Source organism: Anguilla anguilla, chromosome 13 (genome assembly GCF_013347855.1).
Source record: "Anguilla anguilla isolate fAngAng1 chromosome 13, fAngAng1.pri, whole genome shotgun sequence".
Taxonomy (NCBI): domain Eukaryota; kingdom Metazoa; phylum Chordata; class Actinopteri; order Anguilliformes; family Anguillidae; genus Anguilla; species Anguilla anguilla.
The window spans coordinates 38,505,409-38,789,990 of record NC_049213.1 but is presented as its reverse complement, the minus strand read 5'-3'; the positions used below and the strand labels follow the sequence as shown (position 1 = coordinate 38,789,990).

Here is a 284,582-nt window from a genome sequence, read left to right as displayed (position 1 = left end):
GTGACAACAGCACGTGATTGCAAACGCACAGATTTTTTTTTTACTGAACTGCAGCACAATGGCAGCAGCTGGGTGTCACGAACCTGAAAGCCGGCAGTGGAATGAGATCACATTATAGATTCATAAGGTCCCAGAAAGGACGTTTTTCTACTTCCTTATAAAAGACAGAATGTTCGCGGCTGAAAATACATCCGGGCTCATTAATATTTTATGGTCGTCATCTCTGAGCAATGGCTTTTGGGCGCATCCTCTTCTCTCCAGCTTCGCACAGCTTCCCGTGATCTCTGATTTCCCCCCCTCCGGAGTTAACCGGAGGCCCAGGGAACTCTGGGATATTTCCAGGGTGGAAACAAACAGCATTTCTGGTTCCGCCTGCTCACCTCCATCTGTGCTGACTGCGCAGCTGATGGGTTGCTTACGTGACCTGGTGCATCTGCGCAGATCACACAAGCGTGTGAACACACACACACACACACACACACACACTGTGCATGTGAAAACACACACATACAGTGACTACATGGAATTAAAATTGCTCAAGTTTAATGAAAAAGTGCAATTTCAAGCATGACCCCCAAACCTCAAAGCTAAAACCCTTAAACTTGCTTCTAGCTCAGTCTCTAAATGGAGAATCATTCACACGTGACAATTTCATCACAATTCCACAGTTCTTAAATTATGGGGGGGGGGGGGGGAGTATACTGTCATAAGATGGGAAGGAGCAGAGCCATTTTCAGTTTGGTGTGCCGGTCTACAGCCCATGTTGCCCAGGTTACCCCCACCATATTCCACATTCTATATTCCACTCCCAATTAACCCAACGATGCGCAAGCAGTACACCAAATTTGAAGTTGAAAAATACAAAGCATCTCACATTTTTAATGCATCAATATTGACTACAAAATACTGGTGTCCAAAAATGGCATTAGTATTTTCAAAATACGATTATAAGAAGTCATTAAATCACATTAGTCGATTTGTTTCCCATTTAAATCGTGTGCGCCAAATTATCTAGCAGGCTTTCAAAGGAGTGATACAAATGCAGTGTGGATGGCACGGATTTTCGCGGAGAATCAAAGCTGGCCATTTAGCGTACATTAGTGGACTGGCAAAAGGAGACAAAGCATTGAAATAATGTGTCTGAACAGTAAAATGAATAAAATGGGAAAACCAATTTGCTGATTTTCAAATAAACAGTAATAAGAACTTTGTTTTCTATTTGAGTCATTCTTTATTTCACATGGATTTTGATGGTGGAAATACACCGGGATTAAAAATATGTGGATATTACAAGGATGGAGAAGAAAGGGTTTAGTCCCTCGCATTTTCAAGTATGAATTATTCAACACCTATCAGATGGAGCAATTCTCTGAACCTCAAATGGAAGATGGACCACACTGTAGGCACGCGCACACACACACACACACACACACACACACAGACACTATTTCACAAGTACCTGATCAGCATGAGGTCAAAAAACTGTTGATCCTGTTTTTAATCTGTAGTGTCTCAAACTGGTTAGCCCAGCAGCAGTTTTTTTTTTTCAGGACTGTAATACTGAGAATAAATTTGAAAAATGTAAAAGTTTTCTTCATTTAAAAATGGAGGCTGGTATAAGCAGGGAGGGGCCCAACTAGTCTAATTAACTTCAGTGTATTGCATTCAAAGGCTCTCATTCAGTGATCATGGAAAAGTATGGATTTGCCATAAAACAAATATTCAATCAGCAGCTCTGCAGCTATTTAAGATGGGGATTTGAGGCCTGGACATTAGCATCAATCCAAGGCTGTGTTCAGATCAGAGCTTTATGCTTTCCTCCTGACGTGCCCTTCCTTCAATGGGTGGGTGGGGGTGGGGGGGGGGGGGCAGAATTGCCAAAATGTCTGGGTGAAATACGGCAGCCACGCCAAAGTGGCGTTCGGTTCCAATTTATGAAAGAGGAGGGAGCAATTTCGTTTTGTCCATCCCTCTCGTTTTTCCTCCTTCCCGCCAAGGGAATAGAATTCTTTCAAGCACGAAGGGAATCCCACAATGCAATGCTCCACACGTGCAGAGAGGATGAGTCAGTGTGCAGCTGGTGTGCCGTCAAATGGAGTCGATACATATACTTTTTTTTTTCCCCCCACAGAACGAGTTTTAAAGGTTCGTGAATAATTCATGGGAAGGGAGAGGAGGATTAGGATTTGAACTTTAGCCGACACATTTTTTGTGTTTGTGTTTGAGTGAAGAAATCCTCCCCAAAAGCACCACAAAGACCTGCGATAGTGTTTTAAGACTGGCTGTGTTTTTATTATCACTTAAGATAAGCCAGGTAAGGCTGCTATGAATTATTCACAAGCTTTCCAAAGTCGTATTATGGGGGGGCGGGGGGGGGGGAACTCGCGCGGAGCAGGGGTTGCTTCGGGGTAGCACTTCCTTCTTACATAGGTGCGAGGGATGCTCAGTTCCATTTTGGTCCGTTCCTCATCTGTCCTCCCCTGCAGAGCACCTGTTAAGTTCACCTGTTGCACGTCACAAATTTAACCAGAAAATGGCTGACTGGGGGGGAAGAGAGCGAGGGAAGGGAATGTGTGGATCTGATTCCCTTCCCCGGGAGTGGATCTGAATGCAGTCCCAGTGCACTGCAGCCTGGAGTTAATTAGTCTCCTCTTAGAATCAACGGGAAGAGGAACATGGATGCACTGAGTACGGATGCAGGCTTTCTGTCTGTGATACTCAATCCACAACAACATATCCACCAGCGTCCCTCAGGACAAAAGGGCCTCAAATCCACAACATCTCCACCAGCGTCCCTCAGAACAAAAGGGCCTCAAATCCACAACATCTCCACCAGCGTCCCTCAGGACAAAAGGGCCTCAAATCCACAACATCTCCACCAGCGTCCCTCAGAACAAAAGGGCCTCAAATCCACAACATCTCCGCCAGCATCCCAGGGCTCCCACCACTACACCTACACAATGATGTAAAACTGCTGAAAGACCAGGCTCCTGAACAACAGTTTCACTATAATTCAGGGTTTATAATCAATGCAAAGTCCCAATGGGCTTTGGCTAAAGGTCAACATTAACTACGCTGTTTAGAACATCATTCTACACTTTTACAAGCTAACATCACTCGCCTGTTACCTCATGGATTTATACTAGGCCAGTTGAAGGCCAGTTAAATTGGAGTAATTGAAATACAAATGGATAGTTCATCCTGTAGCACACACAAGCACAACAATCTTTTCCAAACGTAACATTTACTCAAACAAGTGACATTTTCCAGCATGTCTGTTAATGTAATCACATGCATGTGTCAGAAGTAATGCGTTTAATGCACTGTAAAATAAAACCGTTTAAAACGCAGCAGGCTAATTGGTTCTATGACATACACTGCATTATTTAAGTTGGACGTGCTGGAAATGAGGTTTTGTTTCACGACTACCATTCCATGTGGTCAACAGCTGCGTGAACACAGTGGGCACGGCTCTCAAAACAACTGATGAGGGAAATTCAGCTAATAAAACACGCCCTGAATGTGGCCAGGCCCACCACAGCCAGACTGGAGCTACTGCTCGCTACAGCACAGTGCTAATCAGCAGGACTGCTTTTCCGTCCTGAGGGACACAACAGGTCAAAACTCAACTGCCTGATCAGCATCGGACAGGCACCGGAGAGCCATGCCAAGAGGAAAGCAAAGAAGGAGTTTCTTTAGCCAACGCTGTGGCCGTCTTTGAGGGCAGAGGGCTCCATTTTCTCTCCCTTGGGGAAGGGGGGGGGGGGGGGGGGGGGGGATGTTGTGAATTCTGGTCTCAGCCCTCATACAGAAACTACAGGTGTTCATCATCAAGGTTCTGCTGCCAAGCTGGAGAAAGATGATCTCTCTCTTCTCGGGTACGAGAACCAAAGTGACCCCCCCCCGGAGCCATTTTAGGAGCCAGGAATCTGTAGAAATCAATGCTGGCACTTGCAAGAGCATTTCACCTTTGCCCAGATGACATGACTTCACATAATGCCTTAGAATATAGAGAGAATGTGGAAACTAAGTGGCGGAGACATTTTAAAATCGCCCGTCCATCACGGTGAGTCGTTTACCTGGGCACTCCCATCAGGCTGCTTACGTTTATGTTACTACGGCAACAGATACTTAAAAAGTCCATGAGGTTTAAGAACAGAACACAACATCAGCATCTTCTTTGAAATTCAAAGCCATTCTTTCCATGAACTCAATAATATCAGTTTCAAAAAATGAAATGTGATAGAGTCAGTTGGCATAACACATTTGTATTTATAGTACACATTTCCAGCATTGTCCCAACTCAAGTTCTGCCTCTCAATTGTTGTTTCTCCTCCCTGTTCTACATTACAGAGTACTGAATGCAAAGAACAGCACAGTAAGATCGGCTGAGCACTTAGCGCATGGACTCAGTGTACTTCCATCTCAGCTCAAATCAGAGCCGTTCCCCATCCCATCGGTGCAGATGGCCGGTCTTAGGTGTTTTGGGACGAGGGGGTGGTGGGTTCTGATGCTGGGTTGGGTCTTCATCGCCATTAGTTCTGTACTCAAGGCCAGAGAAGCCAGACGGAGCTCAGAGAGAACGGTGTCTGGAGGTGTGAAAGTTACGGAGAGGCCGTTTTCCTCACAATTGCACTCCGGCTCACGCAGACAGGTGCTAAAGTTTTATCGCTGCTGATCAAAGACTTCCCCTCTACCTGCTGCACAGAGGGTGGATGGACATGTCTGGATGATGTCAGAAGGTCAGTTTCTTAGCTCGTTGCCAAGTAACAATAAATGCATCTAATCAAAGCAGGCAGACAGATCATGGCAGACAGTAGAGGTAAAGAAAAAATAATATAATCAGACTGAAAGGTCACTGTAAACTGAGCCTAATCTAGGGTACATATATTCAGTCAGATCCCACTAGTACTGGCAGTATCGTGTACAAGCATCACAACAATCAATTTGCTGTTACCGTTACAAAGATCATAATCAAGGCCTGCAATTCTTCATCATGCATTTCCTGTTTGCCATAAGCTAACGGTGATCATTCAACAGTGGTAAAAGTGGCACAACAAAAAAAAACTCATTTTACAAAAAATTGTTTGAAAAAGTTTCTCCACTAAAGTAAAACGTGGTAATATGGGTTTATCTCATTCTCGATCACGTGCTGTGAGGTCAGCGTGCCGTGGAGCAGAGGATGGCCGAACTCCCCGGGGACTGAGCGTGCACGGTTGGGCTTGCGTCACAGTCCTGCTGCTACCCCCAGGAACGGTCCCTAGGGGGCGTCAGATTACTGGAACACTAATCACCGCCATCTGTCATTGAATTATGCTGCGATTCAAAGTTTCTGCTGCAGCTCTATTATTGTAATTGTACAGCACATTAAGAATGACAGACATTCATCTCAATTTAATCTTTAGTTTGATTTCATGTTCACAGTTTAAAAGCAAAATTCAAGTTCTTGTGTGCAATTTGTTTAGAATGACACATTTTTAAAAGTTCTTTGAACAGCAATATAAATGGTTATTTTCCAGTAATGCTATGTTTATATAGGGGGGGGGGGTTACAGCTTATTCTAGTATTCATGTTCCAGTATGGAAAAAACAATATAATCAAATGAGCCTCTCAAATGGCGTCGCTTTTATTTGCAGCAATCGGAGAAATGAGCCAAATGGAACAAATTGTTCCTATGCAGGATCGTAACAGGCGCATCCATTCCCTCTTCACTGACTGCCTGGAGACGGACCACGCCGCCTGCCGTCTGCCACCGTCCCCAAATCTGGCCACTGCGGGCCTGGCGCGCACGAGAACGGGGCGACTCAGAATGAGTTCGGAATCACACGCAGCCCCTCCGGTGAATTTCGGGAGCTTTTCACTGAACTGAGTTTCACACGACTCATCTTAAAGGGCACAAATGGATATGTTCTATCAATTTGGGGGGTTGAAAGTAGCACAGTACAGTAGTCAATCTCTGGTACTTTTCAAGCCTCAGGCTGCTACTCCATGTTTTAGGGGAACAGGATGTAGCTCAACTTTCAGAACACACAATATGCATCCACTTCCATCTGTCAGACGCTGCCCCACCTCCCACCCCCCTTCAAGCACTGAGGCTGCCCATTGTGTTTTAATGAGCCAGGCAGCTAGAAATTTGCAGGCCGCAAGATTGGAAGGCTCTATAAGACAACATGTTTAGGTGGAGCAAGAAATTCAACTTTAAAAAATTTTGAACGGTAAATAAGTGTAAGGGATATAACCTTACTTACCCACTTTACATTTAATCATGGCTGCATGTAAACAGCAATATTAAAAGAACATTAATTTCTCGGTAGCTGCGTAAACAGCTTATTCAGAATATTGCCTTATTCAGAGTAATGGCAATAACCAGAATATTGTGCGCGTGTAAATGTAGACAGTGAATAGCCTGAGCAGCTTAGCCTGCCACGCCTCAATGTTCATCCATTAGTGTTGACCTACAGCCCAGCCGGTGAACATACAGCGCCCACTATAGGCCCGCTGTTGGAACTGCAGCCATCTGCTAGCCCACAGCTGAGATGGGGGCAGGCTTCAGTAGTTGATGGCCTGGTAAGGAAGGCAACAGTCGAACGACCCAGCTGCCCCAAAGCAAGACAGCTCAGCATGCTGGGATGCGGAAGCACTCGATCACGTAGGCTGCAGTGTCAGAGTTAAACCCTAACCTAATCACCAGCCATCTTTTCAGCCATTGGCCCCCATCTACAGATCCGTTTTACAATGTGAATAAGAGCTCATAGGCCCGCAATGAGAGGGGACATAAAACCGTAGAGGACTGCCAGTCAGTCATGTGGTCTAAATCTTTTTCGAAAGGGGCGTTTCTGATAAATGGCATATTTAAGGAAAGCGGGCGTTACCCTGCTGCGAAGGCGGACTGTGTGAGCGGGAAGCCCGTGTTCTGCGCATGCCCGGTGCCCGCTCACGACCGGCGCCCCCCTTCCCCCTGGTGCCAGCTCAAGCCCCGTGCCACCCGATGCCCGTTCACGCCCCACGCCCCCAAGGCGCTCGCTCACAGCCTACTCCTCCTGGCGCCCGTTCGCGCGCCCGATGCCCGCTAACGCCCCGCGCCCCCGATGCCCACCCGCCCGCGCCCGCCCGTCCTTCAGGCACAGCGCAGCAGACGGAGACGCGGCGGGGCACGTACCGCGTTACCGCCGAGCTCCCGCCATCGCCGCGGCCGTTACGCGCGCCCGTCCCGGCGTCCTGTGGAGGGCAGCGCTAATTAAGAGGGGGCAGGACGCACACCGAGGGGACCCTGCCTGCCTGCCTGTGTGGGCTGTGAGCGGGCTTTCCGGATTTTTCCACTCAGAAGGGCCTCCACTCCTAACGGTACGAGCGAGTACAGTAAATCTTTCAAAAAAGCCTCGGTGGAAGAATAAAATACGGCAATGTTTTTAAAAAATGGCCGGATTCCAGCGATTCTCAGCCAGCTGGTCTCCTGAAAAGGCTGCCAAGCTTTCGGGTGATAATGACCCGAGCTCATGCCAAGCCCACGACAGGCCCCTTCTGATCTGATACATTTCATTATATGGCTGTTTGTTCCTCGGTGTTAGACAAACTAAGGGGAAACCAGTACAGAGTTTCGATTTAGAAATTAAATTAAATTCTAAAGCAATTCAGTCAACATGAACGCCATAACTGACAGATCATAGAAAGTCAGAGCTAGCCTGGAATAAATCAGAGGATTATGGGATTGCTTCCAGCCTAAAGATCCCTTGAGTGACAGATGAGGAAGAAATGCAAATATACCCCCCATTCACACCCCCCCCCTTTCCCCCGAGACTACTGTATTTCCTCACCTCACCACTCTGCCTGTCACTAAGCCCCTCCCCCTTGGAAAGACCTGGGAGTCCCAGGTGATGCAGAGGCATGTGATCTCCATATGGCTCAGAGGGCAGTGCCGGCCTGCTCATCACCTCACAAGGTCATCTATAGTGACAGGACATCGATTTGCTGAGTTTTATTCACTCGCCTCCGCACCTGATGGGTCGATCTGCATTTTGGAGATTGCAAATACCAAGGAGCTCTGCCAAGCGGAGTTTCTGCAGTGTGACCTCACACCTGCTCTGGCAAGCCCTACAGCCCAGAGGAGGTGACCGGCACAGAGCCCTACAGCCCAGAGGAGACGACCGGCACAGAGCCCTACAGCCCAGGGGAGACGACCGGCACAGAGCCCTACAGCCCAGAGGAGACGACCGGCACAGAGCCCTACAGCCCAGAGGAGACGACCGGCACAGAGCCCTACAGCCCAGAGGAGATGACCAGCACAGAGCCCTACAGCCCAGAGGAGACGACCTGCACAGAGCCCCAAAGCCCAGAGGAGACGACCTGCACAGAGCCCCAAAGCCCAGAGGAGACGACCTGCACAGAGCCCCAAAGCCCAGAGGAGATGACCGGCACAGAGCCCCACAGCCCAGAGGAGACGACCGGCACAGAGCCCCACAGCCCAGAGGAGATGACCGGCACAGAGCCCCACAGCCCAGAGGAGACGACCGGCACAGAGCCCCAAAGCCCAGAGGAGATGACCGGCACAGAGCCCTACAGCCCAGAGGAGATGACCGGCACAGAGCCCTACAGCCCAGAGGAGATGACCGGCACAGAGCCCCACAGCCCAGAGGAGACGACCGGCACAGAGCCCCACAGCCCAGAGGAGACGACCGGCACAGAGCCCCAAAGCCCAGAGGAGACGACCAGCACAGAGCCCTAAAGCCCAGTTTACCCGCACAGTTTACTCCACTGAAACGTGTGGTTATTCAGTGTGTTCAGAAGGCAATTTGCCAATTCTGCAGAATAAAAGGCCCAAGGTCACTGCAACAGATGTCTTTCACTGTGTGCCTGTCCACTGCAGCCAATTTATGTGCTTAATACACAGAAATAAATGAAACGGGGGTTAATCCAAAAAATAAAAATAAAAATAAATCTCCTGTTAAGTTCCTCTTTAAATTAATCCACACTCAACGATTGTAATAAAGCATGAGTTACAATAAGTTGGTGCTGGTGATCAGTTTGCCTATAGAAGCAGTTTCACAGGCTCGTATTGCTGAACCCTTGTGTGTGGATCAACAGGGTGAGCTCACCTGTGTGATCTGTTAACCTGGATTCCGGGTAAGGAAATCCTCACTACCTGGGGGGTGAGGGTTCAGGTGAGGTTTAGGGTTAGGGTGAGGGTCTGTTCATTGCCCCAGTATCCCCCTGTGTACCTGGAAGGGGCTACTTCAAAAGATATAGTTACTGAATGGTGATAATCAGCACGTGTTTCGAGTTTCCATCCACAGAGGATAGCATAGCGAATGACCACACACACACTGCAGGCAACACAGTTATAGCATTACTAGACCAGATGTTTCTTAAAAACACATAGATATGCAATTGCCATTTCTGTCTGATATGGCTTCTGAGTCTGCATGCATTTCAGAATTAATCTCTTAGCCGGTGATTCTGCACGCCAACGTCTGTTGATCCTACTTTCCAGTGAGTGAGAACCAAATTAGTTCTCTCTCTGCATTAGCCAGCGTTGACCCAGCTGATTAAAGTTACATCAGCTTGTCTTTTTACTCTCTCCATTCCCACTTTGAGGACGGCCTGTTCCACCCAGCCGGGCGGAACACGATACCCAAAGCAGTAGGGCTGCAGAAGTTCAGCCAAGAACCCTCAGATTCAAATCTAAAACACAATGCTTTGTCCCTGCACTAAATTACTCATTTGGTTGCCGTGGAACCCGGAGGCAGGTTGGTTTCTCCCCGCAGGGTTTCATGGGTTCGCCTCCCCTGCTACGGAAGAGAAATGTTTTCAGCAAGCATTGCTAAAATCATGCATGTATGCTAATGCGAGTTCCACTGTAAGGGCCTATCTTTAACGATGCATCGCAACAATATAGCTCGCCTCTATTATGATCTGTTGAATTGACACTGAGTATAAATGCTGAAGGGCTGAGTTCTTAATATATTTTTAAACATCTTTAACGTTAATATTTTAGCCATTTATAAAGAGCTCTTATCCAGGCTGTTGTACTGATCACATTGTTTTACATCCATTTAAGCAGCTGGATGTTTTACTGAAGCAGTTCAGGTTGAGTATCTTGGTCAAGGGTACAGCGGAAATGCCCCACCTGGGAAATGAACTCGCAACCTTGGAGCTGCAAGATCAGTCAAACCACTAACCAGTCCCGCCTAACCATTATGCTGCACTGCCACCCTTATAATACACAACAAGTGGATTTTCTACTTGAATAACTGAATGTGCTACTCTCCCTGCACCTCTCATAGTAGTGCTGTTGAACTGTGGACAGGCACTGTTACACTGATAGTCCTTCTTTGGATTGGAGGCAGAAGTGAGTCATGTTCAAAGACTATAGAGTGGCAATACACACTGACTCATCACACATGCACTGCTGTATGTGAACCAGTGCATCACACAGGATAATTACACAGGGGATTGTAACACGCCTCTGTGCCTTATTGCACGCCCGGCGCGGTATGGTTTTCGTGCTCCAGGCTCGTAACCCGCACACGGTGTGTAGCCGGGCATCCTGTGTTTTGACCGCACCGCCAGCGATGTTTACCGACAGGTTAGCGAGCTGCCTGGTGAGTCACCGGTCGCCCCGGTGCATCTGTGTTTACAGCGATGGTGACAGAGTCGCACCGGCTGACGGAGCCGTGCTGTCACACTGTCACAGTGATGGAGGAGGCGGTGGTGTTGGGGGGGGGGGGGGCGAGGGGTGACATCACTGTGAAAGAGAGAGGGTGGAATGCAGCAGGTGTGGACTTCAGTGATCAGTAATCATTCCGCAAACTGTCGCTCTCCATCTTCATCTCTCCTGCTTTCTCTCCCTCCCTCTCACTCTCCATTTCCATCTCTCCTGCTTTCTCTCCCTCCCTCTCACTCTCCATTTCCATCTCTCCTGCTTTCTCTCCCTCCCACTCATTCCTCTTCATCTCTCCATCCATTTCTCAGTTCCCCTCTCACTCCCCTTCCATTAAACCTGTCAGCGTGCAGCTGTGTCTGGCTGTACATTATACTGCCAGTGCAAATGTACTTTAAACTTCTCTCAACCTCTCCTTTTCTGCTTTCTGTTGTTCCTCCTCATTTTCTCAGTATCAGCTTTTCAGGTCTAAATCATCATCTTTACGATTAACCCCCCAGAAACTTTAACACAGGTGCACTGAGGCGGCGATTTAGACCAAGGCGAGACAAGCACATTACATGGAGGGAGTCTCTCTCTTAATGGGAGCATTAATATTGATGATTGGTACACGTTCAACAGGCTTGTTATGATACTAATGAAGTGATGGTCATGGAAAAAAGGGAGGGAAAAAAAGAGAGAAACAAGGGCATCGTGCAGCAAGAGTTCCTGTCTGTAACAACCAGCTGATGGGGATCCAAAATAAACAATAAAAAATAAACATATATATATATAAAAAATAACGTTTTTTTTTTTTTTTTATGACAGGCACCAGTTGTTTAGCCAGTCCAGCAGGGAGCAGTTTGGGGAGATGAATGAGAACCACAGGATGTGGGAGTGCTGAAATGACCTTTAGCAGGGTTCCGTCCCCGAGAGACTCTGCAGAGTCAGCAGAATGAGGAGTTGGGGGGGGGGGGGGGGGGGGGGGAGTGGTGCGGTGGTGCAGGGGGGCAGGTCTTCAGCTCTGATCACACAGACAGATCAATGAGGGGGAAACTCATTCTGTCCCCGCAAACACGGCTCAACTCTTCATCACCATGCAACACAATACAGCAGGCTGGCCAGGGCCAATTTGGCTGTCCTTTTCAGAATTCACAAGATGAACTTTGATTGGCCGTTTTATTTTATTTATTTCTTTATTTATTTATTTTCGGAAAGGCCAGCGAGGCAGACAGACCGGCAGTGTTATAGATCTCATTCTGTCAGCACTGTCTTCTCCCATCACACTGACTCCACAGCCGCTCTGTCCACTCGACAGACGCTCGTCTCTCCTAGCAGTGGCCTTGCTCGAGTCAGCAAGCATCCCCCACCCCCCCCGCTCTTTATAAATAAATACCTTCAGTAATGGATCTATCTGAAATATTGATGAATAGACAGGGCAATGGTGTCCTCTCTCTTTGAAACATACACCTGGCCCAGTACTCAAATCTCAGAAACCAGTGTTTCCCCAAGGTTCTTTTTTTTTTTTTAGGTTCATAAGGAAGGTGGTCTGGGGGCATTCAAATTCTTACATTACTCAAGAAAAACAAATATAAAGTCCTATATTTTGAAAAGGGGAAAAATCAACACCAACTGTCAAGAAACACAGAAGCATATCCATCTAGCTGTCAGCTAACCAATCAGAAAGCGGTCATAAAGTGTCAATGCTCAAACTATGTAATGGTCTACCTGCTTATTCAGATTTTTAGAAATCCTGACACTGTGCAAAGAGGCATCGGGTGAGAGTTTATATGTTTGGGGATAGAAAAGCTAACAGTTTAGCTCTTAAGCTTGCAACGTGGCCACACAAGCACCAAAACATTTCCACGGTCTTCCTGGAGGAGTTACCGTCTGGTGTTTAAATTTTATGGCAAAAGGTGGCGGCCATGTTGGACACTTCATTCAGACCCCTGTGCTCTTATTGGTGTAGACATGGGCAAGGAGGGCCATGTCCGCTTCTGGATTTCATGCCAACTTCTAGTCTTAATTGTTCAGCCATAACATTTATACCATTCAACATTTCAGCTTGAACATTTCTTGATAAGCTCATGAATGATACTGGACTTTTTTCCTCCTATATGAAACACTTGACAGTGATCTTATCTATGAGTGAACCAGCGTTAGTGGTTAGTGCCAGTTCTCATTTAGCCTGGGCAATCGGTTAAAGCAAAAACCTGGATTCACACTGGAATTGCCCACCCCAGCCATTAGGCCTCCAATGCAGTGCACAAATGAACACAGCAGTGACCCCAATCCAGGTCCCGGAGAACCACAGAGTCTGCTGCCGTTTTTTTAGCTTTTGCCTCAAGACCAGTTGCCGATTCAACCAAAGAAAACCAGGTGTCCCGAGTTAGAGGTGTAATCAACTCCTCTACCCAATCAACCGCTGTGTTACTGAGCTGCTAAGCAGAGGTGTGAAGTTCATGGGTCAGAAAATAAGTTCTGCCATGTTTTCCTTCCACCCATTACCTCAGCCATCTGATTTTACCAATTAGCACAGTTCTTCAGTCAGAAGGTAGAGCTAATTAGCAAATCCAGGTGATTGGAACAAAATACTGGGGAGGACTTTCTGAAACTTCCCTTTCTGAAACTGGATTTTACATTCCTGGTGCTGAGTGACAAAAGCGAACAGACCCTGCAGCTCTCCAGGACCAGTGGCATAACTCATACGATGGTCCTTAGACAAAGGATGAGACCTGAATAGGGTGTCTATTGATGCAGGGCCCAGTTCCCTTCTCAGAAGTACACTTCTCAATTTCTCACACCCGATTCTACCAATTAGCAGCTTAAGGAGATGGAGCTGTTGAATGAGTAGTAGTTAGTTAGGGTCGGAGTGAAAACCTACAGGACGGTAGATCTTTAGCTGTTGACTGAAGTGTGCTTTGTCAGGGTTGGAGTGAAAACCTAGAGGACAGTAAATCTCTAGCCGTTGAATGAGGTGTGCTTTGTTAGGGCTGGGTTGAAGACCTACAAGACAGATCTTCAGGAACAGGGTTGGGCAGCAGTGTGCTAAAATCATGTCAGGGAAGGGGACTAAAACCATTTCCCAACCCTTCTGCTCGTCCGAGTTTCCATTCCATTTCCATTCCCATTTACCTTAACCTTGGAGGCTAAATCACAAAAATGAGGGCTGGAGAATCACTTCTCACATGCAAACTGCATCTTTATGCATTTCCTCAAAAGCAAATCAAAATGACTATTACAAGAACACATTTAAACCAAAGCACGTTTTAAAATGAACCACATGGTTTTCTTTGAAAACAGCCCCAAAGGAACTCAGGAGTGGACTAACAGCCAGAAATAAAGAAAAAAGAAAAAAAAAAAAGGAGGAATTCAGGCCTCCCCACAATGGGAAGGCGGACCTGAAATACCCCCAACCTGCCTACAAACATCTAAAAAAACAACAAACTAAAACAAGCCCGAAAATAGAAAAAGTCCACTAAAGAAACCGAAATGTTTTAGAAGGGACCAGTTAAACCAGGACCCTGTAGCACCCTGGCCAGAAGCAGAGTGTGAGGAAGCAAGCCGGTTTATGGGAAGGAGGAGTAAACTTATAGGCTCCATCAAGGACAGGTGAGCGTCGTTCCCAATTAGCACAGGTGCAGGTGTTTCCCAATTAGCACAGAAGAAGGGGAACAGACACGCACACACTCAGGAGAGATGCTTCAGGGGAAAGAATTGCAGAATGTTACACGTCTAAACAAACAGGGTGAATTAAAAAAAAAAACTTGATATCAAACAGAAGTACAAATCAGATCCATGAAGAGTTTTGCCTGCTCTGTCATTGTTTCATTCATGCACTGTAATTGGTCGACAATTTTGTAGCAGAACCTTAATCTCACGGGGGAAAATAGTTTAGGATGTCACAGAGTTAATGCGAATGTTTTTATTTTATTTTTATTGACAGAGCAATGACTAATATTCACAGAGTAAATAAATATGAATTTTCCATGACCTTCAGAAGACAGCGAGAGGAGCTGGGCATATGAATATAAAAGTGTTGTTATAGCGGGGGTATAAAAATGCTGTACGGCCTCATTCAAATTCAAACGGCTGTTCGAACATGGTGGCGAGAACGAGCGCACGGAATGATGAATGACATGGCTCACCAGACCATGTGACCCGTCAAGATGAGATCGATCTCGTCATCCTGAGGGAAAACATGTCGCGGGCGTTCACAGCAGATTCGTGCTGTTATAGGCGTCGCCTTTTCTCTGGTGTCTGCTGGCAACCAGACGTGCGTTCGAGACGGCGAGCGTTCGCGCCCAACTAAGGTTTCTGGCGAACAGTTAATGCTGAACAATTTTAAATGAGCATTACGTTTACTTCGCCACCAACGCATTCTTTTTTTTTTTAAGAAATGGATGCGTCTAAACGGAGGGTCATTTTCGCAGTGGCTTCCACGATATTAGAGCACTTCGCTGACAGTGGTCCTGACACGATATATATTATACAAGTACACTCTGTATTGTTGTTTAGCGCAACTAATGAAGAGGTCTGTAGAATTGAGCGATATGCCGAGGAAGTCATCCCTCGATATGATGATATTACTTTTCGCTCACCTTCCAGGATAAAACGGGCAATCGTTGTTGTCTTGGTTTCTTTCCTGTCAGCAGTCATTATTCGTGTTTGCAGCACACCACCTTTTCAGACTGTTTGGCAACGATAGCTAAGGTTCGTGGAGAACAGAAAAAAGTTTGAATATGTTTGAATATGTTCACGAGTGTTAGCGGACGCTTGCCATCTCGAACGCATGTCAGGTGTGTCCACTGGCCACCAGGTGTGTCACCAGGTGTGTCACTGGGCCAGAAGGTGTGTGACCAGGCCAGCAGGTGTGCGACCAGGTGTGTGACCAGGCCAGAAGGTGTGTGACCAGGCCAACAGGTGTGTGACCAGGTGTGTGACCAGGCCAGCAGGTGTGTGACCAGGCCAGCAGGTGTGTGACCAGGCCAGCAGGTGTGTTTCCAGGCCAGCAGGTGTGTGACCAGGTGTGTGACCAGGCCAGATGGTGTGTTTCCAGGCCAGCAGGTGTGTGACCAGGTGTGTGACCAGGCCAGCAGGTGTGTGACCGGGGCAGCAGGTGTGTGACCAGGTGTGTGACCAGGCCAGGTTGCAGAAAGGGTGCGTGAGAGGTGGAGATCAGCGGGGAGGCTGGGTATGCTGGGTATGCTGGGTATACTGTAACCCGGCTAGTGTGGCACCGCAGCAGTGGAAAAGTCATTCGATCCCAACTTGAAGTTGGACCGTTCCTTTGGGACGCGGGTCACGTGACCACGCTTTGTTGTGAGAGACGACCCCACGCGCACCTGAGCACCGGCGAATTCCGACGCCCTCCGGAGGGACGGGGCAGTCCCGCACGCCCCGGTCCGAGGCTCTGTTTGAGTACTCTGCAGGAGCTCCGGGGGGGGCGGGGCGAGGCGGGGGGGGTAGGTGTATAGATCAGGTCCCACCGTTCTACACCCGTGCCAAAACGCAGTCACATCCTGCAGAGAGGGGATCACCCGGAGCACCCGTCCCGGGACAGAGAGAGAGAGACAGAGTGGGGGCACTCTCCCACCTCATTACCCCAGGTAGGAGGTAGGTGTGTGTGTGTGTGTGTGTATGCGGTGGGGGGGTGCAGCCGGTGCGTCAGTGTGTGAGATGCGCAGCGACTCTGGTTACACCGTGGGTAAGGTTACCAAATGGAAGCTTTAATAGAGCCTCCAGCAGCCTGATCTCCTGACTGTGATGCTACCTGAGGACTGCGCAAGGCAGGACTGAGTACTGGGGCCTCGGACCCGGTGTAGACGCGGACACGCTGGTAAGGGCTACGCAAAAGGGCGGGGGGGGGGGGGGCTGTCTGAGCGTCTGTAGCTCTGTATCGATTGCTGGGTTGTTTTTAGCGGTTGGGGCACTGATGGGACCTACCGGTACGATTAGCCTAACTTTAGCAAAGGTCACCCACTGGGGACCAAAGATCCTTCCATCATAGGACAGTGCAAGGCTGGTTTCCATAGATAAATGCTCCAGCTGTGCTGTACAGATGCAGATACACCTGGTTTGATTTTCCCTCAGCTGGTTTTCCTCCGTCCTCAAGCGTGCTGAGGTGACAGCAGAAAGGCTTTCACAAGTTTTTAAATGCTTAAACAGTTTGATATTCCATGTCTTCTCATCAGTGAGTAGTGGCTCAGTCAAAGGTTCTGCTTGATCTGCTTGATTGAAGGTTTCTTGATTGTGGCTTTCAGTAAAAGATGCATAGATACGATGATCTGCTCCATGGAATGTTCTTTGAAATATTTACCACTTACAGCAAAAGAAAAGGCTGATATTGCATGTTTACTCTGAACTTTATAGACTAGCCTTTATTAATGGATTTTTTCAGTAGATGAAGTAGAAGGAAATTAAGCTCTGAATTTCAGATCCATAACTAAGTATCTTCCTTAGATTCCACATTAAAGCACCCCTCTTTGTGACTGAACCCCATTGTCATTGTTCCATCATACTGTATGTTATTCAAATGTGACAAAGTATTTTGAGATTAATTTTAGGTCTAAGTAAAACTGTAATGCAAAAGTAAAGAGTATATTTATGTTTTAAATAGATACTGGATGTCTGAATGAAAAAATGTGCGTTGTAACCATGTTTTTCCTGATTATTGTGATTACTGTACTTATTTACATACAAAAAAAAAATTAAAAACCTTATTAATTTTGATATTTTTATGTCACTCAACAAATCTGTTTATAAGAAGAAAGTTTAATTGTTTGGTAGGGCAGTACAATATTTGGTATGAAAACATTATATAACTTTTGTTTCATTTGCAAACATCAAGACATTCACATTATTAGTGTCTCTTTATAAGATAAACTGGCTACGTCTAATATTTCTCTTTAGTACACAGCTTTTTCAGTAGACTAGCATGAATGTTATATTTTGAATAGGTTCCAGTAAATCAAAGCATGAAATATGCCACCAATATGCAGAATACACTGATGATAAACAACTGCATGCACAGTTCGCCAAACAACTGCTGCAAGTGACTTGCAAGCTCTGCATTATTTGCAAAGTATCACCATTTAAACTACAAGAACCGAGACAGTCACGATTGCGATCGGAAATGTTTCTCCTAATAGGTTCTAAACGGTCGCCTGTTTGATTCTTTTATTGATTAATGTCTCACCTAATTTTGAGGGACAGACATTCAATCGGTCAGGTTGTCTGTTACATTAGAAACACCTCATACAGCCTATATGTTTTCTCTCTCTTCTTTTCCTGCCAAACTCCCTCTATCCTGCCTGACAGTAGAACCTTCCCTCTTCTGCCTCTTTCTTCAAATCCCCTCTCCTCCTTCTCTACCTGTCTCCTGTCTTCTGTCATACACACAGGTGAATAAGGACTAATTTATAATTCTGTTTAAACATCTGCAAGAGTGTCCTCCCAGCATCTCTCTCACACACACACACACACAAGCTCACACATACATAAATACACATACATAAACACACACACGCACACACACACAAGCTCACACATACATAAACACACACACACACACACACACACACACACAAGCACACGCATCTTCAGCTGTCTCGCTCTCTGTGATGATGCTGTGAAAATGAACTCTGTTTTTACCTCTTCCTCCTACCTCTCAGATGTCTGAGCACGGAGTGTTAGATGTGCTGTGTGTGCAAAATAAATGCTACAACATCCAAAATAAACACTATATCCATCAAAATAAATGCTATAACCTTCAAAATAAACACTATAACCAAAAGAAACACTATAACCTCCAAAACAAACACTATATCCTCCTAAATAAATGCTACAACATCCAAAATAAACACTATAACCTCCAAAAGACACACTATATACTCAAAATAAATTATGTAACCTCCAAAATAAACGCTATAACCTCCAAAATAAACACTATATCCTCCTAAATAAATTATATAACCTCCAAAATAAATAATATAACCTCCAAAACAAATACTATAACCTCCAAATAAGTGCTACGACCTCCAAAATAAATGCTAGACACGTTCAACAGAACACAAAGTGAACTGCTTATCTCTTGTCACAGAGTTAGCTGCCACAGCGCCATCTGTTTTATTTATTTATTTTTTACCAGTGATCATAGTGTTCAGGGGATTCAGTGTCAAGTGCTGACAGCAAAGCCGATTTAAAGGCCGAGGTGCTTGCATCAGATGAGAAGCTGTGATTACGGCTGGTGGCTTTTAAGTTGCTGAACTGCCTATAATACTTCAGTGAATGCATAGCAATAAGACAAAATGGATTCATGACAGAGAACTAAACATTAAAACTCATTCACTGTCTTATTGAACTGTTTCACTCATGGAAACAGTAAAGAAGAACTGAACTGTGTTTGTGGTCAAGCAGTTAAGTGCACTGATAACTTTGCATGAGGTGTATGCATTTTGGGCATGTGTGATCTGAATTTCAGCTTCCACTGGTCAGAACTGTTTTTTAAATAATCTGTTTGCGGTCTGAAATTAGTCGTTTTTTTTGGTGACAGTGAAGCATTATCAGTTTATTATAATAAACAGCAGAAACACTGCGCAAGATAGGCATGATTGCAGCACTGGTGCATTGGAGCCAGCGGCCGGATGACTTTGAATTCTATTTTTCTCTCCTACAGTACAAAAAGATGAAGTGGGGAGGGAGGGAGGGGGGGGTGAATGTGAGATGGAGGAGAGGGTAGACAGAATTGGGACTCTCATGAGTTGGCACTTCCTGCATCCTGTTCGCCCTTTTTCTAGTTCTGTCCTGCTGTGCCGTTCGACGGCCTTGGAGCTCTGCGACCCCTGAGTGATGATGATGACGATGATGTAGAGACTCGGGGGACTGGAGTGAAAGTAATGATGATGTAGAGTCTCTCAGAGAGGTAAAGTTAGGGTTGTGTTGAATAAGGACTCAAGTAAATGAAATGAGAGTGGTTGTGATGTAGAGACTCGAAGATGAAGTTAGGGTTGTGTTGAATAAGGACTTGGGTGGATGAAATGAGACTGGCCATGATGTAGAGACTCAGAGAGGTAAAGTAAGGTTTGTGTTGAATAAGGACTCAGGTCAATGAAATGAGAGTTGTGATGTAGAGACTCACAGAAGTAAAGTTAGGTTTGTGTTGAATAAGGACTGGGGTAAATTAAATGTGAGTCATGATGTTGAGACTCGGAGAGGTAAATATAGTGATGTGCTGAATAAGGACTCAGGTAAATGAAATGAGAGTTGTGATGTAAAGACTCATAAATGAAGTCAGCGTTTTGCTGAGTAAGGACTCGGGTAAATGAGATTTGAGTTGTGATGTAGAGACTCAGAGAAGTAAAGTTAGGGCTGTGTTGAGTAAGGGCTCGGGTAAATGAAACGTGAGTGGCCGTGATGTAGAGACTCATTACATTACATTACATTACATTACAGGCATTTAGCAGACGCTCTTATCCAGAGCGACTTACACAACTTTTTTACATAGCATTTGACATTCTATCCATTTATACAGCTGGATATATACTGAAGCAATTTCGGTTAAGTACCTTGCTCAAGGATACAACGGCAGTGTCCTACCGGGGAATCGAACCTGCAACCTTTCGGTTACAAGTCCAGTTCCTTACCCACTGTGCTACACTCCGTCCTCGGAGAGATAAACTGGGAGTAATGATATATCACAGTCTCTGAGGGCTGGAGGGGAGGGGGCCGGCGATGATGTACACATTCAGTAAGATGAGCTGCGAGAAACAGCGCGAGCACAGGCAGGGCCCCCCGCGGGAGGCTAAGAGAGAGGCGAACGGCGGCGAAGCCGACTGCATTATTCACGCGCGCCTGACGCCACCGGGAGCGTCGTCGGCGAGGTCACGCAGGGAGAAACACAAAGAGACCGCAACGGCCAATCACCCGATGACTCACTCTGCCCTTTCACCTGGCCCGCAACCAGCCAGTCGGCCAGCCCGCCGCTGACGTCCTCACCTCTCGACGAAGCGAAACACAAGTTCTTGCACACGTACTGCCGGACGCCGCTTTCTTCAGTTGACAGCAGTCCGCATTCCGGCTTTGCATCAAGAGTCACGTCCTGTTTGGTCGATGGACTGTTCGCTGGCTTCGCCTTCTCGATGAAAACTACAGTGTTCCTTAGCTTCGTGTTTTAGCTCTACAGTCAGCAGTAGAAGCATGGCTGAAAATTCATAACTGTGGAGTGTTCGAGTCCCACACGCAAACAATCTCAAATTCCATCCTGGTGCTTCTAAGGAGTTATTGACTGTTTCTCTGTCTGTCCAAAGATATCACAATGTCCTAGAGACAAATAAACTGTGGACGTGCGTTCCAATAGAAATCATGGAGCATGACTGTGCTGCCACACACACATTAGTGCATACACATTAGTCATCGCAGGCACACACTTAATACTTTTTCTTCTGTGTTTCCCTGCAGATTGGGGAGAGATAAACCTGAGGAACAGGGCCTCTCTATGTTGGTCCCGAAGCTGTGGTCCAGACCATCTACCTCCTGCTTTCTTTCAGCTGGGTGTGGTTTCCACTGACCCCGTGGCCTGGGTCCAAGACTGGGGGGGGCTAAGGTGAGCTCCGGGGGGGTGAGGGAGGCCATGGAGCTGTCCCTCGTCAACTTTGAGAACCCAGACGACGTGGGCATCGAAATGGGAGACGTTTCAGTTGACTGTCCGACGGAGATGACCACGCTCGCTCCGGGCTCGCTCAGCCGCAGACGGGGCACCATTCAACCGAGCACGCCACCTCATTCGCCACCGCGGGTCAGACCGGGGCAGCAGCAGGTGCCCTCACCCACCACACCTCCCGCACCAGCCAGGAGAGGTCGCCAAAGCAGCGGCAGCCTGGTGTCCAGCTGGAAGCTGCTCCTGAACAGCGATGGGGCACAAAATGAGAACATCTTCAACAAGATGGCCAAGGAGTGCTGTGATGACCTTTTGGGTGAAAGGGAGGGTGGGATGGACGAGGGGGAGCAGAAGGTGATCATTAACATTGCTGGCCTCCGGTATGAGACTCAGCTCAAGACCCTGAACCAGTTCCCAGAAACCCTTCTGGGGGATGCCGTGAGAAGGATCAACTACTTTGATCCCATGAGGAATGAATACTTCTTTGACCGCAACCGCCCCAGCTTTGACGGGATACTGTACTACTATCAGTCTGGGGGCAAGGTCAGGAGGCCAGCGAACGTCCCCCTGGACGTCTTCGCAGATGAGATCCTTTTCTACGAGCTGGGAAATGAAGCAATGGAGCAGTTCCGTGAAGAAGAGGGCTTTATCAAGGAGCCAGAGGTGCTGCTGCCCACCAACGAGGTGCACCGTCAGTTCTGGCTCCTGTTTGAGTACCCCGAGAGCTCCAGCGCCGCCAGGTCGGTGGCCTTAGTGTCCGTCTTGGTCATCGTCATCTCCATCGTCATCTTCTGCCTGGAGACGCTGCCCGAGTTCCGTGAGGATCTGGATCTCTTGCCCGCGTACGTCCACCTCCACAACCACACCCGGGGCGGCTCCGGCCCGCTGGCCCCGGCGAGCCGCGCTCCCAAGACCCTCGCCGCGACCTTCAGCGACCCCTTCTTCCTCGTGGAGACCGTCTGCATCATCTGGTTCTGCTTCGAATTCACCCTCCGCTTCGTGGTGTGCCCCAGCAAGAAGGACTTCTTCAACAACATCATGAACATCATCGACATCGTCTCCATCACCCCTTACTTCGTCACTCTGATCACGGAGCGGATGGCCACGCAAGACGCCAACGCCAGCCAGAACATGTCGCTGGCCATCCTGCGCATCATCCGGCTGGTGCGCGTCTTCCGGATCTTCAAGCTCTCCCGGCACTCCAAGGGCCTTCAGATCCTGGGCCAGACCCTGAAGGCCAGCATGCGCGAGCTGGGCCTGCTCATCTTCTTCCTCTTCATCGGAGTCATCCTCTTCTCCAGCGCCATCTACTTCGCCGAGGTGGACGAGCCGGAGACGCAGTTCATCAGCATCCCGGAGGGCTTCTGGTGGGCCGTGGTGACGATGACCACGGTGGGCTACGGGGACATGTGTCCCATCACCATGGGGGGTAAGATGGTGGGCACCTTGTGCGCCATCGCCGGCGTGCTGACCATCGCCCTGCCCGTGCCCGTCATCGTCTCCAACTTCAACTACTTCTACCACCGAGAGACCGAGCAGGAGGACAAACAGATCTTGGACACGGCGGTGGAGGCGGGACTTAAAATGGGGAGTGCCGCCAAGAACGGCAGCACTGCATCGCTCAACAAGGCCAACGGAAACTGGCAAAGTGACAAATCCAAAAATGGGAGGTAAATAAAATAAAATAAATAAATAAATAAATAAAACTTGCATTTTCTATGCAGCCAACTCAACTGAACGTCAGCTGGATTACAGTGGGATCAGCAGTATACTGAACAATAAAAGGGATTGTGCACTTCTTAATTACAGGGAGATGACCACACATTGTTCAAAGATGCATTTAAACTTTGCTGACAAAGCTTTTTTGTGGTTTTGTCAATTATTGATTCAGGTATTTTTAGAGGAAGGCTTTTGAATACAACTCAGGTTGTCAAACACATACCCTACTTTGCTACAATATATGAGTATTAAAAACCTTGAAGTTATCAAAATGCATGCTTTTGCATTCTCAAGCACTTAAACTGAACCAGGAAAATATTTATTTGGTTTTGGTGAGTTATATCATCGTAAAAGACTGAACCAGCACTTGACTGTAAGTAATATTAAATGTGATTAAGGAATTGTGTTGACTGATAACAATGCATGGTGAATTTAAAATTAAAATTTAATGTATGCATCACACACATGTAATAACAGACAAATAAAAATGCATTGACACGCATGACTCAATCTTAATATTCTGCTTTTGAAATAAATCTTTGATTCTTTTATCTTAGTCCCATAAAGCTTTAATGATGAAAGAATGAATTTGATAATTGCATAATTTAATGGAAGTGTTGAAGAGATATGCTTCATTTACATATAATGCCACACAAACACAATGGGCTTGAGAAATAGAATTATACAGCACATGGCTTTTCTTATTTAAAAAATAATTTTTAAAAATATATTTTATGATCAAAAATGGCACAATGTAACACACACACACATATATACATCATTTAGGTATTAATTATTAATACCTATTAATTAGGTATTAATTATTGAAAATAAAAATGTGTTGCATTGTTCCATTTTTCTAAAAAAATATATATGTATAATCCTCCCTGACTACAGTAAAGGTCTAAGTTGCACTGTCTCAGTTTTCACTGTAACAGAACCCTTTCAGGTTCCCCTTTCTCTGTCTGGCACTGGTAAAGGTAGAGGGTTGCAGTGTGTTTTATCTCTTTCTGATTATTTCATGTTTATTTCACAAATATATTTCAACACAGGGCTACAGTAGTGTACCCAACCAACGCGAAACACGTGGATCTCATTTCAATTTAGAATGCTAGCACACAAACGCAAACACACACACGCACGCGCACACACACGCATGCACGCACATGCACACGCACGCACACACGCACATACGCACGTGCGCGCACATGCACACACATACACACACACACGCATGCACACACACACACACGCACGCGCAAGCACATGCACACACACCCATGCCCGCACATGCACACACACACACACACACACACACACACACCCGCACACACACACACACACACACACACACACACACAGTAAAACCCATACCAAGGCCAGAGCCCAGCACCATGGGGCTGTCTCAACAACTAAATCTTTGGGTCATGTGACGTAACCTGTCCTGTGGGGCTAGTTTAAAAACACTAGCACCTCACACACACTTTAGACAGAATGGCACATTACACAAAGACAGGGTAGCCACCTCGGCAGGCTAGCAGTGCTGTGTGTCAGGTACTGTCTGTCATGCCTGGAACACGTCCCATTACATTAAAGGCATTTAGCGGACGCTCTTATCCAGAGCGACTTACACAACCTTCACATAACATTTACATCGCATCCATTTATACGGCTGGATATACATACTGAAGCAATGCAGGTTAAGTACCTTGCTCAAGGGTACAACAGCAGTGTCCTAGCGGGGACTCGAACCTCCGACCTATAGGTTACAGGTTTCCCCCATTTATATTACACTGCCGCCCACATAGTCCCACAGCTGACTATTAGGAGAAGGCACTAAGAGAAGCCTTTATGTGAAATTACAGGTCATTTAGTCAGCACACTTATCATTAGGACAAAGGTAACATCAGAACATCACTACCATAGATATCAGTTTCACCCACACTAGTTAGGTTCCTTAACAGTCCGTATTAGTCATCACACTATAAACAGAATGACACACACACGCAGGAATACTGGATTTTTACACGATTTTAAACTTGGCTGTTTACACTGGACAGTCAGCAGTAAGGCAGTCACCTTAACTATAGAAAATGCATGGGAACCTTGAAAAAAACTGTAGCATTTTTCATCCTACTGGCTTCAAAAGAAAAAGTGCATCATTAAAATTTCATAGCCAATCCATCTTTTATGGGGTCATCTATCTTGGTTTCATTGACAGGGCTGTTGTGTAGCACTGGTCTCTGCCAGGAACATGTGTGTGTGTATGTGTGTGTGTGCGTGTGCATATGTATCTGTGTGTATGTGTGTGTGTTTTCTTTTATGTGTGCATATGTATCTGTGTGTGTTTGTGTGAATGTGGACGTGTGGTGTGTGTGGGTGCGTGTATGTGTGTTTTTATGTGTGCATAAATATCTGTGTGTGTGTGTGTGTGTGTGAGTGTGGGTGTGTGTTTGTGTGAGTGTGTATGAATCTGTGTGAATGGGTGAATGTGGGTGAGTGTATTTGTGCACTTTTTACATGTCTGTGTGTGGCATCCAGATAAAATTGCAACAGGCAGTCAACCCTTTGAAGTGCAGGTTTTTTGGAATGTTTTCTTTTTCTTCACTCACGTCAGTGTTCTAGAACTCCATTGCTTTCCAGTTACCAGTGGCGACTGCTACATCAGCATTAGAATGCACAGTGAAGAACATTCTAATAACGTATTTGTGATCTCACACCTTAACGGGTTAATTATTGGGGTGTTGTGCTACGAGCGTGTGCTGTGGCATAGACTCTACCCGTGTCTGGAGATCGGCAGGAGGAACACGATACCTCTCTCCTGCGAGAAAGTCTGTCAAGTCATGCTAGCTGATATAAGTGGAAAATGCTGTCTCAGGCATCGTTCCCAGAAATGGATATCCCATAAAAGCTTGTTTGGGTTCAGATCTGGCAAGAGAGAAGGTTTATGAAATATGGATAATGCTAGTGTCATACTTCATCCATTTGACAGCTACTCATGATTAGTGGGATGGGCACTGGTAGATTGTGTTTAGAGATGCACCAAAGGGGCTACATAAATGTGTTTTATAATAATAATAATATTATTATTATTATTAATATTATTATTATTAATAATAATAATAATAATAATAATAATAATACGAATAATAATGGCGGAAGTAGCATCTTAGAATCTGGCTGCCCTTGTGGAATACTATTTGCATTGAAACACAAGGCCTCATGATCAAGAGGCTATGCAGAATTCCAGAGCTGGTTTCTAATTATCACCTGACCTTCAGCCCTATACTGACCTGCTTCAGCACTGAACTGATCTGCTTCAGCCCTATACTAACATGCTTCAGCACTGAACTGATCTGCTTCAGGACTGAACTGACCTGGCTTCAGCACTATACTGGCCTGTTTCAGCACTATACTGGCCTGCTTCAGCCCTATACTGACCTGCTTCAGCACTGAACTGATCTGCTTCAGCCCTATACTAACATGCTTCAGCACTGAACTGATCTGCTTCAGGACTGAACTGACCTGGCTTCAGCACTATACTGGCCTGTTTCAGCACTATACTGGCCTGCTTCAGCCCTATACTGACCTGCTTCAGCCCTATACTGACCTGCTTCAGCACTATACTGGCCTGTTTCAGCACTATACTGGCCTGCTTCAGCCCTATACTGACCTGCTTCAGCCCTATACTGACCTGCTTCAGCCTTATACTGGCCTGCTTCAGCCCTATACTAACATGCTTCAGCACTGAACTGATCTGCTTCAGCACTGAACTGACCTGGCTTCAGCACTATACTGGCCTGCTTCAGCCCTATACTGACCTGTTTCAGCCCCATACTGACCTGGCTTCAGCACTGAACTGACCTGCTTCAGCACTGATCTGACCTGCTTCAGCTCTATACTGACCTGCTTCAGCACTGAACTGACCTGCTTAAGCCCTGTACTGACCTGCTTCAGCACTATACTGACCTGGCTTCAGCCTTGTACTGACCTGCTTCAGCACTGAACTGGCCTGCTTCAGCCCTATACTGACCTGGCTTCAGCCTTGTACTGACCTGCTTCAGCACTGAACTGGCCTGCTTCAGCCCTATACTGACCTGGCTTCAGCCTTGTACTGACTTGCTTCAGCACTGAACTGGCCTGCTTCAGCCCTATACTGACCTGGCTTCAGCCTTGTACCGACCTGCTGCAGCACAGTTTGTTGCCATGACTTTTCATCACTGCCACAGCCTCACCCACATTTCATGCAGACTAAGTCTCTTTACTGTCCAATTGAGACACTGCATCTGAGAGCAGCCAATCAGGGGCTCAGCTGCAGCCCCTGAGAGGAGACGGTCTCAGGTGTCACTGCGGTGAGAAATCACGTGACAGTATTACCAAGAGGAATGTGAGCCAAGCCCCTGCTCTCTCCATCTCCATCTCTCTTTTTTCTCTTTATTCCTCTCTCTCTCTCTCAACTGGCAATGTGTCTCAATGCTCACCTCCTAACCTCTTTCTTCTTCTCTATCTTTCCCTCCCCCTCTCTCTCTCTTTCTCTCTCGCTCTCTCTCAATTCAATTCAATAATTTATTGGCATGACTGTATATAACAATATTGCCAAAGCAATCCACAATTAAACAATTAACAATAACAAATAAGACACGATTAATACAATAAATTAACAAACAAATAAATAACCAAAGCCAAACCTACAGACAATCTACAAGTTAAATGACAAACACTAATAAGTACAAGAATAAAAATAAAGACTACTAACAATACAGATAACAGAGATGGTGCCTCACTGGTTGTCCCTCATTTTGTGACAGGAGGCCACATATCTTGCAGCCAATGCCACACATTCTTTTTTCTCCCCGAGTGTGTAGGGGAGTTTTTCAAAATTATTGTAATTAGAGAATTTAGGTGAAATTGTTCCAATTTTAGAAAATACATTTTTTCTTATGTCCTCATATTTTGTGCATTCTCTCTCTCTCTCTCTCTCTCTCGATTGGCAGTTCCTCTTGTGTCTCAATGCTCACCTGCTCTATGGAGGTGAATGAATACTATCATAGAGCACACTTGCCAATACTGGCTTCTATTACTGTACACCATTTGAGATTACACTGACAGCCCACAGTACTTTAACCAGCAACTGTGTTCTTGTTAAATGTTCATACTCACATGGGTCAACATTTATTCATTTACATTGGACATAATTGAACTAACAAAGAGGAATACAAAAAGGTTGACAACAATAGCGATTCCACATTTAGAGAAAACGATACGTAGTAAATCTTTTATAATTCAATGTAAAGACACTGGTGTTAAAATGCTTTACTGCTTAACTGCCAGCTTGTTTAGGGCACAGAGCTTGGAGCTCTGCCAGCAAGGCCTGGTGTCAACACTCATAAGATGGATCACCCCTGCATTGCAGTCTGCTAGTGAGCACACACACACACACACACACACACACACACACACGCACACACACACACACACACACACACAGACACACACACACACACACACGCGCACACACGCACACACACACACACACACACGCACACACACACACACACACACACACGCACACACAGACACACAGACACACGCGCACACACACACAGACACAGACACAGACACAGACACACACACCCACACACACACACACGCACAGACACACATGCGTGTACACACACACACAAACAGACACACACACAGAGACACATACGCACGCACACACAGACAAACACACATGCACAGTCACACACAGTCACACACACGCACACAAACACAGACACACAAACACACACACACACACACACACACCACTTACACGTTACCATAGAAATTCCACATGGTGGCTTCCTTGTAGCACACATCCTTGCACACGGCCTGCGCAAATATTTAATTTAGAGCTTTATGGGCTCTATATCAAGAAATATTAGGGATCGCAGGAACAGTACTTAATGGAATTATAATTGTTTACATTTCAAAGCAGGAAAAAAAGTAACACAGTCTCTGACTCAACACACTCCACTGAGACAGAAAAAGTAACAGTCTTTGACTCCACTTAGACGTGGAAAGTAACAGAGTCTTTGACTCAAAGCACTTCCACTCAGACAGTAAAAGATTCTTTGATTCAAAACATTCATCTCAGACAGTAACAGAGTCTTTGACTCAAAGCACAATCCACTCAGACAGTAACAGAGTCTTTGACTCAAAGCACAATCCACTCAGACAGTGACAGAGTCTTTGACTCAAAGCACAATCCACTCAGACAGTAACAGAGTCTTTGACTCAAAGCACAATCCACTCAGACAGTAACAGAGTCTTTGACTCAAAGCACAATCCACTCAGACAGTAACAGAGTCTCTGACTCAAAGCACAATCCACTCAGACAGTACCAGAGTCTTTGACTCAAAGCACAATCCACTCAGACAGTAACAGAGTCTCTGACTCAAAGCACAATCCACTCAGACAGTAACAGTCTTTGACTCAAAGCACAATCCACTCAGACAGTAACAGAGTCTCTGACTCAAAGCACAATCCACTCAGACAGTAACAGAGTCTTTGACTCAAAGCACAATCCACTCAGACAGTAACAGAGTCTCTGACTCAAAGCACAATCCACTCAGACAGTAACAGAGTCTTTGACTCAAAGCACAATCCACTCAGACAGTAAGAGAGTCTTTGACTCAAAGCACAATCCACTCAGACAGTAACAGAGTCTTTGACTCAAAGCACAATCCACTCAGACAGTAACAGAGTCTTTGACTCACAGCACAATCCACTCAGACAGTAACAGAGTCTTTGACTCAAAGCACAATCCACTCAGACAGTAACAGAGTCTCTGACTCAAAGCACAATCCACTCAGACAGTAACAGAGTCTTTGACTCAAAGCACAATCCACTCAGACAGTAACAGAGTCTCTGACTCAAAGCACAATCCACTCAGACAGTAACAGAGTCTTTGACTCAAAGCACAATCCACTCAGACAGTAAGAGAGTCTTTGACTCAAAGCACAATCCACTCAGACAGTAACAGAGTCTTTGACTCAAAGCACAATCCACTCAGACAGTAACAGAGTCTTTGACTCACAGCACAATCCACTCAGACAGTAACAGAGTCTTTGACTCAAAGCACAATCCACTCAGACAGTAACAGAGTCTCTGACTCAAAGCACCAGTCGGTCGGTGCTGGAGGTGTTCTTTCCCTGCCGTCTGATTGGCCAGCCCTCCCCGCCAGCACTCGTGATCCTCGCTGGAGAATTTCTTGACCCCCCCCCCCCCCTAGTCGAGTGTCCTTGTTATTCAGTGGTCACTGATCGTGTCGCGATATCCATTGCATGGTCTGGACAATATCTTGCCATTACGCAGACAGTAAACCGACATGAATTATTGAGCGGTGAGCTGGCCTGGGCGACAGTATCGGTCCCCCCTCGTGACACCACACATAACGACGCCGTCCTCAGGAACAAATAAATAAACGGATAAAAAACGGATAAACCGCGCGATCGAAAAAATATTACCCGTGGAGCGATTCTCTCGGACAAAGTGCTCTGTCCGCCTCAGGGCAGAACTTTCCATCTTTAAAGTGAACTCTGTTCAGATATATTGCACTCATGCATCTTTTAGCACCAGCAGCAGCTCCCGTCTTTCAGAGGTAAGACGGGGATTAAAATGGTGTGTGATTTAGGCCTCCCACTTAAAACCACTGCACGGTAAATAATTCAGAGTTGAATCAACTCTCGCAGTGTACATGTGTGGTCCCTGCTGGACTCATGTGAACTCTGTTGAAGCTGAATTAACACTGGACATTTAGAACTGTGTACCTGATTTACAAAATCTGCCAAAAAAAAAACAGGCGTATTTCAATTTCCAAGAATAACTGCCATCTTTTTCTTCCAAGAACATTTTTATGCCTCTCTACTGAAATCTCAGGTTTCCCGAACACATCAGAACCAACATTTAACAGCGCTTAGCGATATACGTTAAAAATGGATTTGGTCAAACATGAACTGCTTTTTTCTTCCAAAAATATTTTCAACGTTATATATATTGTATTACTGAAAAGAAGAAAAATGTGAGTACTGTTTGATCCAAAAAGCTCAATTTTAGAACATTGAAATTGAGTGGTTTGTTCACAGTACACATGTATAGTGCTGGGGTGGGGGGGTTCGGGGGGGGCAGCAGTGTAGCATAGTGGTTACGGAGCTGGGCTTGTAAACTGAGTCTGTAGATTTGATTTCCAGGTGGGACACTGCTGTTGCACTCTTGAGCCAGGTACTTAACCAGAATTGCTTCAGTATATGTGTGTGTGTGTGTGTGTGTGTGTGTGAGTGCATACCTGTGTGTGCGTGCCTGTGTGTGTGTGTGCGTGAGTGTGCGTGCCTGTGCCTGTGTGTGTGTGTGTGCGTGCCTGTGTGCATCCTGCTTTATGAATAGATTGTATGTGTGTAAATTGCACCAGATAAGAATGCCTGCTAAATCCCTAAACTGTAACAGAAACTACACCCCCCTTTGACTGTAAGAAAACTCATCGTAGGTAATTAACATTAAACTTTATTGCATTTGGAAGCTTAGGGAGTTCTTGCTTACTACCAGTGCCCAGCAGTATCAGTAGTACTACAGCCCTGGCACCTGCAAGCTATTTTAAACCCATGGTCATTTTTCTTCACCGCACGAGGGGTAATTACACATCACTTTGTTAACTAAGCGGTTATTACTTAGAGAGTAATTTGTGCTTATGAGTGAAGTCGGGGCTTCAGACCCAGAGTAATCTAAAGCGATGAGCCCTGTGAGACTGTGACCCGGTACTACAGTATATCATCTCAAAATCATCAGCACCGATCATTCATCACAGTTATTCATAAACAGCTCTCCACCTTTCCCTTGCTGCCTGTAAATTCACTGCCATTGAAAAGATAACGCATCAGTCAGAGGGACAGGTTCTATCCTGAGTGTACCGTTCCAGAGGTGCAATAATCCAATATGATTCGATCAGATTACAGCCCGCAAAGCAGTCGCTGCTGCGACCAGTATCCCAGCGTCCTTTGAGAAAGGCACCCACTGAACTCTGTGACCACTCTATAGCGCACAAACTTTTTTTCACAAGGTCATCTGAAGGTCACAGGTCCCAGGCCAGAAGGTCGTGCCCTTGTGTCAGTTTCCTAAATCCTACAAGGTCATTTGTATTGGATTTGTGTCACAATCGCGACCCGGTCCATGATCTGCTCCCATAGAACCCCCTCGGCCAGCCACTGGTTCTGACAGCACCCGACCTGGTTCACGGTTAAACTTCAAACTGTGCATGTTGTCCAATTTACACAAACTCTAAACCTGGCAACCCTCGCTGCAGCAGGATGCGTAAAAGCAGAACAGGGCTTTCAGGCTTTATATACAGTACCATCACGTGCTTAATGAGCCCTGCTTTAAAGCCTCAACGCATCGCTGTTCACCATTAATCTACCACGGGCTGCTGCTTTCTGACACCACTGAGCAAGATATTTAGTTCAGACAAAGGGTTTTATGTTAGGCATAAGAGTGTCCTACTGATACTTGATTTAATAAAAAGGGAAGCGGGAGGATTGTGGGACACGCTATAAGAACCATTTCTAAGGAGGAACTTACGCTGTACGTTATTTCATTAGGACGTTTTAAACGCTCATCTTGCGGAGCTTCAATTGCACTTTAGCTCTTCGCGGGACTGAAAGTTCAGAGGCTGAAAGATCCGTCTCCGGTTTCTCGGCAACCGATCCAAAATCAGCATCGATCATCGGGCCTCGCCCCCGCGGCACGCTCCGCGTGCGCTAGCGCCATTTTTAGGGAACTGTTGCCGGGGGACGAGGGGACCTGCTCAAGGCTCTGAACGCTTGCTTGCTTCACACACTGGCTGCTTGTTGTTTGCCGTACGCTGAGGCATAAGAGCAACACTCAGTGATCAGAGTAATGACTCACCACCTTAATCCTTTAATGGCTTCCAGTCTGTTCCACTCTAATGGGATGCCTGACGCCACTGAACATATTTCCGATAGATAAAGGAGCACAGCTGGTCACACACAACAAAAACATTCTAGATACAAACGTCTTTGGGCTCATATATACATTATATATACAGTCATATACAAGTCATATATACATACATAAACACACACACACACATATATAATATTTTATTACACTTACATGAGAAAACTGTATTTCACCATGTCATATCTCGTCATAAAATGTCTTTGCTTTAGACTTTATGTGCGTGTGCTGTGTGCATGTGTATGTGTGTGTGCGTGTGTGTTTGTGCATGTGAGTGTGCGTGCCTGTGTGTGTATGCTTGTGTGCGTGCCTGTGTGTATGTGCATGTGTGCGTGTCTCTGTGTGTATGTGTGTACATGTGTGTCTCTGTGTGTATGTGTGTTTGTGCATGTGAGTGTGCGTGCCTGTGTGTGTATGCTTGTGTGCGTGCCTGTGTGTATGTGCATGTGTGCGTGTCTCTGTGTGTATGTGTGTACTTGTGTGTCTCTGTGTGTATGTGTGTTTGTGCATGTGAGTGTGCGTGCCTGTGTGTGTATGCTTGTGTGCGTGCCTGTGTGTATGTGCATGTGTGCGTGTCTCTGTGTGTATGTGTGTACATGTGTGTGTGTGTGTGTGTGTGTGTTTGTGTGCCTGTGTATGTATGCTTGTGTGCGTGCCTGTGTGTATGTGCATGTGTGTGTGTCTGTGTGTATGTGTGTGTGTGTGTGTGTGCCTGTGTGTGCGTTCCTCCATCACCAGTGCTTCAGTAGGGCAGACAGGTGCACTCATACCTGTGACCTGTAGAGGTGAAAGTGGGTGGAGCCAGTGGAGTGACACACCCCCCTTGCACAGTGTACCTCTTCGCAGATGAACAGAGCAGCACTGAGGCTGATTCCCCTCAGCTGAACCCTGCAGTGCAGGCACACTCAATCCCTCCGAGCCTCTGCTCCAAACACCATATGGACGGCATGTAAGGTGGCGGATTAAAAAGGGAGGTTGTTATTATTACCATTGAGAAGCACATACGGGCTGCCCAGCATGGCGCCACCGCGACAGACAAAATGGAGGCTCGATTTCCCACACACCAGACCCACGGACCGAGAGCTTTTCAGCTTTCGCTTCTCTTAAGCAATGGTGTCATTTTAAGTTGTGCATTGACAATACAACTCCGGAAAGAAATTGGAACCACCCCATATTTTTTTTGGAAGAAAGGGGTTACTCCAACAAATATTGATTGTTGAACCCATCTTAAGGTATTATTTATTCATGGGTATGAACTTTAGTTTATTTTTAAGTTCAGTATGCATTACTCAATGTACAGCAACACCGCAGTGTATTTTTAGCATTTTGACCAGTTATCATTTTCCGCTAATAAACGTGACAGCATTTTTGTTCGGTACTGAGACTGAATGTGGTCACAATAGTTGATGAACGGGTATCAAAAGTTATATTTTACACAGTCACAAACCCATAAACTGTGAAGCTGAAAACTGGACGCAGGCTCTCTTAGTCTTTTGCAGAGCCGTACGTCGCTGTGCTCGGCATTCACATCCGAGGGGCGGGTGAGCGGCAGTGATGTCACAGGGGCAGCAGCACCATCACTCCCTGCTCCGCAGTCTGCTCCACACCGCCGGACTCCGTTACAACCGGCTCTTCAATCATTCAGCTGATCTTCTGACCTTTTTTTTTTTAAAATAATGCACAGGGGTGGTGAGAGGGGTGGTTAGGAATGAGGGATTCTCCACCAAAGGCGAGGGCTCAGAATAATAACGTGCCGGTCCCGTCAGGAGGAGGGCGCGTTTGGCAGGCCACATCGCACTGCCCAAACAGGCCATATGCTCTGTGCTTCCTGCAGTCTCCTGTCCCGGGGAGGGGGGGGGGGAGGTGTAGGATTGGGGGGGAGGTCAGTTTCCTCAACCTGTGCCAGGAGTAGACGGGGCAGAGGCGACAGGCTGAACAGGGGGGTGACGAGGCCGAAACGACTGAAAAGGTGACCCTCGCAGAAGGGGCGCGCCGGGGGGAGGGGGTTTGGAGGGATTTGGGGCGGGGGGGGGGGGGGGGGGGGGTGACGTAGCAGAACGTGTCGCCCAGGATGAGAGAGCAGAGCTGCGTTTGCTCTTCTTCAGCCCGTCAGAAATGAAGAAGGTGACCTGGCGGAGCGTTCCTGCAGCCTCGTCCCTGGGGCCTCCACAGGGGGCCCCCGGGGTCCGTGAAGGTACTGCAGGGGGTCCCTGACTTAATATGCACCGACTATACATAGATCTGGCAGGAATATTTCTAAAATATTTTATATAACCCTTTTTAGTTTATGCTGGGGGTTCACTGTATGCCTCTGAGCCAGGGTGGAAAACCCCTCACCTAGTGGAAGACTGTAGAGATGGGCAGACATCTATATAATGTACATGGGTTGCAATTTTCCACAAGCCATTTTATAATTCCCAAATCCTGATTTATAAGTATTTATTGATATTTTATTGGCATGTCTAAAAATATTTTTTGTGACTGACAGCAAGTGTAAGAAAATCAAAAGCAAAAATATTTTTGGAAAAGCAAATAAAACATCAAATGCATAGCTTTTGCAATGCACACTGAATATAGTGCTAAAGTGTAGACTGTCAGCTTTAATTTGACTGTAGTTACATCTCTAACAGGTGAACCATGTAGCAATTACAGTCCTTTTTATACATAGTTTCCCCATTTTAGGGGACAAAAAGTAATTAGCATAATCTTAAGTAAAGTCATCATATTTAGTACTTGGTCGCAAATCCTTTGAATTTAGTCATTAACAAATGGATTCCAGGAAATCACAGACTACTGGCATTATTTCAAAGTCTGGAGTCACATGATTCTGTGATTGCAAAACACTTCACCAGAAGTTTTCCTTTCTTATGCAACAACCTGAAGAAGTCACATGATCCTCATCCCCAGCTGGCTGTAGATGCATGTGCATGTGCACGTGTGTGTGTGTGTGTGCGTGTATACATGTGCGTGTGTGTGCGCGCACCTGTGTATACTTGTGTGTGTGTGTGTGCATGCTTGTGTATATGTATGTGTGTGTGTATACGTGCATGTATGCGTGTGTGTGTGCGTGCTTGTGTACGTGTGTGTGTGTGTGTGCGTGCGTGCTTGTGTATACGTGCGGGCATGCATGTGTGTGTGTGTGTGTGTGTGTGTGTGTGTGATTGCTTGTGTATATGTGTGTGTGTGTGTGTGATTGCTTGTGTATGCGTGTGTGTGTGTATATGTGTGTGTGATTGCTTGTGTATATGTGTGTGTGTATATACGTGCGTGCATGCATGTGTGTGTGCGTGCTTGTGTACACGTGTATATGTGTGCGTGTAAAATCACACTGAGATTTGTTCTGACTGCTCAGGCATGAAAAAGACCCCTCCCAGCCCACAGGCAGGATGTCATCTCTCCCTGCCTGTTTTATTCTGTACATTAGACGAGGCTGCCCCCTTGTGGAATGTTTAGAGATCTGCATTAATACAGACGTCTGTATTCTAATATTTGTGCTGCTGTTCGCTTAGGAGTTTAGATATTTAGGAGTATCCCTCTGAGGACTAAACTGGGCTTGCTTGATATATCTATTATCTTAAATATGGGTTTTCCAACAACATATTTAAGATGTAATTAATGTATTGCAAATCCTGCAGGAATGTGTTGCTTGCAGCAGTTTGATAAAATGCAAAATTGTGTACAAAGAACATGATTAATTGGACATGACAACCTTGTTTATAATAAGATGGAAGAAAATAACTTATGAGGACTTAACAGCAGGCAAAATGATGGGCAAACCGCAAAGACAACCGTGTGAGTGAAATCCAAGATAATCACCTCTAGCTGTACACAGTTTGAGAGTCAGGGTTTTAGAATTCTGTCATCGATTTACAGGTTGGGTGAAATTACTTGAATAAATAAATTTTATCCCTAGTACACAGATACACATTCCTTTGCTTTTTATAATAAATCTTTTATTGTATATAACAATTTAACTTTATTCTCAGAATGGGGTGAAGTTTTACAATGTTTGACTATGAAAACTGTTCCTCTCCACCCAATCAGTGTGAGTGTGGCTTCCTCACTGAGGAGGCATGCTCTGTCAATCATGAAACAATCAGTACTGCTAACGGACTAAGAGGGCTTCGCTCCCGACAGGAAATTTCAGAGCTTCTGCTAACTCACGGTCACTCCACCGATTTTTGGAGTTGATGAACTCTCACTACACAATCATTTCAGCAGCTGCCACGGTTTTCCATTCAGCCAATCAGGCGCTTGGACACTGATTGCCTTTTCCCACTCTGTTCAATAGTACAATACATGATGGATTCCGGGTAATTGAAAAGCCATTTCCTGCTAATAAAGGGACTGGCTTGAGTAACCCAGGCGACCATAAATGTCAAATGCTGCTTCCCGGGAGCAGCCTTCCTAAAAGAGCTCGGGGCAGCAGATTCACCGCACAAACATCTCCTGACACGAAGCCAACTCGTCACACTGCGTGTTCGTTCCCCTCCCACCCCCATCCTGTAGTACTCCTTCCTTTGTTTCCCCATTCAGGTTGTGCTGTTTTTATGATTTTAGGATATGCTTTTCGTGATTCTCTTCACAGAACGTGTCATGAGTGTAGTCTGTATGCGTCCGGTGTACAATTTTTTGTGGTTAAAAGTCCAGGCATTCAGGTGGAAACTGACCACATTTGGCTGAGTGAAAGTGAAAGTTTTATAGCTGACGAGGATGTAGCCAGGCTATATCTGGGTAAAACCTGAGCTAGACTGGTTAACCTAGTCTGTCATGTCAAAACATATCTCTATCTAGGTTTCCACCTAGACGTCTAGACTGCGGCTTTTTCTCACTGGCTATCTACAATCTGTGCTTTCGTTCTCGGTTAGCACAGCTGACTTGCGCTAGTGCTTTTATGATTCTGCATTGATACCCACTGTTCTGGGAATGTTCTTAGACAGACGTGGCACTATTGCTTGCTTTAATCAGGTGACTGCTCTTCTGCTGCTCCCGTTGTAAGTGGCTCTGGATAAAAACGTGTGATAAACGAACGTAATGATAGGGAAATGCAGGACATTTACAGTTTGAACCAAGCAACGGGAGAATCTCTGGAATCTCTTTGGTCAACTGCGAGGTATGGCTCCAAATGCAGGCAATGTTCAAAACAGGAGAAGTGCCTGAACGCATAAAATAAGAGCACAGTAAACTTTTCAGTGCTAAATCAACTCTTACAGAGTACATATGGTCCATATTGGACATATTGGACACCAGAGTTGAATCAACACTGGACATTTTACTGCGTAGTGAATGGACATTCGTACACTCTTTCTGTTATCTCTTGCATACCATGGCTTAGGTCAGTCAGGGATTTACTACAGGTCCTCCACCCCCAAACCCTGTGCGGTGTTTATATATTTTTTTAAATATGAACTTAAATTAAAAAGTAGGCTTGGTGGGGGGCTGTGATATGACTCTGAGCAGCAGACCCCTCTGTTAGCATAACACACACCCCCCCCGAACCAAAGCTCACCCGCAATGGCTCACAGACCACGGCGCATGTCCACGGCACAACTGCACTGATTCCAGGGCAGGGACATTACTGGGCTTGTATCCTAGCGGGGTTTAAATTCAGGTGACGCAATGGACACGGAGCTGAGCTCATCTGTCACATGGAAGGGGAGACAGGTCAGGTGACACGGAAAGCACCGCTCCGCGTGAACCCTGCCCTCAGAGCCACAGCAGAAACCGCCAGCCGAAGGCACGCACCGCCTTGCAGCGCGGAGCCCCAGGCGATGGCGGGCGTTGCCTCTGACTCACAACGCGCTTGCGTTGTGATTTAGCTTCCGGATGTTTCCGCTCAGCCCTCGGCCCCGGGAAAGTACAGTTATGTCAGCGCTGCTGAGCGTGGAATTCCAGCCCCCGTTTCAGCACAAGCCCAGACAGCAGACCTGGCGCTGTTAAACAACAAAGTGCGCAGCCAGTGTTTGCCCAGGCCATTCAGCAGGCCAGGGTGAGTCACCCCTGCGCTATCTATACTCCCCAACTCAGCGCGTTTCTCAGTCTCACAAGAGACTTTCGATTGTTCATTGGGCAATAACATCACACAAATCAGAACACATCCCTCAAAGAGAGGAAATCTCAGCAGAGAACAAGATGAAATATAAAAATAAATCCAGTCTAATTAATTTTATTTGTATAGGTCTTTTTTTTTTTTTTTACAGAAAATCGACACAAAGGCGCTTTACAGAGTAGCAGAAAAAGGGCAAAAACCAGGCCGGGGTTGGAAAAAATGGGGGGAAAAAAACTCCCAGTAGGGAGAAAATCCTCAAATGGTGGTGAGAAAAAAACTCCCCAAAGGGAAGAAATCTCGAGAAGAACCCGGCTATAGAGGGGGGGCCCGTCCTCCACTGGCCAGCCTGGTGTAAAGTAGCAGTGAAATGGATGCAACAGAAATGAAAAAAGGCATCAATCACAGCAAATAAAATGGGTTGAGCAGGTTACAGCTTACAGAGGCAATAAACTAGCTGGAATAGTAGAAGTCCAAATGAAGGGGAAGTACAGTGCAGTTTAGAGGAGCAGGGTGATGCATCTGAGCAGCAACAGGCCTCTTAAGACAACTAGCGCCTGATCAAGCTCACTCTCTTACATCCAGCAAAACCAGATTGATACTGGCCAGGGTGCTAGTCTCTTCTCTCCATTCTAAGACACCAGATGTGTCACATACCTAGGGCTTCACAAACGGATTGCCTAAAGCAGTTATGCATAGAGTTCTGTCACTGCCAAGCACCAAAATGTTGTAAATACATAGAAACCAATGCTACTATGCTTCCTATTGTCTGAGGCAAGAATTGCACACCAAAACTTGTGCAAACTCCGGATTCCAATTTGCATTGTTTCTCCCTGCTTTTATGTATTTACAGGTTTCTAGGTCTGCATGCTTTCTGACATGTGACATGTATGAGAAAATGTGATTTGCAAGGGGAAATGTGATATGTACTGTAAGGAAAAATATAATATGTAAGGGGACATGTGATATGTCAGGGGAAATAAAATATGTAAGGGGACATGTGATATGTCAGGGAAAATATAATATGTAAGAGAATATGTGATATGTCAGGGAAAATAAAATATGTAAGGGGACATGTGATATGTGAGGGATAAGGGACAAGCCTCCATGAAGGTCATAATTTTTCGATAGCAGTATCACGCTTGTTACATAGCTAATAACATTATGAAAGAAACTGATCAACAATTTGACACAAAATACAAATTTGAGTGATTTTATTAGTCCAATATGAATATGAAACTAATTTTCCATTGCGTTCTTGTAGATAATATAGGCCTGAGCAGAAGAATTTTGCTAATGGGAGTACTGGACTAGCTAAGATACGAGGAAAGTTAAAGGTGGAGTAACGTATTTTAATTTAAAATAAACCGCACTTCTTTGATATGATATGAAAAGCGTGCCAAATTAAAGTACAATGCCTGTAGAGCATTCAACAAAGCTATGTAATAAAGGAACTCAACAAGCATAGCATGATCTACATTAGCCCTAGGCCAACCCTGGACGCTTCTTTCAAATGCAGACTGCTCATCATCCTCATGAACTTTTCATGTTTGTCCCTGAGTTGATGTATGAGTAATGTAACTTTAGTCGTCAAACAGGTTTTTTTCCGAATATTTCTTTACATTTTTGTCTGGAGATTGTCTCAAAAGCAGTCATGTTCTCTGTGTTGTGAAAGCAGATGTCTGCTTAATTGGCACGTGTAACATGCAGTGCTACTCATATGACCCAGCATGACAATTGGCTATAAACTGGTGACCAAAAGACTGAGGACACCACCAAGAACTGTTTTCATTATTTATCAAGGGCTAATACAATTATGATATACAATTTATACTGCTTATTCAAGAATTCATTATTTTTAATAATATGAAAATAATATAATGTGTAAAATTGCTAGTACTTGGTGTGTCTGCCTTTCACCTTTATTACTGCCTTCAGTCTGCTAGGCACTGATTCCGCCAGCTTGTGCAACCCCTCATCTTCCTCCTCATCCCATCCCTGTACTCCACAATTAAAATCTTTGTCCCAAACATCATGGAGCTCATTGAATCACCCTTTCTTTGGCAGTTAGTGTCTTCTTGCGCTTTCTACCTGGAAAAATTTGATTTGTTATCAAATTTCCAAATATCTCTCTCTCTCTCTCTCTCTCTCTCTCTCTATATATATATATATATATATATATATATACATACATACATACATGTGTGTGTATCTGTGAAACTGCCATGAACTTTGCTCAGTGGCTTCAGCTGAAACTAGCTACACTGCCATGTGATTTTACACAAACCAGGTATACAGCTTTCGGTTTGTACAATTTCCAGGTTCAGGCTCCCCATGCATAATTCCCTATTACTCATCCTGAATGCCGTTAGGCACTGGCCTAGGGTCAGTTACTGGGGGTTGAGTCTTGGTATAATTCCACTGCCAACCCCATAAGCTATAAACAATAATAAAAGCCATTTAGCAGACGCGCTCATCCACAGCGACGTACACAACTTTTACACAGTATTAACATTGCATGCATTTATACAGCTGGATACATACTGAAGCAATGCAGGTTAAGCACCTTGCTCAAGGGTACAATGGCAATTGTACCATTGGTAGTAGGCTACCCTACCTGTGACTTTTAGGTTACAAGAGCAGTTCCTTGCCCATTATACTACAATGCCGCCCCGAATAAGAGCGGATGTGGGTGTAGGGCTTGAATGTTCCCTGTTTCCTCGTGACCTCAGTAAACGGGTGTGTTTTCGGTGTGATCAGGAGCAGAAATTTCTCTCCAGTGGGAGGATGTTTTTTCACTGCCCTGGGTAGGACCAAATGCACTCTGAGGTACATCAGCGTGTGACTGCGTGTCTCTGTAGAACCACAATTTGCATCTGGTCAAAGATCAAATCACTTACAGTAACTCTTGTGGTTACTTCATTCGTTTATCATAATACGAGGCACACATATCAGTTATTGCCCCATTGCAGAGAATGTACAGGATACAAAAAGGACAGCTCCAAGTTCCAAACAGGCAAGAGGAAATATTTCTCTAAAAAGAGTTTGAGAGACGAGTTTGAAAGAAGAGTTTCTCTAAAAAAGTTTGCATAAAATATTTACATAATAGTGCAGTTGCACAGATTATACTGCCATATTTCTTTTCAGTGAACATCATAAAACATATCCAGCTCTGTCAAAAACATTTTGAAATCTAACACTGCAGAGAAAAGCCAAATAGCTTAAGAATTTCAGTTCTTATTTTTATATATTCTAACAAAATAGAAATGATTGCAAGGTTTTCCCAAATATTTGAAGCTTTGGAAATCAATTAATTACAATTAATTGTACAATGTACAAGCATTTTAAATTAATTTCAAACTTTGGTCTGAGATGTAACTGAAAATGAATGAATGAATGAATAGACTTGGTTGTTTCATTTTTTCACAGATCATATTGCTATCATATTTTACTCACTGCCATTGTGAAATATCTTTTTTTATGCCTGTATTTCCTTCTTGGAAACATGCTCGCAATTAAAATAAAGAAGAAAAAAGGGGGAAATCATAGAACAGAAGTCTCCCTGTCAGATGGGTGTATTTGGCCTACCTGTGTCAACTTCACCTGGTGACATCACTCGCCCACGCCCTAATGTTGATTGTTGATTGGTCAACGTGGGCCTGGTAGGCGTTCCACTTCGGAAGGTATAATTAAGTCATGTTATAGGTATGGTACAAGCCTGTCAACGAACACAACAAACAAGCCTCAGTCGAGTACGTCTCGGACCATACAAACGAGTTGTTCAACAGAAGTTCGCAATCTCAAATCTTCCGTTGTAAAGAAATTAAAGGTCAGTCTGAGGTTTTCGTATATACATTATTACAGTTCACGTCACATGACACCACTGTGCTCGAGACTGCTACATTACGCGTATAGCATGTCTGTTCAGCACACCAACGCTGGGCACGTACTGTTCAGCTGAAGGCTACAGGTAGGCAGTGAAGCATTGCTCGGTGTATTTACAGGACAACTAAATAGCGACTGAGAAAAGGGTTATGGGTAACGAAACCAAACTGTTATCTGATTTAATGGGCGGGTACTGAACTATTGCTTCTATACTTAGAGTACGCAGTTCAGGAGAAAATTCCGGTCTGGTTAAAATTAGAAATAGATCCGTTCAAGACTAAAATCTGGTAAGACAAGGCTACTTAATAAAGTATAAACACAAATAAAATATGAGCTGCTGTGATGACGAATTTAATAGTTTATAGAGAGATGCGATAAATTTCCATTCAACTGTGTTCGAATGACCAAATAATTAGACGAATTTAATTAGAACTTTATTATAGCCATTTAATCCATTTTAAAACAGAACATAATTGAACGTAATATGCAATCACGTTTTTTTCTGAAGTAATCCATATTTATATTCCTCATTTGATCCACAGCTATGATAAGTCGGTGTAAAATAAATGAAGGAAGAAATCAGGAGAAATCAAGCCTAAATTTATTGCAGCGTCTTTGGTCCATATAAATAAACTTGTGCGCCACGTCTTTGATTGCGGATTATTAGTAGCCTAACACTTTTAGAAACTAAGGAAGTAGGCTACTTGCATTAAGACATAACTAATTATGACCAAATTCACAGTTATCGGTAACCACGGTTACTGGAACACACCACACTTGGTCCCTCGCATGCCATTTTATTTTTTCATGTAATAACTGTGGTTTATCAACTAGCCGAATATTCTTTACAACCGATTAAAAAGACACACATGGACATTTTGTTCTGGGATAGTCATAGAAATGCACAGCATACATCAGAGCATGCTCGGTTTCTGTAGTAAATATTACGTGGATGCACTGATAAGATATTATTTCTCACTTATACGCTAATTTCATTAACATTAAAACTGCAGTCTTCATTAATATGTAATAATTTATTCTGGAGGTCTATGCTAGTTTATGCCAATAAAGTTACTGTAAATTCAGTGTTAAGAAGTATAACAGTAAGTGTTACAGGTAATATCAGACCTAACGTGCATAGTTCCTGATAGCTGTTACAAATTTTTTTTATGTATTTGCTGTTGTACATTAAATTCATATATAATAAAAAAGAAGTGTCCACACCACCCTTACAATACACAAAGAGCCTCACCCTCAAATAAGTTCTGTTCGGCTCCTCACTGAGTTTTGCTTTGTGCTCTTATTATCTGTAATTTACGGTAAATTCAAACCTGTTATTTGTCACAGGGGGAAATCAGCATGGAATCCACCGGGCGGGATGCAGCACCGCAACCACAGCTGCTGTCACTGGGGCGCAACGATGCCACGCGCCTGCTGGAAGTGTATGTAAAGCGCAGCCTGAGCGTCAACGACGGGCGAGCCGGGGGCAGGAGGCCAGGGGTCAAACCCCGCAAGTGGGTGGCCCTTGCAGAGAAGAGCAGCCGCGTCAGACGCCACTCCAGCGACAGCTCCGCCCACCTGCCGCCCGATGAGGTGGCGGCGGTAATCGCGGGCTTCCAGCCAGCCCCCACAGAGGGCCCAACAGAGGGCCCCACAGAAGGGCCCCTGGAGGCCCGTCTGGAGAGCTCCACGGACCCCCCAGAAGACGACCCCTCAGAGAGGCTCGCGGTCTCCCGTTTGGACAGCTCCACGGAGCCGAAACAGGACGACAAGAAAGGCGCCAAGAAAACTAAGAAGCCGTCCTTCTTAAAAAGCTTCCTGAGCCTTTTCTCCAGGAAGGGGGGCGAGAAAAAGGAGGAAAGAAAATCCAGCAGTCCAGAGAGAGTGGGGTCCTTCGCCCCCCTGGACACCCCCTCCCCATCCATTTCCTGTCTGCCTGTCCATGGGCCTTCCTCGGACGGTGACCAGTCCTCACCTCAGGCGAGACGGTCTGTCAGGAGGAAGCTTACTCGCAGGAAGTTCTCCTTCCGAAACCGTGGCTCGGACCAGGCCAGAAGGTCTCTGAAGAAGCCCAACACTCTGGACCTGTCTGAAACAGAGCACATACAAAATCGTGAGTGCAAACCTAAGATAACTTCTGATTGGCTACCTGAAAAATTGGAGAACTCACTGTGGGGTTAAAAATACTCTCAAGTTGGGTACCAACTGCAAAGGCTGTGGAAAAAACACTAATAGCATGGTCAACGATTATTAAACTGTATTTACCATGAATTTACATTAACTGATCAGCCATCATCTGATTGTCTTGCCGTATCTGAATCTGATAATTTGTGAATCCATACACTGGTCAACCCATTGGAAAGTTTCGATATTGTTCTTAATGCTTCAGTTGAGAACAGTCTTTAGAAATATATTAATTAATTACATGCTAATACTCTTTCTCATTTGTTTACAGCTGTCAGTGTGGAGCCAACAAGCTTATACTATGAAAAGGTATCAGAGGAGCTGGAGAAGATCGTGAAGGAGGTGAAAGACAGTCCCACAGATGAGCGTCGCAGCATCTTTGATCAAAGCCCTGAGTCTTTGAGGATTAGGAATGCTAAAGGTAAGGGTTATTATTATTATTGGGAACCCTTAAGTTTAAGCAACGTGTGGAAGTTCCCAAAAGCAATCCTCCATAATAAAATGCAATTATAAAACTCACATAGTCCAATTTTTAAAATAAATAATGTTATAAATCTGGCAATCCTCACACCCACACACTGGGTAAGGTAAATGGCAAAACATCAGTGTGAGAACTGTGCCCCTGGAGTATCACTGGGTGACTCCAGTATTAAACAATATAATGGAAGGTACTCTGACGACACAGCAAGCTTCTGGAGGAAGTTCATTTCCTCTTTATAATACCAAACAAGGCAAGAAAGAGTTGAGCTTGGCACTAGTCCCATTAGCTGTCAGTACGCTATAAGAACAGTGCAGTGTGCACTTTTCCCAGGTAGCGTGTTGAAATGTGTTGTAAGTTGCTTGGAGCGTAGGTGGATGATGGTTGTACATTAAAATTCAGCTGTAGGTTTGATATGGCCATAGTTGTAGAAAAATGTCTGCTTGCCAAAGGATTGCGTATTAAAATAATACATTGTTGCTTGCCTATTAGCGGAGGGTGCGAAGAGACTGCTAGAAGTCCGTTTCACCCATATTAAATTGAGTCCCTTTGTTACATAGTTAAGTTAGCTTGTTAGCAGGTGCTTCCTTGCTTTTAGCTTTTAGCTCTTAGCTCTTTCGGAGTTGGAAGGAATGGTGTTTTTTTATTTATTTATTAACAGTGCAGTTGGTAAAACTTACGAATACAATGTAGCAGTAGAGCTGAGGCGGTTCCTCCCAGACAGTAGGCTTAAATGCTATCTTGTTTTCAAGATAGCAAACATTTATAGATTTACCTTGGTTAACGAATTAGCTGGCTAGCTATCTAGCCAGTTTTAGGGTCTCGAAGCCTGCCGAAGTTCTCTGTTACCTTGGTAATTGTACCAATACCGCGCACGTTCCACGAATAGTTTATAAATATGGCGGTTAAACGTGTTTTAAAGCTTTATGGTTCAACAAGTCATAATATTGCTCAACAAAAATGCAGGCAATATTATGACTAATATTGGGGCTGGAAGTTTATGACTAGGCAATTGTGTAGACTATGTCTGTCTTTAAATTGTAGGTTGAGTTAGGTCGGGGAAACTGTCATAAAACTGTCATAATATAGGTAGTAACGACGTTATATAAACAATACAGTTTGTAGTCCTTTCCGGAAGTAGGCTACGTTCGCATTTTTGAGCGAACCTGTTTGATGAAGCCTGAGTTCTCACAACATGAACGTTTTTAAATAATGAAATTATATTACTGGAATCTGTCAACATGTTTACATATAAATTCAAAATCCTGCTCTTTGTGTCTCTGTGTAATATCTGCCTCTGTTCTTTCAGAAGCGGAGGTTATTGAAAGGATCATAAATTTGATTAAACAGCAAGGAGATGCCATTGATAAGGAGGTTGGTGTTTCTCACATTTATGTCAGTGAAAATAAGTTAATATCTAAGAAAATAAGACTATATGATGTTACAGATTTTTTTTCTTCTTTTGAGTGAGGAGATACTGGACTGTACAGTATCTCCATACATTCTTTGCATGGCCTGTCTAGAACTGCCATTTTACAATGTGCTTTCTGTGTCAGGTGACATGGCAGGGACACTATACGGCATTGTGTGCAAAAGCAATAATTAACTAACTTGTTAACTGCGCTGTCAATGAGGTCCATGCCCAGTTTCTTTCTGGTACTTTTCCTCAGTCACCATTGTGTGGTCATTCCACTAATAAAATCCCACCTCAGGTCCGTAGGGTATTAAGCTTAGAGTGGAAGTACAGGAAGGCTGTGGGCTTTTGTGATGTTTAATGAATTTTTTAAAGAAAAAAAAAATGAATACTGTAGTTTTATTTTTTAATTTTAGAGAGATTGAGTGTGCAGTGCTCTTTCCTTTTGTAAGTAGCCTATAATCATTACTATCACTAGCAGCTTATATAAAATTATGGTGCGGGGTTATTTTGCTTTTCCGTACGAATCGCGTCGAACCGTCTCTCCCTGTGCGTCTGCGCAGCTGAAGCTGAACGACGGTGGCGTCGGCTCCTTCTTCCACACGCTGTCCTACGGCTCCTTCCAGCAGCTGGCCGACCTCTACGTGGAGTCGGGGGCCCCCGCCCTGCCAGCGGAGGGCGCGGCCACCGCCCCGGAGCTGGTCAAGTTCGCCTTCACCCTGGACTTCACCGCCAAGGTGGCCGGCCTCTCCAGCCAGACCCTGGGCCGCATCATGGGCTTCGGAAACCAGTACCTGCAGGACCGCTTCACCCAGATGAGCGTGGCTCATGGGCCGGTGAGAATAAGGCCTCTTTGGGTCTTTTGGGGGGTGGGGGGGGCGGGGGTGGTGGTGGCTTTGAGGCCATCAGTGAGATATAGGATACGCTTAGCCTGCTTAGTCATGGATCCTATTACTGGTGATACAAAGACTCCTGTTGAACGGTATTCAACAATACATTTTTAAAAAAGTACAAAGTTATAAAATACCGCCTGTGGCCAGTTTGTGAGTGTACGTGCCAAATAGAATTGGGGAAAAAAAACTTGTGATTGAACATATGAGATCACTTCCTGCTCAGGCTCAGGGTTAACAACAGAAAACCAGGTGTGAGGCCTGTGGTGACGTGTCCACGTAGCCGTGCCAAATGACACAAAGATACTCTGTTTCCCTGCTTCCACATTTTTCAGTATCGTCAACATATTCTATTAAGAGACCGAAACCCATAATATTTTTTTCCAACTCTCAATTAATTAATCCTACAAGCGTCAACCCAATGCTGATATACCAGAAGTTATAGAACTCCATTGTTGTACAAAAAAGGCATAAAGACATAATGTTGCTCTGCTTTTGGCATAACCCACCATTACAAAGAACCTAGTACTTTTAACTGAAACAACTTTATAAAGTGACAATTGCTTTTTCAATATGTGGAATGTAGTTTGGCACAGCACCGAAATACTGAAAACAGTCCCCATCAAATTTAACAATTTGCTCTCTTTTGAAGCAAATTTGGTTAAAAAAAACTAAACTAGCCATGTTTTTCGTGATAATAGGTTGCATTTTCTAAAAATGAAAATGTTTTTCTGAGGTGTATTTAACGACTTCAGCACACAGCTGAAATGAATGGCTTTCCTGGTTGGACAGAAACACTTTTGGTTCTGGTATTTGCATAGGATATGTTGATGATACTGGAAAAATCTCAATTACCCGTGTTATCTTTTAACCAAGTTTTATTGACAATACTGAGTCAATGGACAATTGGAGCTTCTTTTCCAAGCCCCTCCCATGCCTACTTCCCAGTTTACCACCTTTCTCACAGACATGTCAAGTATAATCATGTTGCTACAATGCTATGTCTATGTTGTGGAAATGCTATTTGTACATTACAGAGGGGTCTGGTCTTTGGGTTTAGAGTGTGTACACACACCTGGGTTTGAAGTAGTTCAGTTCAAGGTCATTTTTGAAACTTTCTAAATGAATGCATATTATGGCAGTTTCACTGTGTCAAACTCATGTTCACAGTTTGCATCCCACTTTGAAGGTTTACAGTGCATTTCGTGCAGTTTGGGTGCATTTATCATACAAATGGTAAATGGACTGCATTTATATAGCGCTTTTATCCAAAGTGCTTTACAATTGATGCCTCTCATTCGCCAGAGCAGTTGGGGGTTAGGTGTCTTGCTCAAGGACACTTCGACACGCCCAGGGCGGGGTTTGAACCGGCAACCCTCCGACTGCCAGACAATCGATCTTACCTCCTGAGCTATGTCACCCCCCAGGGTCTATTACGAATCACAGTATTAACTTTGCGACTTGCTGAAAGTTTGCATTTGTATTAATATCCCTGTTTTAAGTCTGGTAGAACTCAGGTAGCACCCATGTTAGCAAACATTATGCTAAAAGGCACAAAAAACTTTTTTTACTTTTATCGGTGAAAATTACCTACAGTTTAGTCGGCGTCTTGTCTGATAATTTTAAATAACATTCATGCTACCACATTACAGTTTTCACATTAAATTATTCTGTCAGTGGTAACTGCTGTACTATTTACTTATCTTTGAAAGCTGTATCTAGGACAAAATTTAAAAAAATGAATTCTTGCATAAGTGTTATCGTACACAATTTTAAGTGGCACAGCGGTGTGATGGATAATTTAATAATTAATATCATTATTTATTATGTCTGCAGGAATCCCAGTCGAGACCAGCGCAGAATTTCAGCGGTCCAGACTAAGCACAGTTGAACAGAGCGAGTGGAAACAGGAACCTCATCGCCCTGCGGAGTCCGTTCTCAACTCCTGGGACCTGGGATTCACTGTAAACAGAAACAAACACCAAAGCAAACACCAGAGCCGAGAGTGGTTTCCAGGGAAACCCTGAAACCTGATAAAAATGCAAAAAATCTCTGACGTCTGCTAGCAAGAAGAGGAAGCACACCTTGACTGCTGATTTAGTGGACACAACAGGACGGACTACGTGATAGCGTTTACAAGGACATCTTTTCTTAAACAAATATTTTCTTTGAAATAAGCCAATGTTTATTTCCCCTTGAACTAAGATGATATTTAAATCTAGGCACTTTATACATAATACAGTTAAAATATTTAACAGTGTGTGCAGGCACACACTTGCAATGCAATTCTCTTTAAAATACATTTTTACTGAATAAATGTTTTCAATTTTATTCCAATGTGTGGGATTTTTTCTACGCTACATTAGTGTAAAATGGTAAAATAGTAAAATATTGCAACTGCAGTTAGTACTGCTGGAGTTATGTAGATAATTACAACATTTATTTTTTATTTATTTTAGTTTTTATTTTAAAAACCAGCAACAATAGATTGTTAGGGCAGGGGTACATTCATACTTTACATTCCACACGCATCAAGCATACATAAAAAGTTGAAAAATAAGTATTTTAGAGGGGTGTACTTCATCCTTTTTCTCAGTAGTGTCAGCCAGTAGGTTCAGTCACCAGTCTTTATAAAACATTCCTTTGTTCAAGGAGCAGGAATTTATTCCTACCACGGATCATTTGTGGTGCAGTCTCTCAATGGACTTTCGTATGTCTACATCTATTATGTTTCTGATGAAACTGCCCACGTCATTCCTGTAAGATCGCTTCTGAAGGCAAATACAAAACATGCAAAATAGCCGGCTGTAAAATGGCCACACTGTCACCACTATGATCCCTGGAAACCAGTTTGGCTGGTTCTTCTGCAATGTGTGATGAAAGAAAGCTGATTTAGCAGTTGAAGCAGAACTGCCTCTTAGCTGCTGAGCTGTCTGGCACCGCCACATCAAACATCTAGGAGAATGCCCGGGTGAGGCAACTGTGGGGCTTTTTCTGGAAAGCCTTGCCTGCTCGTACCACCAGGGGGCCTTCTGAGGAAGGTGTACCAACCGGTGAAGCGGGCTCCAGGACACACGATGCTCACACACGCAAACACACGAGCGTGGAAATGTGTGTGCAGTGTGCACTTGCACGTATGGAGAACAAGTGCTTATTTCCCCAACAGAGCTCATTAGGATACAACATACAACAACAATACAATAAAAAATATACATTCATTTCTAACAATGCATATGATCCATACACACTAAAATGTTTCCATAGCAGTCTCCAGAGTTAGAAAATCCAGGTAAAAGTCCTTCCCAGTATTTTGTTCAAATCACCTGGATTTGCTAATTTGCTAAATTCTTCAGCCAGGAGGTATAACTAATTAGTGAAATCAGCTGGCAGAGTTCATGGGTGGAATAAACACATGGCGTGACTTTTACTGACCCCAGGACTTTCCACCTGTGGCAGTCTCCTAACGCACTCTTCCAACCACAACATCAAGGAGATCCAAAGTACCTGAGCAGGGTGCAAAAGAAGGGAGCCGAACAATCTATCTGCAGAGGAGGGAGAGAATGACAGAGGGAGGCAGCATGTGTGGCAGCAGCAGGCAGGACCTCAGGTACCCTGAGAGGAACGTGCCGAGGAATCCCACAAGACCAAATCGGGCAACGAGGTTGCACAGCAACGCTGTTGCCCAGCAACGGTGAAACAACCAGAATCTTGAAGTCACGCAAATATTAAACTCTCTCATGCAATTAGCAGGAGGGTAAATATGTAGGCCTACCTATTAGGAGTAAGCAGTCCTAACAGTTTCAGAGGGATGAGTTTATAAAATAACCTGCAAGATCCTATATTATCATTTATAGAATTAGTCAGTTTGTGTTAAAAATTTTAGAAATAAATGACACCGCATTTTAGTTACTAGGGATTTCTTGGGTGCTGGTTAGTAGCTGAATGTCATTTTTTTATATATTCTGAATAAAGTTTCTTTACACTGCAATATTTAAATCTACGAAATTACAGTTAAAATACTGTGCTTGTTTTGCAGCAGGAGTGAATAGGCACTTGAATGGCAACATCGCCCCTGTGAGGCGATCAGTGTAACTGCAAGAAGAACAGATGAAGGGAGGCAGAGTGGTGTGTATGTACTTTCTGCTGTTCAGTTCTACTTGGCCCTGGAGCTTGGGTGTAGTCTGCATGCCTGTTTATACTTGGGGGAACAGGCTGAGGTAAAGAGCCTATTCCAGGAAACTCAGGCTCATGCCAAGGCCTCCAGGGGCGGGATAGCATTCCTCAGGCACCTCCTCCATTAACTGCCTCCTCTGTACCTGGCACAGGCCTCTCCCTGGACTTCATCACCCTCTCCAGATCCTCTTCCTCAGATAGCCCAGTGTAAGGGAATTCATGCTGGTAGTCCAAAAGGGCTAGTTCACATTACATTTTGTAACATGGGGCAATACAATCAATCTACTTTAGCAGTTACCAACTTACCATACACTTAGAGGTGAAGAAGACCTCCGTTATCTGAAGTTGTAAGAAAGGCTACATAGTGGCCACTGCAAAGAGAAAGATTACTCTCATTACTTACAACATCTGCAGTATTTTATAGTCGGCCCTTTGAAAGCCTTAGAAAATAATGCACATGTACAACAAAAATATAAAGTATTCCAGACTTCTGGCAAGCTTATGGATAGATCTTTGCACCCGAGAAGCTTAAGCAAGTTTATGAGTCTATTAAGCAATACTCCTGGCTCAGAAACATTTACTGCCTGGCAATGACCTGTTCAACCCCACGATGAGGGGTGGCGCTTGGCGATAATGATCTCGTATTTTACTTCCACGGGCATAGTAAAGGAACGGAGAGACGTGCAGGAGCCTGCAGCTTGGCTTCATCCTCCTCTTTATGCCAATGGGCAGCTGCATGTGAGGGAGGTGTTCAGGCAGCAACAGGAACTTGGATTGGGTGAATTTACGCAGCTGTGCACTGTCACATTGTGAGTAGCTATTTTTGGCTGATGCCATTAATAGATATAAGCTGAAAATAATGCAGAACTGCCCATGTGAGATCAGTCTGTTATGTCCTCTCATATTGCAACATCTTTTTTCATAGCACATTAAACATGTGCCTATTTTGTCTTACTGTGACTGTTTTTCTATTACTTCTCCAAGAACTACACAATATACACGTAATATTTTGATATTTACCTAGAAGATATTCTGAATTTCAATGTATTCTCACCTAAAAAATACTAGAGGCAAAAGTTATGAAATGTGTATGCCTTAAATTCATTTTTGTTTTATATCTGAGGAGGTGCCCTGTCAACATCCTGAAATGCCCAGTCATGCGCAAATATCCTTTACACACCACAGTCCTAAAACTTTCCAGCCTTAATCTTTCACTGAAATAAATCTCCACTGCGCAACAGCTGCCGCAGTTGCTCAGGAATTAAATTAGCGCTTTACAGTACCTAGCACAGCCATGCGCCTCAAACACAGCCATGCGCCTCAAACAAGTGATACTTCAGGGCTCCGTTATGACCCAAAATATATTTAGAATTTATGAAAATGGTATTTTCATCCAGGGAAAGATGATTTTTTTTTTTTGACTCCCTGACGAAAACTTGATGCTAAACCGCGTCGGGATTTTGCTTTTAAAGGTTTAATATGGCCGTGCCACAACAATAAAGGCATTTTAATTGTTAAAAAAAGAGTGCACCTGGGAGTTCTTTTATTTTGAAGTCTATAAGTATCCCTTCCAAAGAGCACCTCAAACTCAATTTGAGTCCAGGAAGCACTCCTACCCAAACATTTTTTGAAATACATGAACATACTTCATCATTGTTTAAGATGATGGTAACCGATTTGTTCAGCATCCCCAGAGGCCATGTGTTATGCTTTAGTATTTCTTATACAATATGTACTGCAACTGCACAAGAATAAGGGCACAATTAAAACTACACAAGAGGACTCAAGTCCTACTCAAATTTGAAAAAGCTTGATTTTATTTCCGTGGCTTTTGATTTTTTTTTTTTTTTGGTGAATGTGTTTTTCATGAAAATAAACTTTTTCCAGATTTGTTTTTCAGTTTTTATTGCTTTTTTAACATGTACAGAAAAGTTAATCAAAGAGGCCAAAGCCCATGTCTTCATCCGATTCTTCAGATTCCTCTTTCTTCTCTTCCTTTTTCTCTTCCGCTGTTAAGAAGAAGGGGAAGAAAAGACAGAAACATCACGGTACTGCCTTTTCTGCCACTTGCTGTTCGGGAGCATTTAATACAGCACACGTTTCAGGTCATTTTGGACTAAACACGAGAGCAAGTGAAATATTCATGTTCGGGACTTATCAAATTTGTCAGGATAAGGAATACTGTTGGATACACTGCATGCATTTTTACACACTTTGACAACAACTATGACTACATTCTTCTACTTTTACAAATTTTTAATTTGCCATTGCCTGCATTCTGGGGTTATCATATACAGCAATCTCTCCCCGGTGAGGTTAAATCTCTAGGCACCATCTCTGGTTCTCAGTCACATATTCCTAAGGACATGCTTACCGACAGGAGCGTCTCCCCCAGGTGCAGCCACCACCCCAGCAGCTGCAGGAGCTGCAACAGCACCACCTGCTGGCACGGAGGCTAACTTCGAGAGGCCTGCAAAAAAAAATGAAAAATATAGTCTGTACTTCATCTGGGAACTCCATTAGAAGTTAAAACATGGAGGTTCAGACCAAACGTGGACCAGCTAATGAATGTGGAGCATTTTAAGAAAACAGCAGCAGAACCACTTCACAGAAGCATTGGTAGTACCCCAATATACTGTTTTTAAAAGGAGTTCCTCACCAGCGTTCATGACTTCATTGACATCTTTTCCATTCAGTTCACTGATGACCTGTGGAGTCAGAGAACCAAGTTAAAATCAGACAAACCCACAGCAGTATTGCTGCTGAGCTGACTTGTCACAGACGGAAGTATCCAGTTATATTTTTTAAAGCCCATGTTCAAAACCTGAGAACAACTGTGTTCTCACCAACTCGGCAAGACAGTGGCTCTCCACAACGTAAAACCACATATATACGGTACTAGAACCTAAATAAATCTAAGGGTGGGACAAGACATTTGCACAGGTGACTAGTTTTACGAAAGTAGCAAAGTGGGGCGGCTCACCTTGTTAAGACGCTCGTCATCGGCCTCGATTCCCACACTGCCAAGAATGTTCTTGATATCCTTGGCAGAGGGGTTTGAGTTCCCACCAAGCACAGCCAGGAGGTAAGCGGCCACGTAACGCATTCTTTAAGGAGGAACACAGAAAACGTGTCAGCATACAGCAAAACATCATATTCAGTGACATTTGAAACGGATAATCGCTAGAGGGCATTCTTTTTAAAATGGATTTAAGAGTGCGCGACCGCTCTATTGTCACAAAAAAAAAGACAGGAGCCAGAGATACCAAGCGTGTGGAGCAGAATTAGTAACGTCAACTGCCTAACTTTATAAAGCAGGACTCATCATAAGCGGCTATTGACGAACTGCCGCGGCTGCTAGATAATGTTAACAGACTGGGCGTCATATCCTATGCTCATATCTCGCCAACCGGCTAGCTAGGTATGGAGCAGCCGCCAACTGGCAATATTGAAATGCCTAACTATGAAGTAAATTAGCTAAAGGAACATCACTAACTAGCCAAAGGAACAAAAGTGAGAAGCATAATGAATAAAACTACAGTCAGTCGTTCAAGTCAACAACGCAGCCTTTCACAAAGCGTAGCGGGCAAGCCCAGTGGTTAGCCAGAAAGCTAACATTCATGCTCACACGCGTCATTAGACACATATTTGGGCACGATACATATATAAATTCCAGGGATATCACTTTTCGTTGGTTATATAACTAACGTTACTAATATTTTGTTCTGGTCTAATAGTTATTTAACTATGCCTCAATAGCTGTTTAGCTTTAGTTCAGATACTTGAAGCACGTGTGACTATCTAGCTACTGTAGTTAGCTAGCTAGCGATTTTGAAATTCGACATAATTTCGATTAGATAAAATACCAGAAATTAAATTTAAGCTAGGTGTTTGTAGAACATTGCAGCGTACACAAATTTAACATTTTATAAAGAAAATTGTCGAGATTTACAACAATGTACATACTTTAAGTCTATAACAGACACGAAACGTCAAGTCCGCTCGAGATCCAGAGAGAGAGAACGTAATTTGAGCTGCTCAAAGATTTCCGCGTCTGGTTTCCGTGTCAAAGGTCAATGTCCTAAATTTATCCTAATCACGGTTTTAAACTACTTACACAATTAAAGTGACCATAGTCTAGACAAAAACGATGTTAAACGTCATAAGTTTAATTTTTGTGATATATTTACAATATAAGATAACGTAAACAAAGAGCGAGCATGCGCATGAACGTGCACTTCAATACTATTTATGTCCGACAGACGGCACAAGATTGCAAAAAAAAAGATAGACAACAAGGAAGATATTCGGATGGCAGATATGTCATCTGCCAAGTTATGCCCCCGGTAGCACAGAATGTATTTTTTACGGACAGGAACTGAGGAAACATTCGTAAATACCTCTCCTCTAGCATCATAATTATGGTTTTATACGAATGTATACAAATGTATGGATGTGATTTGTGTTTTGATTCCTGGCTGGCACTGGTTAATTTACTAGTGTTGCGTTTAGAGAGAGAGAGCTTAGGAAACTTGATAACAAATCAAGTTATTTTACCACGTAGGAAATGCAGGAAGATGTTGACTGTCTGAGAAAGGCTGATGGGTCTGTGGCTAATCTCATTCTCAGATATCAAACCGTTGCTTATGATTTCTGCTCCTGGGTTTCTGAAGTACTTTTCTATGGCTATTTATGTGAATGTTGTCAGGGGGAATCAATGGGTATCCTCCCTGCAATATGTGCAGACCTATCGGCAAATATACAGTAGTGTTTTTATAGCCAGGTGTTATGTCTGCGGGGATATAAAGAGGAGACTTGTCCATGGGTAACAGAGCATGACATGGGTTCAGTCCTTGACCCCAGAGGACCACAGCTTTAATGTGTGCTGGTTTCCATTTTTGCCCAGTGCTTAATTGAGAGATTAAAGTGGTTGATTACACAATTAACTTGCCTCACCTGGGTCTAAATTGGTTCCTGATTTTACAATGAAAACAAAACCATCATGCAGTGATATGGCTGTGTAATATAACGGTAAGGGAACTAGGCTTGTCAGTTTCATCCCCCGGCTGGGGTGTTGCTGTTGTCCTCATCATTAGAAGTTCTTAACCTTCACTTAATATACAGCTGTATGAATCGACTGTATGCAATACTGTTATGTAATGCGTAGTAATAGCGTTTTTTCCCCAAAACATGACACCCCCTCCTCATTTTTCTCCCTAATTTGTAATGCCCAGTCGCGGCTGTATGTCTGCATCGGTTGTAGTTAATTATTGGTTGCCTGGAGGCTTTCCCAGCCAAAGTCAGCACTGAGAGGCCCAGATTCGATCAGATCTGCAGCCCACATCATTACACTGAGTGACTGGGCCTCAGGGGGCTAATATGGAGCACCTTAATCACTGATGATAGGCAATCAGCGGCAATGACTCATTTCAGTGGCTGGGAAGCTTACTAACATTTGCAAAATGTGTGTACTGTGTAGTATCCTTCAGTTTATGAAGAGTGTAAAATTAGTTTCACATATTCTTGAGTTTATGTGTATAGCTGTTTTTTTTTCTTATTATTATTTTTTCTTTTGAGTAGTGATGATAGTGTACATCACTTAAAGCAGGGGTGTCAAACTCCAGACCTGGAGGGCCACATTGTCTGCATGGTTTTTGTTGTGTTTCAGCACAAATGATTCATTTAAGTCATTGTTTTTGTAAAAACACGCACACACATACACACACGCACACACACACACACATTCATACTTTATCTTCCATTCTTTTTTTTTTTCCCTCATCAATGTGTTGTGTCCAGGTGCATTTTAAGAGCATCTCATCCTTGCAACATCCTCTCCAAGTTCAGGAGAGCACCGACGGGCACATCCTCCAAAAGGCATGCTGCCATTTAGGCAGGCAGGTTGCAGTACTGCGTTCAACCTGATGGAGTCACTGTTGCACAGAGAGACGGGGAATACTCTACCCCCTAGTCTGTGAACCTCCTTGGTCACGGTGCCATTATAGCTAATTCCTACCATCCGGTTGAGCTCCAGCCTGCAGGCAGCAGCGGCATGGTTAAGGGTGCATTATGACTGCCCCATCGCCCAGTGCTTTATCTCAATATGTCCCCCAAGGGTCTCCTCATCATGAACGTTTATCAGGATGCCTTCACGATATGTTGCGCGGGCCAGGAGACTGGTGGGTTGACAGTTGGTTGGAGTTTCACATTGTCAGCAGTCATTAACGTTTTACAAAACATACAATTTATTAATTCATGCAATTTATTTAGATCTCCTGGTCTTAGGCAGCATACAGGGAGTTTTACTGGCTTGATCTAGATTCAGTACAATGCAGACAATGGCCTCAGAGAACATTACTGAAAATTATGGAAAATGATGGATGATGGAAAAATCCAACGGTGTTCCATATTCTCATTTCAAATCATCTATTATATTGGAAACCAAGAAAGATCTGAAAGCCCACAATCTGACAAAGAGTTGGTTATGACTGTATATCAAACATTGAATTGGTGTAACAGTATTGACAAATCCTTTTGTGTTTTTATAACTTCAGAAGGTATGAACACTGAACACAATACATAAATAATATGGGAACAATCAGAAAAGTCCAATTAATAAATTCAATTTCATACATACTCTATGTGACAGTGGTGTGTTAAATTATGAATCCGTGAGCAATCTCTGCTTCCTGGGAGCCATTTAAAATATTTTTTACTGTTTTTGATGTGTTGCTGTGTCGCACATGTGGGAGTCCTCGCATCCATCCAGGTTACAGCTCCATCAGCTCCTCCTCTTCCTCCTGCCTCAGGAAGAAGGAGAACACGTCCACCGCAAACTGCTGCAGCTTCTGAAAGTTCACGATGTACCACACCTTGTAGACAGCCTCGCCCATCATCACCAGGAAGAAGAGGAAGAGGAAGGCGAGGAAGAAGCGGTCGAGGTGGTAGCTCACCTTCTCCCTGAAGGTGCGCTGGTCCCAGGGGACGGCAGCTCGCTCCTCGCTGTAGCGGCTGAAACGCAGCAGGGCGTCCTCCTCGTCCATCTCCTGCGCCTCCATCTCCCTCTCCTCCTCAACCCCGTCCTGCTCTGCCATCCCTCTCTCTTTCTCTCTCTCTCTTTCTCTCTTTTCCCTTCACTTCTTTTACAGCCCCTCCAAACAGGTGTTCTCCAGGCAGAGCTTAATCTTCGCCAGGTTCGGTCGGCTCCCAGAGTGAGAGGGTCGGGCAGGAAGAGAAAATAAACGGACTCGACGCCTCCTCCTCCTGTTGCTCTGTCCGTCCGGCAGTCCCGCTCACCTAAGATGGCCGCGGAGTCCCAGAGTAAGCATCTCCCGTTTTAGCGGCTTTCTCAAGGCTTGACGCAGAGCTAGGCCTCGTCCTCGTTCCTGCCAGCGGTGTTGTGCGCTACGCCTCGGCTCCGCGTTTGTCTGTCTGTGCCTTCGGTCTCCCAGGGCAGAGTCGGCTTCGTGTGGCTTACAGGGCAGATGTCAGGCTGACTCCTGCCCTCGCACCCGGCCCTCCTGCAGACGCTCTGATTGGTTGCGGGGTCGAGGAAGAGCCGGGGGGTCTGATTATGGCAGACACGTCACTAAGGAGATGAGGGGATGAAGCCACGTACTCAGCAGTTTGAAAATCCTCAAAAGGTTGGCAGGTGGCCAGGTGAAGGAAGCAGATGGTGGAGAGAGAGAGAGAGAGAGAGAGGGAGAGAGAGAGAGAGAGTATGTGTATGGGAGAGAGAGAGAGAAATTATGTTTCCTATCTGCAGTTGTGTGGTGTGTACAAAGATGAGAGATACAGATCCTCTTGATGGCTGCCCATGTGAGCAATGAGTGAGGAATGAACACAGATCATAGCACCAAGCCCCATAATGTATGCAACTTAATTTATTAATCAAAGAAGGGTTTCATGACAAACGGTTCCAGTACGTGTCACGCCAGAAGCATTCCAGTTAAAAACAGAAATCCAGCCAGAATCGGCAATACACCAGGTTTAGATGGTGTTGATCACACAGGCTAAACACAGGGTGCTAATAACAGTAAACAGCAGAATAACAGGACTTGAATCCCTATTGAGGACTGTTCGCCAGCTGTCCATGCCTGCCTGCATAGCCACCAAGGCTGGGGATTGAAGTGTTGCAGGGGGCCAGTGGGTGCGCACTAATAGGATTTAGCACAGACACTTAGTAAGAACTAACCCTGAATAGATTAGTCCACATTGGATTTCACAGGATTCTTTTCCCTCCTGTGGTTCATAAATCCGGGACAGATACTGTACATACGCTATTTATTCAGTGTTCTGTGTTAGCATGCACTGTTATTCTATGTACGGTGTTACACTTTCTCTGAAATAGCAATCCTTCCAGCTGGTGTACATTCGGTGCTAGCTTCCAAGCTAGCATTCGGTGGATATTCGGTGCTGGCTTTCAAGCTAGCATTAGGTGCTGATGACTGTTTAGACTGGTTTGAATAGTTTTGTCCCGGAAATATTTTCATATTTTGAATAATTACTGTGATGTTGCATCCCAGAAAGGAGAGTTAATGCAAGAGTAAGGTCATAATATGTTCAATCTCTTCTCTGTGCATACAGGTGGAGCCTTGTGACAAAAGTAAAATTAGATTCGTATCAACATATTGAATGACTCCATAGGTATTGTAGAACACAGTGAACAATTTCACTTTCCTAGAATGGTTATTTTTCATATTTTTCTTTTCGTTTCTCCAGGGATGTTTCTAGAGACATCAGACAGGGCGGATATAGATTTGGCATTTGACATTTTCGAAAAGGATGTCAATTTAAGTCACAATGAGTTACCCTTTCAGCTGAATAAGCATTAAATGCTAAGCAGGGAGATGAGTAATTGGAAGCCATGCGGGTTAGATGTAGTGCATATATTTGGATAATTATGCCTGGTGGCGTTTGCAAGTCCCCCTGCTGTGAACAGCATCTCGCAGTCTAACGGCGACGGCGGCCATGTCTGCAGCCAGAACGGTCGAGCCTCCGTGCGCCTTTTTCCTTTTTTGGATGCCCCCCCCACACCCGATGTCCCCCTGGAGTCTCCGTCTGGGGCCCCGTCCCAGTCGCACCTCTCCGGTCGGCCGCCATCATGGGCCCCTTCCCTGCCGCGTCCAAAAAATTCTGTTTCACTTCCCAACATTCTGAAGTTTCCATGAGAACAGGGCCAGCCCTAGGATTTTGGTGGCCCTGAGCAAGTCTGTCGAGTGTGGGGGGGGGGGGGGGGGGGGGTGTTGCTGGATTCTGTCGAGCAGGGAGGGGGGCGTGGTGTTGTAGGATAAAATCCTTCCTACATTACATTGTTATGAACTGTTCCGTTCCATTTACAATTTATACCGCTAGTTCCGCGGTAGTTCCAGTGAATAACGTAATTACGAAAATAACATTATTTACCTTAGATAAACATTCGATTGTGTTGCCCCCCTCGTGGTCGTGTGGCCCCCCCTAGCGGTTACATTCCTTGATAATGTAAGTAAATATACATTCTAAAAAATGATTTACAAAAAATAACAATCATCATTTAATATTAGTAATTGTGGCAAATAAATTAGACAAATAAATTCAGGTCCTGGTTTTTGTCCTTTCCCCGATTTTTTTCGGTTTGTTAACATCATTATTGCCGTGGTAATGCTGTCTACAGTAAGATGGGAGTCATATTTCATATTTTTTGAACTGATATTATTACTTGAAGGGAATCTTCTCAAACAGAAAGTGAAGTACTGCAGTTTAGCTCAAGCTTAATATTGAGGACAAAACAACAATCGCTACACAGTAATATTATTTCTCACATCATTCTGGTTATCTATTTACTCGGTCACTACGTCACGCTCGCTCTGAATCAACAGGTTTGACCTAAAACTCGCAAGACCGCATTTCTTTTTGTGATATGGGGGCTTTATCACAAGCTGGCATATTCCATTAAAAACACTTCTCCATTCATCCAGACTGCTCTCCCGGCTTTGTGTGCCAGAACCTTCCGTGCGGAGGGTCTGGCTGACAACGGAGCTGCACTTCAGCGCCGCGGAGCCGTGAAGCCAGCCGGCTCCACGTAAATCAGGCGCTTAATGGGCCGAGCGCCTTTTCGCTTCGAAAGGGCGAACGCAATTCTGAAACGCGGTCGAGCGTGCTCAGTGGCCACGAGATTAGAATTGTTACTCAGCCTTGCGCGCCGATTGTTCATTAAAAAAAAGAAAACTGCTCTCTCTCCCTGACAGGCTGTTGAGTCAGATTAGGGAAGTCCGACCCCACTGAATATTCAGTCAGTGTTTCTGTGAGTCACCTGCAGGTGGTGGAAGAGATATTTTATTATTATTATTATTATTATTATTATTATTATTATTATTATTATTACTATTATTATTGCAGTAGTATTCATTGGTATATTTATGTGGCTGAATAGTGAATTTGACCATACGCTGCATTATTATACTAATAAGTGATTATACTAATAGGATTTGTCATTCAGGAGACTTGTAGATTTTATTTTGAACAAAGTAATAAATCCAATTTTTGGATTTTGAAAATATTTAAATTAATGGGAAACCATCATCAAACATCATAATAATAAAAAAAATTTCAAAAAAAAAAAAAGAATGAATGTATCACAGATTAAATTAAAGTAATATCTGTGAGTTTATGGTAATTGAATCCTCCTGAACAGCTACAGCCAGTGTTAACAGCGTTTGAATTCCACCACTTGAACATTATCAGAAGGCAAACTCCTGCATGGAAGGTAAATTTCATGTGATTTAAAAGCACTAATACAGCTTTATCATTTCTGTCTATACGTTCACTTGCACAGACACACAGTGATGGGGGAAGTTCAGAAGAGAAAGTAAAACAGAGGTTTGTGTTCATGGACGTGCTACATAATTTCAGTTGAGTTGCCTATGGGGAATTTCCACTCAAATATTTATCTATCTTGTTTGAAGCAGTTGGTGTCCTGGCAGATCAATATTGCTGGACTTTCAGTGTGGTTCTAAGTAGATCTTGGCAAAGCGTTGACTTGAATGAATTTATTGATTATCAATAACAAGTGTCTTCAAATAAATTGCTACTTGAAGTAATTGTACCAAGTCTCACAAGCGAATCAATAAAATGATTACTAAATGTTTACTTTAATATTCTTGCGTTTGTTCCTTCATTCCCATATAGCTTTTGGTTAGGTAGTAGGGACTGGAGTTGCTTAACCATTTACCGTTCATTTCCTTTCTTTCCAGTTACCATGTGACCGAGACCAGGTCATAACACAACGATCAGCTCTTATAAGTGACCATTCACATGGACTCTACAACATTTACTGTATAGAATATCTCAAATGAAAGGCTGTATAGTTCACTCAGTGTTCCTGCATTCATCATGTTTCACACGCCTGTTTTTCCTTGACAAAAGACCAAACCTGAATCTGTAGAAAGAAACATAACTTTGGAAACTTCTGAAGCAGGGACGTCAGACTCCAGTCCCGGAGGCAGCACTATGCAGTATGCAGACTCTTTAGCCAATCAGTGACTTCAAGAGTCTGCATACCCTGTTTCCAAGAACTGAACTGGCTGCTGATTGGACACTACAGCCCTCCAGCGCTGGTATCTGATGCCCCTGTTCTAAGGTATGATCACATTAGCATGTGACATTGTTTGAGTCCGTGCTGGCTGTCCATCGCTGGGCAGTGCAGTGATGACTGTAATATACATTTTACTTGAATGGTACTTTATCCATCAACCCCCAGCAAAGCCCTGCCAGTGTCAGACCTAGCTTTGCCCCGCGGGGTGGCGTCTTCCCACCCAGCCGCCATGGCACATTGTCACGCGTGCGCACCCATTGGCTGGCGGTTGCCATTGGAAACCTGCATCGGACCGCTGCGGGTCCTGCCACTCAGCCTTGGTGTTCCGGCGCAGGGGCGCTAGCGAGGGGCGGGCAGGGCGTCTTCTCGGCGAGCGGCGGGCACGGCGGGCACGGCTGGCACGGCTGGCACGGGCTGGGCCCGGCGGGGTGGCACAGCACCCAGCGCCGCCATATCTGGAGCAGCGTGGCGCGGAAGCGGGCGATGCGGAAGGCGTACACCAGCGGGTTGACGGCGGAGTTGACGTGCGACATGAAGATGCCCACGTACACGGCGCTCTGGGGCACCGCACAGGAGCCCGCACAGAAGAAGTCCACGCAGTTCATCACGTGCAGCGGCAGCCAGCAGAGGGCGAACAGGAGCACCACCAGCGCCAGCGACTTGGCCAGCTTCAGCTCCTTGCGGTAGTACCGGCTGGCGTCGCAGGTGGCCTCCGCGCGCCGGTTCAGCTGCCGGCGAATCACGTGGAAGATCTGCGCGTACAGGCCGATCATGACGGAGAGGGGCGCCACCACCCAGCCGAAGAAGTTGAAGTAGACCATGTAGTCCATGCTCATGACCGTGGTGAAGTGGCAGACGATGTCGCCGCCCGCCGCCGTCAGGTTGGCGCTGGGGTCCGGGTTGTGCCAGCCGAGCATGGGCACCATGCCAGCGAGCGCGGAGAGCAGCCAGCACACGCACACCGCCACCCACGCCCGCCGCTCTGTCACAATCACGCCGTACCTGAGGACCAGGGCAGTATTAAACATTTATATCTGTGTAATTACACATCTATTGCATATTAAACATTTATATCTGTGTAATTACACTTTAATTGCATGCTAAATATTTATATATGTGTAATTACACATCTATTGCATATTAAACATTTATATCTGTGTAATTACACTTTTATTGCATGTTAAACATTTATATCTGTATAATTACACTGTTACTGCACATTAAACATTTATATCTGTGTAATTACACATTTATCACACGTGTAATTGCTGCACAGTCGCTATGAAACTGCATTGTACCAGTGTTCAGGCACAGGTGTTAGCATTAGAATTTTTATGGTTAATGTTATTTAGACACTTTGTATAATAATTACATATATCATAAACTTGTTAATGATAATAACCTAATAATTTTGAGGTCATGCACAGTTTACTTGTACTTGGGTTGGTTGGTCAGTAATAGCTATGCAGTTATCTTAACTGCCTACATATTAACATTTTACCATGAAAAAAAGGAAAATAAGCTATAATATATCATTGTGATGTCCGTTTACATCTACTTTCTATCTTTATGTATTTTAATCAACTAATGTAAAATTAAGGAAAGCACCCCGTTAATTTTCCATGGGGCTCTTTAAAGAACACTTAGTTCAAATGAGGATAAGCTTGAATTTCCACTTACTTAAAAAATGCAGTTAAGGAAATCACACACACACAAATGCACACGCAAACTACACACACATGCACACACACACTACAGACAAACACACACACACACACACATGCACACACATGCACACACACACACACACACACACACACACACATGTTGACCCCATAAGGTCCATGCACCTGGCCACCTAAATGAATGAGACATTAGTGTGGCTCAGCCAAAGCAAATTCTTTTGGAAACGACTTGTTTAAACTGGCCGAGGCATTTTAATTTGCTTAAAAGCTTTCCGCGTCCAGCTCATTGATTTGCATTAAACTGAAGAGAGATATATACGCCCGTAGAACAGCTAGAGGGGGAGAAAACCAGAGAAGATACAACAGGAGTGTTCTCCCCCCCTCCATACCACTGTTTACATTTAATACAGGCCGCTAAATTATGTAGTTTTTTTATGTTTAGGATGCTCACATGTTGCACGCACAGTTGTCAGATCAATAATGAGAACCTTGTTATTGCACATAGAAGATAGTGCTAACATATAAGTGCATGCATGTATCAAAAGCATATACTGCACATTTGTTTTACAAGCTAATGTACAAGTAACTAAGCTATGTGTATTTTCCATTTAAATTTCATTCTCTCTTGATGCAAGTGCAGATTAGCTCAGTAAAGTGTTGCGCTTCAGTCCATAGAGAAGTGTTCTTAATTCACTCACGAGGAGCTATCTTAACGGACAACACTTCCTGCCGAAGAAGCAGGTGTGCAGTTTCTGTACAGTTTGTGAGCAGCTGATTGGCTGTGCCACGGGGGGGGAAGGGGAGGGGGGCTGACTCACCTGGTCGGGATCTTGACCCGCAGGTAGCGATCGACGGCGATGGCCAGCAGCGAGAGGATGGAGCTCTGCGTGATGATGAGGAGGAGGCAGGAGAGGAAGAGGCAGGTGAAGAACTGCGTCCGCAGCCCCAGGCTGATGACCACGGCCAGCGGGATGACCAGCGTTCCCACGGCGATGTCGGCCAGCGCCAGGGAGACGATGAAGCAGAAGGTGGGGTCCCGCAGGCCGCGGTTGAGCGCCACCACCAGGATGACCAGCACGTTCCCCAGCACGGACGCCACGGCGATGGCCGTCTCCACGGAGATGTACAGCATGTCCAACGGCTCGCGGGGCAGCAGCTGGCCTGACGGGGGTGACATTTCGGGCGCCTGGTCCTGGGCGGGTCCTCGAACCCCACGCTCCCGCCCCGCCTCCTTACTTCATCCCTTCTTCCTCTCCTCTTTCAGTGCGGGGCACTTTCAGCGCGCTCTTTGAAACGGACCTGCCGGGTATTCCGCTGTGCGTGTATGAGTGTGTGTGTGTGTGTGTGTGTGTGTGTGTTTGTGTGTATGAGTGTGTGTGTGTGTGTATGTTTGCTGTGGAATAAGCAGTAGTCTACCTTCCACCAGCTCCTCTGACTTCTCCCCGGCTGCCCTCATCCTCATCTCTCCCTCTCTCTCTATCTGTCCCTCACACTCTCTGGAGGGGGGGGGGGGGCGTGCTGGAGTCAGGGGGAGGAGCTGCAGGTCTCTGCAGTACTGCGAGTGCCTCCCCGCCTGCCCCCCCACGCTCTGCCTCTCTGAAGATGGGACAGCTCCGCTCGCTCCACAGGAGATGAGCCACCGGCGATGGGGGAGCCGAGAGGCCACGTTTCACATAAACTCAGAAGTCAGGACATCGGACACTCTTAGCCGTCTCTGTGGCACTGGCAATGGGGGTGGGGGTTTCAAAGTCAAGTCGAGTCATTCAGATTCATATAGCACTTTTTCTGACCGAGTCAGCACAAAGTGCTTAACAGACATTGACATGTACACACAGATAGAAAAATACCCATGTGTACATATGAGTATAGTAAAAGAAAAAAAAGTGGGGGTTGGGGGGGGGGGGGGGTTCGGGGGGGGGGGGGGGGGGGGCGCGGGATTCCGCTGAACTCCCAACCTGCTAATTGTTTCTTCTGCTGTTGATGATACTAGGCTGTTTCACTTTTGACCGTTCAGCTAACGGATGTGCAGTTAAGGAATGGCGAGGAGGAAAGGTTAGCCATTTAGCACTTGTGAAACGATGTAACGGTCTTTCTCGGTGGCGGGTACCGGAATTCCAGGGGGTGCGAAATGATGTAACGGTCTTTTCTGTGGCAGGTACCGGAATTCCACAGGGTGAGAAAAAAAGATGAGCCCCTCGGCAGGGGAATTCCAAACAGGGCACATTTACCTGTGTGACAGAAAAGCCAGAAAAAAGGGGGGAAATCCAGTTCTCCAGTGTGTCAAACTTCAGTATAACTTCTCTGGTGAGGTTCCAGTCTATCTGCCCAGCTAAGCCTGTTCATGACAAACACACTCACACATACACACAAACACACACACACACACACACATGCCATATGTAAACCATTTAAGTAATTGCCCAGCAAACTAAAACAACTACTACCATACGATGACAGCTGGTCATACAGTAACATTAGGGAAATTACATTCCGTTTGAAATTTAAATTCCATTTGCAACATACAGTCAACAAGACATTCAGCGGCATATTTACTGCATTTCGCCAATAAATCATTTTGTTGTGGAAATGTACGGGAGTGGCCAGTTCACCCTGCGGATAGCCTCAGGATCAGGTCACATGGCAAAGCCTCTCTTTTGGAATTTCATTGTGGTTAGAAAAGCATAGAAACCTATGCTATAATCAAATAAGCATCCACCGAAGATTCTTTTGTGTGTGCATTTATAATACAACTACTTACCTCGCAAAATATCAACACCAAGGTGAGGAAGAGAGAAAATTATTTTGCAGTGTCATAAAAAATCAACTGCTGTTCATTTAAATTTGTGTCACATGACATGCAGGGTTTCATTTCATGGCAAAAAGAAATTAATCATAGCCATAAATTGGCGGCCTGTCCAGGGTGTATCCCTGTCTCTTGCCCAATGCACGCTGGGATAGGCTCCAGTACCCCCGGTGACCCTGCTCAGGATAAGCGGGTATAGATCATGGATGGATGGAAAAATGATTTTTTTTTTAAATGTAGAACAACATCTCAAGAAAAGTTATATTGTTTAAAAAAAGTATTCACGACAGCCTACAAATACTTTTCTGCAAATTCCACTTTATAAACATCACCTACTAAGCTTCAAGTTCATTTCATGTTGAGGTCTGGTATTCATTATCGAGTCTGCAGATATAGCATCGCAGCTGGACGATGACACAGGAACAGCACAACTGTGCCTTTGCTCTTGTTCTCCGTAAAGTACTCTGTGAAGCGTCTTTGTGACAGTTCTCTGTAAAAAAAAAAATGTAAAAAAAGCGCTATACAAATAAAATTAAATTGAATTGAATAGTTCTAACAAACATGTAGCCGTCATATTGGGAACTAGCAGATGGGAGTGCAGCCTGAAAGTTGCCATCACGCTAACATGGCTAACAACTTTTCCTCCTTTGTTTAAGCAGACGATGCTCAAGCTTTCCATTGACACTGCGTGCCAGTCTCTGTCAGGGTGCATTAAGGAAACAGACCCAGGTACCAGGTCCAATCCATTAGGGAAATCGAAAAAAAAGGAGGGAGTCTGCCCATAAATATCTAAATTTTATTTCCCTGGCCCTTTTTTTGCTGCCAGAGAAGCATTGAGTCAGAATTGAGCCTCGGGACGCCGCTCACGAGAACAGAATGCACCGCTGGCTTCTCATTCCGTGGGCGAGCACTTAGTCTTTTTCATTAGGACCGTGTCGTCCTCCTGCGCGAGAGGAACGGGAGTCGGTCATGCATACCCATCGATTTGGAATCTCCGGTGCGCAGGACAGCGTCAGCTAAAATATTTTAATTGGCCTCCTGACAGCTCCGCAAGGGTATAAACCACGGTGACAGCGCGAATGTGCGCGAGCTAAAATTAATCTGCGTTCTGCGTCACGCTACACCGATCGGCATGGTGCTGTGTACATTATAGATCGCTACACGAAGGAATATCACTTTATGAGTCATAATTACTGGTGCTCAGTGATTCCAATACATCGTTTATGTTATACTGCTTGATGTATTTCAAGCCATTTCTTGCTTGTTCTTATCGACGGGACCAGGTGTAGTTCTCTCATTCAAGTAGTCTTGTGTTGCACTGTTATTGCTTTTTTGAAATAGTGTTCTTATTTAGCTTCATCCAGATCAACAGGTCCAGTTCATGTAAAACTCTGTTCAGCTGTGTTCCTGTACATATGAGTTATGCATTATTTGGGAGAATCTGGTTCCTTTTTTTTTTTTTTACCTCTGGACTCTTAATATGTTGAATATTTGAGACAACAAGATTCATCAATAGATATTCCTATAAATCAATTCTAAAACTTGCCAGCAGTGAATTTTGCTTCACAGAATTTTAAAAGACCACAGATGGATATATTCTGATAGAAATCAAGCTATCTCATGATCAAAGGCAGTGGCCCACTTGAGAGTCAAACATGCCAGACTTTGTTTACAAACCCAGTTACCTCACCATTACCTCACTCACGCTATTACAGCAGTTTTTCAGCTGCCTCTCTCTCCCGCTCTCTCTCTCTCTCTCTCTCTCCCCCTCACTCTCTCTCTCTCCCTCGCTCTCTCTCTCTCTCTCCCTCTCTCTCTCTCTCTCTCTCATAATTACGGTTCTGTGTTCAAAGCCAGGGTTAAATGGGCACAGTGATTGGTGAGCTGGTTTTCTAATCGTCATATGATTGGCTGCTGCACTCTGTAACATGACACGTCACCAATTATATCAGGCCACGCCATGTTGCGTGACTACATGTATGGAGTTCAGAGGAGGTCGCTGTGCTGAATTACAAAGAGACGTGCTTTGCTGAATTAGCTGCATGCACAGGCTGTGCCAAAAGGGGGAAAAAAGCTATTTTATTTCATTCAAGAGATAACCATCAATGAACTGTAGCAAATGATGTGATTATGTGGAAGCACAGATCCGCTCCTCAAATAAACTGTTGATGTTCAGTTTTCACGAGATATGGAAATGACCAGTCAGAATTAACCGTCATCATAATATTATCATCCGGAATACATTTCCAGGGAAAAATTATGGTGCGGGTTGCTTGAGTACCTCGCTAGTATTATCAGAGGGTTTTTTTTTTGTTTGTTGCAAAACAAGCTGAATACTTCTTTGTATGTAGTGACAACCACTCTGATAAACTCTTCAATGCTAGCTATAATAGCCCAAATACACTATTCAGTTTTTCCCCATAGCAGATGAGCGACTTCATATCAGGGTCATACGATAATCATTATTTTGAAAACATTAGCTTGTGGTTTGAATTTTATTTCTGTAGGTAGCAAAATGATGACCAATCAAACAAGCAAACATAGTTAATTTATGTTTGTTCTTAAAATATTCTTAGCTAACTAGCTACAGTACCTAATGTATTAGATACTATATTATATGACTACTATGCTATCAAACATAACACATACATTTAGCAAACTTCCTATTTAGAATATAAATTTAAACAGTATTTAAATTATATATTCCAATTATATTTGAAAGGATTAAATCATGATTGTGCATCACAACTGTAGCCGTTATAACACTTTATTTTCTGTGGGTCAATCTGCCCTTGATTTTTTCTTGCTTTCTGTTCCCAGTCAACTCACATGAGCAAAATTCTTCCATTCAACCATTCCTCTGTCTTTCTTTGTGGACAGTTCGGCTGGCGTGTCTGCTACACTCAGAGTAACGGCACATGACATGGCTTCCCCTTTGAAACCTGTGTGGCCAAGAGGTACAATGAGGCCTATTATGGCCTAAATGTCACGTCCCACCACTGGCCCCCAGACACAAATCAAACACTTTTTACATGAATCACATGCAAGAGAAAAGAAAACAGAAGCGATCAAGCAAACAGGACGGAAGCTACTCATAACGGGCAAAATGCTTGTAGTACGCACAGCTGTGGCCCTCCAGGACTGGAGTTTGGATGCAGTGTCTGTTAAAATTGGCAGCTGTCCTGAGGAACTGTGGGTAACCTACCCCACCCAGAATATGTTCTTATTTTTGTTCATTTTCTCCCAATTTGGGATGCTTAATTGTATTCATAGCCAAGTCTTTCATTAGAACATCCTCTGTCAATTTAGAGACGAGCATGCAGCTTCCCCACAACACATGCAACTCCTACTGAGCACGTGCGGTGGCAGACAGTATGTGATTTAACCGTATAGACTTTTCTTTGGGGATTTACTTCGTCTTAACTGTTGTTAGGAATTTTTTTTTTTTTGTCAGTAATTAAAACAGATCAACTGAGATTGATGGCATGAAATCTCGGCGCCCTGATTTGTAGGTACGACTGTGACCCACAACGTGGAAGTGAAGGAGTATGTTCAGAAGATGTCTGCTGTTTGATGGCTTGGCTAAGCTAAAGTTTTGCTCGTGTCTTTTCCCCTCAGCACAAAGCCGGAGAGAGAGAGCTGTAGAACAGGGAACAGCCGGCAATTGGCAGGTATTTTGGACACGTGAAATTGTGAAATCTTACTGGAATTCACAGAGCGCTTCGTCACATTTCAGGGAACTGCGGTCCACAATGCTGAAAAGCAGGTTTCTCCAGCTGACATCACTAATAACGTACACCTGCACAGAACGTCACAAAGGGAAGCAAGTGCTAAGCCTTTACCCCAACAAAAAAAAGAAATAATACACAATAAATGACACCTAGACGTTATGGGTGTGTTTATACATGTGTACTAAGTTCTAATTGGACAATGTTTATTTGAGTAGATTGAGTTAGCCCTATCCTGATACTGTCTTTATTATCTTTATCATTACAGAGAAATATTGTCTCTGTTGCTATGGGGACCAAGTGTCCAGTATTATCAAAAAAGAGCCACTGTGGAAATAGGTTTTTTGTTATTTCCCAGCAATGGAACACTGTTCTGAGGAATCAGGGTTTTAATTAAAGAGCAGAGTTTGCTCATTAGTTGAATGAGCTGTCGCAATGCTAAGCTTGAGCAGGACGCACACCCACACTTCTCTCAGATAAGAGTAGACATCCGGCACACAGGCCTTTCAATTTCACTGGACCGGACCGGGCAGTGTTAAGAAAAAAAAAATTCACTCTTCAATTAAGAATTAAGATAGGAAAAAGTGTACAGCAGCCTGCAGTCCTGTGTATGGAAAATGAGCGTCGTTTTTTTAACTCACTGAAGCTCAAACAATGTGCCAGTGTAAATGGTGCTCATCAAATGCAATTGATTGTGTGGAGTAATGGGAATTTATAATAGAGAGCACCTACCTTTCTTTGAGAAAAAAAGCCTGTGTTCTATCACCCTCTTGTTCAGCTAGGCATTCAGACCTGGTTGAATTTGACTGTGTGGGAGGGCAGTTTACAGTTGGGCGATGTATGGTGACCGTTGCCATTAGTGATTATGCCATTTAATGATCATTTACAATGACTTTGGGGTAATATTAGAGCAATGGACGATTTTTCATTGTCGTGATCATAGTTTCGGCCATTGCTGAGACTTAAAATGTATTGACCTTCGACCCCATTCGATGGCTCAGCTGTCACGACCAAACAAATATAGAACATTCTCATCTCATGCATGAATCAATTGTCTTTAGCGTTAAGCACAAATGACACTTTGGCGATTCATCCTATTATCGCTTAGGCCTACGTGTTCATGCATTTTATGAGCGACGGAGCTCAACGTCAAAGATGAGCGAAAATGAAATGTTGGTGACATTGGAGCAATATCCATCGAGGGGCAATCATACATCGCCGAACTGTAAACTACCCTTTTGGCAAATAGTCCGTCGATTCTACGGGCATTCTATATTCTAAATGCTATATTCTATATTCTATTCATGCTGTCATGCTGCTCTTTGGGAAGTTGGCATGGCAACGTTAAGCTGGCACTGGCAATGAATGTCGGTCAAGCTAGAACTTGACAGCAGCTATCTCCGTTTGACAAGTGTCATTCATCAGATCAGGACTCGTCATCATATATCGTCTACGCCTTCATAATATCTCTGTGATTTAGTGCAGTTTGGATGCTGCTGCAGCAGCAAGTATCTTGTCTCTTACATGAGAGAAAACATTTAGCCGCCTTTGCAAAAAAGGTGTCAGGTTGGATGTCTAGAACGGTACTGTGACCTCATACTGTATAGATAAGAGTGGTGGTGTGCTGTGGGCAAGGAGTAAACCTGTAGTGAATGCTATTGTATATTAACAAAGGCAAAATATTCACAGAATGTTCACCGTGCGCCAAGAACACATCTCTCCAGCCAGGTGAAATATACTGGAACCTTATATTGTTTGTTGGTTGAGTGGGCAGCAAAACATACAAAAATTTTAATCAATGTTATTATGTAATCAATACTTCTATAGTGTGTTTGTAGTGCATCAATACATGCTTCATGTATTTATGGATAAATGTCATCGTGATGGTTGTATGAGACAGTGTCACATGCTATAAAAGAGTATGGATATGTTTTTGCACTGACACTTTTGTATGCGTGTGTTAAATTTTGGCCCAAATTAATTTCATTTTGATTGAGTCCTGAGCAAAATATGATCCTGAAGCAGCAGGATATGTGAACAGAAAACTGTGTACATTTTAACTGTGGCCGCAGTTTGTAAAGTTGTTGTTAAAACAGTGTGACATCGCTGTGGTCTGATTAGGGACTTATTAAACAGAATGTTGCCATTCAGAATTTTTGCCTCCCCCCCTCCCCCCGCCATTCCATATTAAATATTGGCACTGATTTAAACAGGAAGAAAAATAGAAATCAAAACCGCATTAAATACGTACCACTAAAAAGATGACAATGTCTGATGACCATATTAGCCATAACATAAAAAAATTAAGTTGAGTTAAGTTGTATGAGATCAGCAAGCGTTTCACATATTTTAGTTTTCACACTTTAAAAAAAAATTTTTTTCTGAATTAAAAAAAAAGAATAAAGTGAATTTGGAGTTCATCTATATATATATATATATATATATATATATTTATTTATCATTGCACCCCACCTGCCAGGCCTGTGTTGAGCATGATCTGAAGGAGCTCTTTCTGGGGAATATTAATCCTATCTTTGTCCCTTTCAGGCCTAGACCTGTCGATGTAAACACTGGAATGTAGTACCTGCTGATGAGGTAATGCAGGGACGAGGAAATAACTGAAGTCTGCCTGCACACACACACACACACACACACACGTGATCCAGCAGCTCGCTGTGGAAAATACCTGAACAGGTGCTTCCAGAAATACCTTTAGCAGGAACCACTCGCTGTTTGATTTATCGGACACCCTGCAACTGACACAGCTTGTGAATTTCCCTCAAGACTTTCTTTGTTTTTGTTCTTGTGTTGTTGTTTTTACTTAATTTTGCAAAGGATAGCGAATAAAAAACGACTGTGATCTGTCATCCATCATTTTCTATTTACAATGCCTCTCGTCCTACACAAACACTTAGTCAGCATTCCTGGGGACAGAATTTCTTTAGTGACAGTGAATCACCTGCCTCAAATATGTCTCCTGAAACAGAGATCACAGGTTATATGTCCTTGTGTTCAATTCATCTTCTGTCCTCCTGTGGCGATGAACTTCTGAACGAGCACATTTTATTGTGACGGGTTTCTCTTCTCAAGTTGCAAAATTAGGATGTGAGAACCTCATTACGGTTGAAACACAGGTGTTCAGACTCAGTGATTGTCTTTAACAATACAATTCTTTGTGCGATGATGCATCCAACGATTGTCTGTACTGAATGTTTCATTTAGAAGAGTTTGGTTTACAGTACACCTTCCCCAATTTTCTCTGAAGATTTCATTTTTTTCTAACTGTCTGCTGTTTGATCTTATCAGAAAGTTTGAATTTTGCACAGCAGGCATATTTAAATAAATATTTCAATGTAATGGTTTTGTCATGCAAAAAAAACATGTGACTCTTTTGACTCATATGACTTTTTGTTTCAGTTTTTTTCAATTCTGTTGCTCAGCTGAGATATGATGAAAGTCTAATTTTTATTGAACAACATCCTTTCATAAAAATTGCAGTTTCAAATGAAAAATAAAGAAGTTTGCTCATTTATTTGTTTCTACTTTTATTTAAGAACTATCGTGTAAATCTGTGTATAGGTAATCTAAATGTCTATATACCAGTTAATTACGTTTAATTAATTATGTGTACATGACTTTATTTAGTTCCTACATACACAACAAAATTCCCAATGTTAAATTTAAGTCTGACATAGATTATATGGGTCATCCCAGGACCAAATGTGCTCTGTGGGAGTTAACAGTTAACTCTTATCAGAGTTGATTTTACGTTGAACATTTTGTTTTATACACGCATACAGGTGGTGTGCTTTTAAATTAGGAAGCCGGTTTCCTTGCCCATTATGCTACACTGACATACCCTGGAATTTTCAACTCAGTCTGTCAATCAGTCAATGGCTGTCAATTAAACAGTGGCTGTGACTGTGAGCTGCAGCCTCAGGGAATACATTCGTAAATTTAAAAGATTCTTTCTCCTGTGTATTGTACCTGGTGACTGAAACAACAGTGAGATGGAAAAAGAATATCCATTTTTAAAACATGAACGAATGGAACAAATGCAATGCATCTAGGTAGATCCGATCAAGAAGTCTGTGCCAAAGAAGTCACACTTCCTACAGCAACAAAAGGCCCGGCAGTGAGCCAGGGGGAGATTTAAGGGGTGGAGTCAGGGTGGAGATGATGGTGTGATATATAAGGAGTGGGTGTGGATGATGTTGTGATATTTTATGCGTGGTGAGCAGGTGAGATTCTTCCCTCCCTCGGATTTGTAGTTTCCTCTGAAACTTCACACCTAAAGGTGCGTGTGTGTGCGTGAGTACATGTGCATGTTTTGTTACGGCGCATCAGTGAATTCTACTTTGTCTTCACATCCAGACCCTGTCTATTATCATTTTGTGAGTCACTTCTTTCTATCTTATGTATTTAGTTATTTATTTCAAAGTCATATTGTGTGTAATTCTATTTTGAAGTACAATGTATCAAATATTGTCTTGAAACAAATCAAACTGTTTTTCAGTTTGTTTAACATTGTTTTTATTCTTTGAATGCTTTGCTCAAATGTAAAAAAAACACATTTCAAATGCATTTCATTCTTTTCAGACAGTGTGACCAGCAATGCTTCCAGTTCTAGAAACAGTAAATGCATTCAATCTGACAGACAGGCTTCAGGCATCCTGTCCACCACAGGTAAAGTCTTTTAAATTCTAACAGCTATGACATCACATTCTGTAGTTGCTTATCAAAGTTTGCTCCGTCCTTACATTAAGATCCTCTAATATCCAGTCATTACATTGTGTTAAGTAGGCACACTGTAACTGATGTGTGTATATATATTTGTATAACACATTTTTAAAAAGCTGTTTTTCAATGTTTGAATGCTTTCTGTGTCACGACTGCCAGAAAAGAAGCATTCACGGTTGTAAATCAACCCTTATGTGAAATCTGCGATTGTTTTAGACCGCGTTATAATGTCTAGGGTCACCGTAACTACACTGTATTAAAAATGTTATTACAGAAGTAATGGGTCTATATTACACAGTGTTACCCCTTTAAACAGGGGCTCCTTGCTATATACTGACCCAGGACCATTTTCAGTTCACATGGAATCAGTCCCGTACGCTAACCCCGCGCGCTCTGTTAGCTCGCTAACCCCACGCGCGCTCTGTTCGCTCGCTAACCCCGCGCGCTCTGTTCGCTGGCTAACCCCGCGCGCTCTGTTCGCTCGCTAAATCCCGCGTGCGCTCTGTTTGCTCGCTAGCCCCGCGCGCGCTCTGTTCGCTCGCTAACCCTGTGTGCGCTCTGTTCGCTCGCTAACCCCGCGCGCGCTCTGTTTGCTCGCTAACCCCGCGTGCGCTGTGTTCGCTTGCTAACCCTGTGTGCGCTCTGTTCGCTCGCTAACCCCGCGCGTGCTCTGTTCACTCGCTAACCCCGCGCGCGCTCTGTTCGCTCGCTAACCCCGCGTGCGCTCTGTCCTCAGGTGGGACAGCTGCAGTTCCCTGCGCCTCAGGCCTGGAGCCTAAAGGTGGACCTGGACGTGATTGAGGAGTACCTGCAGGAGAATTTGGCTGAGGCCTATCAAGGCCCTCTCTGCTGTAATGATGAAGGACCAAAGAGACTTGGTAAGAGACACACGCACACGCACACGCACACGCACACGCACGCACGCACACACACACAGACACACACATACACACATGCACACGCACACACAGACACACACACACACGCATGTACACACACACACATACACACACACGCATGCACACACGCATGTAAACACAAGCACGCGCACACATACACACACACATGCACTCTCTCTCTCACACACACACACACACGTATGCCCACACACGCGCACACCACACATACTCTCTCAAACACACATAAGCATACACACACTCTCTTTCTCTCTGTCTTTCACACACACACGCATATACTCTCTCTATCTCTCACACACACATACACGCTTATAGACACACACTCTCTCTCAAACACACTCACAGACACACAGACGCACACTTGCTCAAAGATATAGAGAGGTTTCTCACACAGTTTCTTTCCCAAGCACCCTCATATTGCTAATATCAGCTTTTTATTCAGGCGAACACTATACAGGTATAGTTTTTGCCATATCTGTTTACAAGTTGATGCCTCATTTGGAAGCCAGTTTGCTGGCACACTGCAGAGAACACTCTCCCTGTATCTACTTAAATCTCTGGAAAAAGACCAGGTTCTTAATGCACTCCGGTTTCTCTTCCAAAAACACTTCTTCCTGATTCGAGTATTGAGTGCCTGTTGACAAAGCACCAGGAGTTTCAATAATGATATTCTTTCGTTCAATCCTAGATTTTTTTACAATAGCCAAATTGACGTCAGATGGAGGTGTGCCAGGCTATATGCGTGTGACTGTGTGTGTGTGTTTGTGTGAGTGTGTGTGTGTGCGTGTTTGTGTTTGAGTGTGACTGTGCATGCGTTCGTGAGTGTGTGTGTTTGTGTGAGTGTGTGTGCGTGTTTGTGTGTGAGTGTGTGACTCTGCGTGTGTTCGTGTGTGTGTGCGTGCGTGTGTGTGTTTGTGTGAGTGTGTGTTTGTGTGTGTGTGTGTTTGTGAGTGAGTGTGTGACTGTGTGACTGTGCATGTGTTCATGTGTGTATGTGTGTGTGTGAGTGTGTGACTGTGCGTGTGTTCGCACGTGTGTGTGTGTTTGTGAGTGTGTGACTGTGCATGTGTTTGCACGCGTGTGTGTGTTTGTGTGTGCGTGCATGCATGCATACATATCGAGTGGGGTTTATGCCTTAGACCTTCTGCCTTGTTACAAATCTTTGTAGCCTCTCAACGCCTGTCTGTGTTTCCCTGCTTAAACTGTAGCAGCTGGTTGTTCAGGACAGTTTGACTGTGTGTGGAAATATAGCATGGTGGCCAGCACTAAAGAACATTCCAGCCTGGAGCCACAACAACCAACATGGTTCAATCTCTCCAGCATCGAATGGGTGAGTGTGTATGGTTAATCATTACAGCATACCCGTACGATTACCAAAAATTATTTAACTTGCCCGAATTCCTCGAAAATCTGTGGTGAAAGTAACCCACAGCAGTGAAGACGTACTACACTCAAAGGACTGGAAACCAACTTTACGTTTGTAAGAAATGAAACTGCCCCCTTGCTTTAGGACCACCAGTCGACCAGCTCCGCCTCCAGCGATTACCCCGTCTCACCCCCTCGGGACAGGGCAGCTGAGGGTGTCAGTGATGACCTTCCCCTTGCACCCGTCAGAGGTAAAAATTCTTTGTGCCTGATGAATATACAGTATATACCATATGTTCGCATCTTCCACATCTGCTGTCCTGTAGGTTTTAATTTCCAGCCCTAACAAAGCTCACCTCATTCAACAGCTAGAGAAGTCATGGAGCTGCTAATTAGTATAGCGTCAAGTGTGGCAAATAATGAAAACCTACAGGGCAGCAGATCCAGGAACAGGGTTGGGAAGCACTGACGTAAATCATAAAAACATTGGGCCTCATTCACGAAACATGCGTACGATCACGTTTGCTCCTAAACCGTGCGTAAGAACGCTTCCAGGAACATTTCGGTATTCATCATTTTTTTTTCTGATCCGTACTTGTTCACGGCTGTTTCCTTATGCAAATCACATGAACAGGATTGCGCATAAAATTTACAAACAATCAGCATTCATCATCTCATGCACCTGGGATATGCACAAAAACAAAGGTTCGCACATGTGTCATGAGTCCCGTATTGTTCATTTTTCGTGGGAACATTTTTAAGAACCAAAGTAAGAATAATTTAAGAGACGTTTTGTGAATGATGCCCGTTGTCTTGACGACCGCGTGCACAAAACGTCTCCCCGCAGGCAGACGGAAGGATCGGCTGTACCACTTCCTGTACGACATGCTGCAGAGCCCGGTGATGGCGAGCTGCATCTGGTGGCTGCGCTCCGGCGACGGCGCCTTCCAGTTCTCCTCCCTCCACAAGGAGGCGCTGGCGCAGCTGTGGGGCCTGCGCAAGGGCAACCGCAATACCATGACCTACCAGAAGATGGCGCGCGCCCTGCGGAACTACGCGCGCAGCGGCGAGATCCGCAAGGTCAAGAGGAAGCTGACGTACCGCTTCAGCCCCGCCACGCTGCGGCGGCTGCAGAGCGGCGCGGAACCTTCCGGAAGGGGCCCGGAGACGCCGCCGCCGCCGCAGCCGTGGGCGCCCGAGAACGCTCACTGCTGAGCGCCTTTCGGCATCACCAAAAAGAAATCAAAAATCTAAACCTAAAAATACTGAGTATTTGTGAGGAAAACATTTGCGCATTTAAATACTTCCTGAATTTTCTTTTTGCCGTTCGGGTCCTTCTGCAGTTCTGATGATCGTTGTTGTACGCAGTGAGCGATAGTAGCCAGAACGTGACTGCTAGTTTTTTTTTTTTTTTTTTTTTAAATGACAATTCATTTTCAGAGAGGAGAAAGCTAATGTCACAAAAAGAAGGAGCAGCCAGTAATTGTAAATCTGAGGGTTATAAAGCTCGAAGATCTGCTTTATAAGCAGAGTTTACATTTCCTCTGGAAGTACAACACTTTGGCCTGTTGTCGGTTGTACCTTTCACCACAACACTTTTGCATGACAGTATGTTATATTAATGACTAATAATATGATTGCATTGTTGCATACAATGACGTATCTGTTCATCAGGTCTCATAATATGCACTGAGTGTTACTCTGGATAAGAGTTTTTGCATTAAATAAACACAGTCCATATAAATACACATGGATCTATTTTATATCATGAACAAGCACTGACTTTGGTACTAGTTTGTATGACGTCTGTGGTTTTCATTTAATCTGAATTACAGTATAAATTATTTTGGAGGCTTTATATTAGATCAGTGGTCTTTCTTTCTGCTAAGCATTTGTTACATAAGTCAATGCAATGCTTAATATTGCAATTATGCTTACTTTAATGTAACAGAGAAGATCAACTGAAAAACTCATTTCTGTTATAGTTATAGCCAGGGGGAACAAGACAGGGCCCGAATGCAAGCAATTTACTTCACAAGGGTTGGTTCAGAGGAGAGATTGGGAATTTTAGGAGGTCAGAGGTCAACATGGTATCCTCAGTGGCGTGGTTAAGCTGGCAGCACCTCCTACAACACAGTGTGCCAACCGGCTCTGGGGAATCGGATCGTACAAACCAGTTTCTGACAGCTCTTACTTAGCTACAGCAAGGACCACAATGCAAATAAGTCTTGTGACTCTTTTTGCGTTATCCTCGATGCTCTTCTAATTGTGCATGTACGTGGTGTTTGCAACCATGTAATTTTCCTTTTACAGTGAATCGTCAAAGAAATTAACTAAACTACTGGTTCTCCAACACTGCTTTCAGCAGAAATTACAGGCATTTAGCAGAGCGACCTACACAACTTTTTTTTTTTACATTTATATGAATTGCAGGTTAAGTTCCTTGCTCAGGGGTACAACGTCAGTGTCCTACCTGGGAATTGAACCCATGACGTTCAGGAAAGAAGACCAACTCCTTACCCACTATACTACACTGCCGCATAAATACGACCCGATATCAGTTCATATCCACCTACACAGTATGCCTTCAGCTGTTTGCAACCAGAAGGCTGTACAGGAGAACCGGTGGTGGCCGCTTCTGAAAAGTAAAAACACACATTAGTGCTTCTCAGCATGTAGTTTCAAGTGTTGGAGTATGGCAAGGATGCAAGATTTTATCATAACCTTCACAAGAGATGATTTCTGACGGTGCGACTATGAACGAAGGAATGAATGTGTCTTTAGTGTGTCTTGTGTTGCAGGCCCAATGAGCTAAAAAGACAAACTTGTCATTTATATATGTACAAGGCAATACAATAAAAGTGTAGCTTTCATCAAGAGAATTATACATAAAGATAGTCAGGAAACCAGTGTACCACTAAATATGCCACAGGTCATGCAAGAAATGTACCACACACAAAGTGCAAAGCATGACTTCCTTAAAAACCCACTGCAGTTTCAGTGTACTTTCCTAAAGTTAGAGTGCTTTAGTAAAGGGCTGACAATTAATTAAATATTCCAGAAAATGTTAGGAAGACATTCGCAAGAATTTTTTCACACAGAGAGTAGTCAATGTGTGGAATAACCTGCCAGGTCACGTAGTATAGGCAGAAACTCTGGGGATTTTCAAGACTGGGCTTGATACAGTGTTAGATACTGTCTAGTCCGTAGGCAAGGCCAGTCTGCAAGGCTGTGACATCAGCATCAGACAGAACAGCCTGTTCTCATCATTATATTATGTTATGTTATTTGAAAATATATGGAAATAGGCCTATTAACATAGATCAAAAGATTAAAATAAAATCAAATTTTTTTGAATTACGAACGAAGTCAAAGAGGTAAATCTCAATTAAATGATGCAACTTTAGAACCTAATAGGTAAGGTTGAAAACTATATCTCTCTTGGTGTCTTGGTTTATCAGGTTCTTGACGCAGGTGCTTTCTAATGAGCCCTTGGGTCTGGTTCCATTTCCACCTAAATGATTAAACGGCCTATCGGTCTCACTAACATGGTTCATTATTTTATTATCACATAAATGACTCCAACATTTCCCTTTAAGTTTGAATGCAATTTGTGACATTAAAGTGAGTGAGTGAAAATCTTAATGTCTATACAGATAATGGTGTGGAGGCCGAATAGCTGAAATCTCCATTTTGAGAGCCAGTTTCAGTTTTAAGCGGACCACAACGTAGTACGATTTGATTTTGTTATATAGAACATATTTTCACTGAAGGCGGAGGTTACACCTGGATGGCTTTGACAATTATCTGCCTCTGAACATTATCCTGTTGTAGAAGCAGAGATGAACATCCATGCTTTTTATGGGTATTCAAGAGCAGGACTTAATTACCTCCTTACATATTCATGTTTGATCTTGTTAGAAAGAGAGTTCATTCAGAAATCTTTTGATAATAAGTACATGGTCAGCTTTTATGTAGGCCAGTCCTTGTTATAAATGAGTCTTACCCCCCTTCCCTTCTCTTCTACACCTTAACTCGGCATCACCCAATCAGGGCAAACATCCTCAAGCCATGCTGGGTAAGGTATTTAAGATGGCCACAGGAGAAAGTTGTGTTGTGTTGCAGTTGGTTTCAGAGCCCTAAAGAAGAAGAAGAGTTCTTCTATTTTTATTTTGGTGTTAGTTCCTTGTGTTTTTAGCTGGTTTCTGTTCATTTCGTGGTGCTTAAACAGGAAGAGGTCAACACTTTGGAAAGGTCTGGCCACCACTCCCTCTCTTTTCTGGTATTTCCAAATGAATGTTTTGTAAAATGTCTTATGTTTTCTAATTTAGATGTAGTGAGCCTGCATTCAATAAAGAATGTATGATTTAAATTAATTCATCTAATTGACTGCTTCATATAGAATTCAAATATTTAATCTTAATACCCTAATATAGAGCTTGTTTTGACTTGTTGGGTGACTCCACCAGTTCACTGTAGACTGACCCATCAATTAATTTGGTGATTTAATTGATCATTCTCATTTTCAACAATAATTTTTCAATTAAATCACATAAAGTATATTTTATATGTAGGTTAAGTTAGGGGTTCTAGCACGCAATAGCGCTAGTGTTCAATATTCAGAGTGCTGGACATTTTAACAAGAGCATTGACAGTTGGAACTGCTGGATTCAGAAAATAAACATATTTTTAATTAATCCTTGCTTGTCCGACAATATGTTTATGTTTTTAAAGTAAACACTTATAATATATACTTATATTTCCTAAATTGAAACATTTTAAGTATACTTAAAATATTTTCTGAAGCTATACTTTAAGTATATTATTTATGAATTACTTCTTAACATAAAATCCTAAAAGCTTTAGGTGTGCTTGCAGTTCATTATTTTAAAACTGAAAGAAAACTTCCATTTTACTTTCAATGCACTTTTCAAAGCCAGCAAAATTATTACATTGTCTACCTTTTCTGTCAAGTACATACTAATTCAGCATACCAAAGGTTTTTTGTTATTTTTTTTACTTTCAGTTAATACAAGTATCTGTTGGAAAACACCAAGTATACCACTTATAAGCTACTTAATTGTGTGCAGGGGCATCGTAGTGGGGGCGAAAGTGGGACTGACTAACCAGGGCCCGAATGGGGGGAGGGCCCTCGAAAAGCCTGGAATGATGCGTGAGAGACATGGATCAAGAGAGGAAGGGGGCCCACAGAGACAGCGTATGTATAGGGCCCAGAATTTTGTGCTACACCCCTGATTGTGTGTATTTGAGTGGGCGGGTGGTGGTGTTTGTAATTCACTGGAAATTCATTAAAGAGGGTACGGCACACGAGTAACTCCTCGTCCCGAATCCACGGCGACACCAGCTCTTAGGTGCACGTGCCACTCAGCGAACTGACGAGTGAAATTAATGAAAAACGGCAGTAAATCCAGGTCCGTGCGCAAATGTGCGCAATTGTGCGTGCGCTCCTTGTACCGGCTGTACACAATGAAACACACAATACACACTAGAGGGCGCTGCTTACGGAAATAAATGACCAAATGCAAAAATATCTTTTTGCGTGGGACTGATCTATTTGGGTGGGCTGCCCAGATAAAGTCAATGTATGGGAAACACTGGTGTTACTGCACTTATTTTAGTATGTTGATGCTTTTACTTCCTCTAGCTTGTGTTATTTCCTTCATTAAAGACTAAAAGCATTAAATGGTATACATTCTGCTTCAGTGTCTTCCCACACATACTCAAATAAAAAACATTACAGCAATAATAAAAAATAACTGAACCGACGAAACAAATCTATTGAAAGTACTTTTTCCAAATAGCAACAATTAAGGTCATGCATATATTTTTAATTCACCTGCAGTTCACTCTGTTGTGGCCTAAGCTGTTATTAGCTTGTACCATGTATTTCATGTCGTTGACCTAAACATTAACAGCATAATTCATCACAGACTGAAGTATAAGTACTTTTCAAAAGATTTAACCAAGGATAACAAAAATGTTTTGAAAATTTTCATTGTGGCCATATTTAATACTGAACTCTGAAACTGAATATATTGCTTCTATAAAGTAAAATGAAAGTATATTATCTGGAATTCAGTTCTAAATATGAATACCTTACCTCACAACATTATTTCTATGATGCCTCATAATTGATGAACGGAAATTCAGACAGCGTACGGATGCATTGCGATCAAAGACGTCTAGCCCACAGTTCTGTGGAGCTTCCGCAAAGCCACACTGGCTCTGAGCAGCAGCTGATGTGCAGACTCACTTCCTCCCCAGCTACAGAAGAATGAGCAGCAACTCCTCCCTCACCATGGACAGTGTGGCGGGTGCAGTGTACGCAGCACTGGAGCTGCTGATCGCCGTGATGTGTTGCCTGGGCAACCTGCTGGCCATCTGGGCAGTGCAGGCCAGTGGCTCCCTGCGGAAGCCCACCTTCTGCTTCATGGCATCGCTGGCGGCGGCGGACTTCCTGGTGGGCGCCGTGGCGATCCCCGTGGCCGTTCTGGTGGACGGCCGGGTCAGCACCTCCTTCGACAGCTGCCTGTTCCTCAGCTGCGTGACGGTCCTGCTGGTGCAGGCCTCCATCCTCATGCTGCTGGTCATCGCGGTGGATCGCCACCTGTGCGTGCAGATGCCCCTCAGGTGAGTCCCGTGGCTCATGGGCACCAGCCAGGCCCACCTTAGCTGCACACCCGATCCTTGGCTCTTTAAAGTGTGAGGTCACTGATGTGTGATTAGAATGTTCATTACGGAACATTCTGAAGCTGATGTCACAATCACTACTTGTAACTGAAAGCAATGGTGTTCTAGAATCTTGAACACTGACTTGGAATTTTTAAAAGAAAAATATAATTACAAAAAACCTACTCTTCCAAAAGAAGACTTTCCGTAGGCCAGGAGCGAGAGAACGTGTGGAGTCAGGTTCCGCTGTGTTTTTGCAGATACAAGCGCAGCTTCACGAAGAGGCGCTGCTGGGCCGTGGTCGGAGTGTGCTGGCTGCTCGCCTTCGCGTTCAGTTTCACGCCCATGTTTGGCTGGTACAACCGCCAGACCCTGGCCAAGATGGGGAACTCCACCACCAGCATCTGCAGGCTCGTGTCCGTCATCCCCATGACTTACCTGGTTTACTTCCAGTTCTTTGGGTGCACGCTGCTCCCCCTACTGGTGATGTGTGCCCTCTACGTCCATGTCTTCCGCTCCATCTCCAAGCGGCTGCAGAGGAGCCAGGCCCGGGCCACCGAATCACACGCGTACTACGCCAAAGAGCGGAAGCTGGCCAAGTCCCTGCTGCTGGTCCTGGTCCTCTTCGCGGTCGGCTGGTTGCCGCTGAGCATCATGAACTGTGTGACGATCTTCGGCGGCGACGTCCCTCTGGTCGCCATCTACATCGGGATCCTCCTCACGCACGCCAACTCTGCCGTCAATCCGGTCGTGTACGCCTTCAAGGTGCCGAAGATCCGCAGTGCGTACCTGCGGGCTTGGAGGAAGTGTGACCTCTGCTGGCAACAGGGGGTATCGCAGAGCACCGAGAGCAAGGACTTCAGCACCAAAAGCAAATCCATTGAAGATTAGACCAAGGAACGAGATTATTCTGATAGTAATCTACATACAGTCTAACTGTGTGCTCATATTACCATCAATAAGCCATTCTGCTTACTGTTCATTATCAGCACCTTTTTAAAACACTGGCTGGGAGTTAATCAACATTTGTCCTTAACCTTGACTAATAAAATCAAGAGTTACCAAGAATTTATTTTTCTTCACAAGCACACTGTCAAGTTTGGGAATCTCTGAAACTGAATTGACAAAATGAATTTGCAAAAAAAAACTTCCAACATTAGCAATTCCTTGTGAGTCAAAGTTAAATTGTTGATTGAATCAATTTAATTGATGAGCAAATGTGTGTGTTTATTTTTTTGAGGAATATTAGTTCTCGCTTGTGCTAAAAGGCTAATTATATAATTCTACATGAGATGTGAGTGAAATTAAAATGCCTGTATCAGTTCAATTCCCTTTCTAACATATTAGCATTATAGCACAATCTAACACATTGGAATCCCTTTCTAACATACTGCCGTGTTTCCTGTCATCAGATATTCCAGTTTTATAGAGAAAACAAACCACTACTGAAGAGTTAAAGAAGTTCTCAATGAAGTAACAGTTTAGTGTCTGAGTGTATCTACAATAGCTATGTTAGAATAAAGTGTGTAAGGAAATTGTCAGATCTCGTTTTAATGTTTTTTGTTAGCCTGGTGTATCTTGTCTTTTCCTTTCACAATCTTTGTTTTCCCTTGCAGCGTAGGCAGGCCTCGTTGCCAGCTGATTTCCTTCACCTGCCTCCTCAGCATTCTGCATGCTTCTGCCCCCATTTACTCCAGCATATATTCTCGGTTTCGCCCACCACTCTCCGCCAGATCGTTGCCTCAGTTCGCTTGAAGCTTCTAGTCGGCTCTTGTTTAAAGTTATTCGCGTTACCGTCTCGCACTCTGCTTTTTCCCCGCTTACCTGCTTTTTCCTTCACCGTTTGTCGTTGCTCGTTTTTATGTTCTGGCGCCCCCGTCATTGTCTTCATGGTTGTCTGGTCTTTTCTTTCGTGTTGTCTGCGTCCAGTCTGCGTCTTTGCTGTTTCCAGCCTGCCCTTCGCCGTCCTCCCAGTCCAGCCCTAATCCAGTCCAGTCCAGCTCCTGATTCCTGTCCAGTCCTGTCCTGCTCCCTGTCCAGTCCAGTCCTGATCCCGTCCGGTCTGGTTCCAGTTCTGCTGGATTCAGAAAATAAACATTTTTAATTAACCCTTGCTTGTCCGACAACAGGTCTATGTTTTTAAAGTAAACACTTATAATATATACTTATGTGTCCTAAATTGGAACATTTTAAGTATACTTAAAATATTTTCTGAAGCTATACTTTAAGTATATCATTTATGAATTACTTCTTAACATAAAATCCTAATAACTTTAGGTGTGCTTGTAGTTCATTATTTTTAAACTGAAAGAAAACTTCCATTTTAATCTCAATGCACTTTCCAAAGCCAGCAAAAGTATTACATTGTCTACCTTTTCTGTCAAGTACATACTAATTCAGCATACCAAAGTTTTTTATTTATTTTTATTTTGTTTACTTTCACTTAATACAAGTATATGTTGGAAAACACTAAGTATAACATGTTATACGCTACTTAATTGTGTGTATTTGAGGGGGGAGGGAGTTGTGTTTGCACTGAACTTTTTTTGTCATTCACTGGTAATTCATTAAAGAGGGCACGGCACGCTAGCTGACCTGTCAACCTTAGGAAAATATTTTGAGTACCACAATAGTCAGTGTAACACTTAGTTCACATGCCTTCGCACCACTTCGCTTTTCACACACACACAAGGCTTTCTTCATAATTCTAGTTTTGACTGTTAAAGTGATCAGGCAAAATGGTATAATTTACTCTGTGTCAGGAGTGGGTGCGGGAATGGACCCAAACGCAGAGTAAAACAAAAAAAAGTCCAAAACTGGGGAAAACAAGACTTTAATAAACTAACAGGGAACAAAGGGACTTGCAGGGTGAAACAAACAAACAACGAAAATCTTCAAACAATTTACAAAAAACAAAAATGAAGGAAGGCAAGGCAAGGCAAGGCAAGGCAAAGGCAAGGCAAGGGCAGGGGCAGGGGCAGGGGCAGGGGCAGGGGCAGGGGCAGGGGCAGGGGCAGGGGCAGGGGCAGGGGCAGGGGCAGGGGCAGGGGCAGGGGCAGGGGCAGGGGCAGGGGCAGGGCAGGGCAAGGGCAGGGCAAGGCAAGAGATTCCAGCGCCTGAGTCGGGGAGAGGGAGACTTAAATAGAAAGACACAGACGAGACACAGGAGGGCACGATGAACAATCAAGCCACAGAGAGGGAGGGGAACACGAGACAAAACACAACTAATAATTGAATAATGAGAACCAATAAAACAATTAACAGAACACAAAACCAAGGTACCGCCATCTGGCGGCCCAACAGAGAAACAACACAGGGGGAAGACACAGAAGACAACAGAACCCTGACACTCTGATTCTAAAATATCACTTGCACTGCACTGGGCTATATTATGATAATACTTTCAAGTCAAAAGTTTGAGTACACCTGCTTAAAACAAATATTTCATGATTAATATTTCTTTATATGATATGTGTGCTTATACAAACTGATAACCATAAGTGAATTGCATTCACTTATTCAATAAAAATGGAAATTATTTTGTATATTGTAACATATGTTTTCATTTTCAAGTATTTACAGAAACGTATGTTGTAATGTAAAAACCAAAAAAAAAAAAGCTTATGTTGCGATGTAAAACACTGTCAATTATGAATAAAACCAAGTTTCTGTTCATGATTTCCATTTTTATTTAATAATTAAATAATTAAATCAGCTTATATAGGCACACATCATATAGGCCTAATGAAAAAAATAGTATTCAATTGAAAAATAATCTAGGAATGTAGGCTTTTGTAACTAGAGGTTTAGCTAAATTATTACCTGAAGCTCCTTGGTGGCTAATGTCAAAATCATAATTGCAAAATGTGCAACATACATGGTGCGGAAGTTTTGAGGGGCGGAGGCACGGCCATTGTTCCTGATATTTTGCGAGGAACTTCTGGGGGGCATGGACTCGCTTCTATTTAGTAGGGCTGCTGCTCGCTCTCTCTCTCTCTCTCTCTCTCTCTCTCTCTCTCTCCTTGTTAGTATTCTCGTCATCTGACGTCAGGATTATTTTCTAACTGCAAGGCTGGTCGGGTGACTGGCTGCAATAATAGGAATTATTTGCTACGTTAGCAGTCTGTAGTCAAACGCCGTTGCAATGGTCACTTTGCTCCAACAGAGCGTGCGCGATTCAAAGTTTGAACAGAGAGTCTACGTAGCGTTTGAGTTACTGCAGCTAAATTACTCCATCAGTTATTCACACGTCTCGTAACGAGGCTAATCGCATGCGAGCTACGACTACGGATAACTACACAAATGTATCTCATTAGGATATACCCCTTGAAATGCATCATCTCGCAAAGTTACCGAACATGTTTTAACGTTTTATATGTTAACATTACGGTCACATTTTTGTGCTCGATTATTACTCCCCACTTCCCATTTTACCCCAGAAATGCAGCGTTACGCCTCGGTGGATAATAAAGTACCGCTGCGTATCAGTGGATGTTGAGTGGGTCGGGGAGGGGTTACAGAACCACAAGCACAATGTCGTAGCATCTGGTTCAATCAGATGGATGTAGTTTAAATACCGAATAAACGCACGGTATTGTTTTGTATTAACTGATTGTTTTCCGTAATTAAATTACAATTATATATATATATATATTTTATTATTTTTTTTTTTTAAATATTATTATTATTTTTTTTTTTGTTGCGTAGTTTCAGCTGGCATTTCGTACCTGCGTATTTTGACCAAGAATTGCGTGGTTGGTACACAAAATGCGTGCAGGTTGGCAGGTCTGCACTAGTAACGCCTCTCCCGAATCCACGGCGACACCAGGTGCACGTGCCACTCAGGGAAAGGACGAGTGAAATTAATGAGAAACGGCGGTAAATCCAGGTCCGTGCGCAAATGTGCACAATTGTGCGTGCGCTCCGTGTACCGGCTGCTGAAACACACAATTCCTACGAGAGGGTGTTGCTTACAGAAATAAACAAGTAAATGCAAAATACCCTTTTGCGTGGGACCGATCTATTTGGGTGAGCTGCACAGATAAAGTCGATGTATGGGAAACATTGGTGTTACTACACTTATTTTAGTATGTTGATGCTTTTACTTCCTCTAGCTTGTGTTATTTCCCTCTTTAAAGACTAGAAGAATTAAATGGTATACATAGGCTTACTTCTACAGATTCTTCCCACAAATACTCAAATAAAAACATTACAGCAATAATAAGACCATGTTTTTTATTTTTACTTGTAACTGAACTGACCGAACAAAACAAGTGAAAGTGCCTTTTCCAACTAGCAACTGACGATTAAGGTCTTACACATATTTTGAATTTGCCTGCGGTTCACTCTGTTGAGGACTAACCTGTTGTCATTTCCTGTGGTTCTTAGCTTGTACCATGTGTTTCATGTCATTGACCTAAATACTAACAGCGTAATTCATCACAGACTGAAGTATAAACACTTTCAAAAGATTTAACCAAGGATAACAAAACATTTTTGAACATTTTCATTGTGGCCATATTTAATACTTGAAAAAATGTACTTGGTTGAGTATACTGTCAGTACTTTTGTTGTATGTTATTCATACGTCAAGTAAACTGAATTCAAAACTGAATACTTCTGCGAACTAAAATAAAATTATATTATCTGGAATTCAGTTCTAAATATGTATACCTTCAGAATGTATTTTAAACTGTGATCTAAGGTAGTTCTGGAAAGTAAAGTGAAGGTGCCCATTCAGTACTCTACCTGGGATTTAGTGGGTTTATGGTAGATTGTATAAACCTCTTTTTTAAGAGTATGGTATGGGCTGCCATATACTTAAGCCCTACCTCACAACATTATTTCTCTGATGACTCAAAATAGATGAACGGAAATTCAGACAGTGTACAAATGCATCGCGATCAAAGACGTCTAGCCCACAGTTCTGTGGAGCTTCCTCAAAGCCACACTGGCTCTGAGCAGCAGCTGATGTACAGACGCACTTCTTCCGCAGCTACAGAAGAATAAGCAACTTCTTCCCCCACCATGGACAGTTTTGCGCGTGCGGTGTATGTAGTGCTGGAGCTGCTGATTGCCGTGATGTGTTGCCTGGGCAACCTGCTGGCCATCTGGGCAGTGCAGGCCAGTGGCTCCCTGCGGAAGCCCACCTTCTGCTTCATGGCATCACTGGCGGTGGCGGACTTCCTGGTGGGCGCCGTGGCGATCCCCGTGGCCGTTCTGGTGGACGGCCGGGTCAGGACCTCCTTCGACAGCTGCCTGTTCTTCAGCTGCGTGACCCTCCTGCTGGTGCAGGCCTCCATCCTCATGCTGCTGGTCATCGCGGTGGATCGCCACCTGCGCGTGCAGATGCCCCTCAGGTGGGTGCCAGCCCCTCCTCAGCTGCACACCCCATTCCTTGTCCCTTGTGTGGTGTGAGGTCACTGATGATTAGATTGTGATTAGAATTTTCTTAACAGAACATTCTGATGCTGATGTCACAATCACTACTGGTAATTGAAATCAATGGTGATCTAGAACACTGAATTAGAATCTTGAAGAAAAAACAAAACATTCCAAAAAACCTACTCTTCCAAAAGATTAACGAGCACCCAGGTCTGTTCTCTAACATTTGATTAAAGAGAGTGGTATGAAATATGTACTATGCCTATTTAACTGGAATGTCATTTTAAGTTTGCTCAGTATTTGACAGTGAATACCTGGGAGACAGTGTTTATTTTGACTGACTAAGGTTCCCCACATTCCCTGGAACGTATCGCTTGGATGAATACCTGCTCCTTTAAATATTGAAAAATGAAGGATTGTGGCTATGTTTGACAACTGAGATGTGTGTTTAAAAAGTCAAATTTAGGACAGATTTTGTCCTTTGTTTTACACAGTGGAATTTAGCCGATGCTCTTACCCAAATCCGCTTACATAATTTACACTCTCTTTTATAGTCTTTTATACTCTCACTCCATTTATACGGCTGTATATTCATTTAAGCAATGTGGGCAGGGCCGGCCCTGGGATTTCGGTGGCCCTAAGCTAAAATGTTTGAGTGGGGGGGTGGGGGTGGGGTGAGCTTGCTGTTGGATTCCGTCGAGCTTGGAGGGGGGGGGGGGGGGGGGGGGGGGGTGGCGGTTCGCTTGGTAAAATCCTTCTTACATTACATTGTTATGAAATGTTCGGTTGCCATTCCTTTTAAAATTTCTACTGCTAGTTCCGCGATAGTGGATGAATGACGTAATTGTGAAAATAACGTTATTTACCTTAGATAAAAATTGGATCGTGTGGCCCACCCCCCAGCAGTTGTGGCCCTAAACAACCGCATAGACCGTTTATGCCACGGGCTGGGCCTGAATATGGGTTAAGTGAAGAGTGAAATCGGGAAATCGAAACCCACAACCATGGAGTCATCGTCAGTCCAGCACTCTAACCACCACACCACAACACGTCAGCATCCGTCATGACTAGTTTGTGTTTGTTTCTAAAGCTCGGACTATGTCCTCTATACCTGGAATAGCCTGCAAAAGGAACTTAAACATCGTACCTAGCAATTCTTACCATGGTATCAGAGTCTATTTGATAACTGTCACTGATTTAAATCATTAATTCGATTGTATTTCTCCTTTGCACTTTTGTTCCATAGCATTTTTAGCATGTCTAGATCTGAGTTTTACTGTATTAATTTATTGTGTCTGAAAAGACACTACATAGCCAAATGTATGTGGCCACCTAACATCCAACATCTCATCCAAAATTATGGGCTTTAATATGGAGTTGTTCCACCCCTTGCTGCGATAACAACCTCCACTCCTCTGGGAAGGCTTTATACTAGATGTTGGAGCATTGCTGCAGGGATTTGCTTCCATTTAGCCAGAAGACCATTGGTTTGGTTGGGCACTGATTGGGCGATTAGGCGTGGCTTTCAGTTGGCTTTCCAAATGATCCCAATTGTGTTGGATGGGGTTGAGGTAGGGCTCTGTGCAGGCCAGTCAAGTTCTTCCACACTGCTCTTGACAAAACCATTTCCATATGGACCTCGCTCTGTGCCCTGGGGTTTGTCATACTGAAACAGGAAAGGGCCTTCACCAAACTGCTACCACATAGTTGAAAACACTGAATCATCTAGAATGTAATTGCATTTGCCTCTACCTTGGCCCAGCCCAAACCATGAAAAGCAGCCCCTGACCAAAGGGTGTCCAGATACTTTTGATCATATAGTGTATATATGTGCTGCTGCCCTTCTTGGCCAGTTCTGTCTTGGAAAGGAGATCTTAATCTCAATTGGATTAACCTTTCAATTTTAAGTGTAATGATCTCCTTGATGAAAATGGTTATTGGTACCGCTCAGTATGAGGGTAATCTTTTCCAAAGCTGTTTGTGCATATGAATATCGAGCATCCATGACAAGCAGGCCAGTCCAGTACAGAATGCCAACAGTGCCAAATTGCCTTAAAAATACGTCTCATGATGGCTATTATTTTTGATCTGTTCACATGGCAAAAATGGGCAGGTCAACGCTTTCCATACATCTCAATCATCTCAACGTGTTGTGTTTTAACACAACACAAAAAAAAGACATGTCAAAACGTACATTTTTGACCCATTAAAATTTGATGTATTGGTTCTATTCATCTGAAGATGTGCAGTCTTCTGCCCCTGTTGACATAGCAAGTTGTTACCTTGTCAACAGGTCAGGAACAACCGTGATGCAACGTAAGGTGTTTTTAAGGCTTTTTGGCACCGCTGACATTCCATAGGCCAGGAGCGAGAGAACGTGTGGACTCAGGTTCTGCTGTGTGTTTTGCAGATACAAGCGCAGCTTCACGCAGAGGCGCTGCTGGGCCGTGGTCGGAGCGTGCTGGCTGCTCGCCTTCGCGTTCAGTTTCACGCCCATGTTCGGCTGGTACAACCGCCAGACCCTGGCCAAGATGGTGGTGGAGAACTCCACCACCATCGTCTGCACGTTCCTGTCCGTCATGCCCATGACTTACATGGTCTACTTCCAGTTCTTCGGGTGCACGCTGCTCCCCCTGCTGGTGATGTGTGCCCTCTACGTCCATGTCTTCCGCTCCATCTCCAAGCGACTGCGGAGGAGCCAGGCCCGGGCCGCTGAATCCCACGCGTACTACGCCAAAGAGCGGAAGCTGGCCAAGTCCCTGCTGCTGGTCCTGGTCCTCTTCGCCATCGGCTGGTTGCCACTGAACGTCATGAACTGCGTGACGATCTTCGGCGGCGACGTCCCTCTGGTCGCCATCTACATCGGGATCCTCCTCACGCACGTCAACTCTGCCGTCAATCCGGTCGTGTACGCCTTCAAGGTGCCGAAGATCCGCAGTGCGTACCTGCGGGCCTGGAGGAAGTGTGCCCTCTGCTGGCAACAGGGGGTATCGCAGAGCACCGAGAGCAAGGACATCAGCACCAGAACCAAATCCATAGAAGACCTGACCAAGGAACGAGATTATTCTGAAAGTAGTCGACACACAGTCTAACTGTGTGCCGATATTACCATCAATAAGCCATTCTGCTTACTGTTAATCAGCACCATTTTAAAACATCAGGTAGGATTCAATCAACATTTGTCCTTAACTTTGACTAACAAAATCAAGAATTATCATCAATAATTTTTGGCTGGACCGCAACAGCGGGGCCAGCCCTACAAACGCGAATGTCTGTGACTGAGTGAGTGACTGAGTGAGTGATGAAGTTACACCATTGGTCGGCCGGTCCATCCATGTATTAGGTTTTGACCTGGTCTTGTTTTTCTTCACAAGAATACTTTGTCGAGTTCAGGAATCTCTGAAATCTCTTACTTGCCAAACTAAATTTGCAAAGAAAATTTCCAACATTTGCAATTCCTTGTGAGTCAAAGTTAAACTGTTGATTGAATCGTATATTTTTATTTTTTTTAAATTATATTTTATAATGTGTATGAGAAGCTTGCTTGAGCTGCATGTTTTTTTTTCTTTTTATAAATTATCGAATAAAATAAATCAATCAATCAATCCATGTAATTGGTTTAATTTGTGCTTGTAATGAAGTGCTGTTTTAACATACACTGAAGAGACAAGCATGGGGCTTCTATATCCTGTTTTGCCCACATGCCAAAGGTTATATTAAGATGAGCTAAATTTCCTGTGTCCGGTGTCTACCCGAGACTATATATTTTATCTTTCACAGATATAACTGAAATTCCTTCTAATTTAATTTTTATTATTATTAGGGGGCCAAGCACCAAAGGTGCGATGGCACCCTATTGTTATTGTTAGTTTTATTATTTTTATTATTATTATTATTATTATAATAGGTGTGGTTTTTGGACAACTTTGAACAAGCATATCTCCTGCCCCATATCTCTTGGCCCCCGTAATTGCTGCTTGCAGCTATTATTATTATTATTATTATTATTATTTTGAAAACCAAAATCATTTATTGATTAATAAAATGAATCCAGGAAACTTGCTGAGCAAATGTGTTTAGAATAATAGTTCTAACTTATGCTAAAATACTAGGTAAAAAATGTAACCTACTGTATTTGTTGTTATTGTCTGTGGAGAGCCATCTTGCCCCCCTGTGGATCTGAGCTTGTCAATGTGTCATTTATAAGTCACCAGTTATAGAAATGAAACATATCATATCCTTCTGAGACCAAAAAAAATAAATATAAAACTTCAGGTATTTTAATTTTTTTGACATAATATGTATGTATGTGTAAATGTCTTGGATAACAAAAAACATGTGTAAATATTTTCAAAAATATTACTTTTATTATTATTTGTATAGAATTTCCCTTGTAGTGTAGTTTTCAGCATAGTAGTATATATGGTTCTTAAGATTAAGACCAGAGACTCACGTCCCCTACAGGGGCCAAAATTAAATTGCCAGGCCTTAAGATCAAAATTTAAAATATTGCTGACATACTTGTTTTGTTTAAAGTTTTGTATGAAGTGTACTGCTGATTGTTGTTATTCGCAGATATTGCTGAATGTTAAGTCTTACCTTGACTAAGCAAATTGGTTCTCATCTATTGTATCCATAATTAAATCTACATAAATCAGGACGTTTGTACTGTAATTATATACGCACAGTGTTCCATTGCTCTGCCCTCAAGGTGTCAGGTATTTCATTCTAAACACAAACTGCCAGAGGAACAGAACTGGCCTCCACTAACAGCACATTACGCATATTAGACGCTTACGCAGAGTGACTTACACAGCTTTAGCATTTTTATAGAGTATTGATTTATACAGCTGGATATTTACTGAAGGAAGGTTAGGCCCTTTGGTACAATGGCAGCGTCCTACCTGGGAATCTCACCTGTGTCCTTTAGGTTGCAAGGCCCTAGCTGTTATACTACACTGCAAGAGGGGCAAGAGGAAACTGAGGCTGCGGTGGCAGTTTGAGTGGTGTGATTAGTGAAGTTATCTTGTTATCTTACCGTTGCTAAAACTGTGGCAGCTCATAAAGTTCACGAGTACATCCCTTTACTCCTCACCTCCTTTCCTCCCCTCCCCCACTACCACTACCACTCCTACCCAGAACTGTGTGGAGGAAAGGAGAAGAGGAGAGGAGATGGCTTTGAAGCCATCTTGCCAATACAGTTCTGTGCGCTTCGCTTGTCTCCTCCAATATCGGGACACTGGGGAGGGAGGGAGGTAGGGAGGGAGGACACAAAGATCTGTTTCCACGGCACGGTGGAGAGGAGAGGAGGTGGTAGTGGAGGAAAGGAGGCTACATTTTTCTAATGTTGGGACACACACCACAAGCTCACTTAACCTTCTCGCAGATTCGTTGATAGGTTACGGATGCTAAATGCACAAGCTCAATGTTCCATCGGCAGTGTGTCACAATGAGCGCTTCCTCTTACATTCTATTTCAGCGAGAGCTTTTCTCACCATTTCTCAGTGCCCATCTGGTTGACAGTTATTTTTAAAGCATGTGTTCACACTTCACCTACATTGTGTTTATAAAAGCATAGATAGAGACGAGCAATGCAGCTTTTCCTTTTTTATGAGAACTGCAGAAAGGTTTAGTGAATTAGAGAAGAGGTTATAACTCCTGCTGTATCGGACGACTTCACAGGAAGCTGAAGGTTCACATGGCAAAAATGGGCAGGTCAACGCTTTCCATACATCTCAATCATCTCAACGTGTTGTGTTTTAACACAACACAAAAAAAGACATGTCAAAACGTACATTTTTGACCCATTAAAATTTGATGTATTGGTTCTATTCATCTGAAGATGTACAGTCTTCTGCCCCTGTTGACATAGCAAGTTGTTACCTTGTCAACAGGTCAGGAACAACCGTGATGCAACGCAAGGTGTTTTTAAGGCTTTTTGGCACCGCTGACTTTCCATAGGCCAGGAGCGAGAGAACGTGTGGACTCAGGTTCTGCTGTGTGTTTTGCAGATACAAGCGCAGCTTCACGCAGAGGCGCTGCTGGGCCGTGGTCGGAGCGTGCTGGCTGCTCGCCATTGCGTTCAGTTTCACGCCCATGTTCGGCTGGTACAACCGCCAGACCCTGGCCAAGATGGTGGTGGAGAACTTCACCACCATCGTCTGCACGTTCGTGTCCGTCATCCCCATGACTTACCTGGTCTACTTCCAGTTCTTCGGGTGCACGCTGCTCCCCCTGCTGGTGATGTGTGCCCTCGACGCACGTCTTCCGCTCCATCTCCAAGCGGCTGCAGAGGAATCAGGCCCCAGGTGCCGAATCACACGCGTACTACGCCAAAGAGCGGAAGCTGGCCAAGTCCCTGCTGCTGGTCCTGGTCCTCTTCGCCGTCGGCTGGTTGCCGCTGAGCGTCATGAACTGCGTGACGATCTTCGGCGGCGACGTCCCTCTGGTCACCATCTACATCGGGATCCTCCTCACGCACGCCAACTCTGCCGTCAATCCGGTCGTGTACGCCTTCAAGGTGCCGAAGATCCGCAGTGCGTACCTGCGGGCCTGGAGGAAGTGCGCCCTCTGCTGGCAGCATGGGGTATCACAGCGCACCAAAAGCAAATCCATTGAAGATTAGACCAAGGAACAGGATTATTCTGATAGTAATCTACACACAGCCATACTGTGTGCTCATATTACCATCAATAAGCCATTCTGCTTACTGTTAATTATCAGCACCATTTTAAAACACTGGCTGGGATTTAATCAACATTTGTCCTTAACCTTGACTAACAAAATCAAGAGTTACCAAGAATTTATTTCTCTTCAAGCACACTGTCGAGTTTGGGAATCTCTGAAACTGAATTAACAAAATGAATTTGCAAAAAGAAAACTTCCAACATTAGCAATTCCTTGTGAGTCAAAGTTAAATTGTTGATTGAATCAATTTAATTGATGAGCAAATGTGTGTGTTTATTTTTTTGAGGAATATTAGTTCTAGCTTGTGCTAAAAGGCTAATTATACAATTCTACATGAGATGTGAGTGAAATTAAAATGCCTGTATCAGTTCAATTCCCCTTATAACATATTAGCATTATAGCACAATCTAACACATTGGTATCCCTTTCTAACATACTGCCGTGTTTCCTGTCATCAGATATTCCAGTTTTAGAGAAAACAAACCACTCCTGAAGAGTTAAAGAAGTTCTCAATGAAGTAACAGTTTAGTGTCTGAGTGTTTCTACAATAGCTATGTTAGAATAAAGTGTGTAAGGAAATTGTCAGATCTCGTTTTAATGTTTTTTTGTTAGCCTGGTGTATCTTGTCTTTTCCTTTCACGATCTTTGTTTTCCCTTGCAGCGTAGGCAGGCCTCGTTGCCAGCTGATTTCCTTCACCTGCCTCCTCAGCATTCCGCATGCTTCTGACCCTATTTACTCCAGCATATATTCACGGTTTCGCCCACCACTCTCCGCCAGATCGTTGTCTCAGTTCGCTTGAAGCTTCTAGTCGGCTCTTGTTTAAAGTTATTCGCGTTCCCGTCTCGCACTCTGGTTTTTCCCCCACTTACCTGCTTTTTCCTTCACCGTTTGTCGTTGCTAGTTTTTATGTTCTGGTGCCCCTGTCATTGTCTCCCCAGTGTCAGGCGGGGTGCGAAGATGGACCCAAGCGCAGAGTAAAAATACCGAAAGTCCAAAAATGGGGAAAACAAAAAGACTTTAATAAACTGAACAGGGAACGAAGGGAGCAGAACGCCTCACTTGGCGGCGATAACAAAGGCAAAGAAAGTCCTCAAAAAACATGGGAAAACAAAAATACAAAAAATTCCAAAAACGCAGGGAAACTAAGCAGGCAAGGGAACAGGCAGATAACAAAAGGAAACAACGAGACTCAAATAGAAAGACACAGACGAGACACAGGAGGGCACGATGAACAATCAAGCCACAGAGAGGGAAGGGAACACGAGAAAAAACGCAACTAAGATAATTGGAAACAATAAAACAATTAACTGAAAACAAAGAGGTGCCGCCATCTGGCGGCCAAACAGAGAACAACAGGGGGGGGGGGGGGAGACACTGAACCCTGACACCCAGTCATCGTGGTTGTCTGGTCTTCTATTTCGTGTTGTCTGCGTCCTGTCTGCGTCTTCGTCGTTTCCAGCCTGCCCTTCGCCGGCCTCCCAGTCCAGCCCTGATCCAGTCCAGTCCAGCTCCTGATTCCTGTCCAGTCCAGTCCTGATCCCGTCCGGTCTGGATCCAGTCCAGTCTGGTTCCAGTTCTGTGCGGGGCGTCAATGCCTTCTTCCTCAGTACCCATGTTAAGATTGCGTGGGGGGTTCGGACCCAAATGCAGAGGAAAAAACGCAAACTCCAAAATGGTAGAACAAAAAAAGACTTTACTTGAAAGGGGGAACAAAAGGGAACAGAAAGCCTCGCAGGGCGACCTTAAACAAACAAGGAAAACTTCAAACGCAGGAACAAGAAAATGCAAAAATCCAAAAACATCAGAACACTAGGGCATAGGCAAGAACACATGGCTTACAAACGAACAATCAGACATAACCACAAGGATCCAGCATCTGAGTCAAGGGAGGGGGAAACTTAAATAGAACACACTGACGAGACACAGGAGGGCACCATGAACAATCAGGCCACAGAGAGGGAAGGGAAAACGAGACAATTGAAAACAATGATTGGACAATTGGAAACAATCATACAATTAACACAGGGGGAGCAGGACACAAAACAGAAGTGCCGCCATCTGGCGGCCCAACAGGGAAAACGCAGACAGGAACACAGGAACATGACAACCCAGCTGGATCGCCAGTTATTTTAAAAAACATGTCTGATTTTTCCCAGAGAATCTGTGTCCGAATCCTGCATTTGGGTCCACCTCCATTACGTCACGAAACAGAAATATTGTATGTTGATATACAGCAGATAAGATGCAAAATGTACACATAAAAGAGGGGTTAAACCTCTGTACTGGAGGGCCGCAGTGTCTGCAGGTTTAACTCCAGTCCTGGAGGGCCGCAGTGTCTGCAGGTTTAACTCCAGTCCTGGAGGGCCGCAGTGCCTGCAGGGTTAACTCCAGTCCTGGAGGGCCACAGCGTGAAAACCCGATATAGAGCTTGTTTTGACTTGTTGGGTGATTCCACCAATTTACTGTAGACTGACCTATAAATAAATGTGGTGATTTAATTGATAATTTTCATTTTCATCAATAATTCTTCAATTAAATCACAGAAAGTATATTTTATATGTAGGTTTAGTGAGGGGTTCTAATACGCAATAGCGCTAGTGTTCAGTATTCAGAGTGCTGATCATTTTAACAAGAGCATTGACTGTTGTAACTGCTGGATTCAGAAAATAAACATATTTTTAATTAATCCTTGCTTGTCCGACAATATGTTTATGTTTTTAAAGTAAACACTTATATACTTATGTGTCCTAAATTGGAACATTTTAAGTATACTTAACATATTTTCTGAAGCTATATTTTAAGTATATCATTTATGAATTACTTCTTAACATAAAATCCTAAAAGCTTTAGGTGTGCTTGCAGTTCATTATTTTAAAACTGAAAGAAAACTTCCATTTTACTCTCAATGCACTTTTCAAAGCCAGCAAAAGTATTACATTGTCTACCTTTTCTGTCAAGTACATGCTAATTCAGCATACCAAAAGTTTTTTGTTATTTTGTTTACTTTCAGTTAATACAAGTATCGGTTGGAAAACACTAAGTGTAACATGTTATACGCTACTTAATTGTGTGTATTTGAGTGGGGGGAGGGAGTTGTGTTTGCACTGAACTTTTTTTGTCATTCACTGGTAATTCATTAAAGAGGGCACGGCACACTAGCAGACCTGTCAACCTTAGGAAAATATTTTGAGTACCACAATAGTCAGTGTAACACTTAGTTCACATGCTTTCGCACCACTTCGCTTTTCACACGCACACGCACACGCACACACAAGGCTTTCTTCATAATTCTAGTTTTGACTGTTAAAGTGATCAGGCAAAATGGTATAATTTACTCTGATTCTAAAATATCACTTGCACTGCACTGGGCTATATTATGATAATACTTTCAAGGCAAAAGTTTGAGTACATCTGCTTAAAACAAATATTTCATGATCAATATATCCTTATATGATATGTGTGCTTATACAAACTGCTAACCATAAGTGAATTGCATTCACGTATTCAATAAAAATGGAAATAATTTATTTTGTATATTGTAACATATGTTTTCATTTTCAAGTATTTACAGAAACTTATGTTGTAATGTAAAAACCATGTTGCGTAGTAAAACACTATAAATTATTAATAAAACCCAGTTTCTGTTCATGATTTCCATTTTTATTTAATAATTAAATAATTAAATTAGCTTATATAAGCACACATTATATAGGCCTAATGAAAAAAATAGTATTCAATTGAAAAATTATCTAGGAATGTATGTAGGAGGTTTAGCTAAATTATTAACTGAAGCACCTTGGTGGCTAATGTCAAAATCATAATTGCAAAGTGTGCAACATGCATGGTGCGGAAGTTTTGAGGGGCGGGGGCACGGCCATTGTTCCTGATATTTTGCGAGGAACTTCTGGGGGGCATGGACTCGCTTCTTTTTAGTAGGTCTGCTGCTCTCTCTCTCTTTCCTTGTTAGTATCCTCGTCATCTGACGTCAGGATTATTTTCTAACTGCACGGCTGGTCGGGTGACTGGCTGCAATAATAGGAATTATTTGCTACGTTAGCAGTCTATAGTCAAACACCTTTGCAATGGTCATTTTGCTCCAACAGAGCGTGCGCGATTCAAAGTTTGAACAGGGAGTCTCCGTAGCGTTTGAGTTACTGCAGCTAAATTACTCCATCAGTTATTCACACGTCTCGTAAGGAGGGTAAATCGCATGCGAGCTACTACTACGGCTAACTACACAAATTTATCTAACTAGGATATACCCCTTCAATTGCATCATCTCGTAAAGTTACCGAACTTGTTTTAACGTTTTATATGTTAACATTACGGTCACATTTTTGTGCTTGATTATTACTCCCCACTTCCCATTTTACCCCAGCAATGCAGCGTTACGCCTCGGTGGATAATAAAGTACCGCTGCGTATCAGTGGATGTTGAGTGGGTCGGGGAGGGGTTACAGAACCACAAGCACAAGGTCGTAGCATCTGGTTCATAATAAACGTATTGTTTTGTATTAACTGATTGTTTTCCGTTATCCCAATTGCGTGGATGGTACACAAAATGCGTGCAGGTTGGCAGGTCTGCACTAGTAACGCCTCTTCCGAATCCACGGCGACACCAGGTGCACGTGCCACTCAGGGAAAGGACGAGTGAAATTAATGAGAAACGGCGGTAAATCCAGGTCCGTGCGCAAGTGTGCGTGCGCTCCGTATACCGGCTGCTGAAACACACAATGCGCACGAGAGGGCGCTGCTTACAGAAATTAACAAGTAAATGCAAAATATCATTTTGCGTGGGACCGATCTATGTGGGTTAGCTGCCCAGATAAAGTCAATGTATGGGAAACATTGGTGTTACTGCACTTATTTTAGTATGTTGATGCTTTTACTTCCTCTAGCTTGTGTTATTTCCCTGTTTAAAGACTAGAAGAATTAAATGGTATACATAGGCCTACTTCTACAGTTTCTTCCCACAAATACTCAAATAAAAACATGTTTTTTATTTTTACTTGTAACTGAACTGACCAAACAAAACAAGTGAAAGTGCCTTTTCCAACTAGCAACTGATAATTAAGGTCTTACATATATTTTTAATTTGCCTGCGGTTCACTCTGTTGAGGCCTAACCTGTTGTCATTTCCTGTGGTTCTTAGCTTGTACCATGTATTTCATGTTGTTGACCTAATTACTAACAGCGTAATTCATCACAGACTGAAGTATAAACACTTTTCAAAAGATTTAACCAAGGATAACAAAACATTTTTGAACATTTTCATTGTGGCCATATTTAATACTTGAGAAAATGTACTTCGTTGAGTATACTGTCAGTACTTTTGTTGTATGTTATTCATACGTCAAGTAAACGGAATTCAAAACTGAATACTTCTATGAAGTTAAATTATATTATCTGGAATTCAGTTCTAAATATGTATACCTTCAGAATGTATTTTAAACTGTGATCTAAGGTTAGTTCTGGAAAGTAAAGTGAAGGTGCCCATTCAGTACTCTACCTGGGATTTAGTGGGTTTATGGCTGACTTTTATAAAACCCCCTTTTTTAAGGGTATGGTATGGGCTGCCATATACTTAAGCCCTACCTCACAACATTATTTCTCTGATGACTTATAATAGATGAACGGAAATTCAGACAGTGTACAAATACATCGCGATCAATGACGTCTAGCCCACAGTTCTGTGGAGCTTCCGCAAAGCCACACTGGCTCTGAGCAGCAGCTGATGTACAGGCTCACTTCTTCCGCAGCTACAGAAGAATAAGCAACTTCTTCCCCCACCATGGACAGTGTGGCGGGTGCAGTGTACATAGTGCTGGAGCTGCTGATCGCCGTGATGTGTTGCCTGGGCAACCTGCTGGCCATCTGGGCGGTGCGGGCCAGTGGCTCCCTGCGGAAGCCCACCTTCTGCTTCATGGTATCGCTGGCGGCAGCGGACTTCCTGGTGGGCGCCGTGGCGATCCCCGCGGCTGTGCTGGTGGACGGCCGGGTCAGCACCTCCTTCAACAGCTGCCTGTTCCTCAGCTGCGTGGAGATCCTGCTGGTGCAGGCCTCCATCCTCATGCTGCTGGTCATCGCGGTGGATCGCCACCTGCGCGTGCAGATGCCCCTCAGGTGGGTGCCAGCCCCTCCTCAGCTGCACACCCCATTCCTTGTCCCTTGTGTGGTGTGAGGTCACTGATGATTAGATTGTGATTAGAATTTTCTTAACGGAACATTCTGATGCTGATGTCACAATCACTACTGGTAATTGAAATCAATGGTGATCTAGAACACTGACTTAGAATTTTGAAGAAAAAACAAAACATTCCAAAAAACCTACTCTTCCAAAAGATTAACGAGCACCCAGGTCTGTTCTCTAACATTTGATTAAAGAGAGTGGTATGAAATATGTACTATGCCTATTTAACTGGAATGTCATTTTAAGTTTGCTCAGTATTTGACAGTGAATCCCTGGGAGACAGTGTTTATTTTGACTGACTAAGGTTCCCCACATTCCCTGGAACGTATCGCTTGGATGAATACCTGCTCCTTTAAATATTGAAAAATGAAGGATTGTGGCTATGTTTGACAACTGAGATGTGTGTTTAAAAAGTCAAATTTAGGACAGATTTTGTCCTTTGTTTTCCACTGTGGAATTTAGCCGATGCTCTTACCCAAATCCGCTTACATAATTTACACTCTCTGCATACAGTCCCTTTATACGGCTGTATATTTATTTAAGCAATGTGGGCAGGGCCGGCCCTGGGTTTTTGGTGGCCCTAAGCAAATGTGTTCGAGTGGGGGGTGGAGGGGGGGGGGGGTGGAATGCTGTTAGATTCCGTCGAGCAGGGCGGGGGGGGGGGGGGGGGGGGCGGCGGTTCGCTTGGTAAAATCCTTCTTACATTACATTGTTATGAAATGTTCGGTTGCCATTCCTTTTAAAATTTCTACCGCTAGTTCCGCGATAGTGGATGAATGACGTAATTGTGAAAATAACGTTATTTACCTTAGATAAAAATTGGATCGTGTGGCACGATCAGCAGTTGTGGCCCTAAACAACCGCATAGACCGTTTATGCCACGGGCTGGGCCTGAATATGGGTTAAGTGAAGAGTGAAATCGAAACCCACAACCATGGAGTCATCGTCAGTCCAGCACTCTAACCACCACACCACAACACGTCAGCATCCATCATGACTAGTTGTGTTTGTTCCTAAAGCTCGGACTATGCCCTCTATACCTGGAATAGCCTGCAAAAGGAACTTAAACTTTGTACCTAGCAATTCTTACCATGGTATCAGAGTCTATTTGATAACTGTCACTGATTTAAATCATTAATTCGATTGTATTTCTCCTTTGCACTTTTGTTCCATAGCATTTTTAGCATGACTGTTGTCTGGATCTGAGTTTACTATATTAAATTATTGTGTCTGAAAAGACACTACATGGCCAAATGTATGTAGCCACTTAACATCCAACATCTCATCCAAAATTATGGGCTTTAATATGGAGTTGTTCCACCCCTTGCTGCGCTAACAACCTCCACTCTTCTGGGAAGGCTTTATACTAGATGTTGGAGCATTGCTGCAGGGATTTGCTCCCATTTAGCCAGAAGACCATTGGTTTGGTTGGGCACTGATTGGGCGATTAGGCGTGGCTTCCAGTTGGCTTTCCAAATGATCCCAATTGTGTTGGGGTAGGGCTCTGTGCAGGCCAGTCAAGTTCTTCCACACTGCTCTTGACAAAACCATATGGACCTCGCTGTGTGCCTTGGGGCTTTGTCATACTGAAACAGGAAAGGGCCTTCACCAAACTGTTGCCACAATGTTGAAAACACTGAATCATCTAGAATGTAATTGCATTAAAATTTGCCTCTACTTTGGCCTAGCCCAAACCATAAAATACAGCTCCTGACCAAAGGGTGTCCAGATACTTTTGATCATATAGTGTATATATGTGCTGCTGCCCTTCTTGGCCAGTTCTGTCTTGGAAAGGAGATCTTAATCTCAATTGGATTAACCTTTCAATTTTAAGTGTAATGATCTCCTTGATGAAAATGGTTATTGGTACCGCTCAGTATGAGGGTAATCTTTTCCAAAGCTGTTTGTGCATATGAATATCGAGCAGCCATGACAAGCAGGCCAGTCCAGTACAGAATGCCAACAGTGCCAAATTGCCTTAAAAATACGTCTCATGATGGCTATTATTTTTGATCTGTTCACATGGCAAAAATGGGCAGGTTAACGCTTTCCATACATCTTAATCATCTCAACATGTTGTGTTTTAACACAACACAAAAAAAGACATGTCAAAAAGTACATTTTTGACCCATTAAAATTTGATGTATTGGTTCTATTCATCTGAAGATGTGCAGTCTTCTGCCCCTGTTGACTTAGCAAGTTGTTACCTTGTCAACAGGTAAGGAACAACCATGATGCAACGCAAGGTGTTTTTAAGGCTTTTTGGCACCGCTGACTTTCCGTAGGCCAGGAGCGAGAGAACGTGTGGAGTCAGGTTCCGCTGTGTTTTTGCAGATACAAGCGCAGCTTCACGCAGAGGCGCTGCTGGGCCGTGGTCGGAGCGTGCTGGCTGCTCGCCTTCGCGTTCAGTTTCACGCCCATGTTCGGCTGGTACAACCACCAGACCCTGGCCAAGATGGTGGTGGAGAACTCCACCACCATCGTCTGCACGTTCCTGTCCGTCATGCCCATGACTTACATGGTCTACTTCCAGTTCTTCGGGTGCACGCTGCTCCCCCTGCTGGTGATGTGTGCCCTCTACGTCCATGTCTTCCGCTCCATCTCCAAGCGACTGCGGAGGAGCCAGGCCCCGGGTGCTGAATCACACGCGTACTACGCCAAAGAGCGGAAGCTGGCCAAGTCCCTGCTGCTGGTCCTGGTCCTCTTCGCCATCGGCTGGTTGCCACTGAACGTCATGAACTGCGTGACGATCTTCGGCGGCGACGTCCCTCTGGTCGCCATCTACATCGGGATCCTCCTCACGCACGTCAACTCTGCCGTCAATCCGGTCGTGTACGCCTTCAAGGTGCCGAAGATCCGCAGTGCGTACCTGCGGGCCTGGAGGAAGTGTGCCCTCTGCGGGCAACAGGGGGTATCGCAGAGCACCGAGAGCAAGGACTTCAGCACCAGAACCAAATCCATAGAAGACCTGACCAAGGAACGAGATTATTCTGAAAGTAGTCGACACACAGTCTAACTGTGTGCCCATATTACCATCAATAAGCCATTCTGCTTACTGTTAATTATCAGCATAGTTCTGAAACGCTGGCTGGGATTCAATCAACATTTGTCCTTAACCTTGACTAACAAATTCAAGAGTTACCAAGAATTTATTTTTCTTCACAAGCACGCTTCTTCAGTTTGGGAATCTCTGAAACTAACTTGCCAAAATGAATTTGCAAAAAAAATATTTCAACATTAGCAATTCCTTGTGAGTCAAAGTTAAATTGTTGATTGAATCCGTGTAATTGATGAGCAAATGTCTATTTAAAAAAAAATTTTTTTTAGGAATATTAGTTCTAGCTTGTGCTAAAAGGCTAATTATATAATACTATATGAGATATGAGTGAAATTAAAAGGCCTTTATCAGTTCAATTCCCCTTCTAACATATTAGCATTATAGCACAATCTAACACATTAGTATGCCTTTCTGACATACTGCCTTGTTTCCAGTCATCAGATATTCCGGTCCTGGAGGGCCGCAGCATCTGCAGGTTTAACTCCAGTCCTGGAGGGCCCCAGCGTCTTTAGGTTTAACTCCAGTCCTGGAGGGCCGCAGCGTCTGCAGGTTTAACTCCAGTCCTGGAGGGCTGCAGCATCTGCAGGTTTAACTCCAGTCCTGTAGGTGACCCGCAGACACTGCGTATAGAATTCAAATATTTAATCTTAAAACCTGATATAGAGCTTGTTTTGGCTTGCTGGGTAATTCCACTAGTTTACTGTAGACTGACCTATCAATTACTTTGGCGATTTTATTGATAATTCTCATTTTCAACAATAATTCTTCAATTAAATAACATAAAGTATATTTTATATGTAGGTTAAGTGAGGGGTTCTAGCACGCAATAGCGCTAGTGTTCAGTATTCAGAGTGCTGAACATTTCAACAAGAGCATTGACAGTTGGAACTGCTGGATTCAGAAAATAAACATATTTTTAATTAATCCTCGCTTGTCCGACAATACGTTTATGTTTTTAATGTAAACACTTATAATACATACTTATGTGTCCTAAATTGGAACATTTTAAGTATACTTAAAATATTTTCTGAAGCTATATTTTAAGTATATCATTTATTAATTACTTCTTAACATAAAATCCTAAAAGCTTTAGGTGTGCTTGCAGTTCATTATTTTAAAACTGAAAGAAAACTTCCATTTTACTCTCAATGCACTTTTCAAAGCCAGCAAAAGTATTACATTGTCTACCTTTTCTGTCAAGTACATGCTAATTCAGCATACCAAAAGTTTTTTGTTATTTTGTTTACTTTCAGTTAATACAAGTATCGGTTGGAAAACACCAAGTATACCACTTATAAGCTACTTAATTGTGTGCAGGGGCATCGTAGAGGGGGGAAAAGTGGGACTGACTAACCAGGTCCCGAATGGGGGGAGGGCCCTCGAAAAGCCTGGAATGATGCGTGAGAGACATGGATCAAGAGAGGAAGGGGGCCCACAGAGACAGCTTATGTATAGGGCCCAGAATTTTGTGCTACACCCCTGATTGTGTGTATTTGAGTGGGCAGGTGGTGGTGTTTGCACTGAACGTTTTATTTTGGTAATTCACTGGAAATTCATTAAAGAGGGTAAGGCACACGAGTAACGCCTCCTCCCGAATCCACGGCGACACCAGCTCTTAGGTGCACGTGCCACTCAGCGAACGGACGAGTGAAATTAATGAAAAACGGCAGTAAATCCAGGTCCGTGCGCAAATGTGCGCAATTGTGCTTGCGCTCCTTGTACCGGCTGCACACAATGAAACACACAATGCCCACTAGAGGGCGCTGCTTACAGAAATAAATGACCAAATGCAAAAATATCTTTTTGCGTGGGACCGATCTATTTGGGTGGGCTGCCCAGATAAAGTCAATGTATGGGAAACATTGGTGTTACTGCACTTATTTTAGTCTTTTTATGCTTTAACTTCCTCTAGCTTGCGTTATTTCCTTCATTAAAGACTAAAAGCATTAAATGGTATACATTCTGCTTCAGTGTCTTCCCACACATACTCAAATAAAAAACATTACAGCAATAATAAAAACTAACTGAACCGATCAAACAAATCTATTGAAAGTACTTTTTCCAAATTGCAACTGACAATTAAGGTCATGCATATATTTTTAATTCACCAGCGGTTCACTCTGTTGTGGCCTAACCTGTTGTCATTTCCTGTGGTTCTTAGCTTGTACCATGTATTTCATGTCGTTGACCTAAATATTAACAGCATAATTCATCACAGACTGAAGTATAACAAGGATAACAAAAAAGTTTTGAAAATTTTCATTGTGGCCATATTTAATACTGAACATTATTTCTATGATGACTCATAATTGATGAACGGAAATTCAGACAGCGTACGGATGCATTGCGATCAAAGACGTCTAGCCCACAGTTCTGTGGAGCTTCCGCAGAGCCACACTGGCTCTGAGCAGCAGCTGATGTGCAGACGCACTTCCTCCGCAGCTACAGAAGAATAAGCACTTCTTCCCCCACCATGGACAGTGTGGCGGGTGTGGTGTACGCAGCGCTGGAGCTGCTGATCGCCGTGGTGTGTTGCCTGGGCAACCTGCTGGCCATCTGGGCGGTGCGGGCCAGTGGCTCCCTGCGGAAGCCCACCTTCTGCTTCATGGCATCGCTGGCGGTGGCGGACTTCCTGGTGGGCGCTGTGGCGATCCCCGTGACCGTGCTGGTGGAGCACGGGGTCAGCACCTCCTTCGACAGCTGCCTGTTCCTCAGCTGCGTGGAGTTGCTGCTGGTGCAGGCCTCCATCCTCATGCTGCTGGTCATCGCGGTGGATCGCCACCTGCGCGTGCAGATGCCCCTCAGGTGGGTGCCAGCCTCACCTCAGCTGCACACCATATTCCTTGGCCCTTGTGTGGTGTGAGGTCACTGATGATGAGCTTGTGATTAGAATTTTCTTAACGGAACATTCTGATGCTGATGTCACAATCATTACTGGTAATTGAAAGCAATGGTGTTCTAGAACACTGACTTAGAATCTTGAAGAAAAAACAAAACATTCCAAAAAACCTACTCTTCCAAAATATTAACGAGCACCCAGGGCTGTTCTCTAACATTTGATTAAAGAGAGTGGTATGAAATATGTACTATGCGTATTTAACTGGAATGTCATTTTAAGTTTGCTCAGTATTTGACAGTGAATCCCTGGGGGACAGTGTTTATTTTGACTGACTAAGGTTCCCCACATTCCCTTGAACATGTCGCTTTGATGAATACCTGCTCCTTTAAATATTGAAAAATGAAGGATTGTGGCTATGTTTGACAACTGAGATGTGTGTTTAAAAACTTTTAAGTCAAATTTAGGACAGATTTTGTTGAAAGCAGTCCAAAGAAAATAAAAATTTTGAACGGATACAGACTGAATGAATATATAGAATATAACTGTAGTCTTGGACTACCCAATAACTGAATGCCACATCAGTATTATGGTGCTCCTTATTTTTCTCTTTCACGGTAACTCGCGTCGTATGACAACGATAAAAATTTCTCTCTGGTATCTACCATTTCAGTATTATCTGCAACATTCCTTTGTTTTACACTGTGGAATTTAACTGATGCTCTTACCCAAATCCGCTCACATAATTTACACTCTCTGCATACAGTCCATTTATATGGCTGGATATTTCTTTAAGCTATGTGGGTTAAGTGAAGAGTGCAATCGGGAAATCAAAACCCACAACCATGGAGTTATCAGTCCGGCTCTCTAACTACCACACCACAACACGTCAGCATCCGTCATGACTAGTTGTGTTTGTTCCTAAAGCTCGGACTATGCCCTCTACCTGGAATAGCCTGCAAAAGGATCTTAAACTTCAGGATCTAGTTATTTTTATTCCAAAACCGTTTCTATATGGACCGCGCTGTGTGCCTGGGGGCTTTGTCATGCTAAAAAAAGGAAAGGGCCTTCACCAAACTGTTGCCACAATGTTGAAAACACAGAATCATCTAGAATATAATTGCATTAAAATTTGCCTCTACTTTGGCCTAGCCCAAACCATGAAAAACAGCCCCAGACCATGGGTGTCCAGGTACATTTTTTGATCAAATTGTGTATGTCTACGGCTGCTCTTCTTGGCCAGTTCCCTCTTGGAAAACAGATCTTAATCTCAATTGGACTAACATTTCAATTTTAAGTGTAATGATCTCCTTGATGAAAATGGTTCTTGGCACTGTTCAGTATGAGGGTAATCTTTTCCAAAGCTGATTGTGCATATGAATATTGAGCATCCATGTGACAAGCAAGCCAGGCCAGTACGGAAAGCCAACGGTGCCAAATTGTCTTAAAAAATACGTCACATAATGGCTATTATTTTTGACCTGTTCACATGGCATTAGTAGCCAGGTTAACGCTTTCCATACATCTTAATCACCTCAACATGCTGTTTTTCAACACGGAAAAAATAAACGTGTCAAACAAGTACCTTTTTTTAAAGTTTGATGTGTTGGTTCTATTCATCTAAAGACATACAGTTTTCTGCTCCTGTTGACTTGGCAAGTTTTGCCTTGTCAACAGGTCAGGAACAACCGTGATGCGACGCAAGGTGTTTTTAAGGCTTTTTGGCACCGGTGACTTTCCGTAGGCCAGGAGCGAGAGAACATGTAGACTCAGGTTCTGCTGTGTTTTTGCAGGTACAAGCACAGCTTCACGCAGAGGCGCTGCTGGGCCGTGGTCGGAGCGTGCTGGCTGCTCGCCATTGCGTTCAGTTTCACGCCCATGTTCGGCTGGTACAACCGCCAGACCCTGGCCAAGATGGTGATGGAGAACTCCACCACCATCGTCTGCAGTTACTTGGACGTCATCCCCTTGACTTACCTGATCTACTTCCAGTTCTTTGGGTGCACGCTGCTTTCCCTGCTGGTGATGTGTGCCCTCTACGCACATCTCTTCCACTCCATCTCCAAGCGGCTGCAGAGGAGCCAGGCCCGGGCCACTGAATCCCACGCGTACTACGCCAAAGAGCGGAAGCTGGCCAAGTCCCTGCTGCTGGTCGTGGTCCTCTTCGCCATCGGCTTGTTGCCGCTGAGCCTCATGTACTGCGTTGAGTTCTCTGGAGGCGACGTCTCTCAGGACGTCTTCTATGTCGGGATCCTCCTCATGCACGCCAACTCCGCCGTCAATCCGGTCGTGTACGCCTTCAAGGTGCCGAAGATCCGCAGTGCGTACCTGCGGGCCTGGAGGAAGTGCGCCCTCTGCTGGCGGCAGGGGGTGTCACAGAGCCCCGACAGCATGGACTTCAGGACCAGAAGCAATTCATCGAAGACCTGACCAAGGAACGAGATTATTCTGAAAGTAGTCGACACACAGTCTAACTGTGTGCCCATATTACCATCAATAAGCCATTCTGCTTACTGTTAATCAGCACCATTTTAAAACATCGGGTGGGATTCAATCGACATTTGTCCTTAACTTTGACTAACAAAATCAAGAATTATCATCAATAATTGATACAAACGTGAATGTTTGTGACTGAGTGAGTGACTGAGTGAGTGATGAAGTTACACCATTGGTCAGCCAAGTTATGATGTCACACCATTGGTCGGCCGGTCCATCTATTTTGACCTGGTCTTGTTTTTCTTTACAAGAATACTTTGTCGAGTTCAGGAATCTCAGAAATCTCTTACTTGCCAAACTATATTTGCAAAGAAAATTTCCAACATTTGCAATTCCTTGTGAGTCAAAGTTAAATTGATTGTTGATTGAATCTTATATTTTTGTCATTTTTAATTTTACAATTTTATAATGTGTATGAGAAGCTTTCTTCAGATGCATGTTTTTTTTCTTTTAAAAAATATCGAATAAAATCAATCAATCAATCCATGTAATTGGTTTAATTTATGCTTGTAATGAAGTGCTATTTTAACATACACTGAAGAGACAAGCATGGGGCTTGTGGTTTCTATATCCTGTTTTGCAAAAGGTTATATTTAGATGAGCTAAATTTCCTGTGTTCAGTGTCTACCCGAGACTATATATTTTATCTTTCACAGATATAACTGAAATTCCTTCTAATTTAATTTTTATTATTATTAGGGGGCCAAGCACCGAAGGTGCGACAGCACCCTATTGTTATTGTTAGTTTTATTATTATTATTATTATTATTATTATTATTATTATTATTATGGGGCCAAGCACCAAAGGTGCGGAGGCACCCTATTGTTATTGTTTGATTTATTATTATTTTTCTGCCAAGGACGTCTATGGCAGCCCCTATAACTGACTGGTCGGTTTTTACAAAACTTTGCAGAATGGTAGAGGATCATGCCAACAGGCCATAAAACAAAATTTACATTGCTTGGCCAAAAGGGGGCGCTATAGCAAGCGATTGAAATACAAACTTTGAACATGTATATCTAATGCTCCGTTTGACCTAGAATCATGAACTTTTGCACACATATGCCGCTCCTCATGAGGAACAAATCTGCCTTAAGGACCCATAACTTCCGGTTACTTTGATTTTCCGCCATTTTTATTTTTATGCAAAACTATAAACGATCAAACTCTACCTAGGGTTTTTCACCAATCTGCACAAACCTTAGTATACATAATCTATGGAGCAATCTCTACTAATTTAAGGCATAACCACTATGTCGATTTTTTCTAAACTTGGCACATTGGTATAGGGGCACTCCAAATGGACAGACAACAAATATGAAGCCGATCGGCCATGAGGTGACGCTATCATGAGCTAATAGGTGTGGTTTTTGGACAACTTTGAACAAGCATATCTCCTGCCCCATCTCTTGGCCCCCGTAATCGCTGCTTGCAGCTATTATTATTATTATTATTATTATTTTCAAAACCAAAATCATTTATTGATTCATAAAATGAATCCAGGAAACTTGTTGAGCAAATGTGTTTAGAATAATAGTTCTAGCTTGTGCTAAAAGACTAGGTAAGAAATGTAACCTACTGTATTTGTTGCTATTGTCTGTGGAGAGCCATCTTGACCCCCTGTGGATCTGAGCTTGTCAATGTGTCATTCATAAGTCACCAGTTATAGAAATGAAACATATCATATTACATTACAGGCATTTAGCAGACGCTCTTATCCAGAGCGACTTACACAACTTTTTACATTGTATCCATTTATACAGCTGGATATATACTGAAGCAATTTCAGTGAAGTACCTTGTTCAAGGGTACAATGACATACACTGAAGAGACAAGCATGGGGCTTGTGGTTTCTATATCCTGTTTTGCAAAAGGTTATATTTATATGAGCTAAATTTCCTGTGTCCGGTGTCTACCCGAGACTATATATTTTATCTTTCACAGATATAACTGAAATTCCTTCTAATTTAATTTTTATTATTATTAGGGGGCCAAGCACCAAAGGTGCGGAGGCACCCTATTTTTATTGTTTGATTTATTATTATTTTTCTGCCAAGGACGTCTATGGCAGCCCCTATAACTGACTGGTCGGTTTTTACAAAACTTTGCAGAATGGTAGAGGATCATGCCAACAGGCCATAAAACAAATTTTACATTGCTTGGCCAAAAGGGGGCGCTATAGCAAGCGATTGAAATACAAACTTTGAACATGTATATCTAATGCCCCGTTTGACCTAGAATCATGAACTTTTGCACACATATGCCGCTCCTCATGAGGAACAAATCTGCCTCAAGGACCCATAACTTCCGGTTACTTTGATTTTCCGCCATTTTTATTTTTATGCAGAACTATAAACGATCAAACTCCACCTAGGGTTTTTCACCAATCTGCACAAACCTTAGTATACATAATCTATGGAGCAATCTCTACTAATTTAAGGCATAACCACTATGTCGATTTTTTCTAAACTTGGCACATTGGTATAGGGGCACTCCAAATGGACAGACAACAAATATGAAGCCGATGGAGGGAGGTAGGGAGGGAGGACACAAAGATCTGTTTCCATGGCACGGTGGAGAGGAGAGGAGGTGGTAGTGGAGGAAAGGAGGATACATTTTTCTAATGCTGGGGCACACACCACAAGCTCACTTAACCTTCTCGCAGATGTTCCATCGGCAGTGTGTCACAATGAGCGCTTCCTCTTACATTCTATTTCAGCGAGAGCTTTTCTCACCATTTCTCAGTGCCCATCTGGTTGACAGTTATTTTTAAAGCATGTGTTCACACTACACCTACATTGTGGTTACAAAAGTATAGATAGAGACGAGCAATGTAGCTTTTCCTTTTTTATGAGAACTGCAGAAAGATTTGGTGAATTAAAGAAGAGGTTATAACTCCTGCTGTATAGGACGACTTCACAGGAAGCTGAAGTTTCACATTATAGTAATTTAATTCCCCCCCACTAGGTGGCGACTTTACCATACAAAGTGAGATATATATCGAGGATGACGAGGAGACTATTCAAAATATTACAAAAGGACTTTATTTTTTTAGCTTTTTCGCATATGCATTGCTTAATTTCAGAAGTACATTACATTACATTACAGGCATTTGGCAGATGCTCTTATCCAGAGCGACGTACAACAAAGTGTATAACAATAACCAGGAACAAGTATGATGAAAACCCTAGAGAGAAGTACCAGTCCAAGTGCAGGGAACAACCGCATAGTTCAGCTTGGACCCTGAAGGTTAAATTGATTAACACTAACACAACGAGAACAGCAACAACGCAGTCTATGAAAAAAATACAAGCAGTAGTCAAGACAGGTGCATTAACTAGCTAACCTACGAAACAGCTACCTAGTTACAACCCTAAGCTTACAGTCATTTAAGAGATTACAGGGAGGTAGGGAGGGGTGGGGAGAGGTGCAGCCTGAAGAGGTGAGTCTTCAGTCGTCGCTTGAAATGGGTCAGTGTCTCAGCTGTTCTGACCTCCACGGGGAGGTCATTCCACCATCGTCGGGCCAGAACAGACAGGAGACGTGTTCAGGAAGCGCAGGTGAATGCAATGTCAGTGAAATATATGCTCTCGAGCCCTCATGACCATGTATACTCAGCACTTTAACAGAGTTTTAGATGTTGTGAAAGTGTTCAACAACTGCTTGTTAATAAAAAAATGTTTTAAAAACAACCAAATTACAAGACCACTTCATTTTTAATGAGTCTTTTTTTCCTCCAATGGCATATTATGTCATATTCTTTACTGGTGTATTGATTTTAAATGTTGCATATATAATAATGATGTGATATGAAATGACGTGATCATTTTGTGAGGAATCAGACTATCCATCATTTATTCTAGCCTGTGAACATATCAGACCAAGGGTGTAATTTATGAGGGGGGTAAAGGTGTTAACAGCCCCCCCCCCCCAAATAATATTGCATAGGGATGGAAAAAACTAATTCTTATACAAAAAGAAGGGGATTTCACGTTGGAATTGGGACATACTGATCAGAAATACACTGAAGTACTTTCCCCTTACATGTAATCAGCAATGAAAATAGAAAATAACCCTAGAGGGCTGCAGTGCTCAGACTAAAGTTGTTCACAGTGTGTTATCAGTTTATGCACAGCCCAGTAGTTCATTTCACAGTATTGCCCTGTAATGAACTATGTGGTGCACGGGGGGGGGGGAGGGGGGTGAAGGGTGGGGGGATGGGGGTCATTAAACTCAAGTTAACCGCTTATCTAAGGAACGGTTTGCTAAATTTATCAAGCCGCGACTTATCTTTATTAGAACTTTCCATGGAGCGTCTACTTTCGGCAGTTATTTCTGTTCGCTTTGCCTGTGTCCTCGTTTGGCCCGCAGATCGCGGCCGTTTGCGTTCGGACGACCGCGGTCAGTAAGAGCGCTGCGAGCCAATAGCGTGCTAACTACTGTTACATGCGTTACTCATAAAACACTATGTTAGGCTACCATGCCAACTCTCTAATAATGTCTAATGTTGAATCATTGACAGGTAATTGAAAGGAAACCTGGATTTATTTTTTTTAAAAGCTAAATGTAACTCTCCCCACCACCCCCCCCTCCAGGAAAATAGTTCACATTACAGGGTTACATACGCGGTATTTTTTAGTGTTTGAGTGTGCACGTGTGCGTCTGCTCGTAGTTCTCCTGATTGGTTCTGTTACAGTGTAAATGCATGGTGCATTGGCAGGCCAGATGAGTCTGATTAATGTAGATGTGTAGAGAACGCCTCACGGTTAAACTTTAACCTTAACGCGACCCTGTGATGAGTCCACAGTGGAAGTCCATTATTTCCACATGGAGCCACACAGGCTAGTACACCATTATATGAAAAAAAAAATAGCATGCTGAAGTGTACTATTGTATACTTAAGAATCCATGAAGTATGATTAAAGTTTTATATCGAGTATGCTTAGTATGCTATTTTTTCACATGGTACGTACTATGTACCTCAGTCAGGACTGACTGGAGTTTGTCAGTCAAATTTCCTGTCAAATAGAGACTGTCCACTTTCACACGGTAGCTTGGTTTGGTCGGAGCAACCCAGTGTCTGGAGGAGAAGAACGGTCCGATCTGGAGAGGTTGGAAAGGGTGCTCAGGCCCAAACAGTAGACATAATGTCCCAGATATAAAGAACTCCAGAGACCAGGTATTTTTACACCTTTTTGCACCCCCACCTTCCACCCCTCCACCCCTCCACCCCTCCCCTGGCATCGTTCTGAGTCACAGTCACCTGCTCCCCCCACCCATGGAAATCTTGCCAGCCAGAGTGATGTATGGGTCCATATCTGAGCCTGCTCATGCACTCGGGACAGTCTCCCATGTTAATCAGTACCTGGGAGTCACACCGGGACACGGCTATGAGGGCTTATCACAGGGCAGCTCGCCTGCCTGTAGTCTGAATCCCCGGGGGAGAAATCCCATGTGACCACACCCATACCCAAATTGACCAATCACCTGCATTGTTACCTAGGAAACTATATATGTCCAGTATTTAGAGGGAAGTACAGGAATGACTGATTTTTTTTTTCTCTCTCTCTCCAGGTAAATTGTTGTGCCTGAAAATGTATTGCTTTCATTGTGAAACATTACTATAATTACCCTGCACATTTCATTTTAACCATGAATTCGCTTGGAACATGACATTGTAATGTTTCTGTGTTTTTATTTGTAATATTTTTTTAGGTATTTTTGGTGTATTTAAGCATGTTTCCCAGTGTTTTGCTGACACTGCATTATTTGGACCAATGAATAAATGAATCCCTGAATTGCTTAGATTTTCTTTCCCCTTTATTTATTTGCAGTGCTGCATCAATAGTTTTGACCACACTGGCCATTTCCTGTAAGTGGACTGCAAGGCAGAGACATTTAATTGAACGACAACAATTCACTATCACATCCTGATTACAGCATAAACAACAGAACTCATTACAGAAACATTTCTGAAAAATTCAGACAAAAACAAACCTTCCAGCTCACGCTCGGGTAGCGTACCGTCACACCCATTCAGATCCAGGCATGCTAGCCCTCGTCTAGTAGAGATATTTCCAGTAGGGGGATTCCTTCTCGCTGCCTGTGGTCAGTGTGCCACACAAGGAAGGCAATAGACTGTATAGTTATCACCTGAACAGGATGCAATCCCTCCCACCAAACTATACAACCTACTACCTCAGCTTGTGAAGGCACGTTCCTAAGCAGGAGAGTCACCAGGGATTTTAGGAACATGGAAAGATCTCACATTGGGCCCCACCACCCCAGAAAATCTTATGTTCTAATATTTTTTTGAGGACCCCTGTCAGTCAGGGCCCTTGCAATTGTCCTAACCCCCCACAGCACCCCCGTCCGTAAGCACGTCACAGAGACCGCGTCCCCTAACCCACATGGATGAGTGCTCTCCTCCTCTCAGACCCTGAGCTCCCCAAACAATTAGAGCGGGGCTGCCCAACCCTGTTCCTGGAGGTCTACCGTCCTGTAGGTTTTCATTTCAACCCTAATTCTGTACTCCAAATTATACTAATGAGCAGCTCAGCGAGATCTCTAGCTGTTGAACGAGGTGGGCTTTGTTAGGGTTGGAGTGAAAGCCCACAGGACGGTAGATCTCTAGCTGCTGAATGAGGTGAGCTTTGGTAGGGTTGGAGTGAAAACCTACAGGACGGTAGATCTCTAGCAGTTGAATGAGGTGTGCTTTGTTAGGGTTGGAGTGAAAGCCCACACCTTTCACCTCCCTCTCTTCATGAGCGCCTTTAAGACCAGGATGCTCAATCTGGCCTTCAAGGTCAGTGGCACTGCTTGTTTTCTGTTCTGCCTGATAGTCCGTAGTCCAGTAATGTTTCTGATCGGCCAGAGGTTAGACTCACCCGGTGCGGCAGGTTTAAACCAGTCCGTAATTGGAGGGAATGAAGGGAAACCAGCAGCACTACCTGACCCCCGAGGGCCCCAGAGTATCCCTGGTTTAAGGCTCAATAATGGGTGTGAGAGGGATAACGAAATGAATCTGGCCTAGCGTGGCGTAGCCGTGGAACATGGGATCCAGCGGGATTTCGGCCATACTGAATGGTGGACCTCCGCAGGACTCGCCGATGGGATGATTTTACCGTCTCCTTAGGAAAGACAGTAGATTGTATAGTTACCTCAGAGAGGGGATGCAAACCCCACAACTATCCAATCTACTACCTCAGCCTCAAGGACAGTGTCTTTACAACAGCAGCCATCACCTGCGAAAGGAAGAACAGGTACATGAGAGAGAGAGAGAGAGAGAGAGAGAGAGAGAGAGAGTCCGTCAATCAATTAGTCAAGCAATCAATACATTTGTCTAATATAGCTTTGCAATGCTCCCTTCACAAAAAGAAATATCATGGAAAGCCAATTATAAGAGACTAAATACAAAACTTTTCCTATTTGTGAGTGAATTTAAATGGAAAAACCAGTAGCTCTCCAAAAATAGTAGGGGTAGTAGGTGGGGATCATCGTTGTGCGTTAGGAGCAGATTATGGAAATCCAAATGGAGAAGAGATATGACCTTGCGATGAACGGGCTGGTGGATGCTCATCGGAAGCTTTGCAGGATGCAGAGTTACCCTCGCTGCGATTCTGAGACCACCATCGATGGATGAGCGTTTGGAGAGAGGGGTGGAGAGAGGGGTGGAAAGATGGCCCCGGGTTTTTTGACTCCCCTCTCAGGTGGAGTTTACCCCCGTAACCTGGCAACCGTGCGGCTCGCTCTGGTGAAGCGTCCCCAAAGCCGCGGGCGAACGTTGGCACCAATCTTACGTGGAATTATCCCAAAGGCTGCGATGATCGTCTTCTTAGCCTACGTTTTATCTTTTTTTTTATTCCAAAAAACCCGGGCCCGGTCCACAAAAGCGATTTAAGGGGTGAACGCCACAAATGCTCGGCTTGACTGCAAAAGACCCCCCCCACCATCCCAAAAAAAGGAATAAAATACCCCCCGTCCAGAGGACCACTGTAGATTTAAAAAAGACTCCAAAACAGGTGTATCATTCCAACAGTAAAAAAAAAAAAAAAAAAAACACAAAGTAAAGACTATCGCGCTTATTTATGAAGGCAGAATTTTCAAAAAAAAAAACCCAAACAAAAAAAAAACAAACATGAAAGACAAGGCAGCCGCCATAGAAACGGCGCTAATTTGTGAAAAGCCCAACGCGTAACTCACTGGCATCCAGAAAAAGGCTGGCATGTGATCGAGGGAAGCTGCTCGACTCTCTGCCAGGAATGAGTGCCCATTTTTGTCAAAAAACCTGGTCTGATTCCAGCCTCGAGACCCCGTGGAAACGGGCTGTTTAACAGGCAGAAGTAAAGAGCCCAATTTAAACATGTCTTCCTCCAGCTGCCTCCCCTTGCCTATACAAAGCTGTGCACAGCCTGCTTCTCGAAGGAGTAGGGAGGAAGAAAAAAAAAAAAAAAAACACAAAACAAAATGGCCGCCCTTCAGCCATTTTAGGTTGCTGGACTTGGCACTTGTGAACGACTTCGCGTCTTCTCCAGATTCTGATCTAAATGGTCGGACTGTCTGGCCAAATTGACATCTGGGCTTTCATTTTTCATACAGTGAAAGTAGATGAATTTTATTCATTTTATTGACTTAATATGCGTGTCACTTAAGGACTGTATATCTAGCTGTCACTTTCGATCAGTGCAGAACGCACCCTCTTAATCCCTGGAGTTTGAACCTGTGAAGTAATTTATAAATGAATGCTTGAGGATTACTGCTGCACGCCGCTCTTTAATAGCTTTAATCAGTGGCGTCCTGTTGTCAGACCAGGTGGCAGAGCGGGCATGAAACGTAGAATCTGATGACAACAGACGCTAGAAAAAAAAAAAGAAGAAAAATCAGTCGAGATTTTGGGCTCGCTCAGTCCTTACTGTTTTGGCAGAGTCAGCAGGGGAGAGTGGATGCCAGGCACTGACGGTACAGGATCGGGGGGGGGCGAGGGGGGTTTGGGGAGGGGTGGGGGGGCGGGGGGGGGGGGCTTCTTGCTGCATCGTCACCGCAGAGGAGACCAGGAAGGGAGGGGTCGAGCGCTGGCGAGAGGGTGGCGAGGGGACTAGAGGGTCCCGCTTTGCATAAATTAGCATGAGAAGCAGGCGCGGCTGAAGTTCATTAGCATGCAGGATTCCTCTCTGGCCTAATTAACACAGGGACAGTGATTGAAATGTTTTGGCAAGGAAATGGACCCCACAACAGCAAGGGCCATGCAGAGGGGTGGCAAAAAAAGCGGCTTTTGGGGGAAGAGGACTGGGGGGGGGGGGGGTGGGGGGGGGGATGGCTGGACCCTAATTGAGATGTTGAATTAATTAGTTGGAAAATTTGTATCCAAGCCCTCTGATTGGTCAATGCCTGGCAAGGGGGGGCGGAGGCTGATTTAAGTTTTGGTGAAATACCGGGCGTGGCTTCGGGGACCAGGCCAAGAGACATGCACTGTCACCGACGGCTGCCCCATTACGATATTTCAACATGAAACATCAGATTTGTTTGCTTAGTTTTTCCCCGGGTAATTTTACTTCTGTTATGTTCATTATATATTTGAAAATAACATTTTTCTTCATCTTCTTCTTCATCGTCTTCTTCTTATGATTATTATTGCTAGTTGAAGAAGAAGAAGAAGAAGAGGGAGCAGGCCGAGAAGGTGGTGGAGGAAAGGCTAATAGCCATTAACAATGGTAGCATAAATAAGGGGGTTTGTTTAGAGGCTGGTTACTGCAGCTCCCCCTAGTGGAGGTGCTCTGTCAGTGTGACTGTGGGCTCTATAGTCCCTCGTGGCACCACTGTGCGCCCCCATTCTCTCCACCCCACCACCCCCAACCCAACCCAACCCAACCCCTGCACACCGGGCAGTTTCCTCTATCCAGCCGGCACGTGCTTTGGCTTCTCATGGGCGTGTCTGCCCCACGGAGGGAGGGTAGGAGGCGGATCCCAAAACGGGTTGGTGAAGCCCCCGTGACCTCTCTGACGGGGGCTCCGTCGTGCTCGGGGTTTTAAAGAAGCGCTGCCATTGGCTGCCGGAGTCTGTTTAATCCGCTTGATTTCCTGTCCCTCTTATCAGTCATTCATTTTTAACAACTGTCTATGAAAAATTAGCTTTTGTTTTTTTTTGGTGTGAAGTTTCAGTCGTGCCACTCAATTCTCGATCAACGTCAGTTTTTTTTACGACAGAAAGGTTTTGTTTTGTTTGTGCTGCGTGCGTATGTCCTAGATGTTGAAAAACCGCTCCATCAACATTTGTGATTGGCTAAAATAACACATGAACAAACCGTCTCTAACCATATCTATAAGACAATCCTCACAGGTCATTTTTGGGTAACTATACGGGCCAAGGGCTATCATACTGCAGAGAACACATTTAATATCTTTTACAGTCTGGCAGGATGTGAGTTTATGAGCTGTAAAATGGGGTCAATCAAATCTCAACAGAGAGGCAAGTGACACCAAAGCCAGCTCGAGCAAACGCAGCCCAGATGACTAGCTGAGAAAAAAAGAAAAGAAAAGGAAAAACACACAATCCTTAAATCATTTTCTCACTGAGCCCTAGCTCTTACGACAACTGTGCCCACAGTCCACTCCACTGCCTTACAAATAGCGCATGCTAGAAACAGAATTGCTCCACGTTGAGTTCCAAGCGCTCATTTTCGCGAACCACTCTTCTCGAGTCATCTTGAGCTTTCTCAGAAGACCACCTTGCTGTCCCTTTCTGTGATACAGAAACTGAAGTGAGGAGGGTGCGAGGAGGGGGGGGGGGGGGGGGGGGGTGAAACACCCAAAATCAGCCACACAAAGAGGCGTCTCTCAGGGCGGTTCAGTGAGGAATGTCGTGGATGGCTCACCCCCATCGGCTGAAAAACTACGCGCCATTCGCTTGGGGCAGAGGACTCCAAAACTCAGAGTTTACCAGACTGCATCGCAGAACCGGCGATGGTACATAATGGATATATAACTGTACCTATGGGTGCACCGCTTTTTTTTTTTTGGGGGGGGGGGGGGGGGGGGGGGGGGCGGGGTGCAGGGTGACTCAGGCAGTTGCTATGCCATGCCCCCTCCCCCCGCACCCCCACCCAAACCGCCAACACCACCACGCCTCCGGACGCCCCTGCCAAGACAAGGGAGGCATCTGCATGGCAGGCTGCATTTTAATAAAGAAGGGGGGGGGGGGGGGGATGTGCGAAGCTTTTTTTGGGGGGGGGGGGGGGGGCGGTTGGGCGCTTTTATGGATCACCGACAAGGAAGCAGCGGGCGCCTGTTATCAAAAGACAAATCCGAGACGAGGACCCCGTATCGCTTAATTTGGGGGGCGCTCCCGCTACCAACTGCCCTTAGCGTGACAGCGCCCCAAAACAAGCAAATCAACTCTTCCACAAATATCGCTCGGCGAGCAGCGAGATGAGAGATTTCATCATTCGCAGAAACAGACGGATGTACGTGCTTTTCCTATTTACCACCTCAGGGGGAGTTCATTTATTTTCATATTTAAAAAAAATATATATATGTTTCTCTAATTTATTAAACAGATAAAATAATAAAAATGGTCGTGAGTGATTCAAGTCCATGGCGATTAAATATGCCAGGTGCATAAATCTAAGATCATTTGTTCATAAAAGCATTTTTGAAAATTCGTTCGTTTAGGCCCATCTACGAACCATCTGTAAGGCATACTGCAAGCGATGCCTGTCTGTCTGTCCCCTCGTCAGCATAATTAACATGCAATTCTAATCGTTGTTTGGTTTTTCTAATTAAGGCAGGATTGAAAGGTCTGTTTTGATATGATAATAGCTAAGACAAATGCACAATTATCATATTAAGCTCCGTCTTTATTAATCGCTCTCGGTTATGTCTTTCCATCCACTTTTTTGGCAGAGAAAATCTGCACTAGCTCCACTTCAAAGTGGGTTTATAACCTGTAAACTCACCTTTATTTTTAAACATATTTATTAAACTCACTAAATATTTAAATGGCACAAGTTTGCTCTTTTGGTTTTTCGCCCCAATCCCTTTGGTCGTCCTTCACAGAGAAAATGTCTGCATTGTAAAGCAAAATTTAATTGCCTGGCTTTTATGTTCCAGAACTTGGATGACATTTAGAAACAATAATATTTAGGTTGTTCAGCATGTATTTCTCTAATGTGGACATGCACTTGAAATTTAAATTATTCCAGTCCGTATGGCCAACCATATGTCCGTCTCTTGGCTGGAGGGGCAACGCTCGTTGTATGAAATTCAGCCCTGGCATGAGGTCAATAAGTCTCCCTACTTATGAAATGTATGTATTATAATGTTACCTTGGTAACCGCCAGTCCCTATGATTAATGATATATGACAAAGTTCACCCCTGGGGATTTTTCTCTCAGCCAGTTGGCTAAACAAAGCTGTGCAATAATTCATCAGCCATTTTTTTTTTCTTTTTTTTTGAAGAAATGTACACTGATAGTTTATAAACGTGACACAACATTTTACGCATGTAAAAACTACACTAGAATTACTTCAGCTTGCCGGAACATTCATCAATAATAAGCAGAGAATTGGGATGTTTATTTTCAAACAGATTTTTCACTGTCATTTTTCTATACTAACCATTAATTATGCGTATTCTGAATATTTTCCTTGGAAATATAAAACAAATAGTTTGCTAGCTAACAACAGAATCCATCTAGCTTATTCTTCCATGGCTGATGCAAAAAGCTCCTTTCGGTTGAAATTAATTTCCTCTAGTTAAAGAAGCATGGCTTGTAGCACTTGTGTTGCAATGGCTTGACCCTTTATGGTGTGGCATCACAAATATGTGATTAGAATGTTCTTAACTGAACATTTTTGTGCTGATGTCACAATCACTACTGGTAATTGAAAGCAACGGAGTTCTAGAACACCGAGTTAGAATTCTGAAGAAAAAGCATTCCAAAAAAACCTACTCTTCAAAGGAGTAGCATTATACTCAAAGGACTGATTTATGACAATTCTTAAATAAAGGACTGAACTGATTTTACAGAATTACATTACAGAAAATCTTCTTTAATTAAAAAATCACAGAAATTAAAAACACGATTCTGCTGCATTCCGTTGAGAATGCATTATCTGTATATCATATGTCAATAAACGCACTGGCACTGTGATTTGAGAAATAAATATATAAAAATTGTGATGGAAAATTAAATGTAGCTGCCTTATCATTTTTGTTAAACTAATTAAAACTAATAATAAAATAACATAATTATACAATAAATTTATTTTGAATGCATCAATTGCCTCTCTCCACATCATTTTTAAGCGTACTCACACAATTATATTGACAGATGAATCAATACAAATTATCATCTGCCCTAGCAAAACGTATACCTCAGGTGCCTTTTCAAGTAGCAGGAATTAAGTTTATTTATTTTTTTGTGGCTGTGAATTTAAGAGAGAAAATGTGCAAGCGTTTCCGGTGTACAAGGCTGATTTATACGGTTGCACGTTGTACTATGCCACGGAGGGGTTCGGCCATATTTAATTTCTCTTCCACTTGCTTTTTTCTTTATTTTAATTCTGTTCTGAAATCCCAAATGCAGGGAGGAACACACATCTGTTAAATCAATAAGGTAAAATAAATGAATAATATGAATGAATTTACACATAGCAGTCCGTGACAAATATGAAATGAACGTTTGTGAATGCATTTTCACAAACACTCATCACATCAAAATCATAATTCAGAGATAGAGCTTGGGGGTTAGCTGACTTTCTGAGATTAACTATGAAAAATTGGCCCAGACAGTTTTTGTGTGCAACGGAGGGATATTTTAGATATTCACAGAATTTTCTGAAGACCAGCTGGCTTTATGACGTATGGTATAAGGCCTTTGAGGTCTACAGCAAGAAAATACACTTAAAGTAACTCAAAAGTAACTCAAACATCTGTAATTTAATAACATTTATTCTTTCATTGCATACAAAAATTGCCTGAGCCAATCAGAAACTTGTTCTAGAACTTCTCTTCTTGTGCTGAAAAACAGGTTACTGCAACTACCAGAACTGAGTCATCCGCCCCCTCCCCCCCACCCATCTGAAACAGGCCGACGCTGTCAATAAATGAGCTGGGCCCACTCGAAAACCGCCCACCCCCCCCCCCCCCCTGTCCCCGTTCGACACGAGGTTCCAGTAAAAAGGTTACCTTTCCTCCCGCTCATTCCCCCGCGTTCGGCCCTGGAACGGTCCGCCGATCCCAGGAGGTCCACCAATCAGGCTTTCCGAAAGACGGCTCTGCTCGTCGCCCGCGACCGTTTGGACGAAGCGATCTCGGACGAATCACGCCAGATCGCGAGGTGTGTAGGACACATTTCCGAGCCACGCTGGATCTACTTTCTTCTGCGTTGGATCTAGTTCTTCTTTCATTTTGTGTCTCTCCCATTGCTTATATTTATATATATATTTACATATATATTTTTTTCTTTTTATCACGCCCCCCCCTCCCTCCCTCCCTCCCTCCCTCCCCGAGGTCTGTTTCATCGAGCTAACCCGAAAACGCCCTGCTAGCAGAAATAGCGGTGCGGAACAGGAAGTGCCTCCGCTGCTGACCTTGTTTGACATCATCCTGCAGGCTCACGAGGGCCCGCGTTGGGCCTGCCCCCTCGTCGCGATAGCGCAGGCGGCTCGCCCCCCCCCCCCCCCCCAACCCCCCCACCCCCCCGCGCTCGCAAAAAAAAAAAAAAAACGGGGCCGGCAGTCAACTCAAATATTTGACTTCCTGTTTGGCTTCTTTTTAATGGAGGTCGTTACATCAGCGCAACCCAGGAAGTTTACGGACGCAAAGCGACCGCAGCGGGACTTGACTTACAGCTAAAAAAAACCCCAAAAAAACCCCCCATGGCATGTACAGTAGACGGCTGTTTGATTGAAGAGCAACGAGGGGGGAATAGGTCTGAAATATTGTTTAGAATCTCCGTGTTACTTGTGTTTTTATACACCTGCTAAGGCATGGTTACCACACATTTGTGTTTAAAAGCTGCATCACGTCTAAACGACACCTGGACCTTAAAGTTTACACTCCAGAATGTCCCTCCAGCTCTTGTTCTGAGCAGCCATTATCATTTTACATTTTTGCTTTTTTTTTGTTGTTGTTGTAAGATCATAATCATAATCTGATTTGGATCCAAGTAACTTCACCACATTTTCATGGTGGAATGAGAAAGTAACCTTTACCACAGTCTATAAGAGCATTAAAGCTGACCAAAAAAAAAAAAAAATTATAGTCGCGTATTGCTAATTAGCCTTGGCTCACGTGCACAACGTCATGGAAACAACAACTGAAAATGTCAGCAGTCAATGTATATATGAATCAAGCAATGAGGGTGGAAAGCAACAGACATATTCAATGAGCACAGCGTTGCTGCATAGGGGCGGCGAGTGCAAGTCACATTAGAGGTAGGTGCCTTTATAGGTGTACCTGATCAACCATACAAACTGCAGGAAGTCTTTTCTACCTAGTAACACACACTTCCTTAACAGGAAGGAGAAGATTTGAGGTTTTAGGAGCATGGCTTTCTCCTCCAGTCAAACTCTGGGACTCTTAAACACGCCCTCGGCCACGTGCTTATCTATTGCAAAAGGCCGATTAACGTGAAACGTGGGTAATTCACATTCAATTAATTACATTTTTCCCCATTACTAACTTCTTCTATCACTCTGTTTTCTTTTCCTCTCGATCTCAAAAGCCAAGTTCACATGAGCACATTTTAAAGCCAAAGCAAGTGACACGTTTCTCTGCCGTGACTGTAAAAAAGGGAAACACCGACACCAGATTCTTTGTGCAGATATGAGTGAAATCTAAATGCAAAATGTCATCATGTGGTCACATGCAAATTCCCAGATTACACATGCAGTGGCTCACAGTAATTTTGAAAAGAAGGCCTAGCTCACAAACCATGTTATGTGTGTGTGAGCGCACACACACACACACACACACACACACACACACACAGAAGTGTCAATGGCGGTAAAGCAAGCCATCATGAAGCTGAGTAGATCAATCAGACATAGCCAAAGTCAAAATCAACAGTTTGGTACATTGTTAAGAAGCAAGAACACACTGGGGATCTCAGCAATAGACCACTACAGTCGATGAACAAAAATATTTTCAGTTCAGAAGAAAAACTCGTTTTTGACTGTCAAGCATATCAAGAACACTGTCCAGGATGTAGGCATAGATGTGTCAAAGATTACCATACTGAGGAGACTACACCAGCGTCACCTCAGTCCGTTCACCGCAAGATGCTTCACCTTGCAGCAGGTGACCCCGAACATACTGCTAAAGTAACCAAGGAGTTCTTCTGGGCCAAAAAATGGGATGTTCGTGATTGGCTGAGTCAATCACCGGATCTGGATCCTATTGAGTATGCATCCAACGTGCTGGAGCACACACCAGAAACACAAAAAAACATGTCAATGAACAAAATACTTATATACGGCCCTATAACTTCACTATCTGTGAAACTTACATACTATTTTAATACTTATTTCCATTGTAAACGAACATGGCCTTATTTGAACAGGGCCTGATATTTTATTTGAGGCCAAACAGACAGTTTGAAGCTTTGAGTCTGACTCGGTAAGCCTGTGTTTCGTGCTTGCTGTGATGTCACAGCAGCCAGAGACAGGAAGACAAGGCCCATAGTCAGAAACTGTAATAGCAGGAAGTACTGTAGGGCTGGCAGTCAAAGGGGGGCAGGGGTGGGGGGGGGGAAGCAACAAAAAAAAACATAATCAAGAATCATGATGAGTTCAAATGAGGTGAGCAGAGGGGGGAGGAGTCTGAACTCTCCTCTTCCTCCTCTCTCCTCCCTCCCTCTCCTCCCCCCCTCCCGTACGTCGTTTCTGCGAACACGCAAAACACCGTGCAAGCAAATGCTCTTTACTCCTATTTTTTTCTGTTCCAAAGCCTTCGCACAAATACGTGCCGTTCAAACATTAACTCTTCCAGCTAGTTTTCAAATATTACCTCAGCCAGGGGCACACGATAGCACAAATACGTCTTAAACTCACACACGGCACGGTAAAACCGACTTTTGAAGCATGAGGAATATTTTTTGTGTTCAGTGGAAGATGGAGTGAAAGCACAGAACTGAAAGGGTGAAAGAAGGACAGCAGTTACCTGAAAATAAAGAGAAAGTGTTTTTCGTTTTTCGTTCGTTTGTTGCAGGAATGGCCGTATCTCAAACACGTGGCAGCTACGCGCCATCTTGGCGGGCACGCGCTTTGGGGTTACTCTCTAAAATTCACTCGTGTTTACAGGTCCGTTTGACAAATCGCATGCAATCAGAATTTAAGTTTGTATGGATTATTTAATTTACTATCGTATGGAAAATGGTTTGATCTTCATTCTCCCTCCAGATCACTTAATGATCAGGTAACAGTGCACATTTTTGAAATATGGAAGCCTGCTTTCAAATGTCTGCATTATTATAGCCATTTTTGCTGAAAAGAGTGTTTAATTAGAATTCATTCTTAAAGATTTTTCTTTTTCGTGTGTTCTCACCCCTTTGCACTGCCACACACAGCGGTTATTTCTGAGCCCTTCTGGGTCATTCATTAACCAATACATCTGAAAGTTTGTTTCAAAAGATAATATAGTTTTTAAAACATGATAAGCATGAACAAAAGTGCAAAAGAAGCACCAGAAAATGCGAGCAGGATCACAATAATGAAATGTGAAATCCAAGTCCAAGAAATATTAATCCAAAAAAAATAAATAAATACAATACTGCTCATAATTTATCCTGGCATGTTGCTACATTACATGTGTGCGTGTGTGTGTGTGTGTGTGTGTGTGTGTGTGTGTGTGTGTGTGTGTGCGTGTGATCGTATGTTTGTGAATTATTTGTTGTGTTTAGTTTTGAACAGTCACGGTTTCTTCCATTTAAAGAGCCTAAAGAATCACAAAAATAACATTTGAAACTAGTAAGTTTCGTCAATGTGCTTTGACTGAACCCACTGTTTGTGCATACTCTAGTTACCGTTTCTTTCAAACAACTTGAGGAGACACAACACAGGAGGTTGAAATGTAATTGCAAAAAAAAAGCTCAATAATGGAAAAGAATAAAGTATTTGATGAAGAGAGGGAACAGGGTGAGCTCTGCAATTCTGTGTGCAGTATTATAGGTATTTTACTGATGCAACAGTCACTACTGGTACTGGTGAGAGATGGAGTTCTAGAACACTGACTTAGAATTTTGAAAAAAGAAAACTATCCAAACAAATATACTCTTCAAAGAGCTAAATATTTCCCTACCGTTACACTCCTGTGTGTCCTCTTTTTAATGTCAGTGATAAGCCTCTTCAAACAACTTTACAGCAGCAGTTAGTGATGCAGGGTTTTTTTTTTTACTCAACTGTGCAAACCAGTAAAAGAGAGAAACAAAAAAGGGGAACCATCTGTTTCAAGTCTGACGCAAAGAAGAAGTACCTTGAATTTGTAGTTTGTAGCCCCAGAGGTGTTCGAACAGGTTCGGCGAGCCATTTTGCCTTCGAAACGCAGGAAGTATAGAGTCGCAGCAACGTGTTCAGTTAGGTCGCAGGTAGAAGTCCTTGCTCACCGCTTTTGTCCTTTCAGCCCTGCAGAGGAGCACCCGGACCCCCGGCCAGGGCCTGCCCGCCCGCTCAGCCGCGGTGTCGGTTGTTGTTTTCTTTTGAAAGCTTGGCAGTCACGAGGTGCCAGGAGAAAGCAGTCCGACATGTCTGCATCACGCCCTGGACAACAACTTCCTTCGTGCGTTTAGTGGGGAGGGGGGGGAGGGGAAGGGGGGGGGGGGGAAAGGAACCCGAAACACTAGAGATCGTTTTTTTTTTTTTTTTTTTTTTGAAAAGTAACCGAAAAAACAATGTTTTTAGATCCGTGTGAAGACGCATCTCTTCCGAAGCTCCCGGTGAAAAAGTTTCCCTGGCTTTTACTCTCTTTTTTTTGTTTTGTCTCAAACGAAGAGGAAGGCTGTGGAAATGGCGGTATAGCAGTATGGCGGAAGGGGGGCGCGGCAGACACGTTTGCAGGAGAAAGGTGGCGATGAAGAGGAGGAAGAGGAGGAGGACGAGGAACGGGAGAAAAGAGAGAGAGAGAGAGAAAGCGTAAAGGAGGAAGGGGAAGGACAGGTGCGCAGCGAGGCCCTGACCTGCGGGGGTACCTGGAGCGCTCCGTGTGGCGGGGGGGGGGGGGGGGACCCCGGCGAGGGTGTCCGGCACGGCGTGCGGCGGCATTCTGGCGGAAAGACGGCGGTCGCCGCGGCTCCTCAGGTCGCCGGGGAGGCTGGAGGCACTCGGAGGGGCGCGCTGGCGGTCGACTGCACCCCAACAGCGGCGGCGGTGGCGGGGGCGGCGGCGGGGGCGGCAGAGGCTCCGGAAACATCCGGCCGCACGGCCACCAGATTTACCTGCTGTCTGTGCTGTGTGCCTTCTCCTGCCTCACTGAGAGAGAGGGAGAGAGAGAGAGAGAGCAATACAGGGAGAGGGGGAGAGAAAGAGAGAGGCAGAGAGACAGAGAGAGCGAGGCAGAGCAAGAGAGCGATAGAGGGAGTGATAGAGGGTGAGAGACTCACACCAGTCAAGTTCTGGGAAAGAGAGAGAGAGAGGGAGAGCAGCAGAGGCAGAGAGTAAGAGAGAGAGCAATAGAGAGAGAGAGAGGCAGAGAGAGAGATAGGGAGCAATAGAGGGAGTGATAGAGGGTGAGACGCATGCCAGTCAAGTTCTGAGAGAGGGAGAGAGAGGCAGAGCAAGAGAGAGAGAGAGAACGACAGAGGGAGCTACACAGGGAGAGAGATACACGCCAGTCAAGTTGTGAGTAAGAGAGGGAGAGAGAGAGAGAGAGAGAGGCAGAGCAGGGGGAAACGGGGACGAAGGCAGGACTTTTCAAACGCCTCCGTCCCCTCAGAGAAGCTCCAGGCACGAGTCGCGTCTCTCCTTTCAGTCGCGTTTCGTATTCGAATTTTTTGAAAGAAACAGAAAAGGGAAGGAAAAAAGGAAAAGAAAAAAAAGAAGAGAAAAAGCAGAGGCTGCAATCCCTGGAGCAGCGGGTCCTGCTGCGTCCTCTCTGTCGATCAAACAGAAAGCCAGAGGACAACAGACTTTCCCAAAAAGAGTTTTTTAAGGCGACGTTTTTTTTTTTAGCCCTACCTCCGCGAGACCGCGCAGATTCAGCAGGAACAGACGAGCGCACAGCGAAGAAACGGCGGGAGGGCGCGGATGGGGGGGGGCGAGTTGGGGGGGGGGGGGGGCGGAGTACTTACGTGATCTCTCCTGCCTTCGCCAAGAACCTCGGCAGATTCATCACGACGAGACAACACACGATTAGGGGCTTCAGATGCTTCCTGGGAAAAAAAAGGGGGGTTGGGGGGGGGGGGGGGGGGGTGGTGGTGGGTCGGGGTGGGGGGGTCGGGAGCCCATTCCCCAGGAGCGTGCTGCAGGGGCTTTTGTCAGATTTTGGCTTGGGTCCCGAAGAAGAACACGTCTCGTCCTCGCCGATCTACGCACATACCACCGACCGTTCAGCCCCTGAACTGCGATTCCCGACAGAGAATTCAGGGTGTCTCACCCAGAGCCCGTTTCTCTCTCTAGCTAGCCTGTTAACCCCCCCCCCCCGAAAACTCCAGCAGGTTAAAACTAAACATTTTAAAATACATATATAAATAAATAAATAACAAACAGCAATTTGAACAAAACCTTTCAAGGACACGAGAAAGGCTGAATGTCACTCTCCTAATTCTCCCGATCATGCCACACAATCCTGAATTCCCAGATATTCCCATAATTCACAAGTTTTTTTTTCCCTAAAGGAAGGACAACCCCCCCCCCCCTCGCCCCCCCCCCCCCCCCCCCCCCCGCCTGTCCCCTTCCTAAGCATGTTTCTTTTTTATTAATGTGCAAAGCGACAAGCTGTGCTAACAATCAGGACGCGAAGGTTTGAGAAAAGAAAAAGGGGTTCTACTCCTGCAAGTAGTCGCCAAACAGTAGAAGAAAACCTGCCGCGTCGCCTTCGATGAGCGTGGAGGTCCCCGAGACTCCTGGGATAGGAGGCGGGAGGACCCGGAGGATCCGGAGTCACCGTGCCCAGTTTGCCTCCTCTCCTCCCCGCCCCCCCCCAAACCTCCCCCCCGGCCCCCACCCACCCGCCTTTCAGGGCTGGCTGTGGGAGGGCGTGTCGCGCGGGTACAAACCCCGCCGTACCGCCATATCGCCGTCCCCTTTCTCTCAGGCGTTGTCTCGGGCAGCGCTTCGGGTGACGTCACCCCTCTCTTTTTCATTTATTCATTTATTCCTCGCTCCCTCCCCACCCCCCCTCCCCACGCCATCAACAAAGTCTCCTCCCCCCTCCTCACCACCACCACCACCACCACCACCACCCGTCTTCCACGTCTAAAACAAACAAGCAAACAAAAAAAAAACAAAAACCAAAAATACATTTTTCAGACGTCACTCGGAAAGGTTGCGTGCTAAAAAAAAGTAAAATGACGGAATGAGAGTGAAGAACGAGCAGAAGAGAGGGAGAATTGCTGGACGAAGAAAGAGAAAGCAAGCACTTTACTGATCTCTTTCTCTCTTTTTCTTTCTCCCTCTATAGCTCTCTCTCTCTCGCTCGACCTCGCTCTTTCTTTCGCCATTTCTTTCTCTCCCTTGCTCTATTGCTCTTTCGCTCTGTCTCTTCCATGTTCTCCCTTTCTCTCTCTCCCTTGCTCTCTCTGGCTCTGTCTCTTCCTCATTTTCTCTCCCTCTCTCTCTCTCTCTGGCCCCGTCCCTCCCTCGTTCTCTCTCCCTCTCTCTGGTTCTCTCTCTCTCGGTCTCTCTCTGGCACTGTCCCTCCCTCGTTCTCTCTCTCTCTCTCTCTCTCCCCCGGCTCTGTCCCTCCCTCATTCTCTCTCTCTCTCTCTCTCTCTCTCTCTCTCTCTCTCCCTGGCTCTGTCCCCTCCCTCTCTCTCCCTCTCTCTCTCCCTGGCTCTGTCCCCCCCCTCTCTCTCTCTCTCTCTCTCTCTCCCTGGCTCTGTCCCTCCCTCACTCTCTCTCTATCTCTCTCTCTCTCTCCGTCTCTCTCTCCCTGGCTCTGTCCCCTCTCTCTCTCTCCCTCTCTCTCTCTCTCCCTGGCTCTGTCCCCTCCCTCTCTCTCCCTCTCTCTCTCCCCGGCTCTGTCCCTCCCTCACTCTCTCTCTCTCTCTCCCTGGCTCTGTCCCCTCCCTCTCTCTCCCTCTCTCTCTCCCCGGCTCTGTCCCTCCCTCACTCTCTCTCTCTCTCTCCCTGGCTCTGTCCCCTCTCTCTCTCCCTGGCTCTGTCCCCTCCCTCTCTCTCTCTCTCTCTCTCTCTCTCTCTCTCTCCCTCTCTCTCTCACTGGCTCTGTCCCCTCTCTCTCTCTCTCTCTCTCTCTCCCTCTCTCTCTCCCTGGCTCTGTCCCCTCCCTCTCTCTCCCTCTCTCTCTCCCTGGCTCTGTCCCCTCTCTCTCTCTCTCTCCCTCTCTCTCTCCCTGGCTCTGTCCCCTCCCTCTCTCTCTCTCTCCCTCTCCCTGGCTCTGTCCCCTCTCTCTCTCTCTCTCCCTCTCTCTCTCCCTGGCTCTGTCCCCCCTCTCTCTCTCTCTCTCTCTCTCCCTCTCTCTCTCCCTGGCTCTGTCCCCTCCCTCTCTCTCCCTCTCTCTCTCCCTGGCTCTGTCCCCTCTCTCTCTCTCCCTCTCTCTCTCTCTCCCTGGCTCTGTCTCTTCCTGCTTGTGAGCACGGAGCCTGTTAAACTCTCGGCTGTGACGGCTGCTGGGCTCGGCCTCCCCTTGGCAGCGGTTCAAACGGAGCGCCTGTTTCGGAGAGAGAGAGAGAGAGAGAGAGGGAGGGAGGGGACAGAGCCAGGGAGAGAGAGAGGGAGAGAGAGAGAGAGGGAGCAGGAGGGGCACGTTTGAATGGTGCCCGGCTGCACAACCCTGCCCCTCGTTTTCGCCAAGTCTGGGACGGTGCCCGCTGCCAGGCATCTGTTCGCCACGCCCCCCTCCCTGACTAACCCCCCCCGCCCCCCCCCCCCCACCACCGCCAGGCCTCCAGCCACTTTCCCAGAGTCCCCCGACGGGAATGTAGGTCAGGCCAGGTTCGCTCCGGCTCGGCGCGGGGGGGCCAGAGGAGAGCGCGCACGTGCACGTGCACGAGCCCGTGGGGGGGGTGGGGGATGGAGGGGGGGCGGGGGGGCGTCGCAGCCGGCTTCCCGGATGCCCCGTCCCAGAGAGCAGCTTGCGTCCGCGACGGAGCTGGCAGTCTGTTCCGGAAGTTCACGCAAGGATCTCACCGCTTTTCTCTCTGAAGGTTTCGCGCTTTTGACAGCCCCCCCCCCGCCCCGCAACCCCCGCCTCCCACATGCTTCACGTCCTGTGTTCATTGGCTGACGCTAAAAAAAATAACACTCCGATAATGATTATCTTATTTTATATTGGGGTGTGTGCGTCAACCTTCTTTTATCAATTTGATTATTAATTTATTTACAAATTAATTAACTCTTCAAAAAAAAAAAAAAAAAACTTTCAAAAACTAAAACAGAAGTCTGTCCCGTCTCTTGCAGCTGTATTTCATCAGATCATTTAGTTCCCCTTTGCTAATTTGCACCTCAGGTGTTGTAGGAAAGATCAAAGTGCTTCACCATAGATCTAATCAATCATCAGTTATTTTGTAGTTGGTTCCAAAGCTATATTAACGGAAGGGAATATTGAAGTTCGGCAGAGCAGCTTGATATTGACCTTGAATAACTTGTAATAATTTATGGCAAGACAAAAATAACTAGACTACCTCCAATATTTACTGCCATTGAAAAAGATGCTATACCGTTGGACTTGGAATTCATTTATGTCATAAACAGGACGGGATGGAACTTTCCATGATCCTCTCTGAATCTGACTTTCGTAAAAGATTTAAGGAAGCAGAGTAAAATCTGTAACTGTGCATTTAAATCTCATTCACAGTAATAATAATAATAATAATAATAATAATAATAATAATAATAATAATAAATCAATGGCAAATGTTTTTTTTCTATTAGTTTAATCTACTATTAAATATAATTTTACACATTGCAACTTTTGTTAATTGGATTAATTCACATTAATAGTCATTATCAAACATCTAAGTCATCAAAGCCTATTGAGAGGCCAGAGTCCCCGCATCAGCCTTCATAGTCATACACCTGCTGTGCGTTGGTTTTGATGTTTGTATCAGTGTCGCGAAAAGTGGCAATAGGGAGGTGTCTGCAGCGTCCTGTGTATGCACATACAGTATACTCACTTCTGTGTGTTCGAGGTTGGCGTCTCTTGACATCACTGATGACGCAGCGGTCCGTTTGGGACGTGACATTGTACCCCCGGGCTCACGGTTCCTGCTTAATGTGACAGTGCGTTCCAGCTGCTGAGGGGTCAGTGTGCGCTCTTCGTGGTGCTCGACACATTTCAAAACACGAAACTGTAAAAAGAAAAAAAAGAAATTATTTTAAAATAAATAAATGAATGGTAACCCTGTGACTGCGTTGCTGAAACGGTCCACTCATCCAGAAGAATGAGGGGTGAATAAGTCAAATAAAGAATCAGCGGTGATCCAGGGGTACACAGACACCCCCCCCCCCCCAAAATGCAATGATGACATCTCCATGATCTAATAGCCCCATAAAGATGCAGATCATGCAACTTCAACAGACTCCTACACTTAAATATGTATATATATAGAAAAAAAATTAGCCAGCTGGAATTCTTATAGCATTTCCTGCTATTATTCTCAAGGCAACTTATAGATAATTCTCCAAAGAATTTCACTGCTAACGGTGAAGGTGGCACTGCTGAATAGTTTAACTCATGCTCACAGCCGTCTTATTCTTATTAAATGGTCTATTGGTTATTGCCAATTTATCAGCCATTCGGAAATATGTCCTTATCTTGATTAAATTTTTTTACAAAGCCGCACATAAACATTTCAGAGCCTGGCACAGCTTTCTACAAAGGCTTCTGTGTCTTTTGATCAGTGTAATAACGGGTGCTTGTTGAAACGACTGGTGATGGGCAGCTAGCCATGTGGTTGCTAAGCTAACATAAACAACACCTTTACCAAACTCTAACATGCAGTTGTATTAGCAATCTGCAAACAAGGAATACTTGTATAGTGTCCCCACTTGAAATCTGAGCTTGAGTTAAGGCTCTTCGGCAGACTCTGAACGAGCATTAATGTCTTATCTTCCACCAATCAAGGCTTCTCGTTGCTTGTGTTCATCGTTTGAAGATCACCCCTCCGCTCCCCCCCCCCCCTTTCAAAAAGTATTTGCACAAATAGAGCACATCTCCGTGTTCTAGACTGTTGTCGCATTTAATAAAAATTAAAATGAAAAAAACTGCACTTTCAGTCAGAGGAACGGCAGTGCCTGGACAAGGCCTGGAGTTTTTTTTATTTATTTTTTTTTTTTTTTTGTCGGATTTTCATGCGGGCCCCGGTATTAATTATTTATTCGTAGCGCTGGTTTTGCCCTTTTAATGCAAAGCTTCCCAGCCGCAGCGAGGGGAAGGCAGGTGCGCCCACACGGGCTCCGTTGCCGTGGTTGCGTCTGGTTCCAGCCAGCGGCGAACACTCCTCGTTTTGTTTGTTCTCGTGGGCCACGCCCTCGGGCAGACGCCTGTCAAGTCAGGACACATGTCTGTGACCTAGATTCCCCCGTATTTAGGAGGAGGAGGAGGCCCACCCTCACCCCCCTCACCCCCCTCACCCCCCATACCGCTGTTGCAGCAGCGTGGCAAGGCAGGTAAAGCTACTAGTGCAGTCGTGACCCACCCCGATCCTGGAGATCTACAGGACAGTCCTGCAGGGTTCCATTTCAACCATAATTTGGCACGCCTGATTCTACTCATTAGCAGCTGAACAAGATCTCTAGCTGTTGAGTGAGGTGTGCTTTGTTAGGGTTGGAGTGAAAACCTACAAGACGGTAGAACTCTAGCTGTTGAGTGAGGTATGCTTTGTTAGGGTTGGAGTGAAAACCTACAGGACGGCAGATCTCCAGGAACAGTGTTGGTTACAACTGCACTAGAAGGTTGCCAGATCAAATCCCGGGAGGGGAGTAATACTGTTGGATCTTTGAGCAAAGTGGTCTTTCACGTGATTTTCATCAGTAAATGTCCAGCCATGTGAATGGGAAATGTTTTAATATAAGCTGTGTATAAAGAGAATGTGCTTACTAAATTTGCAATTTACGTTAAAGTATGGCAAAGCTCCAATTACTATCAAAGCTATCTTTTGAATTGAAAAAGTGGCGCGTCTACGTAGCCATCCACATGAAGCAAAGCATCACTTGCTGTCTTTCCCACATTCAGTGTTTCAGGAGCTGTGGCTAAGAACTGCTCAGACCTGAGAATCTTTTAAGTTGCTGCTGAAGACCCACCTCTTCTCGTTGGCATTCAATTCGAGTTGAGCTTGTCACCTTGTTTTTATCTTCTATATAATTATTTTATTAACATCTTTATTGTTTCCTTTTTTCTTATTTTTATTACTTTTATATTCATTTTTGGTATTTTAAGTTCGTTCAAGAACTTTGGTCAACTGTGGTTGTTGTAAATGTGCTATATAAATAAACTTTTACTTGACTTGACTTGACTATGGCTGAAGGCCAAGGTGAGTTTTTTTTTTTTTTTTACAGAAGGCTGACTTGTCTGAATCATTCCAGACGCCCAGTGGACTCTGTACAGTAGATCAGGAGGAGGTGAACTTCAGGAACTGCTCACTCTACACTCCTACACTCTAAACGATTTCTGTAGTTTTCACAGAAAAAAAATTACTGAATAATGAACAAAGAATTACTGTAGAACCTGTATACAGTGCGTAGCTGTAGATCTGCAAAGCATTCTGGTCAAATTTCGATGTCTGGTGAAATTTACAGTAAATATATCTTTGCTGTAAATCTGAATACAGTAAATCTGTTTGACTGCCATAATGAGTGAAATAAAAAAAATAGTAATAGCGAAATAATAATAAATTAATAAATTGAATTGCAATTGTTCAACAAAAAGATCATAAGATCATACGAAGACCAACATATCCTAATCCAAAAAGGCACAAATTTGACACAGGATTACCCCCAAAACATCTATTTCCACATTCCTGGAAAGATCCTTCATTATCAAAATCAGCCATTTTTGACTTATGCAAGGTAGTCTAATTTGTTACTGTAAAGTAAAGCAGCTCTGAATTATCAAGGGCAGATTTTTAAAATCACAGCAACATGCATAATGTGTAGATACAGTGATATTTTTATTATGGGAGAGGAATTCTATAAAGTTTAAGGTAACTTGCTAGCAGTGCTAATTCGCCATGTGAGTTTGACAGCAGAGGGAGTGTGTGTGTGTGTGTGTGTGTGTGATCACCGGCACGGTGCTGCAGTTGTGGGACCCGTTGGGTCTGTGGGGACCTTCCATTAGCCACAGGCCGCGGGGCCCGCTATTGCAGAAACACTAATCTGAGGGATAATTACTGCTGCTGGGAATAATGCTCCTTCATTTTCAGCGTTTCAAAATGTCAGCTCTTGTGTGCTGTCTCTCTCTGTCTCACACACTCTCTCTCTCTCAGATACTCTCTGCCACTCTCTCTCCCTCGCTGTTTCTTTTTCTCACACTCTCTCTCTCTTTACACTCTCTGCCACTCTCTTTCTCTCTCGCTCTCTCTTTCTCTCACACGTACTCTCTCTCTCACACACACTCTCCTTACACACACTTTCTCTCTATCACACACTCTCTCACACATACACTCTCTCTCTCACATTCTCTCTCTCTCTTACACTCTCTCTCTCACACACACTCTCTCTTACACACACTTTCTCTCTCACACACACTCTCTCATACACTTTCTCTCTCTCACTCACACACACTCTCTCTCTTTCAAATTTCAAAGTGATTTATTGGCACGGCAAATATAGGTACTTGTGTCGCCAGAACAGTGGTTAGAACATACAACTATATACAATGAATTCGATTATGAATTAGTTATTTAAATTATTTTAATTAACTTATTTGAAAATAAGTCAAGCCAATAACAAAAATGTGATGGCGGGTGTGTGCGTGTGTTTGTGTGTGTGTGTGTGTGTGTGTGTGTGTCTGTTTGTCTGTCTGTTTATCTGTGTTGTGTGCATGACGTGGTCACACATTATCCCTCAGAGTGTGGCAAGAGAACACAAATTGTACTGCTAGTGTGCAGCAACATTTCTTTCCCTAACAAGAAGGGTAATCTATCTTCATCTCTCTCTCTCCCTTTCTCTTTTTCTCTAGTTCTACCCTAGTTCTTATTGTGAGACGCTGTTCTCTCTCAAACTACAGAATGTAGAAAGAACATTTTTAGGGAGGAGGGGGTCTTTATTGAAAATGAGCCTGTGAAACTGACCCACATCAGAAGCGATCCCCCTCGGGGCAGGGCAGAGGTGTGTTTCGCCCGAACCGCGGTTTCTGCCGCCCGTTGCCTGTCAGTGCGACCGCGCTGCTTGTCACATGACGACAGCGGGGGGGAAGTCGCTCGTCAGACAAATTGAGCGCATCGAGGCCATCCTTCTTTTCTGAGAAATCCGACCCCGCGTCACAGCAAACGCCGAGCTATCACGATATCGAGTTCAACCCCATAGTGCTTTTAACGCCTAGGTGCATTCTTTTGTGTACGCTTTTATACATTTCTTTTTTTTTTTTTTTTTGTGTGGGTGTTCTGGCTTTGCTCCAGGGCAGATTAACCCAGAAAGAACACGGTGTCATCACGGGGCAAAGATTTAACACTCGACTTTCCCATAATGGTGCTATTTGTCTGATCATAACCTTCATCTCAATGACCCCATGATGGCTCTCAGACACGTTAAAAGGCCCGTCCTTTGTGGGTAGTGTTTCTTTTTTTGGCCGATTTAGAAGCCTTTGGAGATGTCAAGCTTGATTGGAGCCTTTCCCAAGACTTCAGCGAATCACAAGGTGTCTTCCTTGAAGCCTGTCCTGTCAGTGCTCCTTGCTCATGGCACAGACAGACATGGATAGGGAAAATCCCTCCTTCTGAAGAGAAGTGCTATTTTAGGAATCTATCCCTCTGTGAACTTATCACAAGGGGGAAAATGTTCCCCGCTTAATTTTTTATCAAACCCAAGTCACCATAAAAAAAATTCACCTTTGACAAGGTTACTCTATAATACAAGAGAGAGAGCATTAATGTGTACAATAAAGTAAACTATAAAATATTATTCATTATAAATGACATATGCACGGGTTCATGCATTTTTTTTTAAATTTGATAATATTCTTTAAAATGATTCACATGCAGCTCAAGTTTAGTTGGTGAATATTTAATAAATGTTTGCAGGATGTAATTCAGTTTCAATGGCCTTATGAAGTTTTAAGCAAAAGCTTTCATATTTTTGCAGTTATAAATGCTCAATAAGTTATTAATAACTGAATCGGTTTTTTTTTTTTTTTTAAATAAAATTACAGTTTACAAAATCAGTAGTTTCAAAAGGGGTGTACATGAACATGCACAGCCAAAATGGCACCTCACTGGTTATTGCATGGCCTTTGTCCTCACACAGATTTGAAACACGGTGTTTTCAGACACCTTATTGTACCTGTCATACGACCAAAAACTTCTGCAGGACCATGTATAATTTCATCCAATGGTGATGTGGCCCAATGAGCAATCTTTACATGGGACCCAAAGACAGTGGTCGCACCCCTGGTACCGGTCTCGATTTTAGACTAAATACGCTCCCCATCCTGCATGTTAATAGCTTGGGGATGCTAAGGATTCAGACTGAAACAGCTCAAAATGTAAGCCTTCTATATTCAGCCTTTCGTCAGGAAACCAACACCTGTACAAGTTCTGTGTTCTCTGAAAGTACATTTTACATTTGCTGGAGGATATGCTGTATCAGTTTCACCAACCCAGAAAACATACAGCAGGGATTTTACATTCATTAGGTGCGATGAAGCCTATTAAAGTCATCTGGCTGCAGCATGCATTCTACGCCGTCCTACAACCCTTCAACTACATCTCCCATAGCTCAGTGCAGCGCAACTCCTCGGCACAAAATTGGTTCACAATAAGTGGCAGCCCTGGTGTTTGGTGATGCAGAACAAGCACCCCCTGTAGCTGCTGGAAGGGCAGTTTTGAGCACGGGCAGGGCCAATCCGTGACGCAGCTTATTTCGAATGGGAAAAGCCTTGCTCCACTGTTTCCTTCATGCGCAGTCACACACAGCAGCGCCCCCTGGGGGCAATCCTGTGTACTGTAATCCACACGTTTCCTGTTTGGTCTCAATTGTTCGCCGCTTTTTTTTTTTCCTTTTGTCTTTTTTTTTTTTTTTGTGCGCACGATCCAGGGCAACGGGTTCATGTCCCCGTCACTCCGTCAGTGTAGTCATTAAGGGATAAATGCAAACGAGACAAGTGGTGAGAGAGGAAAAATGGCCCATTTTTCCCCCTGTGCTACCGCAGTCGGCTGACAACGCTGCTGCTATTGTACTAAGCGTGTTTCTGCCCAACCTCTGTGTCTGCAGGCCTTTTGAAAGTGTACCTATAGAGCTGGCTCAATGTGAAAGGGGAGGAAGGGAAGTATTTGCGCAGCTAATCCAAGCTTTTCAAACTTTTGCCTAAGCCATAGGCTTTGTGTGTGTGTGAAAGTCACTTAGAACAAATTAAAACTTTTTTATATTCGGTTCTCTTGTGCTGTGGCATCATAATGTTTTATATTATTATTTTTAAAAGGCTTTTTGGGAAAAAAAATTGTTCAACAGCTGTGATAATGCTTCTGTTAGTTACACCCTCTAGTGGTGAAACTTTGTTACTGAATTTAAAGAGAAAAATCACACACCGCATTAACATAAACAATTTGATTTAAAATTAACAAAATAGCAAAATTAGTAAAAAAAAAATGAATTAATAAATATATAAATATTATAAAGCTCTCACAATGGTTGGTAGGACCAAAAGAGGTTTTTCAATCGCTTTTTTCACTTTTACACTTTGGCAGTAAAAAAAAAAAAATTTGGCTGCACAAAGGCCTACCCTTTTAAAATTCAGAAATCCCTTCCAACCCTGTCTGGTGTTGAGTCACTCTAATACAGTGAGTGAGAGATGATTATTTCTCCAGCTGTTCCCTCCAGTCACAGCCAAAATTCTGTGTGCAGCGACGTAACTGCAATATAAAAAAACGCGTGCCGAACCAATTTGTGAACGCGGACGCGTTGAACAGGCCATGACGTGGACACTGTCGGCCTGTCGTGTGGATGGAAAAGGGGAGCTGTCCCTTTAAGGCCGGCTCCCGAAAACCAGCAAGTTCATTGGCCTTCCGTAGGCGAACTGCCAAACGTTGTGTTGCTGTCAAGGGTTTGCAGGAATGCCAGCAGAGCTATTAGTCCTGACACTCGGCCAATCAGATAGCAGCTCAGTGCGTCTCAACTCTTTGTTTGCCAATCAGGGCGGGCGCTGGTCAGTGTGCCCTGGCAGCTGTGAGGAGAATCAGGGAGGGCTACTTCAGTTCCTCGAAGGGGGCGGGGCTAATGAGTACGAGGGTGTGGAATGACACTGGCTAATCAAATTGGGTAACATTCGGTGTTTAACGTACAGTACTTCATCCAAAACATTTCAGTTCGTTTTATTCATGTGTAACACCCCTAAATCTGACAGCTTGTTAACTGCAAGAGTTTATATTGAAGTGCGTGATGTGTGTGCGTGCGTGCGTGCATGAGACAGATCGGCACAATCATAGGAAACTGTACTTTCTTGTATATGTACATGTACTTCTTGGACTACAACATTTATTTTCTGAGTTATTCCACCACCTTGTGGTCAATGTGTATTACTGTTCCTGTACCGATCTCCTGAGAAACATATTTGATTCACATGCACCCATCAGTTCAGCTCTGTGATTTCTAAAGATACACTGGATCACAGCTATATTGGCTCTTAAATAATGGATTTAAGCTGCCACTGTTACCAAATGAGATCTCCTGAGTTCGCAAAACACAGCAAAAATGAAGAATTCAACTTAATTCAGCTTCATTTGTGTAGAGCTTCACAGAGACACTGTTACAAAGAGCAAAGGGTGTGTCCAGGGGAAGAAGCGTTTTTAGAGCAAGGGGCATGTCCAGAGGAAGAGGTGTGTTTAGAGGAATGGGTGTGTCTAAAGGAAGAGGCATGTCCAGAGGAAGAGGTGTGTTTAGAGGAATGGGTGTGTCTAAAGGAAGAGGCATGTCCAGAGGAAGAGGTGTGTTTAGAGGAATGGGTGTGTCTAAAGGAAGGGGCGTGTCTGGAGGAATGGGTGTGTCTAAAGGAAGGGGCGTGTCCAGTGGAAGGGGCGTGTCCTGTGGGCTGTAGCTCTTGGGGTAATCCGATTAGGATTCAGGGTTTAGGCTTTGGTGAGCTGCCCTTCTGGGCTGGAGGAAGACCCGCCACTCAGTGGGGCTTAAAGAAGAGTCAAGCGTGGAGTCTCTCTTTCTCTCTCTGTCTCCATCTCTCTCTGTCTCTGTCTTTCTCTCTCTCTCTGTCTGTTTCCTTTCTTGCACTCTCTCCTTCTGTCTCTCCTCCCTCTGTCTCTTACCCTCACACACTCAAGAAACAGAGAGCTCTATATCATCTCTCCTCTGCCTGGGACAGCACAGGGTAACACACTGAATGCCACATCTTTCTGTTGTTTAGGAACCTGTGTGTGTGCATGTGTGTGTGTGTATTTGCACGCACAAGTGTCTGTGTGTTTGTCTGTCTGTGCATGTCTGCACAAGTGTCTGAGTGTTTTTATGCGTGCACAACTGTGTGTGTATGTATGCATCCATGCATGTGTGTGTGCGTGCTTCTGTTTGCATGGATTTATATTTGTACTTGTGTGCATGTACAGTTGGTGTGCAGCATGTGTCCATGTTCATTTTTTCATGTGTGTGTATGCTTCCATAATTGTTTGTTTAATGGTTCTCTCATGTGTACGGCATGCACAATTAAGTGGTTCAGTGCGTACGGCCACTCAACAGACCGGTGATTTTAAATACCGTTTTATTTCTGTGTAAGTCCTGCAGTATTCAGTATAGCTCTAGCACAAAGAGCACCAGAAAGAGAACATCATTCAGGGTCAAAGTTCAGGTGGGGCTAATTCAGGGGTCCCTCCTTCCTTACCCATTTTATCTTCTGGAATTTTCTCTCTAGGTTCCTTATGCCTTTACAGAAAAAGACCCTGAAGGAAGTTTGGACCGCAAACGAGTGAGTATTTTTGATTTATTTCCTTAAAGTCTTATCATTTCCCCAATGCAGTATTTTTTTGTGAAATACACAAAAGCAGTAGACAGCCTATGTTTATTAAGTCTATGTTCCTGTCATTCACTCTGTGCAGGAATGAAAAATGTCTGTCTGAGGCATATGAGACCCAATGAGCCAGTTACATAAACACTGAAAACCTTTCAATTTGTACACCCTATCTATAATGAGCTATATAATAAAAACACACCAGCTCGTTTGCAACTGCAACTTCAACTCCATTACACGATTTAGGCCTTTGGAATGTTACATATTCAATGTTACATCTTGTTACATCTGTTTCTATATTTGATGACAAATACCTTAAAAAGGCACAATATATATAATTTATGTTATATCAATAAGCTCTGAATGGTACAAATGGTGGTAGAGCATATTCCAGGCAGATAACCACCTGTATTTTGGAATTGGTAGCTTTTTAAATACACGTTTCTTCTTCCTTAGTGCTGATAAGGACAACTCCACTCCACTGCAGGTGAGTCATTGAATGTGTGCCCCTCTCTCTCATACACACTCTCACACACTCTCTCTCTCTCATACACACACACACACACAAGCAGAAATGCACACATTGCACGTGGTTCAAACACGGCTCCCCCGCATATGCATGCACAAATGCAAAAATAAATACGTGCAAACAGAAACACACACACACACACAAATGCGTTCTCACAAGGATGTACACAAGGAGACGCACACACGCGCACAAAATGGCACATAGACTAATACACAAACACACACGCACATGCATTCTCACAAGGATGTGCACAAGGAGACTAATACACACACACACACATGCACACAAACCACACACACATAGAGACCCGGCGTCCATGTGTCTCTTCATGCCAGATGGGGTTAGAGAGAGAAAAAAATCCTCTTAGCAACTTGCTGATGGAGCGTCATTGAGAAAAGCTTTCTCCGGTCATTCTGACGGCTAACCCGGGCAGCTCCCCTTCTTCTTTTCCACCGGCGGGATTTATTTCAGCGCGGTTTTACTGATCCGTCTGTTTACCAGATGTCCCCCGGCTGATTATGTCTGAAGAAAAGGTAAAAACTTGGGGCGAACCGCTCGTCTCCTCTTCTTGTGAATAAGAGCGATAGATGTACAGTATTAGTAGTTGGGGTTTTTTTCTGATGGACGGTGCATTACTGTGGATGGCTTAAGCATGTTTTCCCCTCGCATAGCAATCATGTGACCTGTCGATTTTTTTTTTGTGCCGTATTTATTTTCTTTTAAAAGATATGAGTGCACAATAACAATGCCACCGTAGCTTCCGCGCTTGCTTTCCTGTGAGCTAATTCCTTTTCCATTAGCCTACGTCTGATGATTATAAGGGCATTAGCTGTTGGGCGAGCGTGTTTAGCATCTTGCTGTTGTTGTTTTTTTTTCTTCAAATGCTGCTTTGACATTATGAAACGTTGTGAGAACATTCCGTGTTGGCAGGTTACAAATTTGATTTTGTTCTAAAGAAGTACTGAACGGGTTAAACTCATATCTGCATTGTTTTCTAATGAAGTATCCGTGATTTTATCCGTGCCCGCATTAAACATAATATCTAACTGGTCCATGTTTACCTCTTAGTGCTTGGAGGCATTTACCTGTTAGTACCTGAAGGCATTTACTTACTATTACCTGCAAACATTTGCCTGTTATTACCTGGAAATATTTACCTTTTAGTATCAAGCACACAACAGGTGGATAGGCCAGGAAAGTAGTGTTGGAGGGACTGACAGTTCTAAGAAACCTTCTCTGATCTTTACTTTTAAGTGAAACATTTGTTTATCTGCTTAAGTACATGGTTTTGGGTCATTTTTAGTGACAAACCTAAAATAATAAAATAATATGCATATGTATTTACTTGCCATTGAAAACATTTTGATTGCTTATGAACTTTTTAATGCAGGTGAAACTAGTCCTTCCCTGACTGCTGTGTTTAAACTTGGCTCCTGAACATAAATGGTTTTACGCATATTAGTGGTACCTATCACATGTTTCAACTGTGTGTGTCCTGTCCCTCTGACACCATGTTGGGGTTGCGGTTGTAGTGCCAGTCAGATAGGCCTTAAAGGGAAGCAGCCTGCCTCACTCGGGCGAGACAAACAGCCACACTAAAAAGAAGCATCTCAGTCCAAATGTGAGCCATATGCGTTCATTCCATCGAGAACTTCGGCTAACAGGGACAGAGCCGCTAACCGGGGCTAACAGTGTAGGCTATTTAATTTACGCCGTTTTCGTTGTAATCGTGCGGCCGGTGCGTTTCCGCAACAGCGAAAACTCAGAGTGGTAGAAAAGGAGACATGAGAAAAGGATTATGGGAAGCTTTAATCTAAAACGGATTCAGTACTTTTTCGGCAGACGCCGTGAACACTAGTGAGGCCACCTCCCAGTGAACCCAATTTATAATGGAAGCCCTGAGGGCTGAATCACAGTTATCAGGTGGGTGAGGATTGTCTGAGGTAAGGTTATAAATAGCCACGCAAAATGGCGTCTTAAGTAGATTATGCATGCGGTCACACTAAAGTACCAGGAAATTACGCTACCCTTACTTATATTTCCCTTGTCTTCTACTTAATCTTCTTGCAAAAACAGACTCAAGGCCAGTTCTGGCTCCACAGTGTTCCACTGTAATTCCTGATTGATGGATCAATCGCACTAAAAGTTTTAACTCATCAGTATATGTTTATTTATTTATTTATTTATTCACATGAATCTGTAGTTGGATGTTGCTGGAATCAATTATAAAATTGATGAATGCAAACAGTTTGATTTGTGAACAAGAACATTTTCATCTATGAACACAAATGTCAAATAGTAACAGCACTAACAACACACAGTGAGTCATTTTGTATAACAGTTAAGAAAATTGTAGTTATTTGTGAAGCTGAACTTAAGGGCCAATAATGCACACATTGTTAGTGGGGTGACCTGTTAGACATGCAATGAAACTAAATTAATTGGCTTCTGTTCTCTATTGAAGAGTTGCAGAGGAGTTTGAAATACACCGCATTTTGTCATCTTTTCATTTCCTTTCTTGACATAGCACATGAAAATATGCAAGTAATGAAGGCCATCAGGGTCAATAGTTACTCAAGTCAGAAATAAATTATTCTGTAATAGAGGCAATTGGCTCACTAGTCACTGAAATCAGTAATAAAAGATTATGTCATGCTTTTTTCTGAAATCATGTATATGTTTTATATTTCTGGAGACAAGTGAGGTGGATGATAACTTGAGCCACTTTTCTCCTGTTTACCCACAATGCTTTTCAAAAGCTGTCCTTTCTCTGGCCCGGTGTGACTGTGCAGCAGTGTGTTCTTGTGTTCTGCTATGATTGGAAGTGACAGCAAAGCTTTGGCTCAGATCTGGCAGGCAATTCAGGGGGTGATTAAGAAGGGAAGGTTGTGTAATTGAGTCATGCCCAGGCCATTTACTCAGGTGAAATGGGTCACCTCACCCAGAAGCTCTAAAGTTCACACAGGTACCCAAAACCACTCATGCAGAGTCACTGAACACAAGCATGCACACACACACACGCGCACGCAAGCACGCACACACACACACACACGCACACACAACACAGAGTCTTCAAGAGGCAGCTCTCTGTGTTCTTCGTTTAGCCCTGTGTCTGGTCCATATCAGGAGCTCTTCCGATGGTCGGTACATCGGCAGTTTGTCACACGTGTATCCAGTGTTAGAAAGCATCCATGGCGTAGCTATGTATGGGCAGAAGTGTAGTATAATGGTGAAAGACCTGGACTTGGACCACCACTTCTAACACGGGGATTTTACATCATTCCCTAATGTGAGAAATGAGATGAGACCCGGCTGTCTAATCTTATCCGAAAGGCGCCAGGTTTTTGTTTTAGCCCAGCAAGAAGATCCCTGATTCTGCTTACCAAGGTCTTTATTGAAGACCACGATTCCTTAATTAGAATCAGATATCATGGTTCTGGGCTAAAACAAAAACCTGCAGCCACACTGGCACGTTTCAGATAGGATTTGACACCCCTGGATTAGACAATGTAGTTCATTTTTGGTTTGTGTCTGTCCGATGTTACTACTTGTATTTTTATTTATTTTTATTTATTTATTTTTATTTTTCCATAGATTGCGTTGTTGCCGTTCTCGTTGTTAGTGTTAATCAGTTTAACCACCAGGGTCCAGGTTGAACTATGCGGTTGTTCCCTGTACTTGGACCGGTACTTCTCTCTAGGGGTTTCGTCATACTTGTTCCTGGTTATGGTTATACACTTTGTTGTACGTCGCTCTGGATAAGAGCGTCTGCCAAATGCCTGTAATGTAAATGTAATGTAATGTTATGCTTTCTACCTTCTGAAAATAACTACTTTCAGTGCACTCGAAATTCTCTGATGCACAAAGTTCCTACTTTGCGTCAATTCATGAATCACCAAGCAGCCAATGATCATGTTCAGCTCGAGCCCTGAGATTTTTCCAGCGTAATGAACCGGTGAATATTGCCTTTCTGTGCTGTTGGCTTTGGAAATGGTTTATTGCTCTATGGAGGGGGAAAAATGGTGACCTCAGCACAGGCTGACAAGACCGGTGGAAGACAATTCAAGAGCAGCGGCTTTAGGACAAGCACCCACAAGGGGAAGCCACGGATTGGCTACAGTGTCCACAAGGGTAGCTGCGGATTGGCTACAGCGCCCACAAGGGTAGCCGCGGATTGGCTACAGCGCCCACAAGGGTAGCCGTGGATTGTCTACAGCGCCCACAAGGGGAAGCCACGGATTGGCTACAGCGCCCACAAGGGTAGCCGTGGATTGGCTACAGCGCCCACAAGGGGAAGCCACGGATTGGCTACAGCGCCCACAAGGGGAAGCCACAGATTGGCTACAGCGCCCACAAGGGGAAGCCACAGATTGGCTACAGCGCCCACAAGGGGAAGCCACGGATTGGGGGGTTGGGGTGGGTTAATTAGCTGTTCCATTGAAACTGTATTTCTAACTTTATCTTTCCCATTCTGGCTTCTCCCTGCTGCCGTGTGCATTCACGGTGAGTCACTGACACTTCGTCTCACACTGTTCCTCACCTATTTTCTCTGTTTTCTTAAGTATCATTCACATTTTATGATCTTAAAATAAAAAAAAGAAAACTACATATGTAGCAGCTATAGAAATGTGTATTGTGTATTACGCCCAGCATAGAGAAGAAATGTTATTGCATTTACAGACTCCTTTGCAACGACAGTATGTCAAACCTGTGAAAATTATTTTGTAGTGAGGCAGATGCTTGTGTAAATCTATGTATAGTGTTTTCTGTATGTATGGAGATGGAGTTTCCTGCTCCCTAACCTGGAGCTCTCATTGCCTGCATGAGTGCTGGGAGATGGAGTTCCCTGCTCCATAAGCCGGAACTCTCATTGCCTGCATAGATGCTGGGAGATGGAGTTCCCTGCTCCCTAAGCCGGAACTCTCATTGCCTGCATGAATGCTGGGAGATGGAGTTCCCTGCTCCCTAAGTTGGAGCTTTCATTGCCTGCATAAGTGCTGGGAGATGGAGTTCCATGCCCCATTGCCTGCTGGGAGCTCTTGACTTTGGGACCCTGTGACAGCAGCTCTCTGTCTCCTTCAGGATGGACCCGTTAGAAGCCCAGGAAAAAGAAGCAGGACCTAGTCGTGACCTTGACCAATGGTTCTGAAGCCAAACCCAAAAAGACCAAGAGCAAAAAGAGCGAGGACCCCTCTGGAGAGGAGGAGAGCGCACCCGCACAGAGTATGCACACGTATACCCTAATTGCCCCACTGATAGCGTACTAATGCCCCATAGAGTACTAATGCCCCACTGTTATGTACTAATGCCCCACTGATAGAATAGTAATGCCCAATATATTATCATCCAGAACTGTCTTACTCACATACTGTAGTTTTTGTGCATTATGATGAGATACACCTGTAGCTGTGCTTCTGTAAAACTAGGCAGTTGTCAAATATTAAATAAGATATTTATGTTTCTGACTTTTGATTTTGCTACTAGCTGTTTGCAGTGATTTTGAAATGTGGTTTTAACAATGGTGATGTAACCACCACCACCCCCACCCCCATCCCATCCCATTCTTTCAATCCCTTCAAAAGATGGAAAGACGGTGAAAAAAAAAAGAGTGGAAAAGGAAAAGGAAGAATCGGGGACAAAGGCCGAGCCAAAGAAGAAGACCAAAAGTGCTCCAAAGAAGAAAAAGAGTAAGGATCAAATCTATGCTCAGTGCTGTGCTTTAATAATCACAACGGACCAATTTCACTCTCTGTATATCCCCATTAACATACATTTCTTATGCATTGTCCAGTTACAGAGATTAATGCCAATAAAATTCAAATCAAGCAGTTTTTTTCCTGAGATTCAAACCTAAAACCTATAGGCCCTGTTACCACACTGTCTACAGGCCTGTAGTTTCAGTTTTTCGCGCATGCTACACAAACCCCAGTTCAGCTACAGTTTCCTTGGTCTGATCTTAATCTTCCTTTTAAACTGGATCAGATTCAGATGATGAGGATGACAACGATGACGAAGAGGACGAAACTCCCCAAAAGAAGACAAAGAAGAAGACCTCAAAGGACAGCACAACAACAGACACCAAGGACAAGAAGTCTAAATCCAAAGGTCAGTGTGCGTGACCTGTCAGTCCACATGTCACAGTCAGTCTACACTCAGCATACTGTAGTGAGGCTTTCACCAACATTCTAATTCTAATGGGTGGAGCTACAGAGACCTGTCAATCAAGGTCTTGTCCTAACCAATCAAAAGATAACATAACAAAACATAATGATGAGAACAGGCCATTCAGCCCAACAACGCTTGCCATTTTCCTACCACCAAAGGTACCTAGTGCTCACCATTTACCTACAAACTAGATGGCATCTAGCACCGTGTCAAGCCTGGTCTTGAAAACCCCCAGAGTTTCTGCCTCTAGTACATGACCTGGCAGGCTCTTCCACACAGCGACTATACTCTCTGTGTAAAAAACATACTTCCTGATGTCTGTGCAGAATTGACCTTTTGCTAATTTCCATTTAGACCCCCTCATTCTAGTGACAGAGCTCAAACTGAAGAATCTCTTTTGGCTCACTTTGTTATTTATTTCCACAGCAAAACCAGATTATAGGTGACCGATGCCATACGATGACTCAATCCATTTTTGGTGAAATGACACCTCATTCACATCACTAGTATACCTGTATGCTACACTGCATATTTTGTATGACTCCAGTACAGGTGGGGAGTCAGTAAACACATGCCTTTGGAAAAGTACAGCAACACAGTCATGATGGCTAAATATAACAGAAACTCTGGGATGGAGTTACAGTCTTCAACCTGAAGTTATTTCACATTTTTACAGGTTAGGCAAATGCTCTTATGGAAGGGAAAAAAAATCAAGCTAGGGAAAGGAGCCTAATTTTGCGTGCTAGCAGTTTCCTTTTATTCACGATTAGTGAGGAGGCCAAATCTGTTTTTCTCTTGGTGTGCTAAGAGGCTTACGGAGAAGATTTGATTGTGCGACGAGAAGAGGAAACCTTTTTAAAGAACCTAGTGCACACGGGTCTGACATTATTTACATCTTTCATTTTCTTATGGAAATTAATTGAAATGTACGTAATTTCATATTGCTAATATTAACGGGTAAAAATATTTAATAAATAAGAATTTTAAAAAAACGATCAGTTTTTTAGCGCCATGTTGCCCGTTTAAAGCTGCATTCATGATCAGAAGGGGGCTTGAACTGACTAAAATGTTGTGTAAGTCGCTCTGGATAAGAGTGTCTGCTAAATGCCTGTAATGTAATGTAACCAAAACAACATGGTAAAAATGATGATGTTGCTTTGAGGTGCTTTTGTAAAAATAAAAAAAATAAACTCCTTTGTTCTCTGCTGTGTCTCGTTCAGAGGACAAAAGTGAATCATCAGATGGAAAAGGAAAATCATCTAAACCCAAAAAGAAGGAGCCGGCCTCTCTGTTCATCATAAACGGGGAAAAGCCAGAGAAAAGCAAGAAGAAAGGTGACCATTTCATTTTTTAATTATTTATTTTCAGGAGACAAAATATTTCTGAGTGAGAAAGCCTCACAGGTGCCATTAACGCGATGTGCTGAACTTGTACTGAACATTTCACTGCCTCCAGTTTGAAATGCATTCATTAGCAGGAAAAGCCCCTTAAGAAGCCACATCTCATCCTCCAGGGGTCGTATTTCTCCTGCATATCCATCATTACCAGAAAATATTCATCAGCAGATTTTTAAACATTACTTTAGATACACATAGTGAATGCTAACTAAAGAAAACTATTAATCCTTCATGAAAAAGCCCCAAGTACGCTGAAATGAATAGGTTTACAAATTTCTAAAAAATGAGAGCAGCTGTTTTCTCAGCCGTAGCTGGTGCAGTGGCCCTGCGGGAGTTCAGTAGATGAGTTTAGCAGAAATGTAAGGGGTAACAGAGACACCTTTACTCGAATTTAAACCCTGCATTCGACTCGTTAAACAGCGTCCAAATCTGAGAGCGAGGAGAGCGAACCGGAGACCAAGTCCAGCAAGACGAAGAAGAAGAGCAATGCCGACCCGGCCTCCATGTTCCAGGCCGGAGCAGAGAAGGACAAGGAGAAGGACAAAGAGAAAGACAAAGAGAAGGACAAAGAAAAAGACAAAGATAAAGACAAGAAAATAAAAAAGAAAGGTATGTTCTGCCACCCTAGTTATTGTGGAGCTTTCGAGAAAAAGCTGTGTTCAGAAATTCTGGCCATGGATTCAATAAACATTTAACCTTTACCTTGATTTACAAATAAATGTAAGTTAGCTTTATTCACAGAGATGGTTTGGAGAGTAAATTTAGGTGATTTCTGTGCACGCCCGGGCTTGTAGCAACCTTTTACTGCTGATGGCTGAACTCCCCGTATGTGTGTGGAGATAATGGACAGTCTCAATGGACAGCTTGGTCATATTTTGTAAGCCAAAGGTGTTTGGGACAACGGAGAAAAGGAGCCAATATTCTTTCACCCCTTCCTCCTCTTCTCTCAGGATCTTCAAAGGCCGAAGAGAGTGATGAAGATGATGACTCAGAAGTGAAGAAGAAAAAGGGGAAAGGGAAGAAGGGAAAGAAGGTGGGTCTATATCCACCTCCAACAGAAACCCTCTGCCCTCAGTCACCTGGGATTACAAACTACAAAATCGTCAGTGCAGAGATATGCAGTGATATCAGTCACTATCTATATCGATCCACCTTGCAAAATAACTTGCCATGTTATGGCATTAAATTAAATGAATCACTTGCTTAAATTAGTTGGCAAGTTAATGACACTGCACAGTGTTGGTTGGCTGGAGTTTAATATCAACTTACACAGCAGAAATGATTTATGATTTATGACTGACCTTCAGCAATGTGAGTCATCAGAAACACATATTAATTGATAAACACACTGACTCGTTTTTCTGAAGTTGATGTTTATTTTTATTTAAACCAATAACCAGCCACTGGGTCGTCAGGACTGACTTATGCGAAAAGATGAACAGCACCTCTAGGGGGAGCCGTGGCTCCTCTCTCTGCTGATGTGGAGGCACTGACCTGCGTGGTTTGTGTTTAGGAGGAGAGGGCCCCCTCGCCCGTGATCGAGTTCAACAGCCTGGAGGAGTTTGTGCTGCAGCCGGCCCAGCAGGGCGTCACGGTCAAGTGCAAAGTTACCCGGGACAAGCGAGGGATGGACCGCGGCCTCTACCCCACCTACTTCCTGCACCTGGACAACGAGAAGAAGGTAACGGAAGGGCCGGCTGACCCAGGGCTGCGGCTGGAGGGAGAGGAGGGCAAATTCCAGCTCGGATCCAGCCTGGGCTGAAGTTGGTTTCAGTCTGGTTTTAAACTGCATCTGGCCCGGTTTGAAGCTGGTTTCAGTCTGGTTTTAAACTGGATCTGGCCTGGTTTGAAGCTGGTTTCAGTCTGGTTTTAAACTGCATCTGGCCTGGTTTTAAGCTGGATCTAGCCTGGTTTTAAGCTGGTCCAGTCTGGTTTAAAGCTGGTTTGGAGATGGTCAAGCTGGCAACAAGATGGGTGAAGAGAGACTCCAGTGGCCCCAAAAAATATTAGAACACAGGATTTTCTGGGGTGGTGGGACCCAGTGTGAGATCTTTTCATGGGGCCCAAAATTCCTGGTGGTACCTCTGGGTTAAGATAGCAACCGTGCTGGTAAGGCCATGGCCAGTTGGGGGGGGGGGGGGCATCTTGGTACAGACCACAGATCATCCCCAAATTCCAGATGGTATCCAACTGGAGCAGAAGCTGGATCCAGCTAGACTCCATCGTAGGCTGGTAGCTGGAATTTCCATCAGGGCATACTGTAAAAATTTTAGTATACTTGTAAAAATGTATTATGTTTGAATTCCAAAGTTAATAATACTGTAAAGTAATTGCTGCATTTTAAAGACTGTGTGCAATCAAAAGTATCATTTTTATTGGCTGTGTTTAAAGAAAGAACCTAAGATAATAAATACTATGTAGATTTTTTTTGAAGTTTTTTTTTTAATACTGGAAGAAAAAAATCCTATGCTGCCCTCTGCTGGTGAGTTTGGTATTGGTCTTTTTGACGTCATCAACAAAGTGAATCAAATCAGAGTCAGTGTCATTTTCAGTGTAGTTCTCCATGTTTTTGCTAGCTTGCTAACTCAACGCTATTGTGATTCCATTTGGCAGGGTTGCTAACAAAAGAAACTTGCAAACTTGTGAATGTTAATTTTGCTACAGAAGAAGCACCAGCTTTCCTGTTCGTATACATGTAACATTAAAAACAAATTGTATTATTTCACATTTTTACATAGAAAAAGTAAACACATCTTTATGATTTAACACTTTTAAAATGTACAAAAGTGATTACACAAGGTTTTTAAAAAACATTTTTCTGAAAGTAGGGCCATTTTTTGAGTGGATTATGTCTTTCAACATGCTGTTAGAAATACAGTACCTATAGTTACCCATCGGAAAATTAGGAATAATTTTGGAATGGAGGCTGAGCTTGATAGAGGGATTAGCGGAGGGTCAGAAGGTCGTCTTAGTCCCGCCCATGACATCTTTATCTTTCACTTCCAGGTCTTTCTTCTGGCTGGCAGGAAGCGAAAGAAGAGCACTACCTCTAACTACCTGATTTCCATAGATCCCACAGACATGTCTAGAGGTGGAGAGAATTTCATTGGAAAATTAAGGTAAAGTCACTTGAACAATTTTGATTGACAGAATTTATGTAGTTTAATATCAATGTTATGGAAATTTAAATCCAGATTAAAATCTTCCTGAAGGTAATATTATGTGAATGTTTAAAAGATTAATATTAACATCACATTACATCAACATTATTGCCACAATAAGCTGCCTTATTGAGAATTTATAGCACTTAGCAATTCATAGCACAAAGTATATATCTGTATGCAATATGCTATTTTGATGAAGGGATTTGGATGTAACATAGGGCAGGAAGTAAGCAGCTGAAGTTTAGCCTTACTTCACAGCTCTACGACACTAACGGAGTTTATTCCCCCTTTGTTTAAATCTCTCCTCCTCATTTAAATCTCTTTCATGTAGTGCATTTAGGGCAGATTCAGCACGAGATGCATTATTTGTTCTCATGCAGTATTCCAAACATGGTTTAAGCCTTTTTGCGATGCAGACTGGGACCTTGGCCCAGCGTGAGCGTGCGTGGGGTAGCGTGCTGAGCGTGCGTGGGGTAGCGTGCTGAGCGTGCGTGGGGGTTTTTCCGTTCCACAGGTCGAATCTGATGGGCACCAGGTTCACCGTGTTCGACAACGCGCTGAACCCGGACCGGGCTCTGCCCGACATGTCCAACGCCCGCCAGGAGCTCGCCGCCATCATTTACGTGAGTAAATCAGCCGCGGGACTCCGTCTGATTGGCCAGACGGAGGCGTCGCCCGGCGAGGCGTCTGAACCGATACAGTGCCTGTCAGGTTGCTGTAGTAACGCAGGCATTCCACCACCACCAAAAAAAAAAAGCGCTGTATATAATTGGTAAATGATCTGCATTTATATAGCTTTTATCCAAAGCGCCTTATGTCAGGGTTCTGTGTTTTCCCTCTGTCTTTCCTTGTTGGGCCGCCAGATGGCGGCACTTCTGTTTTGTGTCCTGTTCGATTGTATTATTGTTTTCAATTATCCAATTATTGTTTGCTGGTTGTCTCGTTTTCCCTTCCCTCTCTGTGGCCTGATTGTTCATTGTGCCCTCCTGTGTCTCGTCTGTGTCGCGTCTATTTAAGTTTCCCTTCTCCCTGACTCAGGTGCTGGATCCTTGTTGTTGGTGTTAGTTTGTTTGATCGTGCTTCCGATCGTGTTTCTGCCCTGAGTGTTCCTGCCCCTGTTCTGTTTTCAACGGGCTTTTGGATTTTTGTTTTTTCTTGTTTCCTGTGTGTTTTGAAGTTTTCCTTTGTGTTTGTGAGAGTTGCCCTGCGAGGCTTTTTGTTCCCCTTTTTCTGGATTTGTTAGTAAAGTCTTTGTTCATTCTATTTTGGGAGTTTTGTGTTTTTTCCCCTCACTCTGCGTTTGGGTCCATTCCCTCGCCCGCCCTGACACCTTACAATTGATGCCTCTCGTTCACCAGAGCAATTAGGGGTTAGGTGTCTTGCTCGGGGACACTTCGACACGCCCAGGGCGGGGGGATCGAACCGGCAACCCTCCGACTGCCAGACCAACCGCTCTTATACCTCCTGAGCTATGTCGCCCCGTCATACCTGGCCCTGATTGGCCGCTCTCTTCCAGGAGACCAACGTCCTGGGAATGAAGGGCCCGAGGCGGATGACGGTGCTGATCCCGGGGATGAGCGAGGACAGCGAGCGCGTGCCGATCCGACCGCGGAACGTAAGCGGAACTGAAGCTCTCAGTTTTACTGCTGTGCACCAGCGATGGCACACATACGCGCAATCAGCGCCGCATCACGAACACGGCCGTTTTTATAAAACATTACAAGGGCTAGAAACAGTTACTTGATGACAAAGTATTATTTATTTTGTAACACTATTTGTAAGTTACGGTTTGTGTGTGGAGTGATAATTTATTATTATTATTGTTGTTATTATCTGTAAATGACTGTAAGCTTAGGGTTGTAACTAGGCAGCTGTTTTGTAGGTGACTTAGTTAATTCACCTGTCTTAACTACTGCTTGTATTTTTGCATAGACTGCGTTGTTGCCGTTCTCGTTGTTAGTGTTAAACAGTTTAACCTTCAGGGTCCAAGTTGAACTATGCGGTTGTTCCCTGCACTTGGACCGGTACTTCTCTCTAGGGTTTTCGTCATACTTGTTCCTGGTTATGGTTATACACTTTGTTGTACGTCGCTCTGGACAAGAGCGTCTGCCAAATGCCTGTAATGTAATGTAATGTAATTATTACTGCATTTAAATTAATGCTATGTTCTACTTAACTACCAGCACATATTTTAAATAATGACTGAGGTATTACTATGAGCAGTGTAATAGTAAGTGTATTACCGTGATGGGAAGTGAACGGGGGGGGACGTGTGTCTCTGGCGTTTCTCTCTGCCGTTAGGACACCGACGGCCTGCTGACCCGCTACCAGAACCGCAAGACGGAGAACCTGATCGAGCTGCACAACAAGACGCCCGTCTGGAACGAGGAGACCGCCTCCCACGTGCTCAACTTCGCCGGGCGCGTCACCCAGGCCTCCATCAAGAACTTCCAGATCGTCCACAGCAAAGACGGTAAGCGCCGCGGCGCCGCCCAGACTGGTTCCAGCCAACCCCGGCTGCAGGGCCTCGCCTTAAACCGGCTTTAATGCCAGACAAGCGCAGTGAATCCAGGTCAATCCCTGATACGACTCACATGCATAGTTTCGACTAAATCAGTTTTGTCATCCAAAATATGAAGAATTGTAATTTGAGCTTCGTAAAATGTACCAGTAGTATGATATTGGCATAAAAGAGATGAATCACACAACCTGAATGCTGTTACTTGTGTTTATTGCGGCTGCAACCTGTATCAAATACAATTTGACCAATGGAACCTTTTTAAAATTCTGTTGTTGCTGAGCATGACTGGCACTGCAGTGCAGTTCCCATCATGGAATTCACCAACATCTAACACACATCGAAGTCACAGACTGTGACTTTGTAGTGAAATGCGGATTTGAGGAGCTGTAGATTATATCGTACTTTAACAGTGGAAGGCTAGGTATTAACCCTTTTTGTCCATGTTTCCATCCCCCCCTTATTTCCCGTTCCCAGAGGACTACATCGTGATGCAGTTCGGGCGCGTGGCGGACGACGCCTTCACGCTGGACTACAGCTACCCGCTGTGTGCGGTGCAGGCCTTCGCCATCGCCCTGTCCAGCTTCGACGGAAAATTGGCCTGCGAGTGAAGGAGTGGCGACAGACCCGCGGACGTGGGGCGTCTCTGAGATACACGCCCGGCACACAGGCGAGGGATGCATAAACCCCCCACGGCAAACCCTCCTCCTTCAGCCAGCCGCAGGAAGTGAGGCGAAACCACCTCCACTGCCAGGACTGGCCTGCTATCTACGCTAAAAGAGACTGCCATCCAGACCTGCCCTCAACAACGTGCGGTTTCAGTGTCACCAGGGTTTCAAATAAATCTTTCCCGGCTACTTTAATTAGCATCAGTTTTACTTTCTCCGGCCGTTTCCCGGAAGAGAGGCTCAATGTGGGATGTGAAGGATAATCCGAAGGGAATTCTGGGATTTGGAGTCTAAAAAAAAGGCTTATGCCTGTGGAAGATCTGCAGGGGGAAACGCAGATGGTTTGGTCCACTGCAAAAGCAGCAAAAACTGTTTCTGCTGGGCGCCCTCTGCTGTTCATGCGTGGAGTTGCATTTCTGCTTTCCTCATATAGCAATATTCACGCATATGTTCAGGATTAAAACCTCATGGTTTTTGTACTGATGTTTAAATGAAAACAACTCAGGATAATATATATGTATAACCTATTTATTATAATGATTTAATTATACACCAAATTTGTATATCTGGAGACAATCTGGAGAAATTATATCATATCTAGATACTGACACACTGCCCGAATTCTCTGTCCCCAAATGCATTGGCAAGATCCTTTGCCTTGCAATTTGAATAAATTCAGGAAAATGAAGTTTCCATTGAGTAGCTTCAGATATGCATTAGTTAGACAGTGCTCTGTTTCTCAGAACAATAGTGCAACATTTAGATTTTCAAAATAATACACAAATACATATTGTTGTGCATCTCTATATAAATTTGTGGAGTTTGTATGTTTGTTTGGTGACAATGTTTTTGTTTGTGAAATACATGAAAATGTATCGTGGCTGCAGTTGAAATGGTCATCCTTGTGAATCTATCATTCATTGCTTTTTGTTATGGGGAGCATTTGTTGTAAAAAAAATGTTTTCGTTAAACAAATCAGCATTGCTTTTTTCTAGTGTAGTTATGGCCTAGAGTGTATGTATTTTGTGAATGTTTTTTCAATGCTTTTATGGGTACATCATGCCTTTCTTAATGTTCTTTATTTAGCCTTTCTTTAACATCACACTGTTTTATGAAACATTTACGTACCCAATAACTCATTGTTTCTTTTGAATGTTTTGAAATATTCCTTGTAATAGTAAAACTGTATGATCTCTCTTTCCAACTGAAAATTTACAGTGCCGGTGTCTATGATATTATGGCTACTTTACACCATGAGATACAAGGGTTTGCGCTCAGAAAAAATACTATCAAACCAAAATAAAGTCATCAGTAAAAAAAATACTGTGGTAGTGATTTCTGTTCCCAGTCTCATCGTGAATCGGAGAAGCTCATCTCAGACACCTTCAGTGTGTAGCTTCTTCCTGGGCCACGAGAGGCAGCCATTTTGTGCTGGAACACTCACCACACATCAGCTGAGGTGCAAAGGGAGGGAATTATTAAGGGTGAAGTACTACACATTTTCACAACTGTGTAAGGCTGCATCTTAGAGTCAGGGTTTGGGGTTTTGTGGTTCATGAAGCCACAACCCTCAGGACTTTGTATACCTTCAGTCCCTCGACAGATATTACTAGAACATTTATCAGACATATTGTTACATCATGAACTCGACTCTGAAGGATAAAGAGGTCATTGTGAACATCAAGTGCAAGCTGATAAGTCAGCTAGAGACTTACTTTTGGCCTAGCTTAAAAAAGATAGACAAGGTGTCTTGGTCTAAATCTGTGCCAGCAACTATAAGAAAACATACTCTCTCTCTGCTTTGTCCTGATTTATGGTCCTAAACCTTGTACATGCCCAAAAATTAATGTAAATTGTGTAATATTTAAAAAAATTGTTTTACAAGCACTTTGAGAACACCAAACAGTCTGAATGGTTAAAATGAGTCACACATTAATGGGTGCACGTTGTGCAGTAAGGTGTTTTTCCTACAGACGGCGCTGTTGCCACAGAGCCATGGGCCTGTTCATGGCGGTGAAGAGGCCACATTTGCCAGGTTGTTTCCCTAGTTGGGCTCACCAAGAGTAGAATCATAATTACATCATCATCTAGTTTGACTTATGGGGCACAGGAGACAGACCAGTAATATTTTGGAATGCATGCAAATTCCTGCAGAATTCCTGAAGAGTATCATCCCAAATTAAAATGTGCTTCACATTAAAGAAGAACAGCTGCAATACTGGATATATTACACTGGATATACTACACTGACAAACAAACACACATGCACATATGCATGCATGCACATTCACACGCACACTCACACGCGCACACACACACCCCTCCACCCCCCCTCTCTCCACACACACACACACACACGCACACTCACATGCACACACGCACACACACGTACACACACACACACCCCTCCACCCCCCTCTCCACACACACACACATGCGCACACACACACTCACATGCACACACATGCGCACACACACACACTCACATGCACACATACACACACGCACACTCACATGCACACGCGCACACACACATACACACACACACACAGTGCTCTTCAGAGGTAAATGTGCCTGGTAGAGCAGGCAGACGTGTCTCACAACCACACACAGTGAGGCCGACGGTTTAGGAAGCGGAGAAAATAAAATCCAGGGGCCCCAGCTGGAGGTGTGCGAATCTTGGCGGCATCTTTTGGTCACACAGACCCACCGTGCCAATTGGCTTATTGGAAGCGTCGCTAGAAATAAAACCCCACTGCGGGGCAATCAACAAAAAACAAGCGTCATTGTGCCTAAATGCCCCTGGGCCTCGGATTGGCAGCAGGTGTTGTGGTCAGATAAGACCGAAATTTGGCCTTTTGGCAAAGTGCACCCGCCGTGGACTTCACACCAAAAAAAGGAGGACTCTTATTTTGAAAAAAATCTTCACGCTTGCAGTGAAATATGGCAGTGGCTCTGTAATGTCAATGGGATATTTTGCATCTATGGGTCCTGGGGCTCTTTTAAGGTCAATGGAATCATTGACTCCTGCCAGTTCCTACGCATTTTGGCCAAAAACGATTATTCCCTCAGCCAGGAAGCTCAAACTTGGCCATAAGTTTAACCTGATTTTAGAGAAAAGAGAATATTAATAACTCAGTTTATTAAAATAATAAGACAAAACTCCTTATCATTATTAATTATTGTTCATATTAGGGTTTATTTATATTAGAATGGCATCTGTGTGTGGTAACCACAATTGTAGTAGGCCTATAGATGTTAAATGTGTATACATTTCCTGCAATATGTGTAATATTTTATTTATGTACAGTTTATCAATAAACTACTTCACAAATTTCAAATGCAAAAGAACGTTCGTGATCAGGTCAACTTGTTATATTTCAAACATACAGAAACATTTAACTATAATTGCCAACTTCGTGTATAGATTTTCCATCTTAAAAGTGCAAAACGACTCATTAAATATTAGACAATGGGTACCAAAATATGGATAAGGAGAGTTTGGAATGTGTCGTGAGATGCCATTTAAAATGAATGAATGAATACTTTGCAGTGTGACATTCAGGCTAGTCAAATTAAATACCTTATGAAAGCATATGGAACGCGGCAGTTTCATTAGAATGGGAAACGTAATTATTCTTGAAGCGCGTTCGTGTGCCAAGCGAGTTTGGGAATCACTGTTTTGAGAGATGTTTTACATACCTTCTTCGATTGTTGTTTGACTTCGGTATGAAACTAGCCGTAAACATGCGATGTTGCGCAATAGCTTTTTGTTCGACTAGTTTGACGTTACGTTTTTATTGCATTTATAGGTCTATAGTTACATTTGGGAGGTGTGGTTCTCCGAAGATTGACTACGTATCGTGGTACGAAAACTAGAGAGGGTGGGGTTTTCTGGAAAGTGTCTACCCCCAGTTATGTTGATTGACGTTCACCCATGGCTCCTCCTTAAACGTTTTCCCCCTTTTCCAGCGTCGTGCGTTGATTTCATACCAAACTCATACTTCGCATTCCACCTTAACTGTCAAACCGGGAGAAATATTTATTGAAGATAAAAAAGGCTCCTCAAAAATAGTGTATGAATTCGGTTAGATTTTAACTTGCTCCTGGAGTAGGAGAGTAAATTATCGACTAAAGGTGAGTTTGAAAATAAGTTTTCTTTGTCTAATCGAGGTTTTGGGTGAAGTTTTCATTCTGCGTGCTTGCTGAAGTGTTCAGATCTTTGTCATATTTTGAATTTTTCTCTCAAGTTGAAGGGAAGAAAAGAAATTAGGATTGATATTTCGAGTACGACGTCCTCTCTGTGTGTATCTGATGCCGTAACCAAATTACTGGATAAGTATAATTTTGAATAATTCCGGGAATTTCGGAAGACGTTTCTTCAGTTCAAAATGCTGAGCATGTATCGCTTGTCCAGTAGACTCTTTTATTTACTTAGAATTAAATGTATAACTTCCCAAAACCTTTTGAGTGGTTACCTATCGATTTGTATTCCACTCGGGTTTGCCAGGAAAACAAACGGAAGGAAAGCACCTACAGCTGGATTAATTTTCATTTTTGAACGCGGATTTTTAATGCCCGTTTTTTTTTTTAGGTAAGTGGATCCTTTGGTTGTAGAGAGTAGGCTAAGTTAAATTTGTCAGATAATGACCGTGTTTTCTTCGTCAGGATAAATACCAGGAAAGTTTATATCTACGTTATAGCATTTAACCGCAAATGCCATAGTCTGTTATTGCTAAAGAGGTTGTATCTTTGCAGAACCGTAACCTACTTTTGTGTTCATCATCAGCATCAGATATTTCATGCGACCAGCACGTGCATGTATTTTATCAGACCGCAGTTAACGTGCTGTGGTTACCCGCGCGTTGTTGAAACAGTTCTGTGTTAGTTACAGAAAAAGTTTTTGTTCGTTTTGTTTTGGCGTAAAATAATCTGTTGCTTTCCACGAATATGACGTCATAGTGTTTTAATATCATTTTAATGACTGTCAGCCCGTGGACAATTTAACGAAAGGAGAAAATGTATCGATATTCAGTTTCAGACATAGATTTTAAAAATTTATATTACCTTTTAACGACACGAGCGCTTGCGCATTAAAATGTAGGCCTACTGTGTGTCTGAATCAGTTACAATAACTGTAAATATTGTTTCATCATATTATGCCACAAAACGATTTTAAGCCTAAGTTAAATGGGTCGCCGACGAACTTGAAACAGGTGGTGAGAACTCCTATCGCGACGATATATTGCGACTTTACCAAAATCCTCCGGGCACCCCTGTCAAGTCACGCGCGGAATCGGCCAGGCACAAGTACAGTTTCGGATTTCCCAAGCGCGCTCGAGAGGGATTAACCCTTTCGCGAGAAAGTTGTACTCCACCTCAGGGGTGTCGAAGGAGGACGGTTTTTCTGTTTCTGTTGGCCTATTTCATGCCAACTTCTGCTCTCAATTATTTAATTAGCACAATCGTGTGTAAAGAGTGTATTCGTCTAATTAGGTAATTTGGTCAGTGTGACTGGTGACAACGAAAGCCTGCTTACGCACCGGGGCCGCAGTAGGGTGTAATTGAATCGGCCTTCCCAGTTACTCAGTACACTTTTTCAGTTATAATATGAACTGCTAACTGAATTCTTTTGACCAGTAAGAATGGTTTTGCTAGAATTCTTCACAGTGTCTTGTGAAACTGATGTCACATTGATATGCTGTATTTTATCGCGCGAGGGTTTTCAGACTCCTGAGTGATCTCTGGCGTTTCGTTCCAATCGCAGTTGTAACCCCTAATTTTTAACGAGCTGTTAATTGCTCCTAATGTGACGCTTTTAATGTCAGGACGGATTATTTTACCCCATTAAGACACTCTATGTCAGAAATGGATCCGATGAAAACTCCAGTTCCCTTATTTGCATCTGGAGTCTTTTGATCCAGAGAGAGGTCAGTTAATATCTTTTCTTCATTTTCTGTAATTTGCTATGTGGGAAATCATTTTCTTCGAAAGGGGATAGATTTCAGTTGCTCCTATTATCGTTCTACACAGGTGAAATAAATTCTAAATTAATAGAAGTAGCCTATGTACACCTGGTAATTGAAACACCACATTAAAACGCTTCAGTGTGTTAAGACTAGTTTAATGGGAAAACATTAAATTAATTGATACACTTGCTTTCAGTTTTAAATCTGAGAGATTGACTATAACAAAAAACATCATACATCATACACAGGTCCCCAGGATTCAGCTTGTATAGCATTGTTCTGTTATAAACACTATATTATTATTATTATTATTATTATTAATAACAACAATAATAATTATAATATGAATCAGTTCATTACAATAAATAAACAATGTCTAAATAATGTTATCTTTTTGAGAGAGTGAGATTTATACTATCCTTAATCTTTATGTGTGTGGTGTGTGTACAGTAAAATTCATAGTTAATTTAACTCTGTTTATGAATACAACTGGGATCACATATACTTCATACAGAGTAAAAGGACTATATCAGAGTTAATTTATCATTTTCAGTTTCATATTACAGATAAGCCAAAGAATATTTTCAGTGGGTGGATATTTTAAAGTAATGTAAGAATCACTCCTTCGCACTGAAGAACACTCCTGTCGTTTTGGGTTGACAGGCAAGAACCAACTGGCTTTTCCAGTTTCACAAAGTTCTGGAGCAACACGTAAATTGTTTGTTCTTCTTGTGAAATATGTGTTATAATCATGTGAAAGAACTAGAAATACCAAGAGGGAAGGACATTTATCACACGAGCTGGCGATGTGGTCTTTCAGAGTCATCTCCGCACAGGCAGTCTTCATTGTGATTTTAAGGCAGTAATGCGAAATGACTCTTCTTTGCTTCTTTTCTCTCCAATATTTGCATTTATCATGTGACTTTTCCCTCCAAAATTTGTCATGTGACTTCCTGGAAGAAAAAAAGAAAAGATTTAGCTTAGGGAATATGTTCCTTATGTTTACGGGAAAAATAATATTTTCGCCCCATAAATTACTCATAGGGAGGATTTAGAAAAACAAGTACCGATCACCCTTACACAGTTCGACTGTTTACAACTGGAAAAAGAAACCTTCCATAGTCTTCTAAGCTTTAAATAATCAGTTTTAATATCGTTATCCAGAGTGATGTTGTGGTTGGAGTTTGGCTGCTCGCTAGTTGTGGTACAGATTATAGAATTCCCACAATCCTTGAAAATATTTTAACCCTGGAAAGAGAAGATGGTGAAAGGGCCAAAATATCCCGCAGTCCTTGAACACATTCTGCAGAAATTGTCACGTTCCCCTCCGAAACAGCACAAAATAAGGCATTTACAGCGAGTGAAATATATCCGTACGGAAACCTGGGCAGTGTGCTGCAAGTGGGGGCAAAATTAAAAGATTTATCCTGAGTGACTCAGCTATGATGTCAAGAGTCCAGTGGTCCTGTACGGATCCAGGTAATTGAGTCAGGTCATTGAAAATGAGAATTTAGGAAACGAAACCCAAGATGAGGTTGAATCACTGGTGATTATTTATTTATTTATTTATTTACTTAAGAAGGGACAGTGCATATTAATCAACAACAAATCATAAATTTGTTGATTCATAAATTAGTATCTCCTCTTTGTGTTTTATGCATATATGTGTGTGTATATATATATATATATATACAGCACAATCATTTGGGGAAAAAAATAATACTTCCATCTGGGGATACAGGATAATATCGGGGTTCTGTTGGTATGAGTCTACATTAACCCAGAACAAGCCTATAGTATCAGTCCAATGCTAATGCTATGGCCAGTATGATACATCACTGATGCTGTAGGTTTACTGAAAATTAAGTAGTTGATCATCGTTATCTGAACCTCTTTTATTTGTTATTTTTCATTTTTTGCTTTTGCCAGCCGAAATCACTGACTCCCAACTCATGCTCTATGCATAATAACACATAAACATGTTGAAGTATTTTGTAATGCAAAGAAGGTTTGCTGCATGTTTGCTTAATAAGTTGACCTGTCTGCCCCTCTGCTTCTTACGTGAGTAAAATCAAACTTTATTAGGTGCAATATAAGGGAAATATAAATCACACAAATACAAATACAACACACACAAAGGTACAAAATGAAATGTGGTTTTGAAAAACGAGAGAAAGGGAAAGGAAGAGAGAGAAAAAGAAAAACGGCGGTATTTCTCCGTGAATCGGGGCCTCGTCAGGATCCCAGTGTCAGATGGCGTTTGAGAGGTTCTGGACTTGAACAAGACCAGGTCAAAACCTAGTATATGGCTGGACCGGGCAACCAATGGTGTAACTCCATAACTCGGCCGACCAATGGTGTAACTTCATCACTCAGTCACTCAGTCACAGACATTCGCATTTGTAGGGCTGGCCCCGCTGTTGCGGTCCAGCCAGAAAGGTTAACGTTCTGCTGCATTCCCGATTCCTCTTTTTAACGATAACGTAAAAAAAAAAAGGCCTTCCTCCACACAATTTACATTCCCGCTTTCTGGAGAGCTGACTCTGTTAAAAACACTCGCTGTTTGTTGGTAATGTTTTTTTTTTTTTCATGTGGAGTGTGAGAGGTGGCTATTTGCCTGCTCGAGGCTAATTTGATCACTTGGACAGGGTGTTCTTACAGATGCATTTTGGACTATACTGGCCTGCTGTCAGGCTCCAGACTGCTGATTTAAACCATGACATAATCGAACCATCTTGTTTTTCCGATGTGCCTATGCTAATATCTTTCTAATCAAGTTGGGGCTTTACGCTATGCAGTGACAGAGCAATATAGGCCTTTCTCATTTCTTTTATGTCAGCGTTGCCAGCGTAGTCTTATCGTCAGAACTGAAGACGATCCGATCAATGTCAGAATTGTAAGATGCTATTCTTTGACCAAAGTCAAAGTACAATACACAGGAAGGGAATGTGTTGTCCTTAGCCACTGAGGGGTGGAGGTTTGCAATTATGTATGTATGTATGTGCGTATGTATGTATGTATGTATGTATGTCGACAGGCCCAGGCAGGAACAGGAGGAAGTGATTGGAGGAGCTGGGAGTGTCAGGCAGGAACAGGAGGAAGTGATTGGTAGAGCTGGGAGTGTCAGGCAGGAACAGGAGGAAGTGATTGGTGGAGCTGGGAGTGTCAGGCAGGAACAGGAGGGCGTGATTGGAGGAGCTGGGAGTGCATCAGATAGACCAAGGCGCTCATATGGGCTGGCTGCATGGGCCCCCTCTCCAGCCCCCCCCCCCCCCCCCACTATCTGCTGTCACCCTCGTGACAGACTTAACACAGTGCCAGTGTCAGAGGTGCAAGTAGACAGGACAGCTGTCCCCTCTCCTCTCCTGTCAGTTAAAAACATGCTACTCCTCAGTGCTGCTGCACATTGCTGCTCTACAGGGCTGCTGCTCCATAGTGCTGCTCTACTGTGCTGCTGTTCCACAGTGCTGCTCCATGGTGCTGCTCTACTGTGCTGCTGTTCCACAGTGCTGCTCCATAGTGCTGCTCTACTGTGCTGCTGTTCCCCTGTTCTGCTCCATAGTGCTCCTCTAGAGTGCTGCTGTTCCCCAGTGCTGCTCCATAATGCTCCGCTAGAGTGCTGCTGTTCCACAGTGCTGCTCTACAACACTGCTCCTCAGTGCTGCACCATAGTGCTGCTCTACTGTGCTGCTGTTCCCCAGTGCTGCTCCTCAGTGCTGCACCATAGTGCTGCTCTACTGTGCTGCTGTTCCACAGTGCTGCTCCTCAGTGCTGCTCCCCAGTGCTGCTCCACAGTGCTGCTGCTCCCCAGTGCTGCTCCACAGTGCTGCTGCTCCTCAGTGCTGCTCTCCAGTGCTGTTCCACAGTGCTGCTCCACAGTGCTGCTGCTCCTCAGTGCTGCTCTCCAGTGCCGTTCCACAGTGCTGCTCCACAGTGCTGCTGCTCCTCAGTGCTGCTCCTCCTCATCCTCCTCATGCTCCTCCTGCTCTACTCAGAGGGCTCCTCTGGGCCCTGTGTGCGCGCGCGGAGCTGGTGTGGTTGTGACGTGAGGACACGGCGCATTTCTGTTTTACGGTGAAGGGGCGTACCGCCCCCGCCGGCACGGCTGCCGCTGAAACCCGCTTATCTGGTTTGGGTCGTCCTTATCTGTAATCTGAGCAGCGGCAGCAGCTGTTTCTGTGCTTCAAGTGCCCCTTTCACCCCGTGCGTGTGTGTGTGTGTGTGTGAGACAGTGAGAGAGCTTGTGTGTGTGTGTGTATGTGTGTGTGTGAGACAGAGAGAGTGTGTGTGTGTGTGTGCGTGTGTGAGACAGAGAGGGAGCGTGTGTGTGTGTGTGTGAGACAGAGAGAGCGTGTGTGTGTATGTGTGTGTGTGTGTGAGACAGAGAGAGAGCGTATGTGTGTGTGTGTGTGTGTGTGCGCGTGTGTGAGACAGAGAGAGAGCGTGTGTGTGTGTGCGCGTGTGTGAGACAGAGAGGGAGCGTGTGTGTGCGTGTGTGAGACAGAGAGAGCGTGTGTGTGTATGTGTGTGTGTGTGTGAGACAGACAGAGAGCGTATGTGTGTGCGCGTGTGTGAGACAGAGAGAGAGTGTGTGTGTGTGTGTGAGACAGAGAGAGAGCGTATGTGTGTGTGTGTGTTTGTGTGTGCGCGTGTGTGAGAGAGTGCATATGTATGTATGAGAGAGTGTGTATGTGTGCGTGTGTGTGAGAGAGAGAGAGAGGGTATGTGTGTGTGTGTGTGCCTGTATGTATGAGAGAGTGTGTGTGTGGGTGAGAGAGAGACAGAGCGTGTGTGTGTGAGTGAGAGAGAGAGTGCGTGTGTGTATGAGAGAGAGAGAGCGTGTGAGAGAGAGTGCATATGTATGTACGAGAGAGTGTGTATGTGTGCGTGTGTGTGAGTGAGAGAGAGAGAGAGTGCGTGTGTGTATGAGAGAGAGAGCGTGTCAGAGAGAGGGTGTATGTGTGTGTGAGTGAGAGTGTCTGTGTTTTTGTGTATTCGTGTGTGTGTGAGGGAAAGCGTGTGTGTGAGCGAGAGAGTGCATGTGTGTGCATGCGTGTGTATATGTGTGCATGTGTGTGCGTGCTTGCATGTGCGTGTGTGTGTATTCGTGTGTGTGAGTGAGAGAGTGTCTGTGTTTTTGTGTATTCGTGTGTGTGAGAGAGAGCGTGTGTGTGAGTGAGAGAGTGCATGTGTGTGCATGCGTGTGTATATGTGTGCATGTGTGTGCGTGCTTGTGTGTGCGTGTGTGTGTATTTGTTTGTGACTGTGCAAAAGCCAGAGACCACCCTTTCTTTCATTTAATTTTTTGTGAAAACAGCCATTAAGTTATAAAGTTATTTATTTTTCAACATTCAGTATTTAGTGTGTCCACCCTTTACCTTTATTACAGCTTCCATTCTTCTATTTCCTTTTCTTAGTAGTGGCTTTTTGACAGCTACAAATCCTTTCTGACCCATAGCATTGAGTTGTCTTCTCACTGTGGAAATACTGACAGATACACCTGTGGATTTCTTTAGATCTGAAGCAAGAGCAGTGCTTGATTTTTTTCTCTATCTCAAAGGTAAAATCTTTAAGTACTGCCTCTATGATAGTTTCGGTATTTTACCAGTTGCATGGTTGTTAGGGGTGCCATTTTCTCTGTAACACTAATCTTTTGAACTCCAGTTTTGGAAACTCCTGTTTTTTACTTATTTTCCTTTTACTTTCACCTTCTTTATATAGTTGAATGATCTTATATCTGATCACATCAGAAATGTTTCCTTTTGTCATTTTACATGCACAGGACAAAGAAATCCACAAGGCAGCTAAGGTGTGTTTGAGTAGTTTTTTGTTTGAGCGTTAGAGTCACTTTTGACGGCAAAGGATTTTAACATAACGTCATTGACACTTTTGGTAAGAACATTTGTTGGGAGGACACAGCTGTAACCTGTTAGTTGACTGGAAGGATGGAAGACTTAAAGTGGTAGTAGGGCGCACACAAGAATGAGTGGAATGATCACTGATAGATATATGTAGTGTTGGAGGCTTTTCTGTAATTTTCAGTTAATTTTCATTTGTTTCCTGCGTCATTGTCTGACACTGAAAAAAAAAAATTGCACCGAATGGTTGATTTGACTGGAAATTTAATAAACAAAAGAGGAGTCCCTGACTTCTGCACCTAAATGTATGTGTGTGCATTTATGCATGCATGGGTGTGTGCATTAGCGCATGGGTGTGTGTGTGTGTGCGTGTGTGTGTGTGTGTGTGTGTGTGTGTGTTCCGAAGACATTGCATTCCATTGGCTATTGCGACCACTGGTATGTGTGTGCATGTGTGTGTGTATATGCGTGTGTTTGTGTATGTGCGTGTATGCGTGTGTGTGTGTGTATGTGTCTTTGTGTGTGTATGCATGTGTGTGTGTGTCTGTCTCAAGAAATCTTGATCGTAATCTGTTTTTCTTGAGATGGTGAAACAACTCTAATCGTGGTATATCTGGCCAAATTGAAGATAAAAGGAACAGGTCCCATATTGTTTTCTCATTCATCGTAGGCAGGCAGAGGTGAGGTTTAGGATGGTTAAAATGCACACAGGCATTATCAATCTGTTATGAACGTGTCCAGTTGTTTGCGTTTCACCTTCTCCTAACTCTGCCTGTCATGGAGCAGCTGTTTTCTCCCCCATGTGGTCACACTGCCAGTCCAGGAGATGTTTAGTGCCCAGGCAACAATGCCTTGCTGTCTGACTCTATTCATGCCACTGAATGAAACGCTGTGTTTGAGCCATGTGTCAGCTTCCCACAAGTGTCAAAATGACCGGCAGCGATCCATTTCTACGGCTCTCTGGAGGACGTTGAGCTTAGAATGCATTTGGCCATCCATTGCACCACTATAAGACCAGTTTAAACCAATGGTACGTTATAGCTGAGTGCATTCACTGTAATTCTTCTCTTTGCTTGACTGTAATGGTCATACTGGCGGTTCTTGCATATGAGTAATGTGATTAGTAGTGTGTTCATGTCCGTGTGATTAGAGGGCTTTCTCCATGTTTGCTGGCAGCGGTGCAGACTGACTCCACACGTGATCTCATGCTGTGATTGGGTAAAGCATTGCCCAGGGAAGCAGCGATGACAGAAGCAAGCGCAGATATTGAGCTGTTAGAAACGTAGGTCCCCTCCTGCTGTGGCCAGTGTGCTTTAATGCAAACTTCTGCAGTAATAAGGACACCAATAATGTCCAGTGGCTGTGGTGTGCAGAGGGAGAGAGAGATTGTGAGTGAGTGAGTGAGTGAGAGAGAGAGAGAGAGAGAGATTGTATGAGTGAGAGAGAGAGTGTGTGTTAGTGAGAGAGAGAGAGAGATTGTGTGAGTGAGAGAGAGGGAGAGAAAGAGAGTGAGCGAGAGAGAGAGAGAGCGAGCTTTGTGACATTTGAACAGTCATTCGGTTTCCTGTTGAGCTGCTGGTGCAGACACCTGAAAGTCCTGTTGGTTCTGTTTCACCTGGTTTTTTATTTTTATTTTGATTTGCCTTGGAGCCCTTTCACCCTGCTGAGAAACACATCGTTTGATTTATCTTCAGATCACTTTTTTGGTCCACAACGCCACCGGGAGCATTCATAACCATTGTGGAGCTTTAAGAAAGTGTTCGATACTCAAACACCCTATTCGGAAGCCAAGGACAGCTTAAGGCAAAAACATAATAATCACTGATCCCTGATCATTTAGAAATAACGAGTGAACGGTGAATGATTTAGACGGCACAGTTTTTGGACTGAGTAGCGCAGAGCTTCCAGCACCTCTGACCGGCCTGTGAAGGGGGCGATGCGTGCCTCCTGCTCTCTGAGGCAGCGGTGTCAGTAATACAGGACAGGGCCTAAAGTCTGCACAGGCCCCCGGGGTAGACGCCTAAATAGGGAAAGCCACCCCCCGCCCCTTTTCGCATTCCTGCCTCACACTGATTCATGTGGCCTTCCGTCCTTATTTGGGCAGAGACGTTATGAGCTGGGGGTGGGGGGAGGGGAGGGGGGGGGGGGGGGGAATTGGGGAAACACCAGGGAGCACTCCGAATTGGGAGGAAAAACAGATAGAGCTCACCACATTTCCTTAAACTAGGACACGTCTGGAATTTAATTCCTTCTTTGTGAGATAATTCACGGCTAAAAATATTTATTTTCCCACTTTTCCCCTTTTAAATTATTTTCAGACTGTATAAATACAACATTAAAGGGAACCCCTGTATGAACCAGTGTATGTGTGTTGAAAATGTAGTGGCTTGTGTTTTGTGATGATTACAAAAGTAATCATCACTTTTGTAATCATCACAGGTGTGACATTACATTAAATTAAAATGAGTCGAGTTACATACAGTAGAAGGCAAGTTATGCAAAAATAGTGAGTTGTTTTACTGCGATATGCTTAAAAGAGACTAAAGCAAAAAAGTGTGCTATCTGTACACCTTGTGGACACAAGCTCTGGCTATAATGAAGGAGTTAGAACCGTGTGTGAGGAGAGGATGACGATCTGTGCGTTTAGGAATGAGTGTTAGAGTATTCAGCGATCACATGGAGAAGCTGTACTAGCCTGGAGAAACTATACTAGCCCGGAGAAGCTGTACTAGCCTGGAGAAGCTGTACTAGCCCGGTGAAACTGTACTAGCCTGGAGAAGCTATATTAGCCTGGAGAAGCTGTACTAGCCCGGTGAAACTGTACTAGCCTGGAGAAGCTATATTAGCCTTGAAAAGCTGTACTAGCCTGGTGAAGCTGTACTAGCCTGGAGAAGCTGTACTAGCCTTGAAAAGCTGTACTAGCCCGGTGAAGCTGTATTAGCCTTGAAAAGCTGTACTAGCCTGGTGAAGCTGTACTAGCTGTACTGGCCTGGAGAAGCTGTACTAGCCCGGTGAAGCTGTACTAGCCTGGAGAAGCTGTATTAGCCTTGAAAAGCTGTACTAGCCTGGTGAAGCTGTACTAACTGTACTGGCCTGGAGAAGCTGTACTAGCTGTACTGCTGTAGCTGTACTGGAGGAGCTGTACTGACCTGCTGAAGCTGTACTAGCCTGGAGAAGGCAGGTGTTTCTCACTGGCTGAGAGCGCTCACTGAGCGCGTGCGGATTGCGTCATCACATTTCGTGTTTCGTAATAACGTGATGCGCAGTTTCAGGGAGTAGGCTTCTTCCCTCGAAATTAACCACATTCCAATGAAATGCGCACTTGCATTCTGCATTCATTACTAGACACTGTTTCAATTAAAGGATCCCTATATGCGGCATTTTAGTTAGTTTGCAGAATACGGGGGGGGTGGGTTTAATAAGAATCCAGACCAAAGAAAAGATTATTTTTGAGGCTTTAATTGCAGAAATGTAGCCTGTTTGAGAAGCAGCTTGATGACTACTCAAGTGGCCAGAGTGGTTTCAGCTGTGAAGTGGTCACATTCCAATGACATGCCTCACACACAAGAATTCATTACATTACATTTACATTTCAGCATTAACAAACTTTAACAGCTTGCTTTTTTTCCATACAGCCCTTTCATAGAGTTTGATATTTCACTCATGCAATTCAGCTTAAGTGCCTCGCTTAAAGGTACAACAGCAGTGCCCCGTCTGGGAATTGAACCCAAAACCTCTCGGTTACAAGTCCAGTACTCTATCACCACTGTAGCTTTCACTCTAGATTTTAGCGGAGTACATAGATGTCAGATATTGATAGGCCCAAAAAATCTGTGATAAATGCAGGATGTGTTGCTTCTTTGATGAATAAAGTTCAACCTTGAGGGCATTTCAGTTCAATTGAATTTAAAACTGCAGGTATATAGTATTAAATGGAGAGGGGCAGTCGCTCGTTACAGAAAAAAGAAATCCATGGAAAAATAAAACTTGTGGCCAAAAAAAGGCTCGGACAGCAACACTATTGCATTTATTGAACCGTAAAGCACTAGTGCGTTTCAGATATATAGATCGTATGGTTTTGGCCACTTTGTTGCTGACGTGTCCGTGGTTCCTCTCTTTCCCAGCATCCCCCAGTCCAGCGGGAGGGCGTGGCCTCTGCGCGGGGCCCGGGCAGATCGAGCACCATTGCGTCCCACGAGTGGAGCGCGGACAGCAGTCCGGAGCCGGCGCTGGACGACGACGGCGGCGGCGGCGGCAGCGATGAGCTGGACAAGGCCATGGACGGCGACGCCGAGGGCGTCTGGAGCCCCGACATCGAGCAGAGCTTCCAGGAGGCGCTCGCCATCTACCCGCCCTGCGGCCGCCGCAAGATCATCCTGTCCGACGAGGGCAAGATGTACGGTGAGTGTGCCTCTCGACCCGCCCCCTACCCCCCCTCCCCTGCCGCGTCTGTCCGTCCTGATCAGGACCCAAACTCCCCACCCCTCGGGGAAGATATCCGGGGGGGTAGTTAGAATATGTCTCGATTCCTCTTAACTGAGGTTCTGTTACCCAGAATTCATTGCACCAGGTCAGTTGGCACAGGATGTGTGAGAGTCCTGACTGAAGTGGGATTGGTGTCACAGAATTGGGGCAAAAGGTCAAAGGTTAGAGGTCAAATACATTTTTTGTGTTTCTAAGCACACTGAGGCTGCGTCCCAGGAGGAGGATCTGAAGCAGGGGAGCTGGCTTCTAGCCCCGTGTTCCTGTTTCAGAGCACAGGGCCAAAATCAGGGCCTACAGCTCTCTATGCTGCATGTGATACAATGTAAATGCTAAGCTAAAAACAAGCTGAATGGGTGAACGCATTCGAACAGCTACATTCATATGCTGTTACATTTTTAATCACGGTGATTATGATATAGATTTAAAATTAACTAATAATTCACTTGATAAATACTTATGCTTACGATAGTCTGGTGCTTGTGCCTCCAGAATATGAGAGAAACAGTGAATGTTGTAGTAAGTAAAGTCTGTTAGAGTGCTGTACTAAGTAAAGTCTGTTCCAGTGTTGTACTAAACAAGTCTGTTCCTGTGCTGTACTAAGTATGTTTCAGTGTTGTACTAACTCAGTACGGTCTGTCCCGGTGTTGTACTGAGTAAAATCTGTTCCTGTGTTGTACTCAAGTCAAATCAGTCCACGTGCTGTACCAAGTAAAGTCTGTTCAAGTGTTGTACCAAGTAAAGTCTGCTCCAGGGATGTACTAACTCAGTACGGTCTGTTTGAGTGTTGTATTAAGTCAAGTCTGTTCCTCATTAAAAGTGATTCTGAGGAAAAGGCTGACTGAGAGCCAGAGAAATCAAGCATCTGCTGCTCATCTCACGCAGTCGTGCATCACTGACAGAGCCACTGCAGCCCCGGCAGTAGGGGCACGTGTGCGTGTCTGTGTTTGGGTGGGTTGGATAATGGCACTACTGTGTAGCACAATGAGAATAATGTTGTGATGGGCCAGTGCTGGTTGTGCATGGGCATATGGGGTTTGTGAGTATGTGGGAGGGGCTGTATTTTGACCTTTGACCCCTGTGGTGAGAGGCCCAGATTCCCATCATCTTAATCAGATTGTGAGTCATGGCTTGTCTGACACACATTCCCTATACAACTGAAGGGAAGGGTTTGTCTCTAGTTGCTCTTCTTATTAGTCAGTTATTGGAGTTCTTTATTATCCCAATGGGGCAAATTGCTTTCACTCATTTTTGTAGTGATTGTGTTACATCAGCATTAGAATGTTCAGGTAACAGCATTCTAATCGCACACATGTTTGAGATCTTACAGTCAAACATTAAAAGCATGCCTGAGAGCTACTGCACGAGAGGAGTAAATTAACAATTTCACAGCTTAACTCTCATATTTGCTCAAATTGGCTGTAAAAATTAAGCTGCCCGTTAGTGTTCAGTACACAGGGTGTGTGGGGAACCCTGTTCCACTGGAGAGCATGACCAGTCTTTTTTCACTGGCAATGCTTCCAGTGTTCAGTATGCGTGTGTTCATTATTCATGTCCTTCCCAATGTGTGATCTCCTTGGGTTCAGTCTGCAGCTGATCACATCGGTCATTTTTTTTTCTCAAGGCTTGGCTCATTAATTAGGCCCCGACTTTGTGAAAATGTGTGCGAAGTAGGGCTTGGCAATATATTGATATTATATCGATATTGTGATATGAGACTACATATTGTCTGGTATTTTGTATATCGTAATATCGTGATATGGCATAAGTGTTGTCTTTTTATGGTTTTAAAGGCAGCATTACAGTAAAGTGATGTAATTTTCTGAACTTACCTGACTGTTCTAGCTGTTCTATTATTTGCCTTTACCCACTTAGTTATTACATAGACATTACTGATGATTATTTATCAAAAAATCTCATTGTGTAATTTTGTGAAAGTACCAGTAGTCATGCCCACAATATCATCACAATATCGATATTGAGGTATTTGGTCAAAAATATCGTGATATTTGATTTTGTCCATATCGCCCAGCCCTAGTGCGAAGGGAATTTGAAAGTACAGCTCTGTCATTTGACAGTAATTTACAAGAAGTGGACTTCTCCTCTTTGTGCACCTCTTACTCAGTAGGGAGAACACATTGACGGACAGATTTAGGGGGTGGCGCACGTGGTGTTATATTAAAACGAGAGTGTTTAAGAGTTGAGTATTTCAGAGTCCACAATTTTTAAGGTTGTGGGGTTTAATGAACAGCAAGATGTAATGAAACCACTTCCTTCTTGCAGCCATCAATTTTATATCTTATGTTCACTTTGATTCCTGTGATAATAAGCTTTATGAGTATTTTTTTTTTGTAGAGTGAGCATGTCCTCTTAGTCTGACTGGTTTACCCTGTTTTCAACTCCCCCACCCCACACTCACACACACTCTCTCCCTCTCTCTCTCTCTCACACACACACACACCCACACACTCACTCACTGACACACGCGCACATACTCGCTCACTCACAGTCGCACACACACAAAAACTAAAATAACTAAATGCATCTTTGATATTGCCTTTTTTTATTTATGACCAAGCATTGACTGGTTTGGCAGATGTTTTGAATTAAAATGTGGAATTTTCAGAAGTAACTCAGATTCAGGTAATACGGGAAGGCTTTTTTCTAAAGGGAGCTGACTCACCCAGAGCTCAGAGAAGATTAATTTGGGGTTGCGCCATTTTAACGTCCTTATGAGACCTTAGTCCAAGGCTGGCTTTTAGTTCAGTTCACAAACTGAAAGTTTCCACAAGGGAAAAAAATCTAAGAAACATGATGACGTGTTGGCCATTTCTATACATCCGTATTGGAATTTAATCGTTTAATGCATTTTTGCGTCTGACACTTTATGAAGTGCATTTTTCCTGTGCAGACTTGTGTCAGTACGTTTCCTTTTATCTTTCTTTTCCACTGATACTTTCACTCGCCCCACATTCCACAGGCCCTCGTTTTGTGCTCCGTCGCTCGAAACTCAAAGTCGGGAGAACGTTTCGTTTATTTTCTTTCTGCCTCGTCCTTCATCTTCGCTTTCGCTGCCGGGAATGTCTCTGGTGTGAATCATGGCGCGCTCTCGCGCTGAAATACAGCTAGGCAGTGTGCGTGGCTGAAATAAAGCTGGGCAGAGCGTGTAGCTCGCGCAGAAATAAAAGGGGGCACAGCAAGTAGCTCTCGCGCTGAAATAAAACTGGGCAGTGCGCGTAGCTGAAATAAAGCTGGGCATAGCGCGTATAGCTCGCGTGCTGGAATAAAACTGGACCGAGCGAGTAGCTCTCGCGCTGAAATAATACTGGACAGAGCGGGTAGCTCTCGCACAGAAATAAAAGGGGGCACAACGAGTAGCTCTCGCGCTGAAATAAAACTGGGCAGAGCGAGTAGCTCGCGCTGAAAATACTGGGCAGAGCGCGTAGCTGCGATGATTAACGCAGCCCGTGTGTGCTCGGAGACACTATTACAAACACATCCAACAACAAGGCCACATCAAAGGGTCGTCAGGCGGGAGCTGATAGGCCAGCTTTCAGGGTTGGTTGGGGGGGGGGGGGATGAAAATGGATTCAGCTTTCATGTCTGGGGGGTACAGCTCAATTATCTCCAACCAGCCTGTGACCCTGAAGGCTCTTCTGATGTCTCAGTAGAGGGAGGTGACTGTATTTGGTGTATATCGCAATCCTGCGGTAATTAAAGTTCTTAAACCTTTTTAAATTACAGGAAACAGTTATTTACAATTTGATTAATACATACATTGGACGGAGTGTAGCACAGTGGGTAAGGAACTGGGCTTGTAACCGAAAGGTCGTAGGTTCGATTCCCGGGTAGGACACTGCCGTTGTACCCTTGAGCAAGGTACTTAACCGAAATTGCTTCAGTGTATATCCAGCTGTATAAATGGATACAATGTAAAAAATGCTATGTAAAAGTTGTGTAAGTCGCTCTGGATAAGAGCGTCTGCTAAATGCCTGTAATGTAATGTAATGTAATACATCAGAAAGTAACAATTATTGAGAAATATTTAAATACTGATCCTTGAACCAATCCCAAAAAGTAACTCTTTATAGACTATTTGAGTACGGATTTCAGTCCAAATTCTACAGATATGTTTCTGTATTTATAAAACTGCCGTAATACTTATGTTATGTGAACTGACTTTTAGCATACAGTTTTGTAATTATCATTCATTCAGGGGGTGTTAATACCTGAATAATGTAAACAGCAACTCAAGATTTTAACAGTTTGGGAACCCCTGAATGGATTTACATTTTTTTAAATATGTTTTTAAATTTAGGGAGTAGGCCCCGTGCTGTATTGATGCAGCACTCAGGAGTAGAGTAGGCCCTGTGCTGTATTGATGCAGCAGTCAGGAGTAGAGTAGGCCCTGTGCTGTATTGATGCAGCAGTCAGGAGTAGAGTAGGCCCCGTGCTGTATGGATGCAGCACTCAGGAGTAGAGTAGGCCCTGTGCTGTATTGATAGCAGTCAGGAGTAGAGTAGGCCCTGTGCTGTATTGATGCAGCAGTCAGGAGTAGAGTAGGCCCCATGCTGTATGGGTGCAGCACTCAGGAGTACAGTAGGCCCCGTGCTCTATCAGTGTGTGCTGTTCTGTAGTGATTGAGCGAGCAGCTGGTTCCACAACTGTGGAACATTTGCTGACCCAATCAGCAGGAATTTCAGCTGACCACATGGAGAAGAGTCCTCTCCTGAACACACACACACACACACACACAGACACATGCACACACACTCCAAACACACACTCAGACACACACGCACACACACACACACACAAACCAAACTATTTGTACCTGGATTTCAGTCCATACACGCATAGCAGTGAACTTTTTTTTTTTGATGTAGAACCAAATGTATGTCTTACAAAATAAATAATGAGATTTGGGTTTGCAATATGGTGACGGTGGTGGGGCTGATGTCTAAGTGCTACGTGCCTGTGGGGAAATTTTGGAAAAGGTCAGTCAGTTCTGAGTCTCCACCCTCTTTGAGGTCCCCCCCCCCCCCCCCCCCCCACCCTAGCGCTGACGGAGCGTGTCTGGTTTTATTCACCTCGTCTGTTCCTGGGACACTTCCAAGGTTATCCGGTGCGACCCTCAAGGAGCTGCTCGCAAAGGCGATGACCTCATCGGTGCTAATCCGCCCTCGAAGCGATGCGAGGGGGGGGGGGGGGGGGCGTCTTCTTCTTCCCCGTCTGCTTTACAAGGCTCTGACCTGGGTTCCGGAATGTCGTTCTCACACCGGACTGATTTACTGAGGATGCTGCTCGTCCACAGCCCCCTACGCTCACACTCCTGTACTGTGCTGTGCTGGCAGTGATTCTGTTGTTATTGTGCTTTTAGGGTCAGATTTTTGTTTACATTCCATTCGCCTCAGCAGGAGGGAACCTCTTCCTGTCCTGCCTCATGGTGTGTGAGTGTGTGCATATTTATTTGTGTGTGTGAGAGAGAGAGAAAGGAAGAAAGAGAGAGAGGTGGGAGGACAGAGAGAGAGAAAGAGAGAGAGAGGTGGGAGGACAGAGAGAGGGAGAGAGAGAGAGAGAGAGGTGGGAGGACATAGGGAGGTAGAGATAGGGAATAAGAAGGAGAGTGAGGTGGGGGAGGGAGCTGAAGTCTCCTCCTCCTCATTACTGATTTATTGTCAGCCCTGTGTCTTTGTGCAATGCTGTAACCTGATATGGCTTCTGAACACATGCAGTTGAGCTGGATAAACTGGTAGAATTAGAGCAGTTAGGATATATTCCTGCAAAATTCCTCCTAACTTTTCTGTACTTATATTTATATAGCAAATTATGTAGGCCTATCTCTTCTTCTATGGAGGTGAGACCTTGATTTCCAGCAACAAGCCCAGATTCAGTCTATTGACAGTGTTGTTTACTGTGAACTTGTATGTCAAGAAAGCCTGTACGCATGCAAAAATTGTTGCTGAAAATTGTTGCAGTCACTGAAGTTAATAAAAACATTGAGTTAACACTTAAAGATTTCTGTACACTGACGAACAAATGCTTTGTTGTCAAATCATGTCTGAGCTGGAATCTCTCTATCTCTCTCTCCCACTCTCTTTCCCTCTCTCTCTTGACCTTTCTCTCTTTCTCTCCCGTTCTCTCTCTCTCTCCCACTCTCCCTCCCTCCATCTCTTCCGCTCTCTCTCTCTCTCTCTCACTCACTCACTCACTCACTCACACATACTCTCTCTGTCTCTCTCTCTCTCTCTCTCCCCCTCTCTCTCTCTCTCTCTCACTCATATTGTGCGTTGTTTCTCCTGCAGTAACATGGGCCCCGATTGGCCAGTCAGTCTCAGCAGGCTGTCAGAACGCTCTCTCTCTCTCTCTCTCACTCTCTCTCTCTCTCTCCCCCTCTCTCTCTCTCCGCTCAGCGCTGATTGGGTGCTTTCAGGCGAGCGCTCGCCCCGGACCGCGCGCGGGGCCGAGCAGCTGCGCTCGGGGTGCAGGAGCGTCTCTCGCGTCCGTTTGGTGCCGCAGCTGCTACAGGCGCTCAGGCGGCCTGGCGATGGACCCCACGGTCTGTTCTCACCCCTCAACCCAGGGCCCCCATCACAGGGGTCACTGTGGGGCCAGGCAGACACAAAGGGACATTTCATATGCAGTATGAAAGGATATTTCATATTCAGTATCAATGGATATTTCATATTCAGTATCAATGGATATTTCATATTCAGTATGGAGGGGTATTTGATATTCAGTATGGAGGGGTATTTGATATTCAGTATGGAGGGGTATTTCATATTCAGTATGGAGGGGTATTTGATATTCATTATGAAAGGATTTCTCATATTCAGTATGGAAGTATATTTCATATTCAGTATGAAAGGATATCTCATATTCAGTATGAAATGATATTTCATATTCTGTATGAAAGGATATTTCATATTCAGTATGGAGGGATATTTCATATTCAGTATGAAAGGATTTCTCATATTCAGTATGAAAGGATTTCTCATTCAGTATGAAAGGATATTTCATATTCAGTACAGAAGGATTTCTCATATTCAGTATGAAAGGATATTTCATATTCAGAATGGAAGGGTATTTGATATTCAGTATGAAAGGATATTTCATATTCAGAATGGAAGGGTGCAGACGTGCAGTCTTAGATCCTAATATCAGTGATTTCTGTTCTGTTTCTCAAAGTTTTATCAAAACCAATACTAGAAAAATGTTTATTGATTTAATTGTTATTTAACCAGTAAAACCCCATTGAGATCGAAATCTCTTTTGCAAGGGGGACCTGGCACAGTGATGACAGGGTTTGAAATTTAACTGTACGATGAATTTTTGTTCCCCAATTATGACAGGATTTATTTTGTTTTAGAAAAATGGAGTGTATGTGAGTGCATGTGTTTGTGTGTGTGTGTGTGTGTGAGAGAGAGAGAGTGTGTGTGTGTGTGTGTATAGAGGGGGAGGGGGGGTCTATTTATTATTCTTGATCACTTCCAGAACAGATCAGGGCAGGTGTTCCCAGCTGTGGCTAAACCCTGGATGTGGAATGAACTGGGGGGTGTTAGGGGTGGTTGGCAGGGGGTCAGGGGCAGGAGGTTGGGGTGGGGGGGTGGGGGGTGTTGCTCATGCAGTTGTTGGCAGAGACAGCGGGGGCTTTGTGTCTCTGAAAAGTTATTACCACAGCTGTCGAGTGTGTGTGCACAAGTGTGTGTGCATGTGCGAGAGTGTGTGTGCGTGTGTGTGTGTGCGTGCATTGGTGTGTAGTGGGTGCGCTTGTGTGTATGTGTGTGAGTGTGTGTGTGTGTGTGTGTGCGCTCGTGAGTGTGTGGTGTGTGTATGTGTGTGAGTGTGTGGTATGTGTGTGAGTGGGTGGTGTGTGTATGTGTGTGAGTGTGTGTGTGTGAGTGCGTGCTCGTGAGTGTGTGGTGTGTGTATGTGTGTAAATGTGTGGTGTGTGTATGTATGTGTATGTGTGGTGCCTGTGGGTGTGCAGCCAGTGTCTGAGGTTTCCTAACCAATGGGACTGGTTTGGGCAGACCTGATTGGCATTGTGCAGTGTGGGGATCGTACAGACAGTGAAGCGGCCATGTCTGTCTCTGGGGGTGGGTGGGGGCTGATTGGGGGGGGGGGGGGTGGCTTAGAAACAGCGCTCAGTAAAAATAAGTCTGAGATGTAGTACAGCTGTACAGGAAATATAAAATCCAAAAGCTTCTGATGCCATATTTGAGGCAGAGAGAGGCGTGGTTTTAGGCAGGTGATGTGCAGAGAGGGGGCGTGGTCAGAGGCAGGTAATGTGCAGAGAGGAGCGTGGTCAGAGGCAGGTAATGTGCAGAGAGGAGCGTGGTCAGAGGCAGGTAATGTGCAGAGAGGAGCGTGGTCAGAGGCAGGTAATGTGTAGAGAGGGGGGTGGTCAGAGGCAGGTAATGTGCAGAGAGGAGCGTGGTCAGAGGCAGGTAATGTGTAGAGAGGGGGGTGGTCAGGGACAGGTAATGTGCAGAGAGGAGCGTGGTCAGAGGCAGGTAATGTGTAGAGAGGGGGGTGGTCAGGGACAGGTGATGTGCAGCGAGGGGGCGTGGTCAGTGGCAGGTGATGTGCAGAGAGGGGCGTGGTCAGAGACAGGTGATGTGCAGAGAGGGGTGTGGTCAGAGGCAGGTGATGTATAGAGAGGGGTGTGGTCAGAGGCAGGTGAGTTGCAGAGAGGGGTGTGGTCAGAGACAGGTGAGATCAATCTGTCAGAGTTGTCAGAGGTCAAGGACATTCACCAGTGAACATCCACACTACTGTTATTCTGAACGCGTGCACACATGCACACACTCAAGAACATGACAGGACATGTCTCCAAAGATGTTCAGCATTGTTCTTTTTATTTTTACTTTATGTAAGAACATTTTAATTTAAGTTTGCCTCTAAACACTGAGACCTACTTGTCTGGATAAAATCTGACTGCAACAGTGGTCCCTCACCCAACAATTTTTTCATGTTTTATCCAAGCATATATAAATATGGGTAAAATTACCAAAAAACTTTAACAGAAGTTTAGTTGTTTCCACTATGGATGTGTTTTCAACATAATAAAATAAATTAATAAAACCATTAATTCCATTTAGGAATATAACTTAAAGCCAGTTTCAACTCAATTAAGTATTTTGTCCTTCGACTATGTTCTGGAAATTTAAAATGCTTTCCTATAGTGAACTTCTGTTTAAGCTGAATGCGTGTAAGAAAGCGTTGGGTTGCACTGGAGTGCACATTTGTGATGTTGGGGCACCCCCTAGTGGTAACTTATAGGTATAACTAAAGTACCTTAAGGCTGGTTCTGAAGGCTTTGGGGAAATGCTTGTTTCTGAATACATTTTGAACCATTAGCGTACTCTTAAAAAACACTAAAAATGATTTTATGGGGAAAATGGTATTCATAACCCCAGCTAGCAAATGGGAAACAGATTGCAGATTTTTTTTCAGAGGCAACCTGAACGGAGTGTAGCACAGTGGGTAAGGAACTAGACTTGTAACCGAAAGGTCGTAGGTTCGATTCCCGGGTAAGGACACTGCCGTTGTACCCTTGAGCAAGGTACTTAACCTGCATTGCTTCAGCATATATCCAGCTGTATAAATGGATACAATGTAAAAAAAAAATGCTTTGTAAAAGTTCTGTAAGTCGCTCTGGATAAGAGCGTCTGCTAAATGCCTGTAATGTAATAATGTAATGCAACCTGCCCTTTGTTTTCTGACTGCTGTGCGTGTGAGGGTGTTCCTCAGATGCCATGCACTTGTCTGTCAAGTTGTCCTGCATTGTTTTTATCTAATTTACATCACATGACATGCATGTATCAGTATTCGGCATGCTTCGCTTATCAAGACCAACTTATATTATTATTATTATTATATTATTATTTGCATATAAGCCGTTTATACAGTTGCTCATTTTTCACTGAAGCAGTGCAGGTTAAGTACCTTGCTGAAGGGTACAACAGCAGTGCCCATTTGTTTTAAAAACCATTTTTTCCTCAGTTTTGGAATGCCTAGCTGCATTTGTAGGTTAATCACCACAGTGTTCTCTGTCTGTAGAGCATGCTACCTTACCAAGGTCTTCCAAGCGTTTCCATTATTATTGGAAGCCTCTGTGTTGAGTACTGAAACTCTGCTTTTCTCTGATTTCTCAGAGGATATTTTATCAGCAAATGTGTCAACATGCACTTAAAATGGGTCGTCTGGAAGGGGTGTGATGTTTTCCATTGTGCTGGAATCATGTGTGTCCATGCCAACTGAAAAATCACTTTCTTCACTGGGGCTGCTGTGAAGTGTATTAATCCTGTTTTGCCTCTCAGTTCCCCTTCTGATTCCTTTTTGGTCCATTTGACCCGTGTCTTTATTCTTAAAGAGATGCGTAGTCTGTTCAGTGTTCTTCTTGGATGCTTTTATGTTTAATTGTTTTATTGTTATGTTTAATTTAATTGTTACAGGTCGCAATGAACTGATAGCCAGATACATCAAGCTCCGGACAGGGAAAACCCGCACGAGAAAACAGGTAAGAGAAACATCCATGTCCTCCTTTCAGGCCACTGAGAGCAGACACGAATGTCAAAACTGTGGATTAGTTATCTACCTTTTCAGGGGCCAAGTCCTATTGGAGTGGTACTCAGATTTGGCCAGTAGAGGTCAGTATTGCTGCTGCGTGTAATCTCTGGCCTGTCAGTGGCCTTAATCGCCTTAGATTTTAGGTTAAAAAGAAAAGCAGCAGTACTATTGGCCTCAAGGGCCAAATTTAAACACCCCTGTTTCATAGTCTAACTCAGTCTTCCAGTGGCAAGATGCTGACACAACATGAACTCTCTCAGAGTGCACTTTGCTCTCATAGAGCGCATCCCTGTTGGCCTTGTATTGACTCTGTTAGAGTTAAATTAACACTGAACACGTTACCGTGTAGCTGCACTACCTCAGGTGAGTTTGCGTGTGCCGTGTGTATGTGTGTGCCGTGTGTATGTGTGTTTGCTGTGTGTTTGTGTGTGCCGTGTGTTTGCGTGTGCTGTGTGTTTCCGTGTGCCGTGTGTACGCGTGTGCTGTGTGTATGTGTGTGCAGTGTGTCTGTGTGTGCAGTGTGTTTGCGTGTGCTGTGTGTCTGTGTGTGCCGTGTGTATGCGTGTGCCGTGTGTATGCGTGTGCTGTGTGTATGTGTGTGCAGTGTGTCTGTGTGTGCAGTGTGTTTGCGTGTGCTGTGTGTCTGTGTGTGCCGTGTGTCTGTGTGTGCCGTGTGTATGCGTGTGCCGTGTGTATGCGTGTGCCGTGTGTATGCGTGTTTGCGTGTGCTGTGTGTTTGCGTGTGCTGTGTGTTTGCGTGTGCCATGTGTATGCGTGTGCTGTGTGTATGTGTTTGCGTGTGCTGTGTGTATGTGTGTGCCGTGTGTATGTGTGTTTGCGTGTGCTGTGTGTGTGTGTGTCTGTGTGTGCCATGTGTATGCGTGTGCTGTGTGTATGTGTGTGCTGTGTGTATGTGTGTGCCGTGTGTATGTGTGTTTGCGTGTGCTGTGTGCTGTGTGTACGCGTGTGCCGTGTGTTTGCGTGTGCTGTGTGTATGTGTGTGCTGCGTGTCTGCGTGTGCTGTGTGTATGCGTGTGCTGTGTGTATGTGTGTGCTGCGTGTCTGCGTGTGCTGTGTGTGTGCGTGTGCTGTGTGTATGTGTGTGCTGTGTGTTTCCGTGTGCTGTGTGTATGTGTGTGCTGTGTATCTGCGTGTGCTGTGTGTCTGCGTGTGCTGTGTGTATGCGTGTGCTGTGTGTTTCCGTGTGCAGTGTGTGTTTTTGCGTGTGTCTAAAACCGTCTCACACTCCCCAGGTGTCTAGTCACATACAGGTGTTAGCCAGGAAGAAGGTTCGAGAGTACCATACGGGCATAAAGGTAGGTCTGCGGTCTGCGTTGCTAGGGCGGGCGTCGCTTTCCTCCTTGGTTACGGCTTTCTTCTCCTCTCTTTTCTTTTTCCCCCTCTCTCTCTCTCTCTCTCTCTCTCTCTCTTTTTCTGTGTGCCCCTCCCTCCCTCTCTGCAGGTTTCTAGCCACTTGCAGGTTCTTGCACGGAGAAAGACTCGCGAGATGCAGTCAAAGCTGAAGGTATGCGCTTCCTGCAGGGTGGGAGGGGCTTAGCTGAGCAGGGAGGGGCTTAGCTGAGCTGGGCGGGGCTTAGCTGAGAAGGGCGGGGCTTACTAGGGCTGAGCTGCTCTGATCTTACTCACAGATTAGCTAAGATTACGTTTTTACATTTTGCCATTTGGCAGGCCATCTTATTTGGAAAGGCTTTACACAGATTACATTTGACTTTTACATTACGCTTCATTTTTACAAACAATCTAGATATGCAGCTGGATTTTTTATTGAAACAATAAGACCCTCGCTCAACAGTCCAACGGCAGCATCCCAGCTGGGGTTCAACCCTGAGAGCTGTGAGACACCGGACTGGTGCTCTAACCTCTGCGCTACAGTGCAGCTCTGCGCCGAGGCCAGGGGCCATTTTATGGTCCGGGCTCTGAACAAGAGGAAGCGTGTCCACGGCTCTGCCACTGAAGCCGCTGTCCGGAGAAAACAGCACGGAATCAGATCGGCTTTTACCGCCTGCATTATTGCAGACCTGCGGTTACGTCGCACCAGAGCAGGACTACGCCGCACTTTTACCGCTGTGTCTTTCACAGGAAACGGAATTGAGTGGAGCAGTAACAATAGTCATGTGTGGAAGCGCAGGGATGGATGTTATGTTTGAATAAAGTTTTTATAATATTTTTTGCTCCCATTTGGGGACAGCATAACATTATAAAATAACATTGACCGTGACACTGCTGTTTGCTGGCATTGGACTTCAGCGTGAAGTATTTCCTAGCTCTACCAGGAGGGGGCAGCAGAGACTACGTTTGCAAGGACAGTAGCAAAATGTTTTCTCAGTTGACCAGTATCATTACAGATGTTAGCATTAGCATAACAGAAATGTACATTTTTATCCATCCCAACTGGCAGTGCAGGTGGAGGACAGAAAAGGTTGTAAAGGCAGTCGAGTCTGCTCACTGCGTTTTAGAATTTATTTTAATATACACCAGGTCATAGTGTTTTGACTCGCATTAGGTCTCCATCAGAGCCACAGATGCTTTACAGTGCAGTGTATGATTGTGCGCATGTAATGCGCTCTGGGCTGAAAATGCATGGGAGCTGCATCGGTGCACGATCGTCCTGCGTGTGTGCGCACTGCTTCTGTTTGTCACTGACCCCCTAGTGCTGGCGACTAGAATCACACAGCAGTTTTCATTTTTGTAGCATATTAAAGGCAATTGCTTCATGCTTTTTGATGCAATAAATCAGGTCCTGCCATTTTGAATTCATTCTCCATCATTCTTTCGTTGTATGATTTTGTCTGGGTTTAATTATTATTTTCACACTGTCATGCTATTCAATCAGGCAACATTTTTCAGCACCAAAAGGAACCTTTATTTTAGCTGCCTTGTTGCCGGCCAGACACTTATTTCATGCGATCTGCCATTGAGATGCGTCCTAAAGTACCTGTTGCATGTTGTTTTTTCTCCCTGGGCCTCTTCTTGGTGTTTGTTGAAAACCTGCTTTCTCAAACGCTCACATTCTTCACTCCTCATCTTATTGCTAATTTCTGCCTCAATAAGTACTGACTGTACTTAATTTTCTTTCTTTCATATTTATGTAATTAGGTCTGTGTTAAATCTAAAAGGGGCAAATAATTTCACGTGTTCAACAAATCTTAAGTGATCATTTGCTTTTGTTTTTTTTTGTTTTTTAAATCATAACACTGTTAGGGTACCGTTTAAGTACAAATGATCCTGGCTGTTTTGACATTGATAGACAGGGTGGTGGCAAACTCAGTCAGTGATTGAACAGAAGTGCACTTTAGGTTACGATCATCCAACTGACAATACTTATGCTTCCCTAGAGCAGAAGTGAGAGAATTGTCCACTTTTTGAACCATCGATCACCAGAGATCAAAGGTTCTGAAAAACAAGCAGTCCACTGAATTGCTATTTTTGTTGGGTTTTTTTTTCCCCATTTCAGTTTTTCTTTAGACAGGAAGCAAATGTCTTCACACACAGTATTGTGCAGTTAACCACATTCCTTTGAAGGACACTAATGGACTCTCTTTCCTTTGATTCAGGCCATGAATTTGGTAAGTGTTTGACCTTTAGCAATCTGCTTCGCCTGCTTAGCTGTGCGTTTTAGCCACCCGCTGCTTCTCCCAGCCTGTTGCCCACATTAGCACTGCCTGTCACCCAGGTTAGCCCTGCCCGTCACCCAGGTTAGCCCTGCCCGTCACCCACGTTAGCCCTGCCTGTCACCCAGGTTAGCACTGCCCGTTACCCACGTTAGCACTGCCCGGTAGCCATGTTAGCACTGCCCGGTACCCACGTTAGCACTGCCCAGCTCCCATGTTAGCCCTGCCTGGTACCCACATTAGCACTGCCCAGCTCCCGCATTAGCCCTGTCCGTTACCCACTTTAGCACTGCCCAGCTCCCACATTAGCCCTGTCCGTTACCCACATTAGCACTGCCCAGCTCCCACATTAGCCCTGTCCGTTACCCACATTAGCACTGCCCAGCTCCCACGTTAGCCCTGCCGTTACCCACGTTAGCACTGCCCAGCTCCCACATTAGCCCTGTCCGTTACCCACGTTAGCACTGCCCAGCTCCCACATTAGCCCTGTCCGTTACCCACATTAGCACTGCCCAGCTCCCGCATTAGCCCTGTCCGTTACCCACGTTAGCACTGCCCAGCTCCCACGTTAGCCCTGTCCGTTACCCACGTTAGCACTGCCCAGCTCCCACATTAGCCCTGTCCTTTACCCACATTAGCACTGCCCAGCTCCCATGTTAGCCCTGTCCGTTACCCACTTTGGCATTGCCCAGCTCCCACCCACGTTAGCATTACCAAGCTCCCAAGTTAGCAATAGCACTTAATGGCTGTTATTTTCTGGCTGTCTGACCAACAGCGAGGACAGACAGCTTGAGGGCTCTGTTTTCTTTACCAGCAGGGCTTTCCTTTTGCATTTTTTTTTCCTTTGTTTTAAGCAGGCTTGGCTTTCAGCATGTTGATTCGTCTATTCATTTGTGCGCAATCAACCTCTAATGGGCTGAAAAGGTGTTCGTACTTTACTGTCAGAGTCACATGAGGGTATCAAAAAGACTGAATCATGAGTGTATAGTCAGTACATTAAATATGTATGGAAGCACACCTACACACCTAGATAATAATACATTTTGCTCCTCAAGGTGGTATTGCTCAGTGAGAAATGGCTAAAATGCAGATAACAAACAGAGAATTCTAGGTTATGCTCATTTTATTTTGAAGGCATTGTGTTTTATCGTTTAAAATGGACACAGTGGCACTTTGATCAGTCTAATGGATTTTGGAATCCGGGCATCGACTCAAAGCGTCTTTGAGACTGAAAAGCGCTATATAAAATAAATTTATTATTATTATTATTATTATTATTATTATTATTATCGACTGTCACGGTGAGATTTGGAGTCATTTGCATTATACCAGAAACATATTTGGGCTCTTTAGAGTGTTTTTGGTTGGATTGCAGAATTGCCTCAAATAAGCGGTTTCGAAATCAGTGCAGTTGGAGTTTGCCAACGACTGAAATAACTCTGTAAATCCACCTCAATGGCCCAACTTGACCTGGTACCTGTGTTCCGTTTCTTTATTTTGTGACCTGTTGTTCAACCTTTGAGTATTAGGCTGGTCAGAAAAGCACAAAATATGCTTTTAGAGCAGGGCCGCCCAACCCTGTTCCTGGAGATGTACCGTCCTGTAGGTTTTCATTTCAAGCCTAATTTGGCGCACCTGATTCTACTAACCAGCAGCTGAACAGGATCTCTAGCTGGTTGAGTCAGGTGTGCTCTGTTTAAGGTCGGAGTTAAAAAAGGACGGTACATCTCCAGGAACAGGGATGGGCAGCTCTGGTGTAGAGCTACAGTGGCATTGGTGGATGTCTCTCAGAAGTCTGGCCTTGGGCAGTGGAGGAGTTCACACTGTGTGGGCATGCACTCTTGTTTAGTCACCACATCATTCTGATCTGGGATCTGAGGGTTAACCACTTCCAATGGAAACCGCAGATGAGATTACAGGAGTTCAGGCCTGAGGTTTGGGCTGGTGGCATCATACTCAGGCCCGAATGCTAAAACATCACCACATGCTACACAAGCTAACTTCTGTCATAGAATGTAAGGAAAAATAATATTTGTCCGCTGTAGCAAGAGATGATGACTCTGCAAATGCCTCCTTTATCTCATGGCCTGCAGCTCAAAACTCATTGTTGCCATTCCATTCATTTATTGCTTTTAAATATTTTACCAGAAAGCGAAGTCATCTTGTCTAAGACTGTCTTCAGGCAACTAGCATTGCCACTAATGGTTATCCTTGCAAACCTTTCATTGAAAAAGTCCATCAGAAGGCTGTGCCTCTTGAGGTGACTGGATATTTAATACTTAATTAATGTTGATAACACCTGTTACCACCTGCAATGTTTTCTGCCGAATCTGCAAAAAATAATTCCAAGTTAGAGATATTTGCTGAGTGCTGCATTTCAGAAGCCATTCCCAGCAGATGTTTGGGTCCATGCCGCTAATGGAATGTCATACTAGCGTCAGCTGATCTGAAGCATTCATGGAGATGGGCAGGCAGAGTTTTGAAGGAGCAAAGTGGGATTGTGGTAGATTAGCCGGTGGATCTGTGGTGGATTATAAAACAGGAATAGCGTATGTATAGCTGTGTCTCTGGAGCGTGTGATTGGCTGTTCTCCAGCCAGACTCGTCCTCTCTCTCTCTTTCTCGTTCTGTCCGTTTCGTCACAGGATCAGGCCTCCAAAGACAAGGCTCTGCAGAACATGGCGGCGCTGTCTTCAGCTCAGATCGTGTCTCCCAGCCTAATGAAGAGCCCCCCGCCCTCGCTGCCCCAGCCAGCCTACCCCGCCTCTGCCAGGGTAAGCCACACCCCTGCCAGGGCACACCCCGCCCCTCCACGTTTAAGCCCTGCCCCTGTCAGGATAAGCCACACCCCTTTCAGGGCAAACCCCGCCCCTACCAGTGTAAGCCCTGCCCCAATCAGGATAAGCCCCACCCCTGCCAGGGTAAGCCCTGCCCCTCCCAGTGTTAGCCATGCCCTTGTCAGGATAAGCCACACCCCTGCCAGGCTAAGCCCCGCCCTTGTCTGGTTAAGCCACATCCCTACCAGGGTAAGCCCCAGTCCCACAGCTGCCATGGTCCACAGCAGGAAGAATCAGGCAGGAATTCGCCTTGGATAAGAGCTTCTGCCTAATAAATGTAATCATGATGCGAAAATAAAGAATCTTTATCTATCGTGTAGTAATCAACAACCTGTAGTAATCAACAACTTATGTCATCTTTCCAGATGATGCTGTACCATTATTGTAAAGCAGTATTATTTTAGCGCACCAAACTCAGAAGATTATTGGATAGAGAAATGTAGATGCGTGCAAATAAAATGAATCTCTAGAAGATTTGTTTTGACTCTAGTCAAAAATTAAAGACAAAATAATTTATGCTGAGGTCACAGCTGCTTGTGTAAGAGGTTTTGATTGATGTGTTTGGTGGAATTTTTCTGACCGTTGTCCAATCGTATTCCTCCACAGTTTTGGCCGACCCACATCCCAGGACAGCCTGGACCCTCTCAGGAGTAAGTTCCTTGTTTTTGGCTCAGTTCCAGTGGGCCCTGGTTAATGTTGGGGAAATCAGTGTCTGATTGCAAAGTTTCTGCGTAATTTCAGGTGAACGAAAGCTTAACCGTAGATCTTATTCATTCCCCACACAGAAAGCTTGAGGCCACACCTGAAAGCTTCTCACCCAAAACCTTCTTTTCTAGCATCAAACCGTTTGCACAAACCCACTACCCTAATCTGCAAGGCCCAGTGCCCTCCTCTATGTCATGTGAGTATCAGATGTGAAACTGTAAGAACTGCATTCATTCTTGGCTTCCTAGTCAGTACAGCAGCTAATCACTGCAAATATTTCTTAACATTGATGCTTATTTCTTTCTTTGTTTAAATAGTTTCTTATTCAGTTGTATCAAATTTGGCTGATAGTCACTGGGAGTATTTCATGACATCGATGCGCATTTCTTCAGTTGTTTAAATGATGTCTTATTCAGTTGTGTAAATGCCGTCTTATTCAGTTGTTTAAATGCCGTCTTATTCAGTTGTTTAAATGATGTCTTATTCAGTTGTTTAAATGCTGTCTTATTCTGTTGTTTAAATGATGTCTTATTCAGTTGTTTAAATGATGTCTTATTCTGTTGTTTAAATGATGTCTTATTCAGTTGTTTAAATGATGTCTTATTCAGTTGTTTAAATGCCGTCTTATTCAGTTGTTTAAATGATGTCTTATTCAGTTGTTTAAATGATGTCTTATTCTGTTGTTTAAATGATGTCTTATTCAGTTGTATGCATCCTTGTTTCTCCGGCAGCGTACGAGCACCTGGCGCCCCCTCTCGCCCCGTCCGCCATGGCGGTGCCCATGTGGCAGGACCGGGCCATCGCCTCGTCCAAACTCAGGATGCTGGAGTATAGCGCCTTCCTGGAGGTCCCCAAGGACGCGGACATGGTGAGCTTTTAAAACAGCACACAGACTGCCTGCCTGAAAAAGCCAGACCCTGGCTTAGGGTTAGTTTTGGCATGCCCAACTTTGAATAGTATTATTTTTATAAATACTGTAGCTTTTAGAAATCTGATGTGTACCAGCCATGTACATAGTATGGGGGAAAGTCTATGGCTCAGAACAGTGATGTACCTGTGTTTCAATACCATAACATTCAGTAACAAACAAATGCCTGACTTCCTCCGAATGTCCCGCATGTGGCAGTGAGTCTAAATTCAGCCGTTTTTGAATGTTGCTGGATGTACGTGTGACCGTGATAGCAAAGGATTCCCTGGAGCATCACCTTGTGCCAACTGTTATTTAGGAATAAAGACACTTTGTACAAAGAAACCAGTTTCTCTCTGTAGCAGCGACTTGCAGACATTAGCAGCGGCTTCTCAACACATCGGAGATATTTTTGGCCGGCTGTTCTGACTGCAGACTTCCTGTCCTCCGTCCGTCCCTCTCTTCCTCTCCCTCTCCTCCTCTCCCCCTCTCCCCCTCTCACCCTGTCCTCCATGCTACAGTACAGCAAGCACCTTTTTGTGCATATCGGGCCGTCGAGCCCGTCCTACAGCGAGGCTCTCCTGGAGGCCGTGGAAATCCGGCAGATCTACGACAAGTTCCCCGACAAGAAGGGCGGGCTGAGGGACCTGTACGAGAAGGGCCCCAAGAACGCCTTCTTCCTGGTCAAGTTCTGGGTGAGTCCTACCTTTCTAACACCAGAGACAAGATGTACAGGTTAGTCAACTCGCATGTCAGTCTTAACTCACAGCTCATATGAGGTGAAATTGCAGGTCCTGGTGGAATGTGTCATGTGAATTAACTAAACTGCCTAAAAGTATGTCAGGTCTCGCTCCAAAATGTGGAGCCATGGCAAAGGAACTGTGCTTATAGAATAGAGGTTGCGGGTTCAAATTGCTGGAGGGGCACAGCAATATTCCTTTTCAGCAAGGTACTTAACTTGAATTGCTTCACTAAAAACAGTGCTGTGTGAATGAATTGAATGCAGAAATGTGAGCTGTGTAAAAGTTGTTGATAAGCTGCTTAGTGACTAACATTGGAGGGCACTGGGTGACTAACATAGAGGAGGGCACTGGGCCTAACACTGTGTCTCCTCTCAGGCTGACCTGAACAGCAGTGGTCTGCAGGACGGTCCTGGCTCCTTCTATGGAGTGAACAGCCTCTACAGCAGCAACGAGAACATGACCATCACCGTCTCCACCAAGGTCTGCTCCTTTGGCAAGCAGGTGGTGGAGAAAGTTGAGGTGAGCTCACTTCCTCCTTCCTGTTTCCTGCTTCCTCCTCTTAGGCATTGCCCATGGCCTCATTCTTACTGACTATAAAGAGTATATGAACTATGAATTATGATGTTTTATCTAGAGTCCTCCTTGTTATAGTATTAAGCAGTGGTTCCTAACCATGTTTCTGTAGGATTCCACTCCAACCCTAACAAAGCACACCTCATACAACAGCTAGAGATCTACCGTCCTGTAGGATTTCACTCCAACCCTAGCAAACACACCTCATTCAACAGGTTGAGATCTACCGTCCTGTAGGTTTTCACTCCAACCTTAGCAAAGCACAAAGTACACGTCAGTCAACAGCAAGAGATCTTGCTGAGCTGTTAATTAGTAGAGTCAGGTGCACCAAATTATGGTTGAAATCAAAACCTAGATCTCCAGGAACAGGGTTTGGAACCACTGGTGTAAAGTACACTGAACATGCATACTCAACAGAATCATAGATTTAAATAAGCGAGGAGCACTGATTTAAAGCCGAAGAGGTCTTTAGTCAGACGTTTGGCACCTCAGGCCATTTTTAAAGTGTAGTTTCGCCTGATCTTTGCCGTCCCAGACGGAGTACGCTCGGTCGGAGGGGGGGCGGTACGTTTACCGAATCCAGCGCTCTCCCATGTGCGAGTACATGATCAACTTCATCCACAAGCTGAAGCACCTCCCGGAGAAGTACATGATGAACAGCGTGCTGGAGAACTTCACCATCCTGCAGGTGAGCGCCCTGCATAATAATCACAACAGCACCAGTGCACTTTAGAGCACTTTTCCTAGCGGTTAGAGAACAATATGGGTGATTCTTTAAACAATTATTATTATTTTTTTAATGAACAAGGAGGAAAGTGTCAGAATGGATGTGCAGTATAAATAGTTCATTTATCTCTGTAGTGAGGTCCAGTAGTCTTTCTCGGCTGCTCATGAATATGAGAACTATGGAATTCCTGTGAGGTGTGCATGTGAAATTATAACTGCAGGTCGTTTTCTGTTCTACAATGGAAGCAGCAGTTCAAATTTCCTCAAAAAAAAGAAAATAATTTCAGTGTGAAGTATTGGAGTTTTAAAATAAACCAGAAAATTACAGATTTAATGCTGGTTTAACTCAAACTTGGTCAAGTTTCAAACTTTTTGACCTGTTGCGTGGTGTTTGTAGCTTCCAACCTGTAGGTGGAGCAACAGAGTCATAAGAATCATAATTATAATCATAATTTGTTACTTTCTGATTTAAATTTTTTTTTTTTCCTTTCCCACCTTTCAGGTTGTGACCAATAAGGAGACTCAGGAGACTCTGATGTGCATTGCATTTGTCTTTGAAGTGTCGACAAGCGACCACGGGACACAATATCACGTCTATCGGCTGGTCAATGACTGAGGGTCCTACTGGGAAGGCGGACTGGAGCACAAGCTGTCCTCGGACTGCCTGACTACAAATGAAAAAACACACACACGCGCACACACACACGATCCCAAAATGTTGAACAAAGCAAAAATAGCAAATATCTATGATATGAAGGTGGAGTGTCGCTACTTTCATGTTTGTAAAATGGGAAATATATGAAGTTTTAAAAAGATTGAAACAATGGTGCACTTCTTTGTTTAACGATAGTTTTTCCACATATGTATATGTGTAAAACAAAGCAGGTTGCATTCATTGCATTTGGAGATATATATTATTTTTTATATATTAGGGGCATTATGGTTCATGGCTTATTCACTGTTTGGTACGTGTCAGTACACTGTATAAAAATTGCAGTTAAAAACTGAAAACATGTCGAAATTTGAACTTTATGAAGTGCGGTTCATTTAGATCACAGTGCTATTGAAACATATGAATGTAAATAGCTTGAGAAATGGAAATAAATTTTCCTTAAATAGTTTTACAGAATTTAGCTTTTATAAATCTTTGGATCATGACAATGGGAGGTACGGTAGTCTTTATTTCTGTCAGCGTTGACAGGTTAGCTGGAGTTCTAGCATGTTCCCAATCATGTAGTTTTGACTGTGGCGTACAGACATTGGCTTTCAGCATCTATGGTGTGTTCTGCGTGGGTGCGCCACCTACTGTTCACTGGGTAGTTCAGCAGTCCCACACGCACGTTGATTAATGGAAAAAAATGCTGTCTATGCATTCGTATGGATGAAAACCAAATGGAGGATGTGACTGTTAATCTGCGGTTCCTTATTGTGGATAGGTGTGTCGCGTTCTTTTCGCCAAAAATGTTGCTCAGAATATCTGCGTGTCCCTGAAGGAGAGCTAGCCATGGGTGTGTAGCACTGCTAGCCGTCACCTCAGTGTCCCCTCCCAAAACCCCTTTACCTTCTCCATTTACATCCGCCAACTCAGCATAAATAATGTTCGTCTATGACACCAATGTATTCCATTACAGCCCAAATATATTTATATATATATATATACATACATACAAATGTACATACATTATATTTTGAATATGTTTTTTCAGGGATAATGTGGTTTTCTGTTTTTTAGGGGATAGCAATTTTTTAAAGTAATATTTTAACTTTATCGTTCTGGTGGTAAAGCGAGAGGAGTGGAGAGAGAGAATGTTCAATATCCCTGCCCCAGCCAATGGGAAAGAGTAGCCTGGTCATGTGCTCCTGACATGTGACTTACTGTATGGCTTTAGGCATCTGACAGGTCCGAGGCTGGGATTCAATCAACGTTCCTAAAATCGGTTAATTCTTGCTAACAGCCAAAAGCAATAATTCTGTTGTCCTACACAAACACAGTTTGCTGAGTTCAGCAATCACTAAAATGGCAAACTGAGTTTGGGAAGGAAGTACGAGTACATGGCATTCATTTTTAGTCAAAGTTAAGGGCGAATGTTGATTGAATCCAGGCCTATGGTTATTATGTAGCTACAAGCCACTGGGTTTGTCTCTGTGCTGTGCCTTATTGCTGATGACTACCTCCGGTCTTGCGTGAGCACAATTAAAACAGGGAGCAGTAGTACAACTGTGGACTGAAGCTACAATTGGTATTTTTCTACGGTATGAGTCCTCGAAGCGCCATTTTTAGGCAGGGAGAAAGGTTTCTCTCTTCTTTACATGGTGATGCTGTGCGTTTGAATCCGTGTGCTCGTCGGTTTGATTTATTATCCTTGGCCAGGTGATTGCTTTGAAGTGGGGGCGGAATACCTCTACCTCGCGGGGATTCGCGATTTTAATGTTTGTCGTTAGAAAGCCGTGAACAAGCTGTTCGCCAGAGACAGCCTGCACTCACAGCACGTCCTGTATCGGCTGCGGTTGCAAATCTGCATAGCATAAACCTTTCTGCACCTGCATGGGAGGGGGAGGGGGGAGGGGGGGGGGGGGGGTTGCAGTTGAAGACAGGATGAAATAAATCTTTTTTTTGTTTGTTTGTTTGTTTTTTTGTTTTTATTAATGGAAATGTGAGTTCTGGAAACCGAGGGATAAAATGTTTCAGACGGAGAACTGGAGGGAAACTGTTACTGTGTGTCTTCATTACGATCAAACCCTCGGAGACAAGCCGTAACATACATAACACACTCATCCCTTGGGTTTGATGTTGGAAGAATCCAGCTGGGTTTGAGGGTTTGAAGCTGGAATGATGGGTAGAAGAACGCCGGTAGTCACATGACCCTTGGAATGCACTGCATCCAATGTACTTCCGGTCTTGTAACAGCAGTGCCTTTTACTGACTTTATTTGACTATTTAAAAAAAAAAAAAACTTTTTATATTTTTTCCTTTCTTGGAATCTCAACTGGAGGTACGTATCTCAGTTGAAAATCGTGTTTGTTAACGTTGACAATCGTGAGATGTGTTTCATGTATGTTACTCTGATCAAATGGAGTGGGGGTTGGGGGGGGGAGGGGGTGTTGAGTCCTTGTTTTCCTGTGGGGTTTTGCACTCTTGTAAAGTCTGTTGTCCGAAAATCCGATTGGCTGCATCATATGACCTGTGTACTGTGTGTAATCTTTCCATTAAAAAACTGTGGGTCCCTAAAACCCATTTTACTTTTCAGAAAACACACCAACTGCCTATGGACTGCATTCATTCATTCAAATTTACCTGTGTGTTACCCTCAGTGTGGATGTTTTATTACCTCACAGGGTTTGTGTACTGTGTCCATTGCATTATTGCATATATACTCACTTCTCTCCCGTCTGCAATGCATTCTGGGTATGGAATGTTACTTTCGCAGCAATGGGCTTTTGAAATGAAGTCGTCCTTTACACTGTAGGTTCACAACAAAATGACACAATCTTATTGGCTGCTTTTCAGAAAGCACAGCCTTTTACATTTAGTTTTTTATCGTTTTTATTTTAAATTACATGATATCCCCTGCTTAAAGGAGCGTATCATTTAAAAATTCAATTACAAATAAATCACAAATAATAACGGAAGATTTTCTGTGTAGTTTGTTTGAACTTCCCCATTTCAACATCTGGAGCCTCTTATTCTGGCACATCCCTTGTGATTTCCGACAGTGATTTGCAACGTCTGACATAACTTATGAGAGGAACTGTCTGAAACACGTCAGGCGAGCCTCAATTTACATACTGCAGCGTTCTGCTATGTGTATTGCTGGTGGTCATGTGATTATGTGTGTCTGTGCCTGTGCTTGCGTGCGTGCGTGTGCACATATGTGTATGTCTACATGCATCCCTACATAGGTGTGTGTGTATCTGTGCATCCATATGTGTGGTTGTGTGTGTGCGCATGCATTGGCATCTGCAGCTGCTGAAAATCTCTGCACTGTCACACCCAGCTGAATAGTGTAGTACTCACACCCAGATATTATCATTTCCTCCAGAAATGATAATATCTGGGTGTGAGTACTACACTATTTTAAGATGAGAACAAACAAACACTAGAAACAGGAAGCTTTCACTGAAAAAAAAAAAAGTACAGACCCCGTGTTAAAGAGAGAAGTTATTCCACTCGTAGGTTTCATTCAGCTTCAATATTTACCTCAGTAATGGAGCGCATTCTGTTTCTGGCTCTTCTTTCAGGTACAGAGGGACTTTTCAACTCATTTTATTTACTCTCTGTGCAGGTCTGGGGATATATATCAGTGTCTGTTGCAGTTTTTAAAGTGCCAATAGGTTGGAACGTTATACAGATTATAATGATAATGCCTAACATGTCAAACAAATCGTAAAATCAAAGTTTGTTGTGCCAAAAGCTTGAAATGTAAATACCTTTTTATCCAGTATGTTATGCTGCTTGAGGTGGCAGTCCAGTAGAAAGGGTCGGGAACTGGGCCGGTAATTTAAATGCTGTCAGCTTGATTCCCGATCAGAGGATGCTTTGGTTGATGCATGTGAAAGTGCAGTGCTGTGCAAATTGCTATGGATAAGAGAAAAGCCAAACTGTCATGCGACTGTATCTTGTCAGGTCTACTAACGAATTTTAAGATTTTAAAAGGAAGCAGTGGATATTTCCGCCTGGAAGGTGACCGTTGGATCTCACGAGACAAATAGGAACTGTATTTATTGACTACTTTTTGGTGATTCTGCGTCTTCCCTGTCGTCGCCTACTGAACCCCAGTGCGCTGTTGCTCTCTGTGCTACGCTGTCCTTCAGGCATCCAGGGAAAAGACATCTGGGGTCCCGCGGTCGTCACGGGCCGCGAGGGCGAGTCTCTGTCTTTCTGCTGCGGGTACGACGAAGTCTACGCCCGCAGGGATAAGTACTGGTGCCGAGGGGAGAGCTTTAGTTCGTGCCACATCGTGGTGAGGAGCTTAGGCCCGCAAAGTGGACGCACCTCTCTCGAGGACCGCAGCGATAGCAGAGAGTTTTGCGTCACCATAAAAGACCTCACAGTGCAGGACAGTGGGGCGTACTGGTGTGCCATCGACATATGGGGACCTGACAGTCACATGGCTGTTGCTCTCAGCATCGATGCAGGTAAGCACTGGCTCACCACACCTGTGGTATTGATGAAGTGTAGTACGGTCATCGGTATTATACGAGAGCCCACTTTTATTGCTTTTTTGTGTACATTGGCAATATTTGAAGAATCATTTCTGCAGACCCATCACTGGCACTGACACCTGTTTTTCAGTCCACAGTCGGTATTAAAATGGCATTTCACAAACCGCAAAGATTGAATTATTTTGTTTTTGGCATGCTAGGAGGTGACAGTTCAATGATAATGCAAAGAATTGATGAGGTATTTCCATAGTGGGTTAAACATTAGTTGTCTGTTCCTGTTTATTGTTACTTTCAAACACCTTAACATATTCCTGAGGCACAAATAAGGCATTTGGCTTTATTGCTAATGTTGGGGGGGGGGGGGGGGGGATTTAGTGACGTCCACGCGTGCTTTCTGGACAAAAGCATCTCAGCAGTCGTGAGATTCAGGGATTTAAACTGCCCCCTTCTGTCCCCTAACAGTGAGACCAGTGACCCCATCGAAACCAAGCACAGCGAACTCCACGACTAAACCAGCGACTACAATCTCACCCAGCCCCTCTACGGGCCCCCCTACGGCGACTAGCGCGGCGACTCTGGAGCCCCCAACCACCCCGCCGTCACGGAGAAACGAAACCGGGTGAAGTACTAGGCCTGTTTTCTCTGTGCGGCACTCTATAGTCCTCATGTGAGCTACATGGGGGAAGATAGGCCACAGGATACGCTGTTACAGCACACAGGATACACTGTTACAGCACACAGGATACACTGTTACAGCACACAGGATACACTCTTACAGCACACAGGATACGCTGTTACAGCACACAGGATACACTGTTACAGCACACAGGATACACTGTTACAGCACACAGGATACACTCTTACAGCACACAGGATACACTCTTACAGCACACAGGATACGCTGTTACAGCACACAGGATACGCTGTTACAGCACACAGGATACGCTGTTACAGCACACAGGGCACACAGGATACACTGTTACAGCACACGGGATACGCTGTTACAGCACACAGGATACACTCTTACAGCACACAGGATACACTGTTACAGCACACAGGATACACTGTTACAGCACACAGGATACACTCTTACAGCACACAGGATACGCTGTTACAGCACACAGGATACACTCTTACAGCACACAGGATACGCTGTTACAGCACACAGGATACACTGTTACAGCACACAGGATACGCTGTTACAGCACACGATACACTGTTACAGCACACAGGATACACTCTTACAGCACACAGGATACGCTGTTACAGCACACAGGATACACTCTTACAGCACACAGGATACACTGTTACAGCACACAGGATACGCTGTTACAGCACACAGGATACACTGTTACAGCACACAGGATACGCTGTTACAGCACACAGGATACGCTGTTACAGCACACAGGATACACTCTTACAGCACACAGGATACGCTGTTACAGCACACGGGATACGCTGTTACAGCACACGGGATATGCTGTTACAGCACACAGGATACGCTGTTACAGCACACGGGGGTTTGCGTCTGCTAATAGTGGAATAACTGACCAATAATGTAATAAATGTTGCTCTAAGCGCCAATGAAAATGTAATATACATTTTTAAAAATGTAATAAATTGATCAATACTGTAAAAACTAGACAAATAATTACATTTAGTGGTCATTTATTACATTAGCTTGTGGGTAAAAAAAACATTGGATAAAGGTTACTGCTTGTTCTGAGTAATTATTACATTATTGGTCGATATTATTGGACTTCATTACATTATTGTTGGCACTAAGAGCAACATTTTATTATATTATTGGTCAGTTATTACATTATCAATCAGTTACTACATTATAAGCAGTTCCAAGGTTGCATTTTATGTTCACATTTTAGACATTTAGCTGGTGTTTTTTTTCCCCCTCAAAGCAATACAGCTTGCATTGACAGACAGTTCAATCAATCAATCAATCAAACTTTATTTATATGACACCTTTCAGACAAATCAAATTGCAATTCAAAGTGCTTTACAAGCGATTGATAAAGCATAAAATGTTAAAATGGATTCAGAGACTAATGCACACCCAGTTGAATAAGACAACAATAAAAGGTGGATAGTTAAGATAATAAAAGATACAAAGATACAAACAATAAAAATAACAAGAAATAAAATTACGAGATATTACACAAAGTAAATTTTATTAAAAAACTGTTTGTAAAAAATGTTTATAAAAAAAAATTTTAATAATAAAATAAAATGCATGATCAACAGTAAAGTGTTGATAAAACAAAATTGAATAAAATAAATAATAATAATGATGATGATAAATAAAATAAGTGTATGTCGAAAAAGTGATGTTTAAGCACTAAACTGAGAAGCTTAATTGTTCCACTGTTGCTTTTATCCGGAAATGTTCAACCAAACCCTGGCTCAGACTTAAGTCTAAAATGTTTGGAAACTCAGATTTTAAAAGTACATCGGGTCTGGGTATAGTACATTTTAATGTTCGTAGTTTAGTTCCGAAAATAGACCTGATAAGGATTTGGGTTGAATCAACTGATGCTGATATAATTGTGATATCTGAAACTTTGTTTAACCAGTCGGTTCCTGATAAAGATATTCATATATATGGCTGCAACGTGTTCCGCACTGACAGACCCAAAAGGGGAGGAGGTGTAGCTATTTATGCCAAAAGCAATTTCCGTACGAGTATACTGCTGTCAGAGTCCGCGTGCAAACACTTTGAAATGCTTGCTCTAAGAGTGGAGGTGTCGAAAGACGTTTTCATGCATGGCGAAACTGAACTACAGTGAGTGTCGGAGATCTAAATTGGGATTGGTTAAAAACGATCTCTGATGATTTAAAGGCTTACTGCGACTCTATGAATTTAAGGCAATTAATAAGTGGCCCAACACGTCCTAATAAAAAATGTCCAAAGAAATCGACCCTTATTGATCTTTTCCTGACAAATGTTCCGCACAAATATATTGCAACTGCTATTTTTGTTAATGATCTGAGTGGCCACTGTGCCATTGCAGCTATAGGCAACGCTAAGATCCCTAAAACCAACCCCCGTTTTCTCCAAAAACGTAATTTTAAACATTTTTCAGAACAATCATTTTTACACGACCTGCACTATTGTGATTGGAGCAGGATCAGTCTTATTCCAGATATTGAAATGGCTTGGACTTTCTTTAAGGACAATTTTTTGAAAATCTCAACCAAACATGCTCCTTTTAGAACTTATAGGAAGGTAGGGGAAATCCTTGGTTTTCTGACGAGTTGTCTAAGCAATTACACATGAGGAACCAAGCTTGGGCTACTGCTAGGAGAACAGGTTCAGAGTCAGATTGGCTAATATTTAGGTTTCTGAGGAATAAGTGTACACTTTTAGTTAAGAAGCTAAAATCTTACTACTTTGTATCAACCACAACTAAAAATTTAAACAACCCTTTCAAATTTTGGAAAGTAATCAAATCCCTGAGTACAAACTGTAATTATGAACTGCCGTCATGTATTATAAAGGGTGTTGATAAGGTCACTGATAGAGCTGAAATGCTCAACTCTTTCAACAAACATTTTGTTTCCTCTGGTTTTCTGTTTAAGGCTACATCAGGTAATCAGCCATTTACTGATGCTGTTGTAAACAAGAGAATGGGACAAAGTTTTTGTTTTTCCCCTTTTTCTCTACCAGAAGTACACAAAGCCCTTAAAGGTATAGACTCAAAAAAGCAGCTGGTCCTGACAACTTGAATCCTTATCTATTGAAACTTTCTTCTGATTTTATTGCTGAGCCCCTAACGTATCTCTTTAATTTCACTCTTGAATTGAATGTTATCCCCAGTGTATGGAAATCTGCCTTTGTTCTGCCCCTGTTTAAAGGAGGGGAGCCCTCAAATCTAGATAACCACAGGCCTATTTCTAAGCTTTCAATTCTGGCTAATGTTTGGAGACACTGGTGTGTGATCAGATCAAGAGATTTTTAAGCAACAACAATATTTTAGCCGCGTGCCAATCAGGTTTTAGAAAACAGCATAGCACTACTACTGCGACAATTAAAGTGGTTAATGATGTTATCTGTGCGCTGGATAAGAAACAACACTTTTTATTGACCTGTCAAAGGCATTTGACACTGTAGATCATGACATCATGCTACAAAGATTAGTCAATATAGGATTTTCTGGTTCAGAAGCTACCTCTTAGATAGAGCACAGTGCATCCAGTTCGATGGAAAGACATCTGGTGTTTTAACTGGGGTGCCACACGGCTCAGTCCTAGGACCTCTTTTATTTACAATTTATTTAAACAATAATGGCAAACACGTGGCAAATGCCAGTTCATTTTTATGCAGATGACACAGTCATCTACTCTTATGCAGAAACAGTAAAAAAGGCTTTTGAAGAGCTACAGTCTGCTTTTAATACCATGCAGGCTCAGCTTTATCAGCTGAAGCTTATTTTAAATGTTGATGACTGTTGATCACTAGGTCAAAGATAGAGCCGCAGACAGTACCTTGTATCGTTACCACACAGAATAAACCAATTGAAAGGGTGACAACTTATAAGTACCTGGGTTTTTTAATAGATGATGGTCTCACTTTTAAGTTTCATATAGATTCCCTTGTAAAAAAGCTTAGGCTTAAGTTGGGTTTTTATTTTAGAAACAAGTCCTGTTTTTCTCTTGAGGTGAGACAGAGGCTAGCCTCAATTACTTTCTTACCGGTAATAGATTATGGAGACATTTTATATATGCATGGACCTTTAGCGTCATTGCGTCGGTTGGACATGTTTTATCATGGGGCACTGAGGTTTGTCACAAATGACAAATTTTTGACACATCACTGTATTCTTTATAGAAGAGCAGGCTGGCCCTCCTTAGCATTACGTAGGCTGTGTCACTGGTATATTTTCATTTACAAGGCCATATTGAAATTGCTTCCATCTTACCTTTGCATGTACATTGTCCAGCAGACTAATGGAAAATACCGACTTCGCTCACAAAACTGTGTTTTATTGTCTGTGCCAAAGGTTCGTAGTGAGGCTGGCAAAAAAACATTCCAGTTCTCAGCTCTTTCTGCGTGGAATGAGCTACAGAACGAACTTAATTTACAGGAGCTTTTATCATTAAATGATTTTTAAAAAAGGCTTAAGGTTATAGAGGAAAGTGAAACTTAGTAATTGTTTTGACCCTTAGTTGCACTACAGATTACTCATGTTAACCAGATTGTGAAACTTTGAACATTGCTGTTTGTGTGCTTTTATAGTGTTAAATGTTGAAATTTTGTTGTGTCTGTAATCGACTGCTGCTTTCTTGGCCAGGTCTATCTTGAAAAAGAGATTTCTAGTCTCAGTGAGACTAACCTGGTTAAATAAAAGTTAAATAAATAAAATAAATAAATAAATATTAAGACCATAAAATTATAAAACACTACATAAAAGCCAGACTGAGTAGATGGGTTTTTAGTTTACGTTTACAGTTCATTAGTGCGGCTGGATGTTTCTTTGAATATGCGATGCATCAGCAGGGCCCCACCTGGGAACTGAAGACGTCACCTTGGAGGTGCCAGCCCAGTTCCCTACGTCGTTCCTCAGGGTGAAAGTGTAACGTTCACTTCACAACAAAGGAGGGATTAAATGTACTTTCCAGATTCAAGCCTTGAATAGATAGGCTTGTTCTGCTAAGAAATTTGATTGTGTTAGATGATCCATAAAACACCACGTTCTGATGACAGAAACAACATGACAATGATCGCCTGATTTCTTTTAATTCATAAATTGCTTTACCGATCCCAGATTCTTCCTCAGTGTTTCAGGTATGGCATAATTTGTCAGGTTTCAGCAAAACAATAATAATGAGAAATGTTTTGGCATCTTTGTGAAACACACCTTTGGTAAATCGAAAAGCATGTGCCTAATTACTGAACTGTTACTCATAACTGTGCACTACCTCAGGCTTGATGGCTACCGCTTAATCTTCGGCTATCTGGATTGACCGCATTTGGCTCAGCACCGCCATCTTTAAAACTTTCACTCTGCTCTGTGGTTTTGTGGTCACTGGTTTCCATGGCGCTGACCATGCTTTGTTTCCTCCCTGGAAAAAAAAACATGCCCTTCGATGGTAACCATGGCGTTTACGCTCTGGGCAAAACCAGCCAATCATCACGCAGGGATCAGTCTGTCTAATACGTGGTGATTTATGGAACACCACACTGTGTTTGAGCTGTGGTGGACGGTCACTGACTGAAACCACACTGTGTTTGAGCTGTGGTGGACGGTCACTGACTGAAACCACACTGTGTTTGAGCTGTGGTGGACGGTCACTGACTGAAGCCACACTGTGTTTGAGCTGTAGTACTGGACAGTCACTGACCGGAACCACTCTGAGTTTGAGCTGTGGTAATGCACGTTTGCTTACTGGAACCACTCTGTGCTTGAGCTGTGCTAATGGACGGTCACTGACCAGAACCACACTGTGTTTGAGCTGTGGTACTGGACATCCGCTAACCAGAACCACACTGTGTTTGAGCTGTGGTACTGGACGTTTGCTGACCGAAAGACACTGCTTGTGTTTCAGCTCAAAGAGGCCAGAGAAGCCCGGCACATTAACCATCCTGGTCATTTCTACAGGTCTCCTGCTCCTCTTCCTGTGTCAGGCCTGCGTCATGGCCACCGTCTGGAGACGTACTGGAAGTGAGTGTGTTCGGAAAGTGTGTTCTTGCACAAGCGTGCTTGGTGTCTGCAATAGCCTCAGAAGAAGGAAATGTACCAAAGCACCAAAGCTCTGCTCAAACTATTGAGTTGCAGTTTGAATTTATGCCGTCTCGTAGAGCATGTGCTACTTCTGTTTGAGCAACCACCATGTACTGTGCCATTGGTTTTGTAAAAACATGGGATTTTTCCGTTCCTCAATCACTGTCTTTTTGAACAATCTGTGTGGCATAATTACATTCATTTATTAATTCATTCATTTATTTATTTATGTTGATATTATTATTGCTATTACGCGCTGTTTTATCCGATGTCCAATCGGGTGACGCCAGTGCAAACACCACTGAAAATGCACTGAAAAAAGTAAAAGTGCAAAAGAGAAGGGGATATTTATTTATTAGTGTCGTTTGTTCTAAACACAGGCAGAGGCAAGCTGGAGGGGAAAGGGGACAGTTCAAAGCTAAGCACTCTCTGCCCTCCTCAGTCCAACTGCTGTTTGAGCTGCCAAAACTTACTGAATTAACTGACTGACTGTTGACTGGATTAAGGCTGAGTGCTTATGAATCCAGGTTTGCTTGTCAAACCTGGAAATACAGATTTTTCCCACAATTACTTAATTATTATTATTATTATTATTATTGTTCTTATTATTATTATTATTATTATTATTAATAATAATAATAATAATAAGAGTTTAAAGCCATAGTCTATGCCAATCTATGGGAACTTTAGCAGACGACGCCAACAATAGCCCCCATTAGACACCACCTTTGACATTACTAATGAAATGGATGCAAAGACTACATTTCCCAACTTAATTTTTCTCTCTCCTGTAGTCATTTGCCGAGGCCACCGAGATGCAGTACGCTGAGGTAACTGTCAATACGAGAAGTCAGCCCCTGAGTGACTTCGTCACATGTGGCAATTTGTATTTTCATACAATTGCTGAAGATCGGTCACCAGAGGGCAGTGTTGAGTACGCTGCGGTCAAACGCTGAAGAATCTGCGGTATATGTGGAAGAGGAAGAGTGCAAGAGAATCTTGAAAAATCTTCTCCAGCGCTGAAAAGATGCTTCATTGTCTCTAAAAGAGGGAGTGATGTTCTTCAAGCATAAATGTGTGGCATTTAAAAAATGTATGTAACCTTTATTTTCTGTAAGAAAAAAAAAAGTGATGTGATCTTTCAAATGTATTTTTTATATTTGTAAAATATGTATTCTGTATTATACAGCCCCGAGGACTGAAGGCACAGGTGCTGATATCTGATATTTATTTTTATTAAGATGGGGGGCCTCATTCACCAAGTACAGTTGATTAGAGTCCAGTCTAATAAACTTTTGAATGTTTCTCTTAAAGCAGGTGTGATCAGCTTTGGCACAGTGCCAATTTGACGGGACTTTGGGCGTGTTTTTGAGTTTCTTTAGAAATGAAGTCACACAACGGTTCTGCCAGCCCTTCCTTCGTTTTTCCTGTTCTTTTTTCTTTTTTACTTTTTTGTCTTAATGTCTAAGATTCTGTCTCAGTTGTTTCAAAACCTGTTTGTTTGGTTTGGAAAGCAATGGTCAAAGTTTTCATGTTTGTGTTTTTTTTTTAATGGTATGGTTTTATCAAAGCTTCCTTGTCTATTTTAAAAGTGTATAGCAGCAGACTGTAATGATCTCCTTTGGTTTTGCCCGTTTGGGTAGTCTTACACTTCTTTGACTCAAGTGTAAAATGATGATCAAGTTAAGTGCACTGGACCCAATTTCACTTCTTCCAAGTCGGTATTGCTTGCTTTTTGGGGTTCATGTCTGGTTTTGGGGGTTCATGTCTGGTTTTTCTCTGTAAAAAGCGCAATACAAATAAAATTGAATCAAACTGAATTGAATCAAAATGCAGCACAAAATCCCCACATCATGTATGCTCTGTGTGGGCATAAGAGGTCACTGTCGCCTATGGAGAGTTTATGAATACACAATTCGGAAACAATGATTTCACAATGAGGGTTTTTTTTAAATAAAGTGCTGCTCCGCACTGATGACCACAATATGCAAGCCTTCCTTTGAGAGAGATGGTCCCCAAAAATGCAATGGACAAGTGGAAATTTTTCTACACAGTTCGTAAGTAACAATTAAATAATTTTATGTGCATTATTTTTTATTATTATGGTTATGAATTTATTAGCATTAGCATTAGCAGTAGCAGTAGCAGCAGCAGTAGTATTAGTAGTAGTACTACTTCTGCAACTAGTACAGAGGTGTGGTGTGGGGATGGCTGGTTTAAGCAGCCACACCTGCCCTGGGTCAAGCTAATTAGACCTGGCTAGTTAGATAATTGGTTATGAATTAGATAATTGGCCAGGCTAATTGGGCCTAGGAACAGGGGTGGCTGCACCTGTGCGTAGTGAGGTAATCGGTGCGCACAGGTTAAATCTGCCATCCCCACCCACACAAGGGAGCCGCTCTGTCATGACAGCGTTTTACATCTGCACCTTGGCGGTAACATCTTGCCAACCTTGTGAATAAATCTGGACTGCTTGAACATCGTCTCCCTGTGTCTCTGTGCTGGAGGACCCCTAGGAAAGCCACTTCGGTGGCGGGCTTGTTTGCCACAAGAGGTATCAAATCTTACGATGGATACCGTATGGATACTTTTATCTGGATTGTATAGTTGTTTTGGATCTGTGGTGACAATTTAGCTCTCTTTGGACATTATTTTGAAAGAAAGATTGCTTAATCTTTATATTTATCATTTTACTTCACAGTTCTACCCACCCTGATTAGCTTCACACAAAACGCCGGTAATCCTAAAATACTTTTTCGTACTTTTGGTTTCTGTTTCACGAGAGTGATTTCTGTAGGATTCCATTCCAACCCTAACAAAGCACACCTCATACAACAGCTAGAGATCTACCGTCCTGTAGGATTTCACTCCAACCCTAGCAAACGCACCTCATTCAACAGCAAGACATCTTGCTGAGCTGTTAATTAGTGAGTCAGCTGCACCAAATTATGGTTGAAATCAAAACCTAGATCTCCAGGGACGGGGTTTGGAACCACTGGTGTAAAGTACACTGAACATGCATACTCAACAGAATCATAGATTTAAATAAGCGAGGAACACTGATTTAAAGCCGAAGAGGTCTTTAGTCAGACGTTTGGCACCTCAGGCCGTTTTTTAAAGTGTAGTTTCGCCTGATCTTTGCCGTCCCAGACCTTTCCTTTGTGTTGTTTGAAGAGTTGCCCTGCGAGGCCTTTTGTTCCCTTTGTTCCCTTTTTGTTAAGTAAAGTCTTTTGTTCTTACCTTTTGGAGTTTGAGTTTTCCCCCTCTGCATTTGGGTCCTAACCCCCCACACACCCTGACAATTACAGCCCATATATATACAAATGTACATACATTATATTTTGAATATGTTTTTTCAGGGATAATGTGGTTTTCTGTTTTTTAGGGGATAGCAATTTTTTATATTTTTTTTAACTTTATCGTTCAGGTGGTGAAGCGAGAGGAGTGGAGAGAGAGAATGTTCAATATCCCTGCCCCAGCCAATGGGAAAGAGTAGCCTGGTCATGTGCTCCTTTTTTTGTTTGTTTGTTTTTTTGTTTTTTTGTTTTTATTAATGGAAATGTGAGTTCTAGAAACCGAGGGATAAAATGTTTCAGACGGAGAACTGGAGGGAAACTGTTACTGTGTGTCTTCATTACGATCAAACCCTCGGAGACCAGCCGTAACATGCATAACACACTCATCCCTTGCGTTTGATGTGGGAAGAATCCAGCTGGGTTTGAGGGTTTGAAGCAAGCGGCCAAAACCAGACTTCGTTTTTGAAGCTCAGTTTCTGACTTGTTGTTCCTGGTTGCTCACTAGCGCCACTACGGTTGGCTCCAGTATAGGTGTTTTCATATCCGGTTTCCATGTAAGTCTACGGTACAAATGCGGTCAAAATACAAGTCAATAATTTTTGCTCATGAGAACAAATAGTCACAATATGTGCATTTTATTCGTCTTATGACTGTCCATGGGTCGATTTCATGATTTATTGTGTCATTTGGGCACTGTTATAATATTTGTTGTGGACCAATGAGGTACAGTTTGCGTCACTTCCTGATTACTGCAGAGGACTAATCTACAGTAAGGGCTTACAGTCTATGGTCACTGGGGTGGTAGGTGGCACCTCAGTCTTGGCCTTGACATTGCGGCTCCGACAACGGTCCACCTGGGCGAAGTCAGAAAATGCAGGCATCCCATTTCGTAGTGATTTCATTATGGCGTGTGCTATTTACAGCTGCACTAGACGACCATAAAATAATCCTTCTCTGAAGTTTTGCGGTAGCCGAGTCATTTTTACTATTTCCTTTAGCCTACTTAACCAAATAATTAGTTGGCAGAAAGCGTAATCAGCTTGCTATATTTGGTAGTCCAGTAGCCTATGCTAAAACAGTTCGCAACTTCGGCTACCAAGCCATTTGACTAGCTAGCTAAACCTAAACTGCAAATATTCAATCTGTCAAACGTGTTTGACGGCTTGTCAGTCGTGTACATTCCGTAAATGTCTACCTGGGCCATGCTTCACGCATGTGACAAAGCTACTGTAATCCCGATTTTGGGATGAACACTGCAAAATTTTCAGTTTCACGAAGCGAATTAAGGTTCATTTGCTGAATAGCATACAACACACGATGGAATCACACACACAGAATTTAACGAAATTAACCATCTTTGTAAGACTGGCATTTAGAAAGGAACATGTTTTTAGTATTTAAGAGACCGACAAGAGCATTTAAGACAGTGGTTCTCAGAATCGGTCCTGGGGGCTCCTTGCGTATATTGGCTTTTCTCCATTGGTTTTGATGACTTACAAGAAAAAAATAATAGTCTAATAATAATTTGAAATTCAATGTACATTATTTTTGTCTTCATGCACCAGGTGGAAAACTTGCTGTACAAAGTGCGTTGTCATATTTACACGCCTGCAGATCGGTTATTAAAATACTTGGTAGTTAATCACCGCTGACAGTGTTCATTTTTATTCGGTAGAAAGTGACTTGCGAACGATCGGTCAGCTAGCGTCACCCAGCAAATGAACGACACAAACGGCGATGGAGTAGCTAGTAGCAGTTGGCTCATTAACTGACTGTGGCGAAAACCTACGACGATAACTTGCTCGGTTAACAGCAGGTCTACCAGACAGTTATACGAAAATTAGCCTAGTCAAATCACCAGTAGCCTACACATCTCTGATTGATTGACCATCAGTGTAGTCGATGTTCCTCCCCTGTGGTGCATATTGCTAATGCGTGAGCTAACCACGGATAGCTTACCTAAGCTCACTGGCAAGCTGATATGCTAGCTAAGCATATTCGTTTTGAAGATAACTGAACATAATTGTATTATTAATGTCATACATACAACGTGATTACATGACACAGTACAGTCACGGATGGAAATTAAACTCTGTAAACATTTGATAATATACTGTAAAACATAACGGCAGACAGTCAGCTAGCCTCAAGTTCATTCTGCAATCGTTCGTTCAGGTTGATGGGCTTTTCCGCACCGGACTGTCAATCACATTGTAAAAATCACAAGACTGTTTAACTCTATGGTTTTGGCTCCAAATCGACAACATGGCCGCGCCCGCCATTGAGCTTCAAAACGTGTTTTAGAGACCCACGGAGAGTCAATGGGTGACGTCACAGTAGTTTTGTCCATATTTTTTACAGTCTCTGGTTTGAAGCTGGAATGATGGGTAGAAGAACGCCGGTAGTCACATGACCCTTGGAATGCACTGCATCCAATGTACTTTCGGTCTTGTAACAGCAGTGCCTTTTACTGACTTTATTTGACTATTTAAAAAAAAAAAAACTTTTTATATTTTTTCCTTTCTTGGAATCTCAACTGGAGGTACGTATCTCAGTTGAAAATCGTGTTTGTTGACGTTGACAATCGTGAGATGTTTCGTGTGTTACTCTGATCAAATGGAGTGGGGGTTGGGGGGGAGGGGGTGTTGAGTCCTTGTTTTCCTGTGGGGTTTTGCACTCTTGTAAAGTCTGTTGTCCGAAAAACCGATTGGCTGCATCATATGACCTGTGTACTGTGTGTGATCTTTCCATTAAAAAACTGTGGGTCCCTAAAACCCATTTTACTTCTCAGAAAACACACCAACTGCCTATGGACTGCATTCATTCATTCAAATTTACCTGTGTGTTACCCTCAGTGTGGACGTTTTATCACCTCACAGGTTGTGTGTAATGTGTCCATTGCATTATCATCTTAGACAGAATATGAACACGCACTTCTTGTGTGAAAAGTTCTCACTCATGTAGAATTAACACAGCACTTCCCCCGTGCCGTTGCCATGCCAACCAGCTCTCACTTCTCTCCTGTCTGCAATGCATTGTGGGTATGGAATGTTACTTTTGCAGCAATGGGCTTTTGAAATGAAGTCGTCCTTTACACTGTAGGTTCACAACAAAATGACACGATCTTATTGGCTGCTTTTCAGAAAGCACGGCCTTTTACATTTAGTTTTTTATCGTTTTTTTTATCGACAGCTAAGAGGAGCAGCTAAGAGGCATGCGTGTGTGTGTGCATATGCGTGTGTGTGTGCGTGTGTGTGTGTGCTTGTGTCTGTGATTATGTGCCTGTGGGTGTGTGTATGTGTGTGCAACTCTGTGGTATGTGTGTGCATGCATGTGTGTGTATGTGTGTGTGTGTATGCATGCGTGTGTGCATGTGTCTGTGATTATGTGCCCACGGGTGTGTGTATGTGTGTGCAACTCTGTGGTATGTGTGTTTATTTAACATTTATTTACCCAGGGTAGGTTTGCTGAGCACTGATGCTCTTTTGCAGGAAGCCCTGCTTCACACTCAGACACATTCACACCTGGGAGCTGCCCAGTACAACTTCAATCCTCTATTGTTGGCCACTGAGCAGCTCCACTGGAGGGAGAGGACATTTTTTTAGCCAATTGAATCAGGGGATGATTAGGTGGCAAGTTTTTTTTTTTTTTTGTGTGCATGCATATATGTTTGTGTGTGTTTGTGTGTGTGTGTGTGTGCGTGTGTGTGTGTGAATAAGAGGCACACAGATAAAGCTGAAGATCTCTGCACTCTCACACCCAGCTATTGTCATTTCTGGAGGAAATGGAAATAGCTGGGTGTCAGTACTACACTATTTGAAGATGAGAAAAAACAAACACCAGAAACAGGAAGCTTTCACTGAAAAAAGAAGTACAGACCCCATGTTAAAGATAGAAGTCATTCCACTCGTAGGTTTCATTCAGCTTCAATATTTACCTCAGTAATGGAGCGCATTCTGTTTCTGGCTCTTCTTTCAGGTACAGAGGGACTTTTCAACTCATTTTATTTACTCTCTGTGCAGGTCTGGGGATATATATCAGTGTCTGTTGCAGTTTTTAAAGTGCCAATAGGTTGGAACGTTATACAGATTATAATGATAATGCCTAACATGTCAAACAAATCGTAAAATTAAAGTTTGTTGTGCTAAAAGCTTAAAATGTAAATACCTTTTTATCCAGTATGTTATGCTGCTTGAGGTGGCAGTCCAGTAGAAAGGGTCGGGAACTGGGCCGGTAATTTAAATGCTGTCAGCTTGATTCCCGATCAGAGGATGCTTTGGTTGATGCATGTGAAAGTGCAGTGCTGTGCAAATTGCTATGGATAAGAGAAAAGCCAAAATGTCATGCGACTGTATCTTGTCCGGTTCTACTATCGAATTTTAAGTTTTTAAAAGGAAGCAGTGGATATTGCCGCCTGGAAGGTGACCGTTGGGTCTCACAAAACAAACAGGAACTGTATTTATTGACTACTTTTTGGTGATTCTGCGTCTTCCCTGTCGTCGCCTACTGAACCCCAGTGCGCTGTTTCTCTCTGTGCTACGCTGTCCTTCAGGCATCCAGGGCAAAGACATCTGGGGTCCCAGGGTCGTCACGGGCCGCGAGGGCGAGTCTCGGACTTTCTGCTGCGGGTACGACAAAGACTACCACCGCAAGGAAAAGTACTGGTGCCGAGGGGAGAGCTTTAGTTCGTGCCACACCGTGGTGACGAGCTTAGGCCCGCGAAGTGGACGCACCTCTCTCGAGGACCACAGAGGTAGCAGAAAGTTTTGCGTCACCATAAAAGACCTCACATTGCAGGACAGTGGGGCGTACTGGTGTGCCATCAGCGCATGGGGAGCTGACATACACATGGCTGTTGCTCTCAGCGTCAATGCAGGTTAGTACTGGCTCACCACACCTGTGGTATTGATGAAGTGTAGTACGGTCATCGGTATTATACGAGAGCCCAGTTTTATTGCTTTTTTTTTTTTTTTTTGATGTACATTGGCAATATTTGAAGAATCATTTCTTCAGACCCACCACTGGCACTGACACCTGGTTTTCAGTCCACAGTCGGTATTAAAATGGCATTTCACAAACTGCAAAGATTGAATTATTTTGTTTTTGGCATGCTAGGAGGTGACAGTTCAATGATAATGCAAATTATTGATGAGGTATTTCCATAGTGGGTTAAACATTAGTTGTCAAACACCTTAACATATTCCTGAGGCACAAATAAAGCATTTGGCTTTATTGCTAATGTGGGGGGGGGGGGGGATTAGTGACGTCCACGCGTGCTTTCTGGACAAAAGCATCTCAGCAGTCGTGAGATTCAGGGATTTAAACTTCCCCCTTCTGTCCCCTAACAGCGAGACCAGTGACCCCATCGAAACCAAGCACAGCGAGCCCCACGACTAAACCAGCGACTACAATCGCACCCAGCCCCTCTGCGGGCCCCCCCGCGGCGACTAGCGCGGCGACTCTGGAGCCCCCAACCACCCCGCCGTCACGGAGAAAGGAAACCGGGTGAAGTACTAGGCCTGTTTTCTCTGTGTCGCACTCTATAGTCCTCATGTGAGCTACATGGGGGAAGATACACTGTTGCAGCACACGGGGGTTTGCTAATATTGGAATAACTGACCGATAATGTAATAACTGATGCTCTAAGTGCCAATGAAAATGTAATATACATTTTTAAAAATGTAATAAATTGATCAATACTGTAAAAACTAGACAAATCATTACATTTATTGGTCATTTATTACATTAGCTTGTGGGTTAAAAAAAACGTTGGAAAAGGTTACTGCTTGTTCTGAGTAATTATTACATTACTGGTCGATATTATTACATTATTGGACTTCATTACATTTTTGTTGGTACTAAGAGCAACATTTTATTATATTATTGGTCAGTTATTACATTATCAATCAGTTACTACATTATAAGCAGTTCCAAGGTTGCATTTTATGTTCACATTTTAGACATTTAGATGGTGTTTTTTTCCCCTCAAAGCAATACAGCTTGCATTGACAGACAGTTCAATCAATCAATCAATCAAACTTTATTTATATAACACCTTTCAGACAAATCAAATTGCAATTCAAAGTGCTTTACAAGCGATTAACAAAACATAAAATGTTAAAATGGATTTAGAGACTAATGCACACCCAGTGGAATAAGACAACAATAAAAGGTGGATAGTTAAGATAATAAAAGATACATAAAATATAATACAAACAATAAAAATAACAAGAAATAAAATAATGAGATATTACACAAAGTAAATTTTATAAAAAAACAGTGAAATGTTAATAAATGTTTTTTTTTTAAAATAATAAAATAAAATGCATGATCAACAGTAAAGTGTTGATAAAACAAAATAGAATAAAATAAATAATAATGATGATAATAAATAAGTGTAAATACTAAAACCATAAAATTATAAAACACTACATAAAAGCCAGACTGAATAGATGGGTTTTTAGTTTATGTTTACAGTTCATCAGTGCGGCTGGATGTTTCTTTGAATATGAGATGCATCAGCAGGGCCCCACCTGGGAACTGAAGACGCCACCTTGGAGGTGCCAGCCCAGTTCCCTACGCCGTTCCTCAGGGTGAAAGTGTAACGTTCACTTCACAACAAAGGAGGGATTAAATGTACTTTCCAGATTCAAGCCTTGAATAGATAGGCTTGTTCTGCTAAGAAATTTGATTGTGTTAGATGATTCATAAAACACCACGTTCTGATGACAGAAACAACATGACAATGATCGCCTGATTTCTTTTAATTCATGAATTGCTTTACCGATCCCAGATTCTTCCTCAGTGTTTCAGGTATGGCAAAATTTGTCAGGTTTCAGCAAAACAATAATAATGAGAAATGTTTTGACATCTTTGTGAAACACACCTTTGGTAAATCGAAAAGCATGTGCCTAATTACTGAACTGTTACTCATAACTGTGCACTACCTCAGGCTTGATGGCTACCGCGTAATCTTCAGCCATCTGGATTGACCGCATTTGGCTCAGCACCGCCATCTTTAAAACTTTCACTCTGCTCTGTGGTTTTGTGGTCACTGGTTTCCATGGTGCTGACCATGCTTTGTTTCCTCCCTGGAAAAAAAAACGTGCCCTTCAATGGTAACCATGGCGTTTACGCTCTGGGCAAAACCAGCCAATCATCACGCAGGGATCAGTCTGTCTAATACGTGGTGATTTATGCAACACCACACTGTGTTTGAGCTGTGGTGGACGGTCACTGACTGAAACCACACTGTGTTTGAGCTGTGGTGGACGGTCACTGACTGAAACCACACTGTGTTTGAGCTGTGGTGGATGGTCACTGACTGAAACCACACTGTGTTTAAGCTGTGGTGGACGGTCACTGACTGAAGCCACACTGTGTTTGAGCTGTGGTGGACGGTCACTGACTGAAACCACAGTGTGTTTGAGCTGTGGTGGACGGTCACTGACCGGAACCACTCTGAGTTTGAGCTCTGGTACTGGATGTTTGCTGACCGGAACCACACTGTGTTTGAGCTGTGATACTGGATGTTTGCTGACCGGAACCACATTGTGTTTGAGCTGTGGTACTGGATGTTTGCTGACCGGAACCACACTGTGTTTGAGCTGTGGTACTGGATGTTTGCTGACCGGAACCACAGTGTGTTTGAGCTGTGGTACTGGACGTTTGCTCAGCAGAACCACACTGTGTTTGAGCTGTGGTACTGGATGTTTGCTGACCGGAACCACACTGTGTTTGAGCTGTGGTACTGGACATTTGCTCAGCAGAACCACACTGTGTTTGAGCTGTGGTACTGGACGTTTGCTGACCGAAAGACACTGCTTGTGTTTCAGCTCAAAGAGGCCAGAGGAGCCCAGCACATTAACCATCCTGAGCATTTCTACAGGTCTCCTGCTCCTCTTCCTGTGTCTGGCCTGCGTCATGGCCACCGTCTGGAGACGTACTGGAAGTGAGTGTGTTCGGAAAGTGTGTTCTTGCACAAGCGTGCTTGGTGTCTGCAATAGCCTCAGAAGAAGGAAATGTACCAAAGCACCAAAGCTCTGCTCAAACGTTGATATTATTATTGCTATTATGCGCTGTTTTACCCTTTATTAAGTATGTCCGATGTCCAATCGGGCGACGCCAGCGCGAACACCACTGAAAATGCACTGAAAAAAGTAAAAGTGCAAAAGAGAAGGGGATATTTATTTATTAGTGTTGTTTGTTCTGAACATAGGCAGAGGCGAGCTGGAGGGGAAAGGGGACAGTTCAAAGGTAAGCACTCTCTGCCCTCCTCAGCCCAACTGCTGTTTGAGCTGCCAAAACTTACTGAATTAATTGACTGACTGTTGACTGGATTAAGGCTGAGTGCTTATGAATCCAGGTTTGCTTGTCAATTACTTAAGTATTATTATTAATAATAATAACAATAATAATAAGAGTATAAAGCCATAGTTTATGCCAATCTATGGGAACTTTAGCAGACGACGCCAACAATAGCCCCCATGAGACACCACATTTGACATTACTAAGGAAATGGATGCAAAGACTACATTTCCCAACTTAATTTTTCCCTCTCCTGTAGTCATTTGCCGAGGCCACCGAGATACAGTACGCTGAAGTAACTGTCAATACGAGAAATCAGCCCCTGAGTGACTTCGTCACATCTGGCAATTTGTATTTTCACACAATTGCTATATATCGGTCACCAGAGGGCAGTGTTGAGTACACTGCGGTCAAACGCTGAAGAATCTCCGGTATAAATGGAAGAGGAAGAGCGCAAGAGAATCTGGAATAATCTTCTCCAGCGCTGAAAAGATGCTTCATTTTCTCTAAAAGAGGGAGTGATGTTCTTCAAGCGTAAATGTGTGGCATTTAAAAAATGCTGTAAGAAAAAAAAAGTGATGTGATCTTTCAAATGTATTTTTTATATTTGTAAAATATGTATTCTGTATTATACAGCCCCGAGGACTGAAGGCACAGGTGCTGATATCTGATATTTATTTTTATTCTGTTTGAAGATGGGGGGCCTCATCTTCACCAAGTACAGTTGATTAGAGTCCAGTCTAATAAACTTTTAAATGTTTCTCTTAAAGCAGGTGTGATCAGCTTTGGCACAGTGCCAATCTGTCTGGTTTTGGGGGTTCGTGTCTGGTTTTGGGGGTTCATGTCTGGTTTTTCTCTGTAAAAAGCGCAATACAAATAAAATTGAATCAAACTGCAGCACAAAATCCCAACATCATGTATGCTCTGTGTGGGCATAAGAGGTCACTGTCGCCTATGGAGAGTTTATGAATACACAATTCGGAAACAATGATTTCACAATGAGGGTTTTTTTAAAATAAAGTGCTGCTCACTACTGATGACCACAATATGCAAGCCTTCCTTTGAGAGAGATGGTCACCAAAAATGCAATGGACAATTGGAAATTTTTCTACACAGTCCGTAAGTAACAAATAAATAATACATTTATGTGCATTATTTTTTATTATTATGGTTATGAATTTATTATCATTATCATTAGTAGTAGCAGTAGTAGTAGTAGCACCAGTAGCAGCAGTTGTAGTAGTAGTAGTAGTAGCAGTAGCAGTAGCAGCAGTAGTAGTATTAGTAGTAGCAGCAGCAGTAGTATTAGTAGTAGTACTACTTCTGCAACTAGTACAGAGGTATCAAATCTTACGATGGATACCATATGGATACTTTTATCTGGACTGTATAGTTGTTTTGGATCTGTGGTGACAGTTTAGCTATCTTTGGACATTATTTTGAAAGAAAGATTGCTTAATCTTTATATTTATCATTTTACTTCACAGTTCTACCCACCCTGATTAGCTTCACACAAAACGCTGATAATCCTAAAATACTTTTTCGTACTTTTGGTTTCTGTTTCACGAGAGTGATTTCTATAGGATTCCATTCCAACCCTAACAAAGCACACCTCATACAACAGCTAGAAATCTACCGTCCTGTAGGATTTCACTCCAACCCTAGCAAACACACCTCATTCAACAGCAAGAGATCTTGCTGAGCTGTTAATTAGTGAGTCAGCTGCACCAAATTATGGTCGAAATCAAAACCTAGATCTCCAGGGACGAATCCAGCGCTCTCCCATGTGCGAGTACATGATCAACTTCATCCACAAGCTGAAGCACCTCCCAGAGAAGTACATGATGAACAGCGTGCTGGAGAACTTCACCATCCTGCAGGTGAACGGCCCTGCATAATAATCACAACAGCACCAGTGCACTTTAAAGCACTTTTCCTAGCGGTTAGAGAACAATATGGGTGATTCTTGAAAAAAAAGTTTCCATTACTGTCATGGTTCTGTGTTCCTGTCTGTGTTTCCCTTGTTGGGCCGCCAGATGGCGACACTTCTGTTTTGTGTCCTGCTTGTATCATGTTTAATTGTATTATTGTTTTCAATTGGTCAATTATTGGTTGTTTGGTTGTGTCTGGTTGTGTTTGGTCGCTCATGTTCCTGCCCTGTGTGTTCCTGCCATGTTCTGTGTTCCACGCGCTTTTGGATTTTTGGATTTCCTGTGTTCCGTGTTTTTGAAGTTTTCCTTTGTGTTGTTTGAAGAGTTGCCCTGCAAGGCCTTTTGTTCCCTTTTTGTTAAGTAAAGTCTTTTGTTCTTACCTTTTGGAGTTTTAGTTTTTCCCCCTCTGCATTGGGTCCTAACCCCCCACGCACCCTGACAATTACAGCCCAAATATATTGGAGAGAGAGAATGTTCAATATCCCTGCCCCAGCCAATGGGAAAGAGTAGCCTGGTCATGTGCTCCTGACATGTGACTTACTGTACGGCTTTAGGCATCTGACAGGTCCGAGGCTGGTATTCAACCAACGTTCTTAAAATCGGTTAATTCTTGCTAACAGCTAAAACCGATAATTCTGTTGTCCTACACAAACACAGTTTGCTGAGTTCAGCAATCACCAAAATTTGTTTTGGTTTGCAGTTGAAGACAGGATGAAATAAATCTTTTTTTTTTTTTGTTTGTTTGTTTTTTTGTTTTTATTAATGGAAATGTGAGTTCTAGAAACCGAGGGATAAAATGTTTCAGACGGAGAACTGGAGGGAAACTGTTACTGTGTGTCTTCATTACGATCAAACCCTCGGAGACAAGCCGTAACATACATAACACACTCATCCCTTGGGTTTGATGTGGGAAGAATCCAGCTGGGTTTGAGGGTTTGAAGCAAGCGGCCAAAACCAGACTTCGTTTTTGAAGCTCATATCCTGGTCTTGTTGTTCCTGGTTGCTCACTAGCGCTACTACGGTTGGCTCCAGTATAGGTGTTTTCATATCCGGTTTCCATGTAAGTCTACGGTACAAATGCGGTCAAAATACAAGTCAATAATTTTTGCTCATGAGAACAAATAGTCACAATATGTGTATTTTATTCGTCTTATGACTGTTCATGGGTCGATTTCATGATTTATTGTGTCATTTGGGCACTGTTATAATATTTGTTGTGGACCAATGAGGTACAGTTTGCGTCACTTCCTGATTACTGCAGAGGACTAAACTACAGTAAGGGCTTACAGTCTTTGGTCACTGGGGTGGGAGGTGGCGCCTCAGTCTTGGCCTTGACATTGCGGCTCCGACCACGGTCCACCTGGGCGAAGTCAGAAAATGCAGGCATCCCATTTCGTAGTGATTTCATTATGGTGTGTGCTATTTACAGCAGCACTAGACGACCATAAAATAATCAGCCTCTTAAGTTTTTCAGTAGCTGAGTCATTTTTACTATTTCCTTTAGCCTCCTTTAGGCTCCAAATCGACAACATGGCCGCGCCCGCCATTGAGCTTCAAAACGTGTTTTAGAGACCCACGGAGAGTCAATGGGTGACGTCACAGTAGCTTTGTCCATATTTTTTACAGTCTCTGGTTTGAAGCTGGAATGATGGGTAGAAGAACGCCGGTAGTCACATGACCCTTGGAATGCACTGCATCCAATGTACTTTCGGTCTTGTAACAGCAGTGCCTTTTACTGTCTTTATTTGACTATTTAAAAAAAAAAACTTTTTATATTTTTTCCTTTCTTGGAATCTCAACTGGAGGTACGTATCTCAGTTGAAAATCGTGTTTGTTGACGTTGACAATCGTGAGATATTTCGTGTGTTACTCTAATCAAATGGAGTGGGGGTTGGGGGGAGGGGGTGTTGAGTCCTTGTTTTCCTGTGGGGTTTTGCACTCTTGTAAAGTCTGTTGTCTGAAAAACAGATTGGCTGCATCATATGACCTGTGTACTGTGTGTAATCTTTCCATTAAAAAACTGTGGGTCCCTAAAACCCATTTTACTTTTCAGAAAACACACCAACTGCCTATGGACTGCATTAATTCATTCAAATTTACCTGTGTGTTACCCTCAGTGTGGATGTTTTATCACCTCACAGGTTGTGTGTAACGTGTCCATTGCATTATCACCTTAGACAGTATATGAACTCGCACTTCTTGTGTGAAAAGTTCTCACTCATGTAGAATTAACACAGCACTTCCCGTGCCGTTGCCATGCCAACCAGCTCTCACTTCTCTCCTGTCTGCAATGCATTGTGGGTATGGAATGTTACTTTTGCAGCAATGGGCTTTTGAAATGTAGTCGTCCTTTACACTGTAGGTTCACAACAAAATTACACAATCTGTGATTATGTGCCTGTGGGTGTGTGTATGTGTGTGCAACTCTGTGGTATGTGTGTGCATGCATATGTGTGTGTGTGTGTGTGTATGCGTGCGTGTGTGCGTGTGTCTGTGATTATGTGCCCACGGGTATGTGTATGTGTGTGCAACTCTGTGGTATGTGTGTGTTTATTTAACATTTATTTACCCAGGGTAGGTTCGCTGAGCACTGATGCTGTTTTGCAGGAAGCCCTGCTTCACACTCAGACACATTCACACCTGGGAGCTGCCCAGTACAACTTCAATCCTCTATTGTTGGCCACTGAGCAGCTCCACTGGAGGGAGAGGACATTTTTTTAGCCAATTGAATCAGGGGATGAGTTTTTTTTTTTTTGTGCATGCATATATGTTTGTGTGTGTGTGTGTGTGTGTGTGTGCGTGTGTGTGTGTGTGTGAATAAGAGGCACACAGATAAAGTTGGGCCTGTACTGGGTGCAGTTAGTGAGTCATTTGGCACCTGCAGCTGCTGAAGATCTCTGCATTCTCACACCCAGCTATTGTCATTTCTGGAGGAAATGGTAATAGCTGCCTGTGAGTACTACACTATCTGAAGATGAGAACAAACACCAGAAACAGGAAGCTTTTACTGAAAAAAAAAAGATACAGACCCTGTGTTAAAGAGAGAAGTTATTCCGCTCGTAGGTTTCATTCAGCTTCAATATTTACCTCAGTAATGGAGCGCATTCTGTTTCTGGCTCTTCTTTCAGGTACAGAGGGACTTTTCAACTCATTTTATTTACTCTCTGTGCAGGTCTGGGGATATATATCAGTGTCTGTTGCAGTTTTTAAAGTGCCAATAGGTTGGAACGTTATACAGATTATAATGATAATGCCTAACATGTCAAACAAATCGTAAAATCAAAGTTTGTTGTGCTAAAAGCTTGAAATGTAAATACCTTTTTATCCAGTATGTTATGCTGCTTGAGGTGGCAGTCCAGTAGAAAGGGTCGGGAACTGGGCCGGTAATTTAAATGCTGTCAGCTTGATTCCCGATCAGAGGATGCTTTGGTTGATGCATGTGAAAGTGCAGTGCTGTGCAAATTGCTATGGATAAGAGAAAAGCCAAAATGTCATGCGACTGTATCTTGTCAGGTCTACTAACAAATTTTAAGATTTTAAAAGGAAGCAGTGGATATTGCCGCCTGGAAGGTGACCGTTGGGTCTCACAAAACAAACAGGAACTGTATTTATTGACTACTTTTTGGTGATTCTGCGTCTTCCCTGTTGTCGCCTACTGAACCCCAGCGCGCTGTTTCTCTCTGTGCTACGCTGCCCTTCAGGCATCCAGGGCAAAGACATCTGGGGTCCCGCGGTCGCCACGGGCCGCGAGGGCGAGTCTCTGTCTTTCTGCTGCGGGTACGACGAAGTCTACGCCCGCAAGGAAAAGTACTGGTGCCGAGGGGAGAGCTTTAGTTCGTGCCACATCGTGGTGACGAGCGTTGGCCCGCAAAGTGGACGCACCTCTCTCAAGGACCACAGAGGTAGCAGAGAGTTTTGCGTCACCATAAAAGACCTCACAGTGCAGGACAGTGGGGCGTACTGGTGTGCCATCAGCGTATGGGGAACTGACATACACGTGGCTGTTGCTCTCAGCGTCGATGCAGGTTAGTACTGGCTCACCACACCTGTGGTATTGAAGTGTAGTACGGTCATCGGTATTATACGAGAGCCCAGTTTTATTGCTTTTTTTTTTTTTTTGATGTACATTGGCAATATTTGAAGAATCATTTCTTCAGACCCACCACTGGCACTGACACCTGGTTTTCAGTCCACAAACTGCAAAGATTGAATTATTTTGTTTTTGGCATGCTAGGAGGTGACAGTTCAATGATAATGCAAAGATTGATGAGGTATTTCCATAGTGGGTTAAACATTAGTTGTCTGTTCCTGATTATTGTTACTTTCAAACACCTTAACATATTCCTGAGGCACAAATAAAGCATTTGTCTTTATTGCTAACGTGGGCGGGGGGGGGGGGGGGGGGGTATGGGGGAGGGTTTAGTGACGCTCACGCGTGCTTTCTGGACAAGCGCATCTCAGCAGTCGTGAGATTCAGGGATTTAAACTGCCCCCTTCTGTCCCCTAACAGCGAGACCAGTGACCCCATCGAAACCAAGCACAGCGAGCCCCACGACTAAACCAGCGACCACAATCGCACCCAGCCCCTCTACGGGCCCCCCCGCGGCGACTAGCGCGGCGACTCTGGAGCCCCCAACCACCCCGCCGTCACGGAGAAACGAAACCGGGTGAAGTACTAAGCCTGTTTCCTGTGTCGCACTCTATAGTCCTCATGTGAGCTACATGGGGGAAGATACACTGTTGCAGCACACAGGATATGCTGTTGCAGCACACGGGATACACTCTTACAGCACACAGGATACGCTGTTACAGCACACGGGATACGCTGTTACAGCACACGGGATATGCTGTTACAGCACACAGGATACGCTGTTACAGCACACAGGGCACACAGGATACACTGTTACAGCACACAGGATACACTGTTACAGCACACAGGATACGCTGTTACAGCACACAGGATACACTCTTACAGCACACAGGATACACTCTTACAGCACACAGGATACGCTGTTACAGCACACAGGATACACTCTTACAGCACACAGGATACACTGTTACAGCACACAGGATACGCTGTTACAGCACACAGGATACACTCTTACAGCACACAGGATACGCTGTTACAGCACACAGGATACACTGTTACAGCACACAGGATACACTCTTACAGCACACAGGATACGCTGTTACAGCACACAGGATACACTCTTACAGCACACAGGATACACTGTTACAGCACACAGGATACACTGTTACAGCACACAGGATACGCTGTTACAGCACACAGGATACACTCTTACAGCTCACGGGATACGCTGTTACAGCACACAGGATACGCTGTTACAGCACACGGGATACGCTGTTACAGCACACAGGATACGCTGTTACAGCACACAGGATACGCTGTTACAGCACACGGGGGTTTGCTAACAGTGGAATAACTGACCGATAATGTAATAACTGTTGCTCTAAGTGCCAATGAAAATGTAATATACATTTTTTTAAATGTAATAATTTGATCAATACTGTAAAAACTAGACAAATTATTACATTTATTGGTCATTTATTACATTAGCTTGTGGGTTAAAAAAAACGTTGGATAAAGGTTACTGCTTGTTCTGAGTAATTATTGCATTATTGGTCGATATTATTACATTACTGGACTTCATTACACTTTTGTTGGCACTAAGAGCAACATTTTATTATATTATTGGTCAGTTATTACATTATCAATCAGTTACTACATTATAAGCAGTTCCAAGGTTGCATTTTATGTTCACATTTTAGACATTTAGATGGTGTTTTTTTCCCTCAAAGCAATACAGCTTGCATTGACAGACAGTTCAATCAATCAATCAATCAAACTTTATTTATATAACACCTTTCAGACAAATCAAATTGCAATTCAAAGTGCTTTACAAGCGATTAACAAAACATAAAATGTTAAAATGGATTTAGAGACTAATGCACACCCAGTGGAATAAGACAACAATAAAAGGTGGATAGTTAAGATAATAAAAGATACATAAAATATAATACAAACAATAAAAATAACAAGAAATAAAATTATGAGATATTACACAAAGTAAATTTTATTAAAAAACAGTGAAATGTTAATAAAAAATTTTTTGTTTTAAATAATAAAATAAAATGCATGATCAACAGTAAAGTGTTGACAAAACAACATAGAATAAAATAAATAATAATGATGATAATAAATAAGTGTAAATACTAAGACCATAAAATTATAAAACACTACATAAAAGCCAGACTAAATAGATGGGTTTTTAGTTTACATTTACAGTTCATTAGTGCGGCTGGATGTTTCTTTGAATATGAGATGCATCAGCAGGGCCCCACCTGGGAACTGAAGACGCGAGCTTGAAGGTGCCAGCCCAGTTCCCTACGCCGTTCCTCAGGGTGAAAGTGTAACGTTCACTTCACAACAAAGGAGGGATTAAATGTACTTTCCAGATTCAAGCCTTGAATAGATAGGCTTGTTCTGCTAAGAAATTTGATTGTGTTAGATGATTCATAAAACACCATGTTCTGATGACAGAAACACCATGACAATGATCGCCTGATTTTTTTAAATTCATGAATTGCTTTACCGATCCCAGATTCTTCCTCAGTGTTTCAGGTATGGCATAATTTGTCAGGTTTCAGCAAAACAATAATAATGAGAAATGTTTTGGCATCTTTGTGAAACACACCTTTGGTAAATCGAAAAGCATGTGCCTAATTACTGAACTGTTACTCATAACTGTGCACTACCTCAGGCTTGATGGCTACCACTTAATCTTCAGCCATCTGGATTGACCGCATTTGGCTCAGCACCGCCATCTTTAAAACTTTCACTCTGCTCTGTGGTTTTGTGGTCACTGGTTTGAACTGTGGTACTGGATGTTTGCTCACCAGAACCACACTGTGTTTGAGCTGTGGTACTGGATGTTTGCTGACCGGAACCACACTGTGTTTGAGCTGTGGTACTGGATGTTTGCTGACCGGAACCACACTGTGTTTGAGCTGTGGTACTGGACATTTGCTGACCGGAACCACACTGTGTTTGAGCTGTGGTACTGGATGTTTGCTCAGCAGAACCACAGTGTGTTTGAGCTGTGGTACTGGACGTTTCCTGACCGAAAGACACTGCTTGTGTTTCAGCTCAAAGAGGCCAGAGAAGCCCAGCACATTAACCATCCTGAGCATTTCTACAGGTCTCCTGCTCCTCTTCCTGTGTCTGGCCTGCGTCATGGCCACCGTCTGGAGACGTACTGGAAGTGAGTGTGTTCGGAAAGTGTGTTCTTGCACAAGCGCGCTTGGTGCCTGCAATAGCCTCAGAAGAAGGAAATGTACCAAAGCACCAAAGCTCTGCTCAAACTATTGAGTTGCAGTTTGACTTTATGCCGTCTCGTAGAGCATGTGCTACTTCTGTTTGAGCAACCACCATGTACTGTGCCATTGGTTTTGTAAAAACATGGGATTTTTCCGTTCCTCAATCACTGTCTTTTTGAACAATCTGTGTGGCATAATTATAATTATTTATTCATTTATGTTGATATTATTATTGCTATTACGCGCTGTTTTACCCTTTATTAAGTATGTCCAATCGGGCGACGCCAGCGCGAACACCACTGAAAATGCACTGAAAAAAGTAAAAGTGCAAAAGAGAAGGGGATATTTATTTATTAGTGTTGTTTGTTCTGAACATAGGCAGAGGCGAGCTGGAGGGGAAAGGGGACAGTTCAAAGGTAAGCACTCTCTGCCCTCCTCAGTCCAACTGCTGTCTGAGCTGCCAAAACTTACTGAATTAACTGACTGACCGTTGACTGGATTAAGGCTGAGTGCTTATGAATCCAGGTTTGCTTGTCAAGATTTTTCCCACAATTACTTAATTATTATTATTATTATTATTATTATTATTATTATTATTATTAATAATAATAATAACAATAATAATAAGAGTGTAAAGCCATAGTTTATGCCAATCTATGGGAACTTTAGCAGACGACGCCAACAATAGCCCCCATGAGACACCACATTTGACATTACTAAGGAAATGGGTGTACTACTAAGACTACAAAGACTACATTTCCCAACTTAATTTTTCCCTCTGTTGTAGTCATTTGCCGAGGCCACCGAGATACAGTACGCTGAAGTAACTGTCAATACGAGAAGTCAGCCCCTGAGTGACTTCGTCACATATGGCAATTTGTATTTTCACACAATTGCTGAAGATCGGTCACCAGAGGGCAGTGTTGAGTACGCTGCGGTCAAACGCTGAAGAATCTCCGGTATAAGTGGAAGAGGAAGAGCGCAAGAGAATCTGGAATAATCTTCTCCAGCGCTGAAAAGATGCTTCATTTTCTCTAAAAGAGGGAGTGATGTTCTTCAAGCATAAATGTGTGGCATTTTAAAAATGTATATAACCTTTATTTGCTGCAAGAAAAAAAAAGTGATGTGATTTTTCAAATGTATTTTTTATATTTGTAAAATATTTATTCTGTATTATACAGCCCCGAGGACTGAAGGCACATGTGCTGATATCTGATATTTATTTTTATTCTGTTTGAAGATGGGGGGCCTCATCTTCACCAGGTACAGTTGATTAGAGTCCAGTCTAATAAACTTTTAAATGTTTCTCTTAAAGCAGGTGTGATCAGCTTTGGCACAGTGCCAATTTGACGGGACTTTGGGCGTGTTTTTGAGTTTCTTTAGAAATGAAGTCACACAACGGTTCTGCCAGCCCTTCCTTCGTTTTTCCTGTTCTTTTTTCTTTTTTACTTTTTTGTCTTAATGTCTAAGATTCTGTCTCAGTTGTTTCAAAACCTGTTTGTTTGGTTTGGAAAGCAATGGTCAGAGTTTTCATGTTTGTGTTTTTTTTTAAATGGTATGGTTTTATCAAAGCTTCCTTGTCTGTTTTAAAAGTGTATAGCAGCAGACTGTATACAGTAGCAGATAATGATCTCCTTTGGTTTTGGCCGTTTGGGTAGTCTTACACTTCTTTGACTCAAGTGTAAAATGATGATCAAGTTAAGTGCACTGGACCCAATTTCACTTCTTCCAAGTCGGTATTGTTACTTTTTGTCATGTCTCCATTTGCATCAGTCCAAAAACTGTGTAGGACTAGCCTTTACTGCTTGGAGTGATTGAAATCTTCAGTGGAATGCTAAAATAAATATTTAGCCTGTGAATCTCTGTAGAACCAGTCCTTTGCCACAGAAGAACAAGTTTTCATCCGTGAATTTTAATTTCCTGTTGAGTATACAAGTAACAGTTCGTCATTTCTCCCTCTTTATCTATATTGGCACTTATTGCCTATATTTCCTTTATTTAGCTGGAATCTGCAGAGGTTAATTTAACTGTCGCACAACTTTGATGCTTGTACCTTGTATTAGGACATTTGATCTTCAGGTCAAAACGGTTTTTTGCAGGAACTCCAGGGCTGTCGGCAGCAGCACTTCCTGTGTGGTTTCCCGTGTTTATAATTATCCAGAGCATGGCTAACTTCTCTATTCTCCCTTTCCTTCCATTGCCTGTGTCCTTCGGTTGGACGCCGTCCATGCAGTAGATGCCTTTAGTAAATTACATTACATTACATTACAGGCATTTAGCAGACGCTCTTATCCAGAGCGACGTACAACAAAGTGTATAACCAAAACCAGGAACAAGTGTGTTGAAAACCCTAGAGGGAAGTACAGTACCAAGTGCAGGGAACGACCACGTAGTTTAACTTGAACCCTGTAGGTTAATCTGATTAACACAACAAAAACAGCAACAAAGCAGTCTATGCAAATAAAACAAGCAATAGTTGAGTAGGCACAAGTGCAATAACTAAGTCAACTAAGATAAACACTAAATTAAGACTATTGAGATAAAAACATTTTTAAAATAGTATTTTTTAATGACTGGAGACAGGCTTTCATCTTGCATAAATGACACAGCCTTCCAGATCCATGTCGGAAATATGAATGTAGAGGAATGTGTGAGAGTGAATATTTGTAAGCAAATCAGCAACACCTGTAGTCGCTGATCTGTGATCAATGGGAAAAATCACTTGTTCAAAATACCTTGCAACTGAAATTTTTCTGTGCTGCAACAGGTGCAGCTTATAATGAACACCTGCCTGGCTGTTACTATTCATAGAATATTTGCCATTACACCAGGCTGGCCCGCAGAGGATGGGCTCCCCCTCTACAGCCGGGTTCTTCCGGAGATTTCTTTCCATTGCAGAGTTGTTTTCTCACAGCCGTTTCAGTGTTTTTCTTCCCACTGGGGAGTTTTTATTAATTTATTTTACCTCATTTGCTTGCTTTTTGGGGGTTCGTGTCTGGTTTTGGGGGTTCGTGTCTGGTTTTTCTCTGTAAAAAGCGCAATACAAATAAAATTGAATCGAACTGAATTGAATCAAACTGCAGCACAAAATCCCCACATTATGTATGCTCTGTGTGGGCATAAGAGGTCACTGTCGCCTATGGAGAGTTTATGAATACACAATTCGGAAACAATGATTTCACAATGAGGGTTTCAAAAATAAAGTGCTACTCAGCACTGATGACCACAATATGCAAGCCTTCCTTTGAGAGAGATGGTCACCAAAAATGCAATAGACAAGTGGAACTTTTTCTACACAGTCCATGAGTAACAAATAAATATTACATTTATGTGCATTATTTTTTATTACTATGGTTATGAATTTATTATCATTATCATTAGTAGTAATAGTAGCAGTAGTAGTAGTAGCAGCAGTAGTAGTAGTAGTAGCAGTAGCAGTAGCAGCAGTAGTAGTATTAGTAGTAGCAGCAGCAGTAGTAGTAGCAGTAGTATTAGTAGTAGTACTACTTCTGCAACTAATACAGAGGTATCAAATCTTACGATGGATACCGTATGGATACTTTTATCTGGATTGTATAGTTGTTTTGGATCTGTGGTGACAGTTTAGCTCTCTTTGGACATTATTTTGAAAGAAAGATTGCTTAATCTTTATATTTATCATTTTACTTCACAGTTCTACCCACCCTGATTAGCTTCACACAAAACACTGGTAATCCTAAAATACTTTTTCGTACTTTTGGTTTCTGTTTCACGAGAGTGATTTCTGTAGGATTCCATTCCAACCCTAACAAAGCACACCTCATACAACAGCTAGAGATCTACCGTCCTGTAGGATTTCACTCCAACCCTAGCAAACACACCTCATTCAACAGCTAGAGATCTACCATCCTTAATTAGTGAGTCAGGTGCACCAAATTATGGTTGAAATCAAAACCTAGATCTCCAGGGACGGGGTTTGGAACCACTGGTGTAAAGTACACTGAACATGCATACTCAACAGAATCATAGATTTAAATAAGCGAGGAACACTGATTTAAAGCCGAAGAGGTCTTTAGTCAGACGTTTGGCACCTCAGGCCGTTTTTAAAGTGTAGTTTCGCCTGATCTTTGCCGTCCCAGACGGAGTACGTTCGGTCGGAGGGGGGGCGGTACGTTTACCGAATCCAGCGCTCTCCCATGTGCGAGTACATGATCAACTTCATCCACAAGCTGAAGCACCTCCCGGAGAAGTACATGATGAACAGCGTGCTGGAGAACTTCACCATCCTGCAGGTGAGCGGCCCTGCATAATAATCACAACAGCACCAGTGCACTTTAAAGCACTTTTCCTAGCGGTTAGAGAACAATATGGGTGATTCTTTAAAAAAAAAAATTCCATTACTGTCATGGTTCTGTGTTCCTGTCGGTGTTTCCCTTGTTGAGCCGCCAGATGGCGGCACTTCTGTTTTGTGTCCTACTTGTATCATGTTTAATTGTATTATTGTTTTCAATTGGTCAATTATTGGTTGTTTGGTTGTGTCTGGTTGTGTTTGGTCGCTCATGTTCCTGCCCTGTGTGTTCCTGCCATGTTCTGTGTTCCACGCGCTTTTGGATTTTTGGATTTCCTGTGTTCCCTGTGTTTTTGAAGTTTTCCTTTGTGTTGTTTGAAGAGTTGCCCTGCGAGGCCTTTTGTTCCCTTTGTTCCATTTTTGTTAAGTAAAGTCTTTTGTTCTTACCTTTTGGAGTTTTAGTTTTCCCCCTCTGCATTTGGGTCCTAACCCCCCATGCACCCTGACAATTACAGCCCAAATATATTGGAGAGAGAGAATGTTCAATATCCCTGCCCCAGCCAATGGGAAAGAGTAGCCTGGTCATGTGCTCCTGACATGTGACTTACTGTACGGCTTTAGGCATCTGACAGGGCCGAGGCTGGTATTCAACCAACATTCTTAAAATCGGTTAATTCTTGCTAACAGCTAAAAGCAATAATTCTGTTGTCCTACACAAACACAGTTTGCTGAGTTCAGCAATCACTAAAATTGGTTTTGGTTTGCAGTTGAAGACAGGATGAAATAAATCTTTTTTTTTGTTTGTTTGTTTTTTTGTTTTTATTAATGGAAATGTGAGTTCTAGAAACCGAGGGATAAAATGTTTCAGACGGAGAACTGGAGGGAAACTGTTACTGTGTGTCTTCATTACGATCAAACCCTCGGAGACAAGCCGTAACATACATAACACACTCATCCCTTGGGTTTGATGTGGGAAGAATCCAGCTGGGTTTGAGGGTTTGAAGCAAGCTGTTGGCTCCAGTATAGGTGTTTTCATATCCGGTTTCTAGTCTACGGTACAAATGCGGTCAAAATACAAGTCAATATTTTTTGCTCATGAGAACAAATAGTCACAATATGTGTATTTTATTCGTCTTATGACTGTCCATGGGTCGATTTCATGATTTATTGTGTCATTTGGGCACTGTTATAATATTTGTTGTGGACCAATGAGGTACAGTTTGCGTCACTTCCTGATTACTGCAGAGGACTAAACTACAGTAAGGGCTTACAGTCTGTGGTCACTGGGGTGGGAGGTGGCGCCTCAGTCTTGGCCTTGACATTGTGGCTCCGACCACGGTCCACCTGGGCGAAGTCAGAAAATGCAGGCATCCCATTTCGTAGTGATTTCATTATGGCGTGTGCTATTTACAGCTGCACTAGACGACCATAAAATAATCCTCCTCTTAAGTTTTTCAGTAGCTGAGTCATTTTTACTATTTCCTTTAGCCTACTTAACCAAATAATTAGTTGGCAGAAAGCGTAGTCAGCTTGCTATATTTGGTAGTCCAGTAGCCTATGCTAAAACAGTTCGCAACTTCGGCTACCAAGCCATTTGACTAGCTAGCTAACCCTAAACTACAAATATTCAATCTGTCAAACGTGTTTGACGGCTTGTCAGTCGTGTACATTCCGTAAATGTCTACCTGGGCCATGCTTCACGCATGTGACAAAGCTACTGTAATCCCGATTTTGGGATAAACACTGCAAAATTTTCAGTTTCACGAAGCAAATTAAGGTTTATTTGCTGAATAGCATACAACACACGATGGAATCACACACACAGAATTTAACGAAATTAACCATCTTTGTAAGACTGGCATTTAGAAAGGAACATGTTTTTAGCATTTAAGAGACCGACAAGAGCATTTAAGACAGTGGTTCTCAGAATCGGTCCTGGGGGCTCCTTGCGTATATTGGCTTTTCTCCATTGATTTTGATGATTTACAAGAAAAAAATAATAGTCTAATAATAATTTGAAATTCAATGTACATTATTTTTGTCTTCATGCACCAGGTGGAAAACTTGCTGTACAAAGTGCGTTGTCATATTTACACGCCTGCAGATCGGTTATTAAAATACTTGGTAGTTAATCACCGCTGACAGTGTTCATTTTTATTCGGTAGAAAGTGACTTGCGAACGATCGGTCAGCTAGCGTCACCCAGCAAATGAACGCCACAAACGGCGATGGAGTAGCTAGTAGCAGTTGGCTCATTAACTGACTGTGGCGAAAACCTACGACGATAACTTGCTCGGTTAACAGCAGGTCTACCAGACAGTTATACGAAAATTAGCCTAGTCAAATCACCAGTAGCCTACACATCTCTGATTGATTGACCATCAGTGTAGTCGATGTTCCTCCCCTGTGGTGCATATTGCTAATGCGTGAGCTAACCACGGATAGCTTACCTAAGCTCACTGGCAAGCTGATATGCTAGCTAAGCATATTCGTTTTGAAGATAACTGAACATAATTGTATTATTAATGTCATACATATAACGTGATTACATGACACAGAACAGTCACGGATGGAAATTAAACTCTGTAAACATTTGATAATATACTGTAAAACATAACGCAGACAGTCAGCTAGCCTCAAGTTCGTTCTGCAATCGTTCGTTCAGGTTGATGGGCTTTTCCGCACCGGACTGTCAATCACATTGTAAAAATCACAAGACCGCTTAACTCTATGGTTTTGGCACCAAATCGACAACATGGCCGCGCCCGCCATTGAGCTTCAAAACGTGTTTTAGAGACCCACGGAGAGGCAATGGGTGACGTCACAGTAGCTTTGTCCATATTTTTTACAGTCTCTGATTGAAGCTGGAATGATGGGTAGAAGAACGCCGGTAGTCACATGACCCTTGGAATGCACTGCATCCAATGTACTTCCGGTCTTGTAACAGCAGTGCCTTTTACTGACTTTATTTGACTATTAAAAAAAAAAAAAAAAACTTTTTATATTTTCCCCTTTCTTGGAATCTCAACTGGAGGCACGTATCTCAGTTGAAAATCGTGTTTGTTAACGTTAACAATCGTGAGATGTGTTTCATGTATGTTACTCTGATCAAATGGAGTGGGGGTTGGGGGGGAGGGGATGTTGAGTCCTTGTTTTCCTGTGGGGTTTTGCACTCTTGTAAAGTCTGTTGTCCGAAAAACGGATTGGCTGCATCATATGACCTGTGTACTGTGTGTGATCTTTCCATTAAAAAACTGTGGGTCCCTAAAACCCATTTTACTTCTCAGAAAACACACCAACTGCCTATGGACTGCATTCATTCATTCATTCAAATTTACCTGTGTGTTACCCTCAGTGTGGACGTTTTATCACCTCACAGGTTGTGTGTAATGTGTCCATTGCATTATCATCTTAGACAGAATATGAACACGCACTTCTTGTGTGAAAAGTTCTCACTCATGTAGAATTAACACAGCACTTCCCGTGCCGTTGCCATGCCAACCAGCTCTCACTTCTCTCCTGTCTGCAATGCATTGTGGGTATGGAATGTTACTTTTGCAGCAATGGGCTTTTGAAATGAAGTCGTCCTTTACACTGTAGGTTCACAACAAAATGACACGATCTTATTGGCTGCTTTTCAGAAAGCACGGCCTTTTACATTTAGTTTTTTATCGTTTTTTTTATCGAGAGCTAAGAGGAGCAGCTAAGAGGCATGCGTGTGTGCGTGCATATGCGTGTGTGTGTGCGTGTGTGTGTGTGCTTGTGTCTGTGATTATGTGCCTGTGGGTGTGTGTATGTGTGTGCAACTCTGTGGTATGTGTGTGTATGTGTGTGTGTGTATGCATGCGTGTGTGCATGTGTCTGTGATTATGTGCCCACGGGTGTGTGTATGTGTGTGCAACTCTGTGGTATGTGTGTTTATTTAACATTTATTTACCCAGGGTAGGTTTGCTGAGCACTGATGCTCTTTTGCAGGAAGCCCTGCTTCACACTCAGACACATTCACACCTGGGAGCTGCCCAGTACAACTTCAATCCTCTATTGTTGGCCACTGAGCAGCTCCACTGGAGGGAGAGGACATTTTTTTAGCCAATTGAATCAGGGGATGATTAGGTGGCAAGTTTTTTTTTTTTTTTGTGTGCATGCATATATGTTTGTGTGTGTTTGTGTGTGTGTGTGTGTGCGTGTGTGTGTGTGAATAAGAGGCACACAGATAAAGCTGAAGATCTCTGCACTCTCACACCCAGCTATTGTCATTTCTGGAGGAAATGGAAATAGCTGGGTGTCAGTACTACACTATTTGAAGATGAGAAAAAACAAACACCAGAAACAGGAAGCTTTCACTGAAAAAAGAAGTACAGACCCCATGTTAAAGATAGAAGTCATTCCACTCGTAGGTTTCATTCAGCTTCAATATTTACCTCAGTAATGGAGCGCATTCTGTTTCTGGCTCTTCTTTCAGGTACAGAGGGACTTTTCAACTCATTTTATTTACTCTCTGTGCAGGTCTGGGGATATATATCAGTGTCTGTTGCAGTTTTTAAAGTGCCAATAGGTTGGAACGTTATACAGATTATAATGATAATGCCTAACATGTCAAACAAATCGTAAAATTAAAGTTTGTTGTGCTAAAAGCTTAAAATGTAAATACCTTTTTATCCAGTATGTTATGCTGCTTGAGGTGGCAGTCCAGTAGAAAGGGTCGGGAACTGGGCCGGTAATTTAAATGCTGTCAGCTTGATTCCCGATCAGAGGATGCTTTGGTTGATGCATGTGAAAGTGCAGTGCTGTGCAAATTGCTATGGATAAGAGAAAAGCCAAAATGTCATGCGACTGTATCTTGTCAGGTCTACTAACGAATTTTAAGATTTTAAAAGGAAGCAGTGGATATTGCCGCCTGGAAGGTGACCGTTGGGTCTCACAAAACAAACAGGAACTGTATTTATTGACTACTTTTTGGTGATTCTGCGTCTTCCCTGTCGTCGCCTACTGAACCCCAGCGCGCTGTTTCTCTCTGTGCTACACTGTCCTTCAGGCATCCAGGGGGCAGTCGTTACGGGCCGCGAGGGAGAGTCTCGGACTTTCTGCTGCAGGTACGACAAAGACTACACCCACAGGGATAAGTACTGGTGCCGAGGGGAGAGCTTTAGTTCGTGCCGCATCGTGGTGACGAGCTTAGGCCCGCAAAGTGGACGCACCTCTCTCAAGGACCGCAGAGGTATCAGAAAGTTTTGCGTCACCATTAAAGACCTCAAAGTGCAGGACAGTGGGGCGTACTGGTGTGCCATCAGCGCATGGGGACCTGACATACACGTGGCTGTTGCTCTCAGCATCGATGCAGGTTAGTACTGGCTCACCACACCTGTGGTATTGAAGTGTAGTACGGTCATTGGTATTATACGAGAGCCCACTTTTATTGCTTTTTTTTTTTTTTTTTTGATGTACATTGGCAATATTTGAAGAATCATTTCTGCAGACCCATCACTAGCACTGACACCTGGTTTTCAGTCCACAGTCGGTATTAAAATGGCATTTGGCATGCTAGGAGGTGACAGTTCAATGATAATGCAAAGAATTGATGAGGTATTTCCATAGTGGGTTAAACATTAGTTGTCTGTTCCTGTTTATTGTTACTTTCAAACACCTTAACATATTCCTGAGGCACAAATAAGGCATTTGGCTTTATTGCTAATGTGGGGGGGGGGGGGGGGGGGTATGGGGGGGGTTTAGTGACGCCCACGCGTGCTTTCTGGACAAGCGCATCTCAGCAATCGTGAGATTCAGGGATTTAAACTGCCCCCTTCTGTCCCCTAACAGCGAGACCAGTGACCCCATCGAAACCAAGCACAGCGAGCCCCACGACTAAACCAGCGACCACAATCGCACCCAGCCCCTCTACGGGCCCCCCCGCGGCGACTAGCGCGGCAACTCTGGAGCCCCCAACCACCCCGCCGTCACGGAGAAACGAAACCGGGTGAAGTACTAGGCCTGTTTTTTCTGTTTGGCACTCTATAGTCCTCATGTGAGCTACATGGGGGAAGATACACTGTTACAGCACACAGGATACGCTGTTACAGCACACAGGATATGCTGTTACAGCACACAGGATACTCTGTTACAGCACACAGGATATGCTGTTACAGCACACGGGATACGCTGTTACAGCACACGGGATATGCTGTTACAGCACACGGGGGTTTGCTAACAGTGGAATAACTGACCGATAATGTAATAACTGTTGCTCTAAGTGCCAATGAAAATGTAATATACATTTTTAAAAATGTAATAATTTGATCAATACTGTAAAAACTAGACAAATTATTACATTTATTGGTCATTTATTACATTAGCTTGTGGGTTAAAAAAAACGTTGGATAAAGGTTACTGCTTGTTCTGAGTAATTATTACATTATTGGTCGATATTATTACATTACTGGACTTCATTACACTTTTGTTGGCACTAAGAGCAACATTTTATTATATTATTGGTCAGTTATTACATTATCAATCAGTTACTACATTATAAGCAGTTCCAAGGTTGCATTTTATGTTCACATTTTAGACATTTAGATGGTGTTTTTTTCCCTCAAAGCAATACAGCTTGCATTGACAGACAGTTCAATCAATCAATCAAACAAACTTTATTTATATAACACCTTTCAGACAAATCAAATTGCAATTCAAAGTGCTTTACAAGCGATTGACAAAACATAAAATGTTAAAATGGATTTAGAGACTAATGCACACCCAGTGGAATAAGACAACAATAAAAGGTGGATAGTTAAGATAATAAAAGATACATAAAATATAATACAAACAATAAAAATAACAAGAAATAAAATAATGAGATATTACACAAAGTAAATTTTATAAAAAAACAGTGAAATGTTAATAAATGTTTTTTTTTTAAATAATAAAATAAAATGCATGATCAACAGTAAAGTGTTGACAAAACAAAATAGAATAAAATAAATAATAATGATGATAATAAATAAGTGTAAATACTAAGACCATAAAATTATAAAACACTACATAAAAGCCAGACTGAATAGATGGGTTTTTAGTTTATGTTTACAGTTCATTAGTGCGGCTGGATGTTTCTTTGAATATGAGATGCATCAGCAGGGCCCCACCTGGGAACTGAAGACGCGAGCTTGAAGGTGCCAGCCCAGTTCCCTACGCCGTTCCTCAGGGTGAAAGTGTAACGTTCACTTCACAACAAAGGAGGGATTAAATGTACTTTCCAGATTCAAGCCTTGAATAGATAGGCTTGTTCTGCTAAGAAATTTGATTGTGTTAGATGATTCATAAAACACCATGTTCTGATGACAGAAACACCATGACAATGATCGCCTGATTTTTTTAAATTCATGAATTGCTTTACCGATCCCAGATTCTTCCTCAGTGTTTCAGGTATGGCATAATTTGTCAGGTTTCAGCAAAACAATAATAATGAGAAATGTTTTGGCATCTTTGTGAAACATGTGCCTAATTACTGAACTGTTACTCATAACTGTACACTACCTCAGGCTTGATGGCTACCACTTAATCTGCAGCCATCTGGATTGACCGCATTTGGCTCAGCACCGCCATCTTTAAAACTTTCACTCTGCTCTGTGGTTTTGTGGTCACTGGTTTGAACTGTGGTACTGGATGTTTGCTCACCAGAACCACACTGTGTTTGAGCTGTGGTACTGGATGTTTGCTGACCGGAACCACACTGTGTTTGAGCTGTGGTACTGGATGTTTGCTGACCGGAACCACACTGTGTTTGAGCTGTGGTACTGGACATTTGCTGACCGGAACCACACTGTGTTTGAGCTGTGGTACTGGATGTTTGCTCAGCAGAACCACAGTGTGTTTGAGCTGTGGTACTGGACGTTTGCTGACCGAAAGACACTGCTTGTGTTTCAGCTCAAAGAGGCCAGAGAAGCCCAGCACATTAACCATCCTGAGCATTTCTACAGGTCTCCTGCTCCTCTTCCTGTGTCTGGCCTGCGTTATGGCCACCGTCTGGAGACGTACTGGAAGTGAGTGTGTTCGGAAAGTGTGTTCTTGCACAAGCGCGCTTGGTGCCTGCAATAGCCTCAGAAGAAGGAAATGTACCAAAGCACCAAAGCTCTGCTCAAACTATTGAGTTGCAGTTTGACTTTATGCCGTCTCGTAGAGCATGTGCTACTTCTGTTTGAGCAACCACCATGTACTGTGCCATTGGTTTTGTAAAAACATGGGATTTTTCCGTTCCTCAATCACTGTCTTTTTGAACAATCTGTGTGGCATAATTATAATTATTTATTCATTTATGTTGATATTATTATTGCTATTACGCGCTGTTTTACCCTTTATTAAGTATGTCCAATCGGGCGACGCCAGCGCGAACACCACTGAAAATGCACTGAAAAAAGTAAAAGTGCAAAAGAGAAGGGGATATTTATTTATTAGTGTTGTTTGTTCTGAACATAGGCAGAGGCGAGCTGGAGGGGAAAGGGGACAGTTCAAAGGTAAGCACTCTCTGCCCTCCTCAGTCCAACTGCTGTCTGAGCTGCCAAAACTTACTGAATTAACTGACTGACTGTTGACTGGATTAAGGCTGAGTGCTTATGAATCCAGGTTTGCTTGTCAAACCTGGAAATACAGATTTTTCCCACAATTACTTAATTATTATTATTATTATTATTATTAATAATAATAACAATAATAATAAGAGTGTAAAGCCATAGTTTATGCCAATCTATGGGAACTTTAGCAGACGACGCCAACAATAGCCCCCATGAGACACCACATTTGACATGACTAAGGAAATGGGTGTACTACTAAGACTACTAAGACTACATTTCCCAACTTAATTTTTCCCTCTGTTGTAGTCATTTGCCGAGGCCACCGAGATACAGTACGCTGAAGTAACTGTCAATACGAGAAGTCAGCCCCTGAGTGACTTCGTCACATATGGCAATTTGTATTTTCACACAATTGCTGAAGATCGGTCACAAGAGGGCAGTGTTGAGTACGCTGCGGTCAAACGCTGAAGAATCTCCGGTATAAGTGGAAGAGGAAGAGCGCAAGAGAATCTGGAATAATCTTCTCCAGCGCTGAAAAGATGCTTCATTTTCTCTAAAAGAGGGAGTGATGTTCTTCAAGCATAAATGTGTGGCATTTTAAAAATGTATATAACCTTTATTTGCTGCAAGAAAAAAAAAGTGATGTGATCTTTCAAATGTATTTTTTATATTTGTAAAATATTTATTCTGTATTATACAGCCCCGAGGACTGAAGGCACAGGTGCTGATATCTGATATTTATTTTTATTCTGTTTGAAGATGGGGGGCCTCATCTTCACCAAGTACAGTTGATTAGAGTCCAGTCTAATAAACTTTTAAATATTTCTCTTAAAGCAGGTGTGATCAGCTTTGGCACAGTGCCAATTTGACGGGACTTTGGGCGTGTTTTTGAGTTTCTTTAGAAATGAAGTCACACAATGGTTCTGTCAGCCCTTCCTTCGTTTTTCCTGTTCTTTTTTCTTTTTTACTTTTTTGTCTTAATGTCTAAGATTCTGTCTCAGTTGTTTCAAAACCTGTTTGTTTGGTTGGGAAAGCAATGGTCAGAGTTTTCATGTTTGTGTTTTTTTTAAAATGGTATTGTTTTATCAAAGCTTCCTTGTCTGTTTTAAAAGTGTATAGCAGCAGACTGTATACAGTAGCAGATAATGATCTCCTTTGGTTTTGCCCGTTTGGGTAGTCTTACACTTCTTTGATCCAGTGTAAAATGATGATCAAGTTAAGTGCACTGGACCCAATTTCACTTCTTCCAAGTCGGTATTGTTACTTTTTGTCATGTCTCCATTTGCATCAGTCCACAAACTGTGTAGGACTAGCCTTTACTGCTTGGAGTGATTGAAATCTTCAGTGGAATGCTAAAATAAATATTTAGCCTGTGAATCTCTGTAGAACCAGTCCTTTGCCACAGAAGAACAAGTTTTCATCCGTGAATTTTAATTTCCTGTTGAGTATACAAGTAACAGTTCGTCATTTCTCCCTCTTTATCTATATTGGCACTTATTGCCTATATTTCCTTTATTTAGCTGGAATCTGCAGAGGTTAATTTAACTGTTGCACAACTTTGATGCTTGTACCTTGTATTAGGACATTTGATCTTCAGGTCAAAACGGTTTTTTGCAGGAACTCCAGGGCTGTCGGCAGCAGCACTTCCTGTGTGGTTTCCCGTGTTTATAATTATCCAGAGCATGGCTAACTTCTCTAATCTCCCTTTCCTTCCATTGCCTGTGTCCTTCGGTTGGACGCCGTCCATGCAGTAGATGCCTTTAGTAAATTACATTACATTACATTACAGGCATTTAGCAGACGCTCTTATCCAGAGCGACGTACAACAAAGTGTATAACCAAAACCAGGAACAAGTGTGTTGAAAACCCTAGAGGGAAGTACAGTACCAAGTGCAGGGAACGACCACGTAGTTTAACTTGAACCCTGTAGGTTAATCTGATTAACACAACAAAAACAGCAACAAAGCAGTCTATGCAAATAAAACAAGCAATAGTTGAGTAGGCACAAGTGCAATAACTAAGTCAACTAAGATAAACACTAAATTAAGACTATTGAGATAAAAACATTTTTAAAATAGTAATTTTTAATGACTGGAGACAGGCTTTCATCTTGCATAAATGACACAGCCTTCCAGATCCATGTCGGAAATATGAATGTAGAGGAATGTGTGAGAGTGAATATTTGTAAGCAAATCAGCAACGCCTGTAGTCGCTGATCTGTGGTCAGCGGGAAAAATCACTTGTTCAAAATACCTTGCAACTGAAATTTTTCTGTGCTGCAACAGGTGCAGCTTATAATGAACACCTGCCTGGCTGTTACTATTCATAGAATATTTGCCATTACACCAGGCTGGCCTGCAGAGGATGGGCTCCCCCTCTACAGCCGGGTTCTTCCGGAGATTTCTTTCCATTGCAGAGTTGTTTTCTCACAGCCGTTTCAGTGTTTTTCTTCCCACTGGGGAGTTTTTATTAATTTATTTTACCTCATTTGCTTGCTTTTTGGGGGTTCGTGTCTGGTTTTGGGGGTTCGTGTCTGGTTTTTCTCTGTAAAAAGCGCAATACAAATAAAATTGAATCAAACTGAATTGAATCAAACTGCAGCACAAAATCCCCACATCATGTATGCTCTGTGTGGGCATAAGAGGTCACTGTCGCCTATGGAGAGTTTATGAATACACAATTCGGAAACAATGATTTCACAATGAGGGTTTTAAAAATAAAGTGCTACTCAGCACTGATGACCACAATATGCAAGCCTTCCTTTGAGTGAGATGGTCACCAAAAATTCAATGGACAAGTGGAAATTTTTCTACACAGTCCGTAAGTAACAAATAAATAATACATTTATTTGCATTATTTTTTTTATTTTGGTTATGGATTTATTATTATTATTATTATTATTATTAGTAGTAGTAGTAGTAGTAGTAGTAGGAGTAGTAGCAGTAGTAGCAGTAGCAGCAGTAGCAGTAGTAGTAGTAGTAGTAGCAGTAGTAGTAGTAGCAGCAGCAGTAGTAGTAGTACTACTTCTGCAACTAGTACAGAGGTATCAAATCTTACGATGGATACCATATGTATACTTTTATCTGGATTGTATAGTTGTTTTGGATCTGTGGTGACAGTTTAGCTCTCTTTGGACATTATTTTGAAAGAAAGATTGCTTAATCTTCATATTTATCATTTTACTTCACAGTTCTACCCACCCTGATTAGCTTCACACAAAACGCCGGTAATCCTAAAATACTTTTTCGTACTTTTGGTTTCTGCTTCACGAGAGTGATTGTTAATCCCTGCTGTGCTTTTTTCGCGGTAACCGATTTCGTTGTTTCCGCTCTAGCGTCAGGGGTCCGGGTGGTGCTGACCGCGGACCCGCCCTGGTCACGCGTGTCGGCTGAAGAGACCGTGCATCTCACCTGTGAGGTGAAGGATTCCGAGCCGTCCGTCCGATGGGAATACAGCTGGAAGAAGCTGAGAGGAACAGAAGGATCCACGCTGTCCTCCTCTCCGGGAGAAGGGTCGTCTGCTTACACCCTGAGCCATGTGCGGGAGGATGACAGCGCCCAGTACTGGTGCGAAGCCAAGGCTGGAAACCACTCAGCTGTCAGCGCAACGCGCGCGGTCATCGGTATGTCAGCACGAAGCTCTGCTTCGCTCTTTTTTTATATTGATATATATACATATAGTTTTTTTTTTTCAAAAATAACTACAACAAACAATGTTGGGGGGAGGGGCAAGGCCAGCACACATTGAAATACATGTTTCATACTCTGGACAAAATAATATATAAAGTACAGTATATAGTAAACAATTAAAATAAGCTATTTTAAAATAAAGTCTGAGATGGCAGAACACGGGTTTGTCCATGCCTGCACAGTGGAGGGTCTCGCTTATTAAGCTTCGCTGTAGTGTGTTCCAGATTCACAATTCTTTGAAGAGTGCAGATCCAGTATTTACGCATGCACATTGTTTCACTCTTCATGCCCGAGCCATAGGCAGTTTAAAGCACAGGTAAAAGCTGACGCTTAAAGGATGGCAGAGGTATCAGTGTTTTGGGGCACAAAATGGCATTTGTATCAAGGATTGTTTTTAGTTTATTCGGTTTTTTTTTTTTTTTTGTACATGTAACAAGAGGCACATTAGACATTGGAGGACTGGTGGAAGCACAGTAGAACATTTGAATGTGAATGAGCATTTGCCCTCTTCCTGCTTTCCTTTAGTATTGCATGTTTGTCACATTGAATGATTTCAGATCTATAGATAAAATGTAAAAAAAGACAAAGGGAACCTGAGTAAACACAAAACACTTTTTTTTTTTTTTTTAATCTGTTTTTTTTTTAAATTATTACTTCATTTATATAATGGAGAAGTTATCACCTTTATCACAACGTGTGAGAACGACCCCCTTTAACTTAACTGGCTGCACCACCTGAAGCAGCAATAGCCACAAGCTTCCTATAATTTGATATCAGTCTTTCACATTGCTGCTGAGTAATTGTGGCCCACTCTGCTCTGTGGAACTGCTTTGAGAAAAAAACATTTTCGAGCATGAGCTGCTCATTTCAGGCGCTGCCACAGCATTTCCTTTGAAGTCAAGTCGGGACTTTCACTAGGACGCTCCAAAAATGTTTTATTTAGTTTCCTTTCAGCCCTCAGTTGAATATATCAGAGATATTTCTGCACACGGGTGCTACTATAGGAACAATATCATAACAAACACATAATTAATAATCAGATATTTGTTAAACAGTTACATATATACAGCATATACAGTATGTATAACATTTATGTTGCAGTCACGAAGATGAAAATTGTAAGCTCCAGGTAAACGAGGGATTTAAATTAAAGCACAAAGACATTTAAAGGAGTACCATGGTGATTTTCACACTTTCTCGGTTTTATGTGCTATTTGCACAAGAGGCATTGAAGAAACACAATGAGCAAAGTATTAAATATGTCCGTTCTGTATTTTTGGAGAAATATGCGTTTTAAATTCATCATCCTATTTTCAACCGGTTGAGAAAGTTGTCATTTTTCTACGTCACGAATACAGTAACCACTCCTATTTCCACGCCCCGTAAAGAAATCTGACAGGACACACCGTCCTGCTGTTCAGACAATGCAAATATTTGACTAACGTTAGGTTCACTTAAATTAGAGTGCCTTTAGATTATTTCTGGTTATATTCATTTAGCTAGCTAGCTAACGTTAGCTAGCTAGGAGGTTTGCTTTCATAAGGCAATGCTATCGATAACGTTAGCTTGCTAGTTTGCTTTTATGAGGACGTTATAGTTGTGCTTTCATCTTAACTTGGCTAGCTAGATAGCAAAAATTATAACTGGATATAAGTCAACGTTCTTACCTTAGCTATCTATCGATACTTGATATACTACTAAGCTAGCTAGCTTGTGAAAATTCAGTCTCCCAAAGAGAGCGCGTATCATGGGGGTAGCTATGGTAACCGGGCACGGTCTGTCAATCATAGCTAACTGACAGTTCTCATTACCACGCCCAGACGGTTCGGGTGAATTTTTATAGTGGGAAATTTAGGCTTAGAAAAATACGTTTTAAAGTACATTGAAATGACTGAAGAATAAAAAAATTATGCACATTTGTTTTGTTGTTGCCTGAAGACAACTGGGAAGTGTCACGTTCAACCACCATGGTACTCCTTTAAGAATAATTGATGAACATTAGAAATCAAATTTCTAATGCTTCAGAGATTACAGGAACTATTGGTTACAGAATTTGGCCAATAGCTGTTTCATTTGCTTACAGAGGGTCACCCAGGTCAATTTCAATGTTTTCATAATGGTAACACACTTCACAGTCTTTACTCTTAACAGTTTACTGGACCACTTATTTGTTTTGTTCTTGTGAAATCACTTTAATGAATTTCTCTCAGAGCGATTCTGTTTGATTTGGACTTTCTGCAGTTCACGCATTAGTGGTGCTAACCATGGAGCCTGGTGGCAGGAGGACATTCTACACCACAGAACAAGTGACTCTGAGCTGTGGGATTCGCAGCAATCGGACCGGCTGGAGATATCTATGGTACAAAGACGGACAGGAACTTCCTCTGGACAAGGCTACGGACACATACACCATTCAGTCTGTTGTTCAGTCAGACTCCGGAACATATATCTGCAGGGGAAAAAATAAAATCAAACCAATGTACACAGCCAGCAGCAACTCTGTCATACTCATGGTTTCTGGTAATTACTCGTTATTACTTTTGATAATTAATGCAGTCAAATCTGGCAAAAAATGTAAAAATTTATTTGAACTATTTGAATTTAATCACAACCATTTCATGGAGTTTTTAAGATGTCGATTCCATCAAAATGATAATTCAGATTTTACTTTTATTACTTATTGCTTTTGCTTGTTAATTTAACCTAATTTTTACTTTCACTGCATTCTTTAATTTTTTTATTTAATTATTATTTTATTTTTAGGACCCCAGGTGTCTGGCGTATTAACTCGTCCTCAGGCTGTGCTGACTTTGGAGACTGCATGGATAGAGATCTTCAGGTCAGACAGTCTGACTCTGAGGTGTCAGGTTGAGGGGAGCTCTGCTGAATGGAACTACACGTGGTACAGAGATGGACGGCATCTTCCACTGGACCCCAGCGGGGACAGACTCACACTCACCGCTGGAAACGACTCTTACAGCAGTGAATATAAATGCAGAGGAAACAGAACAGGCCAACCGTCTTACACAGAGTTCAGCGAAGGATTTAGAGCACACAACATTGGTGAGTTCCACTCCTTTTGTCAGGCTATTAATGAAATGTGCCTCACCCAAGACCACTTCCTCCACCATCCTCCAAGCGCTCGTGGTGAGCACAGCATGTGAAAGGAAATCACGCTATCTTGTTTGCAATAGACGCAGTCAGTACTCCACAGTGCACCATGGTATTTTGAGCTTAAGGATAAGCAGTTGAACCCAATCCATGCAGCTAATGCAGCCCACACGCAAAAGTAAGTGATTTTCTGTCACAACACAGCCTTGCTGAAAACGGCACACTACGCTAAAGGCTCTTGTGTGGTGTGTTTGGCTGAGGAAAGGTTTAGTGGTGTTGTTACAGCCAATAGCAACAATACCCCTGAATTACTACAACCAGGAAGCAAAAATAACAGCATATAAATGCCACATCACACAAATAAAAAAATTTATCTCAACCTTTAATACAAAAAATACACAACATCTACACAACAAGGAAACTTCTGGGTCAGGGCAGGTATGAAAGACCTAGCTAGGTCTGCACCATGCTGTGAAGCTTATTTTTACCAACCACATCCTACACAGCTACACTGACAGAAGCTACACCCACATACTCAACTCACCCCAGAGGTAATGAGATAATGTGATAAAAGGAAATGTGTGATGGTAGATAATCACACCTGGGTCAAATACGTACTTGTTTTGGATTCAAATACTTTTCTGTGCTCTATTGATCTTGCCTGGTGTAATTGATCAGATGCCAATATGACCAGAAAGTGGGGTTTGCACTTTTTGAGAGTATTTTATTGGTTCCAATACACCAGGCAAAATCAGTAAAGTGTAGAAAAATAGTATTTGAATTAAAAAAAATACATATTTGACCCAGGTCTGTAGATAACGATAGATTATGAAATACAATGTAATCAAAGATAATGTAATGAAACAAAATATTGTAGTAACAATTTCAAAAACAGTGAAACCAAAAGGCTGAACTAAAAGTTGTCAACAAATCATCACAGGTGTAAAATCCAGGTTTAGAAAGTAAACTTCCTCCCCAATCACCTGGATTTGATCATTAGGATAATTCTTCAGCCAGGAGGTAGAACTAAGTGAAATCAGCTGGCTGAGTCCATGGGTGGAAGAAACATGTGGCGGGACTTTTACCTTCTGAACCTTGGACTTTCCACCTCTGCAAATAATAGAACAAATTGCATATGTCTTAGTGTCCTCCTCCGGGGGCGGGGTATAGGGGCTTTTTTTAACACCAGTGTGCTGCTGCACACATTCCAAAGGTAGCAGTGTAGCATATTGGGTAAGGGAATAGGGCCTGTGATTTACAAGTTGCAGGTTTGATACCCGGGGTGGTCCAAAGCTGTTGTACCCTTTGGGCAAGGTACTTATCCTGCTGTATGAATTCAATGTAAAATGCAAAAGTTTTGTAAGTTTCTCAGGATAGCGCTGATGCTTCATGTGGAAGTATGTTTGCACGTCTGCAATGACACGCTGGCAGGGGTGATGCACACAATTCTGGACTTTGTGCATATGCAGTCTCTGTGTGGATGAAAGCAAACTGTTCTTAGTCCAGGACTTTTGAGCCCTCCCCCCACATACAGAGTTGGAGTATCCAAATAACTCATTATGAAAGCATAAAAACGAGAGCACAAGCATTGTGTGTTCGATTGTTGCGACTGTCCTTTGTGACCAAGTTGAAGCCTTGAATATTGTCTGCTGGCAATGTAATGCAGTTCTGATCGGGCCAATCGACTGACACACCCTCATCTCCATGGCTACCACATACCATGGTAATAGACAAACAGACACCAGGGGAAAAACCAAAACGGAAAAACAGAGAAGCGATGACTGTAGCCAGGGCTCACGTGAGGTGATTCATATCAAATGAAACCATCCAGGGACGGTTGGTTTTGGTTACATTTGCAATTTCCACGGTTATGCCCACAAGCACCAGCACGGCACGGTCCACAATCTCCAACAGGTGTAGGTGATGTAGGTGGATTTTTAGGGTTCCATCCATGAGGGGGGGGGGGGGGGGGGGGGGGCGCAGGCAGGCACCAAAGGGGTCCTCAAACACACCACCCCCCTCCCCCAGTCTCAGTTAGCTAAATTCAGGAGACTGATAGCGGAGGGAGGGTTCCTGTTTTAGTGTATATAAGATCTGTACATTTTTTAAGATATTTCATTAACAATGTTGTATTTTGTTTAGTTTTACTTTTAATGATGTAGGCTAATGATAATAATGTTTATGTATCTATTATGTGCTGAGAGGAAGGACCACAGTGGAAATAAGTTTGTTTATAATATTTTAATAATTGTTAAATAAACTAAACTAAACTAAACTAAACTAAAAGCCGACGGGTTGCCGTTAACAGTGGCTGGTGGTGGCCACAGCTTCACAGGCTGCAAGTCTTAGAAAGTCCCTTAACTCTGAGTCTCACCTCTGTGGGTTTTTTTTAAATTTCCCCCCAGTTTCCTGCACAGTGGAGAATCTAGCACGGGTCGCTGTGGGGGCGGCCATCTTGCTCTTCCTGTCCGTCATTGTGAACGAAGGTTTTTGGAGGAGGGCGAGGAAGATGAGGAGGTGCTGCATTTGAGCCAACGATTGTCCCTGTCATGGAGAAAAAAAGCCTGGCTGCAAAACTGCAAATTAGCCAGTTATTGTGCAGAGATTATTTTAAAAGAGCACCCAGAAATACTCTCAGAGAAATTATTTGTACACAGTATAAGTTCCAGTGTTAACTCAACTCTTAACAGATAACATTTGACATTCCAGAGTGGGACCAAATGTTATCTGTTAAGAGTTGAATTAACACAGTAAGAGTTGAATTAACACTATAACGTTTACTGTGTAGCTTGCAATAAATGCTTGTACTTTCATCTGGAAATGTATTGTAATTTTAAAAAATGAATGCTTGTATGTGCTTGTAAGTAAATCTAGAAAATATTTCTATTTTTCTAAGCTTACACAAATACATTTTTAATGGATTTTTAAGGGGCATTGTACATCCAATATAAATTTTGTTCCCTGTATTTTTTATAGTACTGTCCTGGGTGAAAAGGTGATGGATTACAACGTTTGGTCAAATATATTTCGATACAAATTCACTCTTTCACTGTTTCTTAATGTTGTTCAGGGTGGTTTAGTCCTAGTGCCACAATGTCTGAAAGTATTCATTCGAGCTGGCACTCAACCTTATGACTCAGGTACTACTTACTGTCACAACTGAATCATTACTCTTCCTAAGGTCTGGGAGTGTTGCTGCGTAAATGAGCTCGAAAACCAGTTTGTCTTCAGGACCAAATCTGAGAATCTCCTGTTGGGCTTAACCTCCTGAACACGTATGGCCTTCTGTTCCGTCTCACATGTCGAGCCAATTTTCCATTCCCATATTTTTACAGCCTTCTTTGTGTATTTCATTGATGTATCAGTTATTGTTATTTGTTTATATAAAGTCATTAGCTTATAGAAATTATATCACATGGGGTAAGATATATGCACACACTGTATTTAAATCTTCAAAACAAGTTTAATGATGCAAACATTCCAAATTCCGAAGGTGTCGGTCTCTCAGGTATTGCTGTAGGTGAAGGTCTTTGTAGGCCTTCCTTTGTGGGTATTGCCTATGTGTGCTTCATACTACATTTCACCCTTTGAACTAAAGATCATTAATGGGTACTTTTTTCTTTTTTTAAAACATTGCCCATTTTTTAAACTTTTATATGGGATTAAATCTTGCATTCAGGTGTTGTAAAACTTACAGATGAGACTGTGTTCATTTGATCTGGAAGGAAAAGGGGAAAAAACCAAGGTGGGATATTGCATACTTTTGTTTAGTATTTGGAAACACAACAAGAATTTTACAGAACACATTTACTCATCGTTGCACCTGTTAGCTCCCCACCTCTTTGTAAATGCTGCTTGTCTAAAATTCTGACGCAACACAATTTTTTTTCTATGTGTCCCTCGTTTCGTCCTATCTATTATCCTTGCTAATGCTAGTTTTAAAACACCTTTGTATGTATTGTATGAAAAAACATTTTTGACACATACCGTCTTGACTTGGTTCTCAGTCACTTTTACATGGTAAAATAAAAGTTACATTTTAAATAAATAAGCCCTCTTTTTTCAAGAGTGCCTTAAAAGTAAATTCATTATCAATCCAAATTCCAAGATATTTGTATTTATTTACTCTCTCAATATGAAAATCATTTAATTTGTCCATTTTCAAGTCGCTATGATCAATATTTCTTTGGTGAACAGCATTCATTTAGTCAGTTTTAGATTGATGAATGTATTTTGCAGGCTAATTAAGACAATCTGCAGGTTTTCAGCAGAACAACAGACAACTGTGCCATCAGCATACAGATGAATATTACCAGTACCTATGGATGAAACAATGTCATTAATGTAAATGGTGAACAAGAACGGCCCTAAAATTGAACCTTGGGGAACCTCTTTATTTATGCCAAGAAACTCTGATTATGAATCACCAAGTACAACACTTTGAGATCTATGTGGGAGGTAATTTATAAAGTATCTACAGGCAGCAGAATAAAAACCAATAATCAAGAGTCTCTGTTGCCAGCATTGAATGATCAACCATGTCAAAGGCTTTGGAAAGGTCTACAAAAAGAGAGGTACAGTATTGATGATTAGATCAGTGCAGACACAAGGTTTTTCACAATCAGAGAGGCAGCAGAGACAGTACTATGTTCAGCCCTAAAACCAGATTGGTTGATGTTTAAAACGGTGTCTAGCAAGAAAAGCACTGAGCTGTTGATTCAAAAAATTTCTCTAAGCATAATAATTTACAAATTGGACAATAATTATAATGATTGCTTGGGAAACATAAGCACAGAAAACAGGTGATTTGGCAATCAATATTGGGTTTCCCACTTTAGAAATGTAACCCCAATACACACCACAAGGTGTTACCCTTGCAGCACACTACAGTGTAGGTGAATTTGCAAGTCCGTTGTGGAAGACTTGTGAGTTTCCATAATTTTATGCTTCCTGCAGTTTTGATTTAGGCATTATTCCTTGCTGTTGGCACGTTCAGTGATAGTTCAGATAGTACTTGGTGTGATCGCAATTTCTTTTGTCATCAAGTTCTTGTTATTAAAGAGGCATGCCCACATTCACAGCTCACAAAATATTTCAAATGTTTTTTTGTTTTTTTTTCTCCAGGTAATCCAAGATTTAAATAGAACATACAGCATAATCATCTGGCTAAACTGACTATTGCAATGCGATTCTACACAGGAAATAAGAATCCGTTACCCTTTAAAGGCGGGGAATTAGTCTGGTATTAGTGCCAGTGTGTTAACATGAAACAGGCATGTAAATTGGAAAAAGGGAGGAGAGAAATCTTTTTGTGAATTTCTGTTAGCCAAGCTCAGGGAATGACAGCGTTTTGGCTCATCACGCTGCTGCAAGTCCCAACACTTTAACACGCCTTTGTGCGCCTAGGGAGGTGTACACTTGGTGTAAAGCCCAGCACTGCCGTGGAGGTGGAAACCCACCGTTTCCTCAGAACTGCACACAGCAGCTTGCAATCCCTTAGCTCCACCCCAACGGTGACATTTCAACAGGATATAACATTGGCCGCTGAATCTCAATGGCAATACCCATTAGGTCTGAATGATGGAAGAAGACCACGTACATGCCAAATGGAACTGCTGTAAGGGCAACAGAGTTGAGTGTTCTGGCACCCATTACATTACATTACAGGCATTTAGCAGACGCTCTTACCCAGGGCAACTTACACAACTTTTTACATAGCATTTTTACACTGCATCCATTTACACAGCAGGATATATACTGAAGCAATGCAGGTTAAGTACCTTGCTCAAGGGTACAACGGCAGTGTCCGACCCAGGAATCGAACCTGTGACCTGTGACCAGCTCCTTACCCATTATGCTACACTGCTGCCCCCATGGCACCCAGGTTGCATAGTCTGTATTCATATTAATTGCAACCCAAACATAATTTTCCACTGTGCACGTGACATACTTATGTGGCATTTACTAGCCTTCAGTAATCTTGCTGTAGTACACAGTGTATTACTTGTTGTAATGCTTTTCCAGACAGACCTGCATGTGTGGCTGTGTGTACATACCTTCTCGGCACGTGTCCATATGAATGTGTATGTGAGTGTATCGCGGGCTTGTGCATCTTCATCTTAATCTTCATCTTGGTTGCTTTCAGTGAGATATCCATGGAGGCTTCCATCAGACCCAGCGCATTTCAAGAAAATAACAACTGTTGCTACACACATTTGACCTTGTGAACCACAATGCCAGCACACAATCAGTCACATACAAAATGAAAAAAGACAGAAAAGAAGTGTCTACAGTCATGTTTCAGACAAGGAGTGTGTTTTATTTGTGATTTATACATATAGCCTACATTGTTATTGCAGAAAACGTGAAACACATAATAAGTGATATCTGCAGCTTTATCTTCAGAACAGATGTAACACTGAAATATAGGCTAGGTTGGTGACAGTTATGAATGACTAAAAGCACTAAAATAGATATGGAAGCGGATGTCTATCTTGCGAATGATTCACAACGCAGTTTTTGCAGGCCCCCACAGACAAAAGGCGAACTATCAATCTTGTATTCGCGATTTTCGATTTTTTTGAGAATAGCCTCGAGGCCCGCATGTGCTGGAATTTTTCAAACACGACGCCACTCATAGTACCGGTCGTGCGGCCCCCCAGCCTTGTTATGTAACGACTTTTAAAAGTTTTTCTTAGTCTACCGTTCATGCCCAATAGTTTGCTTAAATCTCAGCTGTGGATTTGCATTTTGTGAGAATCAATGACCATATATTATCGCGATGTTCAGTTCAACACAATTCAGAATGATCTTGCCCTCAGCTGTTGCGAATTCACAGTTCAGTAGGTTCTGTGACAACGCGAACATCCATTTTGTTTACGTATTCATAACTAGGGATTGAAAAGCTATTTTATCGAATTTACATTTGTTAAAAGCAGGCTACATATTTTTCTAAAAAAAAATAAAAAATGCTTTGCCAGAATTATATCCAAGTTTTGGCGTTTGGGATGGTGTGTTTAGGCCTACATTTAGACGATCTCTGTAGATTTGCTGTCTAGCCTATATGTCCATCTCGGATTATTACATAGGGCCTAGGTTTACTCGCGTTAGGCTATTTATTTATTTGTTTGTTTGTTGATGCGGTTTATTGTTATTTTTGTGCTTGTTTGTTTGCTTTTTAAAGCAGAAAATGTTAGACAACTTTCCGTTGAGGCCTCGCCTACCTCGCTTTTGCGGCGATACGGGGAGTGTCTTGTAGGCTAATAATCTCCCTAGGGCATGCTGCAGCATGGGTGTGGTGTACTGGGCAGGGTTGGGCAAGGTGTAGCCTAGCTGAGCGTATTTTCTCCGCTGCTGTCAGAAAGTAAAGTCTAAACGGCCTGCGAACAGCTTTGCTATTGACAGTCTCGGGATTTCAACCGCTGCCTTGAAGACGCTGATATAAAAACACAACGAAAACAGGGGAATCTAAATTTTCAAGATGACGACTGATCCGTTGCGGTCGGCTCTGTCCATCAAGCATGTGGATGAAACGTCTCTCGCCGTCCCGTCGGATACCAAGCTGAAGTCCGGACAGCAGCGCGTCTTGGATCAAGTTCACTCCATCAAGAGGGGTAAATCTAAGTACGTCAAAACTGGATCCTCATCAGCTTCACCTACAAGTAAGATAACTGTCTTCCCTTGCGTGTCATTTTGCGGCTGTGTAAATAATTTAAGCACAGTCTACTTTTTTAGTGTTGCAATGTGTAGGATTTATTATTATTATTATTATTATGATTATTATTATTATTAATAATAATAATAATAATAATAATAATAATAAATATTATTTATTTATGTATTTATTATTTAAATGCTGATTATTAAAGTTTAGAGTCAGTCGTTGGTTAGGCTTAAGGTTTTTGAATATTTGGAAGCTAATAATAATTTCCCTTTCGTGTCATTAAGATGTAGGATTAGGATTAGGATTACACTTGTTCTGTGTAATATGAATTATCTAGCCTAAATGTAAAGCCAGCGTCCACACTTAAGTCTAAATCAGGTGAAATATAGTGTATATGTGTAGATTTTGTTTGTTTCTTAACACCCAGGTAAGCTTTTTAAGCAAACAGCCTAATATACGGACCAATCTGGTGTGGCCAAAAATGCCTGTGACTGTGGTGGCTCTTTTTTTCCCTGAATCACATCCACAAGATGATGCTGTGTCAACGCAGCAAGCAAATTAGCTGAACACATTTAGCATTCAACACTGAACTAACTTAGAAAGTCAAACACGTTGATGAGAACAATTCATTTATTTTAACAAATATTAAACACCATTTAAAGTGGCTGAGGTCTCCACAAAAGCGCATTGTAGATGGTTGTCAACACCATAGTGTCCCTAATCTCCAAATCTGAGGCCCTCTCCATGACCTTCCTGGGTATCTACCCTCTCGTTTCTCATTAGATGACATTCTGCAAACATGTAACAGGAATAGCGCGTTGTTTGTCCTAGAAACTCAAAGGCGACCTAATTTTATCAACTGTTACATTTATTCAGACTGGCACATCATGTTTTCTTTTTCTTTTTTTCTTCTTTAAAATTTTTTTTTTTGATCATCTAGTAAACAATTCCCACTAAAATTGCCTCAGAAAACCATACAAACTTTTCAAGTATAGATGACTGCTTGGAATGATGTATGATTTGATTTATTGTAAATAAAAATAATGCATTATATCCGAAAGTTACGTCTTTGAAATATTTCCCAGGAAGGTTGCCGAATTGCGTGTATACAAATCCGAAACAGTGGACAAAAAGTTATTGACCGTTTTACATGTCGAATGCGTTACATTTACCTAGATGTACACGGTATATGTAAATAAAGGGATTTGCAGATTTGTTTTGCGGTTTTGGTACTCAAGGTCAAAAATTCAGATTTTAACATTTGGGTTGCAGAATATCCTATGGCCTATGCCTGTCTGTCGATTAAGACACCTCTCTTATAAATTGAGGAACTAATGGGATAATTAGCTTGTAGCGATTTTACGATGAAATTGTATGCCTATATTTAACTGGAAAAATTATTTCTTGAAAATTAGTTTGTAGTAGCGATTTTACGATAAAATTATACTCCTATATTCAAAATAATAATAAAACATTTAGATTTATAGAAATTGCGAATTCATTTGAATGCCTTCAATCGCGAGTGGCTTTAAAGTGCGATATTTTGCCATTGTTTATCTGAGAACGCGTGCCCGTGTTCGTGAAAAAAAGAGAAAAAATCTCGTGCACGGCGTGTTTAATGAGGTGGTGGTTAGCCTGCATATCGGTGACGGTAAAGGCCCAATATCAGTGTTATTTTGTGAAAACCTAATAGCTTTTGTGCCTGTGTTGATTGGTTGGTGTGTTGATGTATACATGTGCTTCTGTTTGAGAGTGGCGTATTGCTATTTTGTTAGCCGTATTCATTATCAATGACAGCTGACGGCGTTGAAAGTAGAATTATAGACCCATTGCATCGGAGCTTCAGGTTGTTTTCGTAAAATTTTGTTTTAATCTTGTGTAAACAAATAATTATGAAATACAGGTATTGTAGGCCTAATCCGTGTGATGTCATTGATGATTTATCTTTTTATATATTTGTGAGCATTCGGTCGGCTGGAGAAGCGGATTGGTCTCAGCAACGCCGGCTGGTGGACAGAGCGCACGCACCTGGGTTGCGTTAATTAATCAGCCCAGGTGCTTATAGGTGTGTTCCTCAGCCGAGTTCGAAACGCCGAGAGAGCGTTTCTTTATTTAGTTTTTGTTTACGTGTTTGTCTGAGTACGACAAGGAAGTAGAAGTTGCTGCTAAGTTTAGCTTTCGTTTGCCTGTGTTGTTTTATATATTTTTCCCCCCAGAACCCGTGATGGGGAAAGGCGAGGGTGTTTTATTAATTTAATTTCGTGTTGGTGTGGGTGCGCTCTCTCTTTCTCTCCTTGCGACAAACAACGGTGTTTCCCGAAACTTCCGCATCTCCCTTCCAGGGGTGTCCCACCGGCGTGTGACAATATTCATTTCCCATTTACGGTTCAATGCGGATCCCAGAATCATGATGTCAAACAACCTTTAATTGTCACTGATTGTCCCATGCGTTGCTTATAGCCTACAGCCTACGGGGTGCATTGCTGTGTGCTTAGCGGGAGTTTAAACCTCAGGTTTATAAATCTGTAGACCACAGACTTGCATAACAACCGGAGCAGCAATCCAGAGCTGTGGAATAAGGATTAGGTGTTCCAGTTGAATCGCCATTCTGTGGTCTAGAGGTTTAACCCTGATGTTTAAACTGCAGTTGACCCATTGGGGTAGATCATCGACCATTTCTCCATACAGAATCTCTCAAGCTCTTTCAAACCACACAGTTCAGATCAGTTAAGGTCTGGAGACTGGGGCATTGATGGGCATCGCAGAATTTGGTGGTCTGATGATTGTGATTCAATTACCAGTACAGTGGGGAACGGCTGGTGTCGTAGAAGTGCATGAAGCCGCTGAATTTAGACAGTTTTTTTACAAGTTTAAATTTTGAGGCTCAGGTCTGCAGAGGCGCAGGGTCTGCTGTATTTTGTCGCTACTCGACACTTAATTGATCAAAGACGTTGATCAGAGAAGTTGGGCACACAGCTCTCCAGGACCTGGGGGGGTTCTCCACATGCCGTTGATCTTTAACCGAGCAGTGCAAATGTCTTTTTTCCAAAGTCACTCAGCTGTTTGAAAGCACACAGCACATGAAACAAGACCAGGACAAAACCTAGCATATGGCCGGACCGGCCGACCAATGGTGTGACTTCATAACTCGGCCGACCAATGGTGTAACTTCATCACTCTCTCAGTTACTCAGTCACAGACATGCGCGTTTGTAGGGCTGGCCTACAAACTGTTGCGGTCCTGCCGAAAAAGGGGGGCTATATAAGGTGAGATTTCTGCAGGAAAATAATGTCAGGGCTTTGATTTAAACCGAAGAGTGCCTGTACGCCCCGGATGGAATATGAATCACCTGTTCAGAGTGCTGGCATGCAGAGGCCTGTAGGACTCAGTGACATTAGGCGCTCCCTGTAGTGTTTCAGTGCGCTATGGATCGGGCGCCTGGTTTTAACTCTCAAATAGACCGGTTTTTAGCATTTCCAAAGCTTGCATCATCCTTAAAACATCAACGTAATGCATATTATATATGTATAATAACAACAAAAATAATAATGTATCATTATTGTTACATACATACATACAAAACACCGCATCGAAAGCGCCTCTCCCGGTGTTTTCGCGGCGCCTCGACTGCCGCATTTCTCCCGTGGGAACGGAAAGCGGCATCGACGACGGCTTTCTGGGCGGCGTTCGAATTACGTTACAGATCTGCGTTCACGCGCGTCTGTCTCTCAACCTAAAAAATGGCATACTGAGGAAATACCTGGACCCACAAAGAAGCGCTTTGTAGCGCACACGGACGTAGCAGATAGTTACGTTTTAAATGCATCGAGATCGCGAAAACTAATAACATAAAAAAAGTGTGACCACTTGCACTTCAAAGTGTAACATGTTTTATTTGATTGTTCTTCCGGAAATTACAAGAAGATTGCAACAAAAATAAGTAAAAAGTAACGTTATGGCTTTGGGCCTACATCAAGTGTGTTACTATAGTAAGGGAACGTAAACAATTCATTGACAAGAGTTGAGTTCTGCTGGGTGTGAAAGGTAAAGACGGCTCGAATGCCGCATTACAAATTCTGTGGGAAAGGGAACCTGTCACCGCATCAGAGGCGGCTCAGATGCGGTATTAGCTGTGTGAAAGGGGCTATAGAGTTACCCCCTTGACATCCACAACTGGTCTTGGCCACACAAGAAACACCTCAGAGGGCCTTGAGGGTGTGAGGGAGGTTAAAATGAGGTTCTTAGGCACTTTAAAGTATTGTATAACAGTCAATCACGGGGTGTATATTTTTATTTTGTGACTGTATTAAAAATTTTAAAAATATGGAGGGAGAAGAAAGGAATACAGTTGAGGCGTGAGGCGCTGTCCGTAAGGCCGTCAGCTCTCTGACCGTGCGTGCGAATCCCTCCGTGAGCTCGGGTGTGATCCCTGCCACGGCCCCTCCTGGGGTCCCATCCTGTCTCTCCTACTCTCTGCTTCCTCGCCGTCTGCATACATTTAAGGAATGTACGCAGTCTGCACACCTGCACAATTATTCAACAACAAAAACAGTCTCAAGAATCTAAATTAATTTGCCAACGTCTGTCATCTCCACTTCAAGTGAAGCCACTTGAGAGGACCCAAAAACAATGAATGAGGGCGTCACATGGGTCGCCCTGATGTTTGGTTCTGTCAGGTTGAAGGGTACACTAACGGTTGTGTGAGACAGACCACTCAGTGGACACGTAGCGATCTGGGAAGGGACTTTTAGTCAAAAGACAATACCACTTGTAGAAATTGTTGGGAACCTGACTGACGTGGGCCTTCTTTGATGATGTCATCAAACCTCGTCCCTGTTTTTTTCTGTAACATCGCCCTCGTGACATCATTACAGCGGGAGGTGCAGCTTGTTTTTACAAAGATAGGAGTATAACAGCTACATCTTAGAATCTCAAATTCACCAGTAGCTAATACAGTAATATATATATTTATTTATTTATTTATTTATATTATTTGTGTTATAATTCTGGTTGGTGTGCACACTGAGGATATCGTTTCCAGTGGTTTTTTTTTTTTTTTAAGCTATGCTTTACATAACAGTATGAATAGCTTTTCAGAGCAATTAAAGACAGGCGACCTGCAACGATGGGAAACTTCAGAAATTTGCAAAGCACTTGTCAAAAACAATGGCGAGCCAAATTTGCATTGACAAATGTGTTCTTTTTTTGTTCTGTGAGAATTAACAGCGTTGTCATGGCGACCCTCAGCTGCTTGCCTTGGTGAGGCATGGAACGTGGCACGGACTTCCTCACTTTTGTAATCAGGCTGTGCCTGAAGCGTTGCTCCTCATGGAAATGGTGGTTTATTCCCCTCATCAAAGCAGTGGGGTGATTCAAAATAGCAAAATTGCATTTAAAAAAATACAAAAATAAATAACTGCGGTCATTAATCATAATAGATCCAAAGCTTGTGTGCTGTTTCTGTGATACGCTCCCCCCGTTTCCCAGTTGCACTCTCTGACACGTGAGGGGTTGAATTTGAGTGACACGTTGGATTTATTGTCAAAGATTCAGAATGCACTGCTTGTCTGTGTCAGTGTAGAAAAAAATGGTGATTTATTGCAGTATTTATAGCTGCTTGACAAAACCGTGAGAAGAAATGATAAGAATGGAGAACGCAGGAAAACAATGAAGAGCAGCACTTTACTGTCTAGTAGGGATATCGTGAAACGTTGATCCTGTACATCGAGTAGCGTTCTGCGCATTGCTGTTGTACTTTTTGAGGTGTCGGTGGATTTAAATGGCAGTAAAACCTAACTTTTTTGTCGTTCAGTTTTTCTGTTCGTCTGCTTTTGTGATTTCATACAGTGGAGGACCGCACAGAGATGACTCTCACTCTCCTTCACACACCCTGGTCACCCCTCTGACCTCCTCCACCCCGTTTTAGTTGTCAGAATTTATTTTAGTTTTGACAGAGTTTGATAGGTGCAATGCAGACGTTTGTGCCTGAAGACTGTAAAACATCTTCTCTTGACTTGTACAGCAGTCACCTATAATGGGCAGTGGGCCTTATGAAAGCTGTCGCCATTTTGAATTCAGTTTGATTCAAGTGTTTTTTGTTTTTACTCTTTCTGTATCCTGTTGCGATGATATTCATTCGAGAAAATGCGTGTTCGAATGTAACAGGGACGTTATGTTCATCTTTTCTGTATGCGTGAGTAAGTCTTTTGCCTAAATATGCAAAAATAAGACAAAGGAGCGCTTGTTGGGCCAAATGTAGGCTGACTAATTTATTTGAATAAAAAGCTTGTAATATCGGACTTTTTGTTGCCACTCTAATTACAATCGTATTATTATCTTTATTACGGGCTAATCTACAAGTTCATCAGCTGGTCTATCGCCAGTATTTTCATTCGAAATTTGCTGATATATAAATAATCATGGGGAAAGTTTTCCCAATTAGTGATGCTTGTACGAGGCATCGATGCCAAGTCCAGTGTCTGGTAGACGCTGCAGGCTCGCACAGGAGATCTCTCTTTGATGTGCCCTGTCACTCAATAAAGTTCTGAAGTCACAGGCTTTGTGACAGTAATCTGCACACTCAGAACACTCATCTGCATTTCAAAGTGTGCGAGCACAGCGCTAGCTACTGATAAAAGTTCCCGCTACGGTGTTTTGACCTGAGTGAGAGCGCTTCTGCTGTGCCCCCGGTAGAAAGGTGGGCGTGAGCTGGCATGCCTCTCCGTCATCCGACGCCCTATCCTAAATAAACAGCAATATCTACTTTACCTCCGATATACGGGGATCACCTGCTCTGTCCGATCTTTCTGTGAATCACCTTTCATTGTCTCTGAAGTAGGCTAACACGTGTCACTTGTGTAGTATAATTCTTCTTCCATGTCAGTTTTTGTTTTATCCATGTTTATTTATGTTTATTTTACTTCATTTGCAGTGTTGTATAGTGATTTAAGCATGGGAAAAAGCAGTTTATAAATAAAATATATTTATTATTATTATTATTATTATTATTGTTATTGTTGTTGTTGTTGTTGTTGTTGATGTTGATGTTGATGTTGTAGAATGACCTGTAAATGTCTCCTGCCTTCACTTAGTAAGTGTCGTAATGCAGTAGGCCTATAGATTCATTGCATATAGGGCCTGTGTGGAAGAGAGTTTTTCTCATTATTCTGAGTTTGAAACCTAAGGCAGTAGCAGAAATATATATGAACTGTATAAGCTTGCTTAGGGCGCTTGCTTGTATGAGGTAATGGGTGTGTAGCACGGTGTGTTCTCTGAGTCTTTATAGGCCAGCACAGTTTATGGGTTATAATGACAGCCCCAGATTTGCGTTTATTATGTCATTTTTATTTTTACGATATCAGTTTAAGGGTTTCAGATTTCACACGCCTCTCAGCAGTTCTGCTTGCTTGTGTAAAACAGTCTCTGATACGATATGGTTACCCTCCACCTGAATAATGGAAAATGAATACTCGCGTAAGTTCATTGCTCAAAGTAAAGGGCAAAGGTCACCATGCCTAATGCAGATTGATTCAGCTGGTTTGTTTGTCTATACAGTGGCTGACTGGCCATTATAGGAGGTGACGTTGAGCTTAATTAAACTGAAATAAACTGCATCCTATCTATGTGATTCAAATCATTGCATAGGGCAGTATTGTTCAGATGCAGTCAGGATTCCTCTTTTGACAGTGAATGAATGTGTGTTTGGGGCTGTATCATCTGAGAATCATGGAAACTATATGTGTATTTTTTTTTTAGAAAATGCTAGTGTGCTAATATTGAATGTTGAATTGGCAGTCTTGTTTCATGTTTGTTTTTGTTTATGCTCAGGTTCTTGTGCAAAACAAATTCCCTTCAGGGCAATAAAAGATTGATTGATTGATTAATTAATTAATTAATTAATTCATTCATTCATTCATTCATTCATTCATTCACTTGCTCGCTCAGTCACTCACTCACTTATTCATTCGTTCATTCACTTGCTTGCTAGTCACTTTCTTGCTCAGTCACTCATTCATTCATTCATTCATTCATTCGCTCAAAAGGAGTGGGGGGGGTGTTGTGAACCTCATCAGAACAGACGTGTTCCTCAGTGATGTGTATCAGGTGTGACATGGACAGAACATTGAGTTCCTCTCTGCGTTGCACACAAATATGTGTGGCCAGAACCTTTAGTTCCTCTCTGTGTTGCTAAATCAATGTGTGTGGCCAGAACTGTGGAGTCCTCTCTGTGTTGCTCACAAATATGTGTGGACTTCATCTGATTTGGTGAATAACAGCGTGCGATGTCCCCTTGCGCCAAGTCGCTCCGGGATGCGTTCCCCTCTCCGTTTCTGTCACTGAAGCCCTGGCTGTGGCCTGGGGTTACACGTGGCCTGCCAAGGAATTTCGGTTTGGCCCCAGAAAGGGTTCGTAATTAAAAAATAAATCATCTTTAAAAGTGATGTGTATGGAGGGGGAAAGAAGATCTTAACTCACATTCCTAAGTATGCCCCATCATACGGATTCAAAACAGACGACTGCAAAATATAAAAAGTCAAGTTGTCGTACACAGAGCAATGTCTCAGTGGCGTTTTATTAACCCTGGTAATACAGTATTACAATCCGTGTCCACACATACATAATTGGCTGACCAAGGCCATGCTGTAGTAGCACATATGGGATCAGGAAAGAAACACACCTCTACAATTTACAGTTCAGCCATTTGGTAGATGCTTTCAGTCAAAGTGACTTACAAAAGCATTTCACACGGAGAGCAAACACCACTAGAGCTAGAGATAGGGGAAAATTTTGATCTGAGTGTCACTGACAACGCAGACCTTTTGAGATAAAGGGAGTTTTTTTTTTTTTTTTTTACATCTGAGATTGTAGTTTGTCTGACTAAGCTCAATGATAATGTAATATTTTTTTGCTTGACGTTGCTCGGTAAGCCAGCAGGTTGTTGTTGCATGTCCTATTCTCTGTCATTCCAAAGGTAATGAAAATCGGGAGTTTCTTTTTTTTTTTTTAACCTCACTTCCTGAATTTTTTTGCAGGTTCAGGTTTAGTCTCACCAAATTTTTCCTATTTGCTATATTGTCTCTGTAAAAAAGGCACTATACTAATAAAGTTGAATTGAATTGAACTGATATTGACTACTCCCACTTTGCTTTCCACAGGTCCCACAACCCCTCAGTTCAATGAATTTCGGTGGCTGAAATACTCTGCATCCACAGGCGATGGATCTGCCTTCTTAAAGGGCAATGCAAATGGAGGGACTAACTTCAAGAAGACGGTACCAAACTGTCTATCATCTGATCATTTTGAATGGACTGTGAATGTTGTATACTTTCTGTGCATTTGGTCTGAGCTGAAATTAATGGCAAATGATGTATGAATTCACTGCTACTGTACGTGGGAAAAAAACCTGAAAATAGGAAGGATGGAAGTGTCCTCACAGCTGAATTTTATTCATGTAGCACGTAGATTGCTGATTTTAGCAGAAATTCACTTATATAACGCGTAATTAGGTTGCCGATTTAGGCTGAATTGTACTCATGTAGCACGTAATTAGGTGGCTGATTTTGGCTGAATTTTACTCATGTAGCATGTAATTAGGTGGCTGATTTTGGCTGAATTTTACTCATGTAGCATGTAATTAGGTGGCTGATTTTGGCTGAATTTTACTCATGTAGCACGTAATTAGGTTGTTGATTTCGCCAGATACAGTTGACGGGGTCTGACAGGGAGCTGAGACAGAGACAGGTGTGAATGCTCAACCAGAAACAGCCCCTGTCTCATCGTTCGAGTGAAAAACTTATATCCGGAGTGACTTTGAGCTCGTAGGGGTAAACGTTACCCAGCAATAACTCTGGTGCAAAATATCAGGGAACTAATGAGATAAACAGTTACCGTAATCTCTCTGACACACGCACACACACGTTCACACACACACACACACACTCGAATGCAAACCTTTTTCGATACAGTCACCTTCTGGGAGCATCGACTGCCTGACGCTTTTTCGCTGCCTCCCGCTCACGTTGTGACTCATCGAGCGTTCACGTTTTTCACCTTTGGAGCTGTTCCGTCTTGTCCTCGTCACGCGCACCTTCCTCCGTTTCAAACGGGTGGTTTTGATTCGCCGGGAATCTGACTAGCGTTATGAAGCTGCGGTTTCAGATGCCCAGGAGGTGCAGCTGAAGCTCGCCTCGCTGAAGCTGAGTCACCCTGGCTGGGCCGGGCGGGGCGGGGCGGGCGGGCCCTCGCTGAGGGGAATTACAAAGCTCCAGACAAACTGGTTCTTCCGCTTTTTTTTCGGTCGTCACACCCCCGGCTGTCCGATTGACCCCACTCCCCGTTCCGAATTTCAAAAGAGAGCGCGTTCAGTGGGACGGGGTAAGCAGTTGTTGTGCAGCGAATCTGTCCCGCCACCGGAACTGTGCCGGTTTTCGAACGCTGGTTATGTGGTGATGTGGGGCGGCACGGTGGTGCAGTGGGTAGCACTGTCGACTCACAGCAAGAAGGTCCTGGTATCTCGGCCTGGGCCTCTCTGTGTGGAGTTTGCATGTTCTCCGCGTGTCCGTGTGGGTTTCCTCCGGGTGCTCCGGTTTCCTCCCCCAGTCCAAAGACATGCAGGTTAGGCTGATTGGAGACTCTAAATTGCTCATAGGCATGAGTGTGTGAGTGAATGGTGAATAGTGTGTGGGCCCTGCGATAGATTGGCATCCTGTTCGGGGGGAGATTCCTGCCTCTTGCCAAATGCACGCTGGGACAGGCTCCAGCGACCCGCAGCCCTGCCCAGGAATAAGCGGGTATAGATAATGGATGGATGGATATGGTGATGTACTTATCCTAAGCAGTTTCAATTAATGTCCAGCTGTCTCAGTTCCAGAGGTGCAAAGTCCAGGGGTCAGAAAGTAAAAGTCCCGCCGTGTGTTTCTTACACCCATGAACCCACTAATTAGTTCTTCCTCCTGACTGAAGAATAGTGCTAATTAGTAAATCCAGGTGACTGGAACAGAGTACTGGGAGGACTTCCACTTTGTGGATCTGGAGGATCCTCACCTCTGATGAATTATAGTATTGAAATTTTATACTTTATACACGTTTCGCTCAGCAAGGTAGCAGTAGCAACACCTGCGACAACAAAGGAATTGAATGCAATGCCCTTGTCTTAAAGTACATTAGATCAGTATGTCCAGCAGTGTCTGCATGTTTGTGAAATCACTTTCCTGCTACAGGCTGGTAGGATTTCTCTGTGCCCGGGTGCCCTCCTCCACACTCCCAGAATGCAAAGCCTTTTCTAATCTCTCTCAACTTCAGAGCGAACCGGCTGACTCCGCCAAAATCCGATTACGGCAGTGCCACTGATACTGTGTTTGATCTGTGGAGCCGAACGCTTTTTTCTTTTTTTTTTACGGGTTTGTTTTGAACACAGAGTCGTTTCCCACTGGTGCAAATGTTTAATTCATGGGTACAGCCTAGAGGACTTTACCTCAGTGGGTGTGTCTGAGCAGAGCTGTTTTTCAGTTTTCAGGCTCCTCGGTGCCTGATTCTGGGCTGGGGTGGGGGGCGGGGGGGCTGGGGAGACTCTGGGTTGGGTGGGGGCGGGGGGGCTGGGGAGACTCTGGGGGGTTTTAGGTGGGAGCAGTGGACTGACTCGTGCTCTGCTCTCCTTCCAAGGTCAACTCGCAGCAGGCCTTACATCCTAACGTTGACTACCTGAAGGGCACCGGCAGCACCCGGAGGACCGTCAGCACCTCCGGCCAGTGGGAGAAGCGCTTCCTGTCCATGGGTCACGCCAACTCCAGGCCCGTCACCCGTCCGTCGATATACGGCAACGGCCTGAAGACTTACCGCAGCGACCCGGAGCTGGCCCCCAGCGGCACGCTGACCAGGCGGAGCATGTCCAACTCGCGGTCGCTGGCCACCCAGCCCAGCCTCTACTCCATGAGCAACGCCAACGGCTCGGGAGTCAACAGCGGCTCCGCCCAATACATGTGCCAGTACTCCGCGCCGGCCCGGGGCTCCAGCTATAGCCAGCTTCGGAACAGCGTTGTCTACCAGGACAACAGCCAGTTTCAGTTCGCTGCGGCGCCCTCCCACGTCTCCAACACCGAGTCCAAGATGTCAATGCCCAAGGTCATTGGGTGAGTGAGGCCGGCAGGCTGCTGGTCCAGGAAGTGGCCCGTCCCCCCCCACCATCTTCCCCATTAATTTAGTTTAATGAAAACTTATTTGTGTGGTTCTTGACCGTGTGATCATTTGGTCGTTTGATCAGTGTGGAAGGAAACGCGGCGGACATCACCATGAAGGAGGCCGTGGAGTATCTGATGAGCCAGGACGAGAACTACCAGCACTGCGGAGCCTCCTTCATCCAGCACAGCACCTTCACGGAGGACAAAGCCAAGCAGGAGGTGAGACTGCTCGCTCTGGTCAACCCAATAGAGCAGGAGGTGAGACTGCTTGCTCTGGTCAACCCAATAGAGCAGGAGGTGAGACTGCTTGCTCTGGTCAACCCAATAGAGCAGGAGGTGAGACTGCTTGCTCTGGTCAACCCAATAGAGCAGGAAGTGAGACTGCTCGCTCTGGTCAACCCAATAGAGCAGGAGGTGAGACTGCTCGCTCTGGTCAACCCAATAGAGCAGGAAGTGAGGCTGCTCACTCTGCTCAACCCAATAGAGCAGGAGGTGAGGCTGCTCATTCTGCTGAACCCAGTAGAGCAGGAGGTGAGGCTGCTCACTCTGCTCAACCCAATAGAGCAGGAGGTGAGGCTGCTCATTCTGCTCAACCCAGTAGAGCAGGAGGTGAGGCTGCTCACTCTGCTCAACCCAATAGAGCAGGAGGTGAGGCTGCTCATTCTGCTCAACCCAATAGAGCAGGAGGTGAGGCTGCTCATTCTGCTCAACCCAATAGAGCAGGAGGTGAGGCTGCTCATTCTGCTCAACCCAATAGAGCAGGAGGTGAGGCTGCTCATTCTGCTCAACCCAGTAGAGCAGGAGGTGAGGCTGCTCACTCTGCTCAACCCAATAGAGCAGGAGGTGAGACTCCTCTCACTGCTCAACCCAGCAGGAGGTGAGACTCCACTCACTGCTCAACCCAATAGAGCAGGAGAAAGATTAACTGATTGATTTAATTTCAGTCTGCATAGGTGTGTCTTTATATTGCCCTTGGTCAGCATCCTCATACAACCCCCATTATCTCTCTATTTAATTTTATTTACTAATCGACCCCTGGAGTCTTTCCGAAGCACATTGATTAGCAGAAACTGCTTGGTTGGTACAAAAGCCTGCACCCGCACTGGCCCTTCCTTGATGAGACTGAGGACCCCTGACTTCGTTGAAGGCTCCTTCCAGGGAGGATTCTCCTGCGTAACACTCCTCCCGTTTTTTTTTTGGGTGGGTGCGTCTCTCAGGTGCTCCAGCTGAAGGGGATCCAGCCGCTGGTGGGCCTCCTGCGCAGCTCCAGCACACAGGTGCAGCTGACGGCGTCGGCCGCGCTGCGCAACCTGGTGTTCAAGAACGACCAGAACAAGGAGGAGGTGCAGCGGTGCGGCGGGATTCCGGAGGCCTCCGCCCTCCTCAGGGACACCAGCGTCTCCGAGACGCAGAAGCAGCTGACAGGTAGGTCCGGCGGCTGACGACTTTAGAGTCTGGAACGCTATGTGCGGGCGTGGCGCGGTGGTGGCGGTGGTGGTTAGAGGGCTGGGTTTGCAACTCCGTTGTGGCTGTAGGCTTGAATCCAGGCGGGGCACAGCCGTTGTACCTTTCAGCAAGGTACGGAACCAGGAATCGCTTCAGTAAAATATCCAGCTTGTAACATGCAATGTGAAAATGATGTAAACTGTGTAGATTGCTCTGGATGGGATTATCTGAGAAATGTGGAAAATGATGTCATGTAAACAGGAAGTGACTTTGGTTCTCTCAGATTTGTCAGGTGTGAGCACTCTATTTATGAAATCCTTTTATATTAGCTCTGAAACAAAATAACGACAGTGAGCTGCAGTGGCATGGCATCCAGTCTACACTATGATAAGCATGTGCCGAGATGATTAACTTGGGCTTGCCGAGGGCTCGTGAAGTTTTCTCACCAAGATTAGCAGATTGCTGTCATTCAGATAGGAATGTACTGCCGTGACAGAACGCTCTAAGGCCCAGAAATGTCAAGTGAGCTCAGTACTTACAGAAGCCTTGTCTGTTGGGATCAGCGTCGAAACTACACCCACCCCGTTCTTTCTGTTAATGAAACGTCACAAGCAAGTGATTCCAGCAAGGCTCACAGCAAATGCACAGAACGCTCAGTGCAAAAGAGATGCTGTCTTTGTTACCTTGGTTACAAGGTATACAATCATAGGCTCGACCTGGAATCAGTTATTCTTTAACTTTTGCTCTTTGTTACGTTAAATCTCTTTTTTTCTGTTACTATTTAGTATTCTTTTTTTCCATGAACATAGCTTGGTGATTTCACCTGTCATCTAAATGAACCCTTTGAATAGTAGGTTTTTTGGAATGTTTTTTTTATTAAACGACAGTGTTCTAGAACTCCATTGCTTTCAGTTACCAGAAGTCATTGTTACATCAGCATTAGAATGCTCCGTTAAGAACATTCTAATCACATATCTGTGATCTTGCACCTTAAAGGGTTATCTTGCCAAACATTGACATTGGCTAAGTTAAGTTACTTGTGCAGAATTGTTACCAACATGGTTTCTCTCTCTCTCTCTCTCTCTCCCTCCCTCCCTCTCTCTCTCTCTCTATCTCCCTCTATCTCCCTCCCTCCTTCAGGCCTCCTGTGGAACCTGTCCTCGGCTGAGAACCTGAAGCCGGAGTTGATTAAGACCGCCCTGCCCGTGCTGACCGAAAGTGTCCTGGTGCCGTTCACTGGCTCTGGAGAGCAGAGCGCCAACATTAACATGGACCCGGATGTCTTCTACAACGCCACCGGCTGTCTACGGTGAGCCGCCGCACAGCCGTCCAAACCGCCGTCCAAAACCTCTCTTTACACACAGCGCACCGACCTGCGTTCGGCGCGAGCCGAGTGCATGCGCTTGCTTGGCTTCTGTCTTGAGCGCCGTGCTCAAACGTGTCATGCTAAGATGCTATGCTAAGGCTAGCGTTATGCTGACTCGGTAATGAAAAGATGTTTGACGCCGTTCAACATACAAATGTTTTTTTTTTTTTTTCCCCATTTGTTAAACTCCAGGTAACCTGAGAAAGAGAGTGCTGTGCATGTTCATGTTATCAGCTGTAATATTCTGTCTTTACTGGGGAAATTCCCCATGCATGTCTTGCATTGATTTCATGAAGTAAACCCTAAAAACAAACTCATTTCAGTGGACTGTGCAAATGAATGAGTCTCTGATGATTCATAACGATTGGCACATGTGGTTCTTAGTACCACCCACAGAGCTGCACTGAAGAATTTACCCTTTCAAATTTGAATGAACCAGTGCCATCTTATACAAGTCAACTCATAAAAAGGCTTTTATTCATTTGCACAGCTGTGCTCTTACCTGTTTTTCTCTACATGTACCTACTAGAAACCACAGACCTTTACAGTTTAATTTCTGGCATTTAGTGAGGCTCAGGTGTTTATTTATGTGACATTTGAAACGCATTTTAATGAAGTAGTACATTCCCTTTCCAAGTTTCCACTATTTACATTTTGGCAATTAGTAGAAGCTCTTCCCCAAAACAACTTACTTTTTAAAAACAAAAAAAAAAACAATGGATTTATACTCCTGGGTGTTCTGCAGAAGCACTTCAAGTTAAGCACCTTGCTCAAGGGTACAACGGCTGTGCCCCACCTCGCAACTGAACCTGCAACCTGAGAGTGGCAAGCCCAGCTCCCTAGCCCTACTACTCCCTACCCTACCTAACACTTTCATTTATCAGAATTTGAGCAAGCTGGCTGTCCTTGTTTTTACTCTGGTAATGATACTCTGGTAAGGATAGAAGCTAAGAAAGCTGGCTGTCCTTATTTTTACTCTGGTAAGGATGGAAGCTAAGCAAGCTGGCTGTCCTTGTTTTTACTCTGGTAACGATACTCTGGTAAGAATAGAAGCTAAGAAATCTGGCTGTGCTTATTTTTACTCTGGTAACGATGGAAGCTAAGCATGCTAGTAGTCCTTGTTTTTATTATCTGTAAGGATGGAAGCTGAGAAAGCCGGCTCTCCTTGTTTTTACTGTGGTAACGATGGAAGCTAAGCAAGCTGGCTCTCCTTGTTTTTACTGTAGTAACGATGGAAGCTAAGCAAGCTGGCTGTCCTTGTTTTTACTATGGCAAGGATGGAAGCTAAGCATGCTGGCTGTCCTTGTTTTTACTCTGGTAACGATGGAAGCTAAGCAATCCGGCTGTTCTTGTTTTCCTGTCCTCCGCAGTAACCTGTGCTGTGGAAAGAAGGGGAACCGGAAGGCGATTCGGAACTCCCGCGGGCTGATCGACTCGCTGGTCGGTTACGTCCAGGACTGCGTGGCTGCCGATCGTCCTGACGACAAGGTAGGGGGTCCGATGAGCCTCGGCCCTGCACTGGACAAGAGAGCTGCTCTCCAGTCAGACACCCTTCCAATTTTACATTCATCTTCCAATGAAGATGGCAGCCAGAATTTTGTAACTTAAAAAAAAATTTTCTTTTACCGTCAACGATTGTGTCCGCAGGGATGTAACCTGTTCTCGGTCTGCTAAAAAGCACTTTTTGTACATCGCTTTGGATAAAAGCGTCTGCCAAATAAATGTAATGTAAAATGTAAAAAAAGGAAATTTTCAATTTGTTTGTCTGTCAGACTCTTCAAATTTGATATTCATCTTCTAATATTCTGAGAACCAAACAAATTTTTTACCTTGAAGGATTGTGTCTGCAGGGTCTTAAACTTCTCTCTGTTACCCCCCATTTTTTAATGACCCCCCCCCCCCCCTCGTTTTTCCCTCTCCCAGTCGGTGGAGAACTGCGTGTGTGTCCTGCACAACCTCACCTACCAGCTGGAGACCGAGGTGCCCAGCCACTTCAGCAAGATTACTGCCCTGGCGGGTGCGCCCAGCAGAGGCTCCGCCCAGCAGACCCCCACCTCTCCCATTGGCTGCTTCAGTCAGCAGAGCAGCAAGGTTCCGCAGGAGGTGAGCTCTCCAAAAGGGTGGCCTCACACCACATAGAAGGCCAGCCCCCAAAAAAACACATTCACGAATCGATTTGCTAGGCTAGGCTAGGCTAGGCTAGGCTAACAACCATTCCATACATTTTGTACATTACCGAAATGTACGGAATGGTTAGCTAGCTTTGCATAGCAATTTCATGCAGCCCCGAACGCATCCAGGCATCAAATTGCTAGGCTGGGCTAGCAACCATTCCTCACATTTCAGCATTTAGCCAGCAGTGTTGTGCAGAGCTCACATTCTTTACATACAGTACCGTAATACTGCTGGATATTTACTGAAGAAATTCAGGTTTGGTGCTTTGCTTAAGGGTACATTCACAGCACTTTAAAATCAAACCTGCAACTACAAATTTATAATCCCGTTTTCTTAACCATGATGCCTTGCTGCCACCAAATAATGTGCATATCCAGCACATTGAATTTGAAATAACAACATTGAATTTGTGGTTAAAGTGCGGACTGCCAGCTTTAAGGGTAATTGAGGCTTTGAGGGTAATTGCATCCATATCAGGTTATCCATGCAGGAGTTACATCCCCATCCATGCGGAATGAAAATTCAGAATAAATTTATCAGGGACACAGCCACAACTTTGGGTGTATCAAAAGCAACTGTTTCATCCTTTGTTATAAAGGAATAATGCACTGGTGAGCTAAGCAATAGCAAACAACGGACCTCTGTAGCGGTTGGCCAAAGCCTACTTTCAGTTGTGAGGAAAACCACTTTTCAACAGATGAACAACGCTCAGCAGGATGTGGGCATAGACGTGTAAAGGACCATCACAAAGAGAAGACCACATCAGCTTGATCTCAGAGGGTTCACTGCAATATGCAAACCGCTGGTAAGCCCCAAATACACAGCGGTCAGCTTAGTGTTAGCTAAAAAGTACATTAGAAAAGCCTTGTGGACAGATGAGAAGACTATTAAACTGCACCAAAGCCCTGGAAAGAGGAAAGCGTGGAGAAAGAACGGAACTGCTCATGATCCATGAGGAACGCAACCTCATCAGTGAAACATGGTGGAGGTTGTATCATGGCTTGGGCATGTATGGCCGCCACTGGGACTGGCACACTGGTCTTAATTGATGATGTGAATGCAGCAGGATGAATTCTGAAGGGTACAGAAACAACATCTGCTTATCTGCTCTGATCCAACCAAATGCCCCAAAACTCAGTGGATGGTGCTTCACCTTGCAGCAGGACAATGACCCCGAACATACTGCTAAAGTAACCAAGGAGTTCTTCAGAGCCAAAAAAAAAATGGAATGTTCTTGACTGGCCAAGGCAATCACTCGTCCTGAACCCAATTGAACATGCACGTGTTGAAGCCAAGGCTGAAGGCAAAATGCCCCAGAAACAAGCATGATCTGACAATGGCTGCAGTACAGGCCTGGCAGAGCATCACCGGGGAAAAATACCCAGTGTCTGTTGTCTATGGGTCACAGGCTTCCGGCAATCCTCAAATGCAAAGGATTTGCAACTAAGTATTCAAAATGGTGACTGTATTTCTGACTATGTATAGCGAGGGCTGTAATTCCTACACGGATCACCCAATATGGACGTAAAAACGCAAAAATTAATGCTGACATTCTGTGCTTTAACCTCATATTCATTGTTCTACTTCAAATTCAATGTGCTGAAGTACAGAGCCAAAACAACAAAAAAATGTGTCCCTGTCTCAATACTGTTGCCTTTACCTGTAGGTAACGCCGCTGATGGTCGCTTTTCAGAGAGCAGCCCTTAACGGTAGTGTGTTTACACATGAATCCCAGCTACTGCAGCAACGCGGCGATGCTTCTGCCTGGGTCCGTTACGGTCGTTGTTTTTGATTTTCTGATGTCCCGTCTCAGACCACCTTTGACTACCCGACGATCGAGGACAGCAACCCGAAAGGGGTGGGCTGGCTCTTCCACTCCAAGGCCATGCAAGCCTACCTGTCTCTCCTGAGTGACAGCCAGAGTGAGGCCACCAAGGAGGCCTGTGTGGGGACGCTGCAGAACCTCACAGCCAATAAGGGCATAGTAAGCAAGCAAGCCCCGCCTCCCTCCCCGCCCTGCACCACCACACCACGGCCGTGAAGATAATGGGCAATTTAACGATATTTTTTTATTAATAGTCTTATTAATTTTTTTGTCAAAGAACTTCACTATTTCCCATGTCTGCTGTAAGCTCACCATGATAGGCTATTTCCCATGTCTCTTATAAGCTTGCCATGATAGGCTATTTCCCATGTCTCTTATAAGCTTGCCATGATAGGCTATTTCCCGTGTCTCTTGTAAGCTTGTCATGATAGGCTATTTCCCATGTCTCTTATAAGCTTGCCATGATAGGCTATTTCCCATGTCTCTTATAAGCTTGCCATGATAGGCTATTTCCCATGTCTCTTATAAGCTTGCCATGATAGGCTATTTCCCATGTCTCTTGTAAGTATGCCATGATAGGCTATTTCCCATTTCTCTTTAAGCTCACAGCAATCAGTTATTGTCCATGTTTCTTGTAAGTTCTCTGATTGGTTATTTCCCATGTCATTTGAAAGCTTGCTGTGATTGGTTATTTCCCATGTCTCTTGAAAAGCTCACCGTGATTGGCTATTTCCCATGTCTCTTGTAAGCTCGCAGCAATCAGTTATTTCCCATGTCTCTCGTAAGTTCTCTGATTGGCTGTTTCCCATGCCCCTTATAAGTTCTCTGATTGGCTGTTTCCCGTGTCTCTTATAAGTTCTCTGATTGGCTGTTTCCTGTCTCTGACCTCACCTCTGATGTCACAGGTGTCCAGCGTGATGAGCCAGGCCATTGTGCAGAAGCTGAACGGCCTGCAGCACATCGCCCCGCTCCTCCAGTCCTCCAATCCCGGCATCCAGAGGACGGCCGTGGCGCTGGTGGGGAACCTGTCCAGGAACCCGCGGCTCCAGAGACTCATGGGTGCGTGTGTGTGCGGGTGTGTGTGTGTCTGTGTGTGGGAGTGTGGGAGTGTGTGTGTGTTTGTGGATGTGTGTGTGTGTGGGAGTGTGGGAGTGTGTGTGTGTGTGGATGTGTTTGCGGGTGTGTGTGTGTGTGTGTGTGTGTGTGTGTGTGTGTGTGTGTGTTTGTGGATGTGTGTGGATGTGTGTGCGGGTGGGAGTGTGTGTGTGTGTGTGTGCGGGTGGGAGTGTGTGTGTGTGGGTGTGTGTGCGGGTGTATGTGTGTAAATGGCTGGTAAATGGACTGCATTTATATAGCGCTTTTATCCAAAGCGCTTTACAATTGATGCCTCTCATTCACCAGAGCAGTTAGGGGTTAGGTGTCTTGCTCAGGGACACTTCGATCAAGGGCAGGGATCGAACCGGCAACCCTCCGACTGCCAGACAACCGCTCTTACCTCCTTAGCTATGTGTGTGTGTGTGTGTGGGAGTGTGGGTTTGTGTGTGTGTGTGGGTGCGTGTGTGCCTGGCGTCGGTGTGTGTGTGTGTATGTGTGTGTGTGTGTGTGTGCGTGACTGACTGTGTTTCGGATTTATTTCCCGTAGAGGTAAAGGCGCAACGTTTTTTTTGTTGTTGTTGTTTTTTTGGGGGGTTAGCCCGGCAGACCCTCCCGCAGCTGGTCAGCATCCTCGGCTCGGCGACTCAGAACGGGACGGATTCCGACGAAACCATGGCGACGGCCTGCCAGGCCGTGGGCAGCCTCCTGGTGGCGGATCCTGAGACGGGGAAAAGACAGCTGAACAACACCTTCATCAACTCGCTTAACGACCTCAGCAGAAACAGGTGAGACCCGCAGGGCCAGGGTCGGGCAGTCTGGCCCGCGGGGTCGACCTTTAAAAATCACCCGTGACGCTACTGCTGCACCTTTCCGCAAATTCCAGCAAAGTTCTCCTCATATAGTTGCTTGATGGCAAGACAATATGAAATCTATACTGGTTTGACATGATATTGCAATACATGTAATATAGGCTTACACTGATTACATGGAAACATTTTAAGTCCTTTATATTTCCTATATGTGACTTTTTGACCTTACAGCAAGAACTTTTCAGAGTGTGTATGTTGATTCTCTTGTGGTATTTTAAGATGACAGAGTGAATTTGTGTGTGTGTGTGTGTGTGTGTGTGTGTGTATGTGTGTGTTTGTGCATGTGTACTTGTCTGTGTAATATGCTGTCTCTGTGGTGCTGTAATAGCTGTAATTGAATGGGGTCATTAATGTAATCGTTCTCCGTTTAGCTACTTCCCGAAATCGAGCAAAGCTTCGGCTCTCCTTCTGTATGGCCTCTGGGCGGAGAAGAACTTTCAGGGGTTCCTTAAAAAGGTACACATTTCTTTGCCAGTATTTTTCAGGGGTTCCTTAAAAAGGTACACATTTCTTTGCCAGTATTTTTCAGGGGTTCCTTAAAAAGGTACACATTTCTTTGCCAGTATTTTTCAGGGGTTCCTTAAAAAGGTACACATTTCTTTGCCAGTATTTTTCAGGGGTTCCTTAAAAAGGTACACATTTCTTTGCCAGTATTTTTCAGGGGTTCCTTAAAAAGGTACACATTTTTTTGCCAGTATTTTTCAGGGGTTCCTTAAAAAGGTACACATTTATTTTCCAGTATTTTCCAGGGTTTCCGTAAAAAGGTACACGTTTCTTAAAAAGGTGCACATTTCCTTTCCAGCATTTTCATACATTTCTGCACTTAAAGTGTGTGGAATTGATTTTTGAACCAGAGTGAAGAATGCCCTTGTGAAGACTAAACACACGACTGAATCAAAACCAAACCGGCATGAAAGACGTATGTTTGTTTGTGGACTAAATCTGAGTTTTGACCCACATCCGAATGAAAAACGATACTTTTGCACAAGAGCAGGTCTTGAATTACAGGGGGATTGACTTGCGGTGTCTGTAAAATGAAACTCCTGATTTTAAGTGCAGGTGGCAGGTTGCTGTGTTATTATTAAAATCCGAGTTGAAGCATCTCAGGATGTTTACCTGTTCAATGACTGTTTTTTTCAAGTTCTGACATAGAAGGGCCACGTCACGTTTCATCTGAATCTCTTCCTTCTCTCCGGCAACAAAATGGATCCTTTGGGATTAGACTGGAGCCGGGCTGAGAAGGGTGTTGTTAGGTGTCTCGGGCCACACCTCAGAAAAAAATATATACTTGGCAAGAATGAAAGCAGGGTTAGGTTACAGGTGTGCAATGTGAGCGCGCATCCATTTCCGTAGGCTTGGAATCGTGTTTTTTTCATGATGGTTAGGTTAATCACAGTTTTATTAAAAAAGGAAAGGGGCTATGTTAGAAACAGCATTAGTAACAGGAACTACAGCATTTCCTGTCTCAGATCTGATGGAGAGGTCTCCATTTTGCAGCCATTTTAACAGAGAGCTCCTTTCCACAGCCGTGCTAATGTTGATCATAATTCACAAAGACACAAAAATAGACATGGCATCTTTCCCACAAGCTTCATTAAGAACATATTGCATATTCTAATTTAGATTTTTTTAAACATTTGAAATCATGCCAACTGTAGCACTCTGTCACAGGCTGAGCTTTAGAGATTTTTTTACGCATCTTGGTTCATTCCATTCTGAGCTGGGAAACATGCAGAAGCATGGGGATCGGGCCGGAGCGTGTTTATTACTGTTTACCTGTGAACATTCGCTCCTGCGTCTGTTTGCGCTAGGCGCGCGTTGCATTTGTGGTGTGTGGTTACTGCAGAGCCGGGGAAACCGACTCGGCCAGGAATGCGGTGAAACTCGTTTACCGTGCAACTGTCGGCATGTCATCCCTGACTTGCGAAGCGTCTTAGCCACTTTCTCACAGGCCTTTTACCCACGGAGGCCTGTCTGTCTCTGAGTGCTGTCTTTTCAGAGCCCTTAACATAGAGAGACAAGAAAAAAATCGGAATACTCGAAACTGGTTTCCATGGAAACGTGTTAGCGCATACTGTTAGCTGCTCCAAAGCTGCGGCATGGTTTAGCTCCTTGTGTTTGCCCCGCCCCCTCTATTGCCACTTCTAAATCTCGGTTAAAAGGCCATCTTTTTTGACCTTTGAACCCAGTTTGGATCCTCTTCATCAGGGTGTATTGTCTTTGTGTAATACTTTGTTATCCCTTGTGTCTGGTTTTATTTATTGAAGTTGTAATGCACTTTGGTCAATGTCCGTTGTTTTTAGATGTGCTTTATAAGTAAAGTTGACTTGACTAGCACTTCTGAGGATATCGACTATACTCTCTCTCTCCCATGTCCCTGAGAATACTGCTCCACAAATCCAGGTGTGCAGTGTGCAGTTTAACAGCATTACCATGGTTTAGCAGATGCTTCAGAGTGACTTGCACACACTTGGTTTTGCTGTTTTAAAAAAGTATCTATTTAGTAGTATCTGTATATACAGCTGGATATATACTGGAGCAATGCAGGTTAAGTGCCTTGATCTGGGGTACAACAGCGGTGTCCTACCTGGGAATCTAACCCCTGACCTTTAGGTTACAAGGCCTTTTCCTTAACCATTACACTACACTTTACTGTTGCCATAGAATTGGGATGCTGGATGTGCCGACCATGTCAGATAACGTCTGATAATGGAATTTCTCCTTTATTCTTACAGCAAGGAATGAACAAGAGTTCCTTTGTGAATGACATCACTACATCTGCCCACAAGTCAGTGCAAGTGTTATAATTAAAGAAAAAAAATGTCTGAAAGAACACCTAAAGGTAAGTCCTGAACTCCTCACCCTCAAATCTTTACGGTTTTTTTTTTTTTAACAAATCCTGTTTTTGCGTTATCTTTTTGCCGTACTACAGGCTTTTCATATAAGACGGGCGAGTTTGTGTGTGTGTTCACCTTTAATTACGGTCTGAATGAAGCTCCCGTTTGGCGTGCTCTTCAGTAATGACCCTTCCTTCTGTTGCAGATGGGAGCTTGCATGTTGAGAGAGGGGAACAGGGTACGAGGAACGGCCGTCTCGTTGATCTGTAGCTTTGCTACGTGAAATATGAATGTATTTTCTGTGGTACGGCACTTCCTTCATCGACAATCTGTTTTTTTAATTATTTTTTAAATGTCCCTCGTTGATTTTGTATGTAATGAATTGATAGATTTTTTCAAAATTTATGAATGAGCTGAAGTTAAGTTTGTTAGGGATGAGGGAGGCCTGGAGAATGGGTGAACTGCGAGTGGGTGGGCGTCTCCTGGGTAGTTTTACAGGCGACAAAATGAAGAACTGAGTGAGTGATGTGATTCTTCAACAACAAGAGATCGTGGCTTCCATGTCCTGGAGTGTAAATTGCTGAATGATAATGGAATGATAAGACGTCTTTCTTTAGTATGTTTTGATTTTTTTCGTGCCACCTCAGTTCACTCTCCTCCGTTAACACAGCCAATAGAAGCTCTCTCCATGAAACTGCAAGTGTCTGTTCCCACATCGGTGGAAATTTGGACCTGGAAATATTCCCCCTTTTTTCTTGTTCCAGTTTGGAAAGCCAGATTTTGTCTTTAATTTATGGGCCTGTCTCATTGTTGCAACATCCTTTCAGTGATTCCCGAGAGCATAAACATGCACAAGCTTGCTCTCTTATGAACCTCCAGCTGCTTGCCACGTTGATGTGTAAAAAAAAAAAAAAAAAGGTCATGCTTTCATTTAATTTCACGTAATAATATTCTGTTGATGTTGGGATTAATGTCTGCTGCTCTGGTTGGGCTGTTGCACTAATTTTATTTTATTTTTTTATGATGTGATGGGACAGTATGAAAAGGACAGACTGGCTGAGTGGCTTTCTTACCGTATATGCAAAACAACTCTGTTTTTCATTGTGATTTCACTGTTATTTGGCGAGGGGGATTTGAACACAAAGTCATTGGATCTGACTTTGTGTTCAAATATGTTGTGGCTTAAAAACATGAGGCAGAACAGTACTTCGGACATCTTTCTATGGATTACATTTTACAGAGACAGTTTAGAACTCAAGTTTAGAGACAGTTTAGAGATCAAGTACAATATTGGTTTTCATTTTGACATCATATACAGGGATTTGGGACATTGTTCATCAAACATTGTTTTTGCTTTTAATTTTTCCAGTGCATTTTCTCTCTTTTTAATTTTACAATTTATATCACATTTTTCTATTTGAAATTGCAAGATAATTCCTGTTCAATGGAATATACTCAGCATAATGTTTTTTTTTGCCCATGCACAGAATATATTGCTTGTTTGTTCAGTTGTTGGGCTGAATTTGTCAAAAATACTGTATCGTAGGAGTTCCACCAATGGCAAATGATTCAATGTAGATTGCAGATTGAAGACTTGGAAAAGCCCATCATCTTTTGTATTAAACATGAATTATCAGTGCTTTATGACTTTGATCATGAATGCATTATTAATTAAGTATTCTTTTGCTCAAGAATTCATTATGTTTTTCTTTTTTCTTTCTTTCCTTATGGGTTTGGTAAGCAGAACTGGCAAAGCCAATACAAACTGATTCTTGGTCCTCCTTAGCCAACTTGTACACTCTTGCTTTATAAATGCATTTTCGTATGTAAGCACCTTATGACTTTTTTATTGATTAAATAAAAGACAATTAAATTAAATGTCTCGATCGTTTAAACAATATTTTTTATCCAGTTGCACCATGGCAGTGATTTCAGAGAGAGTCCCACCAAAAAAAAAAAAAAAAAGAAAACAAGTGTTTGAATACAGAAAACTTCAGAAGTCTGAATACATTTGTTGCTAACAATCATAAGACTCTCACAAATGCACAGGGCGCACTATGCGTCAACAAATAACTTGAATAGTTTTCGAACACCTAAAAGTATCATCATGGGACCACAAAGGGTTGGTGTTGATTGCAAATGTACTGCTCTGTTGTGTGAGACTTCTCATGTCACAAGTATGGACACGGTTCTCATTGTGGATCGTTGACGATTCCATAACTATCAAGTAACAAAACTGAAGGCTTGAGCGGTTTAAAAATTTCAAAACGTAACGTAAGTTATTTGTTACAGATTGAATTTTATTCAAACACGATAAACTTGTGCAGCTCGGTGTTGTACCGAAGCAGTTTAGGTACCTTCCTTAATAGTGCAATAGCAGTACCCCACCTGAGAATCAAACATAAAAATTGCAGTGAAGAGTTGCAAGACCAGTCAGTGAAGCTATCCAAGTTCTATAAATAGGCTGCTTTCAAAACAGTAGTCTGTTTAAATCGATCTTGAGGAGAGCGTCTGCCAAATGCAAAAACAAATAAATGTGTAATATCATACTAGGCAATACTGATATATGTACTATATACTATACTATAAAATATGATACTATTTTCAATAACCTTTCAGGAGCAACTCACCACGCCAGTTGCTCACGTTTATAATCATAACATACAGTATATGATCTTGAGTGTATTAAGAGTTGTAAATAGATCTCAGAACTGCACATTGGCACCATGTGAATGAAGCTTTCACACAACATACAGCAAGCAATTGAA

The 284,582-nt window shown here is 43.4% G+C and overlaps 17 protein-coding genes, 4 long non-coding RNA genes and 1 pseudogene across 36 annotated transcripts; 18 read left to right on the top strand and 4 right to left on the bottom strand.

Moving 5' to 3' along the window:
- Positions 1–16,146: 16,146 nt before the first annotated feature.
- Positions 16,147–23,467, top strand: LOC118210893 (potassium voltage-gated channel subfamily A member 10-like). The gene is made up of 2 exons (XM_035387395.1): positions 16,147–16,245; positions 21,095–23,467. Exon 2 carries the CDS (start codon positions 21,267–21,269, stop codon positions 22,965–22,967), a length of 1,701 nt encoding a protein of 566 aa, XP_035243286.1. The 5' UTR covers positions 16,147–16,245; positions 21,095–21,266; the 3' UTR covers positions 22,968–23,467.
- A 19,307-nt stretch (positions 23,468–42,774) lies between these two features.
- LOC118210791 lies at positions 42,775–50,251 on the top strand. The gene is made up of 6 exons (XM_035387221.1): positions 42,775–42,898; positions 44,302–45,067; positions 45,410–45,559; positions 46,926–46,990; positions 47,594–47,866; positions 49,757–50,251. Exons 2-6 carry the CDS (start codon positions 44,314–44,316, stop codon positions 49,799–49,801), a joined length of 1,287 nt encoding a protein of 428 aa, XP_035243112.1. The 5' UTR covers positions 42,775–42,898; positions 44,302–44,313; the 3' UTR covers positions 49,802–50,251.
- A 3,730-nt stretch (positions 50,252–53,981) lies between these two features.
- Positions 53,982–56,213, bottom strand: rplp2 (ribosomal protein, large P2). The gene is made up of 5 exons (XM_035387119.1): positions 56,060–56,213; positions 55,077–55,200; positions 54,753–54,801; positions 54,468–54,563; positions 53,982–54,102 (listed from the first exon to the last, which is right to left on the bottom strand). Exons 2-5 carry the CDS (start codon positions 55,197–55,199, stop codon positions 54,026–54,028), a joined length of 345 nt encoding a protein of 114 aa, XP_035243010.1. The 5' UTR covers position 55,200; positions 56,060–56,213; the 3' UTR covers positions 53,982–54,025.
- A 9,951-nt stretch (positions 56,214–66,164) lies between these two features.
- Positions 66,165–66,794, bottom strand: LOC118210908 (adenosine receptor A1-like). Its single transcript, XM_035387415.1, has one exon. The coding sequence runs from the start codon at positions 66,525–66,527 to the stop codon at positions 66,165–66,167; it is 363 nt and encodes a 120-aa protein (XP_035243306.1). The 5' UTR covers positions 66,528–66,794.
- Positions 66,795–76,082: 9,288 nt separating this feature from the next.
- On the top strand, positions 76,083–81,151 carry LOC118211709 (transcription factor Spi-B-like). 3 transcript variants are annotated; one of them, XM_035389119.1, is made up of 6 exons: positions 76,083–76,178; positions 76,481–76,567; positions 77,358–77,499; positions 78,750–78,868; positions 79,049–79,154; positions 79,751–81,151. In XM_035389119.1, the coding sequence occupies exons 2-6, from the start codon at positions 76,496–76,498 to the stop codon at positions 80,116–80,118; spliced, it is 807 nt and encodes a 268-aa protein (XP_035245010.1). In that variant the 5' UTR covers positions 76,083–76,178; positions 76,481–76,495; the 3' UTR covers positions 80,119–81,151. The 3 variants fall into 3 exon arrangements, with proteins under 3 accessions (XP_035245010.1, XP_035245008.1, XP_035245009.1); XM_035389117.1 differs by having other exon boundaries at positions 78,747–78,868; XM_035389118.1 differs by lacking the exon at positions 76,083–76,178 and adding an exon at positions 76,209–76,275 and having other exon boundaries at positions 78,747–78,868.
- Positions 81,152–82,994: 1,843 nt separating this feature from the next.
- Positions 82,995–88,030, top strand: LOC118210964 (adenosine receptor A3-like). The gene is made up of 3 exons (XM_035387514.1): positions 82,995–83,185; positions 85,189–85,554; positions 85,854–88,030. Exons 2-3 carry the CDS (start codon positions 85,199–85,201, stop codon positions 86,482–86,484), a joined length of 987 nt encoding a protein of 328 aa, XP_035243405.1. The 5' UTR covers positions 82,995–83,185; positions 85,189–85,198; the 3' UTR covers positions 86,485–88,030.
- Positions 88,031–91,582: 3,552 nt separating this feature from the next.
- Positions 91,583–95,443, top strand: LOC118210963 (adenosine receptor A3-like). The gene is made up of 2 exons (XM_035387513.1): positions 91,583–91,952; positions 94,388–95,443. The coding sequence occupies exons 1-2, from the start codon at positions 91,621–91,623 to the stop codon at positions 95,067–95,069; spliced, it is 1,014 nt and encodes a 337-aa protein (XP_035243404.1). The 5' UTR covers positions 91,583–91,620; the 3' UTR covers positions 95,070–95,443.
- A 1,423-nt stretch (positions 95,444–96,866) lies between these two features.
- Positions 96,867–98,602, top strand: LOC118211442 (annotated as a pseudogene).
- A 5,765-nt stretch (positions 98,603–104,367) lies between these two features.
- Positions 104,368–107,905, top strand: LOC118210962 (adenosine receptor A3-like). The gene is made up of 2 exons (XM_035387512.1): positions 104,368–104,787; positions 107,189–107,905. The coding sequence occupies exons 1-2, from the start codon at positions 104,456–104,458 to the stop codon at positions 107,868–107,870; spliced, it is 1,014 nt and encodes a 337-aa protein (XP_035243403.1). The 5' UTR covers positions 104,368–104,455; the 3' UTR covers positions 107,871–107,905.
- A 2,453-nt stretch (positions 107,906–110,358) lies between these two features.
- On the top strand, positions 110,359–113,697 carry LOC118210965 (adenosine receptor A3-like). The gene is made up of 2 exons (XM_035387515.1): positions 110,359–110,717; positions 112,542–113,697. Exons 1-2 carry the CDS (start codon positions 110,386–110,388, stop codon positions 113,176–113,178), a joined length of 969 nt encoding a protein of 322 aa, XP_035243406.1. The 5' UTR covers positions 110,359–110,385; the 3' UTR covers positions 113,179–113,697.
- On the bottom strand, positions 110,671–132,077 carry LOC118210966. Its single transcript, XR_004761941.1, has 3 exons — positions 131,718–132,077; positions 112,726–113,174; positions 110,671–110,780 (listed from the first exon to the last, which is right to left on the bottom strand). It is a non-coding gene; the product is annotated as an uncharacterized LOC118210966 (long non-coding RNA).
- Positions 119,047–127,921, bottom strand: LOC118210967. The gene is made up of 2 exons (XR_004761942.1): positions 127,431–127,921; positions 119,047–120,489 (listed from the first exon to the last, which is right to left on the bottom strand). It is a non-coding gene; the product is annotated as an uncharacterized LOC118210967 (long non-coding RNA).
- A 14,352-nt stretch (positions 132,078–146,429) lies between the features above and the next one.
- On the top strand, positions 146,430–162,383 carry LOC118210782 (tubby-related protein 1-like). 2 transcript variants are annotated; one of them, XM_035387208.1, is made up of 14 exons: positions 146,430–146,477; positions 146,976–147,006; positions 152,145–152,271; positions 152,631–152,735; positions 153,031–153,153; positions 154,434–154,547; positions 155,031–155,219; positions 155,561–155,643; positions 156,124–156,291; positions 157,617–157,729; positions 158,289–158,397; positions 159,291–159,389; positions 160,076–160,247; positions 160,770–162,383. In XM_035387208.1, exons 1-14 carry the CDS (start codon positions 146,431–146,433, stop codon positions 160,901–160,903), a joined length of 1,614 nt encoding a protein of 537 aa, XP_035243099.1. In that variant the 5' UTR covers position 146,430; the 3' UTR covers positions 160,904–162,383. The 2 variants fall into 2 exon arrangements, with proteins under 2 accessions (XP_035243099.1, XP_035243100.1); XM_035387209.1 differs by lacking the exons at positions 146,430–146,477; positions 146,976–147,006 and adding an exon at positions 147,091–147,581 and having other exon boundaries at positions 160,770–160,903.
- A 2,487-nt stretch (positions 162,384–164,870) lies between these two features.
- Positions 164,871–198,781, top strand: LOC118211675 (transcriptional enhancer factor TEF-5-like). Of its 9 annotated transcripts, none has more exons than XM_035389070.1 (14): positions 164,871–165,097; positions 176,912–177,188; positions 187,730–187,794; positions 189,098–189,160; positions 189,307–189,369; positions 191,420–191,431; positions 194,121–194,249; positions 194,919–194,962; positions 195,149–195,213; positions 195,749–195,885; positions 196,446–196,619; positions 197,043–197,186; positions 197,776–197,928; positions 198,469–198,604. In XM_035389070.1, exons 2-14 carry the CDS (start codon positions 177,065–177,067, stop codon positions 198,580–198,582), a joined length of 1,287 nt encoding a protein of 428 aa, XP_035244961.1. In that variant the 5' UTR covers positions 164,871–165,097; positions 176,912–177,064; the 3' UTR covers positions 198,583–198,604. The 9 variants fall into 9 exon arrangements, with proteins under 9 accessions (XP_035244961.1, XP_035244960.1, XP_035244963.1 ...); XM_035389069.1 differs by having other exon boundaries at positions 164,885–165,097; positions 195,098–195,213; positions 198,469–198,781; XM_035389074.1 differs by lacking the exon at positions 164,871–165,097 and adding an exon at positions 166,791–166,890.
- A 3,261-nt stretch (positions 198,782–202,042) lies between these two features.
- LOC118211681 (CMRF35-like molecule 8) lies at positions 202,043–211,360 on the top strand. The gene is made up of 5 exons (XM_035389090.1): positions 202,043–202,205; positions 202,779–203,102; positions 203,592–203,748; positions 209,691–209,806; positions 210,661–211,360. Exons 1-5 carry the CDS (start codon positions 202,172–202,174, stop codon positions 210,693–210,695), a joined length of 666 nt encoding a protein of 221 aa, XP_035244981.1. The 5' UTR covers positions 202,043–202,171; the 3' UTR covers positions 210,696–211,360.
- Positions 211,361–216,879: 5,519 nt separating this feature from the next.
- LOC118211679 (CMRF35-like molecule 6) lies at positions 216,880–222,022 on the top strand. The gene is made up of 6 exons (XM_035389086.1): positions 216,880–217,140; positions 217,715–218,038; positions 218,511–218,667; positions 220,998–221,113; positions 221,381–221,418; positions 221,729–222,022. Exons 1-6 carry the CDS (start codon positions 217,107–217,109, stop codon positions 221,888–221,890), a joined length of 831 nt encoding a protein of 276 aa, XP_035244977.1. The 5' UTR covers positions 216,880–217,106; the 3' UTR covers positions 221,891–222,022.
- A 10-nt stretch (positions 222,023–222,032) lies between these two features.
- Positions 222,033–244,946, top strand: LOC118211677 (CMRF35-like molecule 6). 5 transcript variants are annotated; one of them, XM_035389081.1, is made up of 8 exons: positions 222,033–222,588; positions 234,412–234,447; positions 234,857–235,009; positions 240,040–240,345; positions 240,822–240,978; positions 242,919–243,034; positions 243,468–243,505; positions 243,869–244,946. In XM_035389081.1, exons 1-8 carry the CDS (start codon positions 222,540–222,542, stop codon positions 244,028–244,030), a joined length of 1,017 nt encoding a protein of 338 aa, XP_035244972.1. In that variant the 5' UTR covers positions 222,033–222,539; the 3' UTR covers positions 244,031–244,946. The 5 variants fall into 5 exon arrangements, with proteins under 5 accessions (XP_035244972.1, XP_035244975.1, XP_035244971.1 ...); XM_035389080.1 differs by lacking the exon at positions 222,033–222,588 and adding an exon at positions 233,275–234,040; XM_035389084.1 differs by lacking the exon at positions 234,412–234,447 and having other exon boundaries at positions 240,040–240,097.
- On the top strand, positions 224,106–225,166 carry LOC118211686. Its single transcript, XR_004762054.1, has 2 exons — positions 224,106–224,333; positions 225,041–225,166. It is a non-coding gene; the product is annotated as an uncharacterized LOC118211686 (long non-coding RNA).
- LOC118211678 (CMRF-35-like molecule 4) lies at positions 226,264–231,841 on the top strand. The gene is made up of 6 exons (XM_035389085.1): positions 226,264–226,528; positions 227,102–227,425; positions 227,911–228,067; positions 230,568–230,683; positions 231,117–231,154; positions 231,526–231,841. The coding sequence occupies exons 1-6, from the start codon at positions 226,375–226,377 to the stop codon at positions 231,685–231,687; spliced, it is 951 nt and encodes a 316-aa protein (XP_035244976.1). The 5' UTR covers positions 226,264–226,374; the 3' UTR covers positions 231,688–231,841.
- On the top strand, positions 235,431–237,982 carry LOC118211685. Its single transcript, XR_004762053.1, has 2 exons — positions 235,431–236,001; positions 237,869–237,982. It is a non-coding gene; the product is annotated as an uncharacterized LOC118211685 (long non-coding RNA).
- A 580-nt stretch (positions 244,947–245,526) lies between the features above and the next one.
- On the top strand, positions 245,527–254,413 carry LOC118211676 (low affinity immunoglobulin gamma Fc region receptor III-like). Its single transcript, XM_035389079.1, has 6 exons — positions 245,527–246,382; positions 246,753–246,788; positions 246,897–247,184; positions 249,493–249,771; positions 250,015–250,314; positions 252,768–254,413. The coding sequence occupies exons 1-6, from the start codon at positions 246,334–246,336 to the stop codon at positions 252,890–252,892; spliced, it is 1,077 nt and encodes a 358-aa protein (XP_035244970.1). The 5' UTR covers positions 245,527–246,333; the 3' UTR covers positions 252,893–254,413.
- A 2,753-nt stretch (positions 254,414–257,166) lies between these two features.
- On the top strand, positions 257,167–283,692 carry LOC118211674 (plakophilin-1-like). Its single transcript, XM_035389068.1, has 14 exons — positions 257,167–258,023; positions 267,181–267,296; positions 269,687–270,153; positions 270,285–270,420; positions 271,419–271,626; positions 272,788–272,956; positions 274,384–274,501; positions 274,937–275,116; positions 277,002–277,172; positions 277,919–278,072; positions 278,707–278,893; positions 279,349–279,433; positions 281,713–281,819; positions 282,020–283,692. The coding sequence occupies exons 1-13, from the start codon at positions 257,843–257,845 to the stop codon at positions 281,782–281,784; spliced, it is 2,244 nt and encodes a 747-aa protein (XP_035244959.1). The 5' UTR covers positions 257,167–257,842; the 3' UTR covers positions 281,785–281,819; positions 282,020–283,692.
- The last annotated feature ends 890 nt before the right edge of the window (positions 283,693–284,582 follow it).

What these genes read in the sequence shown, in the direction of transcription:
- LOC118211681 (XM_035389090.1), top strand. Translation starts at nt 202,172, where the DNA reads ATGGAGCGCATTCTGTTTCTGGCTCTTCTTTCAG. An exon ending in GTTTCTGGCTCTTCTTTCAG is followed by an intron (nt 202,206 to 202,778) that starts GTACAGAGGGAC and finishes GCTGTCCTTCAG; the next exon opens with GCATCCAGGGAAAAGACATC. An exon ending in TCACGGAGAAACGAAACCGG is followed by an intron (nt 203,749 to 209,690) that starts GTGAAGTACTAG and finishes CTTGTGTTTCAG; the next exon opens with CTCAAAGAGGCCAGAGAAGC.
- rplp2 (XM_035387119.1), bottom strand. Translation starts at nt 55,199, where the DNA reads ATGCGTTACGTGGCCGCTTACCTCCTGGCTGTGCTTGGTGGGAACTCA. An exon ending in CAATGAAGTCATGAACGCTG is followed by an intron (nt 54,564 to 54,752) that starts GTGAGGAACTCC and finishes TTTTTTTTGCAG; the next exon opens with GCCTCTCGAAGTTAGCCTCC. An exon ending in TGGGGGAGACGCTCCTGTCG is followed by an intron (nt 54,103 to 54,467) that starts GTAAGCATGTCC and finishes TCTTCTTAACAG; the next exon opens with CGGAAGAGAAAAAGGAAGAG.
- LOC118211678 (XM_035389085.1), top strand. Translation starts at nt 226,375, where the DNA reads ATGAGAACAAACACCAGAAACAGGAAGCTTTTACTGAAAAAAAAAAGA. An exon ending in TCACGGAGAAACGAAACCGG is followed by an intron (nt 228,068 to 230,567) that starts GTGAAGTACTAA and finishes CTTGTGTTTCAG; the next exon opens with CTCAAAGAGGCCAGAGAAGC. An exon ending in CGTCTGGAGACGTACTGGAA is followed by an intron (nt 230,684 to 231,116) that starts GTGAGTGTGTTC and finishes TTCTGAACATAG; the next exon opens with GCAGAGGCGAGCTGGAGGGG.
- LOC118211676 (XM_035389079.1), top strand. Translation starts at nt 246,334, where the DNA reads ATGGTCACCAAAAATTCAATGGACAAGTGGAAATTTTTCTACACAGTC. An exon ending in TAGCTTCACACAAAACGCCG is followed by an intron (nt 246,789 to 246,896) that starts GTAATCCTAAAA and finishes TTTCCGCTCTAG; the next exon opens with CGTCAGGGGTCCGGGTGGTG. An exon ending in ATTTAGAGCACACAACATTG is followed by an intron (nt 250,315 to 252,767) that starts GTGAGTTCCACT and finishes ATTTCCCCCCAG; the next exon opens with TTTCCTGCACAGTGGAGAAT.
- LOC118210782 (XM_035387208.1), top strand. Translation starts at nt 146,431, where the DNA reads ATGCCTTTACAGAAAAAGACCCTGAAGGAAGTTTGGACCGCAAACGA. An exon ending in AAGGGAAGAAGGGAAAGAAG is followed by an intron (nt 155,644 to 156,123) that starts GTGGGTCTATAT and finishes GTTTGTGTTTAG; the next exon opens with GAGGAGAGGGCCCCCTCGCC. An exon ending in GATCGTCCACAGCAAAGACG is followed by an intron (nt 160,248 to 160,769) that starts GTAAGCGCCGCG and finishes TCCCGTTCCCAG; the next exon opens with AGGACTACATCGTGATGCAG.
- LOC118210965 (XM_035387515.1), top strand. Translation starts at nt 110,386, where the DNA reads ATGGACAGTGTGGCGGGTGTGGTGTACGCAGCGCTGGAGCTGCTGATC. An exon ending in CGCGTGCAGATGCCCCTCAG is followed by an intron (nt 110,718 to 112,541) that starts GTGGGTGCCAGC and finishes GTGTTTTTGCAG; the next exon opens with GTACAAGCACAGCTTCACGC.
- LOC118210962 (XM_035387512.1), top strand. Translation starts at nt 104,456, where the DNA reads ATGGACAGTGTGGCGGGTGCAGTGTACATAGTGCTGGAGCTGCTGATC. An exon ending in CGCGTGCAGATGCCCCTCAG is followed by an intron (nt 104,788 to 107,188) that starts GTGGGTGCCAGC and finishes GTGTTTTTGCAG; the next exon opens with ATACAAGCGCAGCTTCACGC.
- LOC118210893 (XM_035387395.1), top strand. Translation starts at nt 21,267, where the DNA reads ATGGAGCTGTCCCTCGTCAACTTTGAGAACCCAGACGACGTGGGCATC.
- LOC118210791 (XM_035387221.1), top strand. Translation starts at nt 44,314, where the DNA reads ATGGAATCCACCGGGCGGGATGCAGCACCGCAACCACAGCTGCTGTCA. An exon ending in AACAGAGCACATACAAAATC is followed by an intron (nt 45,068 to 45,409) that starts GTGAGTGCAAAC and finishes ATTTGTTTACAG; the next exon opens with CTGTCAGTGTGGAGCCAACA. An exon ending in TGAGCGTGGCTCATGGGCCG is followed by an intron (nt 47,867 to 49,756) that starts GTGAGAATAAGG and finishes TTATGTCTGCAG; the next exon opens with GAATCCCAGTCGAGACCAGC.
- LOC118210908 (XM_035387415.1), bottom strand. Translation starts at nt 66,527, where the DNA reads ATGTCACCCCCGTCAGGCCAGCTGCTGCCCCGCGAGCCGTTGGACATG.
- LOC118211675 (XM_035389069.1), top strand. Translation starts at nt 177,065, where the DNA reads ATGGACGGCGACGCCGAGGGCGTCTGGAGCCCCGACATCGAGCAGAGC. An exon ending in CAGCCTGGACCCTCTCAGGA is followed by an intron (nt 194,963 to 195,097) that starts GTAAGTTCCTTG and finishes TTCCCCACACAG; the next exon opens with AAAGCTTGAGGCCACACCTG. An exon ending in AGTGCCCTCCTCTATGTCAT is followed by an intron (nt 195,214 to 195,748) that starts GTGAGTATCAGA and finishes TTTCTCCGGCAG; the next exon opens with CGTACGAGCACCTGGCGCCC.
- LOC118211709 (XM_035389117.1), top strand. Translation starts at nt 76,496, where the DNA reads ATGCTTCCAGTTCTAGAAACAGTAAATGCATTCAATCTGACAGACAGG. An exon ending in ATCTCTCCAGCATCGAATGG is followed by an intron (nt 78,869 to 79,048) that starts GTGAGTGTGTAT and finishes CCCTTGCTTTAG; the next exon opens with GACCACCAGTCGACCAGCTC. An exon ending in TCCCCTTGCACCCGTCAGAG is followed by an intron (nt 79,155 to 79,750) that starts GTAAAAATTCTT and finishes GTCTCCCCGCAG; the next exon opens with GCAGACGGAAGGATCGGCTG.
- LOC118210964 (XM_035387514.1), top strand. Translation starts at nt 85,199, where the DNA reads ATGAGCAGCAACTCCTCCCTCACCATGGACAGTGTGGCGGGTGCAGTG. An exon ending in TGCGTGCAGATGCCCCTCAG is followed by an intron (nt 85,555 to 85,853) that starts GTGAGTCCCGTG and finishes GTGTTTTTGCAG; the next exon opens with ATACAAGCGCAGCTTCACGA.
- LOC118210963 (XM_035387513.1), top strand. Translation starts at nt 91,621, where the DNA reads ATGGACAGTTTTGCGCGTGCGGTGTATGTAGTGCTGGAGCTGCTGATT. An exon ending in CGCGTGCAGATGCCCCTCAG is followed by an intron (nt 91,953 to 94,387) that starts GTGGGTGCCAGC and finishes TGTGTTTTGCAG; the next exon opens with ATACAAGCGCAGCTTCACGC.
- LOC118211674 (XM_035389068.1), top strand. Translation starts at nt 257,843, where the DNA reads ATGACGACTGATCCGTTGCGGTCGGCTCTGTCCATCAAGCATGTGGAT. An exon ending in GGACTAACTTCAAGAAGACG is followed by an intron (nt 267,297 to 269,686) that starts GTACCAAACTGT and finishes TCTCCTTCCAAG; the next exon opens with GTCAACTCGCAGCAGGCCTT. An exon ending in AGGACAAAGCCAAGCAGGAG is followed by an intron (nt 270,421 to 271,418) that starts GTGAGACTGCTC and finishes TGCGTCTCTCAG; the next exon opens with GTGCTCCAGCTGAAGGGGAT.
- LOC118211679 (XM_035389086.1), top strand. Translation starts at nt 217,107, where the DNA reads ATGGAGCGCATTCTGTTTCTGGCTCTTCTTTCAG. An exon ending in TCACGGAGAAAGGAAACCGG is followed by an intron (nt 218,668 to 220,997) that starts GTGAAGTACTAG and finishes CTTGTGTTTCAG; the next exon opens with CTCAAAGAGGCCAGAGGAGC. An exon ending in GGAAAGGGGACAGTTCAAAG is followed by an intron (nt 221,419 to 221,728) that starts GTAAGCACTCTC and finishes CCTCTCCTGTAG; the next exon opens with TCATTTGCCGAGGCCACCGA.
- LOC118211677 (XM_035389081.1), top strand. Translation starts at nt 222,540, where the DNA reads ATGGTCACCAAAAATGCAATGGACAATTGGAAATTTTTCTACACAGTC. An exon ending in AGAACTTCACCATCCTGCAG is followed by an intron (nt 235,010 to 240,039) that starts GTGAGCGGCCCT and finishes ACTGTCCTTCAG; the next exon opens with GCATCCAGGGGGCAGTCGTT. An exon ending in TGCTCTCAGCATCGATGCAG is followed by an intron (nt 240,346 to 240,821) that starts GTTAGTACTGGC and finishes GTCCCCTAACAG; the next exon opens with CGAGACCAGTGACCCCATCG.